At 36.9% G+C, this 248795-nt stretch overlaps 16 protein-coding genes across 28 annotated transcripts in view; 7 read left to right on the top strand and 9 right to left on the bottom strand.

The window, feature by feature from the left end:
* minar1l (membrane integral NOTCH2 associated receptor 1-like) overlaps positions 1 to 11422 on the bottom strand; it is a 12310-nt gene extending 888 nt beyond the window's left edge. The window contains exons 1-4 of the mRNA XM_065283626.2: positions 10515 to 11422; positions 8334 to 10372; positions 5801 to 5989; positions 1 to 4326 (exon numbers count right to left, since the gene is read on the bottom strand). The exon at positions 1 to 4326 is cut by the window's left edge and continues 888 nt beyond it. Coding sequence (XP_065139698.1) covers positions 4144 to 4326; positions 5801 to 5989; positions 8334 to 10274 — 2313 coding nt within the window. The 5' untranslated portion in view covers positions 10275 to 10372; positions 10515 to 11422 and the 3' untranslated portion in view covers positions 1 to 4143. The remainder of the gene's footprint in view (positions 4327 to 5800; positions 5990 to 8333; positions 10373 to 10514) is intronic.
* Positions 11423 to 17423: 6001 nt separating this feature from the next.
* cd9a (CD9 molecule a) lies at positions 17424 to 35320 on the bottom strand. Of its 2 annotated transcripts, none has more exons than XM_065283624.2 (8): positions 35134 to 35320; positions 23190 to 23292; positions 23008 to 23105; positions 22841 to 22915; positions 22653 to 22754; positions 22406 to 22492; positions 20157 to 20240; positions 17424 to 17910 (listed from the first exon to the last, which is right to left on the bottom strand). In XM_065283624.2, exons 1-8 carry the CDS (start codon positions 35200 to 35202, stop codon positions 17845 to 17847), a joined length of 684 nt encoding a protein of 227 aa, XP_065139696.1. In that variant the 5' UTR covers positions 35203 to 35320; the 3' UTR covers positions 17424 to 17844. The 2 variants fall into 2 exon arrangements, with proteins under 2 accessions (XP_065139696.1, XP_065139697.1); XM_065283625.2 differs by lacking the exon at positions 35134 to 35320 and adding an exon at positions 26999 to 27274.
* A 2400-nt stretch (positions 35321 to 37720) lies between these two features.
* On the top strand, positions 37721 to 92618 carry vwf (von Willebrand factor). The gene is made up of 52 exons (XM_065283623.2): positions 37721 to 37831; positions 38467 to 38530; positions 38639 to 38785; positions 39051 to 39153; positions 40700 to 40908; positions 42169 to 42290; positions 42374 to 42590; positions 44537 to 44659; positions 44995 to 45106; positions 45212 to 45258; positions 45430 to 45566; positions 45637 to 45775; positions 46040 to 46140; positions 48589 to 48784; positions 48998 to 49213; positions 49366 to 49606; positions 52623 to 52717; positions 52829 to 52983; positions 54734 to 54837; positions 54939 to 55077; positions 55170 to 55304; positions 60154 to 60300; positions 60492 to 60632; positions 68233 to 68331; positions 68427 to 68583; positions 69320 to 69475; positions 69569 to 69704; positions 69824 to 71244; positions 71387 to 71497; positions 71576 to 71719; positions 71811 to 71954; positions 72845 to 73009; positions 73143 to 73189; positions 75093 to 75270; positions 76034 to 76248; positions 76328 to 76517; positions 78761 to 79090; positions 82434 to 82693; positions 83830 to 83932; positions 84058 to 84129; positions 85840 to 85944; positions 86037 to 86242; positions 86409 to 86558; positions 86643 to 86726; positions 87664 to 87847; positions 87946 to 87986; positions 88084 to 88191; positions 89086 to 89184; positions 89320 to 89448; positions 91807 to 91846; positions 91939 to 92036; positions 92144 to 92618. The coding sequence occupies exons 2-52, from the start codon at positions 38467 to 38469 to the stop codon at positions 92333 to 92335; spliced, it is 8454 nt and encodes a 2817-aa protein (XP_065139695.1). The 5' UTR covers positions 37721 to 37831; the 3' UTR covers positions 92336 to 92618.
* A 2615-nt stretch (positions 92619 to 95233) lies between these two features.
* Positions 95234 to 143735, top strand: ano2a (anoctamin 2a). Of its 2 annotated transcripts, XM_065283617.2 has the most exons (27): positions 95246 to 95443; positions 96379 to 96545; positions 97354 to 97659; positions 115034 to 115126; positions 115756 to 115907; positions 115987 to 116041; positions 116385 to 116436; positions 116789 to 116844; positions 116967 to 117014; positions 117703 to 117767; positions 119445 to 119579; positions 121294 to 121454; positions 121594 to 121676; positions 126414 to 126425; positions 127172 to 127249; positions 129833 to 129898; positions 132683 to 132757; positions 132837 to 133038; positions 133165 to 133276; positions 135798 to 135855; positions 135945 to 136045; positions 136282 to 136433; positions 137049 to 137201; positions 137291 to 137343; positions 137694 to 137875; positions 138347 to 138452; positions 139862 to 143735. In XM_065283617.2, exons 1-27 carry the CDS (start codon positions 95416 to 95418, stop codon positions 140969 to 140971), a joined length of 3861 nt encoding a protein of 1286 aa, XP_065139689.1. In that variant the 5' UTR covers positions 95246 to 95415; the 3' UTR covers positions 140972 to 143735. The 2 variants fall into 2 exon arrangements, with proteins under 2 accessions (XP_065139690.1, XP_065139689.1); XM_065283618.2 differs by lacking the exon at positions 126414 to 126425 and having other exon boundaries at positions 95234 to 95443; positions 139862 to 143734.
* LOC135773806 (uncharacterized) lies at positions 100758 to 114161 on the top strand. 3 transcript variants are annotated; one of them, XM_065283621.2, is made up of 9 exons: positions 100758 to 101018; positions 101607 to 101698; positions 101948 to 102042; positions 102289 to 102378; positions 109524 to 109665; positions 109801 to 110784; positions 110907 to 111065; positions 111265 to 111360; positions 113156 to 114161. In XM_065283621.2, exons 6-9 carry the CDS (start codon positions 109804 to 109806, stop codon positions 113468 to 113470), a joined length of 1551 nt encoding a protein of 516 aa, XP_065139693.1. In that variant the 5' UTR covers positions 100758 to 101018; positions 101607 to 101698; positions 101948 to 102042; positions 102289 to 102378; positions 109524 to 109665; positions 109801 to 109803; the 3' UTR covers positions 113471 to 114161. The 3 variants fall into 3 exon arrangements, with proteins under 3 accessions (XP_065139693.1, XP_065139694.1, XP_065139692.1); XM_065283622.2 differs by lacking the exon at positions 101948 to 102042; XM_065283620.2 differs by lacking the exon at positions 100758 to 101018 and having other exon boundaries at positions 101292 to 101698.
* Positions 143736 to 144946: 1211 nt separating the features above from the next.
* On the top strand, positions 144947 to 154317 carry cers3b (ceramide synthase 3b). 2 transcript variants are annotated; one of them, XM_065283616.2, is made up of 11 exons: positions 144947 to 145177; positions 146303 to 146470; positions 147875 to 147992; positions 149132 to 149250; positions 149330 to 149387; positions 149766 to 149816; positions 150174 to 150266; positions 151554 to 151682; positions 153565 to 153671; positions 153767 to 153920; positions 154056 to 154314. In XM_065283616.2, the coding sequence occupies exons 2-11, from the start codon at positions 146307 to 146309 to the stop codon at positions 154164 to 154166; spliced, it is 1104 nt and encodes a 367-aa protein (XP_065139688.1). In that variant the 5' UTR covers positions 144947 to 145177; positions 146303 to 146306; the 3' UTR covers positions 154167 to 154314. The 2 variants fall into 2 exon arrangements, with proteins under 2 accessions (XP_065139688.1, XP_073671906.1); XM_073815805.1 differs by lacking the exon at positions 144947 to 145177 and having other exon boundaries at positions 146304 to 146470; positions 154056 to 154317.
* Positions 154318 to 154499: 182 nt separating this feature from the next.
* Positions 154500 to 164015, bottom strand: caps2 (calcyphosine 2). 3 transcript variants are annotated; one of them, XM_065283613.2, is made up of 16 exons: positions 163674 to 164015; positions 163542 to 163582; positions 163400 to 163445; positions 163016 to 163111; positions 161524 to 161739; positions 160874 to 160941; positions 160706 to 160795; positions 159132 to 159206; positions 158952 to 159047; positions 158722 to 158800; positions 158517 to 158632; positions 158366 to 158442; positions 157582 to 157733; positions 155365 to 155484; positions 155143 to 155239; positions 154500 to 154785 (listed from the first exon to the last, which is right to left on the bottom strand). In XM_065283613.2, exons 1-16 carry the CDS (start codon positions 163713 to 163715, stop codon positions 154622 to 154624), a joined length of 1575 nt encoding a protein of 524 aa, XP_065139685.1. In that variant the 5' UTR covers positions 163716 to 164015; the 3' UTR covers positions 154500 to 154621. The 3 variants fall into 3 exon arrangements, with proteins under 3 accessions (XP_065139685.1, XP_065139686.1, XP_065139687.1); XM_065283614.2 differs by having other exon boundaries at positions 163371 to 163445; positions 163674 to 163723; XM_065283615.2 differs by having other exon boundaries at positions 163353 to 163445; positions 163674 to 163723.
* Positions 164016 to 164775: 760 nt separating this feature from the next.
* Positions 164776 to 167756, top strand: glipr1b (GLI pathogenesis-related 1b). The gene is made up of 5 exons (XM_065282732.2): positions 164776 to 165215; positions 165842 to 166081; positions 166369 to 166484; positions 167194 to 167279; positions 167365 to 167756. Exons 1-5 carry the CDS (start codon positions 165042 to 165044, stop codon positions 167493 to 167495), a joined length of 747 nt encoding a protein of 248 aa, XP_065138804.1. The 5' UTR covers positions 164776 to 165041; the 3' UTR covers positions 167496 to 167756.
* Positions 167757 to 171494: 3738 nt separating this feature from the next.
* bbs10 (Bardet-Biedl syndrome 10) lies at positions 171495 to 176000 on the bottom strand. Its single transcript, XM_065283607.1, has 3 exons — positions 175923 to 176000; positions 175320 to 175507; positions 171495 to 173518 (listed from the first exon to the last, which is right to left on the bottom strand). The coding sequence occupies exons 2-3, from the start codon at positions 175505 to 175507 to the stop codon at positions 171937 to 171939; spliced, it is 1770 nt and encodes a 589-aa protein (XP_065139679.1). The 5' UTR covers positions 175923 to 176000; the 3' UTR covers positions 171495 to 171936.
* A 908-nt stretch (positions 176001 to 176908) lies between these two features.
* syt1b (synaptotagmin Ib) lies at positions 176909 to 182128 on the top strand. Its single transcript, XM_065283609.2, has 9 exons — positions 176909 to 177055; positions 177656 to 177861; positions 177949 to 178124; positions 178317 to 178430; positions 179319 to 179486; positions 180162 to 180329; positions 181061 to 181178; positions 181270 to 181403; positions 181911 to 182128. The coding sequence occupies exons 2-9, from the start codon at positions 177666 to 177668 to the stop codon at positions 182112 to 182114; spliced, it is 1278 nt and encodes a 425-aa protein (XP_065139681.1). The 5' UTR covers positions 176909 to 177055; positions 177656 to 177665; the 3' UTR covers positions 182115 to 182128.
* A 190-nt stretch (positions 182129 to 182318) lies between these two features.
* On the bottom strand, positions 182319 to 186931 carry tmem253 (transmembrane protein 253). Of its 2 annotated transcripts, XM_065283612.2 has the most exons (7): positions 186592 to 186931; positions 185963 to 186127; positions 184785 to 184895; positions 183920 to 183976; positions 183139 to 183246; positions 182560 to 182706; positions 182319 to 182455 (listed from the first exon to the last, which is right to left on the bottom strand). In XM_065283612.2, the coding sequence occupies exons 1-7, from the start codon at positions 186607 to 186609 to the stop codon at positions 182402 to 182404; spliced, it is 660 nt and encodes a 219-aa protein (XP_065139684.1). In that variant the 5' UTR covers positions 186610 to 186931; the 3' UTR covers positions 182319 to 182401. The 2 variants fall into 2 exon arrangements, with proteins under 2 accessions (XP_065139684.1, XP_065139683.1); XM_065283611.2 differs by having other exon boundaries at positions 185963 to 186931.
* A 2128-nt stretch (positions 186932 to 189059) lies between these two features.
* On the bottom strand, positions 189060 to 204622 carry LOC135774025 (B-cadherin). Its single transcript, XM_065283955.1, has 14 exons — positions 204578 to 204622; positions 202814 to 202966; positions 202227 to 202382; positions 201982 to 202126; positions 201723 to 201889; positions 196008 to 196136; positions 195734 to 195919; positions 195412 to 195656; positions 194900 to 195042; positions 192089 to 192322; positions 191793 to 192011; positions 191407 to 191537; positions 191151 to 191255; positions 189060 to 189830 (listed from the first exon to the last, which is right to left on the bottom strand). Exons 1-14 carry the CDS (start codon positions 204620 to 204622, stop codon positions 189618 to 189620), a joined length of 2271 nt encoding a protein of 756 aa, XP_065140027.1. The 3' UTR covers positions 189060 to 189617.
* A 926-nt stretch (positions 204623 to 205548) lies between these two features.
* Positions 205549 to 220012, bottom strand: anln2 (anillin, actin binding protein 2). Of its 3 annotated transcripts, none has more exons than XM_065283604.1 (23): positions 219925 to 220012; positions 219425 to 219517; positions 219068 to 219253; positions 218836 to 218922; positions 218572 to 218744; positions 217540 to 217632; positions 217012 to 217135; positions 216202 to 216692; positions 215383 to 215477; positions 215060 to 215183; positions 214425 to 214560; positions 214176 to 214340; positions 213959 to 214085; positions 213197 to 213245; positions 213006 to 213071; positions 212898 to 212930; positions 212771 to 212792; positions 212572 to 212681; positions 209905 to 209958; positions 208807 to 208893; positions 208439 to 208546; positions 208195 to 208331; positions 205549 to 207190 (listed from the first exon to the last, which is right to left on the bottom strand). In XM_065283604.1, the coding sequence occupies exons 2-23, from the start codon at positions 219480 to 219482 to the stop codon at positions 207028 to 207030; spliced, it is 2688 nt and encodes an 895-aa protein (XP_065139676.1). In that variant the 5' UTR covers positions 219483 to 219517; positions 219925 to 220012; the 3' UTR covers positions 205549 to 207027. The 3 variants fall into 3 exon arrangements, with proteins under 3 accessions (XP_065139676.1, XP_065139677.1, XP_065139678.1); XM_065283605.1 differs by having other exon boundaries at positions 219425 to 219502; positions 219925 to 219988; XM_065283606.1 differs by lacking the exon at positions 209905 to 209958.
* A 781-nt stretch (positions 220013 to 220793) lies between these two features.
* pdp2 (putative pyruvate dehydrogenase phosphatase isoenzyme 2) lies at positions 220794 to 223847 on the bottom strand. Of its 3 annotated transcripts, none has more exons than XM_065283600.1 (2): positions 223797 to 223847; positions 220794 to 223397 (listed from the first exon to the last, which is right to left on the bottom strand). In XM_065283600.1, the coding sequence occupies exon 2, from the start codon at positions 223347 to 223349 to the stop codon at positions 221796 to 221798; it is 1554 nt and encodes a 517-aa protein (XP_065139672.1). In that variant the 5' UTR covers positions 223350 to 223397; positions 223797 to 223847; the 3' UTR covers positions 220794 to 221795. The 3 variants fall into 3 exon arrangements, with proteins under 3 accessions (XP_065139672.1, XP_065139674.1, XP_065139675.1); XM_065283602.1 differs by having other exon boundaries at positions 223721 to 223825; XM_065283603.2 differs by lacking the exon at positions 223797 to 223847 and adding an exon at positions 223515 to 223653.
* Positions 223848 to 224236: 389 nt separating this feature from the next.
* On the top strand, positions 224237 to 243139 carry terb1 (telomere repeat binding bouquet formation protein 1). The gene is made up of 21 exons (XM_065283599.2): positions 224237 to 224330; positions 224421 to 224479; positions 225053 to 225163; positions 225279 to 225407; positions 225500 to 225628; positions 225824 to 225884; positions 227703 to 227800; positions 228581 to 228709; positions 228782 to 228934; positions 229017 to 229148; positions 229268 to 229393; positions 232210 to 232322; positions 233801 to 233938; positions 234628 to 234944; positions 236883 to 236947; positions 237074 to 237169; positions 237257 to 237514; positions 238927 to 238968; positions 241536 to 241606; positions 241817 to 241987; positions 242475 to 243139. The coding sequence occupies exons 2-21, from the start codon at positions 224473 to 224475 to the stop codon at positions 242520 to 242522; spliced, it is 2394 nt and encodes a 797-aa protein (XP_065139671.1). The 5' UTR covers positions 224237 to 224330; positions 224421 to 224472; the 3' UTR covers positions 242523 to 243139.
* Positions 243140 to 244876: 1737 nt separating this feature from the next.
* LOC135773796 (uncharacterized) lies at positions 244877 to 248590 on the bottom strand. Its single transcript, XM_065283598.1, has 2 exons — positions 248476 to 248590; positions 244877 to 245863 (listed from the first exon to the last, which is right to left on the bottom strand). Exon 2 carries the CDS (start codon positions 245854 to 245856, stop codon positions 245197 to 245199), a length of 660 nt encoding a protein of 219 aa, XP_065139670.1. The 5' UTR covers positions 245857 to 245863; positions 248476 to 248590; the 3' UTR covers positions 244877 to 245196.
* Positions 248591 to 248795: the final 205 nt, after the last annotated feature.

The raw sequence follows: 248795 nt of genomic DNA on the forward strand, positions 1-248795 counted from the left end.
CAACAGTATAATTTCTTTCTTTCAAAGTCTTTTGTGAGTTTTTTTTATAAAAAATATTTTTTACACAAAATCTTGCTATGTGACTTAAGTCTTAGTGGTGGCAAAGATATTGGATATAACAAGATTGAGCACTGCTATAACTATGAATAGGGGACAATGCAACGTTCAATATAGCTGTTCTGGTGACGGATGTCCCGCCTTCCAGTTAAAAGAACCAATCACCTGCGTGTATGCGCCATAAAACGACCTAGTTTTTAAGCGCATTTTGAGCTTAAGCAAAAGTTACTGTCAGGTTTAATTGTTGGTCAGAACTATAACAGATTTTAGCATATGATATCTGTTTTTATTTATTTAAGTAGTTGCATGACTAAATTAAAGTATTACTTCTTTAAAAAAATCCTAAACAATTACTCACCCTCATGTCATCCAAAATGTTGATGTCTTTCTTTGTTCAGTCGAGACGAAATTAAGTTTTTTAAGAAAAACAGTCCAGGATTTTTCGTATTGAACACCAACAGTTTACAGTTTCAAAGCAGATTCAAAGGACTCTAAACGATCCCAAACAAGCCAGAAGGGTCTTATCTATGAAAAACTATTATCATTTTCGACAAGAAAAATAAAACATATGTACTTTCAAACCACATTTTCCCATCTTGCAACAACCGTGTGACACGCCAGCGAGACCTTACGTTCACGTAATGCATCATCACGTCAAAAGGTCACCCATGACGAATGTGAAACAACTGCTCCAGTGTTTACAAGTGTGAAGAAAGAGGACCGTTTCGAGTAGGGATGGGCATTCGATTAAATTTTTTTAGTCGATTGTCGGGAGAATTAACGATCGACTATCGATTAATCATTAATATTTTTATAATAAAAAATAATTATTTAACTTATTATTCAAAAATGTTGAATACAAAAATACAGCGTGTTTTCCTCCACGAGACCTTTATGACAAGATCAACTTGTGGCAAACAGTTCAACTACATTTAGTTAGACAAACGGACCATATATGCACCTGCAGCTGCGAGCCGCATTCTTAAACATTCTTTTTTGTTCAAAAAAATCATGACCTCTTCATGATTATTTTTTTGAAATCAAAACGGAAGGTCACAGATAACGGAGTATGGTGTCAAATATTGCACCCTGGTGGTAAAATGTTGAATTGCTGCCACACAGTGAAATTCATTTAATTGCTTCAAGACACACGCTACGCTAGGCAACGCAACCTGCATTAGATAAAAAAGTATTCGATTAATCAATAACAAATTAACATCATCGACTAAATTCTTAACGATCAATTATCGATCGTCGATTAATCATGCCCATCCCTAGTTTCGAGGTTGTTGTGTGGAATGATACTAATGTCTTTATGTCAGATTATTGTTTAAAATGGTCAATTTCACATATGTAACACGTGACCTTTCGACGTGATTATGTAATTACATGAGGTCGCCCTGGCGCGTCACACGGCTAGTGCAAGATGAGAAGTTGTGGTTCAAAAGTGCATATTTTTTATTTATCGTTTTGCTAGATAAGACCCTTACGGCGCATTCACACAGGGCGTAAGCGTTAACGCTTAACGGAAGGCTTGTCTGAAGCGTAGACAACAGCCAATCACAAGGGGATCGCACACCAGGCGCGCAGCTCAGCGGCGCGCCGAGTCGCGTCTAGGACAACTCGGAGGTATTGTAAACCGGAAGTGCACATTAAATAGTGCGAGCTTCGTCAGATAGCGTCTACTTCAAAATGCAAAATATACGTTAGCAGCCAATGTTAATCGTTAATGATTTGGGACAAATATGATGTTATTTAATGTTAAACTATGTGAGTGGCTCTGTGTGGCGCAACAGGGATTTGAGCAACTTCCTGATTCACAGCTGGGCGGCGCGGACAGGCGCCACCTGGCGGCGCCGGTGTGCGTATACTCATAGAAAACAATGTGTTCGATTTTTTTAGAACGGCCCCTACAGTGGCCGCTACACATGCCCCGTTCTTCCATAAACGTAATTGGCTGGCTCTGCCTAGGTTATTTGCATAAGGCAATCTGATTGGCTAACGCACGCGTTGCCGCTTGAAAAGTTGAGAAATGTTCAACTTCTGCCGCGAGCAACGGCACTGACGCTGCGCCGACGGATCCACAATTCAGTTCGGCAACGCATGACATCACCCATTAAAAGTGAATGAGAAGCGTTAATGCTGACGGCCCGTGTGAATGCGCCGTTATGCGGCGTTCACACCAGCTGCGGTAGAGGCATCAAGTGCAAGTGATTTCAATGTACAGTCAATGTAAAGACGCGTTGACGCGCGTCTGGAGGTCTCGTGGCGTGAATGAGGTGTTGAGTGCGGCACTGTAGACGCAATTCCACCTCATTCATGCGAACTAAACACGCAAATGAGGCGGAATCGCATCTAACGCGCTGCGCTAAATGCCTCATTCGCCTTTCTAGACCTTCAGACCTCCAGCGAATTGAGCGTTGCCTCAGGAAACGCGTGATTTGAAAAAATTGGCAAAAAACTTGCCGCGTTAACCAATCAGGAGCTTGCTCTAGTAGTGACGTGATTACAGGAAGCGAGCGTAGTCGGAGAAACCCATCCCATGACACGAACCCACAGTAATGCCTCGGCTGGGATCGTTTAGAGCCCTTTAAAGCTGCGTTGAAACTGCAATTTTAAACTGAACTGTAAGCTGTTGGGGTCCAATAAAGTCTATTAAATTGAGAAAAATCCTGGAATTTTTTTCTTAAACTTAATTTCTTCTCGACTGAACAAGGAAAGACATCAACATTTTGGATGACATGGGGGTGAGTAAATTTTCAGGATTTTTTTTAGGAAAGTGGATTAATCCTTTAACTGCCGGAGGTGTTAAAAACATGGCCGCCTAGTGGCACACTGGTGGTTGTGGTTAGCAGGTAGCTATGCCAGTGTTTCCCAAACAACAGTGCACATTTTAGTGGATTCAGGTGAGTTTAAATAGGAAGAATTGGAAAATGTGTAGTGTTGGTGTTGGTAAACACTGTGTTATGCAGTTGTTAGGGTGTTGCTGATGGTTACCGAAGCCTTGCTATGCTTAAATGTTAATTTTTGGGTGATTGCTAGAGCACTGCTAGATGTAGTATAGTTGTAGATGGTTGCTAGGTTTAAACGAATGTAGTCTATATGCTCATTAATCATATACATCAGACAGAGAAGTAGGACTGGGAAAGCTTCAAGCTCGATAGAAAGAACAAACCTCCTGTTTCTCTCCCCACCCTCTACCTCTGTCCCATCACAGCCCATTAAATGTTTAGTGCTGTTGTTCAGCAAATTGAAAATGTGTGCCGTATCGATCCACCACTATACATCCATTCTGAATCTCTGGAGGGTGATTTACTTTTCTTTTAAGCTTCAGTGAGGGAAACCAGTGAGAATGTTATGCTCTGTCAAATTATCATAATCGGGGTAGTGTTCCCCACCAATGCAGGTCATTTACAAAGACTGTAAAGACAGGGAAAAACACACACCTCAGCATATTCTACATAGTCAAAAGTTACACCGAGCAATCCTGAAGAGGCAGGTACAAGGAAATTCGTCTCTAGCAATGGATTTGAGAGAGAGAGAGAGAGAGAGAGAGAGAGAGAGAGAGAAATGCCTTTGTGCGAGTGAGACCTTTCCCGTTTCAGCTTTCAACAATATTACATTAGACTAATGGGATCTCCCCAACAGCATCAACAAAGGCATACAGGAACAACCTAACTACAAACAGCCGAATCAGCTTTAAAACTGTGCATTAAAGTCTGCTAACATTCAAAACATCAACATTCTAACTAAACTTATAGGGAAACCCCATGAAAAAAATGGGGAAAGCCCATGGGAAGTTTTGGTAATATATATATATATATTATTTATCATGTTTTTCATCGGGTGCAATCTGTTGATTTCGATTCATTACGAAATCATGCTTCAGTTTAGCCTTAAATTTTTTTACGTGCCAACACTTTTTGCAAGTATGCAAACACATACGAACGTCCTGCCAAGTGCACGTTTTGAATATACTACAGTAGATACATTCTAGTATTGCAGTGATGGTAACAGTCAACCTTTCGTCACTGAAAGAGTTTGCATTCATATACATTCATATATATGCATGCGACTGAATGTACATTACACAGTGCTGACAGGAATGACGATGATGAGAATGAGGAGGACGGTGGCAGTGATGCTGAGGGCGGCGATGCGAAGCGCCTGACTCCTATTGCAACGGGTATAAGATTGTGACCGCCGGATGAGCCTATCGGAGGCCGGCGTGTAGATCTCATCTGTCCAAAACTCCAAAGACTCAGGGGCCTGCAAAATATATACAGACAGTGGGAAAGGATCAAAGTGGCTAAATGCATTATTTACAATTATTTTTAATGTACTGTCTCAGTGTCTGGGATACATGAAACCCCAATGATGCACTGTATGTGCAAAATTTAGGTAGCTTTCAATTGTAGCTATACACTGCAAAAAATTATTTTCAATAAAAAACTTATTAGTATTTTTGTCTCGTTTTCAGTAAAAAACATAAAAAAAATCTGCCAATGGGGTAAGCAAAAAAATCGTAAAATTTTTTCTTAAACACTAAATTCAAGGAAATTAGCTTACCCCATTGGCAGATTTTATTGCTTGTTTTATGCACAAAATTACTTAAATTTGACATTTTTGGTCTAAAAACTTGACTTATTTTCTTAGGTCGTTTTGCTCATCAAGAAAAAGCATCTTAATTTAAATTTTTTAGATATTTTTACTGAAAACAAGACAAAAATACTAAGAATTTTTTTCTTGAAAATCATTTTTTGCAGTGTATGATATAAAATTTTGGACTACAACATAATGTGCGATATAAAAAAAGTGATCCTGTCTGTGAAATCCAGGCTGAAGTCTCATAATCTAATGATGTAATTTGGGCATCAATGTTTGATTACACATTGGTCTAAATCTTTGACATGACCTTATTCAGTAAATATTAAAGATATCAAGGTTATATTTTCACAAAATGGTCTTTACATTTTATAGGATGATTTTATAAAAAACAGTATATCACAAAAATGACAGGATTTTTAGCTGGGTTTTCACAGACTGGATCACAAATACCCTCAAAAGTTTAGGCTACATGATACTTTAATGTTAAAGGGGACATTTACAAGACTTTTTTAAGATGTCAAATAAATCTTTGGTGTCCCCAGAGGGTACATATGTGAAGTTTTAGCTCAAAATATTATATAAATAATTTATTATCGCATGTTAAAATTGCCACTTTGTAAGTGTGAGCAAAAATGTGCATTTAACATGCAAATGAGCTGATCTCTGCACTAAATTGCAGTGCCGTGGTTGGATAGTGCAGATTAAGGGGCGGTATCATCCCCTTCTGACATCACAAGGGGGAGCCAAATTTCAATCACCTATTTTTTCACATGATTGTGGAGAATGGTTTACCAAAACTAAGTTACTGGGTTGATCTTATTCACATTTTCTAGGTTGATAAAAGCACTGGGGACCCAATTATAGCATTAAACATGGGAAAAAGTCAGATTTTCACGGCATGTCCCCTTTAAGTATGACTTTTTAACTAGTATATAGGCTTGGGATCTTCCAAAATAAAACATAAAAAATTGAACATTCATTATTTATTATAATGCATGTTGTAATTCAAATCTGTATATATCCATCACATATTTGTGAGAATTTTGAATGATGATTTATAAGAATTGGGATTTATTCATAAAGTTATATCACAAAGTTTGTACTCTCTAGTCTATAATACATGATGAGTTGTTACCTGAAGGTCCAAAGGTGTTAAGTCTGATGGGTTCCAGGTAACTTTGGGGCGGTCCGTTGAACTGGCTTTACTGCTCTGAAGAGAAGTCCGCCGTGAGGACATGTGTGATTCGGGTGGCATGAGGTGGAAGCTCATTACTTCTTGCACTACAGGGGCTTCTTTCTTATATACAGCACCCAACTGATCTGACTGAGAAAACAAAACAAGCTTTTTACCAAATCAAAGACACACTACATTCAGTATACAGATCACGAAATGTTGTAGAAGTTGCTTTCTTTCTTTTCTTTTAAACGTCATGCCAGCTTCTAAGGCTATATTTATGGCAAAAATAAAGTTTAATTATAGAAAATAAGATTAGTAAAGATGTTTAAAATTCATATAATTTAAAAATCGTAAAACTATATTTGGATTAACTTGATTAAAAACTTTTCGAAAGTATCAACAGATAAAGGTTTCTCACAGGGACAGAGATAATACAATCTAGTAGAATATGGTAAATGGAGAATACGTTTTGAAAAAAATCAACATTTTGGAGGATTTTCTTCTGAGAGTAAAAATTGATGTGATTTTTTAACTCTCAAATGGCCCTTGGGAGCGTCTATATGACCCCAAATTTAGGAAATTTCATTTTCAATAATACACATAATATTTATCACTTTTTTGTTTACTTCTCATCTATACAATAAAACTGTGTTTTGAGAGATTTAAGTACTTTTGTACCCATTTTCCACAAAAATCATCAACTACACCATTAGTTTGCATATGAAATAGAGATTGTTTATGAAAAAAATGACTTAAATGATTATCTAAATTTAATTTAAATTGTTTCTGGATATTGATCTAGGTGTTAGGTGTAGAATTCCACCTTTTGCTGGTTAGAAATAAACCTAAAGGAATTACCGTTTAAGAAAGAAATAGTTTTGACCAGCAGAGGGCCTTAGAAAGCCATTCATTTTACTGGATATGGCCAACTGCTCACATCACTACTTTAGTGATACATTTTGTGAATTTATTTTGTCACACATTTTTCAATCTCTGAGATGAAGGTAACCACTTTTTTTAAAGGAAAACACCACAATTTTTTAATATTGTACTATGTTCTTACCTTAACTTAGACAAATTAATACATACCTATCTTTTTTCAGTGCGTGCACTTTTAATCTTTGTACAGCGCTTTGTGAATGTGTTAGCATTTAGCCTAGCCCCATTCATTCCTATGGCTCCAAACAGGGATGAATTCAGAAGCCACCAAACACTTCCATGTTTTCCCTATTTAATGAGTAGTTACACGAGTAAGTATGGTGGCACAAAATAAAACGTTTGTTTGGAGCCATAGGAATGAATGGGGCTAGGCTAAATGCTAGCACATTCAGGAAATGCTGTACAAAGATTTAGTGTACACATTGAAAAAAGATACGTATGTATTAATTTATCTAAGTTGAGACAAGAACATAGTAAAATATTGAAAAACAGGGGTGTTTTCCTTTAACTAACGAAATGTCGACTGGGGTCATATAGACCCCCAGGACCAACTGAGGGTTAATGTCAAACCATAATCAGGATAAAAATTTTACCTGCCATCAACATTTCAAAGAGTGTCATGTGTGCTTTACATTTACATTTGTGACCCTGGACCACAAAACCAGTCATGAGGGTCAATTTTTGAAAATGAGATTTATACATCACCTGAACATTAATCTAAGAGTGCAAAAAATCTAAATATTGAGAAATGGCCTTTAACGTTGTCCAGTAAAACATATCACTAATGATAAATATTTTTTATATATCTACGGTAGAAAACGTACAAAATATCTCCATGGAACATCCTTTTTACATAATATCCTAATGATTGTTGGCATAAAAATCAATAATATTGACCCATATGATGTATTGTTTGCTATTGCTACAATATACCTGTGTGACTTATGGCTGGTTTTGTGGTCCAGGGTCACATTTATGCACGCTTTTATCAGATTTCTTTGCTTCTATTACAGATGTTAACATGACAATGTCACAAATTTGTTTCGATTTGATTGATGACCATTTGCTAACATCTGGCATTTTGGCCCAAACCCTGCCTTTAAAAAAAATCATTCTGATTGACATTTCTGAATAGGGCTGTCAATAAAGACATCCTCCCTCGAGTATTACGGTGCTATCTGTGAGTGTCACAGAAAAGGGTGTGATTTCACAAGACACCAATATCATTGACACCTGTCAGGAATGCATATTATTAGAAAAAAAGTTAATTTAAATGAATGTACATCACAATTTAAACAATGACTTAATAATTGTCCTGCATATCTGTCATTTTCTAATTGTTTATAAACAAAATGAATACGTGACCCAGTCTGTGAAAATATAACCTTGATATCTTTAATCTTTAAAGATTAAAAAGAAACTTTAATGCTTCAAATCTCATCATTAGATTATAAAACTTTAGCCTGGATTTCACAGACAGGCTCACAAATTATATACATGTGTCTTGTGTAAATTGTTATATGCAATTTCTAATGTTATAGTTTGATGTTACCTTAGTCAGCTGAATTTGTGGCTCTTTGGTGAAGCTGATGCTCCAGTCTCTGTGAGCTTCAGAGCCGCTGCTTTCCGTGTGAGGTTTGGAGGGTCTGCGTACAAACAGGCGTCTGCGTTTGGCCGCAGCCTCATTGGACGCATCCGTCCCCGCGTTGATCCTGGGAGAGCCCTGCGACTGTATGCTGACGTGTGGTGAGGGATGTAAGCTGACCTGTGGTGAGGGGTGTATGCTGACCTGTGGTGTACCCATTTGATTGGGGTGCAGGCATATGATCTGCTCGCGCTGCTCCAGTCGGTCTAGCGTGGACAGCACGAGTGCAAGCTGTTCACGCAACTCTGCTATCGGCTCCAGGTGTTGCTCCAGGTCTGAGACCCTTTGGAGCAGTCTGCCCACGCCCCATCTCACGCCCTCCTCAGGTGCTTCCATGGAGTGAAACAACCTCCGTAGTTTTCCCAAACGTTCACGCCTCTCTGGCAGACCGGCTCCGCCCCCATCTTGGGCCCCTCCACCCGTGGCCCCCGGCAGAACCGCCATGGAGCCGCACATGCTGATGTCATCAAGGAAACGGAAGATAGCACTGATGTCGTCATCGCCGATTTCGGGGTTATCGATGGAGAGTCTTTCGCTAAGCATTAAACTACGCAAGGAACGCCGATCCGTAGGTTCCGTTTGGGTGCCCACGTTAGACACGCCATCCCCTGTCGGTGACCAATCGTACCATGCGTCCAAGCTCATGCCGCTCAAGCGCTTGAAGGTGTCCCGAACCGAGTTTACGATGCGAGGGTCGAAGCCAGGAATGTCTAAGCTGGAGCCGTCAAAGCTGAGTTTAAAAACTCCTGGTTTTCTTAATCCGGATTTTTCTAATACGGAACGCTCCGACTTGGGCTTTTGCAAGCCAGAGGTTTCTTGTTCAGGTCTTTCATCTGCAGTCCTGCTATCGATGTCCAGACTATGGCTCTTGACTTGGAGAGCTGGGGTCTGATGCTTTTCGACGGAGAGTGTAGGCCCGAAGTAAGTAGATGTTTGAAGTTCATCCAAACTCTCATGCCTTGTCTGATGCCAGTGAACCGGATCGGGACTGTACGGGTTCGGAGCATCAGAGAATGACGCATTGTCCGTGTGCGAATCTGATTCACTTGGATGTTTCGAAGAATCGAATGACTTGGTTGCATACGAATGATCATGCAGACGTTGCATGGGTGATGCTGGGTCCGGATACGGGTTCTTTTGAGTAAGGTCCTCACCATCCACTTGCGGTCCATCCGGGCTTTGCTCTGATTGGCTGACATATTCCACGGAGATGAGCGGTAACAATTTGTGTCCCTCTTTGAAGGCGCTCCTCTTCTGAGAGACGGAACGAAGGTTTCGGTCTTCCTGATCACCCGGTGTTTCCACAGAGAGCGTATCCTGCATGCTGCCTTGGTCGTGCATGTATAAGTGAGGGTAAGCAAGCAGTTCAGAGGCGGTCCGTGTGTGTGAAGCCTCCGTGTTAAGTCTGATGGCATCACAAGGGAGGTTCTCATATTTACAGTCCTGAGAGGCGGTCCCTCCTCCTGTGACGGGCAAGGCGGCCGGCCAGTCATAGCGCACGAAACCCTTCCCACAGACCTGACAGGGTATCACAGACTGCAAGGTCTGAGTGTATGTAGGAGTCATGCGTGTTTGCATGTGGAGGTTAAACAGAGACACAACATCCGCAGCAGCCGAGAGCCGGTTGCTGCAGGGCGGGTGCAGGCGCTCCCTAAACAGGGTGGCCGGGAAGCAGGGATCTCTGCAGGCGGTGGAATACAGAAGAGTCCGTATCTCTAAAAGTGATTGCAAACTGAAACGTCCACTTAGATACACGCAGACATCAGCGTACGACACGCTCCCACCGCAGCCACCCAACACCTCCAGTATCTCCAACAGCTCCAGAGGGTCCTCAGGATTTTCAGCCATGGATGCAGCAGATATGAGCTTTAGTCTTGCAAACAAACATGCATTTAGGTCTGTCCTCCGTTCTCCTTGTCCTTATAGCTCGCAGCATGCACATGCAGCTTTGTAGAAAAGGGAACAGAGCGGTGAAATCAGGTCAGTCAGGCGTCCAAATAAATGAATTCTGCATTAACTTAATAAAAAAAACCTTTGCATAGTTTAAACAGTTTGTACGGTCTAACATGCAATAAAACCAGCAGTTACCTTTATCCATTGGTGAGAATGAAGATACTGACTGGTGACCTTATTCAAAGCCTTAATATAGCCACTGATGGGTGCACGTATGAAAAGCACAAAATCCAGAGAAGGAGACTGCTGGTTACGCTGTTACCCGAGTCAAAGCATCAGTCAGTGGTCGGTCAGCGGACAACCCAGTGCGAGATACAGTAAAGCAGGTCGGTTTGGGATCTCCAGGGATGCCTCATCTTTCCTCAGCCCATCAAAAGCACACAGCACGTGAGAAACAGCATTAAGTGCTTTCACTTCACGTGTGAGAGAAGCTTTAACTGCATGTTTGGTGAGGTGCAGTGATGTAAGAATAACATTAGGGAGAATGCATAACAATACACATAAAAGACAAATCAATGCACAAAACAAAGAATTATTTTTACCTACATAAAGGCGTATTCTCTAAACTATTTAGTTTGTAATTACTAAATACAACATTTGGTCAGAAAGGGACGAGATCAGCTGTTGGGTTAAATTAACCCAGAAAATGTTTATATTTGATCTAACAATGGGTTAAAACAGGGGTCTCCAATGTGGTGCCCACGGGCACCAGGTCACCCGCACAGAGTCTGTTAGGTGCCCCCAAAGCACATTATATTATTATACATCTCAATTGCAATACTTATTTATTAAATATTTTTTGTATTAGCTTGGCTTGGTTCACGTATGTTAACATTTTAAACAATACTAAAACATAACAACAAGTAAAACAAAAAAGTTTTGAGTAGACTATATCAAAAAGTAGCCCTCAAGACCCAATTATCCATTGTGGTAGCTCTTGACCACAAAAAGGTTGGAGACCCCTGGGTTAAAACAACCCAGCTTGTTGTGTTTGTCTCTTTTTGACACAACAATGGTGTATTACACTGCAAAAAATGACTTTCTTACTTGGTATTTTTGTCTTGTTTTTAATAGAAATATCAAAAAATTCTTAAATTAAGGTGTTTTTTCTTGCGACCTAAGTAAATAAGTCTAGTTTCAAGACAAATAATATACAATTTAAGTGAAATTGTCCTTAAAACAAGCAAAATGATCTGCCAATGGGGTGTGAAAAAAAATTGTGAAATAAGATTTCTTTTTTCTTAAACACTTAATTCAAGTAAAAATTTCTCACCCCATTGGCAGATATTTTTGCTTGTTTTAAGCATAAATTCACTTAAATTGTATATTTTTTTTGTCTAAAAACTAGTATTATTTTCTTTCTGTCATTTTGCTCATCAAGAAAATACATCTTGATTTAAGAATTTTTAGATATTTTTATTGAAAACAAGACAAAAAAACTAAGTCTTTATTTGCAGTGTAAAAGAAAAGAGCAACAAAAATTAAAAGAAAAAAATTTAAGAAATAGAAATAAATAAATTAGAAATAATATAACCAATAAAAATTCATAATATAGAAAAGCAGAAATTCTAAATAGTTACATTGGGCTCTCCTTATAGCATATATTTATATATATAGGCAAATCCCAATAATAAAAACTAGCTAATAATAAAGATTTAACACATAAGCAAAACTGGACAGCACAAGGATATTGATGTTTAAGGTGAGACAATACTTCCCATATTGAACAAGAAAGAAAACTTGTAATACTTTAAAAAAGGTTGAATTAGAAAATGCATTAGCCAACAATAAGTCAACAACATTATTAATCTTAGTTCATGTTATTTTCAGTGTTTTGTAATACATTTGTAAAAGCAAAAGTTGTATCTGTTAGTTAATGCACAATGGACTAACATAAACAATTGCATTGGCATTAACTAACATTAAAAAAAGATTAATAAATGCTGAAAAACTATTTTGCTCATTGTAAATTCGTGTTAACCAATACATTTAAGGGAGGTTTCCCGGACAGGGAATAGGATATATCCTAGACTAAAATAAATTTAAGAGCTGACATAATTTAAAATACATCCCTCAAAATGCACACAAGTAATGTTTTTAGTAAGGCATGTTTGTTAAAACTATACTAGTCAACATTTGAAGTGGATCAAAAAAGTTGATCAAACTTGGCATAAGACAAGAACAGGTATTAGTGATTGGTTTTATGTAATTTTTATTAAAGGTTTTGATCCACTTCAAATGTTGACTAGTGTAGTTATTTTTCCTAATTAAACTAAGGCCTAGTCCTGGCTTAAGATAATCTCTGTCCGGGAAACCACCCCTTACAACAAATACGACCTTATTGTAAAGTGTATGCCGGAAAATGAAATTTGAAAAAACATTAAAACTTCAATATCAAGTAAAACAAAGCATATGACAATCATCATCACTGTAATGGAGACTCACCTATGCCATCTGATGTAGGACAGACTGTCCCAAATCAAATTTAAACTCAGAAAGTGGAAAACTCACTAAAAAGATCCCTAACATCTAACACATGGCGTACCTGAAACTGCATCTGTTTGCAAAGAGTGATAGATAATTGACTTTTATAGAGACACACATTCACTCCCTCCATCTCCTCATTTTAAATGTGTATATATTATATATCCTTTTAAAACTGTCCGATAACTCATCCACTTTAGACATCACAGTCTGAACTATTAAGACTCATTAAAGTCCTTTCTCCATCTCTAATTAATGACCATCTGAAATACTACATTATGCATTGTCATCATTAGTCAAATGGATTTTATAAAGTTTGTTATGAAGTTTTAAACTTGTTGTTTAAAATATTATATTATTAACACTAGGGGGCAACAAAGGCCACAATATGAAATCAAAACCATTACATTATATTACAAGAATGTACATATAAATGTATTGTAAATGACAATAACACGGTACACTCTCAGAAAAAAGGTACAAAAGTTGTCACTGGGGTGGCACATTTTCAAGAAGTACACTTTTGTACCTAAAAGGTGCATATCGGTACCTAAATGGTACATATTAGGACTTTTCTTTAAAGGTATTGTTCAAGGGACACCTTTTTTAATTTTAAGAGTGAACTTTAAGGGCCGGTTTCACGGACAGAGTTTGGATTAATCCATGACTAGGCCTTAGTTATATTAGAACATTTATGTAGTTTTTACAAATAAATCTTACCAAAAACAATACTGGTCTTGAGATAAAACAATGGCATTGATATAGGTTTAGATATGGCAGTGCAAGATGTTTTTAAATGAAGGCAGCTTAAACATGCATTTTAGTCTGGGACTAAGTGTGAAATCTGAGATCCAAAAAATGGAAATGTAATTTTTTTCACATTAACCATTTAAAGGAGTAGTCCACTTTATAGATGGGGCCCATTGACTTCCCATAGTATTTTTTTTTCCTACTATTAAAAGTCAATGGACCCCATCTTTAAAGTGGACTACTCCTTTAACTGATGTTTACTGTAACAAAAAGCATGTATAGTTAATCATGAAAATTCATTATAAAGTAAATCAAATATTTAGGATTCTGCATGTCACTAAACAAAACACACAGGTCCCATAAATAACTCGGGTCAGATTTACTTCCACTGAAGCACAAAAAGTTCCTTTTGAAACGATCTCAGATTAAGATCACATGGATCATCGGGTTTTCACAAATTGAGTAAAATCCAAATGGTGCCATTTGAACAAAAGCAGGAAATGCCAAATACTAATTATAATACAAAACACATTTTAGTGCAACTTTTGACTTAAATTGTTATATAATGTCTTACAATATGATTATGAAAAATTGCCTCTGTTTACAACAGTCATTGAAGAATTGTGTTTGGTAGTTTTATAAAAAGATTTTCAGCTTTGATCTTTTTTACAATGCACAATAAAGTAAGGTCAGGATATACCTTATGCTAGACCTTGTTTTAAATCCAAAGCTAATGAAAGTTTTAAGGTATTTGTTAAAATTACAGTACAGGAAATGTTTTGATGGGTGCGCCTCTGTGTTCTTTCCAAGATCTCTTTGATGGCCGAATATGTTTGGGTTTGTTGGTGAGTCATAGTGTTAGTTATTATGCACATAAACAAACATAAATTTGACAGCGTGTGTGAGTGTTTGAGAAACAGGAAAATTTTTTTTGCATGAAATCAGTGGCAAAAGAAACCGGTAGCAAATAATCGTCTCAACCCTGCCTCTAAATCAGCAGGGTCACATTATGAAATGACCATGAGTCATCATCACTGTGGGAAACTTTGTGCATCGACTTCCCTTCAAATGCCTTTACACCCTGTCAGAAAAATTGGTTGAAAAATGGTCCCAAGCGGTCACAGGGATGGTATTTAGGTATAGATATGTACACATTTGGTATCAGAATGTACCTTTTAGGTACTTAAAACACATTTGAGGTACCAATATGAACTCTTTGGCATCCATATGCACCTCTGAGGCACTGATATGAACTGTTTGGTCCCCATACGCACCTCTAGGGCACCATTATGAACTCTTTGGCATCCATATGCACCTCTGAGGCACCATTATGAACTATTTGGTACCCGTGCCTCTGAGGCACTAACATGAATTTTTGGAACCCGTGTGTACCTCTGAGGCACCAATATGAACTATTTGGTACCCATAAGCAGCTCTGAGTCACCGATATGATGAACTATTTGGTACCCAAATGCACCTCTGAGTCACCGATATGATGAACTATTTGGTACCCATATGCACCTCTGAGGCACTGATATGAACTTTTTGGTACCCATATGCACCTCTGAGGCATCAATATGAACTCTTTGGTACCCATATGCACCTCTGTGGCACTGATATGAACTTTTTGGTACCCATATGCACCTCTGAGGCACCAATATGTACTCTTTGGTACCGGTGCCTCTGAGGCACCAATATGAATTTTTTAAACCCGTGTTTACCTCTGAGGCACCAATATGAACTATTTGGTACCCATAAGCAGCTCTGAGTCACCGATATGATGAACTATTTGGTACCCAAATGCACCTCTGAGTCACCGATATGATGAACTATTTGGTACCCATATGCACCTCTGAGGCACTGATATGAACTTTTTGGTACCCATATGCACCTCTGAGGCATCAATATGAACTCTTTGGTACCCATATGCACCTCTGTGGCACTGATATGAACTTTTTGGTACCCATATGCACCTCTGAGGCACCAATATGTACTCTTTGGTACCGGTGCCTCTGAGGCACCAATATGAATTTTTTAAACCCGTGTTTACCTCTGAGGCACCAATATGAACTATTTGGTACCCATAAGCAGCTCTGAGGCACCGATATGAACTATTTGGTATCCATATGCACCTCTGAGGCACCAATATGAACTATTTGGTACCCATATGCACCTCTGAGGTACCAATATGAACTATTTGGTACCCATATGCACCTCTGAGGCACCAATATGTTCTCATGAACTATTTGGTACCCATATGCACCTCTGAGGCACCAATATGTTCTCTTTGGTACCGGTGCCTCTGAGGCACCAATATGAACTATTTGGTACCCATATGCACCAATATGAACTCTTTGGTACCGGTGCCTCTGAGGCACCAATATGAATTTTTGAAACCCGTGTGTACCTCTGAGGCACCAATATGTTCTCTTTGGTACCGGTGCCTCTGAGGCACCAATATGAACTATTTGGTACCCATATGCACCTCTGAGGCACCATTATGAACTCTTTGGTACCGTTGCCTCTGAGGCACCAATATGAATTTTTGAAACCCGTGTGTACCTCTGAGGCACCAATATGAACTATTTGGTACCCATAAGCAGCTCTGAGGCACCGATATGAACTATTTGGTACCCATATGCACCTCTGAGGCACCAATATGAACTATTTGGTACCCATATGCACCTCTGAGGTACCAATATGAACTATTTGGTACCCATATGCACCTCTGAGGCTCCAATATGTTATCTTTGGTAGCGGTGCCTCTGAGGCACCAATATGAACTATTTGGTACCCATATGCACCTCTGAGGCTCCAATATGTTATCTTTGGTACCGGTGCCTCTGAGGCACCAATATGAACTATTTGGTACCCATAAGCAGCTCTGAGGCACCAATATGAACTATTTGGTACCCATATGCACCTCTGAGGCACCATTATGAACTCTTTGGTACCGTTGCCTCTGAGGCACCAATAGGAATTTTTGAAACCCGTGTGTACCTCTGAGGCACCAATATGAACTATTTGGTACCCATAAGCAGCTCTGAGGCACCGATATGAACTATTTGGTACCCATATGCACCTCTGAGGCACCAATATGAACTATTTGGTACCCATATGCACCTCTGAGGTACCAATATGAACTATTTGGTACCCATATGCACCTCTGAGGCTCCAATATGTTATCTTTGGTAGCGGTGCCTCTGAGGCACCAATATGAACTATTTGGTACCCATATGCACCTCTGAGGCTCCAATATGTTATCTTTGGTACCGGTGCCTCTGAGGCACCAATATGAACTATTTGGTACCCATATGCACCTCTGAGGCTCCAATATGTTATCTTTGGTAGCGGTGCCTCTGAGGCACCAATATGAATTTTTGAAACCCGTGTGTACCTCTGAAGCACCAATATGAACTACTTGGTACCCATATGCACCTCTGAGGCACCAATATGAACTATTTGGTACCCGTGTGCACCTCTGAGGTATCAATATGAACTTTTTGATACGCAAATGCACCTCTGAAGCACCAATATGAACTATTTGGGACCCATGTGTACCTCTGAGGCATCAATATAAATTTTGTGTACCCATGTGTACCTCTGAGGCACCAATAGGAACTGTTTGGTACCCATATGTACCTCTGAGGTACCAATATGAACTATTTAGATGCAAATTTGTACTTTAAGTGGCATTTCCCTCGGTATTAAGTCGGTCTCTTAACAAAAGCCTGTTAAAGGAAACACTGATCACCATTAAAAACAAGTCACACACATTTCACAGAAATATATAAACAGCTGCCACATGAATAATGTTGAATTTGGCTTTATTGGAGCCGTATGCACCGATGTTTGTAAATCAAATCAACCCTATACACAAATCCGAAAACCATTAGAAAAGTTCATAACAATTCATTCCAAGCAATACTGCAAATACAACAAAGCAAACAATGGTTATTCTGTAAAATCTACTATGAGCGATAAAAAAATATAAAAAAATACTCGAAAGGCCTTATTGAATGCGTTTGAAACGCTAAACCAATTCTGTGGTCTCATTTATCACAATTGTACACTGTCACAGAGCTGCCTGAACTAAGATAAAGAGTGAATTCCCATCGTAAAGTGTAGAGATTGTGTGCTTGCCGCTGATCTACCTAACTGATGAGGTCATGTTCACGACAGTGCTTTGGGACAGACATCATGCAACACAAATACACTGGCGACGACACCCTCACACAATCTCACGGGTTTTTCGGATGGCACAGCACAGCAACATGCTGAAGATCATGCCAAAGATCTGTGGAGATAAAGAGAACGTTATTTCAATAAAACGTACATCACATCCTTTATGACACCTCATGTACGTGCATTTAAAGGTGCAGTACGTAATTTATGTGCCATTAGCAGCACTTAACAGACCTGGACAATTTATCATTGTTGTCAAAGATGTTTTCAAAACATTCCCTGACTTCCATTGTTCGGAGAACGGGAAGTCTTGCATGAATCTCTCGCCATTAACTGCACTAATGTTGTGTCAGGCTGCTCAAACAGTGTTGACGAAATCTCTTCATTGTGTGAACAATGAGTGCGTTTCAGCTTATTATAGAAAGATGTTTTCATGCATTTACATGCAAATCAATAAATTGGCTATACAGAAAACCAAATAGATTTTAAGTTTTCTTGAAAGCAGTGACATCACCGCTTATAGTCTGCATAGTCATTAAAAAGCCGGGCGAAAATCTTTCAAAAGCTATACTGTTGTGTCTCTGTAAAGTTTTTAATTTCACAGTTTCTCCATCAACTGCACTGAGTCGAGAGGAGACTTTTTTGCGTTACTTTAATCTTACTTTGACACTCATCCTTTATACGCAGATACATGCACATATAAACTGCGAGACAGCCTGTTAAGGAATTTATGTAACAGCAAATTTGGGAAATGGGCAGAAATCTACCCATGTCAATCGGATTTCGCTTTAGCCGTTTCAAGGAGCGGTTCATACTTTGCGTCTTTTGCACACGCAAAAACATTAGTTTAAAAAGTAGACGTGCGGCAAGCTTACTAAAATATGGAGCGACTCATTTATTTTTCCAGGCGTGTCGGCAGGGCTTTAAACCAGATTTTTTCCCAGTTGGTTCTTTCCAAACAGAAATAGTATTTTAACGTTTCCGGTTTTTGGTTCAACCCCAAAATTGAAGTTCATGAAGCGGTTAGAACAAAAAAATTAAGTTCACAAACCGGTTAATAACGTTCAATGTCAGCTGTGGGACATACAAATAAGTAATTTTAAACTTAAAATCATTAAACTTAAATTATTAGTCTACATAATTTTCCTTAAGTCTCTATCTTGTCATTAAAAATTTTTACATTATGTAAGCGGCATAACTGTAATTCTGACATGCCTACATTTGTTTCGGCATTATACATTATATAGCATTAAACAGTTTTTCTGGGCGGGGCTAAAATGAGCGGGGCTCAAAGATGCACTGGAGTCACCAAGCATGGCTCCGCCCATAGCACAATCACAAGTATCCAACTAGGTAGTAGCAGTATTTGAAAATTGAGAGAGATGGCAGCCTTCACGAGGGTGGGCGTGGTTTCAGAAGACCCGCCCCCAACGATTGAGAGCAGAGAGTCATGCCTGTTTTTAAAGATTTTGATAACTAATTTTATTTATTTGGTGTTTTCTAATATTTTAATTTTGGCTGGGTGGTAATAAATATCACATTTTTCAGAAAATTTACAAACCGAGAACACATTCAATATCAGACTTTACAAAGACCTTAAGCATAATACGAGTAAAGGGGATCGCACACCGGCCGTGCCGCGGCGTTCTAAAAAAAAATTTGAACACTTTGTTTTCTATGAATATACGCACACCAGCGCCGCCCAGCTGTGACTCAGGAAGTTGCTCAAATCCCTGTCGCGCCACACAGCGCCACTCACATAGTTTAACATTAAATAACATCCTCTTTGTCCCAAATCATTAACGATTAACATTGGCTGCTAACGTATATTTTGCATTTTTAAGTAGACGTTATCTGACGAAGCTCGCGCTATTTAATGTGCACTTCCGGTTTACAATACCTCCGAGTTGTCCTGGACGCGACTCGGCACGACGCTGAGCTGCACGGCCGGTGTGCGATCCCCTTTAGACACACTTATTAATATAAACAGGTTGCTTAAAGTAAGCCTCTAAGTAAACTATTGAACTAAAATGAGAAGTATTTCAGCATTACAAAATCACACACAGCAGCCGCTTAAACATTTTAGCCTCTTACTTACATGGGCAGTTTCCAGGACCATGCCTTAGGTATATAAAAGGACATTTAAGTACTTTTATAAATATACCTTACATAAAACAATACCGGTATGCATCATGAGACAAAACAATAGCACTGATATATGTTAGGATATGTCAGTACGAGGTGTTATTAAATGAAGGCAGCCCAAACATGCATTGTAGTCTGGGACTAGGATAAGCCAGGGAACCGCCCCACAGTGTTTTAACAAAATGTTATAAACTATCAAGACAAATCATTTACCATAATCACTGCAATGCCAATTCCAACACCTCCGATGATGTGTAGCTTGGAGTTAAAGACTTCTTCAATGGCATCAGGGCAGCTCTAAACAAACACAGACAACATCTTAGATCAGTACAAGCAAAATTAATCTGTGCTTTACTTTCAGTGTACAGAAATAAAGGAGCTGATCCTGGAATCTGGAATTAGCACTGCAACATTTCACCATCTGTTTGATCTATCTTTAGGGCAACGTGCCTGAAAAAACAAGTTTCTTACACTCAGCAAACTACGCAAAAAGAACATTCTTGATTTTCACAACAGTTACTCCTGCCAGCTGAAGGTCAAGTATGAGCTAACAAGCCGAGCTCTTTCAAGCCGAGCTGTGCACAGACTTTAACCGGTGAGAAAGATTTTCTGCTGGAAATCACTCGAAAACCATGCTGGCTTATTTTTACTATAATCTATACAAATATCAAGATATCAAAAAATATCAATCTATACCAGTGGTTCTCAAACTGGGGGCCGCGAGATGGTCTCAGGGGGGGGCAGTTTTATGACATTTTATAAAATAAATTAATTTATCATGAATTCTGTGCAATTAAACCTAAAAAAAAATACTACTACTAACCAACAGCACTACTTCGTATTATTTAATATGTTTTGTTTCATCAAAAAGTGAGTTTTAAAACAGTTTCTTTTCATAAATTTTCTTTGGGGGGACGCGAAGGAATGTGCCATACACAAGGGGGACCGCATGCTAAAAATCATGCATGCATTATGGTTCTATGCAAAAAGTTTTTTGGGAGACATACAGTACTTTGTAGGAATTCTGGGAATTAAAATGCACAAACCAGAAGCAATAATACCCAATAAATAAAGAACGTTTGGCTCCAGTGGCGGCTGGTGACTTCCCTTCTGAGGGGCACGAATTAAAAATATGTGTTCGTTGCATCATGTGAACCATGTGCACCATGCGTCTTGTCAAAATACCTGCCTGCTGCACACGCGTGGAAAGAGTTTATGATCACGTTCACAAAATACTCGCAAGACACTAACCTAAGACTAAACTCTGATTACACACCAGATTAAGTGAGCATCTGGCAAATGTGAGCATCACTTTATTATAAACCCTTTAGACATGTAGGCACTTATTTTGACAAGAAGCATGATGCACGTGATTCACATGACACGCCGAACACACATTTTGTCATGACGAGCCACACACATGACGGGCTAAATATATGTTGTGACGAGCTTTGCATCATGGCCCCTCAAAAAAGAAGCCACCGGCCACCACTGGATCGCTCTTTAAGGAGCATTCAACATTTATTTTTAATTTAATTTTTTATGCGTATTTAAGAGGGAAAAAAACGTTATGGATGTAACAATTCTGAAATTTGCACTTACTTAACTATAGAAAAAAAATGCTTTTAAAAACTGTAACCATAACTTTGCATGGGTAGATAAACCACCAAATCTGAGATTTCAGTGCGGTTAAACTTTGGGTAAATACTTCACTTACCATGATAAGGTTGACTTTTGCATGAAATTGCCCAGATGCAACCTATGAGTTGTTTTAGGCCAGAATGCTGGGTTGTTTTAACCCATGGTAGGGTCAAAAATAGACATTTTTGGGGTTTACTTTAACCCAGGGGTTCCTAAACTTTTAATTTCGCAACCCACTCAGTAATCATCTATTTTAGGACCCACCAGAATATTTTAATAATTTTTAAAATTTAATAGAAATATGCAGAAAAATATACATTTGTTGTCTTTTAATAGAAAGTACTTCCTATTTTTCCTTACATTTTTTGGTAACATATGCTTTAAAATATCGGTCTTCATGTTCATCAGAATAAATAAATTTATAAAGGTTTGTAACAACATGAGAGTAAGTAAATGTTGACAGATTTTTCATTTTGGGGTGAAATATCCCTTTAAACTGTTTTTGTGTCATTCACTACAACATTCAAGAAACTTTTCATGACCCATCTTATTATACTGTATACTGTATTATACTTTGTGACCCAACTATAGGTTAAAATAGCCCAGGTACAATCCATGAGTGATCTTTGATTCAAGTATTTTGTGTTTAGTAGCACATTTTCTAGATATATTATTTAAGATAGACTTTTGTGATTTATTCATTTTTTATCTAGACATTTATGCATAGTTTTATTTTTGTATTGTTCACCTACAGGTTGAGTAAACGATGTATCAGTAAATCAGCAATGTATATATATATAATGATCTTTAAAGACTCTCACCTTCGTAATGAGTACATCAAGCCCCTCTTTTTTGGGGCAGGTGTCATCAGCAATCGTCATAGTTCTTGAAGGGCCACAGCAGTTCAGCTGAGGAGGAAAGATATAAGTATCTCAATAACAATGAGTTATGAATCATTTGTGTGTAATTCATGTACCGTCTCATATTTATGTTATCTATTAATATTATAAAAAGGGATTTATGAAAAGAGAAAGCAATGATTGAGAGAGGAAAAAAGCAAGATCTTACTCCATGCTGGATAACACGAAGCGTCTCTCTTAGCGCGTCCTGTTTAGTGTTGTTGTAGTTGTCATATGTCTCTTTGTAGAAAGCGGTTATTTCATCAATAACCTGTAGGCAGATATATTAAAATTGATCAGGAAAATCGATCATAGTTTTTTGTCTGTATATGCATGCCATGCACATTTAATGCTCACCTTGGTCTGGTTGGAAAAGCCCCAAATTCCAGCAGCCACTTCAACTGCAAATATGACCAAGAGAAAGAAGAAGAACTACAGGAAAAACAAAGAAAAACAGTAAAACGCCTATAATGAGAAGTATTTAAGAAGAGAACACAAGGTCACGCGCGTAACGTAAGACTTACTACTCCCAGCATGCATGGGGACTCCTGGATGGCTCCACAACATCCAAAAAACCCCACTACCATCATCAAAGCGCCAGCGGCAATGAGAATGTAAACCCCTACAAACAAATACACACAAAACTTTAGTTATAATGCACAAAACCACTGCAGATGCATTAAAACGTAAATTAATGACTACTGACCGGTGTAAAAGACATAAGGAGAGTTTTCATAATAAAAAAAGCTTTTAGTCTTGGGATCCAACCTCAGCCAAATTCCAACAGCCAGGACACCTGTACCCGCAATCTGCAGAAACACATAAATGACATTCAGTATAGTACAGCATTGTGCATAAGACAAGACACACACTGAAAAAAAAAGATTCATTCAATTTAATCAATTTTTTAGGGTAAGTGGTTGCAATCAATTTATTTAGCTGGGTTGAGCTAGGTTTATACCATAGTATTTACTATAGTGAATTTCACAACAACTTTTACATGTCATCAGTGAGCCAGAATGAACTATGCAAGAATCATGACGACTGCCCCTATAGGTTGAAATTAGTATTACATATTAGATATTTTTTTAATTAATGATAATATTTAACATCTTTCTATATTTTTTTCTTTTTAAAAAATTTTGTAGTTGAAAGACAAATGTCAAGTTTTCTAGTGGAGGTGACCTTTAAAAAAACACTTGTGTGTGTTATCTGAGAGATGACATGGGAGTACAGAAATACATCTGTGTTGTATTTGATTTATTTTCTTATCTTTTTGTTCTTTGCTAGTTTTTATATATTTAGTTTATTTGTTATCTATGTATTCATTTATTATTTCCCATTATTCAATTGTTTTCATTACTGACATAAAATTTTTCACTGTCTGGATTTACACTGCAAAAATATTGTATTTTGGTTTTGTTTTCAGTAAAAAAATATCTAAAAATTCTTAAATTAAGATACCATTTCTTGATGAGCAACACAACCCAAGAAATTTGTCTAGTTTTTAGACCAAAAATATCAGATTTAGGTGTTTTTTTTGCATAAAACAAGCAAAAAAAATCTGCCAATGGGGTAATACATTTTTTCTTGAATTTTTCTTGAATTTAGTGTTTAAGAAAAAAATGTAAGATTTTTTGCTTACCCCACTGGCAGATTTTTTTGCTTGCTTTATGCACAAAATCACTTAAATTTGATATTTTTGGTCTAAAAACTAGACTTATTTTCTTGGGTCGTTTTGCTCATAAAGAAAAAGCATCCTAATATAACAATATTTAAATATTTTTACTAAAAACAAGACAAAAATACTAAGAATTTTTTTCTTGAAAATCATTTTTTGATCTGCTTAATCTGTTTATTCACATGAATTCAGAAAGACCATCAAGAATGCAATTATCAAAATAAACCAAATTTATTTTATTGTACATCACTTCATCTGCCTGCTGCTTCTTATCAAACAATCTCTGTATGTAAATTGTGATGTCAACTTGCATTTTTCCACTGATATAAGAAAGATCTGATGTACTTCATCTAAACCTTGGATTGTGCTGTATCTGATAACGCCTAATACAGCAGTGTTTTCATCTGATCTAAAAATTTATACAAATTTGCACTACTTGAGAAACTGGCAAAAACAAAATTGGCACATAATCTTGGGTAAGAAATATTACAGATCTGTTATGTGATGCCGATACATCAAATGTCTAATTTTATCACTCATGCAAGGTATAAACTGACCTGATCACATGGAAAAACTCAATTATTTATCATTTATAAAAGGGGTTTTCAAACATTTTGTTGGCCAAACCCCCTTGACCTAAATTATTTGATAGAAGTAGTGCTGCCTTACGATTAGTCTTGACTAATCGTTTGCAGAATAAAAGTTTTTGTTTACATAATATATGTGTGTGTACGGTGTATAATAATTATGTATATATAAATACACACATATACATGTATAATTTTAAGAAAAAATATATTTATATAATAAATATTTATATATAATATAAATTATATATAAATATAAACATGTATATACATATGCAAATGTTTCTTAATTATATATGCGCGCACGCGCGTGTGTGTGTGTGTGTGTGTGTGTGTGTGTGTGTGTGTGTGTGTGTGTGTGTGTGTGTGTGTGTGCGTTAGAGCCCGACCGAATACCGTTTTGAAGGCCGATACCGATACAAATGTTTGATTGTTTTCAAATCCGATATTCCGATATATCGGCCGATATTTTTTTGTTTCCGAAACGCGCAACAAAACATAAACAGATTTCCCTAACATTAGTTATTTTTAGTTATTTATGAGTTTTAACTAAAATAATATGATAATGCATTTTAAAAAGAAACTTGTTTCTTTTATTGTCTCTACCCGACTCTGGCTGGTTCAGCAGGTTGCAGGATGTGTGACACCAGTGTTGCCAACAGGGAGGTTGTAGAGTGCCCTCTGGTGGACAAACTATACAACGGCAACAATCATGACATGGTTGAAGGCTGTTTTTTATATTCATTTATCGGCCATTATGAATGCAGATACCGATTTGGAAAAATGCCTACAGTTTGGAAAATGCCTAATATCGCCCTGCCGATATATCGGTCGCGCTCTAGTGTGTGTGTGTGTGTATTTATACATAATTATTATACACAACAGTACACCCACATATATTATGTAAACAAAAACTTTTATTCTGTAAACGATTAGTCAGGACTAATCGTGAGGCAGCACTAGCTGTTAGTAGGCCTACTCTAAAAAATTTTAGGCAAATATTTATATTTTAATCACTTTATAGGACATCTGCATGTTTCACTTCAAAACAATTTTTATTTTTTATTTTTAAGTATTTATCAGTAGTATTTTACATCATTATTGTGATAAGGTGTGCATTATTTTTGAATAAACGCACAACCAAACTGACAAATGTCTTTAAAAAAATCACCAGAGCAATGTCTGTGGTAATCGTGGTATAAGCAGAATAATCAAATTGACTTATTCGAAAATAATGCACACTCCACTTCACATCGTGTCGCATTACCACCTCGGGTCTGCATTCTTTTTGAATACTTCAACGGCCTGTCTTCAATTATTCTTTACTTAATGGACCTTTATCTGGTCATTTTCTTTTATTGGTAAATAAAACATATCTGATTATATCATAAAATGTGCTGTGTATTGGTCACATAACTTGTAGATCAAACAAATAAATATTTTTCGGTAGTAGTTGTTTACATTTTTTATTATAAAATTAAATCATTAACATTTTACGATTTAATTTAATTATTCATTTTTTTTAATCACCTCACGAACCCCTGCAATTTCCTTGCAAAAATTCATTGTTGCACTTAAATTTTTAAGTTTATTAAATATAAAATTAAAATTGTAACTTTCTTAAACTGTTGAAAGTTGAAAGTAATTGTAAATTCAAGTTTATTAAACTTAAAAATGTAAGCGCAACAAGGATTATTTTACAGTACAGTGTTAAAAACGGAAGCATGTAACTCGAGATTAAACACCCATCGGGTTTGGCCTAAAATGACTACAGCTCAACGATATCATACTAGCTCAGTCTGTTCAAGGGCATCCAGTTCAAGTACTAACTTTTTAAGTTCATGTACAGTACACAAACCACAAACACACAGATGTAGTGAGATCACACTGACCACTCATATTACAGCACTTGATTAAACATCAGCTCTTTTTAGCAGCCTATCACACCACGTGCCAACAACACGCACCCTTATCATATGTGACTTTTTTTCCCACCCACGCACTGTTGGCTAACCTGAATGTAATTGTTTATACATCTACATTAAATAGGGTTCATGTCCTGCTTTTGATTTATTTACACTGACCCAGTTTTTTCATTTGAGCGTCGAAGAGAAACATTTGTAAATCCAGTTAAACCACAACCACAGCTCACACTGTATGCTATGAAAACACAACTATCATCACAAATAAATATTGATTTATCACACAATGACATACAAGTATGAAGATATACTGTACTGTACGTACCCAGAGCAGAAGGTTCAAGATAAACAGTAAATATTTGACACATTTTGAACATCCTTCAACTCCCATGTTCGTACTGTCCAAGTTACTTTCGCTTTCAGGAAAAACAAAGTGTGTTAGCAAACCTCTGCGTGTTTACAGCTGTGGGTGTAAAAAATGTGCCTGTACAAGCAAAACTATACCAGTATGTAAAACTATCATAAACTTTGATCATAAAGATATTATTTGTCTGTTGGACGCTTCCTCTCTTTGTTAAAATAGAAAGAGAAAGAGTTTTTGACTTGCACAATCTTTTGTTTTTGTCAGTGGGAGGGGCTTAATGCAGGTGATGAGTAATGTCAGGGGCTGCATGTCTATACAGGTTGTGTTTCTGTAGCTCAATTGTTAAAGCAAAGTGTTAGCAATGAACACAGAGATACAATTTATAGTTTACATGCAATGCACGTCACTTTGGATTAAAGCATGTGCCAAATGAGGCAGGTGACTCCCCACTGGATTCAGATCAGTTCAGTCTTGTTTCTAAGTTTAGACACACATGGACCTAATAATGAAATATCATGGGATATCCCGTATTTTATAAACGAATACTAATTTTGTACTCACTTAAAGAAATAGATTGCATGGTGCCCATTACTTCAACGACAATTATGAACCTTTATAATATAGAGGGGACCGGGGTTAAGTCCAATTGGATAAAAACTGGTGTTGGATAGCAGTGCAGGTTTAAAATAACCAATTCAAAACATAAATCAGGCTTTAACTTATAAATTATCATAATAAATCAAACTGAAGGTTTACATTGTAACAACTGCTCCTTTACAAAGTCTGTGTGACAACTTACCCCGGTCTCTTCTATATTATATAGGTTCTTAAAAGTCTTTAGTTTACCAATAAAATAAACCTGCACAGAGAAATGAATCAAATATATAGAAATATACAAAACTTGTTCTATCTATAATGAACCACAAATGGTTGTTTGATGCCAACTTCACTCCTTCATGTGCATCTTAGCTTTAGGATGAAAGTTGATGATCAGCTTCATGGTACCAAAAAAGCCTGACCACATAATCCAAAACTAATCCTTTGCCCCTGAGTTTGTTTAACCATGTTAAGAGAAAGGGTTTTCCCAATTTAATTACTAAAACAAGACATGTTCTTGGCAGAGACTACAAAAGACATTTGTCCCTAAAAGCATGCCATGCAAACAATAAATTGACGCTAAATGCAAATTACCCTGCATCATCTTTTCCACTCCTTTTATCTTTAATATTTCCTTAGAAACAGGACATGCCAAGATCTCAAAACAACAGACTAATATGCTGTTTAGTCTCCACCCAGACAGGAAAGTCGTTGGAGTCAAGAGCTTGTAAGAGCTGTCAATTAATCCAGGAACAATGTTTAAGAGCAAAATTAAATATAACCCACCACAGATACTATCTATAATACTTCATTCCTCACAAGAAATGCAGTTTAAATGCAGTGAGCTTGTTCATGGGATTACCATGCTCTATAAATAGTCTGGCAGATTAAAGACAATCTACGACGTGTACTCGCATAAACCCACTAAGTTAGACACACAAACACACAAACAAACACACACACAAACACACACACACAACCTGAGCATTACAGAACCAAAAGTATACACTTCCCCTAAGCATTATAGGACCAAAAGTATACACTTCACCAGAGCAACTTGTTAAAGAGTATTTTAAGTATCTGTTACTGTTTAATATTGTATTTACTAAGGATGCACCGATATCACTTTTTTGGAATACGAGTACGAGTACGAGTACTTGCATTTCAGTACTTGCTGATACCGAGTACTTGATAAAAAAACATGATTTAAATTTACAGGTAACAGCTTTAGTCATATAATTTAACAAAAAACAAAGGACTAGTTTTCCAGTTTGTTGTAAACTCTGCCTCTTTGGACAACACAAGAGGCATTAACCCCTTACACGCCGCTCAAACATAGACATTTCTCAGACTGTGGTGGTATCGGGGGACTTTCAACGAATACGAGTACTTTAGAAAATGTGGTATCGAGGCCGATACCCGATAACAGTATCAGTAAAGCTGCATCCCTAGTATTTACTGCAATTTAATTGTGTTTTTATTTTGAAATATTATTTAGTATTATCTATTATGCTTTTTTAGTTCTATAATTCATTTGATATTATATGTACAGTGAACACCTGTTGTTTTAAAAAAGTGCTCTATAAATAAACTTTGATTTGATTTGGGCATTACAGGACCAAAGTATACGCTTCACCCGAGTATTACAAGGCCAAAAGAATATACTTCACCTAAGCATTATAGGTTCAAAAGTATACACTTCACCTTAGCATTACAAGACCAAAAGTATATACTTCACCTTAGCATTACAAGACCAAAAGTATATACTTCACCTTAGCATTACAGGTTCAAAAGTATACACTTCACACGAGCATTACAGGACCAAAGTATACGCTTCCCCCGAGCAGTACAGGCCCAAAGTATACGCTTCCTCCGAGCATTACAGGACCAAAGTATACGCTTCCCATGAGCATTACTGAACCAAAGTATACGCTTCCTCCAAGCATTACAGGACCTAAAGTATACACTTCCCCCGAGCATTACAGGACCGAAAGTATACGCTTCCCCCGAGCAATACAGGACCGAAAGTATACGGTTACCCTGAGCATTACAGGACCAAAGTATACGCTTCACCCGAGCATTACCGGACCAAAAGTATACGCTTCCCCCGAGCATTACAGGACCAAAGTATACGCTTCCCCCGAGCATTGCAGGACCGAAAGTATATGGTTACCCCGAGCATTACAGGACCAAAGTATACGCTTCACCCAAGCATTACAGGACCTAAAGTATACGCTTCCCCCGAGCATTACTGGACCGAAAGTATACACTTCTCCCGAGTATTACAGGACCAAAGTATACGCTTCCCCCGAGCAATACAGGACCGAAAGTATACGGTTACCCTGAGCATTACAGGACCAAAGTATACGCTTCACCCGAGCATTACAGGACCTAAAGTATACGCTTCCCCCGAGCATTACAGGACCAAAGTATACGCTTCCCCCGAGCAATACAGGACCGAAAGTATACCGTTACCCTGAGCATTACAGGACCAAAGTATACGCTTCCCCCGAGCATTACAGGACCTAAAGTATACGCTTCCCCCGAGCATTACTGGACCGAAAGTATACACTTCTCCTGAGTATTACAGGACCAAAGTATACGCTTCCCCCGAGCAATACAGGACCGAAAGTATACGGTTACCCTGAGCATTACAGGACCAAAGTATACGCTTCCCCCGAGCAATACAGGACCTAAAGTATACGCTTCCCCCGAGCATTACAGGACCAAAGTATACGCTTCCCCCGAGCAATACAGGACCGAAAGTATACGGTTACCCTGAGCATTACAGGACCAAAGTATACGCTTCACCCGAGCATTACAGGACCTAAAGTATACGCTTCCCCCGAGCATTACTGGACCGAAAGTATACACTTCTCCTGAGTATTACAGGACCAAAGTATACGCTTCCCCCGAGCAATACAGGACCGAAAGTATACGGTTACCCTGAGCATTACAGGACCAAAGTATACGCTTCCCCCGAGCAATACAGGACCGAAAGTATACGGTTACCCTGAGCATTACAGGACCAAAGTATACGCTTCCCCCGAGCATTGCAGGACCGAAAGTATATGGTTACCCCGAGCATTACAGGACCAAAGTATACGCTTCACCCAAGCATTACAGGACCTAAAGTATACGCTTCCCCCGAGCATTACTGGACCGAAAGTATACACTTCTCCCGAGTATTACAGGACCAAAGTATACGCTTCCCCCGAGCAATACAGGACCTAAAGTATACGCTTCCCCCGAGCATTACAGGACCAAAGTATACGCTTCCCCCGAGCAATACAGGACCGAAAGTATACGGTTACCCTGAGCATTACAGGACCAAAGTATACGCTTCACCCGAGCATTACAGGACCTAAAGTATACGCTTCCCCCGAGCATTACTGGACCGAAAGTATACACTTCTCCTGAGTATTACAGGACCAAAGTATACGCTTCCCCCGAGCAATACAGGACCGAAAGTATACACTTCTCCCGAGTATTACAGGACCAAAGTATACGCTTCCCCCGAGCAATACAGGACCTAAAGTATACGCTTCCCCCGAGCATTACAGGACCAAAGTATACGCTTCCCCCGAGCAATACAGGACCGAAAGTATACGGTTACCCTGAGCATTACAGGACCAAAGTATACGCTTCACCCGAGCATTACAGGACCTAAAGTATACGCTTCCCCCGAGCATTACTGGACCGAAAGTATACACTTCTCCTGAGTATTACAGGACCAAAGTATACGCTTCCCCCGAGCATTACTGGACCGAAAGTATACACTTCTCCCGAGTATTACAGGACCAAAGTATACGCTTCCCCCGAGCAATACAGGACCTAAAGTATACGCTTCCCCCGAGCATTACAGGACCAAAGTATACGCTTCCCCCGAGCAATACAGGACCGAAAGTATACGGTTACCCTGAGCATTACAGGACCAAAGTATACGCTTCACCCGAGCATTACAGGACCTAAAGTATACGCTTCCCCCGAGCATTACTGGACCGAAAGTATACACTTCTCCTGAGTATTACAGGACCAAAGTATACGCTTCCCCCGAGCAATACAGGACCGAAAGTATACGGTTACCCTGAGCATTACAGGACCAAAGTATACGCTTCACCCGAGCATTACCGGACCAAAAGTATACGCTTCCCCCGAGCATTACAGGACCAAAGTATACGCTTCCCCCGAGCATTGCAGGACCGAAAGTATATGGTTACCCCGAGCATTACAGGACCAAAGTATACGCTTCACCCAAGCATTACAGGACCTAAAGTATACGCTTCCCCCGAGCATTACTGGACCGAAAGTATACACTTCTCCCGAGTATTACAGGACCAAAGTATACGCTTCCCCCGAGCAATACAGGACCGAAAGTATACGGTTACCCTGAGCATTACAGGACCAAAGTATACGCTTCACCCGAGCATTACAGGACCTAAAGTATACGCTTCCCCCGAGCATTACAGGACCAAAGTATACGCTTCCCCCGAGCAATACAGGACCGAAAGTATATGGTTACCCCGAGCATTACAGGACCAAAGTATACGCTTCACCCAAGCATTACAGGACCTAAAGTATACGCTTCCCCCGAGCATTACTGGACCGAAAGTATACACTTCTCCCGAGTATTACAGGACCAAAGTATACGCTTCCCCCGAGCAATACAGGACCGAAAGTATACGGTTACCCGAGCATTACAGGACCAAAGTATACGCTTCACCCGAGCATTACAGGACCTAAAGTATACGCTTCCCCCGAGCATTACAGGACCAAAGTATACGCTTCCCCCAAGCAATACAGGACCGAAAGTATACGGTTACCCTGAGCATTACAGGACCAAAGTATACGCTTCACCCGAGCATTACAGGACCTAAAGTATACGCTTCCCCCGAGCATTACTGGACCGAAAGTATACACTTCTCCTGAGTATTACAGGACCAAAGTATACGCTTCCCCCGAGCAATACAGGACCGAAAGTATACGGTTACCCCGAGCATTACAGGACCAAAGTATACGCTTCCCCCGAGCAATACAGGACCGAAAGTATACGGTTACCCTGAGCATTACAGGACCAAAGTATACGCTTCCCCCGAGCATTACAGGACCAAAGTATACGCTTCCCCCGAGCATTACAGGACCAAAGTATACGCTTCACCCGAGCATTACAGGACCAAAGTATACGCTTCCCCCGAACATTGCAGGACCGAAAGTATACTCTTCACCTGAGCTTTACAGGACCAAAGTATACGCTTCCCCCAAGCAATACAGGACCGAAAGTATACGGTTACCCTGAGCATTACAGCACCAAAGTATACGCTTCACCAGAGCATTACAGGACCTAAAGTATACGCTTCACCCGAGCATTACAGGACCGAAAGTATACACTTCAACTGAGCATTACAGGACCGAAAGTATACACTTCACCCAAGCATTACAGGACCAAAGTATACGCTTCACCCGAGCATTACAGGACCAAAGTATACGCTTCCCCCGAACATTGCAGGACCGAAAGTATATGGTTACCCCGAACATTACAGGACCAAAGTATACGCTTCCCCCAAGCATTACAGGACCGAAAGTATACTCTTCACCTGAGCTTTACAGGACCAAAGTATACGCTTCCCCCAAGCAATACAGGACCAAAGTATACGCTTCACCAGAGCATTACAGGACCTAAAGTATACGCTTCACCCGAGCATTACAGGACCGAAAGTATACACTTCAACTGAGCATTACAGGACCGAAAGTATACACTTCAACTGAGCATTACAGGACCGAAAGTATACACTTCACCCAAGCATTACACATTACAGGACCAAAGTATACACTTCACCTGAGCAAAATAAGGACCGAAAATATACTCTTCCCCTGAGCATTACAGGACCAAAGTATACACTTCAACTGAGCATTACAGGACCGAAAGTATACCCTTCACCCGAGCATTATTACAGGACCAAAGTATACACTTCCCTCGAGCATTGCAGGACCGAAAGTATACTCTTCACCTGAGCATTATAGGACCAAAGTATACGCTGCTCCTGAGCATTACAGAACCGAAAGTATACTCTTCACCTGAGCATTATAGGACCAAAGTATACGCTTCTCCTGAGCAACACAGGACCGAAAGTATACGGTTACCCTGAGGATTACAGGACCAAAGTATACGCTTCACCCGAGCATTAAAGAACCTAAAGTATACGCTTCACCCGAGCATTACAGGACCGAAAGTATAGACTTCACCCGAGCATTACAGGACCGAAAGTATAGACTTCACCCGAGCATTACAGGACCGAAAGTATACACTTCACCCAAGCATTACACATTACAGGACAAAAGTATACACTTCACCTGAGCATAATAGGACCGAAAGAATACTCTTCCTCTGAGCATTACCGGACCAAAGTATACACTTCAACTGAGCATTACAGGACCGAAAGTATACCCTTCACCCGAGCATTATTACAGGACCAAAGTATACACTTTACCTGAGCATAATAGGACCTAAAGTATTCTCTTCCCCTGAGCATTACAGGACCAAAGTATACACTTCAACTGAGCATTACAGGACCGAAAGTGTACACTTCACCCAAGCATTACACATTACAGGATCAAAGTATACACTTCACCTGAGCATAATAGGACCGAAAGTATACTCTTCCACTGAGCATTACAGGACCAAAGTATACACTTCAACTGAGCATTACAGGACCGAAAGTATACACTTCACCCAAGCATTACACATTACAGGACCAAAGTATACACTTCACCTGAGCATAATAGGACCGAAAGAATACTCTTCCCCTGAGCATTACAGGACTGAAAATATACAATGTGACTTAACATCAAACTTACAGCATATGTATTCCTAGTATAGCACATGAATACAACAAATACATTAACAAACTATAACATTAACAAACCATGCACAGATCACACAGCCTTTTGTATAAACTGCAAAAAAATTAAAAGTACCGTAGTATGTTATTATGAACATAATGATGCCAAACGATTCGTGAATCAGTTCAAATGAGTCTCTCAAAAAAACCGGCTAAAACACAGTGAGCGAACAGCTGACACAAATACAAACATGTGATTCAAAATTCAATGCTTGTCTCGATACAAACAACACACACACACACACACACACACACACACACACACACACACACACACACACACACACACACACACACACACACACACACACACACACACACACACACACACACACACAATGTGACTCACGCACGCACAGTGGTGTTTACTGTAACTGCTCGATCTGAATCATTAAGTTAAATCGGAACCAAAGCATTTAAATGAGGTCAACCACACGATTGCACGATATTCTGGTTGCATATGGCTTTACACAGACGACTTAAACTCGCTCATGATAATAAAACATCCCGACTCAAATCGACACGGAACCCGTTTGCACCTGCATTTCATCGATGGGGAAAAGCGCGTGCTGTAGTAAAATAACACAAACACATACTCACCCAAAATATGAAATTGAAGACAAACATCAAATACTTGACGCACGTCTCTCCTCCAGTCAACGCCGCCATCAGTTTATACTCAAACAAAAGCACCGGTAATGAAGAAAACCACGGGAGTGTGAGTTCCCTCCTTGTCTCGCTTGCGGCTGGCGCGTGAGCTGCTGAGACCTTATGTATGAGCGCGCCTACGCCGAGCACGAGTAAACTCACAAGAGACTCACGCTCATTTTCATTCACTTACGGTAGCTTTCTTTTATTAAACGCATAAAACATCGTTTGTTAAATACATTTACCAAAACTTGCAGCCTGTTGTTTATTGAAAGTTTAGACGGACCCGGGCATACATTTGTTTATTTGCATTTTGAGGTAAAATTCTTATGTTTGTTTTTTGCGTGTATAGTATTTTATTGTGAAATCTCTCAGGTCACTTGAGATGACGCCATGGCCGAATGACGTCATCCTAGTCAGTGCAGAGCCCAGAGGTTTATACTCGAGGCGATTCGTTTATATTTCACATTTGCTTGTAATCCTCAGTGCATTCAATCTAAATCTCAGAAATAGGTGAGGTGCAGTATTATTGTTCAATATGATTAAGCATTTAAAGCACAAGTAGATTTCTCAGACATACAATACCTCGACAGTCTGGTGTCACAGACAGTGTCCATGACTGTGTATTGTCTTATAATCAAAATTGCATTGATAATATGATAATATGCAATGATTTTTTTTCAAAGATAATTGTTACATCACTGAATGAAATGAATAATTGAATATTTTTAAAGGGAAGCGTCTGTACACAAATACTGAATGCAGTTTAATATGGTTAAAAATAGACAGTTTACAGATATTTTTGAGTAAATGTGTGCATGCATGTTTACCTAGTAATGTTTAACTAGTAACTTGCGCAGGTCAGTTTTGAAACTGTCCCAAGTGTAGTAAAATGTGTCATTGGGGTGACATTTTAGGCGTGTTTGCCCAATAGTACATGCATGATAAAGCTTTAAAGGGGAAATATCACGAAAATCGGACTTTTTCCATGTTTAAGTGCTGTAATTGAGTCCCTACAGTGCAAAAAATTATTTTCAAAAAAAAATGTTTTAGTATTTTTGTCTGGTTTTCAGTAAAAATATCAAAAAATTCTTAAATTAGCAAAATGACCCATGAAATTAAGTCTAGTTTTTAGACCAAAAATATCAAATTTAAGTGATTTTGTGCATAAAACAAGCAAAAAAAATCTGCCAATGGGGTAAGCAAAAAATCTTGAACATTTTCTTAAACACTAAATTCAAGAAAAAATAGCTTTCCCCAATAGCAGATTTTTTTTTGCTTGTTTTATGCACAAAATCACTTAAACATTTTTTAAAGACTTATTTTCTTGGGTCATTTTGCTCATCAAGAAAAAGCATCTTAATTTAAAAATGTTTAGATATATATCTGAAAAAAAGACAAAAATACTAAGAATTTTTTTTCTTGAAAATCTTTTTTTTTTCAGTGTATACTCTTAGAAATGATTTACACATCTTTGTGCCTAAAGCTTGTAACACATAAGTAATTTTAACACATTATGTGTCATTTTGTGTTTTTAACACACTCGTTCTAAGAGTGTAGTGCTTCTATCAACCTAGAAAATGTGAAAAAGATCAACTGAGTAACTTAGTTTTGGTAAACCATTCTCTGCAAAAATAGGTAATTAACATGTGCCTCCCCTGTGAGGTCAGAAGGGGATCTTATTATTATAACAATCCCACCCCGTAATCTGCAACTATCCAATCACAGCACTGCACTGCCATTAAGGCCAGAGAGAGAGAGAAAGAGAGAGAGAGAGAATAATTGACTGCACAATTGAGTTTCAATTTAAAGAAACACCGTTATGGTGATCAGTGTTTGCATTTCATCCGCTCATTTGCATTTAAAAGGACACACCCATAAACGGTACATTTTGGCTCACACCTACAAAGTGGCAATTTTAACATAATATAATATAATAAATTATCTGTGGCGTATTTTGAGCTAAAACTTCACATACACACTCTGGGGACACCAAATATTTATTTTACATCTTAAAAATGTCTTGTGAAATGTCCCCTTTAAAATGTTTGTGTGCGTGCGTGCATGTAGATGCTATTTGTGCTTCCTACTTCTGCAAAAACCACAACTATGAAAAAACAGCAAACATCTGTTTGTGAAAAACAAAGAGGTATACACACAGGATATGAACTTCATGTTCTTCATTCAGTAAGCTAAGGGGTCAATACAGTAGAAAGACAACGATGAAAAATGAATGTACTTCATGTGAAAATGTTCCCCAGAGGTTTCTCCAACAGTCAGTCAGTTCATGGAAAGATGTTGAATGACGCTTGTGCATATATGCCGCGGTTTGTGTGTACGTGTGTGTGCTGTTTGGCTTGGCACTCAAATCCACTGTTGGTTTGTCTTATCTGTCTTCACTACCAGGCTAAATCCTTCAGGTCCTCTAATGCCCAGACTTCCTTCTATTGTCTGCTCTTAATGATTTTAAGAAGCGGAAATCACACCATCCCTCCCTCTCTTTTCCTATTATAAATGTTTCTATCCTTGAAGACCAGGTTCCAGTCATGCCAAAACTGTGAGACGTTGGAGAACGCAAACCTTCAAAGATTATCCGAGAACCTGTCGCTGCAGAGCCTACAGGTTGGCAGAGGTCAGCGGTGTTTTAAAGGTGTGGCTTTTTTAAATTATTCATGAAGTTTTGGATTTAAAGCTGTGCATTTTGTTGTTATGCTTTGCAATATATTATGCAATATGTGTACATTTATTTCTACGTATTAGTTTTTTTAAAAGATAATAGTTTCTGTTGGATTTGTCACCGTATTGCTCTTATGTTTATCTGCTAAAAATGTAAATGGTCTTTTAAGCTCCCAAATATGTGCTGTCTATGTGGAAACTTTTAACTTTTTGACAGAGAGTTCCTTTGTTTCTCACTTCCAGCTTTTAAACTTTTGCCTCTTTAAATAAAAAGCATGCAGAAACATTGCATTTCGCTGTGTTATCCACATGCTCTCGCTCTCTAACACTGCAATGCATTCATTCTCAACTAGATTTGTAAATGTCTGAAGAAAAGAAAGTTTTTCTTGCCACTTTTCAGTGATGCTATATATGGCATTGTGGATTTTGGACAGGCCATTGCTATGCAGTTGCCTAGCTCTCCTGAAGGCATTTTAATGCATTGTATCTAGGTGGTTGCTAGGGTGTTCTGCATTGTTGCTAGGGGGTTGCTTAAAAATTAGTTTGGTTAATGGTTAAACACGACTTATTTAAAAAAAAATCATCTTTTAAATATATTTTCTTGATCAGATGGAAGTGTGCAGATGGAAAGGATGCAGCAGAATTTTGTGGGTTTTCATCTTGCATTTCTCAGGTTAGATTTGTTCATTTTGTGTGTGCTTTCGTACATTAATATACAGTATGCCTTTCTCTGGGATGGTTTAAACACTTCAAATAAACGTTTTTCTTGTATGCTCTGTAGGTTTTGTATCCGTGGAAGGGTCTGGTCGCTGTAGTCTCTTTAGCCGGCAGCATATACACACATTTGACGGTGTGATTTATGAGTTCCCTGGAGACTGCAGCTACATGCTGGCTGGAGACTGCCAACAAAGAAGCTTCTCTATACTGGGTAAGTGCCAGTCACCCACAGAGGTATATACATGAGTAAAACAAATGGTTTATGGAATTGGCAGCCACATTTTCTCAAGTGACTTAGATACTACAATTGAGAATACAATGTTATCTGTCTGTGTGTGCCCTGGATATCGGACCCAGGACTTGGGCATTCTTTGCGATGCTGTACCAGATGAACTACAGCGAGACAAGGAATAGTAAAGTCTGTACAATGCCAACATGATAAATGCCTTCCCGTGTGTGCTTGTGTTTATGTTAAGGTGATTTTTCTCATGGGAAAAGGAAAGGAGTGACTGTGTTTCTTGGAGAAGTTTTTGAGCTTCACCTCTCTGTTGATGGAACATTGTCACAAGGAGCAGAAAGGTACATGATCATAAAAAATATCCTAAAGGAAAGCTAATAACGTTTACAATGAAAAACAATAAGAAAAGGTTAAAATCGTGCTGGAAATGGAATGCTAAGAATTATTCTGAAAAAAATAAATACAAATAAAATGTTGACTTAACTTAAAGTTTTAAGGGAACTTGTTTCACAGCTTTTTTGAGTTTACTCAACTTTTGGGCCAAATAGTTCACTTAACTCAATTTACTGAGTAAAGTCACATGTGTCATGTAAACTTGATCCAACAAGATTGTACCAACCAACAATATTGTAGTGTTTATTATAAATGACTTATCGGTGCACTTTATTATTTTAGTTTTAATTCATGTGCCCTTATAATCTTTAATAGAAAAATATCTCCTCCCCTCCTCGAAATGACCTCTCTACACTGTAAAAAAATGCAGCATGAAGTTAAAACTTGGTTTGGCAAATCAATTCAACCTACAATTTTACTTTTTTTTATAAAAGTGCTATTGGAAACTTTTTTTTACAAGCACTGTAAAAAGTTGGTTCAACTTAAAAAGTTGCTTTAATTGGTAGCACCTAAAAAAGTAAGTGTTTTCACATTACATTTTTTACCTAACGTGATAAACAAGCAAAAAAACGTGCATAAAACAAGCAAAAAAATCTGGCAATGGGGTAAGCAAATAATCATGAAAATTTTTCTTAACACTAAATTCAAGAAAAATTTGCTTACCCCACTGCAGATTTGTTTGCTTGTTTTATGCACAAAATCACTTAAATTTGATATTTTTGGTCTAAAAACTAGACTTATTTTCTTGGGTCGTTTTGCTCATCAAGAAAAAGCATCTTAATGTAAGAATTTGTAGATATTTTTACTGAAAACAAGACAAAATACTAAGAATTTTTTTTCTTGAAAATAATTTTTTGCCGTGTCAGTGCCGTGGTTGGATAGTGCAGATTAAGAGGCGGTATTATCCCCTTCTGACATCACAAAGGGAGACAGATTTCAATAAGCTATTTTTTACATGCTTGCAGAGAATGGTTTACCAAAACTAAGTTACTGGGTTGATCTTATTCACATTTTCTAGGTTGGTAGAAGCACTGGGAACCCAATTATACATGGAAAAAGTTAGATTTTTATAATATGTCCACTTTAAGTAAAAAGAAAACATACCAATTACCGGTTACCAAGTTGATCCAACTTTTCACTTTTACAGTGTGGGAAAAGATCGCCGCAATTAACGATAAGCAATGCGAGTAAAATAGGTTTTCAAAATGAGGGCTCAACTTCCAACAAACCAATCAGTTTTCGATGTAAAAAATGCAGCATTTTTGTTAAAAAAATGTATATTTTATGCTAGTTTAACTTAAAAAATTAAGTTAAACAATTTTACTTTTTTATAAGTCCACTCAACTCATAAGAATAAGTTTGGATTTAAATTTCTCATTTTTTCTATATTAAATACTCACACTCTACTTAAGAAAAACCTAAACATTGGTCAAATAAATGATAAAAAAGTTAGTTGAATTACGTATAAACAATATGGATGTGTGTGTTTTCCAGGCTTCCATTGCCGTATGCGTCAAGCTCTGTATTCGCAGGGTTTGAGCTGGGATATGTTCGGTTATGGAGCGAAGAATTCGGATTCTCAATTCGTATAGATTCCTCGCATAACATACAACTCACTCTTGCCAAACAACACAGCAATCACACATGCGGCCTGTGCGGCAACTACAATTATTTGGTGGAGGACGATTTCACTGCACAAGAAGGTGAGACACAAACATGTAACTCTCATTCATTCAGATTAAGTGTAAAAGGCAGCACGAACAGGATGTGGAAAAACATGAGCTGGGGAAGTAGGTGGCGTCAATGTTCATCCAGAAGACAAAACATTAGAAATGTCTTTAAATGGTCTTTGTTTAGGAGCTTGTCTTTGTGTTTGAAGTATATTAAAGGGCTGTCATCGCTCACTATGACAGTTTTTGTAGTTGCTGGGTACACTTGAGTACTACATAAGTCCAACATAGGAAAAGCCTGTAGGTCCACACACAGTGGTAAAATATGATTTCTGTAAAAAATATTACAAGTCATTTAAGTCTTGACTATGAGTTGCTGTTACTTATAAAATAAAGTTGAATTAGTTAAACTTATTTCAACTTTATTTTATAAGTCACGGCAACTCATCACTAGTCAAGATAAAAAATAAAATAAAAGTTAAAATGACTTTTTAACTAAAAATCCAAGTTGATTATACTTAAAAATTTAAATGCACCTTTTCTACAGTGTATACACTGCAAAAAATGATTTTCAAGAAAAAAAATTCTTAGTATTTTTGTCTTGTTTTCAAAACTAGACTTATTATCTTGGGTCATTTTGCTCACCAAGAAAAAGCATCTTAATTTAAGATTTTTTTGATATTTTTACTGACAAAAATACTGAGATTTTTTTTTCTTGAAAATCATTTTTTGCAGTGTATAGTCATATGTTTGTAAGTCAGGTCTAACAAGAAAAAGTTTCTATCATTTTTAGCATTTTGTGTCCAAAATCAAGAAATGAATAAATTTGGCACAAATGCAACATTAAATTAAATAATACTATGGACTTCAAGACTCTTTGATTCTCAATAATCACAAAAAAAATTATGCAAACTTATTGTTTCCTCTTTACTAAGTTTTTTTTGGATCAAATATGTCCCAAACATGTTCTTAAAAGGCTTCATGATAGTCCATGCAATCCATAATATATTGGAGGGCTGCAAAATGATTAATTAGTCGCGATTAATCGTCTTGTAAATACTGTTAATGGGACGACATATGTGACCCTGTCTGTTAAATCCAGTCTAAATTTCAATCTAAATTATAAGATTAGGAGCAAAGTTTGATTTCACATTGATTTCAATCTTTGACATGACCTTACTCAGTCAATATATTTATCACAGAATGTACTTTATATTATGGTTTTATGTAGAAAAAATTTACTTAAGATGGGTTTGGGTTATATATGGTTAAATGATACATGTATATTTTTAGGTTTCGTGACAGATGACCCATATAACTTTGCAAACTCTTGGGTGATGAATGGAGCAGAGGAACCCTGTAAACGTGTGACTCCTCCATCACAGAGCTGCAACAGCACCGGAGAATCTGTTAAAGTCAGACATTCACCTTGTTACTATCTAATCTATGTGTCTTGTAATACAGATGTTGGGTATATTATTGAGAATTTGTGTTTTAGGATCTGATGTCACAGTGTGAAGCCATGAGCAGCTCCACCCTCTTCCTGCGTTGTGGGCACCTTGTTAATGCGGCTCCATTCGTGTCTGTATGCGAGTCTGATGTATGTCACTGTGGGACGGGTGATGGGTGTGTTTGCCAGGCCATGTTAGAATACGCCCGCACCTGTGCCAGTCGAGGCGTGACCCTGTCTAACTGGCATGTACAGAACCGGTGCTGTAAGTAACACACACACACACATATACTGTAAACTCTTAGGACACCACCAACTTTGTTGTTTTAGTGAAGCTTTAATCGTCAACCATATTTATGTTGATCTATATTAAAGCAGTCTCATTAAACATGTTGTTTTGAGGTCATATTGATAAAGCCCTACCAATTAACAGTCCTGCATTATCATAGTTTCCTCCCTCAGTGAGTTGTACTCTGTTTAGTAGGTACTATTTTCTCAGACTGTGTTAATCTTTTTTTCAAGAAAAAAGTAAATTACAATAACTTATTGCTAAGTAACTAGTTACACCCAACACTGCCTAAGACTTTTGTATAAGTATGTACTGTATATGTCATGTAGATCTGATATTTGCATACACAGTGAGGAAAATAAGTATTTGAACACCCTGCTATTTTGCAAGTTCTCCCACTTAGAAATCATGGAGGTGTCTGAAATTGTCATCGTAGGTGCATGTCCACTGTGAGAGATATAAACAAAAAAAAAAGATTTTTTAACTATTTATTTTTATGATACAGCTGCAAATAAGTATTTGAACACCTGTCTATCAGCTAGAATTCTGTCCCTCAAAGACCTGTTAGTCTGCCTTTAAAATGTCCACCTCCACTCCATTTATTATCCTAAATTAGATGCACCTGTTTGAGGTTGTGAGCTGCAAAAAGACATCTGTCCACCCCATACAATCAGGAAGAATCCAACTACTAACATGGCCAAGACCAAAGAGCTGTCCAAAGACACTAGAGACAAAATGTAACACCTCCACAAGCCTGGAAAGGGCTACGGGGAAATTTCCATGCAGCTTGGTGAAAAAAGGTCCACTGTTGGAGCAATCATTAGAAAATGGAAGAAGCTAAACATGACTGTCAATCTCCCTCGGACTGGGGCTCCATGCAAGATCTCACCTCATGGGGTCTCAATGATCCTAAGAAAGGTGAGAAATCAGCCCAGAACTACACGGGAGGAGCTGGTCAATGACCTGAAAAGAGCTGGGACCACCTTTACCAAGGTTACTGTTGGCAATACAATAAGACGTCATGGTTTGAAATCATGCATGGCACGGAAGGTTCCCCTGCTTAAACCAGCACATGTCCAGGCCCGTCTTAAGTTTGCCAATGACCATTTGGATGATCCAGAGGAGTCATGGAAGAAAGTCATGTGGTCAGATGAGACCAAAATAGATCTTTTTGGTCATAATTCCACTAAAAGTGTTTGGAGGAAGAAGAATGATGAGTACCATCCCAAGAACACCATCCCTACTGTGAAGCATGGGGGTGGTAGCATCATACTTTGGGGTTTTTTTTCTGCACATGTATTAAGGAGAGGATGACCGGGGCCATGTATTGCAAGAATTTGGGGATCAACCTTCTTCCCTCAGTTAGAGCATTGAAGATGGGTCGAGGCTGGGTCTTCCAACATGACAATGACCCGAAGCACACAGCCAGGATAACCAAGGTGTGGCTCTGTAAGAAGCCACACCTATCAAGGTTCTGGCGTGGCCTAGCCAGTCTCCAGACCTAAACCCAAAAGAGAATCTTTGGAGGGAGCTCAAACTCCATGTTTCTCAGCGACAGGCCAGAAACCTGACTGATCTAGAGAAGATCTGTGTGGAGGAGTGGGCCAAAATCCCTCCAGCAGTGAATGCAAACCTGGCGAAAAACTACAGGAAACATTTGACCTCTGTAATTACAAACAAAGGCTACTGTACCAAATATCAACATTGATTTTCTCAGGTGTACGTATTTGCAGCTGTATCATACAAATCATACATTGTGATTTCTAAATTTTTTTTTAGATTATATCTCTCACAGTGGACATGCACCTACGATGACAATTTCAGACCCCTCCATGATTTCTAAGTGGGAGAACTTGCAAAATAGCAGGGTGTTCAAATACTTATTTCCCTCACTCTATGTTTATATGTCTGTATGTGATCAGCTCTTAAGTGTCCTGTTGGCATGGAGTACAGTGACTGCACCCCGACCTGTTCTGCTTCTTGTCAGAGTCTGAACATTAAGGAAGTTTGCAAAGAAGAATGTGTTGATGGCTGCAACTGCCCAGGTGGGAGTGAAATGCTTTATATACCTGTAGGTTGTTGAAGTGTACATTTGGCAGACGCTTTTATCCAAAGTGACTTGTAATCAAGACCAGAGATCAAGTGTCGAGTCCCATCCAGCTTTTTTTGGATTAGGCCTTGACTTGGACTTAAGACTTGATCTCTGGTCTTGATCTTGAGTTGCACTCATCTACAGCACTAGTATACGTTTAGGCTATACGTTTTATCAGTTTATATGTCAAGTCAAACCCATGATCTTTTGCACTGCTAACACAATATCCCACCAATTGAGATACACGAACACTACAAGAGTACTTACATGTAAATGTGTTTGTGTCAGTGGGTAAGGTGTTGGATGGAGATCGCTGTGTTGATGTCTCTCAGTGCTCCTGTACGCACGCAGGACGGCGCTATCCTCCCGGTTCCTCCATCGCACAGGACTGCAACACATGGTAGAATACACAAACATTTACATTACATTGCATTCAGACATATATGACCTAAACCTGCTGCTATATCAATAAACATTCCCCTTACATACAACTTATCTTTCTCAGTGTGTGTCGCCATGGATCATGGGAATGCACCAATGAAGAATGTCCTGGTAAACATATATGTTTATATCTTTAGTTTATGTAGGTCATGTCAACAAGAAAATACAGAAAACACTTTACAATAAGGTTGTATTAGTTAACATTAGTAAATGAATTAGCTAACATTAATTAATTATTTGTTTTCTAAAACAATCTTTCATCGGTCCTCTCTCTATCTGTAGGGGAGTGTTTGGTGACAGGACAGTCCCATTATAAGACCTTTGACAATAAGTTCTTCACCTTCAGTGGTATTTGTCAGTATCTTTTGGCTAAGGACTGTACAACCAACTCATTTTCAGCCATCATCGAGACTGCACAGGTCAGAAATCTACCCTGGAGTAAATATTATTGTGGGGTTCGTGATTATGAACGAGTTTTCCTGTTTAAAGTGTGCGGATGACCAAGATGCCATCTGCACGCGATCAGTTATCCTGAGGTTTTACGATCTGGCCAATCAGACGATTCGTCTCAAGCATGGGGGTGTGGTCTCTGTGGATGGAATGGATGTACAAACACCTCTAATAAACGGTGAATTAAATTATCAATAAAAAAATTTAATGGAGATTTTGGTATAATTCTTTGGATACTGAAATCACTTTTTTAAGCTCTTCAGGAGACTTGAGATCTCATGAGAAAGACAGAGAAAATAGACAGAAAAAATAGACAGAAATTATCTTAATCTTAAAAAATCTTAAAAGTGATTTTTTAATTGTCTACAAGGATAAGCTACAAAAAAGTAGGCTATGGAATATGGATACAGATCAGATTGTGTAACTGTGTGCATGTGTGTAGGTGCACTAAGAGTCCACAATACAGTGATGTCATCCGTGAGACTGAGTTATGGACATGATCTTCATCTGGACTGGGATGGTAGGGGTCGTGTTTTGCTCAGGGTGAGTTGGCTCTCATTCAAAACCAGTCATTTTGATTACCTAGAAACTTAAACCTGTAAATGATTAGTTCACAAATTCTTATAACTTATTCAGCCTTATGCCATCCCAGATGTCCTTTCTTTAGCTAAACACAAACTATTTTATATTAAAATGTTGTAATTTTATCAACTTATATGGGGCCCAACATAGTAAAGCTCCAATACATTCATCATTAGGTGGCACTCAGTGGGTAGCACTGTTAACTCACAGAAAGAAGGTCCCTAGATCAAACTTTGGCTGGATCAGGGGACAATTTTTGTGGAGTTTGCAAGTTTACTCCATGTTTTCTCCAAAAGTCTGACAACATGCAGGTTAGGTTAGGTCATTGGATATGCCAAACGCTATACCCAACTTATGTTAACAGTATATTAAAAGAGTAGTCCACTTTAAAGATGGTGTCTATTGACTTTTCATAGTAGAAAAAAAGTACTATAGTAAGTCAATGGGCCCCATCTTTAAAGTGGACTACTCCTTTAACTTGTGTGTAGATGTATTCTCACCATGAATATAGCAATAGATGCTGGAATGGTGTTATAATAATATTCACTTTTGCTTTAACAAAAAATACACCCATCATTAAAGTAAATGACTCTAGTGGGTTAAAAAATCTAAAATACATTTGTGAGAGAAAAAAATATTTTTAGCTTATTTAGTAATTGATACATCATGTACAGTATTACTGTAAACAACACACAGATCAGCATGGTAAATTCAAATACTGTATGACAGCATGTTGATAATTTAAAATCTCAGTGGTTCTTAAGTTTTTGTGACTGTTTTCATGTATGTGACTCTGGATCACAAAACCAGTCATCGCATGGGTATATTTGTAGCAATAGCCAACAATTGCCTATTGTATGGGTCACAATTATTGTTTTTATGCCAAAAATCATTAGGATATTGGGGCGGTTTCCCGGACAGGGATTAGACTAGTCCTAGACTAAAATAAATGTAAGAGCTGTTCAAACTGAAAACAACTTGCAGTAATATATCTTAAAATATATCAGTGCCCTTTGTTTAGTTTCAAAATAGTAAGGCATGTTTGTTAAAACTAGTTATATTTCAAAATTAAACTAAGGCCTAGTCCTGGTTTAAGATAATCCCTGTCCGGGAAATGACCCCATTAAGTAAAGATCATGTTCCATGAAGATATTTTGTAAATTTCCTACATTATACAGCAAAAAATGATTTTTAAGAAAAAAAAAATTTGTATTTTTGTCTTGTTTTCAGTAGAAATATCTAAAAATTCTTAAATTAAGATGCTTTTTCTTGATGAGCAAAACGAACCAAGAAAAAAAGTCTAGTTTTTAGACCAAAAATGTCAAATTTAAGTGATTTTGTTCTTAAAACAAGCAAAAAAATCTGCCAATGGGGTAAGCAAATTGTTCTTGAATTTTTCTTGAATTTAGTGTTTAAGAAAATGTTCAAGATTTTTTTGCTTACCGCCATTTGCTTGTTTTATGCACAAAATCACTTACATTTGATATTTTTGGTCTAAAAACTAGACTTATTTTCTTGGGTCGTTTTGCTCATCAAGACAAAGCCACTTAATTTAATAATTTTTAGATATTTTTACTGAAAACAAGACAAAATACTAAGAATTTTTTTCTTGAAAATTGTGTAAATATATCAAAACTGTATTTATTATTAGTAATCTGTGTTGCTTAGGACTGCTTTAAAGGCAATTTTCTCAATATTTTTATTTTTTCAATATTAAAATCAATATTATGATTTATAAATAGTTATATTATTGTCTATCTTAAATATACTGGAAAGCCTATTTATTCATAAAAAAGACCCTGCTGACAGATTTTGTGGTCCAGTGTTATGTATTTCGTAATGAGACATCCAAGAACCAATGAGATTCAAGATTATGGACGTGCTCACATATTTGAATGTACCCTGCTGATTTTATTATACAATTGTTTGTGTTCAACCAAAGAAAGAAGATCTTATACATTTGAGATGGTACGAGGGAGAGAAAATTATGAGATAATTTTCATAGTTTCATATTCGAGTGAACTATTGCTTTATCATTTCCTTATACTACAGTAGATGAAAAAAAATTTACACTCTTAAAAATAAATGTGCTTTATGATGCTATAGAAGAGAACAAATTTTGGCTGAATGGTTCCATAAAGAACCTTTAACATCTGAGGAACCTTTCTGGTACTTTGTAGTGTTAAAAAAGTTCTTTAGATTATAAAAAAATGGTTCTTGTAAGAACCTCTAACTAAATCTTTCAGGAACCAAATGGTTCTTCAATAGCATCATTGCGAAGAACCTTTCAAGCACCTAATAGTGCAAAAAGTGCATTACAGCTGTCTGTGAAACACAACCCGGGATATAAATACAGTATAATATTTCTGCAGGCTTAATATGGGAGCATATGTGTGTGTGTGTTTACAGCTAAGCCCTGCCTATGCTGGGAAAACCTGTGGTCTGTGCGGTAACTATAATGGTAACCAAGGAGACGACTTCTTAACGGTGGGCGGGCTGGTGGAGACGCGCGTTGAAGGATTCGGTAACGCATGGAAGATGAACCCAGAGTGTGAAAATATTCAGATACAACCGTCTGATCCCTGTATCTCAAACCCTAAGAGAGGTATATACACACATGCTGTTACACAAAGCAGCATGCAAATGTCATTTTTAATAACATTTTAAACTTTGTAATGTCTGAATACCTTCAGTTGATATCATGAATAACTGATGTATGATATCATCATTTAAAAACACAAATGTACACTAGATGGCAACAAACACCATTAAGTGAAAGCTTGATGATTTTTGCCTGTGTGTGTTTATGTGTTTGTAGTGCGTTTTGCAGAAGAGGCCTGCGCAGTTCTGCTCTCAGTAAAGTTTGAACCCTGTCATTACGAAGTGAACCCCGATCCATATTTGAAGAACTGTCGCTATGATGTCTGCACCTGCGCAGACGGGCAGGAGTGTCTGTGTGATGCTGTGCGCAGTTACGCAGCCGCCTGCACAGCCAAGGGAGTGTTGATCAACTGGAGGGGTCATGGATACTGTGGTATAAGAAATGTTCACTTTTGTTCGCTTCTGTTGTTTACTCTTATAAATAAATGTATTACAAATCATTCTTCACTGCCATGTTCTTTGGATTCTATTTAGTCAAAGTATTTTGATTATTGTTTAAAATTGTGCATGATTGTGGTTGAACAGATTTGACGTGTCCGGATGACCAGGTGTACGAGGCGTGTGGAAATGTGTGTAATCAGACCTGTAGGTCTTTATCCCTGCCTGACAGCGACTGTCGCGGGTTGTGTGATGAAGGCTGTTTCTGCCCAAGAGGACTCTTCCTCAGTGATGCGGGAGAATGCGTGCCTGCTGACCTCTGCTCATGCCACTATAATGGAGAAATCTTTGAGCCCAACGACATGATTGGTGATCATCACTCCATCTGGTAAAATAAATAATTAACAAAAAACAAACATTTGTAAAACAGTATATTACTATACAGAGAGGAAACAGTTACAGTAACATTGAGCATGTATATGTATACATCGTTCAATGGAATTGAATATAATTTATTGTCCAATTTTTGAGAAATTTGCCTTGGATTCGATAACAGCCATCTCCACACAATGAAACATTTAAAATAAAGCACTACAAAACACAGAAAGTCACAAAATTCCTAATTAAAAAAAAAAACACTTTTTGAAACTTTTGGAACTGCACAGAAATGTTTTATATGTAATCAAAATATGGCCAAATTATGATATGATTGATCAATCTATTAGTGCAGTGGTTTCCAAACTGGTGGTAACACTTAACTTGAAGGGGTGTTCATAAGACTGACATGACACCTTCATAATCATGACATGACACGTGCCATTAAAATAAAGTAGATTGTATGCATGTTTATGACAACTGTCATTAAGTGTCTTTTGTTCAGTTATGATGACATTGTTTGAAATGAGATGTTTTAGTTAAGACAACTTGACATTAACCAATACTTGTCATGACAACTTGACATTACCAAGACAACATAACTGACCACTTTTTACCCGTGATACAAATTGAAATGTCATTAAGTGTTAATACTCTTTCATATAGTTTTATAACAGCGTCATGAATATTTTTCTTGACCTCAACTACAGTAGTACAAATATAATTTGTCATTAAAATGTCATTACGTGTTAATACTCTGTTAAATAGTTTTATAACAGTGTCATGAATATTTTTCTTGACCTCAACTACAGTAGTACAAATATAATTTGTCATTAAAATGTCATTACGTGTTAATACTCTGTTAAATAGTTTTATAACAGCGTCATGAATATTTTTCTTGACCTCAACTACAGTAGTACAAATATAATTTGTCATTAAAATGTCATTACGTGTTAATACTCTTTCATATAGTTTTATAACAGTGTCATGAATATTCTTCATAATGTTTTTTTAAGTTTCCTCCAGGTGTTAGAGAAATAAAATCAATCATCCAATATTAATAATAATTAAAATTGATAAAATTATATTTTATTGCATTTGGAGACCGATTCACCTAAAATTAAATGAAAACAGTCCAATAACGGGTAAAACCATGCAGCTTTCGGCCCATATTGCTTAAAAACAGTTTGCGCAAAAAAAAACATATCGCGCAAAAACAGTTAACAACATTAAATTAATTAAATGTTTTGTTCGTTTTGTCTTCTATGTCAGAAATTTTCAGAATCCTCTTTTTGAGGAAGAACAAGTTCTGTTAGTAGTCAGTTTTTTATGTATTGTGCATATAAATAGAGTTAAAGGAATAGTCAATTTTCTTAAAAGAAAAATCCAGATAATTTACTCAACACCATGTCATTTAAAATGTTGATGTCTGTCTTTGTTCAGTCGAGAAGAAATTATGTTTTTTGAGGAAAACATTGCAGGATTTTTCTCATTTTAATGGACTTTAATGGACACCAACACTTAACACTTAACTCAATAGGTAACAGTTTTTTTCAACGGAGTTTCAAAGGACTCTAAACGATCCCAAACGAGGCATAAGGGTCTTATCTAGCGAAACGATTTTCATTTTTGACAAGAAAAATAAAAAATATACACTTTTAAACCACAATTTCTCGTCTAGATCCGGTCCAGCGCGACCTAATGTAAATGCGTAGTGACGTAGGGAGGTTACATGTTACATTTGCGGACCATTTTAAAGAATAAACTGACACAAAGACATTAATTAGTATCAGTTGACATACAACAACGTAGGAACGGTCCTCGTTCTCAATACACTCGTAAAAACTGGGGTTGAGTTTCGCGTTCGTCCTCTGTGACCTCTTTACGTCATGACGCTTTCAGGACTGGATCTAGATGAGAAATTGTGGTTTAAAAGTGTATATTTGTTATTTTTCTTGTCAAAAATGAAAATCGTTTCGCTAGATAAGACCCTTATGCCTCGTTTGGGATCGTTTAGAGTCCTTTGAAACTCCGTTGAAAAAAAACTGTTACGTGTTGAGTTAAGTGTTAAGTGTTGGTGTCCATTAAAGTCCATTGAAATGAGAAAAATCCTGCAATGTTTTCCTCAAAAAACATAATTTCTTCTCGACTGAACAAAGAAAGACATCAACATTTTGGATGACATGGTGGTGAGTAAATTATCTGGATTTTTCTTTTAAGAAAATGGAATATTCCTTTAAGTATAATCTTTTGACGTGTCTGTTGCATTTTGTTAAGGTATTTTAAATTATTTGACATAGTATTAACACTTATTGACATTTTATTGAAAGGTTCAATTGGTACCAGTTGAGGTCAAGAAAAATATTCATGGTGCTGTTATAAACAGCATAAAATCTACTTCATGTTCATGAAATGTGTCATATCATGATTATGAATGTGTCATATTAGTCTTATGACCACGGCTTCAAGTATGGTTACCCCACCAGTTTTATGGCATTTTATAAAATAAATTAATTTAGCATAAATTCTGTGTAAATTAAATATGGCTACCAACCAACACTAGTTTTGAAATTGTTTAATGTCATGAATTTTCTTTGGGTTGGGGGTAAGAATGGATGCACCCTAGGGAACATTTGAGAACCTGACTCTATCTCATGGCATGTCGTATATATTTTATGAGGTGGCTAATTTGTATTAATTTGTACGAACACATTCGTACATTTTTGTACGATTTGCCTTGACCCTGTGACGTTGGGGTTAGGGGTGGGGCTTTTTAGCACTTTTATGCACGGTTAAAGTCACCATGAAACAGTACAGATGACGTATATGCGAGTAAAATGGCTTCTGAATTATTATTTATTGAATTATATTTTTTCATTCAAATTCTGTAACGTCGTACAAATTCATACGAATGAGACTACTCGTAAAATACGTACAAATTTTCGTGATATCAGGAAAACCACTGTTTTAATGTGACATGGTGTTAATAACTACGATAAATGTGTCTATTTCTTTTTGTATGTTTGTAGTGTGTGTGAGAATGGATCCATGCATTGCAGTTCTAGTCAAGCCGCTGGATCGACCCTATCAGAACTGTTCTTTGACGATCATCCACTTTCACGAGGTTTTCACATCACCCAATAAAACACAATCACACTGGTATGCTCAGAGAAATACAGTACAGTACATGTCATGAATTGTTTGTCTGCGTCTGTGCTCATATTTGTGCCTCTAGAGCGGCGCTCTATCTCTTGCCCTCCTCCGCTACAGCGGTTCGAGTGTAGCAGTGTAAGGGATACTGGGATAGAGTGTGCCAAAACCTGCCAGAACCTGGATCTGGAGTGCGTCAGCTCGGGATGTGTGTCTGGATGTATGTGTCCATCTGGAATGGTAAGTGTGTGTGTGTGTGTTTCTGTAGTTTCTTTCGAAGAGCATTGTGCTAGACGTGCAAATATCATGGGTTCGAACCCCAGGAACACAGATACTGATAAACTATATACTTGTCACTTTGGATAAAAGCATCTGCCAAATGCATAAATGTAAATGAATGTGTAAATAATTATGTGTGTTTGCTTAAAGGGATAGTTCGGCCAAAAATGATATTAAACCCATGATTTACTCACCCCCAAGATATCCGAGTTGCATATGTCCATCGTTTATCAGACAAACACATTTTCGGATATTTTAGAAAATATTTTAGATCTTTCAGTTGATTAAATGTAATGTTACGGGGTCTACGACCTTCAAGTCCAAAAAAAGTGCGTCCATCCTTCACAAATTAAATCCAAACGGCTCAAGGATGATAAACAAAGGTCTTCTGAGGGTAATCCGCGCGGTGTTGTTGTAGAAATATCCATATTTAAAACTTTATTAACGAAAATAAATACCTTCCGGTAGCGGCGCCATCTTAGACTCCTCTGTATTCAGGAGAGAGTATTAGCGTAGTGTACGCACTTTTCTTAGTGACGTATGACAAATTCGGAGGGCGGGGGCACAGAGCAGCAGCAGAGTAGCCTTCATAGGCTGCGTAAGCTCTCATCCTGAATGCGGACGCGACTAAGATGGCGGCGCTACCGGAAGGTATTTATTTTCGTTAATAAAGTTTTAAATATGGATATTTCTACAACAACACCGCGCGGATTACCCTCAGAAGACCTTTGTTTATCATCTTGGAGCCGTTTGGATTTAATTTGTGAAGGATGGACGCACTTTTTTTGGACTTGAAGATCTAGACTATGAGTGGCCCCCGTAACATTACATTTAATCAACTGAAAGATCTAAAATATTTTCTAAAATATCCGAAAATGTGTTTGTTTGAAAAACGATGGACATATGCAACTCGGACAGCTTGGGGTTGAGTAAATCATGGGTTTAATATCATTTTTGCCCGAACTATCCCTTTAAAGGCGGGGTGCATGATTTTTGAAAAGCACTATGGAAAAGAAAGTCGGGCCGAGTACCAAAACACACTTAGTTTAGCCAATCAGCAGTAAGGGGCATGTCTACTAACCGACATTGTTGCCTGGGATGAGTATCTGTGGGGCGGGTCTATCAAAAGAAGTTTTAGATTCTATTGGGGTAGGAGGGTGTTTGTTTAGGTGATTTCAAATATCAACACTGGCTTTCAGAGATCATGCACCCCGCCTTTAAAGGGAAAGTTCGGCAGAAAAAAATTGCCCCATGATTTCTCACCCATCCGAGATACATATGTCCATCATCTTTCAGACGAACACAATCGAGTTATATTGGAAAATGTCATGGCTTTATAATGGCAGCTACAGGGAACAACGTTTTCAATCCCCAGAAAGTGCATCCATCCTTCTTAGATGTAATCCAAAAGCCTTCTGAGGGTAATTGATGCGATTTTGTAAGGAAAAACCCATATTTAAAAATTTATAAACTATAATAACTAGCTTTCGTTAGTGGCCAATCACAAAGTAATAAAAAAATGCAGATCTATCCCTTTAAGAAATTAAAGTAGTTGTTATAACTAAAGGTTAACTATTAAATCATACTTAGCTGAGCTTAGTTGGCAACAAACAAATACAGGAAAACATGTAATTTAACAGATGCTTTTCAAAGTTATTTAAAAGTTATTTGCAGTTATTTGAAACTTAAACAACAGAAATAATGTTTCCAGGTTCGACACAGAAGAGAATGCATCCCACTAGACCAGTGTCCTTGTTTCCATAACAACCGCCCCTATGCCTCAGGACAGAGCATTAATGTGGATTGTAACACCTGGTAAATAAGCCAATCACATCTCTTCTGCTGACTGACACTGGTATAATGAACACAGATCATGACAAATGTAGAGTTTCTCAATATATTTTGTTATTTTACAGCGTTTGTGAGGGGCGTCAGTGGAAATGTACGCAGCGTGTGTGTGACGGCGTGTGTCGGGCAATAGGAGAGTCGCACTACATCAGTTTTGATGGACTGAAGTTCTCGTTTCCTGGACCCTGTCAATACGTACTTGCTCAGGTATGTAGACAATACTCTCTCTCTGTTTTTTCCTATTCTGTTTTTTCCCTCATGTTCATCTATGTTAACACTTGTTTTTTCTCTTCGAGTAGGATTATTGTAATGGATTGGAGGGCACGTTCAGGGTTCTAGTGGAGAACTCCGCCTGTGGGATTGCAGGTTACCGCTGCAGTAAATCCATCACAGTGTTTTACAAGGGAGGCTTAATTGTCATGGAAAACAAAGAGGTAACATACGCTGATAGTCTTCTATTTAATCTACCATATTGATATGCCTCTCAATAAAAATGTCGTCTTATATTCGAGCTTTAGACTATTACAATCCGTACACCTGCGAAAATGCTGTAGGTGGCGCCAAATACCCATAAACAAGTTCACCTGGACTGAAGAAACCTGATAAACTACTGTTAATGAAATATTATAAGGCTACATGCTTTTTCACAATGAGGCTGACACCTAGGCATATTGTCATTAAATCCAGATGGACTGCAGGTTATATAAAGTGCTGTATGCCAAATGAAAAGTATTAAAGAATGTGAGGAACCAAACTGGTCCTCTTTGACATATGAAAATTATTTTTTTAATTTAAGCATTTTCTTTATAAAAGACAAGAGTTGGTCTTCAAAAAGTATTTTTTTCAAAAGGTACACTTTGAAAAGGGGGGTGGGTCGTAATATAAAGCATATAATATAATAATATACTACAAAGTAGCACTCTACAGTAAAGATATTTCATCTGCTACTTGACTTATTGTTACAGCGCTGTACTGTCTTTAAGCGTGGGTTGCACGATAAAGGATTAAATATAGAGTTAAGAGCTAATCCAGGATTTGTTGATTCAGGTTTTATTTGGGTTTATTTTATACACGCCTTAACAAATCAGTGATTAATCTGTGACCGGTAATTAAATAACAACAGTGGCTATGATCAGAACAAAATATTGAGTCTATGACTTAGTGAATACCGCATGGCATGTGCACTGTAAAACCTAAACGTTAACTTAACTCAAAACAGACACACTGTTAACTTAACTCAAAACAGACACACTGTAAAACCTAACAGTTAACTTAACTCAAACCATTTAAGTAAACCGGTTGCATTAGTTTTAAAATGCATACATTTGAGTACTGTGTACTTAAACAAATTGAGTCATATGCAGTTATGCACTTATATTTAAATTCACACTACTTAAATATAAGTGCATAATTGCACATGACTCAAGTTCACAGTACTTAATTTTATGTGTTTTAAAACTTAAATGGTCTAATGCAACCGGTTAACTTAAATGGTTTGAGTTAAGTTAACTGTTAGGTTTTACAGTGTGTCTGTTTTGCAGAGTGCTTTGACAATAAAAACAAAACATGTTTCATAAAATAGTATGCAACATTGTGGCATGCTCTGTTGCATATTTTGGCAAATGTGGTAGGTCATTATGCACATGCTATTTTTTTAACATTATTCACAACCTATTTACAAATATTTTTCAGTAGATAGGCAGGTAGTGTTTTATTCCAAACAATATAAAGCAACAATATACCCAATATTACTACATTTCTAAATGACAATCAAAAATGCACGGTCATCTGTATATTACGCTTATGTATGTAAATAAATATATGAAACATATAAAAAGTTAACTATATAAGGTAAAAAAAGAAAATCAAACAACCTGATCAGACAACCTGGAAACAATTCACAAGGCATACAGTATCTATTGTATCAACTAGGGCTGTGACGGTCATTATATAACCGTGAGACCGACGGTTATAGTTGAACACCGTCATTAGAACTCTATAACCGGCAAAACCGTGTTATTAAAATATTTAAAAAACATTTTTATCTTAAAGAATGTTTAAATAGTTATTAAAAACAGTTGTTAACAGTCTGTGTTATACGCCCCCTCACGTTCTCACGCAGTGAAAAATACAGAGCGGGGCAGACACTGAAAACGCGCTGACATACAGGACAGACCAGGTTACTTTTCAGTTACTTTTGAGGTTTAACAAATTAAACAAAGTCTTACCTTTCAAATCATCTCTTCCTTCTAGTTAATTTATAGCATCAAATAAACATGAATGACCATAAGAAGGATGTTGTTTTAACCGCGGAAAGGCGTCAGTACACTCCGCTTTTCAAGTTCAAATCCTCCCGTGCTAATCTACTAACTCTCCTGAAAGCACATTCACTGCTTGTCTTGCTGTTAATTTTAAAGAAACGTAGAGTAAGTAGCTAATCAGTGTCTTGTTTATTCAAACGCCGGTTTACTTCGCAAGTGTGAGCACTGAACAGCGCGTACTGTATGTGGAGAGCATTTGCCGCGCGTGGCCATTGTCGGCTGCGTTTGCAGCGCATACTTTGCAGTTTAATAACAGTATAAAAATCTCAAGTTCATATTACTTTACTTTACATGCATTTATGAGCAAAACCTCTTCAAGACGCTTTTTAATCCACATTCCGGTCCATGTAATGACAGATATAGACACAATTAAATCTATTTCTCTGAAGATTATCAAAATAGATGAGAGAGGATTCATTTATGCTGAGCAGAGAGTGACAGCGCAGTCTTCTGTTAACAGTGTGTGTTTTTTTTTATATTTCATTGCTCTCTGTTAAATTGCTTAAAGTCATTAATGTTTAAAACACACTTGGCATCACATTCATGATTTTATGGTAAAATGACACTTTCGCGTCAATCCACAAGCATTTAAACGAACAAAACGCCCCCCACAGACGGTTATGTTATGAACCGTCACATTTGACTCATGTCATAACCGTCATCACCAATTCTGAAACCGGCACACCCCTAGTATCAACCTGTTTATTATATAAACTATTTGTTGCAATATTGCAGAATATTCATAGAGAAAATAAAAATGCTAATAAATGAATATGTAAAGAGTTTGGTTCCAAAACGAGATAACTTCAAGTTTTTTGATTGTGCATTTCAATTAATATCAATCAAACTGCAGTTTGTTTGTTTTGATTTAAGCCTTCATAACAAAAAAATACAGCTAAGTAGTTCAATAAAACACAATAAAAACATGATAACATCATAATAACAGACTGCGCTCATGGAAAGTCGAGTTATATGGCCCAAAAAATTGATTAATTTATTTGTGTCCATGGCACAAAATTCAGCTTTTTTCGTGTCATTGTATGTATTGTTTTCTCATCTTTTTTTCTATTTTCTTACTATTGTCGCTTGTGGTTGGGGTTAGAATCACTTTTTGTTACATTTTTAGACATCCTAACTAGAGCCCGACCGATATGCATTTTATGGGTCCGATGCCGATACAGATATTAGGGAGTAAAAAAACACCGATAACGATATATCGGCCGATATTCTTTATGTGTATATTATAGTACAGTACACATATACTACAGTATATTATACTACAGCAGGCTACTGTACATATAATACCCTATATACATTAACAGAATATACTATATATAAATACTTTTTTTGCAATGATCACTCACAAATGTGGTGATCAAACACTTAAAATGACGTGACAAAGATATGTAATATAGGCAGGTGTGTTTTACAAGTTAACCAAAAACTTTATTATCCAAAATGATTCTGATATAAGTGCATAAAACAGTAAACTTGACTAATTATAAATAACTTTAAAACACAAACAAAACAAAATACATATAACTTAAATGATTGTCAGTTTTGACAAGAATAATGTTATATTGGGCTTATTTTGAAAATGGAAACTTATAAAGTCATTGTTTATTTGCTTTACAGTAAGTTATGTACTTCACAAATTAATTAGAAACTTACTGTTAAGACGACAATACTTTACTGACAACATACTGATGTAGGCTTATGTTTAATGTACTGCACAACGTTTTTATGACGCGAACCCACAGTGTTCTGCCGGTACTTTAAACTTTTATAAAACTAAAGCGTCTGCTCTCCGCCTCTTTAATTTAGCGAGGGTGTAAAGTTGCGCAAGTTTATTTAATCAATTGCTTTGAAATGAGCATACAAGCATCTGTACTCCCACAGACTGCGCGTCAGTTTAAGCGTGTCCTTTCTCCGCCTCGCGTCATTTCTTCCTCTTGCGTTTTAAACAACTCGCAAGTGGACAAAAGAGACGGATTAAAAACACCAAATGTAAACCGGAATGTGTCTTTCTCGCCCACTTATAATCCAATCGACCAAAGCGCGTCTTAACACCAGGTGTAAAATGTTGTGAAGAAACCGCGTGACTGCCACCACCTGAACTGAGGGACTGACTGAAGTGAAGGGGGGTTGGCTGGTGTCACTACAGTGAGTGACCTGGGTCACCATTAGCAACCAGTAGGGCGCACTCTGCTGGACAAACAAGTACTTACATCTTTCAAAAGCATTTAATGTCTTCTGTAAGGAACGTTCATATCGGCTTCATATCTGCGGCTTATACACCGATACAGATATATCTGCGACAGGCTCATATCGGCCGATAAAATCGGCAAAACGATAAATCGGTCGGGCTCTAATCCTAACCCAAACTTTAACCACAACTCCAGGCGTGAATAGTTTAAAAAGCTGAAGAAAAACATGTAGAAACCAATACATAAAAGTACATCCTAACCCAAACCCCAAATCTAACCCCAACCCCAAGCAACAATGATTTAAAAATAGGAAAAAACAATGAGAAAACAAAAGGTAAAATGACACGGAAAAAAAAAACTCATGCCACGGACACGAAAACTATTTATAGAAATTCGTGTGAGTGACTCGAAAAAGACAATCGTGCTAAAGGCACGAAAAAAGCTTAATTTTGTGACTATAACATCACTTTCCGTAAGATCATGTTTCATAAATTTTAAGTTATCTTGTTTTGGAACCAAACTCTTCATGGGCTAAATGTCCTGATTTAAATATATAGCATCACCATATTGACGTTTCCTATCTGGCTAGCATGATAGGTTGTTGATCCTATAAGATGGTATTGGGACATCAGTTAGAATATACTTGAACAGCACCAATTATTAGTAAAATTATGTTTATGAGTTTGTATTTGAGGTACTACATACTGTATAAATATATTTCTTTTAGACATGTTAAATGACGTTGGTATTAACAGGTGAGAATGAAGAGGCCGGTGTTAAAAGAGACAGAAGTTGAGATTGTGCGCTCTGGACAGTATTACATCGTCCTGCTGGGAAAGCACATCTCTCTTACCTGGGACACGGGAACCCGAATAACACTACAGATCAACGGAGAGTACAGGGTAACACACAGATATTAGTTTAATTGACTAACACATATTGTAGACAGTTTAATAAAAAGAAAATGTATACAAGGTAACTGTAATTGAATGTAACCCTAAAATAATTTTTTTTTATGAATTTGTTTTACAGTCACAGTTAAAAGTGACATTAAGAATGAGTACTGTGTAAACTATTTTTATGTGTGTTTAAGGGTAAAGTCTGTGGCCTTTGTGGAGATTTTGACGGCAGTCAGAATAATGATCTGATGAGCAGTAGTAACCAGATGGAAATGAACTTTGCTGACTTTGGAAATTCCTGGAAAGTCCAACCTAGCTGTGCTGATGCAGTTCAGGTGAGCGTGTGCTAAAATGATCGCTGTTGCTAAAAATATAGAATTTAAAGGGACACTACACTTTTTTAGAAAATATGCTCATTTTCCAGCTCCCCTAGAGTTAAATATTTGATTTTTAACGTTTTGGAATCCATTCAGCTGATCTCTGGGTCTGGTGGTACCACTATTAGCATAGCTCAGCACAATTCATTGAATCTGATTAGACCATTAGCATGGCGCTAAAAAATAGCCAAAGAGTTTTGATATTTTTCCAATTTAAAACTTGACTCTTCTGTAGTTACATCATGTATTAAGACTGACAGAAAATTTAAAGTTGCGATTTTCTAGGCAGATATGGCTAGGGACTAGGGATGCACCGATACCACTTGTTTGGAGTACGAGTACTTGCATTTCAGTACTTGCCGATACCGAGTACTTAATAAAAAACATGATTTAAATTTACAGGTAACAGCTTTAGTCATATAATTTAACAAAAAAACAAAGGACTAGTTTTCCAGTTTGTTGTAAACTCTGCCTCTTTGGACAACACAAGAGGCATTAACCCCTTACACGCCACTCAAACATAGACATTTCTCAGACCGTGGTATCGATTTCAGGTATCGGGGGACTTTTAACGACTTTAGAAAATGTGGTATAGAGGCCGATACCTGATACCAGTATCGGTATCGGTGCATCCCTACTAGGAACTATACTCTTATTCTGGTGTAATAATCAGTGACCGGTGTTGGGTGTAACTAGTTACTAAGTAATTAGTTACTGTAATTTAATTACTTTTCCTTTGAAAAAGTAAAGTAAGGGATTACTCTTATTTTTCTTGTAATCTAATTACAGTTACTTCTGATGTAACTAAATACTGTGTATGGACTCTAAAACAATTATGTATAGTACTAATACAATAGTGGATTCAACATGGTTTTAGTTTACAATTCTCATTATTAACTGGTTGATTATTATTAGCATTAATATTAAAGGAGTAGTCCACTTTAAAGATGGGGCCCATTGACTTACCATAGTATTTTTTTGACCTACTATGAAAAGTCAATGGACCCCATCTATAAAGTGGACTACTCCTTTAATGAGATGTTGGCTGTTTATTAATACTTAATAGCACATATTAATGCCTGATTCTGCAAAACCTTATTCTACATTCTTAACCCTCCCATTTCTACCAATACTTAAAACTAACAACTTCTTTAGTATTAATAAGCTGTAGTTGGAGTATATTGAGGCAAAAGTAGTTAATAGTTAGTTAATAGAGAGAACTGGACCCTAAAGTGGGACCAGAATAATTGATGTCCTTTTGTATATTATTTCTTCGAGCCATTTCAAGCCTATCCTTGTATCATGTACTAAATATGATTTAGAAAGTAATTAATAAGTAATTAAATACTTTTTGGAGAAAGTAATTTGTAAAGTAATCTAATTACATGATTGAAGATGTAATTAGTAACTAGTAATTAATTACTTTTTTTGAGTAACTTACCCAACACTGTCAGTGACTTTGCTGATGTAACATGGCTGCAGCAGATGTAGTGATATTACACACTACCCGAAAATAGTCCTCTGCTATTGAAAGTAACAAGGGGACTATTTTCGGGCAGTGCGTAATATCATTGCGCCTCCTGCAGCCATGTTACAGCAGCTAAGTCCTTGATTATTACGCCAGAACGAGAGTATAGTTCCTAGCCATATCGGCCTAGAAAATCGCAACTTTAAAATTTCCGTCTGTAAAAATACCGAAACTATTTGGTATTTTTTTTATCGCAATGCTAATGGACTAATCAGATTCAATGGATTGTGCTAAGCTGCTAAAAGTGGTAGCGCCAGACCCAGAGATCAGCTGCAGGGCCGGATTATCCAATGGGCATTATGGGCACGTGCCCAGGGGCCCACGCGCAGTTCGGGCCCAAGCGACGGGAGAAAATAAAATGTAAAATCTAATTCTTAATTATTTTGATTAATTATTTAAGTGCAAATAACCCCGCGCTAAATCGAGCGGACTGTGGGTGGCAGTAGTCTTCATAGTTTAAGTTCAGAATGAGTGAGAAAAGCAGCAGTGCACAGTTGATTTATCAGACAGTCCATAACTTTTCTTCATCTATCCTGAATTTGAAATGTCCTGTAAATGACGCGAATCAGTGCCGCTCTGACAGCCTGGTAAAGCAATCGTTTATATAAGAAATCATTTGTACTGCGTATGTGTCGAACGGAGCCGTCCGCGCTTGTCCGCGTTTGAGTATTGCTTTGGAAGCTGCGCGGAAACGCGCGCGCGAGACAAAGACAGACGCGGAAAGTTTGTCGTATTTGCGACTATGCGCAACACCAGGGACGTCGCACCCGTGGGGGATGTCACTTTTCCCGGTGAGAGGGTTCAACACCCACACTTTTTATGCAGTTTTGCAAGAACGCCTTATTAAAGTCGCTCCTCCGTTTCTCTGGCCGCTCTCTGTCTGCTGCTAGTGATGTCCAGTTCGTGAACGAATCGTTCTTTTGAACTGGTTCTTTTCAGTGAACGACTTGAATCAGTACACCTAATCGGACTGAATCGTTTTAAAAGTTTGTGTCTCGAGACAGCAATAATCCACAAGTTACTCACTTTCAGATGTGCGCGACATTCATTCTGATTCTAATTAAAATAGAGTAATCCGTATCTTAACTCGTAGAAGCTCTCCCCAACAGTATCACTGACTGAACCGAGACCTGGTGAACTTTGTTGATACTGAGCATGCGCAACAAACATACTGGTATTCCAGAGTCACCGATAAAATGAGTACCTGAATCTAGAACGGTTTCTATCGGACGCGTCCGACTTGATGAGCCGTTAATACTGTGCATGTGTTACTGAAAAGCACGATACAGCGACTCTCGAGTCAGGAACAGGTTGCTGCATTCATGGAGTCACCAGTTCACTGATTTGAGAACAGTTTCTATCGGACGCGTCCAAAGAACTAATCAAAGAACTGTGGATACTGAGCTAGCGTGAGCCAAACAGTACGGACATAAGTTAGTTTCTGTTAATTCTGCTAATACTATAGCCTACATGAATTGCAGATGATTGACAGACATAAAGTAAGTTTATTTAATATTACCATAAAACTTACGCGAAATATGCATGGATCAGCTAATTATATTAAACACCGTTTTGACTAAAATGTATTTGTTAGGTGTGTGTGTGTGTGTGCAGATTATTTTTTAAGTTGTTATGAGCTTGATCATGATTTCTGTTAAACGTTTTTGAATGTGCTTTAGTTGGAATTTTTGATTTGTTTTATGTATTCTACCCTCCTGGATGATGGAATTAGATGCGAATGACGTCATTACGTAAAGTACGTTAAAGAACTGGTGAATCGGTTTTTTGAACCAGTTCTTTGAAACGAACTGTCCGAAAGAACTGATTCACAAAAAAGAGTCGGACTTCCCATCACTATCTGCTGCGCTGCGCTGCGCTGCATTCTCTCCCCCTCCCCTCTCAAACATGACGCCGGCTTTGAGTGTTACCGGCTGATGATTGGCTGTTCTGCCTTAAGTCCCGCCTCTCTTGGTGGGAGATTGATCGGTCAGCTCGTGCTGAGGAGGCGAGAACTTATGTTTATTTACATCTCCCTTTTTCAGGTAGGCTACTTTGAATGAGTGTTTAAAAAACTTTAAAAAACTTTATTAAACACTTTAATCAACTCTATGCTTTTGAGGTTTTTGAATAAGCTTGATAAATGTGTTTGGGACTAATGCTAATTGGGTTATTGTTCAGCAGCTGGCTAAATTCGGTCATGTGTAGACAATGTGGCATGCAATGTATAACCTGTGATGAAGAAGGCAGGGAATTGACGAGGATGAGGGACAAATTGCAATCGATTTGATATTTTGAGCATTGTTTGTTGATTAGCTGAATACTTTGTTAATACTACCTGTTGTGTATGATTGTACTTGTTGAGGAGAAAAAAAAAAAGAAATGATGACATAGTTCTTCAACAGGTAACTTATGCAAACAATGAAAGAAAAGTGTAGCCTATATTATTTTAATGTAAAAACTGTAAATTGTTACATCATTTAGACCACCAGAGAAAAAGCTTTTCAGGGCACAAGTAGCAAAATTTTGCAGTAACAGTCCTGTCAGACCCATGTCACTATCGAGCTTACCATTATCTTACCATTATCAATAAGATACAGAAAAGAAAGAGGCAGGAGAAGATTGACACGTTTTCAAGAGAAATCCTGTAAGTGAAGTTGAAAGCTGGACGTTGATAAATGTTGACATTAAACAACAGTAGCCTATTACCATTATATATTTTTGCATTAATTTAATATACCGGTATTACTTTTCAAGTTTCAATAAGGTTTGCTAGTACCACAGCCTTATTCCTTTATCACCTTGTTTAGGAGATGAGGTTGCTGGAGGCATTAGTTTAAAGAGAGAGAGAGACAGAAAGTTTCACAGGTGTGCAATGAAAAATGAATGTTACAGTTTGTGAAAGAGGTCTATGAAGGAAGAGAGGGTGTGTTTGTGTCATGGGTGGTGCTTAATTCCATCCCAGGTGCACATACGCGTGTTTCTGGGGCGTTTATATCAAATTTAAAATGATATATATCCATCCCCCACACTTTTAAAAAGCTTGCTACGCCCCTGCGCAACACACGTATTTCCTCCTCTGCATCTGTGCGCAACAGTGCAACACACATCGCCAACAGACAGACAGGTATGAGCTCTTCACACAGGTCATATTCCAGCTGTGTTTTTCTTGACTTGTGGGGAGGTCAGTGGAGATCAAATGACTTAACTGCAGTACCTCAGTTTTTCAGCTAATTATCAAAATTTTTGTCTTGCTAACATGATAACATACGTTTTCTAAAGTGTGGATAAGCCAATAGTAACAGATTTTAGTTTAAAGTTCAATACTTTTTGTAACAGTTTCAGTAATTTTTTTATTTTGTCAATCTATCTGTATTGTTTTTCCCACTATTTTTGCAGCATTTTTCCTGTGAAATTAACAATATAGCAGCAACCCTCCTTTTTTAGTTTAGTATAAAGATGTGTTATTTTAACACCAAAGGAGTAGTCATTTATTCTAAATATATTTTAAACTAGTAGAACATGCACATTGTTGGCAGTATCGTTTGCTGTCTTGTATTTTGTGTTCTATTTTGTAGAAATCTGTAGAGTATGAAACAGTTGTGTGTGTGTGAAGGAATTAAAATAAACTGGTAAGGAAGTTGTGTCAATATATTCAATCTTTTGTTAAAAAAAGAATTAGGCCTACTGTAAGAGAAGTGCCCTTTTTTCACTTGAGCATCTGCCCCCTGTGCAGTTCTCTGTGCAGGTCCCTCCTTGCAACAAAAATATCTACATGTATTGATATTGTCCTACAGGTAGTGATCATACACTCTAAAAAAACAAACGGTGCTATATAGCACCAAAACTGTTGCTTTGGATCGTAATCATAGAAGAACCGTTTTTAGTGCCATATAGCACCGGTGAAGCACCAGTGAAGCACCAGTGAAGCACCAGTGAAGCACCTGTGTAGAACCATAATAGTGCTTTGTAGAACCATATGTGGTGCTATAGTGGTGCTATATGGCCCCTATATGGTTTAGGGCTGTCAACGAATATTCTAAATTCGAATATATATTCGAATAGTTAAAAAAAACGAATTTCGAATATGAAAATTAATATTCGAATAAATTATTATTATTTTTTTAAAACCCGCGGTAGTAGAGGCGTGGCTGTCTGCTTTGTAAGTGGGCGCACTAATGCGCCTGGTTCAGGGACAGGTCACAGTAGTCACACTGACGCGTCTTGCATGGAAGATGACAGAAAGTCGACCGCAGCAGAGAAAGCGATTTTAACCCCCAAAAATCTAAAAAGCTATGTCTGGAAGTACTTTGGATTTTGGTCGGTAGGAGGTAAAATTGTTGAGCTGCGAGATAAAGTTGTTAGCATACCATTCGACCACGTTAGCAACATGATGTCACATCTCGAAAATGTGCACCCAAATGAGCATGGCATCTTGTACACACTGCATATTTTACGGGACTGACAATCGCATTCTACAACCGCATTAACTCCCGCAAACTGCAGTGACAGCCGCGTTTACAGAAACTTTGTATAGCCTACATAACCGAAATGAACAACTAGTTAATAAAGTGTTTAAACGTGCATCATGGACATGACAGGTCTCTCTTCTGAAGAATCAAATTATTACAAGGGGGAAAAGTCTTCTGTATGCGCGCGGTACAGAGAATGACAGAGGCACAAGCGTTTGCTGACTAGTGTTGCCAGATCTTGCACTAAAAAAACAGCGAACAAGAAAAATCCAATAATAAACCGAAATAAATCCAAACGCTTTACCTCAAAGATCATAATATTGGGACTGGCACCTTCACATTTTAACAACACCAAAAACTTGATCGCTTCATGAGCCAAAAGCCATAAACGGTTAAACGCTAAAATGGTATGTGAGTACAAAAAAGACGAGGACCTGGCAACACTGCAAGAGCGCGCGCAGCCTCACAAATGCGTACAATACACAACGACACGACGGAGGTTTATTGCAAAACATAATGCTGTTAAACTATTTTCATCAAAGCTGTGAGTGATAAGCATGTGAGACGGCAGACCGTTGCTATGGTTATCTCCGTGTCAATCATCATATTTTCACATTTAAATGCGGTTGTCACTCCTGAAAGTTTGCAGTGTGTACGAGACCACAATGTGTGGAACTCCAGCTAAACAGTCACGTCTTAACACTTTGCATCGCCCGCCACAAGCTATTTGTCTGCAACACAACAAGAGGTCATAACGGAGAAATTAATTTCGTTCATTTGTAAGGACATGAGACCGATCAGTGTCGTGGATGGAGCAGGCTTCAGGGAGTTTTGTCAAGCAATGTAACCGAGGTACCATATCATTTTGATGTCTCTTGATTTACTTGTTTTGTGTATGTAATATACGTTGTCAAATATGTTTAAACACTACCTATAGAAGTAGTTTTGTCTCTTATATTAATTTGTCCTGTTATTGACGTAATGCGTCGGTAACGTTGAAAAAATGGGCAACCAGATATTCGAATAGTTCGAATATTCGTGGGTTTTTTAGGGAGAATATTCGAACGTCATTTTTGAGCAATTTTGACACCCCTAATATGGTTCTACACAGGTGCTTCACTGGTGCTTCACCGGTGCTATATGGCACTAAAAACGGTTCTTCTATGATTACGATCCAAAGCAACAGTTTTGGTAATATATAGCACCGTTTGTTTTTTTAGAGTGTAGGCTGTAATGTATCAGTGTAAATCCTGTAAAAGTAGAGGTGTTTCTAACAAAAAAAAACATATAATACTGTATATATATTCAATTTGATTGTGTGTGGGGGGGCCTACAAGACATTGTGCCCAGGGGCCTCCGAATTCTTAATTCGGGCCTGATCAGCTGAATGATTCCAAAACGGTGAAAATCAAATGTTTAACTCTAGAGGAGCTAGAAAATGAGCAAATTTTCAAAAAAGGTGGAGTGTACCTTTAAGGAGCATTACAGTAGTGTCTGCTATGCAATGCATTTTCATTCTGTTGATTACTTTTGAAAAGCTGATTTGGATGTCAATGTCCAGGTACCATCTCAATGCAGCACAGACATGGTAAAGTTGGTGACAGTGGAGCAGTCCTGTCGTGTGCTCACCAGCACCCCCTTCAGGGAGTGTAATAGTGTGGTTTGTAAACTTTAAATTCATATTATAAAAATGTCTTCTGAAAAGTCCTTCATGCTCTTTTTTATAGTCTAAATCTCATTCTTTGTCATTGTAAGGTGGACCCTGAGCCGTACTGGGACATTTGTACTCATGACACATGCTCGTGTGCATCTGTCGGAGATTGTGCGTGTTACTGTAATGCCATTGCTGCGTATGCACACGAGTGTGCTCAGAAGGGAGTGGTGGTGAACTGGAGATCCAACGACTTGTGCCGTGAGTTACACTTTCAGGAAACACTAAGTCGAATAGCGGTATTGCAATTCGAAAGCTTGAAATTTTGAAAGCGAGGACTCGAAGGCCATAGCCACCAAAATCCACTAGACTGTAAAAAGTGAAAGTTGGATCTACTTAAAAAATACTTAAAGTGAGAAAATAAAAGTTGAAGAAATCTATTTTTTGAGGGTCCGAAGTATTTTTTCTAAGTTAATCCAACTTTCCCCTTTACAGTGTAGGGGAACTGAAATGAGTTGGTCTAGCCTACGGAGGCTCCATTTGAATTTCGAATTGGGCGGCCTTACCAGCCTTTAGTCGTGCCGCTGTGACGCAAACGGTCTTTAAATGCAGCCATCGGAGGATGCAGCTTACAAATTGGGATGGAGATTTTTTTGTGCTTGTGCTGTGTCAGGGGTGGTATTATTATAATAAGATCCCCTTCTGACATCACAAGGGGCGCCAAATTTAATGACCTATTTTTCACATGTTTGCAGAGAATGGTTTACTAAAACTAAGTTACTGGGTTGTTCTTTTTTACATTTACAAGGTTGATAGAAGCACTGGGGACTCAGTTATAGCACTTAAACATCTGATTATCGTGATATGTCCCCTTTAAATATTAAATCCATATGACTGTATTCCAAGTTCTCTAAATCCATAGCTTTGGGTGAAGAACAAACACAAATACGTTAAATAAAAGTGTCTTATAAATAACTGCTTTCTTGCTTACATACAGCACTAAGCTGTGAGGAGTTAAATAAGGACGCAGGAGTGAAGTGCGAGTGGAAATATAACGCCTGTGGTAGCGCTTGTCCCAAAACCTGTCAGCACCCTGAACCTTTGAACTGTCCCGTGACATGTGTGGAGGGATGCCATGCCGTCTGCCCACCAGGTAGCTATTCAGGAATTCACACATACTTGAAAATACTTCACAGACTTCTCTCTCACATTATTTCACAACTGTGGTCTGCTTCAATGCCTTCAGGACAAATTTTGGATGAGGTGCTAAAGAAGTGTGTGGAACCATCGCAATGTCAGGACTGTATGCATGCTGGAGAGAGAATTTCCCATGGAAAAAAGTTTGTGCTGAACAAAGATGATCCACATCTCTGCCAGATATGGTACAGTAAATTATGTGTGGGATAGGTCACCCAAAAATGAAAATGGTTGCTTAGCTAGGGGACCCCCATAATCTTCGAACACTGCCTAAAATGTGTCTTTGTGTTTAAATGTGTTTTAGCCACTGTGAGAGCAACACAATGACATGTGATCCATGTCCCGATGATACTTCCTCCACGCTATCACCGACCACTATCTTCAACACTCCGACACCCCTCCCGCTGTCCACGGCAATACCGGAGGACGCCTGTGACAGGGCGATGGATCTTGCCTTCTTAGTGGATGGATCATCTGCTATAAGTGAGGAAGACTTTGACTTAATCAAACTCTTCATCCTAAGGGTCGTGGAACGGTTCCGCATGGGTTCCGCTCACACTCGTGCCACAGTTCTGCTCTTCCACTCTGGTGTGAAGAGTTACGATATGCAGGTGCAAAAGTGGATTTTTAAGAATATGGTGCGTGGGTTGCATTACAGTGGTGGGGATGTGGCGTTCATGGATGAGGCCATAAAATACCTGGCGGTCTACATCTACGACAAGAACAAGCGTGTGCACGCGGGGCGCGTTGCGATCTTGCTGACGGCGAGTACTAATCCTCGGCCCATGCGCAGCACTCAGCGGCTGCTGCGTAAGAAAGACATAACCATCCTCACGGTCGCCCTCGGACCTGACGTCAGTATGGCACAGGTCAATGAGATCACAAAAGCGACACCCAGCAGTCGCGCATTTGTGGTCAGCGGTGCGGCGGAGCTCGACGATCGGGCTCTGAACATCACCGACTACCTTTGCACCTTGGGGTTGGACCCGGAACCCCCAAAGAAACCCACTCCTGTGGCTAGTACCACAACTAAACCAGCAACCTTAACAACTACTACAACCTCTAAACCCAACGTTGCCACAGTTCCCCCAACCGCTGCTATTCTCTATTCTGGAACCACACTTTTTCCAACTACAGTAACAACAACCGAGGTCGTCTTCTTGTTGGAAAGCTCAAACTCAATGGGCGAGGAAAACTTTAATAAAACTCGTGATGCGCTGGTGGACGTCATTGCTTCACTTGATGACAAAGAGGTGGAGAATCTTCGAATTACAGTGATGCAGTACTCTCTCACTGTTACCGTGGTGATCAACCGCATGGAAATGTGGCACAGGGAGCAGGTGCTGCGTAGAATGCGACAGTTACGCTGGACGAGTGGGGAAGAAGTCAACACGGGTCATGCCATTCAATCTGTATACGAATCTGTTTCAACGGAGACGCCCAGTCGTTCACCGGACCAGTTGGTTTTTCTTATAACCCAGAGTCCACCTACCGACGTGATTCGGCGCCCTCAGAGTTCCACCCATAGGAAATTGTATCCGATTGGGATTGGCCAACATATTCAATACGAGGACCTCGCCCTGCTGAGTTTTCCGGAGGAACCTATCATGATGAAAAACCCATCGGACATTAGGAGATTGGGTCCCATGCTGATTAATATCAGTAGAACAATTAATCGCCGTCTGGTGCCCACACTTCCACCGAGAGCAACACTGCCCCCTTCAGGTCAGATACTAGATCACTGCTTTATCCTCTGTTCCACATTCATTGCAATTTTTCCCTTAAAATTATCTATCTTACACTGCCGTACCTTGGTAACAGTTACAATTATATACTATTATATAATCACCCATGTGTGTTTATTCAGTGCCGTGCTCTAAACCCATGGATCTGTTGTTCCTGCTGAGAGCCTCTTCTGATAACCAGTTTGAAGACCTGAAAACATTTGTGAAAACGTTTATAAGAAGCACACCTATCGGTAAGTCATCTGAACGAATGCCTCCGTGTGTACGCCGTATAATGGCTCCTTTTGATGAGGATTAATGTTCGTTTTTAGGTCGTAACGAGACACAAGTTGCAGTGATTGTGTATGGAGCGAAATCACCCATGGGGATCTCCTGGAGAGATGAGCAGAATAAAGACAACCTCATCAAGCTGCTAGATAATTTACACGGCGAATCAGACAACGCATCCAGACTGGGTAAACATGCGACACAGCAGGCGCAGTGCAGCTTGACAGTTTAAATGTATGCCACTTGTACATCTGTGCGTTCTTTCCTTTTTCTCTGCAGGAGCTGCTCTGCGATTGGCCGTGCAGACTGCCGTTTCATCCACCAGCGGGGGACGGATGGGCATCCCTAAAGCCGTGGTTATGATAGTGACTGACAGGTCAATAGATTCGGTGCATGAGCCTGCAAATGAGGCTCTGACTGCCGGTAGGTAATTTTGTGGTGGCCAAAATTATTAGATTACCTGACAGATCTGTTTATATTAACCTTTTTTGCTTCCAAAACATGATATTTTATAATGATGGTTGAATAGTCCCATTGATTACTTTTAATAGCAGGGGAATATTTTCAGGCGCTACGTAATATCACTACGTCTGCTGCAGCCATGTTACGGCAGCAAAGTCCTTGATTATTACGCCAGAATGAGAGTATAGTTCCTAGCCATATCTGCCTAGAAAATCACAACTTTTAATTTTCTGTCGGTTTTAGTACACAATGTAACTACAGAAGAGTCCAGTTTTAAATAAGAAAAATATTGAAACTTTTTGGTTATTTTTGAGCGCGATGCTAATGGTCTAATCAGATTCAATGGATTATGCTAAAAGTGGTACCGCCAGACCCGGAGATCAGCTGAATGGATTCCAAAACGGAAAAAATCTAATATTTAACTCTAGGGGAGCTGGAAAATGAGCATTTTTGTTTTTTTTAAATGGAGTTTCCCTTTAATAAAGCCACATACCTTGTAGATATCAGAGAACAATTTATCGATATTTCAATGCATTTTTGGCACCTTTAATATTTGGTATGTCCACATTGCAGCACATCAGTCTGGCAGTGTGTCAATATATTTCCTTAGATCTTCCTTAGTAATGTTATCCCATGCTTTCTGCAACTCAAGCCAAAAACTTTCCTTTAAATGTACAAGTGAAGTTTATTTAATTTTTTTCGATGGGGTTGAGGTCCAGACCAGTAAGGAAAAAGGCCTAAATCTTTTTATAATGGCTCTTTGTATAGTTTATAGAGAATAATGATGACTTTGTACTGCAGATACAGTGGTGGCCATCATATGTAGATTTGCATGTGTATGTTTCATACAGGTGTATCTGTGTTTCCTATTGGACTGGGTCAACAGTATGACCAAACTGAGCTGAGCGTGCTCGCTGGCCCACATTCTCAGAACAACATTATCCGTCTCAGAAGCACAGAGTACCTGCTTGCTATGGTTGTGCTGGACCAATCATTCACGGATAAACTCTGCAGGGGTGAGACATAGACACACACAGACAACAATACAAGTGCATGCTGTTTCAGCAATTTCATGATAATGAAGATACTGATGATTATAATAACAATGGTGATGATCATGATTATGATGGTGATGGTAATGTCCCTTAGCTGGTCCACCGGGAGTGTGTGTGGATGATGAAGGAAATGAACGGAAGGTGAGCTGAGCATAAGTTGATGCAGAATTCCCATAAACTTCCCAGAATTCCATCAAACTTCACCTAAAGCCAACTTTCAATTTATCAGCTTCTAATTTTCTACAATGCAAAAAATGATTTTCTTACTTAGTATTTTTGTCTTGTTTTCAGTAAAAATATCTAACAATTCTTAAATTAAGATCTATTTTCTTGATGAGCAAAATGATCTAGGAAAATTAGTCTAGTTTTTAGACAAAAAATATAAAATGTAAGTCAATAATGCAGGGATAGTTCACCTTAAAATGAAAATTCTGTCATCATTTACTCATCCTCATGTTGTTGTAAACCTGTATGAATTTCTTTTTTCTGATGAACACGAAAGAAGATATTTTGAGAAATGATAATAAACACACAGCAGATAGTGACCATTGACGTCTACAGTAGGAATAAAAAAATATGATGGAATTTAATGGGTAACGTAAACTGTGTGCTTACCATCATTTCTCAAAATATTTTCTTCATCATTTATCACAATACTTCCACAATATTTTTTTCTTACTATGGAAGTTAATGGTTACAATCAGCTGTGTGCTTACCACACTGCAAAAAATGAATTTCAGAATTTTTTTTTTAGTATTTTTGTCTTGTTTTCAGTAAAAAATATCTAAAAATTCTTAAATGAAGATGCTTTTTCCTGATGAGCAAAACGACCCAAGAAAATAAGTCTGGTTTTTAGACCAAAAATATCAAATTTAAGTGATTTTGTGCATAAAACAAGAAAAAAAATCTGCCAATGGGGTAAGCAAAAAAATCTTGAACATTTTTCTTAAACACTAAATTCAAAAAAAAATTCCAGAAAAATGTGCTTACCCCATTGGCAGATTTTTTTTGCTTGTTTTATGCACAAAATCACTTAAATTTTATATTTTTGGTGTAAAAACTAGACTTATTTTCTTTGGTCGTTTTTTTCTCATCAAGAAAATGCATTTTAATTTAAGAATTTTTAGATATTTTTACTGAAAACAAGACAAAAATACTAAGAAAATATTTTCTTGAAAATCTTTCAAGAAATTCTGCTGTGTGTTTACCATCATTTCTCAAAATATCTTCTTTTGTGTTCCACAGAAAAAAGAAATTCATACAGGTTTATAAAAACATGAGGATAAGAAAATGTTTACAGAATATTCATTTTACGATGAACTATCCAAGCAAAAAAAATCTGCCAATGGAATAAAAAATATAAAAGTCAAATTTTTTCATAAACACTTAAATCAAGAGCATTTTTCTTATTCAATTGGCAGATTTTTTTGCATGTTTTAAGCAAACATTCGCTTAAATTTTATATTTTTTTGTCTAAAAACTATTTTCCTAAGTCATTTTGCTCATCAAGAAAATACATTTTAAGTAAGAAAGTCATTTTTTTGCAGTGTACTGAACAATCTCAGTTCCTTCATCACTAGGCCTTGGGGTCCATAACCTCAGAGACGGCGTTCTGTGCAACTAACTTCATCCTTCACCAAAAACTCACCGCTCAATAACAATATACTTTTAAATCTAAGGCCATAAACAAACGATATCCTACAACACGTTTCAGTGCCTCATGCAGACTAAAGCTGCGTACACACCAAATGCGAAGCATCTCTTTCCTCGCTCTAGATCACTAGCGGGATTTAACTTTGTGTCAAGCAAATTTTTTTCTTAAGTTGAATATAAGTTTGATGTGTATAGCACATGTTTTTACAGCAATCGCACTGCCCACTTTGCATCATTCGCATCGCCTTGCGCAAGTTCGCGTCTATTCGCATCTTTGCATTGAATTTAATAGCGCAAATTGTTGAATTCGTGTTTGGTGTGTACGCCCCTTAACAGGTCTCTTGTTTGTATTTCTGCACTATTTTGATATTTGCCAATCTCTGTCCGTCAGCCCGGTGAGGTGTGGATGTTGTCAGACAGATGTCACTCAGTGCTATGCAACCCATCAGGAACAGTAACGCTGCAAAGCCATCGAGTCAACTGCGAGAAGATGGAGCGTCCCGTCTGCAAAAACAACCTTCAGCCCCTCCGGCTAAACCACACCTGCGGATGTACCTGGGCCTGCCCCTGTATGAACAAACCCCCCTCACAACACCTGGTGGTCTCATGGATTGCACAGATGTGCACAAACCCCTTTTGAATAGCTTGTAGACTGATTTTAACTCTTTCACCGCCAGCGTTTTTTAAAAAAGTTGCCAGCCAGCGCCAGCGTTTTTCATGATTTTCACCAAAGTTTAATGCCTTCCAGAAAATGTTCTTCTTTAAATATATAAACATACAATATACCAAAGAACAGACCCTCTGCTTTCAAAAAAAAAAAACGTTTCATCCTACCTTCAGTGGTTCTTTTGAAATCAGCTTTTGAATATGGGTAGGTTTCTGCAAAAACACCACATTTTGAGCAAAAAGCAGAGATAATTCCATTTTTGTGACGGACTTTTCATAGAGATCCCATTCAGAGCGATCTTTAAAACAGACACGGACATGCAGCCGCTTGCCATAGGGCAATACTTCCGGGTTTAAAAAGTTGCGGAAGGGCGCCACCTGGTGGATAATAGCGGCATTGCGAAAAGACGGAAAATCTCGTCATTGGCGGGGAAGCGTTTTCTCTTAATTGACGAGATATCTCGTCAATGGCGGGGAAAGAGTTAATTGGAGAGACACACACAGGGCACAATTTTAATTGAATGCACACATGCAGTGCCACACATACTGTTACTTATTTGAGAGCGTTAAGCAAAATTACTATTTACCCCCAATACTGTAAAATACACAAACACGTCTTGCACATTCAAGACTTTTCAAAGTGTCAACTTTACTGTCATTTTTCAGGCACCTGCATGGGCAGCTCATCCAGTCACGTCGTGTCGTTTTCGGGTGCAGCTCTAAAGCTGAAATCTGCTTGCTCCTATTTGCTGCTTCGTTCGGGAGGGGCGGAGCTAGTGCTGCATACGTCTGCCTGTCAAAGCTCAACAAATCAGATCTGCATGAAGAGCTTGGAACTGCGGGAGGGTGGGATGTCTGTGATGCTACAGGATGACATGAAGGTAGTTGAAGAAGAACGCACGTGTGTATATATGAACAACTTTCATCGTACAGTAAGGTAACACATTATGTATGTTTCAGGTGTTAGTGGATGGGGTGGATACTGCGGTCCCCTTCAGAACAGGAGAAATAACTGTGACACAGATTGGTGCAATTCTGCACCAGATGAGTTCAGAGCAACACGGTTTCACACTTACATTCACTCCACACAGCAACGAGTTCATGGTCAATATGGACATCACTATGGAAAGCAACACCACGGGCTTGTGTGGTAAATACAGTTGAGCGTAACAAATTCTGAATCCATAAAAGAGTTTTAGTTTAACAATTGTGTTTAATATATGATGAGTTCAGATGCAAAACTTGTTTTCACAAAAAGTAATTTCATTGGTTTTTCACTGCAATTACATGCAAAAATCTCCACTTCTATAAAAGTCTAGTCACTCTTCACTGCTATGCAAAAAAAAGATGTATTTTTTTGATGAGCAAAATGACCTAGGAAAATAAGTCTAGTTTTAGATGAAAAATATAAACATTTAAGTAAATTTGTTCTTAAAACAAGCAAAAAAATCTGCTAATGGAATTAGAAACATTTTCTTGAATTAAGTGTTTATGAAAAAAGTAAAGTTATTTTAAAAAAAAATTCTTATTCCATATTTTTTTGTCTAAAAACTAGAATTATTTTCCTAGGTCATTTTGCTCATCAAGAAAATACATCTTAATTTAAGAATTTTAAAATATTTTTACTCAAAACAAGACAAAAATTATTAAGTAAGAAAGTATTTTTTTGCAGTGTGTCCTTTCTGAATAAAGGTAAAAGGCTAAAAGTTCAGTTCTTTTTAAACCAAGAAAACCTCTTGCAGCTCGACAACTGAAATCTGACGTATGCACGCCGTCCTTGATCCAATTCGTCTTTTATGCACTTAGAGGACTTTGCTAAAACGTCTTTAACTCATTTCCGCCAGCCTTTTTTTTAAAGTTGCCTGCCAGCATTTTTTGTGATTTTCACAAAAGTTTCATAAAATGCCTTCCGGAAAAAAGGTCTTCTATTTATATATAAACATACAAATTTATCAAATGAACGAAGACACCCTCTGCTTTCAAAGAAACAAACAAACAAACAAACAAAACAGGAAAAAATATATTTTTAAAATCAATTTTGAGCAAAAAGCTGAAATACACTGAAAAAAATTATTCATTCAATTTACAAATTTTTTTAAGGTAAGTGGTTGCAATCAATTTATTTAAGCTACATTTAAACAAAAGTTTTTTATTTTATTTTACTTCACTAATCTTTTTTGTTTAAATGTAGCTTAAATAATTAAATTAGTTTTTGCTTCAGTTTTTTATAAATTGGGTAAGATCTAGTGGATAATCGCGGTATTACAGATTATCGTAAAAAGTCGTCAGGCAAACATTATTGGCAGGGAAATGTTTTCTCTTAATTTACGAGATAACTCGTCAATGGCGGTGAAAGAGTTAATTTGTTTTTTCTAACAAAGCGGTATTTCTGAATGGCCTGAGGCTGGGACTAAAACGATAGTTCAGCGAAAAATGGAAAATACCCCATGATTTACTTACCCTCAAGCTATCCAATATATGTCCATAATCGTTCAGACGAACACAATTTAAGTTATTAAACAGGGTTTACGACTTTCAAGCCCAAAAAAGGGCATCCATCATTCACAGAAGTAATCCACACGGCTCCAGGGAGTTAATAAAGGCCTTCTGAGGGGAATCGATGCGAGTTTGATAAAAAAATCCACATTTAAAACTTTATAAGTTATAATAACTAGCTTCTGGTAGGCGCAAATGCGCATTATGTGTTGCGTATGATATGTTCAATCCGGTGAGAATAGACTCTTGCGAGAATTGTGTGTTGTTTATACAGATAACTTAATATCTTCTTATATTGTCTTAATATGTCTTATATTGAAATCCTCCTCAATTTTCTTCAAAATCCTTACTTTATGGGACTTTTTATTCGTGACTGGCATTAATTTAGTCTCTTCTCTGTGTCTCTGCACATCTGTGGCACTGCACATCGAACGCTACGCCCTACTCTGAAACTCTAGTGAATATACATTGGCCGCTAACAAAAGCTTTAAATATGGATATTTTTCTTACAAAATCGCATCAATACCCTCAGAAGACTTTTGTTAACCCCTTGAGCCATGAGAATTACTTCCTGTAAAGGATGGATGGACTGTTTTGGGCTTGAAACTTTTATAAAGCATGGACGAGCCAGGACATTTTCTAAAATAACTCAAATTGTGTTCGTCTGAAAGACATATGTATCTTGGATGGCGTGGGGGTGATTTTTGCTGAACTATCCCTTTAAGCGAATTTAAGCAACAGTATAAGAATACGTTCAAAGAGTATTCGGTTAATATCATTATCTAATTTTTGCTGGAGGTGGCGTTTAGCGGCTTTTGCGTCTGAGCTCTTTATATATATGTAAATATATTAAGGGTAGATAATTCTCTGTATGTCTCTCTTTTGTCTTTCTCTCAGGTTCATGTTCTGACGATCAGTCGGGTCTGGTTCTGTCTGACGGCAGTGTGACCACAGACCCTGAGGCATATCTGAAGGGATGGGCTCTGGGCGAGTGTGTTGCCATTCACGAGGTCACATCATGTGCTGCAGGTGTGACGATGGGCTGTGATGTGTTAAGTTCAGAGGTGTTCAGTCGCTGTCACTCGCTGGTGCCGCCCCAAGACTACATTCAGATCTGTCGAAATGTGGCCTGCCAGCCTAACGCCTTGTGTGACCTCATCTCAGCATACAGCAGCATGTGCAGACAACTAGGAGCGTGTGTGGACTGGAGATCGCCCACCCTTTGTCGTAAGTTGTCGTGAGTCATAAAACAAAGTGTGAAGTCTGCAGGTCTCAGGTCAGTAGCTAGGCGGTGTGAGGTGATAGCACTTATTGTGTCCGAGAAAGAGTTGGACTCACGGGTTTATATAGGAACTCAAACTAACTTTAAGATTAGTTTGTCCTTGATTAATCATTTATTGTTCCAAACCTATAATGTTTTTTTGTGAACGCAATGGGAAGAATGTTAGGCTGGATTTAAATTGCAAATCTTGATGCCCAATTCTGATTTGTTGCCTGTCTCCGAATTACTTACATCATCTCGTATCTAATATCTGCATTTACACTAAACACTTGGCAAAACAATTCAAGGTAGACATACTGACCTGGAACAGCTTAAATCACAGAGGAAGGAACATGTCACGAAATGCAATGGACGCTGACAAAATGATTATACAAGATTACAGAGCTTTATTTCTGTAACAAGACATAAAACTTCAACATTACTGCACTAAGTGGAGCCGTCGTCCTACATTGCGCTGCTAAAAAGAGTCATGTGAACACAGGTGGTGTCCACATGAGTTGACGTCAGTTACCATCATTGCATTTTCAATGACGCACGACACGTCTTGACATGGAAATATCCGAGCTGTCCGCTTACATTGCCGAGGCGAATGCATGTATCTGATTCATATCCGTCTTATTTCCACATATAAATAGGGCCTGAAACCAATCAGAGAATAGGGATGCACCGATACCACTTTTTTGGAATACGAGTAAGAGTACGAGTACTTGCATTTCAGTACTTACCGATACGGAGTACTTAATAAAAAAACATGATTTAAATTTACAGGTAACAGCTTTAGTCATATAATTTAACAAAAAAACAAAGGACTAGTTTTTCCAGTTTGTTTAAACTCTGCCTCTTTGGACAACACAAGAGGCATTAACCCCTTACACGCCACTCAAACATAGACATTTCTCAGACCGTGGTATCGATTTAACGAGTACTTTAGAAAATGTGGTATCGAAGCCGATACACGATACCAGTATTGGTATCGGTCTATCCCTATCAGAGAATATCGGAATCTATGCACTTTTTCCTGCTTACACGTCCGTGGGTCATATCCGATTTTTGCCACATGATAGAAAAAAAACGGAAATTCAGTCACTTCAAACAGGTAGTGTAAATGCAGCCTTAGTGGTGGGCAGCATCAGTCACCATTCACTGTTACTGTATTGAAAAGCTGCAATATAAGTCAATAGGGATTTGGAACAACATACTGTAAAGTTGTGTAAATGATAAAATGACAGAATTCCTCATTTTGGGAAACATATATCTTCCAGCGTTAAAATGAATGTTCATGTAAAAGATATACATTGATTTACCAAATCTTAACCCCAGGTATGACCAATACTTGCTCAGTTTCATGCCTTACCAAACATCACTAATAAAACTTAAAGCGTAACTAAACCCCTGGTCAGAGCCTGACTCCACCCACTGGCAATATTTGAAAAATGCAAGAAAAGTGGGCAGATCCCAACAGAGATAGAGGGGATGAACTAAGCTCGTACCAAGTGTGTGGTGAGATCGTAACAAGGGCGTGGTGATCTTGAACCTGCTTACGTCATGAGTCATTTTTTGGACCCAACATCCAATAAGAAAATTCAACTGCAGTAGCCACCGTTCAACCTGAAGAGGGCAGCACTCAATCGTTTTTACACCATATATTGTAGTTTTGAAACACTTTATATCCAAATGTTAAAAAACTTACTTAAATCAATGAACAGCACCAATAAACCATCATTCTTACAGATCAGTAACTAAAAAAAGTTGGATTAGGGTTTAGTTACTCTTTAAGCTAAATCTCATAAACCAACCAAGCTTAGATAGATAAAATCAGGGTCCACCCTACTAATGCAACCCTACTAGCCTTCTAACTAGGGATGCTTAACGATTAATCGCGATTAATCTAATAAAAGTTTTTGTTTACATGATATATGTGTGTGAACTGTATATAATACATTTGTATAAATAAATGCAGACACATGCATTTATATATTTAAGAAATGTTTTCATGTGTATATACATTTGTATATTTATGTATAATGTATATTATATATAAATATAAATACCTAATATATACATATATTTTTTTCTTAAAATTATACATGCATGTGTGCATATTTATATATACATAATTATTATACACAGTTTACACACATATATGATGTAAACAAAGACTTTTATTCTGCTATAGATTAATCGTTAAGCATCCCTACTTCTAACCCTGCATGGCCTTGCATATTGTGCATTTCGAAATGGTTTGCAATAACTAAATGTTTTTATTATTTTAAAGTTATGTAAAGTCAAAGTGCATGTTTGTGCTATGATGTAAATCAGATTACTTGTGGAAATTACACAAAAAATTTAAGTAAACTTACAAAATAAAAGTAAATAATATTTACAAATTACAATTAATCTAAACTTAAATAGGAAATACCATGAAATATAAACTTTTAAGTACACTTTATACTAAAACTACTGTTTTACCTTAAGTAGTGTTTTCTATTTATTTTTGTTCACAAGTCACAGAAACAGACAGTGTGACTCATGTGTAAGTGTGAAGAAACTGAGCTCAGCGCTGGCATTGACTTCACAGTTATTGTTTATATGATAAAGCAACACACATCCGACCTACAGCTTAAGCACACGCACTACACTTCTAAACAATGGTAACCACAAAACTAAAAAATAGCAAACTTTTCTAAATCTCTAACATGAATGTTTAACACTATTGAGTATTTCTCTTTACTGAAAACCACATTAAATATCACTTAATTAATTTTTAAAAAATGCTCTCATAATGCAGGCTCATGCAAAGCATGCTGAGAAATGGAAATATTTCTAAACCAATCGTTAAACCGAAGTAAATTTGCTTTTGCTAGACTCTTTTTTTTAGCTTAACTGGCAGAATGAATACCATAAACCTCATCACAACCACCAAAAGCTTTTTACATTAATTTGTTCAAATGAGGCTGCGGTATTAAAAATGACTCTGTTTGGAAGTTATAAATACAATTTTTGAGTTAGCTAAGTTCTTTTACTCATTTTATTTGACTTTGTGCAACTCAAAACGGTGAAATCATTGAACACACACAAAACTTTTGAGTTAAATTTTTACTGTAGGTATATTTTAATAGTTTAAATGGATTTTACAAACTTGCATATAGCTTTTTTTCTTCAATTTTGCATTTTATGCTAAATTAGTTTTTTCACCCAAATTTACTTGAATTTTATGTTTTGCATTCATATGACACTAAAAATGATTCTGCAGAAAAATGTCAAATAATTGAATTGTGTTTTGTGCAGCCATGCAATGCTCAGAACCGCTGGAATATGCCGCATGTCGTACGGGATGTTTGGAGGAGTGTTCCTCCAAACAGGGACAGTTTTATCCTGGAGACACCATTGTAATGGGTGATACTGTGATTAAGGCTAATGGATCACAGTGCTTGTCCACACCAACTGAGGGCTGTTTCTGCCCTGAAGGCTTGCTGTTAATGGGTGGTAAATGTGTCAGCGAAGAGGTCTGCAGTCAGTGTGTGGACCACCACGGGAAAACTCACAAGGTAACACACTTATAAAATTAAGATTTAATGCACATTTTAAAATGGTTAGTTTTACAATATCCTATTATTATATACGCACACATGTGAACGCACATCAGTTCTAATATTCAATTATTAGTCGTTAATAAATGCACCAAGCTGATATTGATTTTACCTTTTATTCATTCAGCTGACACTTTTATCCAAAGCGACTTACAAAGAGAGAGCATTTAAGAGCAAGATTTGTAATGACATAGATAATTTTTATATATTTGAGGCCGCTAACGTAAAAAATGAGAATGATATTAACCAGATGCTCTTGGCAGGTATTATACGTTTATCATTTTTTTATCATAGCCTCAGACCATTTCGAAACACCCCTTTGTTGGCAGAAAATGTCTAATAAAAATGCAATGTACAAAAACATGTCATATGCATGCATTTTTTTCTTGGTTTCAGTAAATATATCTAAAAATTCTTAAATAAGATGCTTTTTCTTGATTAGCAAAACAACCCAAGAAAATAAGTCTAGTTTTTAGACCAAAAATATCAAATTGAAGTGATTTTGTGCATAAAACAAGCAAAAACATCTGACAGTGGGGTAAGCAAAAAAATCTTGAAAATATTTCTTAAACACTTAATTCAAGAACAATTCAAGAAAAAATTGCTTACCCCATTGGCAGATTTTTTGCTTGTTTAATGCACAAAATCAATTAAATTTGATATTTTTGGTCTAAAAACTAGACTTATTTTTTAATTTAAGAATTTTTAGATATTTTTACTGAAAACAAGACAAAAATACTAAGATTTTTTTTTCTTGAAAATATTTTTTTTTGCAGTGTATAAAAATATTTATTTCTTTTGCCACCATTTTATAAAAGCAATAAGAAACAAGAGGCCATATACCTGGACGTATATAACAATTACAAATGTTCAAACCTGCACGGGTAACACATTGAGCTATCAACCAATGTGCCAATGAACAACACACTAAACCCTTTGTTGCTTCAGGGGCCAACCTACATACACATTGAACATGCAGTATTTGCAGTCATGTAAAAGTAATTTTTTTGGTTGCATGGTTATAAATAAAGATTTTATTTAATTCCATTCAATGCATAACAGTCCTTTGTCATATGTGTGTATGTGTGTTTCAGTTTATGGAGAGCTGGAATCCTAAGGACAACCCTTGTCTGCTGTGTGTGTGTCTCGATCAACAGCATATCAACTGCACGGCTCTCCCCTGCACCAATGCTAAAGGTGAAGTCACAAAACACACGCAAATCCTCTCGCTTTCCGCCCCATGCGCTGCGCCATAATCAGCTTCATTTCATTGAAGTGGCTTTTCAGTGTGTGTTGTCATGGTAACCGTTGCTGTGCTACAGCTCCAGAGTGCGGACAATGCGAGGTTCTCCGGGAGAAGATGGAATCCAAGTGTTGTCCTGAATATGAGTGCGGTGAGCTAAATACATCAACCACATTGTATCCAACCACAAAAATGATGCATGTAAAATACACCCCTGTATATATTCACATATAACGTAGTATACATCGTCTGCAGTGCTTGTTATTCTAAATCCAAGCCATCGCAAGAATGGATAGACAGAGCCAGATCAATAGATGGATGGCTTGTGAGTAATTACCCTAAATTAGCCGCCAAACCAAATCAACACTATGTGGGAAATTATTATACAATCAATACAATTAATTTCCTGTAGCTCAAATGGTAGGTCATGACTCTTGTCCCTATCAATCAATGTCAAGGTCATGGGTTTGATTCCAAGAATACATGGTTTGGTAAAATGAATATATTTACAGCAGAAGCTTTTATCCAAAGCAACTAACAAAAGTGAGGAAAACAACAAAGTGGTTTAGCCTTGGAGGAAATAATATGAGTGCTATTTATTAGTTATTATATACACACCTGTCAGACACAGTTTGCACAGTACAAAGTGCATATACAATATCCACTCAGTGCAAGTCAAGTCACATTTATTTCTTGTGAAATTAGACTTATGAGATGTCATGAAACATTTTGATAAAAAAAGTAAATGCAAAGTTAGAGCATCAAAATAAGAAGCATACAGTTACAAGCATCTCTTCATGTACTATTTTGCACATGATTTCAAATGACATCATACAAACGAATTTTGTTTTTTTTTTAACATTTAAGGGGAACATTTTCATTACCGCAACGTGTCCATGACTGGATTTAGGTTCTTTGACATGGAAATATTTATAATTAAAAAATCTAACAAATAAAAAGCTTCAGTACATGTTATACTATAAACATTTACAGTAAAGAAAGATGTGGTATTTCCTTATAATAATAAGGAATATAAGTGTGTCAAAGAAAAAGAAAAATTCTATTTAGTTTGTCATAGTACCTAGACAACTTTTTAGTTCTCATTTCCAAAACATGAGTTTGTAAATGTATATATTTAATGTAATATCATGTTGCGGTAATGATAATTTTTTATAATGATAATTTAAAAAATGTAAATAATTCTATAGGAAATATGTTTTAAATCCTCTAAAAATAATGGTTATAGTAAGTTCAGACCTTAATCTTATATGTACAAAAAAAATTGGGTTCAAGGTTTTTTATTCTGATACTGGACTTTCATGAGAATCACCCAGCAGTGTAAAAAGCTTAGAGAAATTGTAGCAACAATGCAAACTAATACATAAATTTATTTTACAGCACCGGTACACGTATATGCTAAGGTACGATAGTGGCCTGATGGCAATATATGTGACTCTGGACCCCAAAACCAGTCATAAGTGGCACGTGTATATTCGTAGCAATAGCCAACAATACATTGTATGGGTCAAAAAAAAATTCGATTTTTATGCCAAAAATCTTTAGGATATTGATGTTCCAATAAGATATTTTTTAATTTCCTGGGGTGAATATATAAAAAAAAATTATTAGTAATATCTGTTGCCAAGGACTTCATTTGGACAACTTTAAAGGGATTTTCTCAATATTTCGATTTCTTGCACCCTCAGATTCCAGATTTTTTTGTTTTATCTCTGCCAAATATTGTCCTATCCTAACAAACCATACATCAATGGAACACTTATTTATTCAGCATTAAGATGATGTATAAATCTCAATATAAAAAAAGGAACCCTTATGACTAGTTTTCTGTTTTTGTTTGCAGTATGTGACACAGTCAACTGTAAGCTACCAGATCCTCCTACGTGTGCTCACGGGCTCAGTGTCGTTCTCACAAACCCTGGAGAATGTCTACCAGTTTACCAGTGTGGTGAGCCTTTGCATATTACCTTACACTGTATGCAGATATACATTTATTTTTTATTGCACATGGTTTTAATGTATGCGCTTTCATTCTCTCAGTGTGCAGAAAGGATCTTTGCCCTACGATGGTCAAACCCTCCTGCCCTGCGTACAAGAGACTCTCGATTAAACAAACCGAGTGCTGCGATTCGTACGAATGCGTTTGCGATTGTCAGAGCGTTACCCGCACATGCCCACCAGGTTATATCACTAAAACCACTGCCAATGACTGTGACTGCGTAGAGGTCACCTGCGCACCTGATAAGGTTGGCACGATCACCTGCTCTTTTTGTGTGTTCCTGCATGTATGTTTATTATTTGACATTGGCAGTTCTACGTGCTGACGATCGTACATCCGATCAGCGTGCGTTCGATCAGCGTGCGTCCGACTGTTTATATTTATAACCTACTGTGTGTGTTGTTTGTCTGTAGGTGTGTGTGGTGGACGCAGTGGTGTATCAGGTGGGCAGCCGGTGGGAAGAAAAGTGCAAAACATGTTCCTGCACGGAGCAGACAGACAGACAGACGGGTCTGCACGTCGCACAGTGTGTGGACCCGGTTTGCAACCAGATTTGTCCTCTAGTAGGTCAAGCAGTCAGGTTTGATTTAAATTTAATGGTTTGGTTGAGGTGTTTCTTTGTTTATGGATCATTATTGTGTTCACAGGGAACCACGTACTCGCATTCAGATAGCGAATGCTGTGGTCACTGCCGCCCATCCAGTTGTGTTGAAGGAGGTCGTATGAGACAGGCAAGTGGGTGATTCTCACGAAATCCGTTTCCAGCATCAGAATTTTTAAAAGCCAATTTTTTTGCATATATAAGATTAAGGTCTGAACTTACAATGACCATTATTTTTAAAGGATTTAAAACATATTTCCTATAAAATTATTTACATTTTTTAGATTATCATTATAAAAAATTATCATTACCGCAACATGATATTACATTAAATATATGCATTTACAAACTCATGTTTCGGTAATGAGAACTAAAAAGATGTCTAGGTACAATGCTAAACAAAATTTCAACTTTTATCTGGAGAGAAAAAATAAGAACTGCTTACCTGGTAGCCATCTTGAGTGTCACAGTCAATTATGTCCCTTCCAACTATTTTTTTTTTTTTTTTGAAAATTTTTGTTCCTTGAGGGTTAAACAATGATTAAAAATTGTTGCGGAGGATGATAATTTTTTTTCTTGGAGACATTTATATTCCTTATTATTGTCTCTACATTTACCAATGATCACCAAATACCACATGTTTCTTTACTGTAAATGTTTATAGTATAACATGCACTGAAGCTTATTGATTTTTTAGATTTTTTAATTATTAAAATTTCCATGTCAAAGAACCCAAATCCAGTCATTATGGACACGTTGTGGTAATGACAATTTTCCACTTAAATGTGGAAAAAACAACAAAATTGGTTTGTATGGTGTCATTTGAAACCATGTGCAAAATAGTACAGGAAGAGATGTTTGTAACTGTATGCTTCTTATTTTGATAGCATTTACTTTTTTTTCAATATGTTTCATGACACCACATAAGTCTAATTTCACGAGAATTACCCAAGTGTATTGTATTGTTTTCCTGGACTTGTGACCATGTCTGTGAAATCAAATGATCAAATTATGAGATTAGAAACAGCAAAGTTTGATTTTCATGTATATTTTGTATGTCCATACAGATTGGAGATCAGTGGCTGTCTCCACACGACAGTTGTGTGTGGAGTGAATGTGTCCAGGTGAACGAGGAGGTGTTTATTCAGCACACAAACGTGTCTTGTAAACTTATGGACGCGCCAACCTGTCCATTGGGCACGGAGCTCCAATGCAACACTGTAGATGGCTGCTGCCCAAGCTGTCACTGCGGTACATGCAGAGTCTCTCCCATACACACACACACGGCTCATTTATTGCTCTCTTTGTGATGTTTCTTTAAACATGTGCATGTTTTAATCTCTTTGCAGTTCAAATGGATGCCTGCGTACTGAACCAAACTCTTATTGCGGTATGAATGTCGAGTTAACATACAGAATACTAATGGGCGGACATTTTGGTGCATAACAGATTGACTTAGGGGTGTCTAACTGTGTGTGTGTGTGTAGGCTGGAGAACGATTGATGGTGGATGTGTGCACAAACTGCGAGTGTATGAGAGATAAGAAGAGTTATCGGCTCTCTTGCAGGAAGATGAGCTGCTCTCCCTGCTCAGAGGTAAAACCCTCACCGGGATGATTATTAAAGGGACAGATCACCCGAAAATGAAAATCCGCTATTGTTGGCGCAACCTCGTGTCGTGCCAAATCCATATGACTTTTACAACTTTTTTTATACAATCCATGATTCGACAGCCTATTACAAGCTCAATAAGAAAACAAAAACACAATATGTTTAAGGCAGAGCTACACTTAAAATAAATCCTGTGTGCTCCTTTCATCGTGCTTCTATGGTGCTTGAGAGCCTTTGATCACTATATACCATTAAAGGGGACATTTCACAATACTTTTATAGTTAAGATAAAAAAGAAATCTCCCTTGAATGCGTATGTGAAGTTCTAGCTCAAAATATCATGTAGATAATTTATTATAACATGTTAAATTTGCCACTTTGTAGGTGTAAGCAAAAATGTGCCGTTTTGGGCGTGTCCTTTAAAATGTAAATGAGCTGATGAATTTGGCTCCCCTAGTGATGTCAGAAGGGGATAATACCACCCTTTAATCTGCACTATCCAACCACCGCACTGCCATTTGGTGCAGATTAAGGGGTGGTATTATCCCCTTCTGACATCACTAGGGGAGCCAAATTTCGATGACCTATTTTTTCACATGCTTACAGAGAATGTTTTACCTAAACTAAGTTACTGGGTTAATATTTTTCACATTTTCTAGGTTGACAGAAGCACCGGGACCCAATTGTAGCACTAAAACATGAAAAAAGTCCCCTGATATGTCCCCTTTAACATCGTCTTCTGTGTGTCATAGACATGAATGCAAAACAATAATATGTTAATAACCATTAAATGTCAATTTTTTGGTGATCTGTTCCTTTAAGGACTATGTATAGAGAAATAGTCATGTACATAAATGTCTGTGTATTTATGTGTTATAGGGTTATACACTTGAGCCGATACCGGATGCTTGTTGCGGCCGCTGCGTACCAACCGCATGCAGCATCCGTTATCCTGGTGGACAGATGAAAACGCTGAAAGTAATAAACATGAGCACAAACAAACACACATGTCCCGCCTAAGGCTCTTATAATGTTGCTTGAAATAAGCCATAAGGCTGTCAGTATTAACTAGTATGATCCTCATTGTGTGTGTCTGTGTGTGTGTGTGTTCAGGCGAATGAAACCCTTACAGATGGCTGCTCAAAATATACATGTAGTGTGAATAGGAAAGGAGAACTGGTGTTGGAGACTCTGGTCACAGCCTGCCCTCCTTTAGATCGCAGTCGCTGTGTAGAGAACGGGGTACGTACTTACTTAAAGAGCAACTATGGTACGATTCACGATTTTACATTTTCTTTGGTGTGTAAGTGTGTGTTAGTACATGTTAACGATATGCAAAAGGTACAAACCCCAAAATAAACGATGACACGAGTTATCGTCTGCAATGTAAATCTCTTTTCTTGGAGTACAACAAACACACAGATTGTAGGCAACAGTTTACTTCCTGGGATTGGTGATGTAGACAAGACCGACATTATCATAATTCATCCCGTTTTGTACTCACAGCCTAAAAGTTAACTCCTGTTAGCATTGTATTGTGAGCGAATCTTTCAAACATGGTGAAAAGCGTTACATTTCCAGCTGACGTCAGAGGTATTCAGGGCAATCACAACGTACAGCTTAGCTGGCCAATCAGGGACACAGAGCTTTTCAAATCCGTGCATTTCAGGAAGAGACTAAAATGTACGTTATGTGGAAAATAATGCGTTTTTTAACCATAAACCACGCAAACACATTGTATTATACCAAATACAGAAATAATGCTGTTTTTTAGCAATAGGTACACTTTAAATTTAAATTCATGCACATGGCAAGCGACTTACAGTCTTCAAGTTCCTAACCATTAGCTGCGTTCCTATTAAAGTTTTGTGCTAAACTTTAGCGTTATTTTGTAAATGTTGACAAAAAACTATTGCGAAATGATACTGTTATTAATCGATGTTATTCGACTAAAACTAAAACGCAATTTTGTTGTCTCGTGATAAATAGTTCTAAAAACCATTGCGACAGGTGTTTTCAACTTCATACAGCGCCGCGCAGACCAACATGGGAATGACGTTAAAATACGGCGAGACTTGAAAGCATAGAGCAGTCGACTCCCGAATCGCTCTCGAGGTATCATGCGCTTGGCGATTTTTGTGACGCCACATGAAGTCGAACACACCTCTTCTCCTCCGAACAAATATTCCACGCCATATTAAACTCTTTCCCCGCCATTGACGAGTTATCTCGTCAATGACGAGAAAACATTTGCATGAAAAAAAACGTGTTCCTGATGAGTTTAAGGGTAATCTGTAATACCGCGACTATCCAGACTCGAGATAATCTACCCGCACTACCCAATTTATAAAAAATGAAGCAAAATATTTATTAATTTTGCACTGCATTCATTTTTTGATAATTGTTCGGAATCTAATGTCTGAACAAAATTCCTTCACAAAAATGCAATTATTTCAGCTTTTTGCTAAAAAAATATATTTGAAGAAATACCCACATTTACAGTATAGTGTTTATATATAGTGTTTATATTTATAGTGTTTATAGAGTAATAGTGTTTATAGAGTTTATAAACAGAGAAAAAAATATAGATTTTTTCCCGTTTTGTTTGTTTGTTTATTGTTTGTTTGAAAGCAAATGGGCTGTTCTTTCATTTATTTTATTTATATATTTTTAGAAGAAAATTTTCCTTAACTTTTGTAAAAATCACAAAAAAATGCTTGAAGACAACTTTTCAAAAAAAGCCTGGCGGGGAATGAGTTAAAGAATGAACATGTGACTTGTACGCATGTCAGGTGACCTGTTTCCATTGCAGTTTTGCAATAAATTACTATTTTGAATTGCTGAAAAACCACCTCACCCGAACATAAAAACCTTTTTGCGAAATATGGGCGTTTATGCAAAATTGCAGTGTTTTCATTGACCGCAATTTGAAAACGCTATTGTAATTTGGAGGGTAATGAGCCATGTTTCCATCGCCATGATTTTATGGACATTTTGAAGTATCGCATAAGAAACGAGTGATGATAATGGCAAATTTCAAATAAAAATCCCTTAATTCACAAAAAGTTTTTACGCTCGTTTGAGATATTTTTTTGACTTATGTGATAAAAAGTAAATGTGAATAATGGGAGATAGATAAATTCAGACGTAGTGAACATTAAACCCACGGGACTGATCGTCTAGCTGTTTCTGCTGAAGTTGTCTTTACCATATATGGGTCTCGACGTCATCTTAATGCCCTTGCTGCTAGTACCTGCATCAAAAATGCTGCATTCCTTCTTTTGTGCACAGCATTTAGTTTGGCAATTACAAGCTGAACTGCCTATACATTTATAACCTGCCAAATTATTAATAAATGCAGTCTTGTCTCCATTTTCTAAGCGTGCCTTGATTTATTTACTGTACTACTAATTACTAGGTAACTCTCAAACAACTTGATGCACCTAATCTGCATTTGTTTGTTTATCTTTCATTGCGAATTTAAAAGATTCGCTTCAGGTTTGGATGGAAACCCAGCTTTGGAAATGCAGCTACTACAGTATGTGTTTATCTGATCTGTTCATTCATAGTTAAAATTCAAACTGTGTGTCTTTCTTATAGGGTCAAATCCGTCAGATTAGAGACACCTGCTGTGAGATGTGTAAGAGCACACAAACCACACTCAATCATGCTGTTAAGATGAACAAACTCCATCCTGGCAGTCTAAACCTGACTATACTTTCATGTGTTTAGGTGCGGAACCAGAATGCAGGAGGCGTGTGGGTCTCTTGAATTACATCAGAGTAGATGACTGCCAATCAGAAGAGAAGATAGAGCTCACTTACTGCGAGGTGAGAGGATGCATTGATTTTCTTGCCCACAAAAGTGAAAGAAATATTGTTCACCTATGATGTAGAAGTTTAACTGACTATCTTTCTTTTTTAAACCCACCACACAGGGGAAGTGTGATAGCAAGTCTATGTATTCTCTGGACAAGCACAATGTGGAAACGGAGTGTGCGTGTTGTTCGGCTACCGGCACTGTGCCTATTAACGTTTCCCTGCGCTGTGCTAACGGCACACGGACGCACCACCAGGTCCTCGCCGTCACCGGATGTGACTGTATGTCACGCAGCTGTCCTACAGACTGAGCACACACACACAAGCTGATAAAACTTACATCAACCTGATAAACTGCTACAATACTTTTTTTATATATGCATCTTCAGCAGGTATAGCAATCGATTAAAAAGCACTTTACTCAACATTTCTGTTTATATAAACAAAACATATTTCATACACTTAATCGGTATGTTGCAGATGCCGTCCATTGGACTGTTTTTCTATGCAAGTATATTCAAGAACAAAATAATGTGTGTTTGTAGTTTATGGGTGTTTCACTACAATAAAGAAAAAGCTTCATGAAGTACTCGGCTTGGACCACTCGATGGTGCTGTAGATACTTGAACTGATTTGTGTGAGTGGTGATGTGTGTGAAGAATATTAATCAATCATTTAGCTGTGAAGGGTGTTAAGGGAGACAAATCATCAAATCTAAATCAAATGTGGCACGTTTAAAGACTTAACCACAATCTGCTCCGGCAAATGTTATTGCTCGGAATTAAATATTATGTTGTAGTCACAAGACATTTATTTTGAGATATCTGATATTTTTAGGCTTATCATGCTGTTTATGATCACTGGTGTAATCTCAACATGGCAAATATACTACTTCAAAAAACGAAATGATATAAAAACAATCATAATTTGTTACACGATAATGAAACCGATTTAAAACTTAATTTAAGATGGCATCAGATTTACAATAACTGTAGAGACTTCTGTAATTCAGAATTTTGCAAAAACCCAATTGACCCGTTATAATGTCTTTAATAGTTCAATTCAAATCAATTTTATTTATATACTCACTTTTCACAACTGTTAATTGTTTCAGAGCTGCTTTCCATGAATAGATGCAGGAGAAAACACAGAAAAATTGATGGACAACATAAGCAGCAGAATACAGCGGCAAATATTAATTTTGAATGTTTTGTTAATTGTAATTGCATTTTTTTCACCAATAATCTACACAAATCTCTAAGAAGAGTTAATTGCCATTGGTTTATATTCTTCTGTTGGTAGGATTTTGGTGATACTTAATGCCAAGATGGCTAAAATATTTTTAATTTTCTCAGTTATCATCTTTAAATGTTTTAGTGTATTGATAAAAACTCACTGTGACTGGACAGATGGTGGTTATTTGGTATTTTAAATGGTTGTTTAGTGGTTATTTAAGTGCTAAAATAAAAACAATTATTAGCCTACATTCACACTGCAAGCAAAAGTGGCCAAAATGTGACCCATATGCAGGATGTGATTTGCTGGTGAGCATGGGGGGAATAAACCCCTTTTGTCTTTATATCCCTGCCTCTGACGAATATTTTTTTATCCCCAGTGGCGACAAAATTAATTTCCCCAATTGAAACTAATGGTCATCAAATGGCCATATAAACGGCCTAAAATAAAAATAATTTAATGTAAGTAAAAACGCTTTCACAAAATAATGTAAACAACAGTAAAATCAGGAATGGAGTATTAGTGTCACCGCTTCTGTTCCTGCGACAATAGGTGACAGTTCGTCTAGATCAGGGGTGCCCAACCCTGCTCCTGGAGGGCTACCGTCCTGCAGACTTCAGTTCCAACCCAACTCCAACACACCTGTCTGTAATTATCAAGCAACCCTGAACACCTTTAGCTGCTTCAGCTGTGTTTGATTGGGGTTGGAGCTAAAATCTTCAGGACGGTAGCCCTCCAGGAACAGGGTTGGACCCCCGTCCATGCCCGTATTTTCCGATATGCCAAGCACCGATAGTCTATTTCAGTGTAAAATTAGTTAAATAATAAATGAAAAGGAAAAATTAAGTCTAAAGTCCATCATCAAAGCATTTTTTTAGTCTGACGTCTTGTCTAGTAGGCATATATAACCTATTTATTGTTATATTGAGAGTATGTTGTATATTGCATTTCTTTCTATTGAATATTATGATTAAAAACAAGTGTTTTTGCATGCCTGGAACCAAGCATAAGGAAGGAATGCATTCTGGCATGTACAGTTCAGGTTTTGAATTGTTTTATTAAGTTCCTATAACGGAGGCCATCTAGTCAATGAAAGCTGTGCTGTAAAAGGAAACCTTTATCCATGACCTCAAGAATTGCTCTACACCCAGACATTAGAGCTCATGGCCTTTGGCCTCCTTTTTGGGAGCGCCCTGCTTCCGGACCAAACTGGTTAGAGTCCCGCTCAGGGCCGGTGCGAGTAGGACCAGTTACATTTTTAGACACATTTTATTTTAACATTTGCAAGAAATATTTATAACAGTTTGCTGTTTTATAACAGTTTTACTTATAACAGTCTGATTTTGCATAGGGCCCACTTTCATATGTGGTTCTAAATCGGATACATATCTGATAAAGTTTTGTGACTTTGCGTCACAAATCTGTGCTGGAGGAAGTGAAGGAATGACATTATGTCGTCTCTTCAGAGCCAGATACAGTTTACACAACAGTGCACAAAAATGTGCGCAAAAAATCTGAACTGAGCATTAAGACATGCAGTGTGAACTAAGCTTTAGTCAATGAACAACACTACAGTGGGTAAAATATGTACCCCAGCTGTCACTGGGGCAGTACCCAAAAAGGTCCTAATAGCATAGCTACATATATGTATACATTTGTATACCAATACCTTTGAGGAACCAATTAGGTCCAAAAATGTACTTTTTGAAAGAGTACGGCCTCCAGCTGGAGTATCTGATCTTTTTTTTGCTGACAGTGTATGATTCACAGTTTTGACCTACAGCCTTTGCCCTCTATGACCCTCTAGAAACGTATCCTTTTTTTATAATATTGTGTCAGTTATTTAAGTTAGGAGCTATTGAGGGGCATTGCTTTATGTATTTATGAATCTATCGCATGTTTGCTTCCCAATAATTAGACTTTTGAATATAGTCTGCAGTAGAGCAGTTTGCGCGCTCGCGCGCAAGTGAGTGATACCCGCTGTGTGTGTGGGGGTGTCGGCTGTCACCCGTCTCGGGTGCACGCGCGTTGTGTCGGACTCTCGCTGGAAGTTTGTAAGTCTCGAGCGCACCACGGAATTAACGGCAGCGGCACGAGCGCATTAAGCTGCGCGGGACCGCGAGCGGATTGTCCACCATGTACCGTGAACGTTAACATGGCACTGAACAGGTCGACCACGACGGGTGAGTAGCCTAATGACATTCCTGATAATGTTGTGTGCGCGTGTTATTCCTCCAAAAGTGAAAAGCTTTATCTGCGCCTCTTGTTCAATTGCTATTGCGTGAAATTGGCTTGTTGCATTTTATCTTACTATTATTCACACATTTTATTATCTAGCTGTTGCGCACACGTGATTTATACGATCTCTGCGTCGGATGTCATGTAAACTGTACATTTTTGAATGGCTGCAAACTGTCTTTACGTTAATTGTAATGAAATCATTGAGGCGCGCGCCATTATTTGCCCCTTTAGACGGACCGTGGCACTTTAACACTCGTTTGTACTATTAAGCAATATTATAAGTAAGTGTTTTAGAAATGTCTTTTTTTAGAAAACAACAACATGTGCTCCGTTTGTCGACGATTTGCTCGAGGGGGGTTTGTTATAATTAGCTGGGGCAATAAGCTGGGGCTATTTCAAGTGCCATCCGACGATACGCGTAAAACATGTTACTTAATGTTCAATATATCGAAAGCAATGTAGTCTTGTAGAATTGGTGAGAGAGTAATTGAAAATGATTCGAAGGAATAAAGCATTGGGAAGTAAATGCACAAATAGACTGTGATGCATGCTTTGGTCAGATGGTGTTAAATGCGCTTAGAGTCATGAATCCCTGTGTTTGTTTACCTGGGGGCATGAGGCATATTGAAGTGACGCTTCAGTCAGGTGGGGTGTATATTTAAATAGACTAGAGGTGTACGTGCCCCTGTGTTTGACAGGTTTTAATTATGTCGCTGTCCACGGTGCTGAACGAAACGGAATGATGTTTTCTGTACTTTTAAATGGAATCTCTCTCTCTCTCTCTCTCTCTCTCTCTCTTTCTTTTTTCTCTCACTGTCTGTCTGTCTGTCTGTCTCTGACACACACACTGTCACACATTGTCACTCCTCTTTAATAGAGAACTGGAACGGGGCTCCAGAGCGCACGCGCGTCTCCGGCGTAAGGAGCGAGTCCTTTTCAATGCAAAGTGAGAAACTCCGCTGTCTTGCCCGTGAAATATCTGAACTTGGCCAGCAGGGCACTCCCAGCAACGGGCATGAAGCCAATGACATTGCCGAAGACACGGTGCGTGTAATCACTTTCAAGAGTTATTATGGAGTATTTACCCAATTACCAGAGAAACCCTTAGGCAGGGGTTTTCAACCTTTACAGACCAAATGACTCTCCCAGGGCCACGTAATACAAAAATCAATTGTTACATGGTGAAACGTACATGAAAATATGATGTGGCTAGCATTTATATTCAAATTGTCATCAAGCCATCAATATACACTGATTTTGCCAAGTGTCCGTGCAGGATTAGTAAAAAAGAGAAGTGCAGTTTTTTTGTGTGTAGATAATTATATGTAAAAGTTATCATTAGATTGCATAATGTATTTATCAGCATCTTGATATTGACATTACTATTGGTCATCAAAAAATGTATAATGCCAAGAAACCTTAAAAGAAACGTCTTAATCAGCAGTTTAGAAACCACAAAGGAAAAACCACAACAGTATAATAAGTAATTTTACTTGACCGTCAAGAAGCAGCAAAGTCAACAAATCTATTAATGTAAGATAATACATTATGTTAACCAAAATCATGGGTCTGTCAGTTTAGTGCTTGCTCAGAATTGCAATAAATCAAGAATACGGCCTTAGGAGACATTCAATTTTTTTGAAGTGTGTGACCCAGATCTTCAATTGCCATGTAAAAGAGAGGAATATTCAATTATCTGTCTTTTGCCGTGTAAAGCAGCAACCATGGCATGTTGTCTGCATCAGTATTTCCTAAACTCTTTGCCTTTTATACATCAATAGCCCCAACACTAGGTCTCAATGACCCTTTTATTGCATATACAGTATATAATAAATGCCTGTTTGTGTTTTAGGAAGAACCAGGACCTGGGCCAGGAGGAGGGCTGTGTTTTGCTGATGGCCGGAGAAGAGTGGACTATGTACTTGTCTATCACTGCAAGAGACGACAGTCACAACATCGACCCTCTGTTGTTTCTAATGGTAACGTGCCATCTCAAAGCCCCACCCCCTCACGCAGGAGTACAAAAGAGGATATTACAGAAGCAGTGCTGGAGGCGGGCTTAGGGACGGGAACTGATGATGGACTGAAAGATAAAATCAGGGAGGAATTTGAGAGAGGACTTCAAGAAGAAGGCTTGGAGATTGAACGCGACAAAGAGGTGTGTGTGCTGTGTTCGGAATAAAATATTTCCCTACTGTATACTGTACAGTGTACACTAAAATATGCTTACTACTTACTACTAAAAAAACTCAGAAAGAATTATTCACCATTTTAAGCCACAGTTTCCATATGGTTTTCTTATTATCTAATTATCATATGACATTACATGAGTGATAAACCATTTTTTTTTTAGTTACTTTAGTGTATTTCCTGGCAAAAACATGTTCATGTCATTTTCACGAGTCTTGAATACTCAAAGATGAGTGCAGTATAACAAAATCAAAGCAATGAAAAGATTCTCAAGGTGACCTTGGAACGTAAGAGACCCAGTTTAGCTGAAGCTAAAGCCCTCCCACACTAACAAAAGTCCATCTGGATTGGGTTCTCATTTTCAATAAATGCAGTTAATTCTAAAGAAAAGTTAACACCTTCCATAAAGCCATGTTTTGTTTTCTTGTAAAACCACATCAGTAGCCACTGGCAAGACTTTTGCGACAGACAGCACTGTGGTTGTCAGACGAGATCATTGGTTCTGCCTGCATCATGGGTTTATTTAAAGCAAGAACAGCTTAGTATTTTTGAATAGGCAAAGATTGGATGAGTCGTGCAGTTTTGCAACAAAAATGGCTCGTTTCGTGTCCTCATAAATCCAGATATCATTTGAATTTTTCTGCAGTCAAGAACAACTTAAGAAAATGCATCTTTCAGTTCCTATGCTGAATGGTGGTATGAGTGAATTTCACATAAAATTGTACATTTAATAAAAATAAAAATAAACCTTCTTTGTAAGATATGTTTTGGATTGTAATGTTAGCATGACCAATTAAATGCAGTATTAAAAATCCTCACTGTAAAAGTTTCTTAAAGCACCTACATCTTTAAGTTTAATCAACTTGAATTTACAATTAATTTAAACTTTCTTGACTAGTGAGGACTGAGGAGTTGCTATAAATTATAAAAAATAAGCTAATTCAACTTTATTTTTATTATTTATAGCAACTTCTCACTAGTCAAGAATGTCTAAATTAATTGTAAATTCAAGTTAATTAAACCTAAAAACGTAAGGGGCGCTTTCCGGGAGAGGGCTTATCCTTGTCCCAGACTAAAATGCATGATTGAGTTGCCTTAATTTCAAAACACCTTGCACTGACATATTTTAACCATTGTTTTGTCTCAAAATGCACATCAGTATTGTTTTTTGTACGTTTTTTTTTGTAAAAATACGGAGCCCCTAAGGGGACATGGAGCAAAAATTAAATAAAGTTTAACGTGCGCACGCGATAGTTTCACGTGCGCGCGTGTGCACGTGAATCTATCGCGTGTGCACTTGAAACTTTTGGTACCTGATAGTTTCATGTGCACACGCGATAGTTTCACGTGAGCACATGAAACTAAACTTTAGATTTTTTACTCCAATGTCACCTTAGGTATAAAAACTACTTAAATGTCGTAAAATAAGGTTAATGTCCTAAAATAACTAAGGCGTAACAAGGAATTTGGCACAATGACTTTTAGTAATATTTTACTTATAAATGAAAAAGTTTGCCTTAGTAGTTTAATATAGTATAAAAATACAATCACAACGAATGCTTATAATTGCTTAAATACATTACACATTTACAATGCAAAATCCTTATCAATGTAAAAAATTATTTGCTGCCTTAATATTTTTAGCTGAATCAATGCAGATTTAGAAGTCATTTTAACTTACTATTATTTATCTTGACTAGAGATGAGTTGTTATAACTTATAAAATACAGTTGAAAGAAGTCCACTTAATTTTTTAAGTTGTACCAACTCATCTTTTGTCAACATAAATAATAAGGATGGGCAACGCAACATACTCGAACGCAACATCGACAATCAATCACGAAAAGGATGATCGTGTGGGTTTATTTATTTGTGGTAATTGCGGAATTTGGATGTCTGGTTAGCGTTACAAGCACCTGTGATAGTAAAGACTTGGTGTGTGTTCGACGTATGACACCATGCATGATTAAAAAACAAACAAATAAGTCTGTTTCCTACGCACACCGCGCCACGCAACTCGCCGATCCGCGCAACGCAGTCAGGTGCAAAATGTCCAGCGCCGTCCAAGTTCAATGCGTTATTATCTCATATTTAAACAGCAAATGTCAAGAAATAGCAGAAACCCATACGAACATAACATACACATCAGTTTGTGTTTATCAACCCTTTAGTTTCCCCTCATCACGCAGATATTCCTGTTACAGGTTTCTGTTAAAAACATTTAATTCATTAATAATCTAGTATGTGTTCATTTTTCTGTCATAGTGTCTTCAAAATTAAGTTTTATTTGAGTGTTTTTAATAAAAATATTTTAATTTTCACAATGATGCATACACCCCACCCCTTTGATTGCCCCGCCCCCAGTTAATCCAGTACTCATTTTTTTAGACCTATGGATTAATCGAAATGAAAAAAAGACATACAAGCACATCCCTAATTAATAAAAGTAAGTTTACATGACTTGTAAATTGATTTGAGTTGATTCAACTAAAAAAGGCAGCAGATATTTTTTTACAGTGTCATTTTCTTGAGTATAATTTTTTATTTTGGGGCTTTGTTGGATGATATATAACAATTTTCAGCATGTGGATTGTGATTTCCACACACAGTTTTTATGAAAGTTCTAATGTTTTTTTTTTTTCTAAGCAGGAAACAAAATGTTATACTGCTATTGCTTTACTAGCATTCTAGTAAATGAATTTTAAACTTCAAAGACATTGTCCCTATGTTTTTGACTGAATTGCACTAAATTGTGGTCTTTTTTAATTAAAGACAGATGAGGAACATATCTAATGATGTAAATAGAAATGTGTGGATGTTTGGTACTATTATACTGGTGTGGATTAAATTTGAGGGCTGCTGTCTGCAGGCAAAAGAAAGATTACGGTTGATCCTCATAACCAGAGGTGTTTGTGTGTCACTCATCCACACTAAATAAGACTACTTTAGCACTGTTACAGCTGCTTGGTGTGTGTGTGTGTGTGTGTGTGTGCGTGAGTGTGTACTTTATTAATCAAGACAACTAAATCACCTGGAAATAGATTGTTCAGATCCTTCACTGTAAAAAATCCAACTCGCAAAAAGTTTAAACAACTATTTTTTATTAGTTAACTGGACAATAAAACAAAAAAAAGTTGACTTAACAAGTGGGAATAAGTTGGTTCAAAAATTGTTTAACCAACTTACATTTAACCGTTGACTGGATATACACATGCAAGTTTTAAAGCACACAAGTTGTTTTTGGTTGTTGGCGCATGCGCACTGTAGCCTATGTGGACGTTGGAGCTCATGTGGATTGTGGAATAGCACCAAACTTCATCGTTTAAAGTAAGTATATTTTTCTGTGTATTTGAAACTGAATTTAAGTAATGTAATGGCGCTGTGCAATCTTATTTTAAAGCAAGTTTTCATGAAATAACTAATCAAGGAGAAAATATGTTGGAATACCGGTTTTATATCTTGCAAATCTTAAACTTAATGTTTTCAAATCCTCGCTATATCCAACACAGTTATTGGAAATAATGTGCGATTCGTCTCATTGACTTAACTGAAAATGTAATTGTGTTGTTTTACATCATAAAAACGTAATTGCAGCTCACGTGGAATGATAGCGCCTTGCACGAACACGACAAACGTAACGTTAATCTTCTCAAATTTCATCGTTAGAAGTAATATCTTTATTCTGTGTGTTTTGAAACTGAAGTCCTATTTAATAAATGTAACGTTAATGTCACTGGGCTAACGTTAACGTATTTTAAAGCAAGTTTGCATGAAAGAGCTAATCAAGGAGAAACTGTTGCAATCCCGGTTTTATATCTTGCAAATCTAACGTAATGTTTTTAAATCTTGGCTATATTCAACACAGTTATTGGAAATAATGTGCATACATTTAACTTGATGTTTATTGCATCACAGAAAACTCTGTTGGAGCTCAGGTGGAATGGTGGCATTTTTATCGTCAGTAAAACGTGCAGCACGAGATCGCGAAACTTCATCGTTTAAACAAAGTAAGTATCTTTATTCTGTGTGTTTTAAAACTGAAGTCGTGTTAAAGTAATGTAATGTCACTGGGCAAGCTTATTTTAAAGCAAGTTTGTATGAAAGAGCTAATCAATGAGAAAATATGTCACAATCCCGGTTTTATATCTTGCAAATCTAACGTAATGTTTTCAAATCTTGGCTATATCAACACAGTTATTGGAAATAACTTGCGATTTGTCATATAAACTTAACTTAAAATGTTTATTTTATCACAGAAAACTCTGTTGGAGCTCACGTGGAATGACAGCGCCATTTTGATCGTCAGTAAAACGTGCAGCACGAGATCGCGAAACTTCATCGTTTAAACAAAGTAAGTATCTTTATTCTGTGTGTTTTGAAACTGAAGTCGTGTTAAAGTAATGTAATGTCACTGGGCAAGCTTATTTTAAAGCAAGTTTGTATGAAAGATCATCAAGGAGAAAATGTGTCACATTCCCGGTTTTATATCTTGCAAATCTAACGTAATGTTTTTAAATCTTGGCTATATCTAACACAGTTATTAGAAATAATGTGCGATTTGTCACATAAACTTGACTTAATGTTTATTGCATCACAGAAAACCCTGTTGGAGCTCACGTGGAATGGTGGCATTTTGATCTTCAGTAAAACGTGCAGCACGAGTTTGCAACAAACTTCATCGTTTAAAGTAAGTATCTTTATTCTGTGTATTTTGAAACTGAAGTCGTGTTAAAGTAACATAATGTCACTGGGCAAGCTTATTTTAAAGCAAGTTTGTATGAAAGATCATCAAGGAGAAAATATGTCACAAAGATTTTTTTTAAAGAAATCCAAGGCTTTCTGTCAGATCCACACATAAACAGCAATGACACTGCATCTTTTGAGGTCCGGAAGGGTATTAAAAGACGTTGATAAAATGGTCAATGTGACTACAGTGTTCAACATTATTATTATAAATTGATGAGAATACTTTATGTGCACAAAACAAAATAAAGACTTTATTCAACAATATCTAGTGATGGTGATTATAGAATAACTGATTTATGAAGCTTTGATGTTTTATGAATCTTGTTTCAAATTAGTGGCCTTCACTAGATATTATTGAAAGTCAGTGTTTTGGTTTTTTTTTGCACACACGCATTATTCTGGTCACTTTATAATATTAATGTTGAACTACTGTAGTCATGCTGACCATTTTATCAATGTCTTTTGATATCCTGATAGACCTCAAAAGACTGAGTGTCATTGCTGCTTGTGTGGATCTGGGCCCGGTTGCACCAGCTGTGTGTAAGTTACGACGTAAATGGGCACTAAGTTACAACTTGCGCACTACTAAATGTTTTTGCGTTGCACCATTAAACTTAGTTTAAACGTAACAATACGTTGTAACTAAATATTTGTGGATGCCTCTGTCCATGAATAACGATTGGAATAAGATGTCAGCCAGATTAGATTACATCGATGAGCTCGTAATTAATTATGTAAAGCCGCACGTTCGTCAATGAGTTTTCAAGAACTGTTTAATTTTCTGTGTATCCATCAGTTAAAATAAGATAAAAAATTTCTTCCTGTTTATTTTCTTCTCCATGTGTGCGATATATATTTTCAATTAAAAGTGTAATGCAGTGTTTCCCATACATAGGCTCTACTTGGGCGCTGCGCCCAGGTAAATTGCGACCCGCCCAGGTAAAAAAAAAATCACTTTACGAATTTCCGTATTTTCTGAACTCGACTGGATGACCCGTGTTTTGGAGAGAGAGAGAGAGAGAGAGAGAGCGAGCGCGAGCGCGAGAGAGAGAGCGCGCGAGAGAGGTGGGGGTCGGGTGACCGTGAAGATGATGCACGCGTCATAAACTCATCATCCAGCGCGGCAAACTGGATCAACTGCTGCAGCACATACGGAGCAGCCAGGGAACACACTGCGGCCAAAAGTTCTTTGTTACATGTATATTAGACCATTTTTTGTCGGTGGATAATAATGATTGCCCTTTTCACCAGCTACCACCACAAGTAAATTTCAGATCTGTGGGAAACACTGGTAATGTTTTGAGTTCGATAACGTTTGCTTTAATGTCTTTTTTAACTTTCAGTTTAGGCGAGTCAAGAATGAGTTTGAAATTATGTACTGTTCAGACTATTTCCTGTTTACCCATTAGAAGGCTTGTGATTGGGTTAAGAAAATAGACGTCATTCTATGCGACAACGCATTACTTTACGGAGAGCTTATGACCTACTAGCTACTTTCTGCCTTAAGAACAAATGGTGCAACCGAATAAAGTAAAGAGTTAGTTATAAACTAGCTAGTAGATACTAAGCCTCTAGTTTGGACTTTACGTCCCAGTTTAAGTAAGAATTTACGAACAACTGGTGCAACCCTACCCAGATACCCTCGGATTTCATCTTAAATATCTTAAAGGGATAACGTAATAACTCAAAGACCTGGGGCCTCATTTATAAAATGCTGCGTAAAAACCATCCTAAATTTGATCTTACGATCATTTATCAAAAATGCGTACGTGTGATTCATAAACCGAACGTACGTGCAAAAAACGCGCGTACCCCTTTCAAATCTATAAATCGCAAATGAACTTGAACTTGTGCGCAGCCGAGCAGTTTCAGATCTCCGCCTTTAAACGAGCCTAATTAATGTCACAGACATATAAAAGAGCACTTTTCAATGTTTAAACCAAATTTCGAGCAGCAAAATTGGCTTATATTTCCAAAAACCTGCAGCAATCAGACAAGCAAAAGTGCGTACGTCTGCTCAGACCCTGATGTGGCGTTAAGCACTTTTCCACGTCAAAGACAGTTTTTATAAATATGCACTTTGCAGTGGATTTTTGCGTACGCAAACTTTACGATCAAATCTGTGCGTACGCACGCTTTATAAATGAGGCCCCAGGGCCTTTATTTACCCAAACTGCCAAAGGTAACAGGCTTTTATTTAAAGCAGGCATTATTAGAGACAGGCCTTTATTTCAAATTCCATCTGTTTGATAAATAATTGTTTTAAATTAGCCTTTAAATTAAAAGCGATTGCGTTCTAGTGGATAGAGATCATTCGTTTTTTTAACAGTATATTTTTTCAAGGTTGTTGAAAAGTCCGTCAGTAGCACTAAATGAGACCCATCCAATGGAGCTACTGCCATCTATTGGCAGCTGTGCATTATGATGAACTTGAATGCATTTAGGAGATAACACAGCGCTCACATTATCTAAATCATGCCCCTGCGCGATCGTCCCCTCGCTTTCCTCATTAGAATGCATTTGTTTTGAGCAAAGCAGGAGGTAAAGCACTCTCTTAACACTGGAACCCATCGTAATGTTAAGTCTGTGTTTTTTATTTAGTCATATGAAGCCCTCTCACATGCCTATGATATCGCATAGTTGATCTGTTGCGTGTGGACCATAGATATTTACTAGCCCTGCTGCGCGCATTAAAAGGTTTTAACAAAGGCAGATGAAGGTGAGTGCTCACGCAGTTGATGTCTCTCATTTTAAAACGTGCTCTGGTGCGAATACGCTCTCACTGCGCGTAAGCTAAGCTTTGTTTATACTCGCGCTTTGGTCCGCAACGCAAGGCTCCGCGGATTGCGCGCGCGTCTCACCAAACGGACAAGGCGTATATAGTTGACATGCTAAGCTCTGACTTATTTCCCCCCAGCACTCATCTTCCCCGGGCTTAATTTGTGACCGGCCTTTATTTGTCCGCGATGACCACGCCCCCGGCCACTATCAGAGGCCCAGCGTTTATTTGAATAACGGCTTTTACTTGAGGAAATACGGTAGTTTACTCAAAAATGAAAATGTGACATTTATCCGTTTACCCAAAGAAAAAAATGACAGAAAATCTGAAAGATGTGAATTTGTTTCTTCAGCAGAACACAAATAATGATTTAACTCCAACCATTGCAGTTTGTTAGTCCTACAATGCATTAAAATGGTAACAAAATCTATGAGAATGAAAAAACATGCAGACAAATCCAAACCCTGCAGCTCGTGATGACACCTTGAGGTCCTGGGACACAAAACAATCGGTTTGTGTGAAAAAAACGAACGGCATTTCATTTTATATAATTTATATCATTACCATTAAGTCCAACTGCTTTGAGCATTCGATGTGTGTGAAGTCTGAACGTGCTCTTGTGCCGGAAGTGATCTCTCGCACTCATTGATGTAAACGCACTGCTCGGTTTTCCACACAAACTGATTTTTTCGTGTCTTAGGACGTCAGTGTGTTGTCACAAGCCTGTTATACGACTAATACATTGCAGAGTTAAAAATTATCATGTGTGTTCTACTGAACAAACAAAGTCACCTACATCTTTGATACCCTGTGGGTGAGCAAATAAACTTTTCATTTTTGGGTGAACTATCCTTTAAATTTGTGTTCTGAGGACAAGATCTTACGGGTTTGGGACGACATTAAAGGACAAGTTCGGTATTTTACACGTAAAGCCCTGTTTTCAGATTGTTTATGATGAAATGGAACGGTTTTGACTGAAATTTGGACATATGATGCTGGCCCAAGAATTTTTGGGTGTTTCTTGTATCACCTCCCACCTCTATAATGGCTTTATAGGTGCACAGGAACAATCCTTCATAAAATGCATTAAACTTTGATTTACAAAGACGTGAAACTCACCGAGTGGTCAGGGGTGTTCACTGATATGCTCACAAAAATCGCTGCAAAAGACGCATTCCAACAGGTTTTATCATAGTTTTTGTATTACTCTGCACCGGGAACCTTGTTTGTATTTTTGCAATTGGCAAAGGTGAATTATCACCACCAACTGGGCTGGACTGTCTATTATTTAAGCTCTCAGTGGAAGAATGGTAAAACAGCTGTTGGAAAGCATCTTTTGCAGCGATTTTTGTGTGAGCATATCAGTGAACACCCCTGGCCACTCGGTGAGATTCACGTCTTTGTAAACAAAAGTTTAATGCATTTTAGAAAGGATTGTTCCAGTGCACCTATTCACCCATTGTAGAGGTGGGATGTGAAACAACCAACACGCAAAATTCTTGGGGCAGCCGCATATGTCGAAATTTCAGTAAGAACCGTTCTATTTCATCATAAACTATCTGAAAACAGGGCTTTAAGTGTAAAATACCCAACTTGTCCTTTAATGACAGAAATGTCACACTTGGATTAACTAACCTTTTAAGACTCTTCTTTTACAATGGGCACAATCCGATTTTTTTTTTTTTTTTTTGAAAATAAGTTTTACATAAACATAACAAACATTGGTCAGCAATAGACACAAACACATGCAGCTTATTTAGTGGCCATGTTTTTGTTTTCAGGTTTTTCTGAGCTCACCATATGCAATGTAAAATTTGCAAATTTACCCACTCTACTCAAGATGTCCTTCTAAAACACACAAGACTGCGTCATGGAGGAGGAGTAAACTGGAATTGTTTTTATGAAAACTGTGTTTGCACCTTTAAAACCCGAAGTTCACTCAAATCACATCTTACAAGAATACACAACAGAAGTAGAAAACATCGAGAAAATGTGACATTTTTATGTGACTTGTGTGATTTTAACGAGATTTGTACTGAAGCCCAATTCTTTGCTCACCTTGGCAGACATCTACAAAATAAAGAAACTGTACTGTGCCCCTTCCAGAGATGCACATTTAAAACCAACAATCGTTCTACCTTTAGCAGTCACAGAACAAGAAAACATAAAAATCACACAACACAAGATTTCAGATTAGTAAATAAGGACCCTAGAGAACACTTGGATGACACAGAGACAGAGTCAAATGATGATCTTGAACCTGCAACCTCATCACAAGACCCTGTAGAAAGGAGAGAACAGGACTCAGAAATTGTTGATGTTGACATACTTGAACGTAAAGTTGCGCAACTCTTTCTTTCTATGCAAACAGTGTTGCATATTTCTAAAAGTGCAATACAGAAAATAGTGGAACAGTTAAATGATATTTTAGATTTTTCAAAGTGTTATGCTCCTGATACAATTAGGGAGATACTTGCCAAACATAACATTGTAACGGAAAACGATCAGGTTGTGCAAGACATTACAGATGCACTTTTTCAATCAAATCCTCTTTTTGCAACAACTTCCGCACAAGGCAAATTCGCTACAGATTACAGAAGAAATCTGTATTTTCGGGAGCACTTTGAACTGATTGAACCCGTTGAATATTTGTATGAGAGGACACAAAAAAATTCTTACGTCTATGTTTCCATTGCAAAGCAGCTGGACTGTTTACTTAGACATCAACTGGTTTTGGACAAGGTTGTGTTTAATCAGGAGTCTCTACCTGGCCAATACAAATCTTTTCAGGATGGAAGATACTACAAGGAGAACAAACTTTTAGGTGAAAGAGAAAGTGGCATAGCTTTGGGTTTATATATAGATGACTTTGAAGTCTGCAACCCTCTCGGCACCTCAAGAAAGATTCATAAAGTTACCGCTGTATATTGGGTCATTCTGAATTTGACTTCAAAATGTCGTTCAAGTCTAAATTTAATTAATCTAGCAGTTCTTGGAAAGAGTGATGATGTGCGATTGTTTGGTTATGAGAGGTTCCTTGATCCATTGGTTAAGGATATAAAGACACTGGAACAGGTGGGGATATTTGTCCCGGCTCTACAGCAGTACGTGAAAGGAACTGTGTTTTGTGTCTGTGCCGATAACCTTGGAGCACACGGCCTTGCAGGCTTCCAAGAAAGCTTCATTGTTGACAACTTTTGCAGATTCTGCCTAATAAGTCATCAACAAATTGCAAGCACTGAGCCTGGAGATTTTCAGTTAAGAACTCCAGAACAACATGATTCTCTGTTGAAGGAACTTCAGAATGATGACCAGCTCCGTAGTTTGAATGGTGTGAAAAGAGAATGTGCTCTGAGCAAGCACTTATCATACTTTCATCCAATTACAGGATTTCCTCCAGATGTTTTACACGACTTTTTTGAGGGGATCGTCCCTCTTGAATTGTCTCGATGTCTGAAGGACTTGATTTCAAAAGGATTCATATCACTTCAGGAACTAAATAGTCGTATCAATACATTTCCCTACAAGTATGCAGATCGTCTGAATAAACCACAGAAAATTCCCAAAACAAGCTTTGCAAAAGGAACAATCGGCGGCAACGGACATGAAAATTGGACACTGTTGCGATTACTCCCTCTCATGATTGGCAGCAGTATCCCAGAAAATGACCCTGCGTGGGAGATCTTAATGCACCTCAAAGACATTGTAGAATTGGTTGTATCTACAAAGTTCTCAGATGAGACATTGTGCTATTTGGAGAGTAAAATAGCAGAACATCGTAACTTACTTGCAGAGACTTTTCCTGATTTCAGCATACGACCAAAGCATCACTTTGTTGATCATTATCCACACCTGATCCGTTGCTTTGGGCCATTAGTGGAATTATGGACTATTAGATTTGAGGCAAAGCACAGTTATTTTAAAAAAGTTGTGCATGATACCCATAATTTCAAGAATGTGCTTCTTTCTCTTGCAACAAAGCATCAGCAGATGTTTGCTTATTTTCTGGATGGACACTCTCTCTTCAAGCCACAGTTACATGTTGAGAAACTTAAAGTAGTTGAGACAGGTTCATTAGATGCAACACTGAGGGCAGCAGTCACAAAAAAGTATCCTCAACAGAAAACCATTTCTTTAAGCTCTGATTTATGCCTCCAAGGTGTCCGATATGTCAAGGACATGATCATTTCTGCTGGGCAGTGCAGTGGTTTGCCAGAATTTTATAGGATTGTCAGCATTATGGTTGTTGACAACCATGTGTCATTTATCTCTGACAAACTTTCATCTTGGTATTTGGAACATTACAGGTCCTTCGAGCTTGTTGAAAACATTCATCCAGAGATAGTGATTCTGGATCCTGAGTCTTTGAATGATCTTGGTCCACTGCAAGCATATAAAGTAGCAGGAAAGCTCCTGGTATCTCTGAAAGTCTTTCTTCTACATTAAAAGGTAAGCAAGTTTTGTAAACAATTCTTGTAAACAAAAAAATGAAGTTTGTCATAGCTTGCAAAGCTTGGCATGTAAAGTTACAATTGTACCATGCACACATAGTAACAACTTGTTTTTGGTTTCTTGTCCTCTTAGATAATGTTGCTTCGGGTCTTCATCTCACCCCAGAACATTCGGAAGGTCCAACTTCCACAGCGGCCTGACTCGGTGGATAATTTAAAAGCAGAACTAAAATCAAAGTTAGAGATTCAAGAAGACTTTTTCATACAATACGAGGACCCTGACTTTGGAAACGAACTGTGCAATTTAACAGACATTTCTGAGCTGCCAGCTGAGAGGGCGGTTTTAAAAATTGTGTTGGACAAAGATTTGTCTTTGACTCAACAATCTGATACCCAATCTGTTTCCTCTCTTGATACTGCCAGTGTGTCAAGGTCGTCCTCCCAGAGTCCTTCAACCATCGTTCAGAGCTATATGAGAAGTACATCGCAGTGGCCGTCACCTTTTCCAATTCCTACTTTCTCTTATGATGTTGAGTTTAGACTTCGCAAAGCAAATGAGGTTTATGAACAAACAAACAAGGCTTTAAGTGTACCAAGAGAAATGAAGTCGCACATCTTGGAGAAAGTTGCAGAGGCAATTTTTGCTGTAAAAGCTTACCCACTCCCAGAGGAAATTGAAACTGTCGCTTCTGCACTCGTGTTGAAGCATCCCTGCCTTACAGAGCCAGGTATGGGGAAAGGATTTGATGGGTGGAAAATGAGCCTAAAATACAAACTTGGCAATTACAGGTCAAAACTGCGATCAGCTGGTTGCCATGAAGTTGGTATCAACAAAAAAAGAGGGGGAGATGGTGAAGACCACAGAAAGTCTCTTAAAAAGGCCAAACGAGGAGAGGTTAATTACTTACCGGATCATCCTACAGGCCAGTCTGATGATACTCTGGAGGAGGAAAGACTCATACTGGTAGAGGAACTAAAGAAGAGGAATAAAAATGAGACGCTCATCAGTCAGAAAATGAACCTGACATTTTCACTTCGGCGACAAGAGGTTGTGGAAGTTGGGCCAATGGTGTCTGAGATGCTGGAACGATGGCCTGCCCTGTTTCTTTCAAATGAGGTAAGAGTAATAGTCATAAGTGGAGGTATTTAGTGGTAGTAGTCTTTATAATTGGGGTTAATTTTGTGATGTTTTTATGTTTGTTAATTGTTTTATTGATGAAACTTTTTTTGTCTCATCAGATTGGTTATGAGTTCAAACGCATTACCAATGTGGATCTCCTTGATAAATTCAGATTATCGTTACACCAGCATACACCACAACTTCTGAAGTTGTACAGAGCAAGACAGGGGGCTTTTGGAAAAGAGATGGAAGATCTTCTTAACAGGCTTGATCAACAGGTAACATGTTAATGACAACCATGTGTAATCTCTAAACTTAACAATTTATCAGAGCCCTTTTGTGTTTGAAGGCGGGGAAATTATGGTGTGTTTTTTAAGTAAACATGGATGGACTGAAACTAAATGCTGAATTAGATCTTTGTAGCAATGGGTTAGCAGTGTCTATCAATTATTTATTTTTGTGTTACCCATTTTTCAGACCTCAAATATTGTGAATCACCGAAAGCAAACAGTTCTGGAAGGTCTCCCATTGTTTCTCCGTGAAGATCCTTCTGCACTTTTAAAAAAATGTCTGGTGAGTATGTTTCATTAATTCTTCTGCAGATATCAAGTCTTGACAACGTATTGGCACATAACCTTAGGATAAATAACTCACTAAACAAACTCATGTCTGTAAGATGTCTTTTCAACATACAACTTGTGAAACACGTTAAAAAGACATCATCTGGACACGACGAGCCGGAATACGTGTTTTTTTTTTTTTCTTTTTTTTTTTGACGTCTTCTGCCCATCCGATATAGACATTCATGGAACTTTCTTCTTTGTATTACATTGTAACACATCTTTGTATTGTGAGAGACACCAGATCTGAAGGAGACAGTGTTTGATTTTTGCTGACTATTTTTTTATGGTTATGCAAAAAAATTGCAGGTACAAAAATCCTCAGTGAACACCGCTCAGTGTTTATGAGTCCAATATACACAATGATAAGAAACATGGAAACCATGTTGAAGTTAATGAGCTAACTATTGACTAAATGATGATTAAGCATTTAAAAAAATGTATTGCAAGTAAAAGACATTAAATCTCAATATTTCAGCAGAGGGTGTTTACAGAGGGCGCATTACCAGCTTCGCTTACTACTAACCATATTGACTGTATTTCTACTGAATTTCTTACAGACAATTAAAAGGGGTTAAGATGTAATTTTTTTCATCTTATTTTACATATAAACATAAACGAATATCTGCAAAGATCACCCCTTGTGGCTCATTGGGAAACACTGTCTCCTCACATCAAGAAGGTCTTTTGTTCATGTTCCTTCCGATCTGGTGTCTCTTACAATACAAAGATGTGTGAATTACAGATGCTACGTTGTCCAAAGGTGTGAACATGTGTTTTACTACATATGAATGGGTCTGTGGCTGTTTATTTATTTCTTAATAAACCTTGTACAAAGTATTTATCAATGTCTATATTGTACATTCAGAAGAAATCGGAAAAAGTTAAAGGAATAGTTCACCCAAAGATGAAAATTCAGTTATTTACTCTCATGTAGTAACAAACCTGCATAAATTTATTTTGTTCTGATGAACACACATCATGTGGAGGACCCAATTCACTTTCATAGTAGGAAAAAGAATACTATTGAAGTAAATTGGGTCCACGATTGGTTTTGTTACAAACATTTCTCAAAATATCTTGTGTTATCAGATGAAAGAAAATAGTACAGGTTTGTAACAACATGAGAGTGAGGAAATTATGACAGAATTTACATTTTTGGGTGAAGTATCCCTTTAACTTTCATTTTGTCACCTCAGTGGATGTCTTTTAATGTACAACTTTTGTGACAATGACATCTTCTGGACATGATTTTGTTTAGTGGGCAAGGGTAGTAAATCTTTGCATTGTGAGCAAATTTATTTTTATTTGATTTTAGGATGATTTGAATGTAGCATTAATCAATATAATACTTTATAATGATGTTTAATGACAGGCTCACTGATGGTCATCATTCACTTGCATTCTGCAAAGGATAAATAATGCAATTAAATGTAAATTAGTATTAGTAAAATAATATGCAAACTTTTTGTGTGTGCGTGCGTGATATTTAAAGTATGTTAGGTAGGTGTTTTGTTCCTACAATATAGGAACCAATTGGAACCAAAACTTTAACATACAACATGATAGTTGATTATGTACACATTGCATTTGCCTCCACATCTTAACCACATCCAAGATAAACAAATCTTCATAAACCATCCACACTAAAGCTATAATATCTGGTTGTTTCATATAATTAGTTGTTTTTCAGAATAAAGTTATAAAACTGATATCAGCTGATAATGATGTATTTGTTGTTTCATTAGGACACATCGCCAATAGACAGACAGACCAGAGGGATAAAAATGGGAATTCTGGCGATAACTGAGGATGATGTCGCCTCTAGCGAATTGCCAACCTTTCAAAACTTTGCGATTGTTTTGGAGGAGGCAATTGTTCTGAAGGACATTCCAGACCTTCCATCTGCGGTTTCATACCTGTTTGGCCTTGTCTTTGCCTTGAATTTTGAATACCCCAAAGAATTGAAATATACTTTTGAAGTAATTGAGAAGGTGTTCATGGAAATGGGCACTCAGTGCTCTGCGAGGGTACAGTCCTTAAAAACAAAACTCTTGCTGTGAAAGTTAAAATTGTGTGAATTGAAGTTGGAACAGAGTATGTTAAAAGGTAAAACAGATTGTTGAATTGTTGTGAATTGTTTACCCATGTTCAGGTATGTTTTAAGACTGTTTAATGACATTATGATGATTTTTTTTTTTGTGTTATGCACATTGACACTTTTGCTCTACAAGGGTATTATTGCTGAGAACTGTTAATTTAGTTGTGAGCATCTTTTGAATTAAACTAAGATTAAGACTAAGATTTTAACATTAGGACATTAATATTAAAGTTTTTGAAATGTAACTTTGAAGTCTTACAATGTCATTTTAATTGTTTTGTTTATTTGTATGCTTATTTTTCATTTTCAGATTATTTATTGTAATTTTATTTGTATTTTAATTTGTGTTTGTACTTTTTTTACAAATATTTTATACAAAAGTGTATTTTTGTTAGAAAAATTTTAATTTAATTTTACATTTCAAAAGATGGACTGACCATCCAGTGTTGAACTGCAACGTTTACATGTTCATTGATGTTTTGATGTTTTAAGCATTCTAAGGAATAGAGTCAAAGCTTTTACATGTGAAAAGGGATACATTTATCTTTAGTTTTTATGTTTTTAATTTGTATTATTGATTTTGACATTTTCCAGTATTTCTTTATTTTTATTATATTGACACTCATATTTTTTCTGTTAGGAAGTATGACACTTATTTGACCTTGTTTGTATTTCTTTACAGAATGTTCAAAGTAAACAAAATTTGAAGCAAGCATTTGGTTTTATTTTACAGACTGTGTAAATGCAAACTAGAACAGAAAAAGTTCACATAACATAATTTGAGTTGTGTCAAAAAAGGGATTAAGTCCAGTTAACTAACAAAACTGAGTTGGCTGAACCAATAGAGAACTTTTATTGAGTTGTTTCAAAAGGAATTAAGTCCAGTTAACTAACAAAACTGAGTTGGCTGAACAAATAGAGAACTTTTATGGAGTTGTGTCAAAAAGGAATTAAGTCCAGTTAACTAACAAAACTGAGTTGGCTGAACAAATAGAGAACTTTTATTGAGTTGTGTCAAAAAGGAATTAAGTCCAGTTAACTAACAAAACTGAGTTGGCTGAACAAATAGAGAACTTTTATTGAGTTGTGTCAAAAAGGAATTAAGTCCAGTTAACTAACAAAACTGAGTTGGCTGAACAAATAGAGAACTTTTATTGAGTTGTGTCAAAAAGGAAATAAGTCCAGTTAACTAACAAAACTGAGTTGGCTGAACAAAAAGAGAACTTTTATTGAGTTGTGTCAAAAAGGAAATAAGTCCAGTTAACTAACAAAACTGAGTTGGCTGAACAAAAAGAGAACTTTGACTTAACTCAGTGATTCTAATTGAGTGAACAACTTTTTCAAAAGTTGAGTAAACTCAAAAATGCTGTGCAGCAAGTTGCCTCGAAATTTTGAGTTGAGTCAACTTTTTATTTTTTACAGTGTTCCTGTAAATTGCAAACTGTATTATGGTGCTTTGATTTATGGCCTCTCTCTTATCTCTGTCTTTCTCTCTTTCTATCTTTTTGTTGATCTCTTTCTCAAGGTGAGAACAGTCAGGTTTACCCGCCTGCACGTTCCCTGGTCTGTTCTCAGTCGTGAAGCAGAACTTCTAAAGATCAGAGTCCCGACTAAAAAGGTGCGTTTTATCTTTTCTTAAGTCTCTTTTTCCGCAATCAAATTAAAAGATATGTCAGACCCATGGTGGGTTGGGTGAGTTTGGGGAACAGATAAAAATGGACGTTAGTTTTGCAATTCTGTTTGGTGATAAGAGGGATGCAGAAATGACAAGAAATCCAAACTCGCCCAAACTCCGGCAACTGGCACAGCCAATTAGTGTCATGTTTTGGTGTTAAGAGCTTTGGCCCATCATGGCCTTTGTAAGTGCACTCATTTGAGCAGTAGTGATGCCAAAAGTCAATTCCTAAATGAGATCTGATTACAAGGCGATTACTTGGAAATTGTTTTTGAATTCATACAGTAACAGATTCATTTTGTTTTCACATAAGTTGAGCAACATCCTGAATGATTTGTCTCTTGAGGATGGGAGTTGTATTGAATTATATAATCTGATAATGGTGGATTAGCTATTGAGACATACAGACCCACATCTTACATGTGCTTCCGATTGCACTCAAAACAAGATATGTCATGTGTCACATTTGTCCGACCCTGGCTTGAACCTCAGTGTGTCTCTTCTCACTAAAGCTTTGGATATAAATGGATTAATGTCTGTTTAATTTCAGTTGCTCTGTGGTTGTTTTCCAGACGTATCGGTTGAAAGAAAAAACGGGGCTTGGGGGGATTATAAGCTCATTTTGGGCAAAGATCAATCAGCCGTTCCAGCCAGACGTAGCGGATCCCCAAAACCCACGCATTCGTGTCCTATCGCAACCGTTTAGAAGAGACAAGCTACACCTGTGAGTGCCAGACTATTACTGTATGACAACACAATTATCAAGCCAAATCTTTAGCCTAACTGCTTTGCTGGTTTTGCAGATTTGATATAAAGTCCAAAAGCGGCTTGTTCAGCAATGCAATAAGAGGTCGAATTGTGAGTACTACTTATAATTCAATAAAGCTTGTTTACACACATCAATAAATATATAGCAAACACAAATAGTTCAAATAGATTTTACTTCTATATTAAATAAAGTAATCTTGGATGATTTTTTTTTAATCTGAGCTCATTGCAGTGCATTCTGTATTATTCTTCGCTTAGTATGCTGTATGCATTTGACCATAAATATATCACCAAGGCTGCAATGTAGTAATTTTCTTAAAAGCCTTCGACGTCAAGAGCACACTTATGTGCTAAAAGGCTGTCTTTTCTTGGCTGCTTTAATGTGCATGTCATTATGCTTTGATTTTTTCTGTCGTGTCTGTTGCTTTTGCAGGTTTATGAAATTCTAAGGCGGACAGCTTGTACACAGTCCTGTCAAACTATGGGTATGTATTTGAGAATGCAAATCCATCAAACTGTACAGTTGTCATCGCACGTGACTGGAGAGAGACGATGAGCAAACTAAAATGTGAATAAACTTTAATAATCCTAAAACAAACATGACCTGCTATAATCACACATAACATTAATGAGATCAGACAACAACTGAACAAAGGCAAGGGTATGTATACACAATGACTAATGATAACTAAACAAACAGGTGAGGATGATAATCAAACAAATGGGGAACGTGTGAGGATATTAAACACAGGAGCAAGACTATGACATCTGTACATTTTTATTGAACTGTTATCTTTTTATATTTGAGTAAATTCTCTCTATTCATCGCTTTCTCAGGTATTCCATCATTGTTAGCTAAAGGGGTCTATGATGCTGCCTTCCCTCTACATGATGTAAGTTTTGAATTTAAACCTGCATGAGTGATGATAATAATGGAAATGCTAAATGTTGTAAATAGAGAATAAATGTACGGTATGATTTGGTTTGGGAAGAGCTCTGTTTCTCATTATCACAGGGAGACTTTGACAGCTCACAAGATAAAGATCATCGCAATGACAGACAGGTGAGTACTTTACTCTTTGTGTCACATGATGACAATCATTTCTTCGATTGATAAAGCTTTTTCATTAGAGATACCCTCACCTAAAGGATTATTAGGAACACCTGTTCAATTTTTTTCATTAATGCAATGGTGTAATGGTGTGGGGGATGTTTGCTTGGCACACTTTAGGCCCCTTAGTGCCAATTGGGCATCGTTTAAATGCCACGGCCTACCTGAGCATTGTTTCTGAACATGTCTATCCCTTTATGACCACCATGTACCCATCCTCTGATGGCTACTTCCAGCAGGATAATGCACCATGTCACAAAGCTTGAATTATTTCAAATTGGTTTCTTGAACATGACAATGAGTTCACTGTACTAAAATGACCCCCACAGTCCCCAGATCTCAACCCAATAGAGCATTATTGGGATGTGGTGGAATGGGAGCTTCGTGCCCTGGATGTGCATCCCACAAATCTCCATCAACTGCAAGATGCTATCCTACCAATATGGGACAACATTTCTAAAGAATGCTTTCAGCACCTTGTTGAATCAATGCCATGTAGAATTAAGGCAGTTCAGAAGGCGAAAGGGGGTCAAACACAGTATTAGTATGGTGTTCCTAATAATCCTTTAGGTGAGCGTATGTGTATCTGTGTATAAAGAAAAACTGATGGGTAAATGAGTGTTATATGTTTGCATTGCAGATGTTGCATGAGGAGTGGGCCAATTATGGTGTTTTCTTCAAATACCAACCAATGGACCTTATCAGGTCTCTTACATCTTCTTTTGAAACAATGCAACATTATAAAAAACACGTTCCCCGGTTTCACAGACACAGCTTAAGGCTAGTCCTAGACTAAGACAGATTTTTGAGCTTAACTGAAGATAACTTGCTGACAGATCTTAACCCTTGTGTGGTGTTCGTATTTTTGTTACTTAGACGATGTTTGTGGGTCTGGTGGACCCAGAGCATTATTAGTATCTTAAACCAATGCATTCATACAAATTTATGTAATATTGTTTACAGATGTTAACTTTAGCCTTATTGCAAGTAATATAGACAGAATTTATGGTTAATATTGGTCATTTACCACTGGTAGAGGACTATTTATAAACTAAAGTGCCATTAGTTTTTGTGGTAATATGAAATAAAAGAAGAAAATTCTATTCTGAACCAGATATTGTGGAAAAAAATCATTTTATCTTAAATAAGTATAAATGAAACAACGTTTTTTATCACTGTTGATGTTTAATTATTTGAACTTTTTGAAATTGTACACATTTGTGTCAGTCTACACAGCACAGGCCCCAAACTGAACAGATGACATATCATAAGACATCATCCACACTAAACACATAACCTGTTCATGCCAGCCAACACAACACATAAGAAGCAAATTTTTTAAGTGTAGCTGTGTTGTGTATGCATTTCTTGCATTTTATACACATATACTGTGTCCATCTGGTCCACACACATTGAAGTACAATGTGTTGCTATTGGCCACAACTTAGAATGATGGATACAATTTTACTTTTTCTATTATTCACTCTCTCTCTCACACACACACACACACACACATCTTTGTGGGACATTTGGTCCCCACAACGTGATAAATAGCAGGTACACACACCCTAGGTTTTGTGGTAAACCCATGGTTTTACAAATGGTAATCAATATACCAAACCATGATTACTACTCTTTTACTACAATAAAACTATGGATTTTTTATAATGGTAAAATGTAGAATGGTTCCTGTTAGACAGAAGGTAAAGTGTTTGGGACAGTAGGTACAGACAAATGTTCATGCACGGCATATAACATGTTGTATCCTTGCGGCATTACAGCAAAAGCAGAAGGAGAAAACTCTGACATGCATCCATCACATATGTACAGACATGTATACAAACACACTCATGCACTCACAGGAGTCCCAGGTAGGAGAAAAACAGAGTAAAGTTACATAGCACATTCAATTTTTACACTTTTATTAACCCCGGGTCCAGTGGACCCGAACACCACATATGTAATATAAATGTGTAGGGGGGGTGTACAGTGTACATTAATTATAAAGTTGTTTATTTTTATGTTCTTCATAGAAAATGAGCCAAGGCCAATGAATCTGAGGTTGAAACAACAATTAATTGCATAATTTTTCTTTCAGTAAACATTCAAAACGGGTCCCACAGACCCGAACACCACACAAGGGTTAAATGCCATTTCTCAATACACACGCAAGTAACGTGCTTTTTATAAGGCATGTTTATAAAAAAATGCTTAAACATCTTAATTTAACTAAGGCCTAGTCCTGGATTTAGCTAGTCCTTGTCTGTGAAACCAGGCCTATAACTGTATAAAAGATTTGTATAAAATAATATTATGTAATTGTTTATTTTTACCATTTCAAATGTTTGTCTACTTTGTAACCCGTTTACTTGTGTTCAACAGGAAGTACTTTGGGGAAAAAATTGGCTTGTATTTTGCCTGGTTGGGTGTTTACACACAGCTGCTGATTCCAGCCTCGGCTTTAGGAGTCGCAGTATTTCTCTATGGCTGCTTTACTGTAGACACCAATGTGCCCAGGTAAACACATACACACACATAACCCACACACTTGGTTGTTTTAACCCACAAACCGCATAGTTGGGTTAATTTAAACCCTAATGCTAGGTTATTTCAACTCATAGTTGGGTAACAACAACCCAGCACAGGGTTATTTATAACCCAACAGTTGAAGTTGTCCATATTTAACCAAACTATGGGTTAAAATATCCCACCCTTTTATTTTTAAATTGTGTATGCTAAAGTATTGAAGAAATTTCACAGGCACAATGGTGTTATATTATGATTAGGGCTGTTAAAAGATTAATCGCAATTAATCGCATATTTAATTTATATATAATTTAAAATATATAAATGTATGTATGTATGTGTATATGTATATGTAAATGTATCTTAAATAAATACATGCATATGTGCACATATATATATATATTATGCAAAAAAACTTTTATTTTGTATGCGATTAATTGCGCTTAATCTTTTGACAGCCCTAAGAATTGATATTTTTCTTACACAACATATGTTAGTCCTACTCCGTGTAATCAAATCAGTACACACTGAAATTAATATATTCACAAATATGTCCATTTAACTATGGAAAATATTAAAATATTAACTATTTCACATCCATACAGTTCTTAAAGGGAAACATTACATAAAAACAAATACAACAGTCCTGTGGAGGATTTTCAATTCAAAACTATATTTGTGTGTACATTATTGCGTAAACATAGTATTTAGATTTAAGAGTGGTTTGCTAGTAGAAAGATGCAAGATTGTTTTGCAAGAATACTTTTTATGTCTGTTAACCAGCACAGCTCAGCCTATACATATCCATAGGTCTCTGTTACAAGAATGCAATGTATGCAGGGTTTTAAACGGCTGTATGTGAAGGCTAGCATAGCCTATACATAGTTTCTAAGAGTGCAATGTATGGCTGTAATGTAAAGGCCAACTCCGCCCATAAATGGTTACAAACTGTGCAACATCTGAATGTATATACATAGGAAGAAAATCCAAATATGGGTAACTGAGACTACCACAGTTAAAAATATGAAAATATGCTGAAATATGCAAAGAATGAAGAAACAACAGCTGTTGAACATTAAACATGTTTAAAAGTAGCATATAGGACCGGATACCACATCCAGGGGAACTGTAAACATTATATTTTTCAATATATTGCAATAGAAGCATAGATAGATAGATAGATAGATAGATAGATAGATAGATAGATAGATAGATAGATAGATAGATAGATAGATAGATAGATAGATAGATAGATATTGCAATCAAGACCAAATGGGTCTATATATATTCCCCCCCATATAATTTTCAATATATTTTAAATATATTCTACGATCTGTACATATATTGTCACATGTATTTTTGCATATACACTAATATGTTGGATATTTATAAATATAGTATTGCATTTAAACACATATATTATATTCATGTACAATATATTGAAAGCAGCAATCATTTGCATATTTTGCAATATACTGCAATATATTACATGACTATAGAATATATGTAACAGCAACAGGTTTAAACAACATGAGGATTAGTAAATGAGTCAGAATTAAAAAATTTTGGGTGAACTATCCCTTTAATATATAATTTAGATCTAGAAGTCTCATTATGAACCAGTTTTCCTTAAGTGGATGTTCAGGCACAGAAAATAATTGAAAAAGCTAATTGTATATTTATGGTTTCTCTCTCTTTCTTTTAGTCAAGAGATGTGTGACGAGCGTCTTAATTTCACCATGTGTCCGCTGTGTGATCGTGTGTGTGATTACTGGCAGCTCAGCAGTATCTGCAGTACGGCGCGTGTCAGCTATCTCTTTGACAATCACGCTACTGTCGCCTTTGCCATTTTTATGTCCCTATGGGGTATGAACAATATTAATAGAGTCTTTGATGATAATCAATGAATACAACAATACATGAATTGCATGTATGATTAATATGGTGGTATATTATAAACTTAAGGCTAGATGTTCATGTAATAATTGTGTGTGTCTGTGTTTAGCGGCAGTGTTTCTAGAACATTGGAAGAGGAAACAGCGTTGTCTACAACACAGCTGGGATCTGACAGGCATGGAAGACGAAAAGGTAAGAACAGTCTGAAATCTTTTAGATTTGAAAAGCATGATCAAACGCTGTCTCACAACTCCTCTAATTAGGCCTGTCGCCATTACATAATCACCTGATCATGATTATTTTATCTGTGCATTTTAATCATTTATTAAAACTGCTGTCAGATGCACACTGCAAACTCAAAAGTTTTCCTTTATGTGAAATAAAAGCATGAATTTAATCATGAAAAATATTAGACAGAAATAAATCATATTAATACACAATAAGATCACTTTATATATATGGCTACCATCATCCGACCACTCCAGAATGTGGACTTTACTTAAAACACCAGTAGTAATAACAATATGCAGGGTATATCGGAAGAAAATCCTTACTAAAACAACAGTCCAACTCAAACAGACATCATTAAAGGAGCTTCACATTGATCATTGTTCATGGTTTGGTCTTCGATTACATTATGAAGATTGAAGAGTTTATTGTTTATGAGGGTCTTGAACCCTTCACCTGAGACTTTTAATTTAGTCTGAAGTGTAAGCGTGTGAGAGTGTTTTCTATAAGTGGAGGCAGAGTGTGTCACGTGTGTGCGATAAGACGTTTAAATAATGAGATGTGTACTGAGTAAAACATTGAGCTGATGGGATGAGGAACCAAACACATGGAGAACATGAGTGCCATGCTAATGTTAAACCAACATAGTTTAATTCAACCTTTGCACAAAGCTTTGCCTCATTGGTTACCGTTTCTTTCCCAGAGACGTTTAATTCTTTTTTCTTTTAAAGTCGCCAGCCAGCGCCAGCATTTTTTATGATTTGCACAAAAGTTTAATGCCTTTCAGAAATTTTTCTATACATTTATAAACACACAAAATATCAAATGAAAGAAAAGACCCTCTGCTTCCAAAAAAACCAAAATGTGCTCTCTTTATTTTTATTTTATTTTATCAAATCTCAAATGTGGCTACATTTCTTCAAAAATACAAAATTTTAAGAAAAAAAGCTGAGATAATTGCATTTTGTAAAGGACTTTTTATAGTGATCAGATTCAGTTTTATTGTTTTGAATCAGTGGGTGCTTAATGCATGGTTCACACCAGACGCGGTAGATGCGGCAAGCGGGAGTGATTTACATGTTATGCAAAGACACGATTAGGCAACATGCGGCGCGAATGGCACGCTGCAATGGAACGGGGATTGAATGCAAGGCACGAATGGTGTGTTCCGCGCGAATTGAATGTTTGCCACGGGAAACACGCCAGTTGAAAAATCTGAACTTTGGTGGATTTTTCTGCCGCGTTAACCAATCTGGACATTGCTGTAGTAGTGACGTGATTAAAGGAAGGAGTCTCAGCGGAGTCGCAGAAGCCCCTCCCATGACGCTTATTCTGTGTGAATGTCTCGAATGACTAGAATTTCACGCGCGAATGCACCATGATTAAGTTTTTTATAAGTTGGGTAAGACTGCCACCTAGTGGATAACAGCAGAAATATAGATTGCGGTAGAAACTCACCACTGGCAAGAAAAAGTGTTTTTAATTGACGAGATAACTCGTAAATGATAGGGACAGAGTTAATAGAACGTCTCACAGGAATAAATCTGAGATAAAAAAATTACTCTATAGACCATAACATACTCGCTATGGCACTGTGAACTCATTACTGTCCCTGCTGCTATGATCTAAACCAAGAGATAAATCATGACGTTATTAATATTAATTAAAGCAAATATAGGTTTTGTACCAAGGCTCACTCACAATACATCCCTCTGAATACAAAAATACAATGCTCCAGGAACATTTTGCTGCATCTTTTGATGGAATGTCCACTAAAGGCGTTTGGCGTTTGGTTTTATTAAAAGTTACGAAGCAGACACAAATTTAAACCCGCTTGTCTTTGTTAAGTACACTATAAAAAAATCCTCGTTGCACTTACATTTTTAAGTTTAATCAACATGAATTTTTAATCAATTGATTTTAACTTTCTTGACTAGTGATGAGTTGCTTGCTACAGTATAAATTTTAAAGAGCACCTATTTCATTGCTAAAAACAATGTTATTTTGTGTATTTGGTATAATACAATGTGTTCACATGGTTTATGGTTAAAAAAACACATTCTTTTCTACATACCCTAAATTGTTTTAGCTCCAGATTTCACTCTCTTCCTGAAACGCACATAATTAAAAAGCTCTCTGTCCCTGATTGGCCAGCTAATCTATACCTTGTGATTGGCCTGAATACTGTCAGCAGGAAATGTGAAGCTCCTTACCATGTTTAAAAGATTCAGTTGCTAACAGGTGTTAACTTACAGGCTGTGAGTCTGAAGCGGGAGGAATTATGTTAATGTTGGTCTTGTCTACATCACCAATCCTAGGTAGTAAACTATTGCCTACAATCCATATGTTTTTTGTAGTTCAAGAAAAGAGATTTACATTGGAGATGATAACTCGCATCATAGTTTAGGGGAGAGCGGGGTATGTTGTCACACTTTTCACACTGTCTAACATTTACTGAGCACCATACATCAAAATGGTATAAATCTCATACCAAATGAAAGAAGGAAGTCTTGGGCACATATGTTGTATTCATAACATCTTTATATCTTATCTCATTACAGAGTTGTAGACTGTTGAATAGTGACTGTGCACTTGTGACAATTTGCCCCATCGGAGGGTAAGTTGTCACACTAGGGCGGGTAAGTTGTCACACTAGATTATCTAAAAATAAGAACACAACTACTTAATTGTGAATATTGATTTTAATTTTTAAACTCAAACCAAACTGGAAATATAAACATCCGTGCCTGGAGAATCTGGAAAAACAATTATTTCAATCCAAATAATGCACATTTCAATTAAGTGGCAAGACCACTTTACTTTGAACTTTGGTTCAAATGTTCTATGGCTTTCACATAAAACCAGATAACTGAATGGAACGCTGCAGATAACTTGCTTAACTTAACATGTTTAACCTCTGAACAAAACAGATGCCCTGTATGACTAATAGGACTCATCTCCAGAATCACAATTCTGACACACATAAATTGCCTGGCCTGAGGTGCAAGCATCATGGGCCCAATTGTTGCATTTTACACATTTTACCCAGGTCTCCTTTGGACGACTCTTTGAAAATGGCTCTACACAGACGAGGCAGAAGCACTCTTCATCATCTGATGATGACTCTTGCATGATTTTTCTTCTTTTAGCTGCCTTGTTTTTCATAGGTCCAGATTTCTGCTTCCCTTTCTTTTGAAACAGCTTTTTGCTAGATTGAGGCTTATTCTTTTCTATATCATGTTTTCTGAGCATGTTCGATGTGTTTGTTTGTACAGGGGCAAGTTGTCAGATGTGACGACTTGCCCCAAAGTCATTGAGACAACTTGCCCCATACTTACTTGTGTGCTAATGTTGTCTAAATCTCAAGTTTAGCTCATCATATCACTTTAGCTAAAGTATCAAAAGACACTTTACGGTCTCCTCTATTTTGTGCAAAATAATCATTTTAAACATTCACACCTAACAAAGTTGTATTGCATAAAATGTAAAGTGATTTTTTTTTACTTTTTAAGCAGAAAAATAAGAAAATTGTGCTAACCTCAGATTACAGTGATCTTGACCACATGTGAACAGGAAGTTGACTATAGAAGAAGAAGTCACATAAAGTGGCTATTTGATTTTTGAGATAGAGCCTCTAGTGTTGGAGTTATTAACAGTGTGACAACTTACCCGTGTGACAACTTACCCCGCTCTCCCCTACTTTGCGGTTTGTAGCTTTGCATATTGTTAACATGAACTAATACGCACTTACACACACCAAAGGAAATGTAAAAATGTGAATCGGACAATAGGGGCTCTTTAATAAGAATTAGCTTTATATATTTATATTAATTCTAATTTTAAATTTAAGTGCAACAAGGATATTTCACAGTGTAGATTTGTTCTGTTATTTATACTTATTTATAGTCATATGTGCGCAAATGCGTGGCATGCCTTAGCAAGTAAAGCTTTCCTTGCAGTTTAATTTTAATAAAACACACCAGACTAAAACATACAAATGCATTTTGATAATTCATTAAGTTGCCACTTTTGTAAGTCGCCACAATGGTTCCTGTAAACAACAAGTTCTTGACATACCGAATATAATCAATCCTGACAGTAACGACATCAGACGTTTATCCGCCACAGTCACACAAGCATGAACTGAAAAATATACGGCAATAAAGTATTATCTGCTTGGTTACCTTAAATGAACCCTCATAATAAAAACATAACATCAGGCTCATATTTAATGAGGAGATTAGGAGCATCAAAGTTAGATTTTTTTTGTCATTAATTTTAATCTTTGACATGACCTTACTCAGTCAATATTAAATATATCAAGATTATATTTTCACAGAATGTGCTTTACATTATATAAGATGGGTTTTTGTTTTTTATTGAAAACAGTATATTTCAAAAACATTATATATTCACATGCAAGGTTTATAGTATTGTTTAGCCTCTCTGGGTCACTGTTATAAGTGGCTAGGCAAAAAAATCAATAAAATTGTTTAAAACCATCCAAAAACACAGAATAGACATTTATTAGAAAATAGCAAACGCTTACGAATATGGTAGACGACAACAGTTGCAAAGTTCAAAAATGTCTGTAATTTAGGATGTGAGTAAAAGGTCAAATTAAACAGCATATTTATTGGTGTAAACACAGTAAATATGTGACTCATTCATGTTTTTCTTTGCTTTGATGCTGACCAATAGGACAGATCTGAGGTACATGATCAGTATCTCTCCCCCATCTCTCTCTCTCTCTCTCTCTCTCTCTGTGACACAAATAAACCCACACCATATTTCTTTTCTGTCACTTGCTATTCCCCCTCCCTTGTTCTCTATCTGTTTTTCTTGTTTGTGGTTTTCTGAACAGCGGGGTAGTAAATATTGCATCTGAATCCATGATGACGATGTTTGAAGAATCAGCCTTAATTCATAACATGAGGAGAGCTTTACAGTGGATTAATTTTGTAATAACCTGTGTGCCAACAAATCCTTTATCATGATTGTATACCATTAACCCCAAAGCCGTAATCCTGACCACAATGTACTTGCCAGATTATCTTTTTTGTGAAGTTACTTGAAACACATTTTGCATCGTAAATAGTATTGCATATAAATGTGTTCTCTTTCTACCCAGAGAAAGTAATAAATGTGTTCAAATCTCAAAGGTTTAATGGTTCTCAATAAACTTGCCATTTTGCCTCAAGAAACGAAGCACTTGATTTTAAGCAGAAGCAAGATAATTATTTCCATTTGTGAATCCAGTTACTATGGAGATGGTTTCGCTTGTGTATAATCTAGTGTGTATATGTGTGTGTGTGTGTGTGTGTGTGTGTGTGTGTGACTTGTTTGTGCTTTCTGAGATCAATGTAGACACAGATTACAGCACTTAATGTGTGTGTACTGCATGTGTGCAAGTGTCTGAAGAGAATACTGAACTAAAATGATAAATATCTATACCTCAGAATGAGCTACGGCCGGCATATGAGGACTTTCTTCTTAAGAAGCAACAGAAGAAAGCAAAGAATAAGAAGAAGGATGAGGTATAGTAAATCACACTCTTGTTTATCTAATCCTGTCAATCATACCCCAATACTACAGTTTATAAGCAGCTTTATGACTGTGGGCACCAAATGTAACTCTGATATGAAAAATCCCACATGAATCAACCACATATTATGGCCCTCATTCAATTTTGCATGGCCCGGTGCAAAAACCTTTGGGTGGGTCCAATTAAGTAAGGAATAATTGACGACAGCCCATTGAATTATTAGAAAAATAATGCACACCCGACCCGAGGTGGTGATGTGTCCACGACACGTAGCGTTATTTTTCAATAATTCAACAGCCCGGAGTCAATTATTCTGGTTATACTACAGTTACCAGACCTCAAGACATTGATCAAATTATATATTTAAAGGGATTCGTCCCTTTTTTGTACTTAAATCTCTATTGTGAGTAGGACTATTTCTTCCGCGTCTCATTTAACGGGTCTTTTGCTTGATCCAAAACGTAATTTTAAAGCTGGCAATGGAGGCTTGAGCCGTTGATAGCATTCTAATGCAGTTATTAATGAAGATATTAAAAAGAGAGCGAAAGCGACAGAGACAGAGCGAGAAAGAAAGAAAGAGAGATTGTATGAACGAGGCTACCTCTGTGCGTCTCTAAACAGCGCTGTTATTGCCTCGGAAAATCGTCTGTCAATTTGTTTTTGTTAGTCCTTTATTACAGTTAACTATGCGAAGTGATATGGAACTGTAATGCGGTCAAGAGAGCTGCCTGGAACTACGTTCGCCGTGCTTTCCCAGAAAATAATTGCAAACCTCAGAACGTTCATCAGCCAATCAGATTCAAGCGTTCAACTGATCCGTAGTATAGTAGGCTATACTCTATCGGTTCCCCACTCCCATAAGCCTTTTACAGGGCCCAGGGCAACGTTTTTGGTTGTTCCCTCTGGATGGTACACTGAAAAAAACTGCAGTTGGCTGCACATGATTGAATTAAGTTTTGTTAAAATTATAATTTTTTTCAAAAGTTGTTGAATCTACGTAATAGATTTAACGGTATTGGTCTCGGCCAATCACGAACATAACAAATCGGTAATCGTTATCGGCTGCAAAAATCCTGATCGGAGCATCCCGATCAATTATGTACACCAGTTCAACACAACTGAATCTTGTTTTCTTAAAACAAATTAATGTTAATTAAGGTTAATTTCATTTTAAGAATTCATCTGAATTCGTCTTTATCAAATGTTAAGTTGACTAATTTAATTTTACAGTGCATACACATTTTCCAGCCGGATCTCACAAGAATTCTTACGTATTTCACGAGTTGGCTAATTCATATGAATCTGTGAATTGAAGTGAATCATACAAAAACATACAATTATCATTAAAAAGCCCACTCCAAACCCAAACGTCAGGGCTGAGTGCAAATAGTTCAAAATGTACGAATGTGTTTGCACAAATTTATACCAATTAGTCACCTCGTAAAACACTGCATGAGATAGCTTTGAATTTCCACTGCTAGAGTTAATAATACAAAAAAAAAATGGCAGCTTGATGATACCTCTGGCGACTGAAAATCAGTGCATCTGGACTTAAAATTAATGTTATTACCCATAAACCCATTATTATCGTTATGTAGTAATGTGTGTCAACATAGTTGCTAGATAAAAACAATAATAGCGAGTTGCATGCTGCGCTATAATACTACTTCTGCATGTGGCACAGCGCAGATTGATCGGCGTATGACATCATGTGAAAGCAAATTGATAGTAATACTGTTACTATGATGTCATACGGCGGTCTGTGCAGCGCTGCATGAAGTCGAACACATCTATAATTTCTACAACAGTAAAAACGGAAACCATGTACAGTACAGTCAGTGACACCAATGCAAGTACATGTGAACAAAATATATAACACAGGTCTAGTAGAATTTAGATATTTTTATTGCAAAAATGCAATAAAGAATAGCTATAAAGAACCTAAGGTTATGTTAAAGGTTCTTAAAGGGACACTACACTTTTTTTGAAAATGGGCTAATTTTCCAGCTCCCCTAGAGTTAAACATTTGATTTTTACCGTTTTGGAATCCATTCAGCCGATCTCCGGGTCTGGTGCTACCACTTTTAGCATAGCTTAGCATAATCCATTGAATCTGACTAGACCATTAGCATCACCATTAGCATCATCACCTCTTCTGTAGTTACGTGTACTAAGATTGACAGAAAATAAAAAGTTGTGATTTTCTAGGCCAATATTGCTAGGAACTATACTCTCATTCTGGCGTAATAATCAAGGACTTGCTGCCGTAACATGGCTGCAGTTGGCGCAATGATATTACGCAGTGCCTGAAAATAGTCCCTTTAATGCAACAGCTTGAAAAATAAACTTCTAGGAACCTTTATTTTTAATAATGTAGTTTCCCCACTAGTATAAATACTATATTTATTACCAGATTTATATTTGATTACTGTCTCATTGTATGATGTTATTTAACTTGTATTGCATGAAAACTTAGCTAGAATACCTGGAAGAGATTTCAGTTTGGTTTCAGGTAGAAAATAACAGAAACATGTTATGTGCGTGTCGGGCTTTTAATCTCTGCTCTGTGTCACAGCCGGATACAGGAACAGATGACAAAGGAAGAGAGAAGCTCCTGTCTGCAAAAGGAGGGCAGTTGCCGGTGAGAAGGGAGGGGCATGATGTGAGAGTTAACTGTGAATCTGTCTATGACAGAGAGAGTTAGCTACTAGCTAATCAACTTAATTTATTTCTCGTCTGTCAGTTAGGGAGGGGTCAATGAACTAACCTCCGCCAGACCCCACCTGCTCCCACTGCCTCTTCCCCATCCTATCTTTTTTCACAAGCGCTCTCTCATCTTTTTTGTTCATTCTGACAATTTAATTTATTAGATAACAGATCGCATGAATTGCATGCCCTTCAATGTCTTTTCTATCCTTATTTCCCATCTGAAATGAGCAGTTCGGTTGCAGTTTCACTTGATGTGATTTTGTGGATTTTTGTTACTGTCATCATGCCCTTGTGCACCGTGTCAGACCTCCGCTGCACACACGCAACACACGCACACGCTCAAACACTAGCTCTCGCGTACACACTTGCTACACACGCCACTGAAAGCAGATTACCTCTCTGGGTATTCCACACTAGATTATGCAGGATTAGAGCCAGAGCTGGATTAAAACACGCAAGTTAGAGTGGTGTCCTTCCTCTAATCAAAGACACATGTTCACCTGAGAGTTTGTATGCTTTTAATTCACATCTCATGTGTAGAGGGGTTCGGGATCAGGCTGTTCATTAACCTCAGCCTGCACTTTGACTAAATAACTCTCACATAAATAAACATTTTGTTCCAAAGCTATTTTCTGTAAGTAACTCCTAGTGTGTCAAAATGTGGTGACTGCTTTGAAAAATGCATACTTGCTGTCTTTCAGAGTAACATTATTTACTTCTTGTGAGATTTACAGCACATTGCAGTGCTGCTCATTCACTTCAGCGTGCACTTTAATTAAATCACTCTCACTTACTTAAATAACTACTTTTTAACTCTTTCCCCGCCAGCATTTTTTTTTTAAGTTGCCAGCCAGCGCCATAATTTTTTATGATTTTCACAAAACGTTAATGCCTTCCAGAAAATGTTATTCTTTAAATATATACACATACAATATATCAAATGAAACAACAGACCCTCTGATTTCGAAAAAAAAAGTTTCATCCTACCTATTTGTTCTCCTTTTATCACCTCTCAAATATGGGTAGGTTTCTTCAAAAATATCAAATTTTATATGAGATAATTGCGTTTTTTTAAGGACTTTTGATAAAGATCAGATTCAGAGTGATCCCCAAAACATACATGGAGTTTGAACAGTTTGCCCTAAGGGAATACTTCCTGGTTTTATAAGTTGGTTAAGAGTGCCACCTGGTGAATAATAGCGGTATTACGGATTGCCGGAAAACTTGTTATTGGCAGGGAAGCGTTTTTTTCTTAATTGACAAGTAAATTTGAAAATGGCAAGGAAAGAGTTAACATCAGCATTGCCCACTCAAGCCCTATGTATACAGTAGTCATGCATAAGCTCTATGCCGTAGCTACGCCGTAGGTTATCCGTAGCCTGTGCATAGCTCTGCGTAGCCTGACATGCACCTCGCAAAATTTTTTACAGCGTGGACCGCAAGCGCTGTGATTGGTCCACCAGAACCCCTCCCGTCAGGTAAAAAAATCTGCGTCATAGGTATTTACGTTTGTGACGGTGAAAACAAAGATGAGCCAAGTTGAGGAGTGATTTAACTCAAACTGCAACAAAAGTCGCTGTTTATTTACTTCCATCACTGCTGGTCTTCTCAAATCATACATAACAAGTTGCTGTTTCTTTTTCGTTTTTGGGTTAACTTGCAAAGCTTCTTCTTCTTTGACGATCACGTGGCTACTGTGGTTACACGCGTGGATACTGCCTACCAGCGGTCTGCACGTGTGTTTGCACGTCGACGCGGACGGCGATGCAAAATTATAAATAAAAACCTACAGCGTTGTGGCTATGCCGTAGGACCTACGCACAACAATAACGAGCCCTTAACATTTACATTTATTCGTTTAGCAGACTTTTTTTCAAAGCGGCTTAGAAATGAGGAAGCATTCAACACTACTTTTTGGATATTTACAGTGTGTTAAAATATGCTTTGTTAATGAACAGTGCACATTTGTTGCTGTTTACATATTTTAAGTGAACACTTTTTAACTTGTCAGATGTTGGTATTGTATACTGTAGGGATGCACCAAACATTCGGCAACCAAATTATAAAGCATGCACGCCTCTCACTGGCTGCTGTTTGATCATATCATCAAAAACATTATTGTTCAATAAAATGTATTTTTTCCATGTCGTCCTAATACAATTTTTTTGCTGTTATTGGCCGAAAAGTAGCCAAACATCCCTGTAGCAGTTTAAACAACCATATTTTTTATCAAATGAAATAGTATGTCAAACTTTTTACTTCACATAATGACATAATAATCTTTTGGTTCATAGCACATTTTAATTTTTAATTTATTTATTTTTTGCATGTAAGAATCCTACATTTTACATCACATTTATGCATTTGACAGAGGCTTTAATCCAGAGTGATTTACAGTGCATTCCAGCTTTTTTATATTCAGTGTGTTCCTTGGGGATCCTTGGATTTAACCCATGACCTTTCTTTTGCTAATGCAATGCTCTACAGTACAGGAAAACAACTATAGATTGGAGATTTAGTGCGACCCCTGTTGTGTAACATAAATTGTAGCCTATATTGAAAATGTAGATTGTCAAATACTGTAGACAAATTATAGATATATTATGTATACACTAGACTAGGCCATTATATCAATAATTAGCGTTTGTATTGTTTATTAGTAGCAGTGTACTTTATGGTGACATTAGGTAACATCATTTTGTTGTTTTTGTTGTAGTTTGTGTCCGCGTCTCTGTCATGGAAGGATCGCCTGCCTGGGTTCTGCATGAACATATCCTCCATCCTTCTTATGGTGAGAACCTTTAACCTAATGATAACTTAATGTTTGTTTCTTTATGTTGTGTTTAAACTCCTGTTTGTAATCCTGTCAGATTGGGGTCACATTTTCTGCCGTCTCTGGAGTGATTCTGTACCGAATCATCGTTTTCGCTGTCATGTCAATGAACCCTGACCATGAAGCCAAGGCCAATGTGCGTGTAACCGTGACAACCACAGCTGTCATCATCAACTTGCTGGTGGTATTGGTACTGGATGAGATCTATGGAGCCATAGCAGCCTGGATTACTGAGCTTGGTGTGTGTGTTTCTTAAAAAAACTAAGAACATACTGTATGACAATGTATTCTTGTTAAAAGTCTGACTGTAAGCTTAGATGCAATAATAATGATGACTGAATGTGACTTTAATGTTATATTTCCAGAGATTCCAAAGACAGAATCAACATTTGAGGAGCATGTGATCTTAAAAGCTTTTTTACTGAAGAGCATGAATGCATTTGCACCTGTTTTCTATGTGGCATTCTTTAAGGGCAGGTAAGATGACAAATCATACGCATTCAAACAAATGTTACCTGATGTGTTGCTTTTACTTAGATTAATAGAAGCTATATGAGCTATTTATGTCCAGTGTGTTGAGATAATTCGCAATCTTGCTTAGTGCTTTCTGTAGTGTAGTGTGTTGATGTGTGGTCATGTGAGTATTTGTTTACATGTATATCATAGTTTTGTGTCTATCCTGTATATTGTTGTGGGTCTTATATATGTTGTGTTTGTCTATATTCAAAATTACTTCATAGTAAGCATTTGTATTGCTATTATTTTTTATGAACATAATAATATACAGCACAACATGAGAAAAACGTAAACTCAGCCAGTGCCAGCATTTTTCATGATGTTCACAAAAGTTTAATGCCTTCCAGAAAATGTTCTTTATAAAATATCTAAACATACAATATATGAAATGAAAGAACAGACCCCCCCCCCAAAAAAAAACGTATCCTACCTTCATTAGTTCTCTTTTTATCACCTCTCAAATATGGGTAGGTTTCTTAAAAAACACAAAATTTTGAGCAAAAAGAATAGATAATTGCATTTTTGTGAAGGACTTTTGATAGGGAAACGCTTCCCTGCCAATGACAAGTTTTTCCGGCAATCCATGTTTCCGCTATTATCCACCAGATGGCGCTCTTACCTAACTTATAAAGCCTGTAAGCAACCCCTTAGGTCAAACAATTCAAACTATACTTGTATGTTTTGATCATCGCTCTGAATCTGATCTCTATCAAAAGTCCTTCACAAAAATGCATTTTTTTTGCTCAAAATTTTGTGTTTTTGAAGAAACCTATGCATATTTTAGCTGTAGAGAACAAAGGCAGGATGAAATGTTTTTTTTTTTTAAATTTGAAAGCAGAAGGTCTGTTTTTTTATTTATGTTGTATGTTTATATATATTTTAAGAAGAGCATTTTCTGGAAGGCATTAAGCGTCACGTGTAACGAGAACATTAACAATAACTCTTTTGTCATGACAGACACAAATGACAAAGGCAGGTGGAAATAAATGTAAATCAGGTTAACCCTATAGTGCTTGACAAGGTCATTCATGTTTACATTGAGCCATTTGTAACTTTTGTAAAAATCATTAAAAATGCTGGCGCTGCAACTTAAAAAAAAAAAAAACGCTGGCGGGGAAAGAGTTACATATGCTGCCTTTTTTGTCTATATACGTGACAGTTAAGTTCTGCATTTTATTTTACGTACCTATTTTATAAGGTAGGTAATTCGTACAAATTCATGTGAATCTCATTCAAATGTTATAGTGCAATTAACTTTTGCTATGACGTTGGTGTTAGGGGTGGGGCTTTATTCGTGCTTTTTTGGAAAATTGTAGATTTCTGTATTATTCACATTGTATGAAATCATACAAAATCACCACTATTTAAAAATAGGTACATTTTTCCAGTAAGATTTGCATTTCTACTTTGCCACCAAAATTTGAGAGTATGCCACTGAATTTTACATCCATTTGACCTATTTTTCTGATGTGACTTTGAAACAGCACATTGTACTTTCTGCATCTATCTTCAAAGTATGTATTAGTAATACAGTGGACATTTTCAAAAATTTGATTATTTGGTTAGCATGTTGATTTACAGTGTGTGCCCCTAAATTTTTTGGTTGCGCCCCTAAAATTTTCAATTGGGGGCCACTGTGCTCCTAGTAAAAAAAGTTAGTCTGGAGCCCTGTAATAACTCTTTCCCTGCCACTGATGAGTTAACTCGGCAATTAAGAGAAAACGCTTCCCTGCAAATGACGAGTATTTCCGGCAATTCGTAAAACCACTATTATCCACCTCTTACGTAACTTATAAAACCCGGAAGTATCGCCCTATGACAAACAGCTGTATGTCCGTGTATGTTTTGAGGATCGCACTGCATCTGATCTCTATCAAAAGTCCTTCACAAAAATGAAATTATCTCAGGTGTTTTTAAAGAAACATACCCATATTTGAGAGGTGATAAAAAGAGAACAAATAAAGGTTTGGAAAACCTTCTTATTTGAGATTTAACATGCAAATTTACAGTTTCAAATTATAATTCAAAACTGCAAACTTTTATGTTTTGTGTCTATTTGTAGTGTCGTGTCTTAATACACTTTCAGAAAAAAAATGGTCCCAGGTCTTCACTGGGGCGGTACCCTTAAAAAGGTCCCAATGTGTACCATTCAGGTACAGATATGTATAGATTTGGTACCAACATGTACTTCTGAGGTACTAATATGACCTCAGGTGCAAAGGTGTATTTTTTGAAAGGGTACCACCCCAGTGATTTTTTTGACCAAAAAAGATGTTTCCTATAATCTTTCTAAGTGGCTTTGGATAAAACCATCTGCTAAATGCCTAATATAAATAAAAATAACACATGCGCTGCTGTGGTAGATTGTGACATGTCCAATGTCAAATTGCTGAATTTTTTGGTTACCATCTTTTATTTAGAAAATAGTTGTGTTATCAATATGTGTAAAAAAATCCATCAAAATTCTGTTTTGCCAACTTAGGTTTGCTGGTCGTCCGGGTGATTATGTTTATGTCTTTAAGGATTTCCGAATGGAGGAGGTAATACTTAAAGCAATAATACAGTTTGTCTTTAGCGTGTAAGCTTGGTTTAACTACTTGTTTGCCTATGTGCGTCTGTTTTGTTGCAGTGTTCTCCGGGTGGATGTCTTATTGAAGTGTGTATTCAGCTGGGCATAATAATGCTGGGGAAGCAGCTTATACAGAATAATGTGTTCGAAATTGCCATTCCGTAAGTGTTGGACATGCATACATACACACACATCCTCCCTTATAACCCCTAGACTAATTTTCTTTGATTTTAAAATCTATCTCTATTCACCTTGATGAAGCCCCTAATTTGCTTTTTAAATTAACTTTTAATACGCAACACAGAAAATAAGAGCACAGGGAGAGATGGAAGAAGTATTATTTTTTCCTAATGTTTGTTTGAATTGTAACTCCTGAGCTGACATTAAATTTATACAGGAAACTGAAGAAGATGTATCGCATATATAAAGAGGAGAAAGAGGGAGCGGCAGATGAGGAGGACAAAGATTCAAAGCGAGAACCACAGCGCTGGGATATGGATTACGACCTGGAGCCTTATGAGGGGTTGAGCCCAGAATATATGGAGATGGGTAAGTACACTGTTAGAAAAAATGGTCCCAAGCTGTCACAGCACCCTTTAAATGGGTCCTAATATGTACAATTATCATCCATAAATGACAATCGGTGGAGCATTGCATTAGCACGCAAAGGTCATGGGTTAAATCTTAGGGATCACACATACTTATAAAATGTATAACTTAAATGCACTGTAAGTCACTTTGGATGCATTCTGTATGTGTAAATGTAGCTGTATAAGAAATGCACGACACAAACATCTATGAAGACACCAAGTGTCCTACAACACAGACCAGTTTGGACCAGATAGTGCAGAGCAATTTGTACCTCTCTTGGCAAATTGGTATGCACTGCAGTTGGTCATTATTTGGTCACGACGCTGCACGGTTCACTAGGCTTAGCATGGTCCCTCTGCAGCAGTGATGCGTTTTGGTCTATTTTTTGGAGGAGGGTCACAGGGATTACCAAGAAAAAATAAAAATGGCTTTGTGTCAAGAAGGCTACCAACCCCGCTCAATACACACCGTTGTTTTATAGCTTTCTAATAGATGTGACCTATAATGACTTTGAGGAAATGGGTTTGATCCGGGATATCCCTAATATATGTATGTGTGTTTGCTTGTCTGCAGTTATTCAGTATGGATTTGTTACGCTCTTCGTGGCTTCCTTCCCGCTGGCACCGGTCTTTGCTCTGCTTAATAACGTCATTGAAATCCGTCTTGATGCGGCAAAATTTGTCTCAGAAATACGTCGACCTGACGCTGTCAGTGCCAAAGAGATTGGTATGAAATGAAGCATAAATATATTGATTTACTCGTAGTTACATTTATGTTTTATCTTAGCTGTCATTTGCTTTTCTTTCCATTCCCAGGCATATGGTACAACATCTTGAGTGGAATCAGCAAGTTTGCAGTCATTACAAATGTAAGGGTTAAAAGTGGGATAATGGGGGGAATTCGCCAAGATTGATTTGCACCCACTAATGACAATGTTCATTTGCATTCACTGTCTTAAAATGAATTATCCAATACTCGTAAGTGTGCAATATCTGTGTTGATAATGAATACAGTTTGCATGGGACATTGGGTGCGGTGGTTTTGAATGACAGGTAGTGGAAAATGCAGAAGGACACTGTACTGTGTGTATTTATTTAATACATGGTGAAATTGATGGTTTGTTAGAAAGATGCAAGATATTTGCATGGAAATACTGTGTGCACATTCACAAAAAAATGTAAGGTTTTATGCTTTTCTCTCTCTCTCTTTCACCTCAAGGCATTTGTGATCTCCTTTACATCAGAGTTTATTCCTCGGATGGTATATCAGTATTTGTACAGTGAGACGGGCACCATGCATGGTTTTACCAACCATACACTGGCTTATTTTAACACAAGCAACTTTAAACCCGGGACCGCGCCGCATGAAACAAACTTTGACCGCCAACTCCGCATTTGCAGGTAAATACAAGTACAAATGCATACAAACATACTCATACAAATACTTAGATTTCCAAAAAAACAGTCATAAGAAGCACTGGTATATTTGTAGCTATAGCCAATATTGTTTGGGTCAAAATTATCTAATTTTTATGCCAAAAATATTATGATATTAAGTACAGATCTTGTTCTATGAAGATATTTTGTGAGTTTCCTACCGTAAGTATATCAAAAATATATCATATTTATTATATTTAAAACATTTATGATACATTTATTTATCATTAGTAATATGTTTTGCTAATGACTTCATTTGGACAACTTTAAAGGCAACCTTAGATTCCAGACTTTCAAATTGTTTTATCTCAGCAAAACATTGGTTCCCCAACCCTTTCAGTTTAAGTATAAATCTCAATTTCAAAAAATTACCCTCATGACTGGTTCTGTGGTGCAGGGTCACATTTTCTACGCTACTAATCCTTTTTCTCATAGGTACAAAGACTATCGAGATCCCCCTTGGTCTCCAGAGTCTTATCAACTCTCGAAGCAATACTGGTCTGTGCTTGCTGCACGCCTGGCGTTTGTGATTTTTTTCCAGGTCAGTTTTTTACTTCGTTAGCTATAACACTTATACTTTACAGCGAAAACCGGCAATGCACATTTAAAGTGCACAACCAGGGGCATTGTTTCTAGAGGGGATGAAGGGAGGATACCCCCAAATAATCAAAACTAAAAATAATAATCATATTAACTAATATACAATAATGAATGAAACATGTAGGGGCAGTTTCCCAGACAGGGTTTAGATGAATTCAGGACTAGGCCTTAGTTATATTAAGACATTTAACGCTTTATCTTGTCAATTAAACGCTTCCCTGTTTTTACGGCAATCCATATTTCCGCTATTATCCAGTAGGTGGCGATCTTACCCAACTTATAAAACACTGAAGTATCAACGGTTTTAAAAACAGTAAAAACTTAGTAAAAAATTCTGGTGGGGAAAGAGTTAAATAGTTTATACAAACATTTCTTACAAAAAATAATATTCGTGTGCATCTTGAGGCATCTTGAAACAATGGCATTGATATATGTTAAGATATGTCAGTGCAAGATGTTTTTAAATTAAGGAAGCTCAAACATGCATTTTAGTCTGGGACTAAGATAAGCCCTGTCCAGGAAACGAAATGTATGCCCTTCACAGTATTTTAAAGCAACGTTTAGGCCCTGTTTACACGAGAACACTCGAGGGTGAAAACGTAAAAATATTTTATCGGTTGTGCCTTTCGTTTACACGGCAACTGCGTTTTTTGAGCTTAAAAATGCAAAAAATGAAAACAACCTCCAGAGTAGAAATGTTAAAAACGCTCTAACGTCACATTCCCGTCTAAAGGGTAAAAACGCAAAAGTCTGCTCGCTGTGGTCATCGTCGCATACGCATTTAAGTTACAGGCATGCGCTAGTTCAGGAAAATAACAACAAAAATGTTGGATTATTTCCATACGTCGGACGTTCAAGTTGCCATAGCAGCTCTGATAAATATACAAAAGTCTTTCCAAAAGTTGTACGAAATATTCACGCTAGTATTATTGATCAGAGAAGGCGCATTAATTACCTCTATCAAATTGTTGATGCGCCAATTTGTCGGAGGCAAACCAGGCGGCTTTGGACGAGACCTGGGAGAACAAGGAAGAAGGTTGTACGCAGGCGCGTGGACTTGGTGTTGTTGTGTGTCAGTGCTTCACATTGTCACCTAGCCGCCTGAAGTGTATACTACATCGAATATCACACACTTTTGCGTCACCATATGCACGCAGATTCCCCCCCCCAAAATGCAACAATAATTTTGCATTTTCTTTTCAGATCGTTTCCGTGTAAACATAGCCTTAGATTATACACATGCCACACCATTTCAAAAGTATAGGCTAATTATAACTGTTAAACTTCACGCATTATAGCATGAGACTGGTGATGTAAGATGTTTGCTTTTGTCTATTTTTTGTGATTTAGAATTTGGCCATGTTCCTCAGTATGCTGGTGGCATGGTTGATCCCAGACGTGCCTCACTCTTTGAAGGAACAGCTGAAGTTAGAGAATGCACTCCTGTTAGATCTGCTGCTCACTGAGGAGATGGACAAGAAGTCGACTGCCAACATTGATACAGCTGTCAAAGGTTCAAATGAGGAACCACCAGATGAGCCACCTGTCTGCAGTGGGGTAGTGTTAAGCCAATCAGATGAAGAACTAAAAGAGCTTCAGGTAGCCAACAGAGAGGAGCCAAAGAAACCACACACAGAGCAACCTTTAGCGTCCACCAGTGATCATCATAATGATAACCCTCCATCTACCCACGACGCTCTCAATGCAGCTGAAGAATCCCAGACAGAAATACCTTGTAATGAAACTACAACTGCAGATCTTCGATCAGAATGTCTAAACTATCCAAAAACAGCCTCGCTATCCCGTTACCAAGAGTTTGACTTGAATGGACCTTTACCCCGAGACCCAAGTACCAAGGCTAAGAGTCGTTGCCGAACCCTCCCTTCAAGGCAAAGAGAATCTGAAGAGGTTACAATTACTCAACCCAAGCACTCCACCACATATACACACTTTGACCAGAAGGTTCCTCCATCTCTCGGTGAGCCCGTCTCTAAAATCAAACCCTCTGGGAGCCAAACGTCTGTGCCGTTACGCCTCCAACCTAAAACCGATAACACCAGTAGTGAACTAGCATCATTGCCCCGCCCACCATCAAAACCAGAGCTCACAAGCAGCCATTCAACATCACCTCCTCATCCATTATCCAGAACAGAGCTTGCAGGCGACCTTTCAAAAGTCTTGCCACGTCCACCTTCTAAACCAGAGCTCGTGGGCATCCAGTCAACAGGATTACCAAAGCCTCCCTCCAAACCAGAGCTGATGGGAAGCGCGATGAAAGGACATCCCTGTGATCCAGGCTCCAAAGCCAAGGGGCGATGTCAGACTCTTCCTCCGAAATACAGAGGCTCTGAGACTGCAGTGGTGACACCAGCCAGACCAAGCCACTCCATCACCTTCACACATCTCAATGAACAGATTCCCCCTACACCCAGCGATCTCAAGCGTAATCCTCCCGTATGAGTGTGACAAGTGGAGAAACGCTCCACGTCTTTAGCACCTTGCATCCAACACTATCAGTGCCAGGCAACCCATGCCATCAATTTGATGACTGAATTGAGATGGCTTGGTAAAGGTTCTTACTAATCCTTGCAGGGGAACCTCTTTGCATGAAATCATTATCTTAACACTTTATGGGCGGATCATACGCAGCCAGGTTTATCCTGTGCATGTTATGTCATTTGTCTGGAGCCACATGACTCTCAAACATTGTCTTATACCGAGACTTGCCATTCTGTGTTTCACACACAAATACCTGTACAGACACACACACACACACATACACCAAATCTCATTAAACTAACCTCTTGAACCAGAACGGAGAGAGGGTTGGGAATGTGGGCCAAAGGGCTTTGCAGTCCATAAGATTTATTACTCAGCAAGTAGAAGCTTCATTTTGTGGTGTTGTTCGCTCATGCATTTTGCTCTGTGTATAATAACTAAATGTGAACTTGTTAACACAATACGTCACCTTCAAAATCAAAAAAAGGTTGTTTGTGAAATTGTCTGATGTCTTCGGTGGCAACAAATATGTTCGTGTCTCATCCACATGGCAAGTTAGCATGTATGTTGCTGATTAGCAAGCTCATTACATAAAAAGTTGTTGATGTTGTTTAAGTGGATTCATACGACATGCAAAGCCAATTACTTATTGATACGTGAACATTAGTTGCTTACAATTCTGATGAAGGCCATACTGTAGTATTTTACATTATGCTAGTACAACTTAAGTTGATAAATAGCATGTTATATTCACTGTGAATACTTTTCCAGAGATTAAGATAGACCCAATAATTTATAAATCACCACCATCCACACTAATGATGGACAGAAAAATATACGAATAGACATGTACACACTGAACAGATTTTGAAAGTACACATCCATACATGCAAGACGAGTCATTAAAGCCACAATAAGTAGGATTTTCGCCCCTAGTGGTCGCTACTGACAATAACAAAGGCGAAGCTTAAGCCGCATTTCTAGTTATCTAGACATTCACACGGAAATTCGCGTCATGGGAGGAGCTTTCTGTAATTACATTACTAGTAGAGCAAACTCCTGATTGGTAAATGCAGCATGCTTTTCCAACAAAGTTCAAATTTTTTAACTCCCGCGTTTCCCGCGGCAGCGCTCAAGTCCCGCAAACTAGACGTGATTCCGCCTCATTCGCGCCGCGAGACCTCCAGACGCATGTCAACGCATCTTTACATTGACTTAACATTGAAATTACTCACGCTTGACGCCTCTACCACGGCTGGTCTGAACGCAGCATAATGATTTTATGAAGGAGAGTGGAATGAGACCATCATGGATGTGGTAATGAATGAATGTTTTTACCTTTACATTTGATCACATTATCGTATGCCATTGTAGTAAATTAGCTGCAAGGCACAACAGTTTTTTAAGTTTTTTTTACAACAGAATTTATCAAAGTTTCTTGGGAACTTTTGGGATAATGTAAGTACGCAACTCCATGAAATATATTCAATTCAATTTTATTTATATAACGCTTTTCACAATTGTTTAATTGTTTCAAAGCAGCTTTACATTAATAGATGCAGGATAAAACACGGAAAAATGTATGGACAACATAAGCAGCATAATAAAGCGGCTAAGATTAAACCGTACTAGCAAGCATAGTAATTATGTAACGTATAGAAGAGGATGCTAAGTTAAGCCAATGTCAGCTGACTCCCCAGGAGTTGAAAAAAAACCCTAGGAGAAAAAACCTTCTGGATTCAAATATATATCACATTATGCAAGTGGTTTTAGATATTTTATTACAAAAATCTTACATATTGTGGCTTTAATATTTTTAGTCCACTTTCCTGGAGATAAAACACTGGACATTTTTAATCTGTACAGTCTGCAATAACTTTTAAAAATACACAAACATTTTGATGACCACTGAGCTAACACACGTTAACTAGCCACAAAATTCAAATGATGGCGTCATGGGGTCTTTTAGCACTTGGTGACGACCAGTTTTCAAATACACAGTGGTGTATTTGTATTTTACATGTGTGGCACATGTGTATGATGTGCATTGTGCTCCCAGGGATTAATCACAGTTACAGTACAAATGAGCATGTATGACATTCACTTCCATGTTATTTCTGGAGGTCTTGAGAAACATTTACCACTATTTTGATAATATAATAAAAACATGATTACAATTCATAATAAAAATGTAAAGAAGAAGTCTCTGCTTGTTACCTTTAGCTTCTTGCAGTTGGTTATTATTGAAATGATCCTGTATACTGTTGATTGCCACTAGATGGAGACAGATAGAGACCCTCACCTGAAAGACAAAGACAGGACTGGTTAGACATCGGCTTAAGGCTTTTATCCAAAGCGACTTATAGTGCATTATAAGGTATACATTTTTTAATCGGTATGCATGGGTTCAACCCAATGATTTATTGAAATGCTAACACAATGCTTGACTATTGAGCTATACAGGAGCTCCTACAGGAGGTAACTGCTGAAAGTCATGCATGGACCAGTGTGGTGTGCCACAAAGGCCTTTCATTTTTACACTTAGTATATACAACTGCAATGCAAAAAACTGTAATCTGAACAGGAATAATATAGAATAGGTAGATGATTTATACATAATTAAATACAAAATTATTTATTAACATAATTTGGATTAATTCTAATGAATCTACCAGGAATGTATAAAATTAAGTATTAAATCAGGTCCTGGTGGAACTGAAGTATTTTTGCAATTTTATTTAATTAAAGTCTGCATATTGTATTTGAAAATGTTTCTGCTGTGCTACTGGATGAAATCCTACAGGGGGAGCTGTTGCAGTTTATGTCCTGAAGGATTTTACAAATGTTGTAAAATTATGTTGATATTATATAAGTAGTACTGTAAAACGTATTTTAGCATTTCATGTAGTAATTTTTTTTTTAAATATGAATCTGAAGTAAAAATGAGAAATTATTGTTCCTATAGCTCAACTGCAGAGCATTACTCTGTGTTCAATCCCCACACTGCAAAAATGATTTTCAAGAAAAAAATTCTTAGTATTTTTGTCTTGTTTTCAGTAAAAACATAAAAAAATTCTTAAATTAAGATGCTTTTTCTTGATGAGCAAAACGACCCAAGAAAATAAGTCTAGTTTTTAGACCAAAAATTTCAAATTTAAATGATTGATGAGCAAAACGACCCAAGAAAATAAGTCTATGTAAATGTAGTTTTTAGACCAAAAATATCAAATTTAAATTATTTTGTGCATAAAGCAAGCAAAAAAATCTGCCAATGGGGTAAGCTAAAAAATCTTGAAAATTTTTCTTAAACACTAAATTCAAGAAAAATTCAAGGAAAATTTGCTTACCATATTGGCAGATTTGTTTGCTTGTTTTATGCACAAAATCACTCAAATTTGACATTTTTGTCAAAAAATTATTTTCTTACATATTATTTTGTCTTGTTTTCAGTACAAAAATAAAGTAAAAAATTCTTAAATCAAGATGCATTATCTTGGTGAACAAAATTAAGAAAAGTTTTAAGACAAAAAAATGAATTTTAAATTTTAAAACGAGCAAAACAATCTGGGGTAAAAAAAAATCCTGAATAAGTTAACTTTTTTCTTAAACACAACAAAAATGTACTTATTTACCCCATTGGCAGATTTTTTCTTGTTAAGCACAAATTCACTTAAATTTAAAAAAAAATTGTCTAAAAACTAGACTTATTTTCTTCATCTTGATTTCAGAAGTCATTTTTTGCAGTGCATGTAATTCAAACAGAGACATCTTTATACTGGTTTATTCACTCGGTGAGTTATTAACCTGTTAAGGGCAGGCAATATTTCAAGGTTCATTTGCTCTCTCTCTCTCTCTCTCTCTCTCTCTCTCCCTCTTTTTTACTATATACCTGAGGTGACTCAGGCCCCTCCCATATATTCCATTCTCTGGCCCCCTTGCACGACAAACACAGGCACAGTCGAGCGTTTCAATGAGCTCTTTGTAGGGGGTTGAGGTATGTAGTGAAAGTCTGCGTGTGTTTGGGTTTTTTCACCAGCAGCTAGTGCAAGAACTTTGGAAGTTTTTAAAGGTGTACTTGTGAACCAAATTACAAAGACAATATAAACAGAAGACAGAAGTGTTCAAAGCACAAATCTGCTTGTGTTTGGACTGAAAACGAGAGAGAAGGTATGAATGTTTCTGTTTCTTGTGTTTTTCTCTGTTGGCCTTTGCAGCATTGTGTCTGTGTGTCATGGTAACAATAAACCGTTGTTATTCACCATAGGAATTTATAGTGTAACTTGAGCTTCATTGCTTTTGCACCCCAACTGCCGATCAAACACAATTCTTAAATTATTTGATGAAAGTTTTTTGCATTTATCTGTGGATTTAGTAGATATTGTTCTTTTATTCTCTAAACTTTACTCTCAATTGGGTTAGTTGGGCTGACAATAGACCTAAATGACCTCATGTGTAACTCTGGGTCTGTACTTTAGTTGGATACTCTCATCGAGACTCACTGGGTTACACAGCTCTAACTGGCTTTATTTTAGGGTTGTTCAAACTTGTTTTAAACTCTTTCACACAGGCGTGTACAAACACTGCGTGTAACTGTTTGCTGAAGTGTTTCTAATTATCTTTTACTAATTTAACCTCTCCACCCACAAATATTTCTCACACTGTCAGATTAATCAATCACACATGATCTTCAATGAAGGTTGGGCAAACACATGGGTGAGAGATGTTTGTCTTTGCCGCTGGGTTAGAATTCAATTTCTGAACAGAAATTAAAAAAGATTTATGTTTGGTGTGAGGCTGCTTAAAAGTGTAAACATGCTGTTGTTTCCTTACCTCTATCTATTTGAAATGAGCCTTAAAAAAATCTGGTATGTGGTGTAATTTAATATCTAATAATATTTCACGATTATTTAGTCACAAAGTGTTTTGAATTAATAAAACTTTAAGTTAAAACTAGTTTGTTATATGACAAAACATTGTTTTACAATGTACAAATAATGGTAAAATAACTGAAGTACTACTTTGAATGTCCCTTATTACCCAAACCAGGGTTTATTTCATAAGCAGGTTTTACTTGTTGAATAAAATGTGGAGCAATGATATTATTCTCTATAATTTTATTTAGAAATCTTTTTAGAATTATAATGACCCATAATACAATTAAAAGATGTAAATTTAAATTGTACTTCTAAGTAAAATAATGAAAAATAAAGTAATCAAGACGTGTATTCGCTTGCATACAAGGAAGTGCTGCTGGTCTAAAGTGACATTGTTTGTGATTGTGTGTTTTCTTAGGGCAATGCTAAGTGAATGGTTTTGGTGGGATCGGCTTTGGTTACCAAGGCCTGTGACATGGGTGGACCTACAAGATGGAGAGGGGCGTGTTTATGCCCGTGTGTCCCACCTGTACGTCACTATACCTGTAGCAGTACTGCTGCTAGGGCTAAGGGCATTATATGAAAGGTACACAGATACACACCACAAAAAAAACTACAGTGGCATTACCATGGTATTATTATTTGATATACTTGTAAATAAATATCATGAATATGTTAATCATTTAATAATACCCTGGATGATTACATACACTAAAATGATAAAAGGTCTGTGTGCAGATGATAGCCAGGTGAAAAAGTATACTAAAATACACTATATGTTTAAGTACACTTATGTACTATTTTCATGCACTAATTTTGTATGTAATATACAAGAAATAAGTCTTTACTTCTTAACTCATTCCCCGCCCGATTTTTTTTTAAGTTGCACGCCAGCATTTTTTGTGATTTTCACAAAAGTTTCAAAAAATGCCTTCCAGGAAAATTTTCTTCAAAAAAAATATAAACATAAAAATATATCAAATGAAAGAACAGACCCTCTGCTTTCAAACAAACAACAAACAAGCAAACAAAACGGGGAAAAAGTGTTTCATCCTATCTTTATTTTTTTTTCTCTGTTTATAAACTCTTAAACATGGGTTTTCTTTTCTTCTTTGAGAAAAAAAGCAAAAAAAATGGCATTTTGTTAAGGAATTTTGTTAGAAATCAGATTCAGAATGACTATCAAAACACAAATTGAGTGTAAAATTAATAAATAATGTTTTGCTTCAGTTTTTATTTTATTAAAACATCAGTATGGCAGATTCCCTTAAAACTCATCAGGAACACGTTTTGTCATGTAAAGGTTTTCTCTTAATTGACAAGATAACTCGTCAATGGTGGGGAATGAGTTAAGATAACATTAAAAACATCTAAGCGTCCTCAACTATTTTGAGACACTATTTATTTCAATACACTAAAAATCTATTGAAATATTACTGGTATTTAGTATACTCTTTTCAAGTGCACTAAGGTAGAACTGAAGTAGTACTATACTTTTAATTAGTATATTTGTATTGTATAACTTTTATTAGAGATTCGCAGATATAAAATTTTCCCAACAATACGATTATTCAGACTGATATCTGCCAATACCGATAGTTTGGTGGTTATATTATAACTTGCACTATATTCTGAAGATTAAATTTTTACCATTAATATTGAACATTAAACTATTGATGTTTCTTTACAGTTTCTATACACAGAGATCAAATTTATGGCATTTTCCTGTTCTCTCTTGATTGACCGGATATATCAGCCATGACTTTCTGCTGTTTTTAAACAATCGGCCAATAGTCGAGTGTGAAAAATTGCTTTTATCGACCAATTATTGGCGGATATATCTATGCATCTCTAGCTTAGCACAGACATAACAATGTACTAAATTTTACCTGTTGGTACTTAAGTATATTTAAGTAGAAGGCTACTTTTAAGTTTTACCTGGGTGACATCAAGTAACTACCTGTTTTACTGGCCCTCTCTTGTTCACCAGATTGATCGCTATGCCACTCGCTAATGCCCTTGGGGTTAAAGACAAAGTTCGCTTGAGAGCCTCGCACAACCCAGTGATGGAAAAATACTTTAACACACACTCGAAACATCCAACACAGGTAACCCGCATAACACACATACTGTAGAGGACTGATTAGATTAGATTACATAAAACATATTGAATCTATAAAAATATTATTTTTAGAATTTATATTTTATTTTTCATAGCATTCAAACATGTATCTGATTGTAATTTATGCTTATTATACAAAAAATGTGTCAGGCAAGATAAATCTCATGACTGTTTCACAGTAGAGATAGACTGATATATCGGCCGGCCGATATATCGGGCCGATATTTGCGAGTTTTATGTGTATCGGCATCGGCCGATATGTGGATGCCGTGTTCGGCAATTTTTTTCCGGCATTATTTACAGACAGAGTGCTGGAAGCCGCATGGGATTGCAGGTCATGTGACTAAAAACAACCAACTTTTGATAACATGACAACATCGAAAGCTCGACCTAACAGCTGATTATAGCTGAACAAAGCGGGTTTTTATTTCTCATCTCTATGGGGCGGTTTCCCAGACAGGGATTAGACTAGTCCTAGACTAAAATAAATGTAAGTACTGTCGAAACTAACAACATCTCTTTTTAACATATCTTAAAATACATCAGTGCCCTGTGTTTTGCTCAAAATGGAAACAAGTAATGTTTTTAGTAAGGCATGTTTGTTAAAACTAGTTATATTTCCTAATTAAACTACGCTCTAGTCCTAGTTTAATATAATTCCTGTCCGGGAAACCATCCCTATATTTATTTGTAGTAGTAAAGTGCTAGGAATCAATATCCTTTGCTGATAGTTCCTCGTCATTGTGGAGAGTGCTGTTCATGGTTCCATAGCACCCTCACCTGTTTTTACTATTTGTCAAATATAGTTTTTTTAAGTTCAATAAATGTTACTTTTTTTAATTGAGACTTTTGGCATCATCGTGTCATTTTTATGATGTAAACAAAGTGAGCAAAAGCAGTATCGGCTCCAAATATCGGCTCAAGAAAATCAGCAGCCTGTATCAGTCATCGGCTAAGGCTAATGAAACAAAAATCGGAATCGGCATCGGCACTGAAAAATCCATATCGGTCGATTCCTATTTCACAGTATACATGAATCTAATTCTTCAAATTCTCTTTAGATTACAATAAGAATACCAACCTTTTAGTGCACTTTTTAATGTTTATGTTTGCTAACTTACTTAGGAAGATATAAAAGGTATTTGTAAGAAGTCTGGCTGGTCGGAAAGGCAGGTGGAACGCTGGTTCCGCAGAAGGAGGAACCAAGACAGACCTGGATTACAGAAGAAATTTAAAGAAGCCAGGTATATATACTACAAATTTACTGCAAATGCATTCATACCACTTTGCCATTTCAATAACAAGAATGTCCAATTTTTGTAGTTGGCGGTTTGCTTTTTATCTGCTATCTTCTTTCGGAGGAGTGCTGGCTCTATATGATGTAAGTCTTCTTTTTTTGGGTGTTATTTTCAGACCAAGACTTTATTTGAACCTCTACGTAACCTCCAAACAGCCAAGTATGTGTAAGGGTGTGTTGAAGCATATGGAGAGGTTCTCAGGAGAGACCTTGAATCAGCATGTTTTTATGAGACATGCCTGAGGGGGAATTAGTAACATTTTCCCGTGAACACCCCTCGCTGTACCAGATCTACTAGCAGGAACAATAACAGGCATGAACAGGCTCCCCTAGTACACACACATAACGTATAGCTGTTTGCTAAAAAAAACAGCAACTATATAGGTTGTTGCTGACACTATTGTTATAATGTAATTAATGCATTAATAATTAACATGTGAATTGTATTGTTTTGTGCAATAGAAACCTTGGTTTTATGACCTACGAGAAGTGTGGGCAGAATTTCCAAAACAAGTAAGTGTCACATTTACATTTAAGCAACTTACAGTGCATTCAATCTATATGTTTATTTTATAAGTTTGCGTGCTTCTTGGGATCAAACCCATGACCTTTGTGTTGCTAATGCAATGCTCTATCAACTAAACAAGGGCAATAATAAGATTTATATTTAGATTTTAATACTTATTATAATTATCAACTTTAGCAAAGTTCTCGTTGTGGTTTGGTTGTAGTGCATGTGCGTGTTGTAGAGCATTTGTTTGTAAAAGGGTGAAAAGCAAAATAAACATTTGCAAGTTTCAAATATTTGAAGCACTGGGAGGGTTTGTTTGTTTTGTATGCGTTTCTATATGTGTATGTGTATGTCTACAGTCACTGCTGGATTCTCAGTACTGGTATTACATCATTGAGATGAGTTTTTATGGATCTTTATTAATCAATGTGGCTGCAGATGTGAAACGTAAGGTAAGAATAAGCTGCTGTACAGTGCTGCTATACATATTGCTTACAGCTGCTGTTATTTATGAGATAAGATCACATACACACTATAGTAGCTAACCTGTTAATGTCATGAATCAATATTACTTTATAATGACAACGTAGTCATCCCTAAAGGGATAGTTCGGCCAAAAATGATATTTAACCCATGATTTACTCACCCCCAAGCTGTCCGAGTTGCATATGTCCATCGTTTTTCAGACAAACACATTTTCGGATATTTTAGAAAATGTTTTAGATCTTTCAGTTGATTAAATGTAATGTTACAGGGTCCACGACCTTCAGGTCCAAAAAAAGTGCGTCCATCCTTCACAAATTAAATCCAAACAGCTCCAGGATGATAAACAAAGGTCTTCTGAGGGTAATCCGCGCGCTGTTATTGTAGAAATATCCATATTTAAAACTTTATTAACGTAAATAAATACCTTCCGGTAGCGCTGCCATCTTAGTCGCGTCCGCGTTCAGGATGAGAGCTTACGCAGCCTACGGAGGCTACTCTGCTGCTGCTCTGTGCCCCCGCACTCCGAATTTGTTATACGTCACTAAGAAAAGTGCATACACTACGCTAATACTCTCTCCTGAATACAGAGGAGTCTAAGATGGCGGCGCTACCGGAAGGTATTTATTTACGTTAATAAAGTTTTAAATATGGATATTTCTACAACACCACCGCGCGGATTACCCTCATAAGACCTTTGTTTATCATCCTGGAGCTGTTTGGATTTAATTTGTGAAGGATGGACGCACTTTTTTGGACTTGAAGGTCGTGGACCCCGTAACATAACATTTAATCTACTGAAAGATCTAAAACATTTTCTAAAATATGCAAAAATGTGTTTGTCTGAAAAACGATGGACATATGCTACTCGGACAGCTTGGGGGTGAGTAAATCATGGGTTTATATATCATTTTTGGCTGAACTATCCCTTTAAGGGTGTGCATTATTTTTAAGTAAAAGCAGTTCCAGGTTTTATATCACCACGCCCAGTTTAACTGATATATCAGATTTATTAAGTTTTAAGAAATAAAGCATAAATATATGTGTGGAGGCAAAATAATAAATTAAAAATAATAGTTAAATAATAAAAAAGAAGAAAATGAAACAATAATTGTCTGTTTTGTTTTTGCTTAATTCCTGATGATATATAAAAAGTAATTCATAAAATACTGAAGAAAAATGTGTTTATAAATACTGATAGTCTCTCTCTCTGCCTTTCTATCTATCTATCTATCTATCTATCTATCTATCTTTAGGACTTTAAGGAGCAGTTGGTCCATCACTGGGCAACTTTAACTCTGCTGTCCTTCTCATGGTGTGCCAACTACATCAGAATTGGGACACTGGTCATGCTCGTGCATGACACATCTGATGTCTTAATGGAGGTGAAGACAAGATACATTACAGTTTTTCATTTAACAGAAGTTTTTATCCAAAGTAACTTGCAATTTTTTTACAAAAGAATTAACATTTTGTCTAAGGAGCCAGCAGAGCGAAGTCTACTTACGTTAACTATACAAAGAATAGATCTCAAACATCTCTTAAAATGTCTTCAGATTAGCAAAGTTACAGTAGGGCAGGCTACCAATGTCTGCGATATTCTGCGACTTTTATCAACAATAGCATTTGTAGCATTTTTCACATAACACAAAAAGTTTTAATTTATCAAAGGCACAAATCTATTTCAAACATGAACTGTACCGACATTAACCGTTTGTATTCATAACGCGAGCTCCAAAGAAACGCACGCGCCCTCTCTGACTAAACATGGTAACAAACAGTGGGTTAACCGTCACCTTTGGTATAGTTAAAGCCAAAGGTCTCGTGTACACAAATATAACAATTTCTAAACAACTTACCTTATGTTGATACTGATGTCAAAGACAAAGCTTTGAGTTTGGTTTCTGACTGAACGCTGTTTGACTGACACGCGAGGCAGTAGGCACGAGGCTGCCAGTTCAAAAAAACGTTAATTATATAAAATACTGGTTTGTCATTTCAAAGTAGTAAAAATACAATCTAAAACTTTCTTTTTAGCAAGAATTTATTTAATTTAATTTCAATGTATTTTAAAGTAGTAAAAATACAATGTGAAACAATTTCCCTTAAAGGGGACAGTTCACCCAAAAATGAAAATTCTGTCATCATTTTCGCATCACGTTGTTGTAAATCTATATGAATTCATTTTTTTCTGATAAACACAAAAGGAGATATTTTGGTATTGATGGTAAGCACACAGCTGATTGTAAACATTGACTTCCATAGTAGGAAAACAAATACGATGGAATTCAATGGGTACCGTCAACTGCTAACCATCATTTTTCAAAATATCTTTTTCATCATTTATCACAATATTTCCATCTTTGTTTTTGTACTGTGGAAGTCACTGGATTTAAATTCATACAGATTTGGAACAACAAAAGGGATCAGAAAATGATGACATAATTTTTATTTTTGGGTGAACTATCCCTTCAACCCCCCAGGAGAAACAATGTATTTATATATCATTTAATGGTTACACTTTACAATAAGGTTCATTAGTTAACATTAGTTAATGTATTACCTAACATGAACAAACCACGAGCAATACATTTGTTACAGTATTTATTAATCTTTGTTAAGCTTTTAATTGTTTGTTCATGTTAGTTCACCGGTCATTTACTAACGTTAACAAGAATTTAATAAACTATTAGTAATTTTTTTAATTAACTAATGAACCTTATTGTAAAGTGTTACCAATGTAATATTATATTTTCTTACACTAGAACCCCATTCACACAGACCTTTGGTCCCAGAAAATACCCCTAAAATTGCCAGACAAGCGTCTGTGTGAACACAAACTCGTCCCGTTAATCTTCTGGGATCGTTGCCGGAAAGAGGACCTAGTCAGATACACGGAAAACCCTCTGTGTGAACAAGAAGCCGAAAGAATGCCATAATGGGCGTGTCGTAGTGAGGTTACAACAAAAGTTTTGGTGGAGAGGGCAGGACTTTCAACAGGTCACATGTCTTTCCGCGACCATCAGATGCCGGGTAATCATGGCAGTGTGAATGAAAAAAAAATCTAAGGATCCCGGAAAAATCCAGGATGCCTTTCCTGTGTATTTTACAGAATGTCTGTGTGAAAAGGGCTTTAGTGTATGTCAACAATTTTTCAGATTTATTTCTATTTCTAATTTTAAATGAAGCATCTAAAAAAATCTGTGAAAGATCCTCTGAACAATGCAGTGTCCCTTTAAAATGACTTCTTGTTTCTTTTTATATCAGTCTGCTAAGATGTTCAACTATGCTGGATGGGAGACTACATGCAACAGTATCTTTGTAGTTTTCGCTGTAGTTTTTATGATAACCAGACTTATCATCTTTCCTTTCTGGTAAGTTTGTGACAGGGGTAAATGTGTGGTAGACTTTAATTAGAGAGTTTTCTTCTTTACAGTCTGTTAAATTTGTGTCTGTGTTGTATAAACAGGCTGATTCACTGTACGTGGGTTTATCCTCTGGACCAGTTTGAACCCTTTTTCGGCTATTATTTCTTTAATGTAATGCTGGTGGTCCTGCTGCTGTTGCATGTGTTCTGGGCCTCCTTGATTCTTCGCATGGTCAAAAAGTTCCTTTTCGGAAAAGTAAGTGCCTTGGAATTTATGATGTTCAATAAATCATAAAATTTGTTAGTAAGCATAAAGACCTCAATATAAATGCATCAATATAAAATTTAATTGGTCATTAAAATGCCATGAAATCTATTTCTGTCTCTTTAGCTAAAGGGTGATGAGAGAAGTGATGAGGAAGAGGATGAGGAGGAGTCTGAGGAAGAGCACGCATGCAATCATACTAATGGATCTGTGAAAGGACTGTCTAACGGTCATTGACACATAGTGAGACGTTTTATACATACAGTACATACACAATTAACCTTTTAATGCCATGCATGCATTAATGTCCATATTGGACACATGATTAAACTGTGAATTTTCTTTTTTGCATAGCCTTTCATCTTAAGGTGTAAATATGTACAAATGTTGTTGTCATTCAATAAAATCCACAAATCAAACAATTTCTCAAACTTCAAGGGACGCTTTGAAATTCATGTGTACACAAAAACGAAATAAATACATTTTTACATATTTAGCATGTTAAAAACATGGCAGTATTTTAAATTATCTGTTTTAGGCTTTCATATGGGGTTTACTACAGTCAGCATTGTAGGAATTCCTATATCCAGATTCTACATAGTAGCCCAATCTGTAATTGTATTCAAACATCATGCTTTGGATTGTACTTGTAATATTAAAAACGATAAGCAAGAAATGAATGTAACAAACACTCAGATACTCCACACGGCTCTTAGATTGTTAATGTATTCTTCATCATCAAGGATTTCAATACTTAGACCCTCGTAATAGTCTTCAAACTCTGCGTAGGACACACTCTTGCCGATCTGTCCGACTTGCTCTATGAAGGTCAGGAAGTCAGGAACTGGATTCGCTTCTGTGAACATTATGACATAACAATGATTATACAAACATCAGTCATCCATGTGGTCCGTACAATGATCTTGCTTTTTGTGCATGTGGCACACGTAGGTAAACGGAAATAAGATTCAATGTTTATTATTAGTTAGCATGATAAAATCTCATGAAATAAAAATGAATTATACTTTTACAGCATTAACACATGCTAACGAAATGAACTTAATGGTAAGTGCATATCAGAAGTTTATCTTTAAATGAACACTACAAATGAACACTACATACATATCACACATTTTGGAATGTCATGAAATATCAATAAATACTGCACAACTCCTACTGCCTATGAAAAAGAAACGATTAATGATTGTCTCACCACGTGTTGTGTATGTATCTCGTTTTCCTCTATAGAATTTTTCAATGTCACTCAGCACTATGGAGCCAGTTTTATTTGGGTCAAGCTTTACATAAACCTAAAAAAACACATTGAGATGCATACATTCAAAACAGCTGCAAATGCACAGAAGAGCAGTGCAATAAACTCACAGAGCTCAATGGCGTCCTCTGGAGGACAAAAGCTGTTAAATGTGTCTGTCACCTTCAGCAAGACAGCTTTTCTATTCTCGGTCATCTCCCCAGTAACGGCACGCATCACATCGGCGGGGTGCACCCGCCCCTCCACACGCCGACTCACAATCCTCCACACCGCCTCGAAGTCCTGACACATACAGCACACACAAACATATTTGCTCAGCACGCTCTTATCATGCTTGATGTTTTGTACAAACCGATGGATAGATGAGAGACAGACTGTCAGACAGACAGAGACCGATATTTAGACACACACACACACACACACACACACACACACACACACACACACACACACACACACACACACACACACACATATATAGACAGACAGAGTGACACAAATATGACAGATAGGCAGGCAGACATACACGTACGTAGGTAGGTAGGTGGGTAGGTGGATGGATGGATGGACGGACGGATGGACACGTGGATGTATGGACACGTGGATGTATGGACAGACAGGTGGATGGAAAGATAGACAGACAGACAGACAGACAGACAGACAGACAGACAGATAGATAGATAGACAGACAGGCAGACAGACATAGATAGTCAGACACAGACAGACATAGATAGACAGACACATAGATAGATATACAGACAGATAGATAGATAGATAGATAGGCATGCAGATAGACATATAGATAGTTAGACACAGATAGATCAACAGGCAAACAGACTGAAACATAGATAGAAAAACACACAGACAGACAGGCAGACAGACAAACACATAAATAGTTAGACACAGATAGATGGACAGACAAACGGACAAAAAAAAACATACAGACAGACACATAGATAGAAAGACACACAGACAGACAGTCAGGCAGATAGACACATAGATAGACGCATAGACAGACAGATAGACAGATATGCAGGCAGATAGACACATTGATAGTTAGAGGAACAGATGGAAAGACAAACAGACAGACAAACAGATAGACAGACAGGTAGAGAGACACATAGATAGTTAGACACAGACATACATACAGACAGACATACAAACAGAAAGACAAACACATAGATAGATAGACAGACAGACAGACAGATATGCAGGCAGATAAACACATATATAGTTAGACACAGATAGATGGACAGACACACAGACAGACAAACAGACAGAAAGAAAAACACAAAGATAGAAAGACAGACAGACATATAGATAGACAAACAGACAGACAGACAAACACAAAGATAGACAGACAGACAGACAGACAGACAGACAGACATATAGATAGACAGACATATAGATAGATAGACACATAGACACATAGACAGACAGACAGACAGACAGACAGACAGACAGACAGACAGACAGACAGACAGACAGACAGACAGACAGATAGATAGATAGATAGACACAGACAGACAGACAGACACATAGATAGATAGATATACAGACAGACAGATTAATAGATAGGCAGGCAGATAGACACATAGATAGTTAGACACAGATAGATGGACAGGCAAACAGACAGACACATAGATAGAAAAACAAACAGACAGACAGGCAGAGACACATAGATAGTTAGACACAGAGAAATGGACAGACAAACGGACAGAAAAACAAACAGACAGACACATAAATAGAAAGACACACAGACAGACAGGCAGGCAGATAGACACATAGATAGACGCATAGACAGACAGACAGATAGACAGATATGCAGGCAGATAGACACATTGATAGTTAGAGGAACAGATGGAAAGACAAACAGACAGACAAACAGACAGACATACAGACAGACAGACACATAGATAGAAAAACAAACAGACAGACAGGCAGAGACACATAGATAGTTAGACACAGAGAAATGGACAGACAAACGGACAGAAAAACAAACAGACAGACACATAGATAGAAAGACACACAGACAGACAGGCAGGCAGATAGACACATAGATAGACGCATAGACAGACAGACAGATATGCAGGCAGATAGACACATTGATAGTTAGAGGAACAGATGGAAAGACAAACAGACAGACAAACAGACAGACATACAGACAGACAGACACATAGATAGAAAGACAGACAGATAGACAGGCAGGCAGGCAGAGAGACACATAGATAGTTAGACACAGACATACAGACAGACAGACAGATATGCAGGCAGATAAACACATAGATAGTTATACACAGATAGATAGACAGACAGACAGACAGACAGACTAATGACCAATTGAATGATTACTGTCGTTATAGATTTTGTTCTCTGTACCTGTTGAGTTAGACACAGGTGGTCCATGAGAGATTTTCTGAGCAAATCTTTTTGAGGAACACGATCACCCTTCAGATCCAAGTTCTGCAGATGTCTCCCTAGATTGATTAGGGTTTGGACCGCACGTCCCCTCAGCTTATCACGCACCACATCTGCAAAACATCCACCAATCAGAGCCCTGAATGATTCTGGAACGTTTTTCATTTAGCCCTCAAGGCTCCACAGTAAGTTAAAGGTCAAATGTCAACGTACAAACGGCTTAGAATGTTTTTACAGTTCTTCACACATTAAACAAGAATAAATAAAGTATTTTAACACACTGTAGAAGAAAACCACAAACTTCATCTTAATAACAGGAGTGCTTTCTGTGAGTTTTGTTTCATGGGATTCAAAACCAATGGTGGAAATGGCAGAGATTTACTGGGGAGACCGGGGACGAATTTAATATTTTTAAACCACTTTATATTTACATATGAAATTTGCATACTGCTTAAAGGCTATTACATGGAGAAAAGTTGGAAACCTTTACATTTCAATCTGGATCTCCACAGCCTACTGCCATAGTTTGTCTTTACGATCCTAAATTGGCTGATCATTTTAAACTTGTATAATAACATCAAAGAGGTGCTACAGAGTTGAGGTCAATGAGGACTTTACACTCGCCTGCTTTTAAAAGCATCAGTGCCCACCGGCATCCTCCGGTTTCCCAACAACTATGTAAATGAAACCCACAATAAAAAGTAGGACAGCACCCTGAGCGAGGGCGAGTGTGTTATGTATTAACCTTGGATTGCCTTCAGGGTTTTTCTTTCATTGATTTCCTCTTCAGAGAGATGAAATAGGCTTTCCCCATCCTGGACTCTGTACAAAAGAAACACTGAGTACTTGCACTCGCTTACACACTCAACGCTTTTGTGTGTTAGTGGTGTACGTACAGCAGGCGTCTCTTGGCAGTCTCATCCACATCGGTAACTTTGAGGGAGACGCGCGGCTGCTCTCTCAGGCTGTGGGGGAAGTGTGGGCCGTCTGTACAGAAGTGAAGCTCGGCACCCTGGGTGATGTAGGCAGGGTGTTAATGAATTAATATTAGTTTGTGTGTTTTTGCGTTGGTGTGTGTGACAGATGATGAGTGTATTGAACCTGTGAGATGTCCTGCAGGCTGTACGGTCTCCCTCTGTTCAAATACACACCACGAGCGATAAAGGGCAGCGCGTTCCATCTGAAAATATGTTTAACATTTATCAACATTTTCAAAAAACATAGCTGTAAACATGAAAAGGGAAATTATTTGTGTGTGTGTGTGTATGCGTGTGTCGTATTTGTATACTCTACGTTTGTGTATTTGTATGCATGCAAAATGACAGACTGACCTGTTTTTACCAAAATTTCTGTACTCGTACACCGTCAGTGTTTGGTCGCATGTGAAAAAGAAACCAATCAGCTCTCGACACGCTTCGCGTCCACATCTGTATACCAAACACACGTGCCATAAATAATAAAGCATGAATAAATAACTGAATAGGATACAATTGCATAGTAGCTGAACCTACCTTGACAAAATCCTGGCATGAAAGCGAAGCTTGTTGGACAGGAGGTTCTCTGTTAAAGATGCCTGGGTTTTTACCCTAAAGACACAAAACTATTATAGTTTTCTTATTTTCAAAACAGCAAAGAGTTTAAAAGGGACAAAGCCTATGCTAGGTTGGGTCAAATATAAACAATTTGGGGCAGTTTCCCGTAAAGGGTTCACCTTTGTTCCAGCCTATAATGCATATTTGAGCTGCCTTGATAGGCTTTATGCCCAGCTGCAGTACTTCCTGAACTTCAGCCAGCTCCTTGTTTCCTGTCTGCCATTATTGGCCAAACTGATTAATCTAGGTGTGTCTGATTATTGTTGTTGTGACTACTGAGGTCAGGCACATCTGGATTAATCAGTTTGTCCAATAATGGCAGACAGGAAACAAGGAGCTGGCTGAAGTTCAGGAAGTAGTGCAGCTGGGCATAAAGCCCATTTAAAAAAACTTGCACTGATATACCTTAACATATATCAGTGCCATTATTTTGTCTCAAGGCCCAGACCAACATTGTTCTTTGTAAGGTATGTTTGTAAAAACTACTTAATTGTCCTAATATTAATAAGGCCTAGTCCGGGATTAATTTAAACCCTGTTTGGAAAACCACCCCTTAATGGTTTAATTTAACCCAACGACTGAGTTTGTCTCTTTTTGACCCAATGCTGGGTTGAAAATAACCAACATGAACTTGTGTTATAGTCACGCAAAATTTGATTAATTTATTTGTGTCCATGGCACGAAATTCAGCGTTTTACCTTGAGCACGAATGTCTTTTTTGTGACATGAATTTCTATAATAGTTTCTCATGTCCGTGGCACGACTTTTTTTGTGTCATTTCATGTATTGTTTTCTCTTTTTTCCCTCCTATTTTTGAATCATTGTCGCTTGGGTTTAGATTTTATGTTTCTGAATGTTTTTCTTCCGCTTTTAAACTTTTCTTGCCTGGAGTTGGGGTTTAGGTTAGGTCCCGTTAGGATGACTAAAAATGTAACAGAAAGTGATTCTAACCCCAAGCGACAATGGTAAGAAAATGGGAAAAAACAATGAAAAAACAATACATGAATTGAAACGAAAAAGAAAGTCGTGCAACGCACACGAAAAACTAGAAATTTGTGCTTAAGGCACAAAAAATCAGAATTTCGTGCCATGGACACAAATAAATTGCATGACTATAACACGACTTTCCGTGAGATCAGTCTGAAAATAACCCAGCATTTTTTAGTGTATTCAATTTTTTTAATCCTCTGTTTCCCCCAAAACAGGTTTTTTCTCTAGTGATTGATGAACTTGGTAAGCTGAAATTGACTTTGAACGGCACTTCTCGTGTTATTGCTTTCCGCTTTGCTGTTTTTCTTTGCTTTTTGCTTTTTTAAAGCGTAAATGTAATTTTTAGCCACTCTGATTATGAATAAAAAAACAAAATAAACAGGCTACATCCTCCAGTGTAGTGGGGATTTAACCACTATGACCTTCTCAAAATCAGTTAGTATGAGACAGAGGAAGAGAGAGTTTCATACAGTATATGAGTCATGTATGTGGGTTGGCTTTACTTAGTGTGATGAAGAGTTCTGATGTAGCGTGGTGGGACGCTCGTGGGACTGACAGACACAGCATTCTGTTCCGGATCGCTAATGACAGCCCTGCGTGAACATTAAACAACTTTCACCATGTTATTACTCACCAAAGACAGAGACACAGACAGAGAAAGAGATACCGACCTCGACAGCTGATCCACCATAACCTGCTCAATTACTGCCTGTAGTTTCCTCTCCTCTGTAAGCTCCTCCTACACACAAATAAATCAGCCAATTAGAAGTACAGCATGACAATGCCTGTGTCCCAATTTACATGCTATCCATACTAAATAGTATTCAAAATTAGAATGGGTATGTCTCATATCGTATTATGTTAAAATGAGTATAGATACATTAAAGTTCCTGGATGGTCTACTGTTTTAGTTTAAAATTTGATGTGACACTCAAATGGCTGATATTTCCCACAACTCACCGCGAGACGAGAGGGCGGAGTTTAGTTGCACCACAAAGAATTAACAAATGAATTAAAAGATGTGTCACTGAATTAATAAATTAAACTACAGATTAAACAAATAATGAATAAAAAAATGCTTAAATGCAAAGATGAGTTGTATTTTGATGTTTGTGTAAAGACCATTGATCTGTTTCGCGTTAGTATGTCCGAGTGTATACATACTCTTTTGTTCTGCACTCAAAAGTATGTACTTTCCCAACACAAAAACAGTACATACCAGGGCATTATATAATAAGACGGGCAAACTGGCAAACATCTGGAAATTGAGACAAAGTTAAGACTTGGGCCAATCATCAAAGAAGTCCAAAAGTGAACTCACCGCATCTTTCATCTTGCTGTTGGATTGTGCAGCGTTGGATGGGTTGTGGCTGGGTTGTGCTGTGTTTTTAAAGGTGAAGTCGGGAGAATTCAGGTTTGATTTGTCGTTGTACAGCGGACTTCGCTGTGTCTGAACCCTGCTACTCAGCTGTAGTGGTTCCTCATTGTCAGATCCCGCAGATACAGGATTTTTTGCATCCTTTTTCATTTCAAAACACTGGAATGAAAACACAAGATCTGTAAAACACGTATAGAGGTGTTTATCTATGGTAATCGAACAGTCATAGCATGGGGTAACACTTTATTTCGATAGTCCACTTTAGACATTTTACTAATTATAAGTAACTTTGCAACTACTTATCAACTACCAATCTTTAGAGAATTAGTAAACTGTCTGCTTAATATCTACTAACACTTTATTAGGATGATATCTCAACAGACATTCAACTGTCTATAAGCATCTTTGCAGGTGCATGTCAACTTATTCCACTAACCCAAACCTCTTCCCTAACCCCAACCATTACAGTCTACTAATACCCTAATGACAGTTAGTTGACGTATAGTTGCAAATTATTGAAAGTTAGTTGACATGTAGTTGCAAAGTTATTTATAGTTAGTAGCATGTCTAAAGTGGACTATCAAAATAAAGTGTAACCTAGCATGGTAGTGCATGTGATCACAGTGATCTCAGTACTTCCACTTGGGTGATTCTCGCAAAATTAGACTCATGAGGTGTCATGAAACATTTTGATAAAAAAGTAAATGCAAAGTAAAAGCATCAAAATAAGAAGCATACAGTTACAATCATCACGTCATGTACTATTTTGCGCATGATTTCAAATGTCATCATACAAACCAATTTTGTTTTGTTTTTTTCACATTTAAGGTGACAATTTTCATTACCGCAACGTGTCCATGACTGGACTTGGGTTCTTTGACATGGAAATATTTAAAAACCTTCAGGGCATGTTATAATTTTCTCATTCTCCGCAACAATTTTCAATCATTGTTTAAGCCCTCAAGGAACTAACATTTACAAAAAAAAAATTGTTGGAAGGGACATAATTGACTCAAGATGGCTACCAGGTAAGCAGTTCTTATTTTTTCTCTTCAGATAAAAGTTGAAATTTTGTTTCTCATAGTACCTAAGACAACTTTTTAGTTTTCATTAACGAAACATGGGTTTGATTGCATATATTTAATGAAATATCATGTTGCGGTAATTATAATTTTTGATAATCATAATCTAAAAAATGTAAATAATTTTATAGGAAGTATTTTTTTTTTTATATTAGTTATAGTAAGTTCAGACCTCAATCTTACATGTGCAAAAAAAATGGCTTCAATGGCTTTTCAAAAAAAATCTGATGCTGGACACCTTCTGTCTCCATTTCGTGAGAATCACCCACTTTCCTCTCTGATTTTTACTGTGCTTTAGTTTACACTACTAGCAACAGCACAGAAATAAAAAAGAAAACATTTGAAATGGGTACCTGATTTGAGTTTGTGGGAGGAGGAGAGCCCCAGCTAAAGCCTGACAGATCTCCAGATATCTTCATAACAGCATCCTTGGGAATTATAGCAAGATGCTGCCAAAAATGACAACAACAGGAGTGAAATCTATCCTCCTTTCCTTAAGTTACATTAAATTCTGAATATTTATATAATAAAGTAAAATCAGACTGAAACTAACTTTATTGTGATCGTACAAGCACAATGAAATTGCACATGTGTGTCAGCATCCATCAGTGCATTATTAAAAATAAGTAAAATCCACACATTTACAGGAAGAATAAACATTATATACAGTACAAGTACAGAAAAAAAGACCTGTCAGGTACAGCCTACTTTCTTTCTATCAGGTCATGTCTTCCCACCTCTTCCGCTGTGTCTTGCAGTGTCTCTAACTTCAGCATTGGGACGCTGGGACAGGAATTAACATTAATAATTAACATTATGTGTTTTTTTTTATATAAACTCATCTTTTTCCTGCATTTTTTTATATTGATTTAAACTTACTCTGCTGGCCTCGGCCCGCGATCTGCTGCAGTATTTTTGGTCTTCAGAAAACAATATAAGGTTACACACCAATGAAAAAAAACACCTGCCATGGACTATTCGTGATAAAATTTTATTAGAGTGCTTGCTTACCTTTTGCATACTTTGTTGTAAAGGCTTGTTATTTGCTCTCATGATTAAAGAACTGTACACAATTTATAAATATGTATTTAGCAGTTCTAAAGACGACTTTTACTTCCGCCTTCTGTTGCTACGGTGATGAAAATAAACTCACGTTGTCAGAAGAAGCCATGACTTCTGGGTAATGCAGTCAGAAATGCTTGACGTGAATTTCCGATCCAATGAAATAGAATTTTTTTTTTTCTGCTAAGATATTTATGATGATGATTATGGTGAATAATAAAACATACAAAAAGTCCATAAATAAATATTAATTTATTCATTTATACATAGGCCTAAATGTTCAAATTAAACCGTTTGAACCCAAACCTTTTATTTAGGCCTAAAATAAAGCCAAATCCTATAAATGGCAAAAATATTAGCCCATTTCATGATTTTTTTTTAAATTACTTACATATTACCCATATGGCAAAAAAATATGTTTTTAAATATATAAATATATTTCAAAATATACAAAAAATTGCCATAAAATATATTTGCTGAAATATTTGGAATATGTTTTAAAAATATATATTTTTCAGCCAATATATTTTTGGCCATTTAAAAAAAAAAATATATATATATATATATATATATATATATATATATATATATATATATATATATATATATGTATCCTTGTATATGTATCCTATATATCAAGGAAAAATATTCACGTCGTATTGAAAAAAAAACTTTGTTTATGTTACACAAACTTGTAAACATAACAGAAAAAAAATTATAATTTTTTACTTCAAAAATATACTTTATACAATTTCATTGTATTTAGCATATATTTAAAATATATTTTGGCCAAGAATACATTTCTTGCCATATGGGTTGTTAAATAAAAAATTGATTAGCTTGCCCTTTAAATACATTTTGAAATCTGCTTAGTTTTAACAGTCATATCAACATATATTTTCAAAATCAAAAATATATTTAGCATATATTTAAAAAATATTTTAGCCAGAATATCTCAATGCCAATGCTAAATATAATTTAAAAGTGCTAAATCTGCACTAATTTCTTCTTTTCTGTGGCGAAATTGTGAATTTTTTTTTAAACTCACGATTTATTTGACTTCGGCGCGAGGTAAGTGTGTGCGCGTGAGAGATGAAGACAAAGAGCCACGCGTATCGTCTTTTTTGTGACATGGTGGGTGGTTCTGTTTAAGTCCTTTAAAAAGACCCTGTTCGGAGAATCACACGCAGAGAGGGAACGTACGGGAGTGGGCAAATCCACGGAACCATGACGCACAGGTCAGCGTATCTCCTCCAATGATGCTTTATTGAGTCATTTATCCAGAGGAAACCAGTGCTGCTCGAGTCAGTCTCTGCCATGGACTCTCTCAGCTGTTTTGTCTTACGGATATCGGTTCTTCTGTACGGCACCTGCGGGGTTCTGGCGCTCATACCGGGAATATCCGAACCGGAGTTCATCCGCAGGTGCGTGCTGGCGCATAATGCGCACCGCTCGCGCGCCTCTCCAACTACGGCCAGTTTGCGCTCAGTGGTAAGACAGCTGCTCTCGTGTATCTTGTGCAATGCTTGAGTTATTTTTTTTGCATTTATATGTGTACTGTACGTGCTTATTTTTTGCGCACTTTTGTTAAGACAACTCGATCTGTTCTAGATCGTTCTCATCTTCTGTAGTGTATGCATGCAAAAGAGTAACTCATAGTTTCACTAAATAATGAATCATGTTAAATTTGGTTATTTCATGCTCTTTAAATATATGTAGGCCTATCTATACAATACAGATTCACCATGATGTACAGTACATCTCCCTTTGTTATGTGTCAGAATGCTTCAGATAAACAGATACAATAATTCACTCTGGTTGTCATGGTAATAGAGAGAGCTTTTGTATGATGTGTTTTTCAGAGAAGCAAGTAATGGTTCCCTATTGTGTCTGCGCTTTTGTGGATTAAAATAAACTACAGGTTATATCTACATTTATTCATGTAGCAGATGTTGTTATCCAAGTGTCCTTTTTTGTTTTGGTTGTAACAAGTCAACCTAAAATAAAAAGCAGTGCTTGAATCTTCGTTTTTGTCATGTTCATTTTCAGGTTTAAAGTAAAAATTGAAATGCATGTTCATGGATTAGATTAACACTGGTGTTTGTGTGTATCCACAGTCATGGGACAAAGAATTGGCCAAAGGAGCCAGGGATCGAGCGAGACACTGCAAGGCCTCTCATGGACCCTCCATGCCACATTTCGGACACCCGCTGTTCGGGTGGATGGGGGAGAACATCTGGTTGGGTGTCCCATTTTCCGCCTTCTCCGTGGAGAACGCTGTACAGAGATGGAACAATGAAAGAGCTTATTCACTTAAAAATAACAACTGCTCAAGACTGTGCGGCCACTATGGACAGGTGTGTGTTTCACCCTTCAAACCCATTTGTGATTTAATGTTTGCGACATAAACTCATCCTACAAAACTTAAAGAACATTCTGTGAAAATATAAGCTTGATATCTTTAATATTGAATGGTAAGATCAGTTCAGAGGCTGAATTTAAAGACGTGATGTTCCTCCTGATACCAAAATTAGATTATGAGCCTTTTTTCTGGATTTCACAAACGGGTCTCTATATGAAATTTTTTGAAAATGCTTTTTTTCACCTTCGCTCATTGATCTTGTGTGCATTTGTTTTGCTTTAGTTAATGTGGTCCACAAGCTTCAAGATGGGCTGTGCTGTTAACGTGTGCACTAAAGGAATTGAAAACTTCTCCACACACCCAGAATCCACCATTTTCGTCTGTAACTACGGCGATACGTAAGTTAGACTTTCATTAAAATCAATGTCAATAGGAACCATTGCTGTTGTAGAAGAGACAAATATTTTTAGCAGATTGCATGTGTTATTATAAAATAGTTCAGAAAAATTGTCAAAAATGGCCCCTAGCTGTCAACGGGGTGGTACCCTTTCAAAAAGTTCACCTTTGCACCTAAAGAGTTCATATTAATAGATCAAAGGTACATATTGGTACTAAATGTATACATATATGTACCTAAATGGACATACACTCACCTAAAGGATTATTAGGAACACCTGTTTAATTTCTCATTAATGCAATGGTGTAATGGTGTGGGGGATGTTTTCTTGGCACGTTTTAGGCCCCTTAGTGCCAATTGGGCATCATTTAAATGCCACGGCCTACCTGAGCATTGTTTCTGACCATGTCCATCCATTTATGACCACCATGTACCCATCCTCTGATGGCTACTTGCAGCAGGATAATGCACCATGTCACAAAGCTTGAATCATTTTAAATTGGTTTCTTGAACGTGACAATGAGTTCACTGTACTAAAAGGGCCCCCACAATCACCAGATCTCAACCCAATAGAGCATCTTTGGTGGAACGGGACTTTTTTAAAGGGTACTGCTCTAGTGACAGCTTGGGACCATTTTTTGTCCGAAAGTGTAGATATGAATTATGTCTGCGTCTTGGTACAGTAACATAATCAACATTTTTCATTGCAGGGGACATGTCCATGGAGTGACTCCGTATATATCAGGTGTGGCGTGCAGCGGATGTGGGTCAGAGATCTGTCGAAACAACGTCTGCAGTAAGAATAGTCACATATTTTTTATATATCTTTTATACAGCAATGTTACAATGCAAACCCTTTGACACAATGCATCTCTTCACAGGACATGATTGGTTCCCTGGGTGGGACTATGGCCCAACCTCTTCAGCTCAACGTTTTTCTTATTGGCTAATATATGTTGGACTTTGTTTACAGGGAGTTTGCTGGCTACTTGACTTTTATGCAACACATTAATGTCATTCTGTGCAGCTGTTTCATATAACGTCTGAGGCTTAACTCATTAATTCTTGGCACTGAAATTAGCACTGACTTAAAAGATATAATGTGAAGAAATTTCTCTATAGCAAGTTTATATAAACAGAGTTTTCTCACTGTGTACCACATTTTGTTTCAGTACACAGGTAGCTCTACAAATGCATTACTTACTTATTTAATAAATCGTTCATGTAAGTATAAATGTGATAGTTGAATAAACTTTAATATTTTATACGCGTATTTGCTGTCTTCTGCGTGATTTATTTGCAATGTAGTTATGTTACAACCTCTCAGTACTATGAAGTGTGAACAATTTAAGTGTTGTGTTTTCATATACATATGATCACAACGTAGTCACGACACATCAGTGATGATTTTATAGTTGCCATGGAAACGGTTGTACGTATAGCACAATGTAGGCCGTGAGTGAGAAGAGTTATGAGTCATGAGGTATGAATTATATTTTGAAGTGGTTGTTTATTTTTCTGAGTAATCAATTAAATCTCCTGCATTTTAGCATGAGTAATGTCTCAGTCAAGGGTTTTAGCCAAAAGACAAATCTTTTTTAAAGTTTGGTCATGCGTGTGTAGTCTTTGGGTGCATTAGTCATCTCCCCTTTTCAGTAGGGGATCGATCAGGGAGTCATTTTTAGGGCTGTGTGTGTCAGTCACTAAATCATTTCAGTGCATTAAAACATTTGAAGAGCTCAGATGCAAAACCTTACATAAAATGAATTTCTTACTTAGTATTTTTGCCTTGTTTTCAGTAGAAATAGAAACTTTAAAAAATAAGTAGTTTTTAGACAAAAAATATACAATTTAGGTGAATTTGGTTTAAAACAAAGCAGAAATATCTGCCAATGGGGTGAGAAAAAAATCTTGAAATAAGATTTATTTTTTCTTAAACACTTTAGCAAAATTTGCTTACCCCATTGGCAGATAATTTTGCTTGTTTTAAGCACAAATTCACTTAAATTGTGTATTTTTTGTCTAAAAACTAGATTTATTTTCTTAGGTCATTTTGCTCGTCAAGAAAATACATCTTGATTTAAGAATTATTAGATATTTTACTGAAAACAAGACAAAAATACTAAGTTAAAAAGTCTTTTTTTTTTGCAGTGTATGTGCTTCTTACATGTTTTCTTGAAAATTATTATTTTTTACCAGGCTTTTGTGATTTTAAACGACAAAAAATGATTTTCAAGAAAATAATCTTAGTATTTTTGTCTTGTTTTCAGTAAAAAATATCTAACATTTTTTAAATGAAGATGCTTTTTCTTGATGAGCAAAACGAACCAAGAAAATAAGTCTAGTTTTAGACCAAAAATTTCAAATTTAAGTGATTTTGTGCATAAAACAAGCAAAAAAATCTGCCAATGGGGTAAGCAAATTTTTCTTGAATTTGGTGTTTAAGAAAAATGTTCAAGATTTTTGCTTACCCCATTGGCAGATTTTTTTGCTTGTTTTATGCACAAAATCACTTAAATGTGATATTTTTGGTCTAAAAACTAGACTTATTTTCTTGGGTCGTTTTGCTTATCAAGGAAAAGCATCTTAATTTAAGAATTTTTAGATATTTTTACTTAAAACAAGACAAAAATACTAAGTAAGAAAGTCATTTTTTGTAGTGTATTTCTTACAAAATGTTTTTGTATATAGTAGGGAAGTATTTATAGTATGATTTAACCCTTAACCTATTAAGCATCATTACATTGGTGTGAGTGTCAAACCATAACTAACAGCATTGCCAATGATGGTGTGGATTCACGTTGGTGATTTCATCGCTGGCTCCGCCTCTAAACTGTTATATGACAGATGCTTTACCAACACAGTGATTGAACATAGAGTATCATCTTGGTAAGATAAACATCAATCCTAAAAGTGTTTCAGTGTAGCTGCATGTGTATTCTGATTTAATCAGTAAACTGTTGTGATCTATTTTAGGATGCATTCGGGTTGTTAGTCACAGGCAAAGATCCTGAAAGCTCTGCAGCTGGGAATTATGGGATTCTAGACCAGCAGGCAGCATTGCTGTGGGTCCAAGAAAACAGTGCTACTTTTGGAGGAGAGTCAAATATGGTACTTAGGGGTGTGGGAGTGAAGAAATGATGAATCTAGTTACTGTATATAAATCTCTGTGTGTAGGTGACCCTGTTTGGCGACAGCGCTGGAGCTCAGTCAGTGTCTCTCCATCTCATGATGCAAAGCAGCAAGTTATTACAGTTTTTCTCAGTTGCTTTGGAGCATTTCTCAGATCAGAAATAATTTTTTTAAAACACTTTATTCAACGTCCACATCATCAAGTCAGTTGTGCACAACATAAAAACAAATTCTCATTGTTTTGGACAAATTGATAATGCTTTTGGTACAATCATGCAGATGATTATGTACAATTGTCTGCTGTTTGCTACATTTCAATTGCTTATGTCATTTTCATTAAAAATACATTATACTGGTTTCTGTTGAATAGTCTTACACCTCAAAACATCAAAACTTTGTAAATGTGAAATGAATTGATAAATTGCTCTCAAGTGAATCTTGAAATTTTGAGTTAAAGAAAATTCAACATTTCTTACAGTGTACAGTGAACCTTTCTAATTTATTATTATAATATTATTTAAAAATAATTTGTTCTGTAAAATATGATTTTTTTCAAAATCACAATGTATGTTATAAAGATTAAAATGTGAATTTGTCCACCCTTTTTACAACAGAAAATACTGACACATAATTGTAGGTATATTGACAACATGGCTCAACAATTTGATGGGATTGACATGTTCCCTAATGTAAAAAAATATTTTTGAGAGATAAACTAAGTTTTTATGAACTTGCAATTATATAACTTTTGAACAAAATGTAATAATTTTCCTTTTTTGTAGTTTCTTATCTACTTTCATGTACTTTCACCACCATACCTTTGAGTTCATATCAGTACAGGTAGGCTACTCAAATCAGGTACAAAAAGTCTCGTTTTAGTACAAATATCAAAATATTCTTACATTGCATATTCTTGATGAGCAAAATGACCCAAGAAAATACGTTTAGTTTTTAGAAGAAAATAAAATCAAATTTAAGTGAATTTGTGTTTAAAACAAGCAAACAAACAAACAAACAAAATCTGCCAATGGGGTAACCAAAAATTCTTAAAACTTTTCTTAAACACTTAATTAAAAAAATAGTGAAAAATTTGGTTACCCCTTTGGCAGTTATTTTTGCTTGTTTTATGCACAAAATCACTTAAATTTGATATTTTTGATCTAAAAACTTGAGGTCGTTGGGTCGTTTTGCTCATCAAGAAAAAGCATCTTAATTTAAGAGTTTTTAGTATTTTTGTCTTGTTTTCAGTAAAAATATCTAAGAATTTTCTAAAATAATTTTTTGCAGTGTAGAATTAGATATCATGATTTCATTTTAGTACATCTAATTCTACACTGCAAAAAATGATTTTCAAGAAAATAATTCTTAGTATTTTTGTCTTGCTTTCAGTAAAACTATCTAAAAATTCTTAAATTAAGATGCTTTTTCTTGATGAGCAAAACGTCCCAAGAAAATAAGTCTAGTTTTTAGACCAAAATATTAAATTTAAGTGATTTTATGCATAAAACAAGCAACAAAAAATCTGCCAATGGGGTAAGCAAAAAAATCTTGAACTTTTTTCTTAAACACTAAATTCAAAAAAATGCAAGAAAAATTTGCTTACCCCATTGGCAGATTTTTTTGCTAGTTTTATGAACAAAAATCACTTAAATTTGATATTTTTGGTCCAAAAACTAGACTTATTTACTTGGGGCGTTTTGCTCATCAAGAAAAAGCATCTTAATTTAAGAATTTTTAGATACTTTTACTGAAAACAAGACAAACATACTAAGAACATTTTTTCTTGAAAATCATTTTTTGCAGTGATATCGAATTACTTCAGGTCTTCAGTCTAGTTTAAGTTTAAGTTTAAGTGTTTAGTGCCAAGAGAAGTCAACACTAAATACTGAGTTTTACCCGAAGGAGACATTTTGTTTTGAAAATTGTGTGTTTTTTGTGACATTATATGAACATATTTCTTGTATTTTCTGTTTGCATGTTAATAAAGAGAGCGAAAAAATATATATGGATGCATTGCTGAAACAACAAAGCTGGTGACGGCAGCATACAAATGCATCAAATAACAAAATATCAAAACGTAGCATTTATTAAAAAAAAACACCAAAAACAAAGAATAAAGAACATAAAGAAATTAAGTTTTCAAATAACAATACAACACATATTCTTCTGAAGAATAAAATATTTAGAAACTTGTTGTTTTTTAATATTCTAATATTTTGGGGTGACTTTATGTTAAATCTACATGTAGCAGGTGAGTACAGTTCATGAGATACAGTAGTTCATACATTTTCTGTTTGATTAGATTCTGAATGATGAAGATTTTATTGAACTCCCTCATCATCATCATCATCCTCAGAGAGTGCAGGAGTATTGGTGAAAACTGGAGAGCGGGTGTGTAGAATTGCGCCTATACGTAAAAGTCTGTTTAAACATTGCAACACAGAAACAACCAGCTGCTGTTTACTACTGACTGACTCTAAATTCACTGGAAGTGTTAAACTGAACCCAACCCCAAACTTTGACCGTACATCCAAAACTTCCACTGACCCTTGCACTTCGGTTCCTTGCTTGAGATCACTTAAGAGATGTGTCTGGACGTCCATGAAGCGTCTGCGTGAGTACAAAGTTCTGGGCACACACAGTAAAGCATCTGCCAACAGTCTACAGCTTTCTGAGTCACCACGGGTACGGCCATTCGACAGGAAGTGATGTAACAAGAACTCAAACGTCCCGCCAACAGGAAGCACTCCACCAGTTCTTATAACTCTATCCCATAAGTCCCGAGATGAAAGAAAGGTTTGTGATTGGCCAGAAACTGCATCATTAGGGTCTTCCTGTACATCTGTGTTTTCTCTTTGTGCATAAGTTTCAGAATCTGTGTATTGGTTTACAGGTTTAGTCTGACAGAGATGTTGCAGCAGTGTGAACACGCCTTGACTCACACACACAACCTGGTCAAGAATTCCCGGCGTGGGTCCGCACAAAACAAGTGTGTGGGTTTGAAGCGAAGTTCCCAAACAAGCATACCGGTGTCCGCCCAGATGGACACGGCTACAGGAGTTCAGCATCAGGAGGTGTTGAAGTGGCAGATGAGGGAGAGTCTCTGTTGTGCTCATGTGGCAAAGCAAGTCCAGCCGGGCCGAATCGACACACTCCAACAGAGCGACGTGGTTCAGCCGGGCCCATTGCATCACAACTTCCGGCTGCTTTACAGATGACAGCAACACACGCACTTGTAAGTGCAAAATGCTCACTAACCTCTTTTCCAGGACTCGATCTATACATGGCAGCCAGTCACGTTGAACGCACAGAAATGTATTGTTGCTAGCCTCAATATGGGGAGACCCGAGACTCTCATATATTACGAGAGCTTTCGCTGATCCTTTCGGTTCTGTCCACACCGACCAATCACGAGTCACAACCAGGCCTTCGATCACCTCTGAACAGCCAACAGAAAGTCCCGACACTGTTGTATGCAAAAGGGAGAAATGCGAATGGAGGAATGTGATTGTTTTTACAGCGTCTTGACCTTGGGTCACTTTGTGGTAAAATTCACACAGAACACGTTTCAATATATCAGCCTGGCCAATCCCCAATCGTCCAGCAACATACCCGCCAACTAACAAATCGAGGACGCTGCTGTTCTGTTTGCAACTATGGCGAATGCAATGCAATGAGGCATATGGGATAATTTTGTGTGTTATGACATCATCCACCTCCTGACAGCTGAACGCCAGCAGTCGATGAGCCAGATTTTGGAGGTAAGGGGCATTAGAGGGTCCAATGCGATGGATGTGTGCAAAATCCTGGATTCCTCGCAGCAACGCGGCCAGCAGGAGAATAAATGACTTTGTGCCATCCGCAGTCACTCCAGCATGTGCACCAACACAATCCAACACCATCCTAAAAGACAATGTGCACAACAAATATGAAAACCCTGGACCAAAAAACTAAGTCGCATGGTTATATTTGTAGTAATAGCCCACAATACATTGTATGGGTCAAATTTTTCTATTTTTCAATCAAAAATCATTAGGATATTAAGTAAAGATCATATTGCAAGAAGGTATTAGATAAATTTCCTACTGTAAATATGTCAAAAAATTATTTTAGTGAAGGGACTAATGGCTATGGACTTCATTTGGACAACTATCCACCTTTTTCTCGAACGCGGAAGGACGTGATGTGACGTATTTTGTTTCCTGTGCGAGACTTCCGGTTCAACAGCCAGCCGGTAGAAACAGTGAAGTGGGAGCACGCATAAAACGTGATTTAAACAGTTTACTAACTTACACCTGCCATGTATGAACCAGTGTGAGGACGAAATTAAGAAGTGGCTTGATATATGAAGATAGATTCAATAATTTCGTGTTGTTGATCGGAGGTGACGGGTCTTCAATGCGGAAATATAAAAGCACAGAGACATATCAGTATCTTTACAATGGGAAAATCAGTTGAGTATTTGTACATGGAATTTACCAAGACTTCGTGTTTTTAACTTTTCAGGGGCTGGTTTAAATGTCACAACTGTCCCTCTGATGTGAGCTTTTTTTAAACTGCAATTTTTAATGGACTTGTTTATATGGCGACATGTCAAGCTTCACGCGGTCCGACACAGTCAGCAGTATCTTTCTCATTCAACACATTTTAAGTTATTTGAACAAACCATAATAAACATATTAAACTACTACATGTATTGAGTATTGTTTTCATTTTATGAAAATATTATTACATCGCTTCTTACGCACTAGGTGAAGACATGAGCTTATGAAATTATTTGCTTACTTTTTAAAGTATTTACTTTTTCATTAAAACATAACAAATGTACAAACACATTACGAACTATTATAAACATTAACTAAGCAGATTATGTCGTATATATTCGGTACTGTAATTGCATTTTTGTAATAATATATAGTAGCAGAATAAATAAATCAGCATATTTTTATAAGCATAATATAAGTTGTTTTTAATCAATTATTGTATTTATTGTTTACTAGCATTTTCTATGAAAGGTTTTACTGGATGGATTTGTAAATACAGTGAGTGCATGTGCGCCACACTTTCGGCTCTTGTGCATGGGGTTAAAACAAATGTTTTGTACTGTAGAGATTTACTGTGTTTGTATTAGCTATTATGGCAACCCCTAACTGCACAAATTATGTCGGTCTTCCTGGATTTCATAATAAACATTAAACAGCCAGTCAAAACGGCACACTTGTGTCCTTCCCAATAGACTACCATTAGCTTTAGTGGCTCACCAGAAGTCATATACAGAAAAGCTCAAAGATGGCGGCGCCCACATTTACGTCAAGAAACGGGTGGATACAGGTGATTTTCATAATATTTTGATTTTTTTTGCACCCTCACAGATTCCAGATTTTGAAATAATTGTATCTCAACCACTTATTTTCGTATAAATGGAAAGCTTTTATATTCAGCTTTCAGATGACGTATACATTTCAAAATGACCCTTATGTTTTTGTGGTCCAGGCATGAGCACTAAAGTTTTAATTAAATCTTTGACATGACCTTACTCAGTCAATATTAAAGATATCCAAGGTTATATTTTTACAGAATGTCCTTTACATTATGAAGGTTTAAGATATGTAGAAACCAGTAAATCACTAAAATGACTTTAGGGTTTTCACAGGTAGTGTCACTTGATTATAGAACAATCAATATACATCATAATATAATATACCTGGCCATTGGATGCTCCAGGTGCAGCATGTTGAGAATTCGCTGTCCATGTCTAGTGATGATTATTTCTCCTGTGTCACGTGTGAACAGCACACTTCCACCATCAGGACCGAGACACCGGCGTACCACACACTCCAAAACCCCAACCACGTTGAGAGAGAGCTGAAGAGATACACACTCCTCCTGCATCTACACACACACACACACACACACACACACACACACACACACACACACACACACACACACACACACACACGCACACACAATAATTTAGGTCAAAATCAAACCAGTACACACACACCTGCAGACAAATGTTAGTTTTGAAGAGGTTTGACAAGATGCCTTGAAACAAGCGAGTCATTGTTATTCGTCATGTTTTTATAATAATACGGATAGAAATACAAACGAAAAAGAAAAACAATTTATTGAACTCAACTAAACCAAAACAAACCCCCAAGTGCATATGAATAATATACTGGCGTGTCGTGAATCATGATAAAATCAAAACAGGACTTTAAATAAGATGTAAGTGTGCAGTATATACATAAACAAGCATTTAACTATGAAATCATCTTAAATAATGTTATTATGAGAATAATACCTTCAAATCTGTTAAACATCATTGAGCTTCATGCAGTATCATAGCGACGCTCTTCTTCTGCCATTAACAACGCGCGTGTCCCATTATACTGAGCTCAATATACTGACATCTAGCGGACAGATGCTGAATGTGTCAAAAAATGAATTGTTTTAAATGTGTTAAATATTTAACTATTTGTTGATATTTGTTAAAAGGGGTCCAAAAATATATAAAAATATTATATTAAATTAATATCTACATATATTATAATTAATATCTACATATATTATAATTAATATCTACATATATTATAATTAATATCTACATATATTATAATTAATATCTACATATATTATAATTAATATCTACATATATTATAATTAATATCTACACATATTATAATTAATATCTACACATATTATAATTAATATCTACACATATTATAATTAATATCTACACATATTATAATTAATATCTACACATATTATAATTAATATCTACACATATTATAATTAATATCTACACATATTATAATTAATATCTACACATATTATAATTAATATCTACACATATTATAATTAATATCTACACATATTATAATTAATATCTACACATATTATAATTAATATATACACATTATAAATATAAACATTTAAAATACAATATATTTGACACAAATATGTGACTACATTGATATATTAAAAACCTAAAAATTAAATCTTGAACTTGTTATAAAATTGCTAAAGCATGACAGTTATTATCAGTAGGAACTGACAACTTTACTCAGTGAATTACTTATAATTAAATAAAAACCTTGCCTAATAATAATACATCACCCTATTTTTCAAAATGTACCTGGACAACCTGCTTTATGTCAGTGTCCACCTGGCTCCACCCACTGTTTTTTGCCAATTGGATAATTTCTCTCTCTCTCTCTCTCTCTCGATGAGTTACATTCACTTAATACATTCAATATATTTTCTTTCTTTTTGTGAAAGAGACTCGCCAAGACGGACTAGACATTACCTAAGTCCTTACTTCTTTTTGTCTACTTTTCTGTTTGACTAATGTGTATCATCTTTTTTATATTTTACCTACTGTAAAACGAAATAAACTCTTTTCCTCTAAGTGCACTTCTTAAATCAGAGCTGCAGGTAAGTGTTTATCACTCTTAATTTAAGTGTGTGTTTGTGTGAATTTCCTTAAAATCATTTACTGTTTCTTTAAAGCCATGCCTTTACTTTTAAGCTTATATCTAAATAAAAAATGTTTACGGTGCATGGAAGTGTTGTGTTATTTGAACAAGTCAAAGGAATACTTCTATATGAATGTTATTATGTATTTAAATAGTAGAAAGATTTGTTTGATAATATATTTATTGCTGTAGCATGTTTATTTGTATTCGTACTGAATATTCATGTATAAGTTTGTGTCAGCAGTATTTCTCATGGGTATTAATGTCACTGGCTCTCTGTGTTTCATTTCACTGTAAATAGAGAAAAAATCAATAAGCTCCTACTCAGCATTTCTTAAAATAATCCCAAGGTTAAAGAGCATCATGTCATCTGCATGAACTGAATATAAACCTATCTGTACCTTTACCTTATATTGTAACTACAATACATCAGCACTGTCAGAAGAAATCTGACAGCTAGGGATCATTTTTTGACAATTCTTTTGACCATGTACCTGCTGCTATAAGGTGCATACAACTATGAAATCTATTTAGATTAACATTTTTAATTTGTGTTCAGAATCCTCAGAATGCCTAATGGCAAGTGGGATACTCTACTGGCTGGTCCAATCTCATCCATATCACCCACCCAAAGTCAAAATGGACCGCAGGCACCCGGGCCCACGATTTCTTCACCCACTGCAGTTCTTCCACAGACTACAGGCACAAATAGTTCTTTCCCAAGCATTAGAAACAAGTTTCTGAATGAGCTCCATAAACTCCAATGTAAGTATGAATTATCTCACAACCATATTTACATGCACGCACACCTGCTTTTCTGCTATAATCTCTTTTCTATGTGTGCCGTTTCAGTACCTTCCTGGGCTCCGGTGACACTCAGCTTTCTCGTGGTCTTTCTCATTATAAGCTGCAGTCTCTGTGTCTGCAGAAAGTTCATATTTAAGAAGAAAAAAGAAAAGGGTGGAAAAGAGAAAAGTGAAAAAAACACAATCAACATGGAGAATGTAAAAGATGAGGGGTTAAAACAGGTACAAACCGCATGAGTCTAGAAAGGTCTTGTTTCTCCAACTTTTGTCAACGTTTCCTCTATTTAAGAGCAATAATTAGACAAACTCAAATCATTTGGCAATTGTGAATGGATGCCAAATTTTGATACATGTCACTTTGAATATTATAATAATTTTTAAGTATAAATGATATGATAATGATTATATTCTTAGGCTGTTCATCCTGGCCCTGAATCTGATCTCCAGAAAGAAGACACAGAGTCTAAACCGGCTGCAAAACTTGGAAAACTGCTGTATACCCTTGACTACAACTTTACTGAAAGTGCGGTATGAACACAAATCAGTGATCAGTGTTAATCCACATTCAATTAAAGGTGCATTGTGTAACTTTTAGAAGAATCTCTTGACAGAAATGCAATATAATATACATAACTATATTATCAGTGGTGTATAGACTGTAAAAAATGATTTTCAAGAAAAAAAATTCTTAGTATTTTTGTCTTGTTTTCAGTAAAATATCTAAAATCTTAAATTAAGATGCCCAAGAAATGACCCAAGAAAATAAGTCTAGTTTTTAGACCAAATATATTAAATTTAAGTGATTTTGTGCATAAAACAAGCAAAACATTTAGTGTTTAAGAAAAATGTTCAAGATTTTTTTTGCTTACCCCTTTGGCAGATTTTTTGCTTGTTTTATGCACAAAATCACTTAAATTTGATATTTTTGGTCTAAAAACTAGACTTATTTTCTTGGGTCATTTTGCTCATCAAGAAAAAGAAGCTTAATTTAAGAATTTTTTGATATTTTTGCTGAAAACAAGACATGTTTTTTCCTTGAAAATATTTTTTTGCAGTGTAAAGACCTTACATAATGAACTGTATTGTTTTAATTACCTCAACATGGGCAGTTTTTATCTAAATACGCCACGGGTCTTCTTACACGTAAGCAGTACAGTAGCCCTAAACGGACAAACTGCACTATAGATTGCATTTTGTCACTTCGTTTTCTTAGACGATGACATGTTTGTCCGGTGGCGGCTACCGTAGCTTCTCTATGCATTTCGAAAGGGAGGGGTGAGCAGTTGACTGAGCCGTTGGTTGTAATTTACAGTCTCACCACTAGATGCTGCTAAAAACCTACACACAACACCTTTAAACATACAAAAATAATTTATATAAGAATAGAAGAAATTGTTTCTAATTGCTCCTTTTTAGTTGATTGTAGGTGTGATTCAGGCCGAAAGTCTTGCTGCTATGGATATGAGTGGCACTTCAGATCCATATGTGAAGGTTTACCTCCTTCCAGACAAGAAGAAGAAGTTTGAAACTAAAGTTCACCGTAAAACGCTTGATCCGATTTTCAACGAACATTTTACATTTAAGGTAACATGTAAGGTAACACCTTTTTTCCCCAAAAATATAATTCTCCGTTTATATTTTATTTGACCCAACAATAGGTTAAAACAACCCAGCATAAGGAAAATTACAACCTAAAGAGTTTAGTTCATCCCTATTTGACCCAACGATTGGTGGTTGAAAATAACCCAGCATTTTTTTGTTTTGTGCACACTCTAAAAAATGCTGGGTTATTTTCAACCCAGCATTGGGTCAAAACAGATGAGCCAAGCAGCTGGATTGAAATTAACTGCGGGAATGTTTATATTTGACCCAAGACTGGATTATAATAACCCAGCATTTTGGGATGAAACATCCCAGCATGGGTTAAACTGAAAATAACTCAGCATTTTTTATTGTGTAAAATCACAAACAATGTTTTCAAGATCCAGAAAGCACCATTAAAGTCCTTGTGAGTAAACAATTTTGAGACCAACATAGAGATCACAGCATATAAATTCACATGAATTTGGCACAAGAACAATAATGCATTTTTTTATTTGCATTATTAGATATTTAATCCAGGTAATTGTTTTGAATGGATCATGAATCAGGATTGCCAAGCAAATCTATTGCAAAATCTTGTAATTAGTGTCAGTGTACTAAATCTATAAACTGAGATATAAATCTATAAGTCACTTATCAGAGTATGACACGTTACAGGTTCCTTATCCAGAGCTCGGTGGAAAGACGTTGGTCATGACCGTCTACGACTTTGACCGTTTCTCCAAACATGATGCTATTGGTGATGTGAGGTTGCAGATGAATAAGGTGGACTTCAGTTATCTGACAGAGGAGTGGAGAGATCTGCAGAAAGCTGAGAAAGAGGAGGTAAGAGAGATTGAAAGTTAGCGTGATGTTAAGATGCCAGGAGCCTACATGAAGCGCTAAACCTGCTTCAAATACTATGCTAAAAGTACAATTTTGCACTAGATAAACTAGTATGTTAGATTGTGTTTTCCCTTGGCAAGGCTGGTTAAAGAAATAATAGATAAACCCAAAATAGAAATCGCCCAATATTTTACTTAAACCATCTTATATGTATGACTTTCTTTTTTTTTGCCAAATGTTGGAGTTATATTAAATATTATCCTGTCTCTTTTCAGCTTTATAATGGCCCCATTTTATGCACCAAAATGTGCCCCATTCATGCATCAAAAAGACAAAGCGATGGGGTTTTGTAAGGAAACATATATATATTTCATGCTTTATAAACTCTGACCAGGCTGACCTTTGACTCAACATTACAAAAAGGAATTTGTAAACACATTTAATAACTGCATGGATTAGTTTTTGATTAATGGATGTGTTATATGGAGCTTTAAAAATGGGGCACCATCCAATGCCATTATAAAGAGCCAAATTACTATTTAATATAATTCTGATTATGTTTGGCTGAAAGAAAAAGTCTTACACCTATAGGATGGTTGAGGGACTTTGTTGTTGGTTTTTACTTGCATTTAAAGGTTTTGTTTTTTGGCCACTTGTTGTTAAATTGCGCAGAAAGTTTACTTTAAGGAAAATATTAAAATAATAAGAGACCTGTTATTGTCGACTCACAGCATGAACGGTTGGGTGATATCTGCTTGTCGCTGCGTTACGTCCCCACCGCTGGAAAACTCACTGTTGTTGTTTTGGAGGCCAAAAATCTCAAGAAAATGGATGTGGGAGGTCTATCAGGTAAATATCCATAGGCACACATGTACATTATATCACAGGTGTGAAATTCCTATTTTTAAAGTTTATATTTTTTCATCCGTCTGTTCAACAGACCCCTATGTAAAAATTCACCTGACACAGAACGGTAAGAGATTGAAGAAGAAGAAAACTACCATTAAGAAAAACACACTGAATCCATATTACAACGAATCCTTTAGCTTTGAAGTTTCGTCTGAGCAGATTCAGGTAAAGTTTTTATTTTTAACACGAGTGGCATTTGTGTTTAAAGGGGACGTATCATGAAAATCTGACTTTTTAAGTGCTATAAATGGAGTCCCAGTGCTTCTATCAACCTAAAAAAATGTGAAAAAGATCAACCCAGTAACTTAGTTTTGGTAGACCATCCTCTGCGAGCATGTGAAAAAATAGGTCATTGAAATTTGGCTCCCCTTGTGATGTCAGAAGTGGATAATACCGCCCCTTAATTTGCACTATCCAACCACGGCACTGCCATTTAGTTCAGAGATCAGCTCATTTGCATGTTAAAGGACATATTTTTGTTCACACCTACAAAGTGGCAATTTTAACATGCTATAATAAATTATCTATATGGTATTTTGAGCTAAAACTTCACATGGGCACTCTGTGGACACCAAAGATTTATTCAACATCATAAAAAGTCTTGTGAAATGTCCCCTTTAAGTCTTAAAAATGATCACATTGACCATTCCTGACCAGCATTTTGTCTTGTAGAAAGTGCAGGTTGTGGTGACGGTGTTGGACTATGACAAAATAGGAAAAAACGATGCCATTGGAAAAATTTACATCGGACTGAACAGCACAGGAACTGAGCAACGCCACTGGGCGGATATGTTGGCCAATCCAAGAAGACCCATCGCCCAATGGCACGCACTTAAACCTGAGGAAGATGTAGATGCTGAACTGTCCAAGAAATGAGCCATAAATGAGCATTTGGTAATGTGCAGCAATTTTTATTCATTTATGTTATTTGTATGTTACATAAAAGCTTACAAATAAATTAATATTCAATATCTCATGCGGCACAGCATGTGCACATTGTAAAGATACAAAACTAATGGATGTCTTTAAAGTAAATGCTGTAATAAAAGAAAGCTCAATGCAATGTGTTTAAAGTTTTCAAAGAAAGACAGAATCATTCTTTTAACAAACATTAAAAACAAAACTTTTGAATAAATAAATTACAAATGCAAACACACACACGTTCAAAGGCTGAATTGTTCACATTCCAGTAGTGGGTCTGTATATTCATCAGTCTCCTAAACACACAGAGGACAGATATTGCATTCACTATACTGTATATTAATGCATTTATAACAGTATTTTATATCCTGAAATGTGATGTACAAGTGTAATGTTGTACCTGCATCACTCTGCTGTAATCTTGTCTGTAGGGGGCGCTGTAGCACCTCAGACCTCTCCAAACAAGAAAAAGTGTGTATATGGCTGCAAGCATACACTGAAGGATGAACATAACACAGCTGCCCTTCATCACATACACACCTATAAGCTGAGAGAGAGAGAGAGAGAGCGAGAGAGAGAGCGAGAGAGAGAGAGAGAGAGAGAGAGAGCAAGAGAGAGAGAGCGAGAGAGAGAGAGAGAGAGCAAGAGAGAGAGAGAGAGAGCAAGAGAGAGAGAGAGAGAGAGAGCAAGAGAGAGAGAGAGAGAGCGAGAGAGAGCGCGAGAGAGAGAGAGCGAGCGAGAGAGAGAGCAAGAGAGCGAGCGAGAGAGCGAGATAGAGCGAGAGAGAGCAAGCGAGAGCGAGCGAGAGTGAGCGAGAGAGAGAGCGAGAGAGAAAATATCGATGTCTTTGTAAATACACTGACAAAGAAACAATAACAAATCATAGCACATTTAAATTTTTTTGTTTGTAAGGCACTTTCATTCAAGCATTTTAATATGCATTTAAGATTTACACACGCGCACACACACACGCACACACCTGCTGAGTGGTGGCTTTTGCAAGTGCTGTGGACTTTACAATGAAGGTGATGAATGAAGAAGCTCCAAAAAGAAGACCGAAGACATTCAGAACCGTCAGTGAGATGACCTAACAATACAACAAACACCAAACCCTTTTTGAACACAGATAAATGTCTACATGTCATTTCAGTAGATAAAAAAATATTAAAGGTGCAGTGTGTAAATTTCAGCAGCATCTAGTGGTGAGGTTGCAAATTGCAACCAACGGCTCAGTCCACTGCCCACCCCTCGCTTTTGAAACACACAGAGAAGCTACGGTGGCCACCACCGGACAAACATGTCATCGCCGGAGACAACTTGGTAAAAAAAAAAAATGTGTCCGTTAAGGGCTTCTGTAGGAAAATGGCAGCACAAAATGGCGACTTCCATGTAAGGTGACCCTCGTGTATGTAGATAAAAACGTCTCGTTCTAAGGTAATAAACACATAATGGTTCATTATGAAAGGTCTTTTTACACTCCTGATAATATAGTTTTGTATATTATTTTGCATTTATGTCAAGAGATCCTTCTAAAAATTACACACTGCACCTTTAAACAAAGTGGCACAAAAAAAAAAATTAGGGAACGATAACCAGAGCATAATTTTCAAGCATACATTTCACAACAGTAAGTTTGTTTAGTTTTAAGTGAAAGGTTTACAAAGATATCAGGGACCTCTGGAGATAGATAAAGTAAAAATGCAACAACAATTACGCATATTTTATTTTTCTAAACTTGAAGGACATCAGAGAATACTCACTTTGACTTTTTTGGGTTTTCTCTTGACCTCGATTGCAAGTGAGCCAGTGGCAACATACTGTGAGAGGACATAGATACATATAAGAGACATCTAGATGTTAAAGATGCCAAAGAATGCATTGAAATAATCTTTTAAATTGTTCTCTGATATCTATATAGAAGGTATGTGGCTTTATTAAGTGCAAAAAATATCCAGAGACAGTTTTACATGTTCATTACAACCCTAGGATTTGTCTTTACAGTGAAATTGTCTATTATTATCTTATTTGAAAGGGTCATGAATAATAATTTTGAGCTCTGCTCTGATTGGCTGTTTAACAGAGCAGCTCATTTCAGTAGCTCTGTGTTTGTGTTAACAGACCTTATGAGTCTGTATCAGACAAAGATACGAAATTTGAGGAATAATTAATTGTTTGAAGATTGTTAATGGACATTTATGAGTGTTGAGTTTGTGTTTTTTCAGTATGGACCTGCAAAACGTAACTGTAAGGTCAATAGTAAAACTTCAGCCTAGACGCTAGAATATAGCGCTAAATCAGCAGCCATTACAACTTTGTATTAGCATTGTAACAACATTGTAATTAATTTAAAGTTGGGGCGTACATCTTGACTGTAACATCACAGTCGGTGTTATGTTGAGATTGGCCTGTTTTCCAGTGGTCTTTTGCATGGGCAAGGTTTATAAGGAGGAGGAAACAATCGTGTTTGAGGCTCATGATATGTCATTACCATATATTATTACTCTATGCCTGGGTAAATACAGTTTTACATTCAATGTCAGTTAATAATAAACTGTGTTGTTAAGAAATGAACGTTTCCATTTAAGAAATAAATTTAACCCAGAATAAAGTAACTGGAGAACTTACAAGCAGGCCACACCAGATTGGTGCTGTCATCGACACGGAGCAGCTGAAAGTCAAACACGTATAAGAAATGGTGGAGAGAATACAGGAGACGGCACTAAAAATCTGAACAACCTGCAAGAGACACACACACACACACACACACACACACACACACACACACACACACACACACACAATTATGTTAATAAAGTATACACATGTGTATATACCTGTATATGTTTTTTTGGCATATAGTACACACTCTACTGTGTGAAACAATATGCATTATATGCTAATCTATAAAAAATTCTGGGTTAAAGGAAAACACCACAGTTTTTCAATATTTTACTATGTTCTAACCTCAACTTAGATGAATTAATACATCACTATCTTTGTTCAATGCGTGCACTTAATCTTTGTACAGCGCGCCGTGAATGTGTTAGCATTTAGCCTAGCCCTATTCATTCCTTAGGATCCAAACAGGGATACATTTAGAAGACACCAAACACTTCAGTTTTCCCTATTTAAAGACTGTTGCATGAGTAGTTACACAAGTAAGTATGATGGCACACATAAAATGTTGTGATTTTTAAACAGATAAAAATGAGAACTATATTGTATGGGGAAAGAGCACTTAGTTTGCAGCACTTCAACCTCGGGTGCAGTAATATTGACGGAAGTTTGAGCGAGAGGGGGAGGAGTCAGGAGTGATGATGTTACTGTGCGCTGAGGTCAAAGTTCTGCAAACTAAGTGCTCTTACTCCATACAATAAAGTTCTCATTTTTTCTCTGCCCTAAAAATTGCCACATTTTATTTTCGAAAAGTTATGTATAGAACATAGAAAAAGAGCATAGTAAAATATTAAAAAACTGGTGTTTTCCTTTAATTTAACCCACCCATATGAAAATGAACTATAGTTTTTATAGGAAAATTGTAGTAACCATGGTTAACTAGCTTTTAAAAATTTTGTGGTAACCATGTTTATTTGTTTATAACTGTTGGTCCCTTTTTGAGAGCATTTTTAAGAGTGTACAGTTGGGTTAAATTAACTCAGAAAATGTTTATATTTGACCCAACGATGCATTAAAACAACCTGGCATAGCTTAAATTTTAACCCTAAGGGTTGGGTTAGTGCTTTTGGGTCAAATCCAACTCAGCATAATCTATGATGATGGTTAAACTAGTTTTAACTTCTTACCCCAGCTAAAAGGAGGCGTGTGTTGACCACTGTTCCAAACCAGCGGATCAGTCTGGCTTCCTTAAGCTCGACAGGTGTGGAAACTGCAGCAGGAAGTGGGCGGGACTGAGGGCGGTCCTTAAAAAACACCTGATACAGCCCTTCCTGAAACATGTTCTGAGTCATCTGAGGATAAAATGGTGACATCACAATAACCATTGCAGAGGATTGATTAGTTATATATGCCACGATTGGGTTCAAAACGAAGTCAAAAACATTTGAAACGAATGATGTTTCCTGCAACTTTAGGAACAGGTTTGAGTCTTCACTACAGTTTGTGTCAAAAAATTAAAGAAAATGGTATCAGATGATTGATTTGTATTCCCAGTAAGCTTTACATAATGTCACTTCTTTGCTCACATTTTTAAGATTTTTATTTGCAAAATCATGTGGAGGACACAATTATTGCAATTAAAATGATTTAAACTTAAATGTAATAGTTTTCAAAAATGACTACAATTGAATAAAGTCATGTAACATCAGTGACACATATTTACAGAAAGCCACATACATATATCAGTATAGATTACATTTACAGTCACTAACATTTTAACACAACTCTGTGAGCATACAATAAATATATCTCTCACCTCTGGTAATCCTGACATCAAATATGAAACAATCCTTCAAAACAGTCCCAGACCAACACAGGATTCAACAAACATTTAAACATATAGATCAACTTTTAAAGCAGAATTTGTTATCATAAAATATAGGGTCAAAGCTCATATGTTAACTCCTTATTCAAGACCTGCCAAATAGGGAGAGTCCTGATGTGTGACTGTTCAGGAACTGGACAAAGGTTGTTTTAGTTACACTGCTTTAAAATTAAGAAAGCTGTGTGTGTGTGTGTGTGTGTGTGTGTATATGTGATGTATACAGTACCATTCAGCCGATCTCTGGATCTGGCGGTATCACTTTTTGCATTGCTTAACATAATTGATTGAATCTGATTAGATTATTAGCATCACGCTAAAAATATTTTCCTTCAATATTTTTCCTATTTAAAACTTGACTCTTCTGTAGGTACATTGTGTACTAAGAGCAACTGAAAATTTATTTTGCAGCACCTGAAAATAGTCCCCTTGGTAACTTTCAATAGCATGGGGACTATTTTCGGGCACTGTGTAATATCATTGCGCCTCCTGCACCCATGTTAGGCAGCAATGTCCTTAATTAATACACCAGAATAAGACTATTGTTCCTACTCATATCTGGCTAGAAAATTGCAACGTTTAATTTTCCGTCGGTCTTAGTACACGATGTAACTACAGAAAGGTCAAGTTTTAAATAGAAAAATTATCAGAACTCTTTGGTTATTTTTAGCACGATGCTAATGGTCTAATCAGATTCAATGGATTATGCTAAGCTATGCTAAAAGTGGCAGTCTGGAGATCGGCTGAATGGATTCCAAAACGGTAAAAATGTTTAACTCTAGGGGAGCTGGAAAATTAGCATTTAAGAAAAAAGTGGAGTGGCCCTTTAAAAGGTACACATTGTACTATTCACAAACAAAACAATACATAAATGGGATGTCCAATCAAAACAGTATACTATAAAAAGTGAAAGTTTTATCTACTTAAGAAATGTATTTCAACTGGTACACCTAAAAAAATGTAAGCTTTTTCAACTTAAAGTAAAAAAGTCTGTCTGTAAAAATGTGTACTTTTTTAGGTGTTACCAATTAAAGCAGGGGTCACCAAACTTTTTTTTCTGGGGGCCACATTATCGTTCCTGACTGTGATGGGGGGCCGGGGTCAGCTATATAACATAGCATCGTATGACCCAGACCAAAATGACCACCAGCAGGCCTCATTGTGTAGTAGAGATTACTAGCCTGGCACAGCCAAAGTCCCCATCATTAAACGGCTTTCCATGGGTAGCTAGTAGGTAAGCTACCTTATAGCTAGCTCGGACAGCAGCCTGGTTTACCTGAGTTTGGCAAAGGAATACATTCTTTTGTGCAGCCAGCCGGGTTTCGTGATGACGACACAGATTATATTCTTTGAAAACTGCCACACTTTCTTTACATATAATACAAACTGCACGGTCCACACTGAACAAAAAATAATGCTCCACTCCCCTTTTTTTAAAAACTCTGCACTCTCTTATCAACTTTTTGTTTAATGCTAGCCATTTTGCTGTCCTGAACACTGCCAGTTCTGGACAGTGATCTGCACGTGCGTTGTCTGTTACTGCTTGATCACAAGCATGTCGGGTGACAAAAATGTGGCAAATATAGTTAATTTTATAACTAAATATAAAATAAAATTGCCTCATAGGACCGGTTCAAGTAGTGGGGGGCAGAGGGGCTGGGGGGCCAGTCAAAGGGGGGTGGCGGGCCTGAGTCGGCCCGCGGGCCTTAGTTTGGTGACCCAACAATTAAATAAAATACTTTTAATTACAATTAAAGTTAATCCAACGTTCACTTTTTACAGTGTTTATATACAAAACACATGGTTTAATAAATATTTAATCTACATCATAACACAAACTTCAGCACTGACACAAATGACACAAGACATGAGATTTGAACTAATAAACAAAAACAAATACCGAAATAATTCAAAATATGAATATCATTGGCAAAATAAAACAAATCTAAACATATATGTAACCAGAGTTGTATAGTACTTAAGTAATTTTACTTTCTACATAAAAGTAAATTTTCAATTATTCATATTTTATTAGTGTTTTTCTTCGGAAAACATACATTCCAAAACATATTATCGTAATTTTTACTCCACTACATTTCATAATTTCAAGTTTTTGGTTTACATTTAATATTTAAGTACGTAAAACATCTAGTAATTTTTTGTACTTTTACTTAAGTAAAAATTATTTTCGTACTTTTACTCAAGAAAGTAAAAGTGCACAATTTTTTATGTAATTCGGCATTAAATCAATTTTAATATGCGATATAAAAGGAATACACAGTATGATTCTATGCTTTAGAATGGTGTGAACATTTTTTAGTAAAGAAAAGTACATTTTTTCCCTACATAAACACTTTGATAAAGCACAGATGCTTGGAAAATGTAACTAAAATACTTAAGTATTATACACCTCTACCAATTATGTTCTTAAAGGATGTAATGTAATCTAGTGAGACATAATAAATATAATGTAGGAATCCGTTTGCAATAAAAAAGTGAGATTTTTACACTTTATCTTGTTTATTATAGGAAGCAATGTGAAATCAAACTTTGATGCCCTAATATCATCATTAGATTATCAGATTTCAACCTGGATTTCACAGACAACACATATTTTCTTATATTTGCTGCTTTTCAGTTCTGAGAAACAGACCCTTATAACTATTTTTCAGTAGAGATATTAAATTTTTTTCTTTAAGATAACGTTTACATAACCAAGAACTCTAATCTACAAAGTCCCATTAACTTTGAAAGAAAAACCTTTGTGATAGAAATTTTATAGAGAAGAAAGCAAAGATGCCTAGTGTCAAACACTGAGATTATTGTATCGAAATTAGTTTCAAATATATTGCAAAACTTGCATCTGAAATAATTTCATGTCCCACGTTTCTATTTTCAGAGGGATTATACTGAAGATCATATTATAGTGAAGATCATACACTGTGCTTCCAGGACGTGTGTTACTCATCATCACCTCCTGCATACATGTCAGCCAGTTTTATGAATGGAGAGCCCCAGTACTTCAGCGGTTGATAATCCTGACTGTCATCACTGCTGGAGGACTGAAGAGAGCTGAGAGATCCACAGCTCGATCCCTCACCCTCATAACCGAACACCAGCAAAGAGTCACGCGGTGCCAAAGAGTGATCAAGAGTGCCTGCCGTACATAGACTCTACAGAAACACACATTGCAACATATTAAACATAGATGTGTAGCACCTTACAACTGTGGTAAATCACATTAAAAAGTACACCTGTAACATGGTAATGATATCACGCAGTGCCCGAAAATAGTCCCCTGCTATTGAAAGTAACCAAGGGGACTATTTTTGGGCAGTGCGTAATATCCCTACGCCTGGTGCCGCCATGTTACTGCAGCAAAGTCCTTGATTATTATGCCAGAATGAGAGTATAGATCCTAGCCATACCTGCCTAGAAAATCTCAACTTTTAATTTTCCGTCGGTCTTAGTACACGATGTAACTACAGAAGAGTCAAATTTTAAATAGGAAAAATATTGAAACTCTTTGGTTACTTTTTAGCGCGATGCTAATGGTCTAACCAGATTCAATGCTAAGCTATGCTAAAAGTGGTACAGCCAGACCCGGAGATCAGCTGAATGGATTCCAAAACTGTAAAAATCAAATGTTTAAAGGAATAGTCTACTCATTTTCAATATTAAACTATGTTATTACCTTATCTAAGAAGAGTTGATACATCCCTCTATCATCCGTGTGCGTGCACGTAAGCGCTGGAGCGCACTGCTACACTTCGATAGCATTTAGCTAAGCTCCATTCATTCAATGGTACCAATCAGAGATAAAGTTAGAAGTGACCAAACACATCAACGTTTTTCCTATTTAAGACGAGTAGTTATACGAGCAAGTTTGGTGGTACAAAATAAAACGTAGCGCTTTTCTAAGCGGATTTAAAAGAGGAACTATATTGTATGGCGTAATAGCACTTTTGGGAGTACTTGGACTCGCCTGAAAAATCCGCTCCCCTTCTCCGTCTCATAATGGGAGAGGGAAGGTGTTACTGCGCCGAGTCGAAGTACTCCCAAAAAGTGCTATTACGCCATAAAATATAGTTCCTCTTTTAAATCCGCTTAGAAAAGCGCTACATTTTATTTTGTACCACCAAACTTGCTCGTATAACTACTCGTCTTAAATAGGAAAAACGTTGATGTGTTTGGTTACTTCTAACTTTATCTCTGAGTGGTACCATTGAATGAATGGGGCTAAGCTAAATGCTATCGTAATGCTAGCGCTTACGTGCACGCACTAAGATGATAGGGGGATGTATCAACTCTTAGTTAAGGTAATAACATAGTTTAATATTGAAAATGAGTAGACTATTCCTTTAACTCTAGCTTAAAAATTGGCATATTTAAAAAAAAAAGTGGAATGTCCCTTTAAAGAGTACTGCTCCAGTGACAGGTGAGGTACATATTTTGACAATTTTTTTTAATACTCAATGCAGTACAATACATACATTATTAATGAAGTTTCCAATATCTTCACTCTCCTCACGATATTGTCGACAGAAGACGTGGGTGGGTTCCTCCGGTATGCTGTGTAACAGGCTCATATCGTAGTCCTGTAACACACGCACACAGGTCTGTTTTACTACGTATGTAAAGGCAGTAGATTTGTATCCCAAAGCATATGTATGTACACTCATACACATAATCTGAGTACAATGACTTAATACCAAACAAATGTAAACAGCATTAATTGAAGATGATCACCTGGTCTTCTTCCCCCCCTCCTTCCTCATTGTAATATAAAATATTGTCCCTGTCTTCTTCTTTCTGAATAAAAAATGTTTGCTTCTTTCCTCTCTTTCTTCTTAAAAGAAGTAGAAGCAACAATAGCAGCACTGAAGAAAGAATAAAGAAGTTTCATTATAATATTGTATATAATTATATATATGGTATATCCGTAATGTGTAAATATAAGTGTAACCCAGCCTGTGAAATCCCAGCTAACATTCATTTATTGTGATTTACTGTTTTCTACAAAAATATAATCTTGATATCTTTAATTTCAAACTTTGATGCTCCTGATCTCAACATTAGATTATGAGTCTTAAGCCTAGATAGGTTGTTTATGGTGAAAGAAGTTGTTTGCTTACAAAGAAGACAAAAGATGACCGCCAAAACATAGATCAAGACCGGTGGGATGTAAGCAGCACGCACGCCGGCGAGGCACATGACATCATCACCTTTACAATCACACATCTCCACCATGAGAGAGCTGTCCTGAGTTAACATCTGGGAGTCATAGACACGCAGCATCAGGTGGTACTCGCCAACATCCAGATGTTTGAGAGGATTCAGCCACACAACATCACCTGTTAAAAGAGATCCTCTGCGTTTATAAAACTTGAACAAAACTCACAGTGCTGGTGATTGTAAGTGATTATTGTACCGGTTGGACTGCTGGAGTTTCTGATGATGGTCCAGTTGTTTTGAAACTCATTATTTAGTTCGACTGTGAATGGGATGCTGTTTTCTGGCCCATCTCGGTCTGTAATGGTCAGTTGGACGGGCACTGGTTCTGTTGCACACATCTGGACTCTGCGCTGGTTCAGCACTGGGGCGTTATCATTTACATCTGACAGCTGGATTATCAATGTGCCTGTACTTGAGGCTGGTTCATCGTCTACAGAAAACAAAATAGAAGAAATAGACTGTGTCAGAATACATGTTTGGTTTAAAGGTGCAGTGTGTAATTTTTAGAAAGATCTCTTGACAGAAATGCAAACTAATATACAAACCTATATTATCAGGGGTGTATAAAGACCTTTTTATAATGAACCGTTATGTTTTTATTACCTTAGAATGAGACGTTTTTTATCTACATACACAAGGGGTCCCCTTACATGGAAGTCGCCATTTTGTGCCGCCATGTTTCTACAGAAACCCTTAACGGACAAACTTTTTTATTAAGTTTTACTAAGCGACATGTTTTCCCAGGGCGGCTACTGTAGCTTCTCTATGTGTTTCAAAAGTGAGGGGTGAGCAGTGGACTGAGCCGTTGGTTGCAATTCGCAACCTCACCACGAGATGCCGCTAAAATGTACACACTGCACCTTTAAAGTAACTGCTCAAAAAATTACATAATAATCATCATAGACAGATAGACAGACAGGCAGAGGAATGATAGACAGAAAGAAAAAAGATAGACAGACAGACAATAATAGATGGACAGATAGATAACAATAGACAGACAGACAGAAATAGAAAGAAAGATAGAAAACAATAGATAGATGGACAGCCAGCCAACAATAGATAGACAGACAGAAAGACAAAAAAACATTTGACAGACAGTTAGACAAACGATAGAGATGGATAGGTAGACAGAAAGAGAAATGATAGACAGACAGGCAAAAAGAAAAAAGATAGACAGACAGGCAAAAAGAAAAAAGATAGACAGGCAGACAGATAGAAAACAATAGACAGGCAGACAGACAGACAACAATAGATGGACAGATAGCAGACAGATAGAAAACAATAGATAGATAGATAGACAGACAGACAGACAGACAGACAGACAACAATAGACAGACAGACAACAATAGACAGACAGACAAAAATAGATAGACAGACAGACAGATAGAAAACAATAGATAGATAGATAGACAGACAGACAGACAGACAGACAGACAGACAGACAGACAGACAACAATAGACAGACAGACAGACAGACAGACAGACAGACAACAATAGACAGACAGAAAACGATAGATAGAAAGACAGATAGAGAACAATAGATAGAAAGACAGATGGAGAACGACAGATAGAAATACAGATAGAGAACGATAGATAGAAAGACAGATAGAGAACGATAGATAGATAGATAGATAGATAGACAAACAGACAGACAGACAGACAGACAAGAGACAAACAGAAATAGATAAACAGACACAGACACAGACGGACGGACGGACGGACAGAAAACAATAGACAGACAGACAAAAATAGATAGACAGACAGACAGAAATAATTAGACAGACAAACATAAATAGATAGACAGACAGACAGACACAGACGGACGGACAGACAGAAAACAATAGACAGACAGACAAAAATAGATAGACAGACAATCAGAAATAGTTAGACAGACACAGACAACAATAGACAAACAGACAGACAGACAGACAGACAGACAACAATAGAGAGATAGATAGAAAACAATAGACAGAGAGACAGACAGATAGATAGAAAACAATAGACAGACAGACAGACAACAATAGAGATACAAAAATAGATAGATAGACAGACAGACAGAGAGATAGATAGATATAGACAGACAGACAGACAACAATAGACAGATAAATAGAAAACAATAGACAGAGAGACAGACAGACAGACAGACAACAATAGAGATACAGAAATAGATAGATAGACAGACAGACTGATAGATATAGACAGACAGACAACAAAAAACAGACAGACAGACAACAATAGAGATACAGAAATAGACAGACAGATAGAAAACAATAGACAGAGAGACAGACAGACAGACAGACAACAATAGAGATACAGAAATAGACAGACAGACAGACAGACAGACAGACAGACAGACAGATAGATATAGACAGACAGACAACAATAGACAGATAGATAGAAAACAATAGACAGAGAGACAGACAGACAGATAGAAAACAACAGACAGACAGACAGACATAAATAGATAGACAACAATAGATAGACAGACAGACAGAAAACAATAAACAGACAGACAACAATAGATGGACAGATAGATAGCAGACAGACAGACAGAAAAACAACAGACAGACAGCCATAAATAGATAGACACCCAACAATAGATAGATAGATAGACAGACAGACAGACAATACATAGATAGACAGACGGTCAGGCAGACAGAAAAATGATAGACAGACAGAAATCAAAAGATGGACAGACAGAGAGAAAAATTATAAACAGACAGACAGGCAGAAAAATAATATACAGAGAGACAACCAGGCAGAAAAATTATAGACATACAGACAGAAAAAAATTGACAGAGAGAAAACAATAGATAGACAGGCAGACATAAACAGTAGATGGACAGACAAAAAAAAAACAATAGACAGACAGACAGACAAAAAACAATAGATAGACAGACAGAATAGGTAAACGATAAAGGTAGATTGATAGAAAGAAAAATTATAGATAGATAGGTAGACAGACAGACAGATAAAAAACAATAGATAGACCGACTACATGATTTACCGTTGTCATTTGCCTCTATTAAAACAGTGTACTCTTCATCCCTTATGAACGAGGCCTCTCTGTCCAATGAGCTTTTGACTTTGATGTGTCCAGTATCTTCTGTGATCTCCAACCAGTTAGCAAAGTCTCTCAGCAACTTATATCTGAAATCAGAAGATATTCAAACACACAATGGTGTCTATAAAAACTAATACAGTGCCACAAAACGGATCTGGACATCTAGGCCACGCTTAATGTATGAATGTCATAACATTAAATAATTTATGAAACACAAAGTTTAAAGGGAACGAATGGCAGTTGTAGTTACTGAGCTTGTAAACTTGTGTGAACTTAAGGCGAAACTGACTTAAAAAAAATGCATTTGACTATCAAATGACAGCTGTTAAGTTATTTCTGAGAAAAAGGTAAACATCATTTGTTTTACAAATGTTACTTATTTGGTATTCATACACTTTAAGTGTAGATTTAGTAACCACATAATTGTGTGCACGCATGTACTGTATCTGTAAGACCTTATGTTCTGCGGTCTAGATGTGTCTGGGTCCTTGGCTGTGTATTTAGTGATGGTGCTACCCACAGCGAGGTCTTCAGGCACAGTGACCCGCTTCTCTGCGGGCTCAAAGACGGGCGCCTCGTTTCTGTCCTGCACCAAGATGGTGACAGTGGCAGTTGAGGTGACTACAGGAACCACAAATGGAACGGTGTTCACCACCTCCACCAGCAAAACGAAAGTATTGTGCTGCTCAAAGTCCACACCCTAAACACAAACATTTAAATGTAGACATTTTCATAGATTTTTTATAATACAAGTTCTTTTTTTAAAGAATATTTTACTTTTATTGTTGTGATGGTTCCCTCCATCTTATTGGGACTGGTGCTAATGTTGAAGAATCCTTCCTCATTGCCCTGGATGATGGAAAACTTCACCATTGAGTTTGTGGTTAGTGGTTCATCTTTATCTGTGACGGCCAACCTTGTGACGATTTCCCCCGCTTCATTTTCTTGCACCGTACTTTCATACTGCCAACGCACACGCAAACACAGATTTATGCCTAATTGACACCTGCATCCTAATCTTCGACAGATTGTAGGAAAAATTTTAACTTACTGTTTTTTGGCTAAATTTAGGGGCGTGATCATTGCTATCGGTGACCCGGATGATAACCATACAAGTGGTGGAGAGGCCGTCTCCTTCCATATCTGCTGCCTCCACATCCAGTTTATATATAGGATGAGTCTGTTTATTAAACAGATTTTTAAACATGCTTATTACATGGCTCATTGGAATGCTTGATTTTGATTGGCCAGTTTGTTATTCTGAGATAACAACCACTCAAAACTAATAACACACGGTCACATGGATGCTGCAAATCAATTTGACAGGTACAGTTTAATATTACACAAAAATTTAATATAAATGGGTTTGTGACAAAAACGGTTTGGCAAGATGAGAAATTCAAAAATCTTTTTAAAATTTTGCACAATTTTTATGAAGGTTAAGACTGAATGGACCTGAAAATGTCAAATGGTGTAACCGCCAATTGCGCTAAAGAATGAGAAATAATAAATATTTTATCCACCGTGATGGCATGCACCGTGAACATGAAAAAATATTTTTAAAATATCATTTTATAAGTTATTTCTAAATGTAAATTTCAATGCAATTTTGTAATATTTTTCCTGACATATGCTGAAAACAGCTCAGTTTTCTAAATAGTCTTTGACAAATGATGTTAGTTAGTTAGTTAGTAGTTTATTTTCTCCAGTTATTCAAACATAACAACATACACAAACAAAAGTTTTATAGTACAGCAATGACTGAAGGGGTTTAGGCTGAATTGAAACACTTATAGACCAATTTCGTGTTTGCAAACAGAGATGATGTTTTTTGTGGGCGGAGCCAAACTGGTTGCAGAAAGTGACTGCTCCGCAGTAGGGTTGTGAAGTGTTTTAGCATTAAACCGTGATTTTTATGGATCCGGTGTTCTGTCGAAGTCTGATTCCCCTACAGTATGTTTCCCTTTAGTGCAATGTTTCTAATAACGTTTTAATCACGTTACGTTTATTTTTAGATACATAAAAAGTTTAAATGGCTTGGCTACTGATATGCATGTATGTAATGTGTATGTATTCTTCTTTTTTGCTAAATCAATTATTTTTACAGTCTGAATCGCTAAAGTACATATAAAAGCAATACTATCATGTATTATATATAATAGCGTTTATTAAATATTTCATAATTTTCCTGTTTTCTATTATTCCTATATTTATCTTACGTGTTTGTTCTAAAACTATTATAAATGTATTATGTTTAAACATACATTAAAAAGGCCTGTTTATATATTAATAACACTTTACATCATGTTTGTGTGTGTCTGTGCTTATATATTTATTAAGTATGTAAACATAATAATTTTAGAACAAACAGGAAGAAGACATAAGCTAAGATATAAGGAAATAAAAAGAAATAATAAAAAACGAAAAAATAGGAAATATTGAATAAAAAATTGTGATATTATTGCTTTTTCAGTATAAAAAACATTTATTCTGAATAAATTATAATTGTAACGTACGTGATAAAAACGCTATAAGAAACACATGGAGGGAACAGACTTCGACAGAACACCAGACATCTTCTCTACTTATTTTTTATTCTAATTATTAAAAGATTTCCAGATGATTTCCTCACTCCATTCTGTCCATTTAAGGGCTTATTGTAATCATAAACACCTACGTTTATCTTCAAATGATGTCTTCGACGATGGTATTCTATAAAAATGAAAGCCATCTTTTTTGGCATTCTTATTCTGACACTTAACAGCACAACAGGACATTTTCTAGTGAGTTATCTTGCTCTTTTCACTCGTGTCGAATTCATTTCCACTGATTTTCTGCCACCGCATTGCGCGCGCAGCTTGCAGTGACGTAACTGTGACGTCTACTCTAAATTGGTCTATAGATGCCTAACCCAGACCTGCCAACCTTGGAAATATTTTTTGAGTACAGTAGCATCGGCCGAAAGGACAGAACACGGGTTTTTAACATATAATTTAACACATGCACGCACACACACCTCTTGGTAACTTTCAAGGTAACATGCTGCACATTGCACTCACTTTTTTCCCCATCCTGCCATAATCTGCTTTAAAAATAATTATAAATGTGAATAAAATCATGTTTAACTAAACTTTCCATACATGGTGATTAATAACATTATTAATGTTAAATACTGTATTCTCCAAAGTTTAGCATGTCTGCACAAACACTGTTAAAAGTGATATTACTGTTAAATAGTGGGAGATGGTTAACCCACAAATGACATTCTGTTATCATTTACTCAACCTTATATTGTGTCTAACCTTTATGATTTCTTTCTTGAGTGAAACACACAAAAAATAGAGAATTTTTTTGTTGTTTTTCCCTGGACCCTGACTAGCAAAAAATACAATGGAGTGGGGACCAGACACTGTGGTTATCAACACTTTAAAATAACTTGTGTATCACACAATAAAGAAACTCATAAATGTTTGGATGGTCTGTTCTGTTATGTAAACTATGACTGAATTACATGTTTTAAGTTAACTATCCCTTTAAGGCAGTATTTTAGAGTTAACACTGCTTTAAATTCAACCATAACTGTGACAGTAGTGCTGTTAACTGTCTGTAATTTATTGTAGCTTTGTTTACAGTGCAGTACAGTACGGCATAGGCACCTATCACGTGGGCGCTCGAGACACGAGATATTCTCCATTTATAAAACTTTATTTGATGTGGTTTGTATATGACGTTTTATTTTATTGACAATTATCAAGAGCGCGTTATTTCAGAACGCATTTAATCCGCTTCACTCGGATGTCTGGTGGATTCCCATCACTGAGAGTGAACTTTCCGTTTTTATTTGACTAAAACTGGATGATCTGCCCAATGGTAAAATCATTGTACTTTTTCGTAAGCGCTCAATGATAAATGATGCCCATTTACAAATCAGAAGTATTGTTAGCGCATCTTGCGGTCAAGTGCACGTTATGAAACGGAGCCCGCGCGACCGTCGATTTCATAGGATTAAGCTAATGCATTATTTCATTATTTGTTCATCCACCCTGACCAGTTTACCTTAGTGGGTCAGACGTCTTGACTCTCCGTTGAAAAAGATGGTCAGAAACTGCGGGTGGAGGAAGGAGAACACGCTGGATTTTAATATTCCATCGATAGCAGACTCTGATTGGCCATACGACTTGTCAATCATGCCCACTTTCTATGTGGTGGATGAGCCCAGTGCTATGATTGGACATATTTTTCTTTTTTCTGTTGCTTCTTTTGAGTACTTCGCGCGGCAAAGGGCGTCATCAGGTTTTTGCGTAGTTTAGAGTGACAAATCGTACCACCGTACTTTGAGGTCAAAATGAGTACCTGCTACGCAAAATGCGTACAGGTTGGCAGGTCTGCTAACCTTCTTTACAACCACTTTTAAATACCCAACATGTGGCAACAAACAGAAAACAGCAAAGTAAAAACAGATATGAGAATATTACCAGCTATATATGAACAGCTTATGTAAAAATGTTAACACAATGGTGTTAAAATTTCAAAATAAATTTGCACACTTCAAAAAATGATTTAAGAAAAAAAATCTTATTTTTGTCTTGTTTTTAGTAAAAATATCTAAAAAATCTTCAATTAAGATGCTTTTTCTTGATAAGCAAAACGACCCAAGAAAATAAGTCTAGTTTTAAGACCAAAAATATAAAATTTAAGTGATTTTGTGCATAAAACAAGAAACAAAAATCTGCCAAAGGGGTAAGCAAAAAATCTTGAACATTTTTCTGAAACACTAAATTCAAGAAAAATTCAAGACAAATTTGCTTACCCCATTGGCAGATTTTTTTGCTTGCTTTGTTAAAAATTAGCAAATAAAATATTTCAAATCAATATTTATTGCTCCTTACCTTACTTATGAGGTAAATAGCTGTGTAATAAGCGGGATAATGTACAGTCGGCCTGTTCTTACCGTAAAATAAACCCTTCGCTTAGCGGCTTATTTTTGCGATAACAACTGGCTACCTATACATTATCCCTTATATATTTAAATCCATCTTACTTTAGCCAATGTGAGATGTGATATCAGTGATGTCATCCAGGGGTTAAATTGGGATTTGTTATGTGGGGGGGCTCTGCGGGGAGGGGTACTTCAAGGGGTAACATGTTTAATACTGATGATAGCAAAGCCACTGGTGTGTTTCAATGACATTCTGGACCTCTGATAGGATTTGATAAGTTTCAGCTTTAAAGCTGTGCCAGAGGTTGACCCAAAATATTTTAAAAAGAGCATCTGAATTTTAAATGATGCAAATCTATGAGTTTGACACCCTATATCCATTTGTTGCACATGTCATTATGCACAACTGATCAAACTTTAAAGGAAGTTAAAAGAATCAACCTCCTTGAATAATTCTAGGCATAAGATGCCCCAAAAGACTCAATTAACAAGAAAAGGTACAACACACAGTACTGTATCATCAACATGTCTTATAAATTAGCCATATGATTCCCTATGCTGGTCAGCAGCTAAAACAATCATATAGTTAGGTTTGATTTGTGTAATCAAAATACATTATTTTATTAAACTATACAATAGTTATATCCAGTGTTATCCTTAACATAATGTAATTAGATGAGTGACATACAAACTTTAATCCTTTACACGTTTCTAGTCTTCTATGAAGTTTTCTCGACGTGGGGACCATTATTACCTCTGTCTCTCTCTCTCTGTCTCTCGTCAAATGATCCTGCGTAAGAGCGCGTTCTTGAAGTTCTGAGTTTTTTCGCTCGAGTTGCATAACTTGCGCGAAGACGCATTTAAAGGGAAAAGCGCGTGTTTTCGCGGCAATTGCGGCGCCCAATTCGCGTCATTTTCATCGCCCCGTACGAGGACGCGCCTGGTTGCATCTTTGCATTGACTTTGTATGTAATCTGCTCGCGCAAATCGTTGAACTTGCGTTGATAAGTATGCCCCATAATGAATGAAAACACATTATTAAACTATACAATAGTTATATCCAGTGTTATCCTTAACATAATGTAATTAGATGAGTGACATACATACTTTAATCCTCATCCTTTACACGTTTCTAATCTTCTATGAAGTTTTCTCGACGTGGGCACCATTATTACCTCTCTCTCTCTCTGTCTCTCTCTCTGTCTCTCTCTCTGTGTCTCTCTCTCTGTGTCTCTCTCTCTGTGTCTCTCTCTGTCTCTCTCGTCAAATGATCCTGCGTGAGAGCGCGTTCTTGAAGTTCGGAGTTTTTTCGCTTGAGTTGCATAACTTACGGAAAGCGCGTGTTTTCGCGGCAATTGCGGCGCACAATTCGCGTCATTTTCATCGCCCCGTGCGAGGACGCGCCTGGTTGCGTCTTTGCATTGACTTTGTATGTAATCTGCTCGCGCAAATCGTTGAACTTGCGTTGGTAAGTATGCCCCATAATGAATGAAAACACATTATTCCCTTCGCGTCAGTGCACACGCACCAGCGCAGTACACTGGCAAGAGCAGAGCGCGACCTTCAGCCTATGTGCCGGGGCTTAGCCCCGGACGGCCCCGGCCCAATTTAAACCCTGATATCAGACCAATACAAAATCTCTGGGAGCTCACTGCTTCGCAAGTATTTGTCCACATGAGGTGTGTCAACCAAAAGCACCAATCGAATGATTCAGAAGAGCCCAAACTATTACTTTAATGCCATTTTCCCATAGTGTTCGGACTCCTCTGAATCATCTTTTCCGATCAGGCCAATGCATCCACGTACCAATGTATTTGAGTTTAGTACCTCTCTGTCCAAAATGCCAACAGAGGCTACACGAATGACTCCGGTGGTAGGGTCAATGTAGAAGGCGTCACCGCTGGGTTCCTGTCCCACCAGTTTATAATGCACAATGCCATTTTTAGTTTTTGGATCATCCAGGTCCTCTGCTGTCACTTGTATGACAGACACATCTGTAAAACATTAACAAATTAACTGTAGTAATTTACCTCTGGGAATACTAAAATATTCGTGGTTTGATTTTAAAAGATTTGTCACATCTTACTTTCCTTCGATCTTTCTGGTGCCTCTCCTCGAAAAGGATTTTGGGTACAGACAGGTTTGTGATCATTTTGGTCAATAACATTGATGATGATTTCGGCAGGTTTTTCAGTGTAGTTATCACTCTTTGCCCAACCATGAATTGTGATCTACTCCATACACAAACACACAATACATTTATCAACAAAACCCAAAAATGTATACTAACTTTGAACAGGTTTTATTGAAGATCCATGACAGATAACTCACAATGTACTGTTGAGTTTCCTCTCTGTCCAGTTGATTTGTGACAGACAACATGCCTGTATATTTGTCCACTGTGAAAAGACCTACGGGTGGCTGGTCGGCTCCAGGGCCTGTGATTTTATAAATCATTTTCTTTATATCAGCTTCGGTAGACTTCATCTGTAAAGCACAAAAAAAAAAAGATAAAGTTCCCCTCCAAAAAAAAACATGAGATCATTTTTTGCTCATTGCTTGAGTCACTATTTACTTTCATTGTATAGTGGAGCGGCTAAGTGATATAATCGTTCAGTTTATGATTTCTTGAAATTTCATGATGGAGTCCATTTTTCAAGATGGCCGACACCTTAGTGGAGCAGTTAAGTGATATAGTGGTTTATTTGGTGATACAAGCATAAAAATTGGCATGAGCAGCCTCTGATAGTCACTAGACAATAAGCCACCCACAGCTACTTGAAATATCAAGATGGTGGCCTTTTTTCAAGATGGTGAATGTTGACTATCAGTATCCAACATTCTGTCCATTTAAAAATTCAGTATTTCATGAAATGTTAGGAGAATATAAAGGGTATATGTAGAGAAAAACAGTTCACCTGCATCACTTCCTTTGGAAAAGGTTCTTTTTCATTTTCTGGAATGTTGATGTGTGGAATGACCCATTCCCTCTTTCTCCTGATCATGCCGACCGATGCTTTTGGGAAGACCTTCACAATGGGAACACCTTGGGGCTCTTGAGTTGTTGCAATCTGAATGACAGATTTGATTTGTTCAATAAATACTTTTAAGGAGTTGAGTGCCGCAGGGGTGACGTATTTTAGTAGGAAAAACCCAGAAACAAGTTAGCATTTTAGCACGTCCAGAATTATAGTCCCAAAGTATTTTTTTTTTTATGGAATTTTGGTTAAACGCCTTAAATAAGATCTTGTGTTAACATAAGCCCAAGATATTTTCTATGACGTAAAACACCAGTAATACCCGCACTCGCGACTTTTTTATTATTATTTTTGGCCCATTTTTGAATATTTGACAGACAGTTACCAAGACATGACAGGAAAAAAACAGGGTGGAGGAAGGGGCATGGGATCAGCAAAGACCTCGAGCGGGGATTCGAACTTGGGTCGCCGAAAGTGCGTCTGCACCATATGTCAGAGCATATTCGTGGGTGTGTCCTTTTAAATGCAAATGAGCTGATGAAATGCAAACACTGATCGCCATAATGTCCTGCTAACTTTAGTGTTGGCCTACAAAAATACCCAGATACAAAAATATCCCTGCGGCACTCTTTTCTTTCCCAAAAAATAATAGTTTTACCTGTTCAGTGACATATTGAGGTGTGTTCCCTGCCTGGAGTGGGGAAATAACCTGTTTAAAAAAGTAGTAAAAAAGTACAGAGCACTCAAATAAAATCACGTTATTACAAAACAGACTATAATACAACAAATAAAACTTAGGAAAAAATGCATATTTACAGTCTCAGCATTATTTAGAGGGTATTTACATCCAAATTGTCTGAAGGGTTTAGGAATAACAGCCATAAATTGTTTTGTATTTTTTAATCATGGAGAGGATAATGAGATTATCCACCATTGTTATTTTATATGGAAGTCCAGAATTTTTTGTTGTTGGCGCCAAGCTCTGGCATTTACTAATATTCCTCCTGTCTGACTTATAAATTTGTTGTTTTTATGGTCTGTATCACTTGAGATCACCCTGAACCACATGATAGGTTCACAGCCACAGCTGCCACACTTAACAACTAGACAATACCTGTCAATAAAACAGCTTTTAAATTAACTATTCCATTACTTTTGGCTCTTTAAAAATAGGGAGTTACATATTAAACATTTGTAATTCCTAAACCATTTCACCCAATTTGGATGTGAATACCTTTGAAGTAAAGCTGAGAGTGTGCACTTTTATATTCATTATATGACTGAAACCGGAATAAACGTTGGTAAACAGCTAAAATAACACAAAATGTGCCTCTTTTCCAAAACTTATGGAACTCACATTTGTACCTTTGAGTAACTAATGTGGTACAAATATGACCTCTTTAGGTGCAAATGTGTACATTTTGAAAGGGTACCACCCCAACAAGGGACCATTCTTTTGACAGTGTACAAATTATAATTTCCAAGAAACACACATATAAAATGTAGACCTCGAATGCACTGCAAGTAACTTTAAATAAAACTGTCTGCCAAATGCATAAATGTATGCAATTCATAATTAGCATATTGCAATGATGCATTACTGAAAGAAATTTACAGATATATTTTGTGTTCATGATCTGCTATCCAGACTCTCAAAACTGTCAAAAGCAATAACATGAAAAAGAAACATTAAAAAGCACTTACCAGTAACATAAGACAGATGAAACTCAGATGACTGTATTCCCTCATGCTTACATTGATAATACAAACAAATAACTAATAAGAGGAGAAACACATTCGGTATATCATGCTTTCTCTTGTCAGTAGTAACTACTGTGAGGGCTGAACTCATAAACTAAAGTGATTTGCATCCTTATGGGAAGGTGTTAAAAGACAAGCATAACAGAACAATGAACTTAATGACAAGTAGAATAACACTATTGTTTACATTAATGCTTTAAAACATAAGGTAACACATGTAGGCGACATCGATCCAGTTGTTTTTGAATATTATTAGTGGTTAAGTACTCTTAGCAGTAAATATAAAATTATTGTCTTTTATTTTATATACACAGAAAGTGACAAACTAGCTCTACTTTACAATAACAATATTTGACCACTATCATATGCCTCAGCTTGGGGGTGAATGGATAGACAAAGGACAGCTACAGTACAGTTTTCATCGGAAATGAAAGCTCATTAAAAATGATCTTTTGGAGATGCTCCACATAAAATAAACATCATCAGAACATCGCTGCCCATATGGCAGATACAGCGGGGAAAATAAGTATTTGACACATCACCATTTTTTATCAGTTAGGGATTTTTTGGGCTATTGACACAAAATTTCCATCAGATGTACCCATCAAGCCAAATATTGAGTTCATGCAAAGAAATCAGAACATTTAAGTATACAAGTTGAGTCATAATAAATAAAGTGAAAATGTCAAATACTTTTCTCCGCTGTATGTGGCCTCATAGTTCAGCACATACATACACATTTTAATTTAAATGTAACTATATTAGTTTAACATGCTGTATAAACCAGCATGTCTGTGCTACTTTTGAAAAAATAAAAAAATAAAGTTGAATAACATTAGCCTGATCTATTGTTATAAATGGCAATGAGCTTTATAAATTAATTGGAAAAAAGAAACTAACAAAAACAGGCAAGCCTTAATAGCCATATTTATTTTATAGTACCTTTACCAGGAGTTTAACACAGCAATAGAATATGAGAGCCTTGGGAAAAACACATATATGGGACAAACACAGCACATAACAAAGTGTCTGGAGAGATGGGACACACTTATGAAGTATGAAGAAAAACAAATATAATCTAATGAAGCCTCCAATAAAGCTTCTCCAATAGGTTGCACGATCATGCATCCCTCTCCAATACACAGACAGAAAAATAAATGATATGCACGGTTAACTACTACAGTATATGGAAATTAAAGCTATAAAGCTCTGTAGTGTTTTTTGGCACATTCCAGATTCTCATCCAAGAACCCCAGATTACAATCATATCCGAGTTTGAACCAACAGTAAAACACATTATCACTGTTGGTCAAAACTGCCTCCCAATGAAAGTGTACTCCGCAAATATAATGCATGGCTAGGTACTCCCAAAATCCTTTCTGCTTAAAGTATATAATTATCAATACTCATGGAGAGATATGAAATCCTTCTCCCAAAATGACTAAGCAATACTATATATGACATATTTCACTGTATATACAAATTAAAACGATTTTCCCTTCTAGATAAAGTCTGCAGTATAAAGTGTTCCCAAAGTAAATGAAAAGTAATAAAAATAACACATTTTAGCCTAGTAGTGCTTTTCTAATCATGAAGTAAACTATTCATTTAACCCTTACACACGAGAATAAGTTTAAACAAATCCTCGTTTCAAAATTATTGCATTAAATGCAATACCTTCACGTAATCACAGTGAAATAATAAATGTCTGAAAAAGGCGAATAAATGAACATTCAAAACAGCCCCTTAACAGAATAACTTCGTAAACATGCAAATCTAGTCAGCCTACATGGCTTATCTTTCAACATCTTACCTTAACGCATCATTAAAGTGTCATTAATAGTTGTAATGTAAAAACTGGTTTACTATTTAGTATTTTGCATGTAGATATGAAATGATAAGTAATATCAAACCAAAAATCTAATCTAGTGTCTAATAAAGTAATACAAGGACGTTCAATCATTCATCTAGAAAGCCACTGTCCTGCAGAGTTTAGCATTAACCCAAATCAAGCATATCTGCCTGTAATTTTCAAGGTTAATATGGAGACTTCCAGGCATTGAAAATACGTCAAAAAGTGTCCCATTTATCTGAATTCATCCTTATCCATCTTGTTCTGGTATGTTTGATTAGGATTGTAGCTAAAACCAATGACAGTGCATTACTAGGAGCAGCACTATAGTAGAAAATGCATATACTGTATATTTACCAAATCATCTTAATAAAGCAGATTATGATGCATTATTAAAACAACAAGCTTAATAGAGAATAAAAGAGCATTAACTCCTCAGTTTATTCTCGTAAGATCTTCATATTAGAAAGTGCCACGTATGATCTATTCTGATCTACTTTCTTAGTGTTAGTAATTGTAAGGCATTTAGGTTTGTGTGGTTTTACAGTATGCTCTCACGAGAGGTCCCGCTGTTGCAGGACGTGCTGGCCCGGTTGTCATTAGAAACAGGTTTCCTGTTCCAGGTTTGAAAGTCCAGTATGGTTTGACTCAGCTTCTCCATCCAGTCTGCCCTTTCTTCTCGCGTGTCTGCTGAAAACCAGCATCTGCAAAAGATCATTGATGCAAATTAAATTAAAAACTTTGAATGCAGTGCAAATAGTAAAAATGTTACAACTGTTACATACATTAGCACTGAGCATTTAAAAGGGTAAGTTCACTGAAAATGAAATTTTTGTCATCATTTACTCATCCTTAAGTGTACATTTCTTTGTTCTGCTTAATGCGAGTTAAGATATTATGAGAAATGGGGCACCATTCACTTCCATAGTATTATTTTCTTTTACTATGAAAGTCAATGGTGCCCCAGATCTGCTTGGTTTAACCATTCTTCAAAATATCTTCCTTTGTATTGATTTTTTGTGAACTATCCCTTTAAACACAGAACATTTGGTTAGCACCACAATACATGTTTATATCGATACATGTGCGGGCCAGTTACTCTGACCAGTGGAAGATATACACTCACGTAAAGGATTAGTAGGAACAGCATACTAATACTGTGTTTGACCCCCTTCCGCCTTCAGAACTGCCTTAATTCTGCATGGCATTGATTCAACAAGGTGCTGAAAGCATTCTTTAGAAATGTTGGCCCATATTGATAGGATAGCATCTTGCAGTTGATAGAGATTTGTGAGATGCACATCCAGGGCACGAAGCTCCCATTCCACCCAATCCCAAAGATGCTCTATTGGGTTGAGATCTGGTGACTGTGGGGGCCATTTTAGAACAGTGAACTCATTGTCATGTTCAAGAAACCAATTTGAAATGATTTGAGCTTTGTGACATGCTGCATTATCCTGCTGGAAGTAGCCATCAGAGGATGGGTACATGGTCAGAAACAATGCTCAGGTTGGCAGTGGCATTTAAACGATGCCCAATTGGCACTAAGGGGACTTAAGTGTGCAAAGTAAACATCCCGCACACCATTAAACCATTGCATTAATGAGAAATTGAACAGGTGTTCCTAATAATCCTTTAGGTGAGTGTACAGTATGCTTTCTTAACATTTAACTCTGAATGCCTCCAAGTAAACACATGGATGAATTACTTCTTTAAGGTCTGGTTCTCCTGCTGCTCCTCAGCAATTGTTTCAACCAATTCAAATGTGTGTGGCCGTGCACAACATTCCCTCTCCACGGGCCTGACACTGTTGAAGCCAAAGAGAGAGATACTGCCATCTGATGGCTAGATAAAAAACAATAGTGAGCACAAAGGTTGGTTGATATGTACACATGCTATTCTGTGCAATGATGTAAGCTTATTAGTTTTGTGAAATTCTAGTGAGAACGCACCTTGTCCCCCATCTCATTAGGATGGTTCCAGTACAGCAAGTGTCCTCCCTCAAGACAAAAGTACAACCTTTGCCAGGCTCCGAAACCACTTACATCCTCAAACATGGTCTACAAAAGCACACAAAACATATTACTGAACAAACACCATAAAACCACATACACAGGTTTGGTTTATTATGTGACACTGGCTTTAAAGATAAGAATTTTTAATAACTGCTTTGCAAATGTATTTCCCCAACATGTAATTGCTATTTGCCTATATACAAATGAAAGCAAGATCACAGTTATCTGTGACACCAATAAAACCAGATAAACGAGGAATGAGTCACAAAGGCACAAAGACATAATGCGCACAAACAGCAACCCACCAAAAAACCCTGGTGCTGGACGTTGGAGTGGCCTTCACTGTGCAGCCTCAGATAGATGTGTCCCTCCAAAGGAGAAAGAAAGGGAACCTACACCAAACAACAAACGGGTCAGATTCATGGATTATAATGTCATACAATACAATTTCAAGGACTGATTTCCTTTATCCAAGATCAAAGCATTGCTACAAAAATGTCTCTGTTAAAATTTCCAATTATTTTTCATGACTTATTTTCAGGGTTCCCACACCTTAGTTAACTTCAAATTCAAGGACCTTTCAAGGACTTTCCAGGTCCAACACCCTCAAATTCAAGGACTAAATGTGGGGACACATTTCAAATGAGAGCAAGGTTACATCGTGTTACCTTTTAAGATACATTGTTACAATTGTCTTTCAAGGGGAACTCGCGCTGCGTCACTGCAGTGACACTTTGGGGACGCATCCAGGGGTAAGTGCGTCTGAATGTGTATATCAAATTCAACCAATGGTGAGGCTTAACGACAAAGACAGGGTGATGTGGGAGCCAGGAAGTATATCGCTATCTGAATTATTGCCAAAGATGGCATTACAGGGACGCAGGAAGTATGGCAAGGGAGACGCAGCGTCTCGTTCCCTTCTTAGGGAACAACAGTTACATAGAGACGTTTTCATGTGTCAAACACAACTATGCAAAAAAGCATTTTGGTATGAATCAACATTCGCATACAGAAGATATAAGCATTCAAAGCAAACAGTTTAGCACGTGTGCTCAAAGTCTAGAATGTTTATGATATTATCCTACACTACACAGGGAATAATACAGATTTTTCTCCAGAAAACTTCTTGCATAAAATAGATTCAAGCACTTTCAATGTATCTATGTATGTATATTTTCAAAAACTTTCCCGGGCCTTGAAATTTTTTCTCCCAGATTCACAAACGGTCAAGGATTTCAAGAATGCGTGGGAACCCTGTAATTTCCATAACGTTTCCCAGACTTAAAAGTACAAAAAAAGACATAATAATTACAGCTGTAAACCTCAATAAATACTAAATTAATGAATAACAAACAATACACAGTGTACAAAGCCCACTAAACCACAGAGAGAAAGAGTGACACCTTTTCCTGAAACTCATCGCCAAGGAGTCGTCTGATTTTGCCTTCAAATTTCATCTGAGTGGAGAAAAATAGAAGAGAAGGACAGAGACCCAATTATATCCCACCACAGTGCAAACACAAAACAGACACCCATTGTATTCTTAGCCGAACTGATGTGTAGATGTTCAGGACTGAACGTTTTACTTAATTAACTTAAGATAATAAGTGCTGCTCAAATTTTTGACAGTGTATTAACTAAAGAAAGTGTATATGAATAAGAGGTGAGGAAAGTAAGTACATGCACACTCACACACGTTTACTTAAATATCCAAAAGGGTCATCTACCTATATTGCTTAACCTGTATATACAGCTAATTATAATAACTAAAATGGTTATATGAGGTACACACTAGGGCTGCACGATTATTGGTGAAAATTGGTATTGTGGTCTATCTATTTATTTTCTTATGCCTGCGCTGTATGATATAATACTAGATGCTTCACTAGATGACTTGAAAAGCTCTGTTTGAGATGAATTACCTTCGGCCTTGCATTTCTTGAATAGCTCTGAGATTGCAACTTAAAGGGACACAAGGCAGCATGTTTATGTTAATAAATCATCTTCGTAAGGTTAAATGACTCATTACATGACGAATGAAGACTCTCTCGCCTGCCCCTACCGTCTGTAGGAAGAATACCCCACTTGCAAGTTCGCTGTATCCGACCCGGTGTCCTTCAGTCTCGTATAGTCTTAGATATAGAACGCATTTACTCCCAGACACTAGGGGGAGCTAGTAGAGAAATAATACTCAGACTTGCCTTGTGTGCCTTTAAGGAAAATATTTGTGATAGTGATAGTATTACATACTTCTCGTAAAGTGAACAGATCGTGTTATAAAAACCTTCTTAGAAACATCTTATACAAAGTGAAATGTTATTAGATCCATAATTTCTCTTTGCCATTTGAAACCATGTAGGTATAGTGTAACACTGAACAAAAGCATCTAAAATAGTTTTCCTTAAAAAAAAAAAAAAAAAAAAAACTACTGCAATAGTCACATCGCAATGCTTAAAAATATGTTGTGAAGCCCCAGTACGCACCAATACCCACTATAGCTGCATCCAAATACCCACACTTGGGAGCGGTTTTCAAGGCTAAGCGTATCCCATCATGCATCACGTTCTGGATGTAAACCGTGAGGCTTTTGCCAAAACCTTGCGTGAAATCGCTGAAACTTTTCATTTGCAAGTTAATATCACATGTTTTGGTAGTAAAATGGAAACTGTTGCACATTTCATTGGTGCACACATTGTTATGTATTTTGTAAAACATCCACAACTGCTTTTATCACATAATTAGAAACAACATTAATTTGGTCGTTAATTTAGGGACTAATGAATAAACAACAAACTTTAATAAAGCTGCATGCACAAAATAGAGACAGGTGCAACGAAATCTGCGTCTGAACGTTTTAGATAAGTGTAAATAATCTTTAAGTTCAGCAAATGTTCATTTCAGAGTGTTTATGTGTTCATTTTATTTAAAGAAAAACTTAATAATATATAAGCCTAAATAAAAATCAAACACGTTCGGGTGCAAATTGCTGCCACTACCTAGATTGACATTTTGTTGAAGGATTAGTAAATTTTCTTTAAAAAAATCCAGATAATTTACTTACCCCCATGTCATCCAAAATGTTGATGTCTTTCTTTGTTCAGTTGAGAAGAAATTATGTTTTTTGAGGAAAACATTCCAGGATTTTTCTCATTTTAATTGACTTTACTAGACCCACTTAACAGTTTTTTTGCAACAGAGTTTCAAAGGACTCTAAACGACCCCAAACGAGGCATAAGGGTCTTATCTAGCGAAACGATTGTCACTTTTGACAAGAAAAATAAAAAAATATGCACACAACTTCTTGTTTATCTTGTGATGCACCAGTGCGACCTCACCTAATACGTCATGACGTCAAGAGGTCACAGATGATGTATGCGAAACTACGCCCCAGTGTTTACACGTGTGGAGAAAGAGGACCGTTCGATGTTGTTGTATGTCGAATGATACTAATTAATATCTTTGTGTCAGTTTATTGTTTAAAATGGTCCGCAAATGTGCGTTTCATATATGTAACACGTGACCTTTCTACGTCACTACGCTATTACGTGAGGTCGTGCTGGCGCGTCACAGGACCGGAGATAGACAAGAAGTTGTGGTTTAAAAGTGAATATTTTTTCTTTTTTATAAATGACAATCGTTTTGCTAGATAAGACCCTTATGCCTCGTTTGGGATCGTTAAGAGTCCTTTGAAACTCCGTTGAAAATAACTGTTAAGTGTTGAGTTAAGTGTTGGGGTCCATTAAAATGAGAAAAATCCTGGAATGTTTTCCTCAAAAAACATAATTTCTTCTTGACTGAACAAAGAAAGACATCAGCATTTTGGATGACATGGTGGTGAGTAAATTATCTGGATTTTTAGAAAATTGACTAATCCTTTAAGTGTGTCCTATCAGGCAAATAATTCTACATGCACCCTTGGGATCTTCACACTCACTAGAACAAAATACAGGAAACACGTCATGTAAGGACAAGTCATGTAAGTGCAAAGACCGCAATTGTGGTATTTGAATGCAACCTCAATCTTACTTCTCTTCCTAACTGATATGACCCCAGTTTCTCAGCATCAATACCTTATCCAGAGGAAACTTGCTCTGTCCCAGTGAATTTAGTGTGACTTTGTGAGAGCCCACTAATTTAAAGTTACTGGAGCGTTGGAGGCTCAGGCCAGGTAAAGTAGTAGCTATAACAGAGAAGAGAGAAACGTCTTGAGAGGACCAACCAATGGCTGACTTATTAAACAGATCCATTAGATATAGTAAAAATACTTACGTGTTACACTCTGGCTGGATTTCTAAAAAGAGACAAAGGAGAAAAAACATGGTTGATTAACACATTGAATACTTTATTTTTTCCACAAATGTAAAATTAATGTACACAAAATGAAATAAAAACATACTGTGATGCTGTGGAGTATCTTCTTGGGTGTGACCTAAAGACGGAAATACTTTTTTATAAATGATAAGCGAGCAAAGACTGATGTTTCAAAATGTCAAAATGTACATACCCTTGACTTTGTTGAGCTGCGAAACTGTTGAGTGTTAATGCTGCAGGTATTACTCTGAGTATTAGACTACAATACAGAGAAATACACAAATATTTAATAACACCACAGACAAGCGACATCTAGTTATGAACCTACCAGTTAGAAAACAAAGTATTGTTAGAGTATTGACGTTTCTGGTCAACTGTACCTACCAAACTGTACACCTCGACATCAATCTCAAAATTGGAACGAATGTCTTGTCTAGGAAGAAAACAATAAAATCTGAGTAAATTATTATATTAAAACTATAAAAGTTCCAAGAAAGTACAAAAGTTGGGGCGGTACCCTTTCAAAAAGTACACTTTTGTACGAAAAAGGTGCATATTGGTACCTTAGAGGTACATACTGGTTTCCAAAAGGAACGTATTTGTACAAAAATGGTACATATTAGGTACCAACCAAGTAACAACTTGAAAATTTTTATATATTATTATATTAACCCCCCCCCAAAAAAGGTTAAGGGTATGTTGAGCATCAGCATAACTGTGCGTTCACACCAGACGCGGAAGACGCGGCAAGCGCAAGTGATTTACATGTTAAGTCAATGCAAAGACGCGAATAGGCATCCTGCGGCGTGGTAAGGGCGAATGACACAGAAGGCGCGTTCTGTGCGAATTAAGCGTTGCCGCGGGAAACTCGCAACATTAAAAAAACCCTGAACTTTGGTGGATGTTCGCGCCACGTTAACCAATCAGGAGCTTGCTCTAGCAGTGACGTGACTACAGGAAGTGAGCAGAGTCACAGAAGCCCCTCCCATGACGTATTTCCGCATGAATGACTTATTTCACGTGCGAATGAAGCAAGTAAACTCACATGTTCAAGCATCCATCTACACATGAATAGCACGTTTTAGCCACCTCTACCACGTCTGGTGTAAATGCACAGTAAGAAAACAACATATTGTTTGGACTCACAGTGTGATAGAGGTGGGAAAGGTGATGGTATCTCCGTTCTGGGCATCTGCGGCTGTTGCCAATGGTGTGGCCACGATGTTACATGCTCCATAACGAATCAGAACAAAGAAGTAGTGTGTTGGGCGACCTTAACAAAGATAAAAAGTCATTCAAATTGTGCTTTGAAGATTACTTGGCTGATATCATTACAATAAGTACTCTTTAATGCAGTATGTACCTGAACGACCAGAGCACACAAACTCCACTTTGAGAGGCAGCTGAATGCTGCTGATGCTAACGGTGCCCCTGCAGGGCTGGAGAGGCGCTTTATGGGAGCCTGGCTCTCCAGACCCACCCTCTCTCAACCTGCTGACCTCCGCCAGTAAAGCTGCCCGCTTCTCACCTGCATACAGTAGGTAAGAGTATGAAATCGGCACATGTAGTCTCAAAGTGACATCAAACTTTGTATGGGTTCTAGCAGACTTACAAGAAACGAGAAGAAGTTTCTCAGCCTCGGCCTCCTGCAGCGAACCCTTCCCATGTTCCTCATCACTGCAACAGCCTAGAGCCTGAAGCGTCTGCGTGATGACCGTATGCAACTTGGCTGCCTCCTCATTTAAAGCCTAAATATACCAAATACAATCTCTTACAATCCTAGCCTGCACGTATTTTGTTAAATGTACCCTATATAAAGATCTTGCTAAAAGCACACATCCAAAACTTATTAAGACTAGCCACCAAATAAAATTTTTAAAGTCCATAAGATTTTTTTTATCATCTGAACGTTGAATAATGAGCTTTACATTTATCTATGTTAGGAGGACAGGACAATAGTTTGGCGAAATAAAACTATTTGAAAATCTGGAATCTGAGTAAAATATTAAGAAAATCGCCTTTATATTTGCCCAAATGAAGTCTTTAGCAACTGCATCGACTCACAAAATAAAGTTTTGATATACAGTATTTACAAACTATCTTTAATATCCTAATGTTTTTTGGCATCACAGAAAAATCGATAATTTTGACCCATACAATGTATTGTTGGCTATTGCTACACATATACCTGTGAGACTTAAGACTGGTTATGTGGTCCAGGGTCACATTAAAACACTTCTTACAAACCTTAATTCTTTCTTTGATGTTGATGGACTCCTTTGGGCTTATTTTCTCATGAACCTGCTTCTGAACCCCAGTGGTCATGTTTGAGGGAGGGTGGATCTTTCTCTGTAAGCGGTAGGCGTCAATGCTGTCAATCAAAAAATAACTACTGTCATAAATTATGGCATGAGTTTGTAATAAAAAACAACTAAAATGTTTATTATTAACATCACATACTGTAAAATACTATGAATTTCCACCAGTTTTAAACATTATCAATACAGTAATACAAAATGAGAACAAGCATTTAAAAAAAACTATCTCAAGTAATTTTGAGGGAGGTGCACCTGTACAGAGGTGGAACCGGGTCAGTTGTGTGGAAAGCGTCTTCATCAGGCGAGACCGGTGGGACTGAAGGCTCATTCGCGGGGATTTCAATCTTCTGTAGCAATATTTAAAAACTGTGATGAGTGTTCATTTATTTAAGATGAAACATTACAAACGAATATATATACTGTATATCTCCAACTGTTCAGAGTAACTGAACCGTGCATGCATCAATATAAACTTTTATATTTGAATTTGAGATCTTCCCAAGAGAAACATCTAGATGTAAAACATTGCCTGGGGTTTTGTTTCATTTCATATGCAAAAAAAGCTAAATTATGAAAACAACAGACAAGTTATTAACATTAATACATGAACACACGCTACTAGTGTTTATCTTATTTACTACTGTTAAGAAACAATTCTCAAAGCCTTTCCTATAAACGATTTCTATCCATTTAATTTGTTTCTTGTAGTTTTTTTCTGTTTCTAATTTTCTGCTTCTGTACTTCTACTCTACATAATAGAACTTCTCTAAATTTTAAAGGGAACATATGAAATTATGACTTTTTCTATGTGCAAGTGCTATAATTGGGTCTTCTAACAGTGCTTCTATCAACCTAGAAAATGTGAAAAAATAGCTCATTGAAATTTTTGCTCCCCTTGTGATGGCAGAAGGGGATCTTATAATAATACCAACCCTTAATTGCACTTAGATATTAACTTAATCAAATGTAGATATGTATAAAGGCAAGATGTGTTACGGCGGAGTCTCTAACGTCTAAAGTCGCTTTGGATAAAAGCTGACACAAAATGAAAATGTATTGTCATATTAATACCATTGGTGTGACAACAGCCTCCACAGATTTGCTCAAAGGGGAGAGGATACAGCTGGGCGGCAGGGTCAGAAAGTCGTCTTCCGCACTCATGGAGGTGCTCTGTATGTTCTGCTCCATCTTTCCATTACCAGGCTGGAGCTTCACTTCAACCATCTCTATGTTCTGCTCCATCTCTCCATCACCACCATCACCAGGCTGGGGCTTCTCTTCAACCATCGTAGAACTGCCATCAGGAGTTTCTTCAATCTCCTCACATATCTCACTATGGTCTTCAGAGGACGGACTTAATTCGACTGTGTCTTCATCTTCCCTCTCAGATCCTGATGAATTTCTATTATTCTTCTCTTCTTCCTCTTCATTTTTTTCATATTCTTCCTCTTCCTTCTTTTCATCTTCTTCCTCTTCATTCTTTTCATCTTCTTCATCTGCATGTTGCAAGACATCCTCAAACATCTTGTCAATCAGAGCAGAAGTGCTCATTGTTGAAGGATCTAAAATTGAGATCAGTTTCAAATGTATTTATTATCGGGGTCCAAATGCTTACATTAAAGGATCATTCCACTTTTTTTTTAACACAAAGTTATATCCTGTGAGTAATCTAGAGCGAGGAATGCGATGCTTCGCATTTGGTGTGTTTGCAGCATCTTGAATGACATGGGGGTGAGTAACTTATCAGATTTTTTAAAAGTGGAATATTCCTTTAAAAAAAATTATTTCAAAATTAAATTGTGACCCTTAAAAACATTTGTTGACATATAAATTTACTATATGGTTATGTTAAATCCAAAATATTTCAAAAAGCACATTCACCTGCAGATGAACTTAGTTCAAAGTGGGGAATCTCCTCAGTACATGGTGCCGTTGTGTTCAGACTTCCCTCCAACACCTGACGGTCAACCTCACAGGAGCTGAATTCTGATTCCTTGAGCTCTTCCTGTTTAACAAATCAAAATAAAATTTGACTAGTTTCTTTCTCCAAAAAAAAGCCATAATTCTTCCTAAGTGAATGGGTCTGTGCAAATTAAATCCCGTTTGAAGACAAGTCCCAGTGATCACAAGCAAATTTAAGGTGAACCTTGAAGCAAACGGTGGAAAGACAACAGAGACCACATATATATACACTTCAACAAATTGCCTAAATGCTCACACTCCCGGGCTGTAACGAAGGCCATTGGAGATTTCGAATTTTCCTGTGCATCCAGGGTGAGGAGGTCGCTGGCGAGCCCCTCTGAGAAGATGGGGATACTTTGCATTTGATCTACTAAAGCTCTAAATTGCTCAAAAACACAGACATCTCATTGTGGTAACCTTTATAAACTCTTAACCTGATTGGCTTACCTCAGTGAGAGATGAATCAGACAGACTTCTCTTCAACCACATGTTCTCTGACACGGGCTGAACCTTTAAGGTACGTAACTCATCCACGCGAGCCTGCACAAGAGACACTGTTATTTTACTCAAAATAAACACAATATGTTTTTACTAAAAAGCAGCAAATAGCTGTGATAGGGTCAGGGTGATTCTTGAGAAATTAAACTTATGAGGTGTCATGAAACATTTTGATAAAAAAGTAAGAGTATCAAAATAAATAGCATACAGTTACAAACATCTATTACTATTACTATCTATAACATACAATGTACTATTATGCACATGAATTCAAATGACATCATACAAACCAATTTTATTATTTTTTCCACAATTAAAGGGAAAAATGTCATTACCGCAACATGTCCATGACTGGATTTGCGTTCTTTGACATGGAAATATTTATAATTAAAAAAATAAAAAAAATAAAAAAAAAGCTTCAGTGCATGTTATGCTATAAACATTTACAATAAAGAAACATGTGGTATTGGTGATCATTGGTAAATGTAGAGACAATAATAAGGAATATAAATGTGTTCAAGACCAATTTTCTCATCCTCCGCAACAACTTTCAATCATTGTTTAAGCCCTCAAGGAACTAACATTTAAAAAAAAATAGTTGGAAGGGACATAATTGACTGTGACACTCAAGATGGCTACCAGGTAAGCGGTTCTTATTTTTTCTTTCCAGATAAAAGTTGAAATTTTGTTTGTCATAGCACCTAGACAACTTTTTAGTTCTCATTACCGAAACATGAGTTTGTAAATGCATATATTTAATGTAATATCATGTTGTGGTGATGATAATTTTTGATAATGATAATCTAAAAAATGTAAATAATTCTATAGGAAATATTTTTTTAATTCTCTACAAAAATGGTTATAGTAAGTTCAGACATTAATCTTATATGTGCAAAAAAATGGCATCAAGGGCTTTTTAAAAATTCTGATGCTAAGTCTGGATTTCGTGAGAATCACCCAATAGGATCTAAAGAAATATACCTGGCGGATACGGGAGGCCTCTTTACTGCTGGGTGTAACTGCGGTGTTAAGCCGCTCTTGGATGCCATGCACAAATCTAGAAAGATTGCGCCCGCTCGGAGTGGAGCGACTTGGACTGTTCAGGGGTGTTGGAGGTTTAAAGCGCTGTTGGCGGGAGCTAAACTCTCCCTCACCTTTTGGAAAAATGCACAGGTTTAGAAACAGCTCCTCATTTAATAAGCATAATTTTTTTTAACGAATTATAAATTAAAAGTAGCAGCTGACCGATATGACAGATATCTGTGGCTATAGAGCGAGTGGAGGCCTCAGATCCAGGGTCAGACAAGCAGCGCTGGATCAGACCAGTTCCACCTGGACAGACAAAAACAAGAAATGCTAAAGGGTGCAAATAGGGTTAAATATTTTAGAGGGCATGGCAAAGCATGTGTACAATTCAAAGAAATTATAAATAAAGCATTAAAATTGTGTATGTTTGAAGTTTGACATAAAGTGGGACCTGAATTGTCACTATCTCGTCTCTGGCTAAGCTGTTGGACCCTGGACCTTATGGAGACTATGGCTGGTGTGTCCGGTTTCACTTCCAGCTCTGCCAATCTCAAGCGGGTCCTGGCGGGGGATTTTGTAGGGTCCAGGTTCTCTTCTCCTGTTGCTAACCGCCTTTTCTTTAACACATTTTCCAGTTCTGGAAAAAAGCCATAGCTCATGTCATAACATAATTCCTCTTTGAGAAGAACCATGAGTCAACAATGACACTGCAATAAATCTCTGAGAATGATAACATCTAGGCATAACTGGATTTTGAGGCACAACCCTATATTATAAGCTGGCTGGCAGGTGACAGGTGAGAGCCTACCAGTAGAAGCTGAGGCGTTTTCCTCCAGTGGATCTCTCGGTCTCTTCTGATTTTCCATCTTTTCATAAATCTTTTCACCTGAAAGACAGAAAACTGAAAAAATGCTTAAAGTTTATATTTTACATCATCTTCAATGAAAAACTAGGCTTAGTATTTGTTTACATACAGTAATATAAAACGTACATGCTACGCCCTGTTATTCACAAACCTGTGTGAAATACAAACGACAGCCTAAATATCATTCATTTCTATTTTAATAAAATATCAAGTATGGTTTTATGATATATATATATAATATAAGACTGCTGATCAAAATAACTGCTGTTATTGGGTTTATAAACACATCGCGACATCGTGAGGCCAAAGTGCAGCTAACTAGCAATAAGAGGCGAACAAAACCACGAAATCTAACCTTGTCCCGAAGACAAAAAAGGTGAAAACCATAACATATGTAAACAAATAACTTTTATCGTTTGATCCTAAAATAAGTTTAATCTTACCTTAGTAAAATAACCGTGTGAACGTTTGTGCAGTTTTCAAACGTCTCTGCCTGTCAACACCGCTCGAGAGTTTGAATTTCCGCGGGCGCTACGCGCATGCGCAAATCAGTACCTCAAGTCAGCGCTGAGGGCCCTCTAGTGGTCTGATGGCGATATATGATGATTTTTTTTGAATAGTTTATTTACTAAACACTTGCGCAGATTACAAATTACATTGATGTGTTAAAAGTCATTAGATGTATTAAGTTAAATTGAGAACTTAAGTGTAACCCAACGTATTAAGAAACCAAAGTAGGCTAAACCACGACCACATACTAAATCTGCTTTATAATAATCACTATAAATAAGATTTAAATAAGCTCTCAGGCTACTGCTTCCTATGTTTTATAACTAAAAATGTTAAACTAGAATGTAAAAAAAAAAACATGTAATACTTGTAGATCCCTTTTAATGTGTTTTGCATAAATTTTATGATGCATGTCATATGATTTTTAATGGCTTCCTCTTAAAGGGACAGTTCACCCAAAAATGAAAATTCTGTAATCATTTACTCACCCTCCTGTTATTACAAACCTGTATAAATTTCTATGTTTTGATTAACCCTATTCAGAAGTAAATGGGGCTCATGATCGGTTTGGTTACAAACATTCTTCAAAATATCTTCCTCAATGTTCATCAGAACAAAGAAATTTATACAGGTTTGTAACAATATAAACGTGGGAAAATTATTACAGAATTTTCGTTTTTGTGTGAACTATCCCTTTAAGGAATCTAGTACAAAATCAACACGTCTTAACACCGTAAATCTGATTTAAAGAGTTTTTCTTCACGAAAAAAAAAAACATTGGCATACAGTATCAACAAGATCATCTGGATAAAACATTTTAATAGCCAGAGGTTGAATATAGACCACAGAACAAGATAGGAAATTAATGTTACAACAGAAAAGACACTCTCTTGTGACATTGTAACAAATAACAGATTAGCAAACAAGTTTATATATTTACACAATTCTTTAAAAAAGTTTTTTATATTTTGTTACTTCAAAATCTCTACCAAAAGTGTAACTAGTGCTAAAACCTTCCATAAAACTGGCTCTATGACCTTTACACTTTGCAACTATTTAGTTTAACCATTGACAAGCATTATTGTGGTCCTATGACACAACCTGAATCTCTACAAAGTGCAAAAGCAAAACATCTTCATTGTAAAAGCCACAAAAAAGCCCATTTAAATTTATCAAACAGACAAGGACACAAAAAAAGGCTAAAGCAAAGAGTCATGTGTACTGGAATGATTGTAAACTTCAGACTACACAATAACTGATTATATAATGCATAATTTAAAAAAAAATGTGTAATGAAACAAAAATGCATAGTAGAAATCAAGTGTTAAAATAACTGAATGTTCATGATTCTACCTTTATGAAACATACAGCACACTCAAATGACCACATCCCCGAACTGGTCCTTCACAAACAATATAAAGTAGTACAGTGATAGCTAAGGCATTACGCACAATTATTATACTTTGTTTTCAAAGCAGTCAAAACATATAAAGTTTTATAAATGTACACTGTCATCACAGACATTAAAAGATTATGTATAAGGACGCAAAACAAACAAGAACATGAACTGGTTTGGTCAACTGGACACATTTACACATACAGATCTATATTTACCTTCACATTCTGTGACCTTGGACATTGATAGTGAATCTAGTTGCTTGTATTCACTTTCTCCAAAACACAAGGCTAGCATATGCAAGCACTGGATGAAACTGCTACTAAGAGTTAAATAAACACATTATAAAATCTTCACAGCATTCTTGAAACACAATGTCTTGCCTTCAACTGAAAAAGTTGCCTTGAATTATTTATTATGAGATGTTTTGTTAAAGTTTGGGTTAAGGTAAATCACTGTGACGGTGATGTCATCACGGTACATGCGTGCCAGGTCACTCGGCAGTGCCAGCATGGTTGCCAACCTCTCTTGGTCCATCTCTCCATAGTCGTTTGTGCCCAGCGCATGGCGAATCAAGTGTGTGGCTGCGTTCAGATCCAGTGCCGGTGTTGCCATGGCCTGTCGGCGCAGCAACAGCTGGTGCATTTGCCCCAGGTTAAGCTGGCTGGCTGAGATCGGTGCCTGCAAGTGAATACCTGTTAGGTGTTCGGCCACAAGTCTTACAGCCTCCTCGTTGTTTATTTCATCCCAAAGACCATCTGAGGCCAAGATCAGAAACCTGTCCTGTGGTCTCAGGCGATGGTAGGTAACCTCTGGTGTGGCCTCTAAGTAAGGTGGAGTAAGATAATTAGGTGGGGCATACTGATAAAGGTTAAGCGCTTCTGAATCCGAATCTCCGCTGTCCAGCACACTTTGCTGTAGCTCGCGACTCCACTTAAAGCGAACATCTCCAAATGCACGTAGTGGCATCAAGACCCCGAGCAGCCTGTCGTCCACGATCACGGTTTGCCGCTCACTAGTCGGGTGCTGGGACCAAACCCGCTCCAATTCGGCTGTATTGGTGGCGTTGTGGTCCTGGGTGAGTGGTAGTGCACTCCAGCTCCCGTCATCCTCTTGGACTCCCAATATTGCACGGCAGTCTCCTGCATTTGCAATGTGCACACCTTCTGGCCCTACGTGTGCCACACAGGCAGTGCAACCGGCGAAGGCGGCCTGGATTGCTGTGTTGCGCATCAGATCATTTGCCAGCGGCACCTGCGCCTCAAGGGAAAGATCTGTGTCCAGACGCTGGAATGCATGGCTGAGAGCATCTGCAGGGCTCATGCCACCACCGTGTTCTTCACTCGCTAGAAGCTCCTGCCAGTAAACACGCAAATGATTGACATAAAGAGCGGCAGACTCTCTGTAGTTGTAGTCATTACGATGTTTGTACCATTGCAGAATAGGCGGCACCGGTCTTACTGTCTCCATGGCCGCCTCCAGATCCTCCAAGACGGATTCGGACATCATCGCCACAGAAATGTAATATGGCAGCCGTTCGCTGACTGCCTGAGCACACGCATGACCGCCATGTCCGTCAAACACACCGAAGAGCATGCCGCGGGCCTGCAGGCAACTGGCACTACTGCGGCGATCTTCCAGTGGAGTATTGGCTGCAAGCTGGTTACTCTCAAACCTCAGGACAGGACTGGGACCACCACGGCCATCAAACTCTGGAATTTGAACAGATTGTTCATTGGCACACAGGACAGCATCAATCTGGAGCCGGTTTAGGGGGAAGTCCAGTGTGGTTTCTCCCTCCTGTCCGGTTCTACCACGACGGGAGGAGACGCCACGAGTATGAGAGGGAAACAGGAAGGCTTTACACATTGGTATGGGTAAAACATGGCTGTTGGCAAAGGAACTGGACAGTTGCCTTCTACCAGAGTGAAAGAAAAGTCTTGAACAAAGATAACCAGACATTACTGTCTGGATGCAGTGACGTAGTGAAGTAGTCTACAACTCCCGCATCTGTAAAAATACAATGTGAAATGACAATATTTAGTAACGTTATAATAGAATCATGTCATATCATTTTAAAGAAGGTTGCCATCAAAAACCTTCACGATCTATTTAAACCATACGTACAGATTTAGTTTAGTTTGCACTGTAGCATATGCAACACGATGTCTTTCACAAATTTGTAAGGGTGATAAAGTCCAAAACATGTAAACATTCATGCAGAATATTGATTTACTTTGCTAGCTAGCTTCACTGGAGGTTCGGTTCAAAAATCATCAACAAATTTTGGATTTATTGTGTTTTAGAAAGTTATATAAAAAACAGTGTCTTACTTTATGCCAAACTATTTCACTCAGAAAATCGAAAGAACCGCAAAAGTAGAAATAAATGCCTACTCGAGACACAAACCTGTCACTGAGCGCTGTATGCTCTTCTTCTGCAGTCCACTTTCCTCGCGGGAGCCTGCAAACAAGCAGTCGACAGCGCCCCCTACACTTCCGCATGCTGTTTGATCGAACAGTGACATCAAAATACCGCGAGAGCGATTCAAAAGCTGTTCTTTTAAATTGCTCTCGCGGTATTTTGATTTCACACAAAATATGTACAAAACTGTATTGTAAATGTTGTATTTGTATTGCATAAAATAATTACATTTAAAATATATACATATTAGCACAAATATGCAAAAATAAATTAGAAAATATAAGCTTTTTATTTTGTTTTATTATTATTTTTTATTAAAACAAAAGCGCAGAGACGTTGCCATAGCGTGTTACGTCATTGATTGCTTCATGTGATTGAAAAGAGCGGGAGTTTTAACTTTTTCGGTTTGGTTGAAATCAGTCGTTAAAGTTGCTGACTGAAGTCTAAACCCACAGCATCCTTAACTAAAACAGGTTTGGGTTGTGAAAATGATGTCTGAAAACTGTCACAGATTCACAGGTAAATAAATATTGTGGAGATTTGTACAGTGAAATGTTTACTCATAGTGAATTTACCATAATTTAATAGCGTTTTGTGATCTTGTTGTAGGGCACGGAGATATTGTGAGTCCAATATTGGAAAGCATGTTTTGAAAAACAAAATGGAAGGTCAACATCACATTATAAACACAAGAAATAGTTCAATATCTAGATGTTAACACTGTTATCTATTAAGAATAGTCATTACATAATATATAACATCATTCTGATGTAGTTTAATGTAATGAACTTTAATGATAAAAATGTGAGTGCTTTGGTTAAAGTATGCATACATAATTGTAAATGTGTATATATTGAAATATAAATGTATATTCATACGTTTAATGTACACAAATACTGCATTATGTAGTGTTTGTTGGAAGCTTTGATAGAAAGTTCAAAAAGCATTACTTTTTCCGGTGAAATGCTTTGCTCTTGTTTTCATTAACATGTACATATATGCATTTGGCAGATGCTTTAATGCAAAGCAACTTACAGTACATTACAACGTACACATTTTTATTAGTATGTGTATTGTCTGGGGTTGGAACCCATGACCTTTTTGTACCTCATTTTCTTCCAACTGAGCTACATAACATTTATATTTAGGCAGACATTTAAAACATTAACATGCAATTTCTTTACGATTGTAATATATATTTTTTTTAAGTGCATATTTTAATTTCTATGTTTACATTTCAGCTGTCAAGACAGATTTGCGTCTTTTACTGGAGTGTCTGAAATACCAGATGAAATGGCCGGACTCGCAGAAACAAGCTCTCCTCACCATCCTCTCTATTTGTCAACAAAACGGTCTGCATATAAACATACTCGCACACTCACTCATAATAGGTCTAATTTTAATGATGCTTTTCCATGCACACATTTAAAGCTTTAAAGTTTAGTTTTCCTTGTCTCTGTTTAGCAGGTCAATATGTGGAGTTCTTTAGAGAGATTGGAGGGATTTCATTCATCTATAATCTGTCAAAGTCTAGCTCATTCTCTGAAGTTAAACAGACGGCTCTCTTTACACTTGCATCCGTTGCCGAATCACATGGTGTGTGTGTTTTTATAGTTAGTTTTGATAAAATGATATCTACTTGCATATACTGTGTGATTTGATTATAAACACATTCTCTCTGTCTGCAGAAAGCTGTAAGCAGACTCTTTGCCGGGAAGAGACTTTTCGTGATTTGGCAAATCATTTGGAACAGGAAATACCTCTGACACACAAACGGGTTGCGGTGTACATGCTGGGTGTATTGGTTGCCAACAACAGTAAGCTTCATCATTAACCTTATGCGAGATCTCCAGTGAAATGTTGCTGTATTGGTTTTGTTGAATCCGGAGATCAAACATTTAGTCAAATCTTGTAACCAGCTGTTCACTGAAGTACCAAGCAGTGTGTAGACAAATAAAAAATATGTGTATGTCTACCCTATATTTAATATCTTTGTATGTTTTGTATTCCAGGATGTGGCCAGACTTTTGCTAAGACCTCGAGGTGTATTGAAGTTTTGCTCAGTTTGTTCAGGTACACACACATTTAAGTACAACGCATATGAATCACTAGCATGGGTTTTGGCACGTATGGTGCTGTAACACATTTACAGGTAACACCTGTAAGGAGGGAATGTCTAAAGATGTAACAGTATGTGAATAAAGAAAATGTGACCCTGTCTGTGAAATCCAGGCTAAAGTCTCATAATCAATGAGATTGGGAGCATCAAAGTTTGATTTTAAACATTGATTTCACTTTCTTATGTTATGTTTAATGTGGTATTACTAAATTAAAGATACCAAGGTTATAGTTTCACTGAATCTTCTTGACATTATATAGGATGCTATTATGTAGAAGACGGTCAATCACAATAGAAATGACTTTAGCTGGGTTTTCACAGATGAATGAGTCACAAATAATGATAATGGTACTCTTACCAGCAGCAGCAAAACAGCGGAAATTAAAGTCCAGTGGCTGTACATTCTCCAAGACTGTGCCCTGGATAAATGGAAACATTCACAAACAAACTATAATATGTTCCATGTTTGGAAAGGAGGGGAAAGATTTGAAACCCTTTGATGTTTATACATAAAAAATATGCAAGAAATATTGGGGTATAAAGTCCATAAATTGTTGCTCATTGGATGCTGGATTTTTTTAATTTAAACATCAAGGCATTTGAAATGATAATTTAGAAGATTAAAAGGCTTATTCTCACATGGCTTTACATAAAAAACAATTAACGGGTACATCACAAGTCTTTACCAGGGTGTCAGATTTCTTCCTGATGTTTAGTTTAAAAGGGTTATATTACACACTTTTTATTAAAGGGGACATATCATGAAAATAATTTTTCCATGTTTAAGTGCTATATTTGGGTCCCCTGCACTAGAGGTCTTCTCGGGTCCAAAGAAATGTACCCGACCCGAAATGACCCGAATTACTTTATACCCGAACCCGACATGCATACATAATAAAAAAAAAGAAAGACCCGACCCGAGAAAATTAGACCTGAGTCCGATCCGAACTAGTGGCAATAGTTTAACCCGAATGTAAATGGCACTGACGTGTGTGTGTTCTGTAGACTTACGCAGCAGTCAGACAGAAAGAAACTCTGGTGGCCTCGCAACCAATTTGGCGAGCTGCTCCATTTGTTTTACTTTGTTATCTGACGACGACACCTAGGTAACCTCTAAAATGTACATTTAAAATTGATGTCTGTCTCAATGAAAATTAACCTACTGCCAGTCACACAATGTCGCAAGCGCTCTTGGCAAACAGATGAGAGGTTTGAAAAGGACATTGATGCACACACGCGAGAGAGTTCGGGTCTTTTTAATTTTAAATTACCCGAGACCCAATGCCGCTATTCTTATTCCTGACCCGTGTCCGAGGCACACGTGAAACTTTTAGACCCGAACTCGATCGGGTCTCTGGTCGGACCTCTGGTTTTCGGATCTAAGTGGACCCGTGAAGACCTCTGCCCTGCACTTCTATCAACCTTGAAAATGTGATCAACCCAGTCACTTTGTTTTGGTAAACCTTTTTTTGCAAGCATGTGAAAAAATAGGTCATTGAAATTTAGCTCCCCTTGTGATGTCAGAAGGGGATCTTATTATAATAATACCACCTCTTTATCTGCACTATCCAACCAAAATAATTGGGACCCAAGGATAGCACTTAAACATGGAAAGTCAGATTTTTACGCTGTGACCCCTTTTAAGTAAATCAAAGAACTGAATATATCTCTGACTCATACAAAACATCTGTAAACTCGCTTGAATACTTCCCAGCTGCCCGACAGAATTAAATGTCTGTTTATTCTCTCTTTCTTTTTATGCCACTTTTCAGGCATAGTTTTCCAGAGCCCAATGACTCTTACGAGCAGCTGCAGTTTTGGGTTGCTGTGTCTAGTGCTCTCTGTAGCTCGGTTAACAACCCTCAGAATGGTAAGAAATACTAAGTGCTCTTTACAGTGGAGTGTCTCCATATAGACCAGGGGTGTCAAACTCAAGGCCCGCGGGCCAAATCCGGCCCGCCCCCTCATTTTATCTGGCCCGCAAGAGCTTACATATTATGTTAATTATGTGGCCCGCGAAAGCATAAAAATTATTTTATTGTTATTAAGTTTAATTTTTTTCAGGTTATTTCCTACATTGATTTTTTTGCAGCCACCAAAACAAATTTTTGTCCCGCCAAAGTCTTTTTGTAATGTAATTATAGTGGTAATCCGGAGGTCGCATTTCCAGGCTGCATACGTCATCAAGACTATCAGAATATTAACAATTATAAAGTTGAATATTATTCTTAGATTATAGTAAATAGTCATTCAAATACAACCGGCCCTTTAAGAGCAACCGTAATGCTGATGTGGCCCGGGAAGAAATTGAGTTTGACACCCCTGATATAGACAATCAGATATCTTGAACAGTTGTTTAGACAAACATTTATACTTGTGTTTTTACAATGGTTTTGAACATGACTCCTCAGATTTTTGAGCTTGTTTTTTATAACATTGGTATTCCTGTACGTTATTTGGTAGAGAATTGCATTGGCAAAAGTTGTGGGTTTGACTCCCAGGAAACATGCATACTGATAAAAAAAGTATTGCTCAAATGCTCTTACTTTAGATAAATATATTCACAGTCATGCTTATTTAAATTCTTGGCAGATGCATTTAAAAATATGCCTTTTCTACCACAATCCTCTATTGTATTTGTCTGTTTCAGAAGAGAACCAGAATGTCTGTTCGCGTGTCTTTCCTATGGTGATAACCTGGCTGCAGGAAGTGGAGTTGCCCCGAGCAGAACTGGCACAGCCTATATGCTCATTTATTGGCATGACGGTGGCAAACAACTGTATGCTGATGTGCTTTGTGCTCAAAATCACATACATAAAGGCACATCTTTTTTTAACTGTGTGTTTCTTAGCTTCTGCTCAGGAGTTTTTTGTGTCTGCGGGAGGCCTGGATTCACTCTCTAACACACTTAATAAAGTCTTACCTCAGTCGGCTCAAAGCATGGCTGCATGCAAGATGGCCACAGTGATTATTAAAACACTGTCTGCTTGCATCTCCAACAATGGTAAGATACACATTTACATACACGCACCCTGACGGGAATGCAATGGGTTGTTTCAGAGTCTCTATTTCTCTCTATCTCCCAGAGATGTTGGTTTCTTCTCTATCAAACTTGAGGGTTATTCCAGGGATGTTGTGTCTGTTGTCCAATCCAAACCTCGACCCTCAAGACCAGATTGCTGTGGTGGTGACGATTGGTCAGCTCACAGATGCTTGTGGTAAGTGCCTGTAACAGATTTAGGCGTACTGTCGTAACCTCCAATCATATGAAATTCAGTCGGTTTGACACAATTTTGTGCATGTAAACATATATTGACTGTCTAACCCTAACTTGCAGTGGAGCATCAGTTTCAGTTGTTGCTGGCTGGGGGTCTGGCTCTGATGATCTCTCTGCTCACTGAATCCCCTGATGAAGAGGTCAGGAGAGCAGCTATGTTTGTATTGCACACCTGCAAGAGAATTAGTAAGTTACACATCTAAATGTTTTCACGTGTACACACTGTACGGTAACAGTATGCTGTGGTATTTGGCCGCAATTATATATTGGTCATGATCTTTATATTAGAATTGACATTTACAGTTATTATGTGAATTTTTTTTTTTTTTTGTAAATTAAAGGCGGGGTGCGCGATCTCTCAAAGCCAATGTTGACTTTTGAAATCACCTAAACAAACACTCCCCACACATACACAACCCAGGCAACAATGTTTGTAGACATGCCCCTTACTGCTGACTCGCTACAAGTGTGTTTATGGTACTCTGCCGACTCCATTTTCCAAAGCGTTTCTCAAATATCATGCATGAAAACTTTAATGGTTTTCAACATAAATCATCCTAGATCATGTAAAGAACATTCTGTTGAAATAGGGCTGATTAAATAGTCATCTCATCGCGATTGTTTCAGATCACCGCAATGTTTGCATATCTCTTTAAAAAACACAAGGGGGAGCTGCAGTGCCTGTATAAACGAGAAAGTATCAGATGGCGCTCCTTAACAGACATGTGGTCCTGTACTAATATATCATAAGTAGGATTGGCTACTATTTAAGGCCTGTTCTGGTATAGTCAGTTTAGTTTTATTGCATTTTTATTTTTAGTTATTTTTCAGACACTTAGATATTGTGTTTATTTCTTATGAAGAGTTTTCAGGTTTTGAAAGAAATTTTCATTAAATAATTACTTTTAAATGTGTTGTGTATTCATATTTACTGCCAGGTAAACCTTGCAAAAGATTTAATTTAACAATTTAAAAAAACATTTAAAATATTTGAAAAAAAAAAATTCATAAACAAACAAAAAATGTATGAAAATTTAATGTAAAAGCAATAAAACAGACAATTAATCATAAAATTCATTAGGCAATTAACCACCAGCCAGATTTCATAATCGTGACAGCCCTATGGTGAAATATAACCTTGATATCTTTAATATTGACCGAGTAAGGTCATGTCAAAGATTGAAGTCAATGTGAAATCAAACCTTGATGCTCCTCTTCTCATTATGAGACTTGAGCTTGGATTTCACAAACAGGGTCACATACTGTAGATGCAAACCCCTCCAAGTCTGTCTGACATGTTTTCTTGTAAATGAGAATTTTATTTATGAGACTCTTAATGGATTCTGCCAACAAACTGCTGCTAATATGTACAAGTATAATATGTGCCAAGCATTTGGTAGATACCGGTATTCTCGTTTTTGGTGGAGGTGGTGTTTAGAGACTTTGCATCGGAGCTCCTCATGTCTCTTTTATGAGTTTGCAACCTTCACATGGCAGGGCTCGCAAAATTTTTAAATCCCTGGTAGCCCTTCGGGCAGGCACTCTTTCATTTTTGGTAGCCCGAAAAGAATACAAGTAGCCCGAATAAAAAATACACTGTTTAATGTAGAATATTGATAATTCCTGGATTTCCATGTAAGCCAACTATTTCTGCCCATCCCCAGCTAACAATTTGGTTCCCAAAACGTTCCCCTAACATTAGTTTTTGGTTTCTAGAATGTTATTTTCCAAGGTTTTTGTTTAATAGCAAGGAATGTTTTCTTAAAGAAAATTAATATTCCCTAATGTTATTTTTAGGTTATTTTAACGTTTCCCTAACGTTAGAATAATTGAATTGTTATATTACTGAAATATTATATGAATGTATTATAACACAGGTTATTTTTAATATAATTTAATATAATAAAATACCTCAACACATCACACACTGTATTTAGATAACATAGTATTTTATCAAACATATAAACAACCAGTGATTTTAACAATATAGAAGACTTAAAACAGATATTTATTAAAAAGGAATAAACATTTAATTCCCTTTAGGTTAACAGATCTTACAGTACCATAGCTGTTTATTTTCGCTAGAATAATGTTAGACTCTAAAAAACGAAATGACAAATAAACATTCTATTCGCTTTAGGTAAACGTAATATCTTACCACTGCTGTTTAGTCACCTATCAAAAGCTTCTAACTTCATATTCTCTTAATAGCGTAGACGTGTCAAATTGATCGGAAATCACTCAAACATATTTTCCTTCTCACATATTTAAGTTACTAACTGAAGAAAGAAAGAAAACAGTTTCACTTATAACGTGAGGATAATGACTGACAAGAGGACGTCGAAATACATACAATATAATTACCTAACTAAATCTGAGACAAAGCAAAAACATTAAAATATTATTTCCTCCCCAAGATAGCCCGACAGGAATTCACAATAGCCCCGGGACGTCGGGCTAGCGATTTTGCGAGCCCTGCATGGCATTTAAAACCTGGTGTAGGAAAGGCACATTTTTGTCTTTATTGCAGTGGTGATGAAGTGGGATTTTCTTCAGGTTTATATCATTCTCACACTGAGCTTCTGTTAACGAATCAAGTTATATACACAAGATGTAGAATAGGACATTCAAAAATGACACACCAATTTTTACTCTCAGGAGAAAACCATCCAAAATGTCCATCTTGTCAGAATCCATTGTCCATTAAACACATCCTTTTAGACTGTATTACATTTACCCCTGTGAGAAACCGTTTTTAATCAGGTGAGCCCAAGCATGGTTTTAAGATTTCTAGAGGAAATACATTTTAAACATCTTTTTTAATCTTCCTTTGATTTAATTATACTTTATTCTCGCCATGAATATAGCCTTTGAAGCTGGTATGGCGTTAAAAAGGAAAGCAAGAAAGAAAGCTTCTGTTAACACGCTGTTGTGTTGAGTCTAAGTCTGAATCTGACAGAGGAGGTGGTAGGGCAGGCTGACCTGTATTTTTTCTCTCACAGCTGAATCAATGTGTGGAGACATGTCTTCAAAGGTTGAAGAGGAGTGTGATATGGAGAAACACAGGCAGTCAGCTGCTGAAATCCTTCAGAGAATACAGCAGCTAGAGGAAAAGGTGGAAATGTGTGCTGTGTTGTGTTGCAATTCATTTCATATTAAAATGTGTGTGAGCCAAAAGATTTACGCCATTTAGTTTTTTTGGCATCGGAGGATTTCAGCCTTTTTTACATTTACAAAATTTCTTAAAGGGATAGTTCACCGAACAATAGAAATTCTGTCATTTACTCATCCTCAACTTGTTCATATAAATAAATAAATAAATAAATAAATAAATAAATGTGATATATAAATAAATAAATAAATGTGATATATAAAATACACACACTCACCTAAAGGATTATTAGGAACACTTGTTTAATTTCTCAATGCAATTATCTAATTAACCAATCACATGGCAGTTGTTTCAATGCATTTAGGGGTGTGGTCCTGGTCAACACAATCTCCTGAACTCCAAACTGAATGTCAGAATAGAAACGAAAGGTGATTTTAGCAATTTTAAGTGTGGCATGGTTGTTGGTGCCAGACGGGCCGGTCTGAGTATTTCACAATCTGCTCAGTTACTGGGATTTTCATGCACAACCATTTCTAAGGTTTACAACGAATGGTGTGATAAGGAAAAAACATCCAGTATGCGGCAGTCCTGTGGGCGAAAATGCCTTGTTGATGCTAGAGGTCAGAGGAGAATAGGCCGACCGATTCAAGCTAATAAAAGCGCAACTTTGACTGAAATAACCACTTGTTACAACTGAGGTACGCAGCAAAGCATTTGTGAAGCCACAACACACACAACCTTGAGGCGGATGGGCTACAACAGCAGAAGACCCAAGGGGGTACCAATCATCTCCACTACAAATAGGAAAAAGAGGCTACAATTTGCACAAGCTCACCAAAATTGGACATTTGAAGACTGGAAAAATGTTGCCTAGTCTGATGTGTCTCGATTTCTGTTGAGACATTCAGATGGTAGAGTCAGAATTTGGTGTAAACCGAATGAAAACATGGATCCATCATGCCTTGTTACCACTGTGCGGGCTGGTGGTGTATTGGTGTGGGGGATGATTTCTTGGCACACTAAAGGGGCCTTAGTGCCAATTGGGCATCATTTAAATGCCACGGCCTACCTTAGCATTGTTTCTACTTCCAGCAGAATATTGCACCATGTCACAAAGCTCAGATCATTTCGAATTGGTTTCTTGAACATGACAATGAGTTCACTGTACTAAAAAGGCCCCCACAGTCACCAATAGAGCATCTTTGGGATGTGGTGGAATGAGAGCTTCGTGCCCTGGATGTGCATCCCACAAATTTCCATCAACCGCAAGAAGCTATCCTACCAATATGGGCCAACATTTCTAAAGAATGCTTTCAGCACCTTGATTTTCAGCACCTGATTGTGCTTGGTTACAAACATTCTTTAAAATTTGTCTTCAGCAGAACCAAAAAATGTATACTTGAACAAATGTGCTGAAGGCTTGAATACATTTCCTCTGTTTATTTTTAAACTTGATCGCTTTTATTGTTTTTTACAATAAGATTGGTGTGAAACAGCTGGAGAGGGACGGTGAAAGCCAGCGGAGTGAACCGAAGTCGACTTCATCCGTGGAATTTAATGAGGAATGGTGGTGCGGCTCTGTGAAGCGGAAGGTCAAAGGTTATCATCAAGCATGTCAGGTCAGGTGCACACGCAACCCCTGCAAGAAATCTGGACCAACCAATCACAAATCAAAGACCATGGGTGCTTTTCAAATGCAAGGTTGCGTCCTATTAGCCCAGTCCTTCTGAGGCTTTGAGTTTAGAGTCCTCCTCTCAGTAAACGAATGAGGCTGTCTTTTAAGTGTCCATTGGAACGTCATACCGGTTCCTGCCCCCATGGACATGGCATGATAACTTTAAAAAGAGAAGTTAAAAATAATGCAATGTATCACAACAAAAAATATTACAACTTTCCCTTAATGCAGTACAGTGAATGGGAATCATGTATCAACAGTTTGTGGTCTCCCAGTTCTTTACAACTTGGGCAATTTAAAGTAATGTGATTTTAATTACGACAATAATATGTTTTTGTCTTATACTTCATACTGAAATTGGGTGAACATCCTTCAGATTCAGATGTCCTGTGATGATGCTTAATGACTTGGCAGCCATCATGGGACGCAGCCTTTGGTTTGAGAAGCACCTAAGAGAGCTTGGTGATGATCATGTGTCAGGCCAAATTAACAAAGTACAAACATGTAAACATTGAGCATTCCACGTTACTTTAGAACTGATAAGTATTAGCTAGTTAGTTTTGATACATCTACCTAATCAGAAATATTACTGGACTACATAAACTGTGTATGTGTTTGTGTTTCCGTGAGTAGCAGGGTGTGCGAAAAGCTTTATTTAAGACATCTGAGCCGTGTTTGAGTCCAATCCAAGTCCCTGTCTTCCAAGGCACTTGCTGGGAAAAGGGCAAAGAGAGGGAACAGATGACCGAGACTGAGAGCTCATCCCAAATGAGCAATGACTGGAAGATAAGGAGACAGAAGGATGTGGAGCAAAGGAAATTAAAATCTGAAAGAGTAGTGAAGAAATTGAAGATGAGCACAGCCTTCCCAAATCCACACTCGGAAGATAATTGTGATGAACCTCTTAAAAGCTGCAGTGTGCCAACAGGGGGCGGCAGAGATACAGAAGGGTAAACGACCATTACTTTGCTATCACTTTATGTTTGTACTGTAATTTCTTTAAAAATATTCCACTTTCATAAAAAAAATCTTCACCCAAGATTGTTGTCTTTCTTTATTCAGTCGAGAAGAAATTAAGTTTTATGAAGAAAACATTCCAGGATTATTCCCATATAGTTGACTTAAGTGGACCTCAATTTAGCCGTGTGACACATCAGCGTGGCACTACGTATTGTGCAATCATGATGTAAGGTCACGTATGACATATGCAAAACTACCGCTCCAGTGTTTACAAGTGTGGAAAAAGATGACCGTTCCGATGATGTTATACGTGGAATGATACTAATTAATGTCTTTGTGTCAGTTTATTGTCTAAAATGGTCTGCAATTGTGCGTTTTACACATGTAACGCATGACCCTTCGATGGATTACGTCATACGATTGCACTAGCATGTTACATGGCTAGTGCAAGACGAGAAGTTGTGGTTTAAAAGTACTTTTTGGCAAAAATCGTTTCGCTAGTTAAGACTATTATGGCTCAATTGGGATTGTTTAGAGCTCTTTGAAACTGCAATTTCAAAACTATATGGAGAAAAATCCTGTAATGTTTCCTCAAAAAACTTCATTTCTTCTTGATGTATAAACATTTTTTGAAAGTGGAATATTCCTTTAAGTTACACTTGTGTTACTGTGGGTTCACACCAGACGCGTTTGAGGAGGCAAATTTGTGTCTACCGTGCGTAGTTGGACGCTCGAACATTTAAACTGTGGGTTCACACCAGACGCGAGTTAAACAATTTGCGGGAGTATATTACATACAAAGTCAATGCAAAGACGCGATCAGAGGCATGGTGCGATGCAAATAACTCGCATATATTGGTAGCGCATTTGCCACGAAAACACGCGCTATTCGCCTCAAACGCGTCTTCGCAAAAGTTGAAAATATTCAACCTGGGGCGACAAATTTGCATGACATGAAATTAAATTCCCTGAGTAATCTAGAGCGAGTAACGCGATGCCCCGCGTTTTGTGTGTACGTCTCATAAGTGTACTTGCGTCATTCGCGTGTGAAATTCCAGTCATCAAGACATTCACGTGGAAATTCGCATCACGGGAGGAGCTTCTATGACTCCGCTCACTTCCTGTAATCACGTCACTACTAGAGCAAGCTCCTGATTGGTTAATGCGGCACGTTTTTCCACCAAAGTTCATTTTTCAACTTGTGCGTTTTTTGTGGCAATGCTCAATTTGCGTCATTCACGTGAACTAGATGCGCGAATGAGGCGGAATCGCATCTGCCGTGCTAAACGCCTCATTCGCGTCGCAAGACCTCCAGACGTGCTTCAACGCGTCTTCACATTGACTTAACATTGAAATCACTCGCGCTTGATGCCTCTACGGCGGCTAGTGTGAACACAGCATAACACTGTAAAAATTACATGGTATACTTAATAAACTTGAAATTACAATTAATTTAAACTTTCTTTCTTTACTAGTAATGAGTTACTATAAATTATAAAAATAAAGTTGAATAACTTGAGCTAATTTAAGTGCAAAAATTATTTTTTTTGCACAGGTTTACATAAGAACATTTAAATAAAGCAAACTGGTGTTGCCCACATCAAAGCCGATACCATATTGCTGGGAAGTTTGCTGGAGCACTGCTATGTGGTTGCTAAGATGATGTTATGATTTGTTAATAAACATTCAGATTGATACCTTCCGAAGTCTGACTGCATAAGAAAAGCTATCTCTTCAGTATGCATTACGGTCTGAGCCGTTGTTCATTAAAATCCCTAACCCTACATGTATAATTAAACTAACAACTAGTGATTTCTGCTTTAGCAAGCACTAGTTGTTCAGATTTGATGTCAATGGCTTTTCAAGACCAAATTTTTTTCCCTCTCTGGGAGTGACATTTTTTCCTTTTATTTTTTCTTGGTTTTCAGCCCAGATATTTTCAGACAGCCTCATCCCAGAAAGAGAAACCAGTTCAGACAGACTCTCTCAGATGGTAAAAAATGCTCTTAAAGTGCTAAGTCACAAAAAATCTTTTCTTTCTCAGGGCTTTAACACCCAGTCATCTGATGATAAAAGTGTATAAAGGCTCAGACTGTGGATTTCTGTATTTTTTTATCAGATGAGATCTCTCTGTGCTCCGAGCTATTGGACAAAGAAATTAAGAGGTTTCTGAAGCCACCACCTGCCTCTGTATCCAGCAGCTTACGCTGTGCAGGTGTGTGCCTATAAACACACACATTCATTACTGTTTACTTTATTGGTCTCATACACACAACTCATTTCCTTTCCCTACGTTTTTTAGGTTGTGTAAAACTAATGCACGAGGTGGACAGTCGTACATTTGGTGCCATAATGCGTAGCTGCAGACATCAGTGTGATTTTCACCTGGTCCTTCAGGAGGCTGAAGATCGATACAGGAGAAGCCAGCAGTTAAAGAGACCTAGTCACACCCAAACATGTGCTTACATCAGTACACCGAGAGAGAAGACTGAGAGCAGCGCTAGGGGCAGAAGCAAGCTGAGTCACAGAGACACTCCACAGAGTCTTTGGAAAAGAAACGGTTTGTCCCACCTTAGTTATTTGTCATGTAAACTTTTAGGAAGTAACCGTGATAGAGAGAGGCTTGGAGAACTAAACACACCCTCATCACAGTGCTTGGAAATTACAAAGAATAATGGCAAAGTTTTATATGTTATATAGACCGTTTCAGCAGTAACAACATAAACAAGCCGCTGTCGCGGTCCGCACCTAACTTCCGGTAAACTCCGCTAATAATAAATAACAACAAATTCTTTAAACATAGTTTATTTATATAACAAGCAAACAAAACAACACATAGATTACATAGGAAACCAAAAAATTTGTTATTTTCGACGAGGCATTTGTTCAAGAGATCAGTTTAGCAACTTGTCAGACCATTAAAAAACGAAACCGGAAGTAAGGTTCGGATCCAGACGTGTATCGCGTGCGTCCGATGAAACCATCTATAAGCATCTTCTGTTGAGAAATTTGTTAGTTCTTTCTATTTCTTATAAATGTGTCCTAGTTGCATACTATATTTATTATATAATATTCAGGATTATAAATGTGACCCTGGACCACAAAACCATAAGTAGCACAGGTATATTTGTAGCAATAGTCAACAAAACACTTTTTGGGTCAAAAGATAAAAATATTTAATAAAAAAAATTGAGAAAATTGCATTTAAAGTTGTCCAAAAAGAAGTCCTTACTGTGCGTTCACACCAGATGCGGTAGAGGCGGCGAAAACATGCTATTCACACGTAGTTTGACGCTTGAACACTTTGAGTTTGCTCGCTTCATTCACGTGTGAAATTCTAGTCATTCGAGACGTTCACACGGAAATTTGTGCCATGGGGGGGCTTCTGCGTTTCCCTTTGCTTCCTGTAATCACGTCACAACTAGTGCAAGCTTCTGATTGGTTAATTTGGCGCGAATATCTGCCAAAGTTCAGATTTTTCAACTCGCGCTGCGTTTTCGCGTCAACACTGTATTCGCGCTGAACGCACCATCTGCGCTCCACGTTCTGCGCCATTTGTGCCATGCCGCAGGATGCCTATTGGTGTCTTTGCATTGACTTTACATGTAAATCACTTGTGCTTGCCGCCTCTTACGCGTGTGGTGTGAACGAACGGTTAACAACAAATTACTAACGATAAATACATTTTTGAATACATTTATGGTAGGAAATTACAATATATTTTCATCAAACATGACCTTTACTTAATATCCTAATGATTTTTTGCATAAAAAGACTAATTTTGGCCCATACAATGTATTGTTGGCTATATCTACAAATATAACCATGTGACTTATGAGTTCTTTTGTGGTCCAAGGTCACATTCTTTGATTGCACACTTTTTAACCTGATACCGTATGTCTTCACATGCCATTTTATTATTCTTTAATATTATGTCCTTTTTTGCCGTTTAATTAAAGTTTTTCTTTCCAGTTTTCAGTCTAACACCCCTGAAAAGGCCATGTGAAACCGATGGTAAGAGAAGTTTTATTTTCCTACTTGCAAAATCTTTCTTAAAGTGATGGAGGTGACAGTGGGTTTTCGAGGAAAGGGTGCAAACATTCATAACATCTTTGCCACTATAAACATCAGCAAACCACCCCATAAGCTTGACAAATGTTGCGTGTGCATGCAAGAAGTCGGGTTATAATAATGAATAAGTTTCTGCTGTTTCGTAACATAAGACCTCTTAATTCTTTCCACTTTGGTTAGTGCTGTTTAGATGTCTTTCCATCTCCGCGTTTACTTTTTCCCCTGTGTGCTGTATTTTTTTTGTCTCTGTCTCGTTCTGTTCCATCCATTGGCGAGTCGTGATGTCTGACTGCTGTTCGGTTGTTTCTCCATCCAAAAACCTCAAGACCTACTTGCAAAACTTTTACCGTCACTGTACATTTATTATTTAACCAGTGACCTTTTAGGGTAGTAATATAAACCAATAACACCATACTGTAGCTGTACTTGATGTTCTTTTAACTTTTAAACTGTATGTATAGCTGTTCATTTGGGCGCATAAGGTACATTTTGCTAGTGGGTGTTAACATCTCCAAGGATAAAAATGCTGAGTAGAACATGCAAGTGATTAGAGGACACAGACAGAAAGGATTTAGGACAAATGAGTGTGTATGTGAGAGAGAAATCTGGAACATTGAATGTATGTGCAGGGAAGATGGGAACTGGTTTATGGATCTCTGTAAGTTCAGACATCCTCTGGTCATTAAACCGTTACTATTGAGACCTAGTCTGATGTATATCCCAGAACATGAACAGGACACGATCAGTGTGTTCCTTTGGAATCAAACCAAGAAATGTTGAGCTGCTAGCATAAGGCTCTGCCAACTTAGAAACAATTAATTTAACATTCATGATTGTGACTGTGCTCACAGACACCAACAAAGCGTTTAGTTCCTTTATTAGATTTTTTGAAAGGCTATTTAGATGAAATATTAGTTAAAGGTGCCTTGTGTAACTTTTATATTGCATTTCTGTCAAAAAACTTATACATAACTCTATTATCAGTGGCGTATAAAGACCTTACAAAATGAACCTTATTTTTTATTATCTTAAAATGGCATGTTTTTATCTACATACACTGCAGGTCCCCATTTTGTGCAGCCATGTTTCTACTGTAGCCCTGAATGGACAAACTGCTCTTCGTGTGATTTGGCATGAAGTTGTCTTAGACCATAGATGTATACACTAGATGTTGCCTTGGGGTTCTAAGCATGTGTCAAAATCACCGCCATCTTGGAACAGGGGTCTTGTCATAGGAAGTAGCTAGGCAATGCTACTATCTCCGCCTGTACTTCGAATTCATGGACGATGACGGACTTTTGTGCTGCGTACGGATGTTAGGCCTACTAGCAGCACTGTGCATTACATTTAGAAAAAGTAGATTTTCTTAATATCAAAACTTTACATTTTCTCTGGACTCCATGCTTAATACATGTCTGGCCATTGGAATGAACAAAAAACTAGAAAATCGCATTCATGACCTTTTCCTACAATGATGCTGATGCAGGGCTCCCCTGTTTCAAGATGGCGGCTCCATTTGACGCATTTGTTCCAATGAACTGCCATGGCCAAGGCAACATCTAGTGTACATATCTATGGTCTTAAACAATGACATGATTGTCCTGTGGCAGCTTACCATAGCTTCGCTATGCGTTTTGAAAGGGAGGGGTGAGGTGTGGATTGCAGTTCACAATCTCGCCACTAGATGCCGCTAAAAAGCTCAAAGTGTAAATCATTATTATAAGTAGGGATGCGCCGATACCGATATTCAATTACTTGGAATGTCATCTATCAATACTGATAGTTTTGTTTAACTCCTTGTTTCAAATTATTGTGTCATGAAATTCACAATAGTAGTGCAGATCGTACAAACTGCAACTCTGTTGTCATTGTTGCCCAATTAAAAATAATAAAGCATTCTGATGTGTTTTTCACCTTTTTTGATAAAAGTCATCATGAAATTAAATAGTTTTTTAGGAATTTTGTGTTTTTTTATAAATTACTTGTCTGTGAGCTTTATTGTTGTTGTTATTTTTTTATTAATGTACCCTCATTATCTTTAATCAAAAACACTTTCCTCTAAACAACCTCTCTTTACTTCCTGTCACAAATAATGGTTTATGGAAAAGATTGCACCAATTAGCAACATGACCCAACTTAGAACCATCCAATCAGTTCTCGTTGGACTAAATCAAGTCCCCCCTACCTTTTTCTCATAAGCCTTTCACTTGGATATACGCCATGACAGTTAAAATACAAGACAATCCCTACTTCCGTTTCATGACAACTTTAAACAATCGCCAGGTGTCCTAAAGTGGGACAAATTGCTTTTATCCGCCGATGCAGATTATAGGCCGATTGGTACATCCCTAATCGTACCATGCACCATTCTGAATTGTTATATTTAAGGAGACAGTTTTAGTCTTAGTTTTAATTGATTTTTGTTTTTAACTAAATTACAGATTGCAGCTTTAAATGCATTCAGTTTAATGTGCTTTTTTCTTTTTACATTCTTTTTATTTTTTTCACAGGCTCAAACACCAAAGAGAGATTAGTTCGCAGAAATCTTGAGAAATCATTTGATAAATGTCTACCCAAAAATGTACGGTATTATTTGTATTGGTAGTAAAAACAAGAATGCATTTTACCATGTCACACTTGAACATTAGATGCGACAGTCATGATGACTGGATTTTTTTTGTTACAATATTATGTTTTATGAAAAGCAGACAGTTCATACTCACTTTGTGTGCTTATACACATAATGCCTTTTGTGTTTGCGTATGAATTTGTAAACATTTTTTTTTGTTAGTCCTTCTCAGGTAGGCAGAGGGACCGGAAGAATTGGTCTGCCGATGAACTGCTCTACCTCAATGAGGGTGTAAAGAGGTTTGGTCACTCCTGGAACTCCATCCTGTGGGCATATCCATTCCTGCCCGGACGCACCAATGTAGACCTGGCCCAGAAATACCAACGCATGCAGGTATGACATGCCAAAAAAACAGTGGAATAGTCAAAGTGATAAATATGAATCATTCATAAATTTAGATCATATATCTGAAAGCTGCAGAGAATGTGCATACTGTATATATTGCATTACTATACCCCAACAATCTGCATTGTCGTAAAATGATAATGGTTTCAGATGTGATTGTTACCATTACTATAATAATGTAATGAGGTCTTAGAGGGAAAATGTAATGGTCATGTTAATATACTCAAATATGACTGAGATGTTTAAAGGGACACTCCACTTTTATTCTGTGGGTGTTTCTTCAGGATTCAGACTAAATGTCAAGCCTGACATTGCTCATTGAAGAAGGGATCCTCACTTAACCAATGTATAGAGGATAAATATAATTGCAGTGTCCCCGGGTCTATGTTAGATCTGGCCTCTATCACAGATTGTATTCTTGTTTACGGTTTCATTTTCCCAACAAAATCCTAATTCTGTTTTCTTTCACTGACAGAAAGCTAAAGCTCAAGGTTTGGATCGATCGGATGCAGGAAACCTTTAACTTCAAAAATATCATTTTTTTTTGGCAAGATTTCAGATTTTTGGCATCAAACCTGTATGCATTTATCATTTTTTCATTCTATTTAATATTTATTTGAGGAGTGATAAAAAATTTAATATATACAGTATATTAATATTTATGTTTTTGCATTGTGTAGTTTTGCCATAAAAACAAAATGATGTGTTAGAATATACTAATTTCTTGCACTATAGAAAAAAGACTGTTATATTTTCCTTATAATTTTCCAAATATATGCATGAGACCAAAAATTGATTGTGTGTGTGTGTGTGTGTGTGTGTGTGTGTGTATATAAACATCTTATAAAAAAGAAATGCCCAAGTACCCATTTCATCTCAAATCATTACATGGAAAACAAGCAATGGCATTTCCTTGAGATTCCAGTAAGAGAAACGACTTAATATTTCATCATAAACTTCACTATATTTACATGCGGTTCAAAATAGTCAATGGTCAGATGTTTATGTAAAGTTGAAGTTTCCTAGGATAGGAGCCAAAAAGCTGACCTCAAAAAAGATCTAAGTGTCCCACGAGACCTCTTCTCTGTGGAAAGAATGCTGTCCTTCCCCCAGGAGTTGGTCTGAGAAAACTTTGACATGCGTGTGTGTGTGAGAAAGAGATTGTGTAGGATAGCATGCACCACAAAACAAGAAACTGGAAATTCTTGTCGAAGTATTTGAACTTCCCTCATCCTTTGTCAGAATGTGTGTGTGAGGATAGTTTACACACATTAGCCCACGTGTTGCATTTTGGCTCTGCTTTAAAATATTTCCAACAACAGTGGCAATGTAGTAACGACTACAGTGATTGCCGATGGCACTCTTTGATCTTTTTAAAGAAAAACCTTTGAAGAGATAGAAATACAAATAACAGTCATGCTTTTGTTAGTTTTTGTGTTTTAAAATGTTTTCTTTAAAGGTGCATTGTGTAACTTTTAGAAGGATCTCTTGACAAAAATGCAATATAATAAGGGTGATTCTCACAAAATCCAGACTTGGGTGTCCAGAATCAGATTTTTTTTTAAAGCCTTTAAAGCCATTTTATTTTTGCACATATAAGGTTAAGGTCTGAACTTACTATAACCATTATTTTTAGGGATTTAATAAATATTTCCTATAGATTATTTAAATTTTTTAGATTATCATGTCAAAAATTATAATTACCGCAACATATTACGTTAAATATATGCATTTACAAACATCATGTTTCGGTAATGAGAACTAAAAAAGTGTGGGTACTATGACAAACAAAATTTTAACTTTTATCTGGAGAGAAAAAATAAGATCTGCTTACCTGGTAGCCATCTTGAGTGTCACGGTCAGTTATGTCCCTTACAACATTTTTTTTGTTGAAAATGTTAGTTCCTTGAGGGTTTAAACAATGATTGAAAATTGTTGCGGAGGATGAGGAAATTGGTCTTGGACACATTTATATTCATTATTATTGTCTCTACATTTATTAATGATCACCAAATACCACATGTTTCTTTAATGTAAATGTTTATAGTATAACATGCACTGATGCTTTATTTTTTAATTATAAATATTTCCATGTCAAAGAACCCAAATCCAGTCATGGACACGTTGCGGTAATGAACATTTTCCTTTTAAATGTGGAAAAAACAACAAAATTGGTTTGTATGATGTCATTTAAAATCCATGTGCAAAATAGTATAGGAAGAGATGCTTGTAACTGGATGCTTCTTATTTTGATACTCTGCATGTACTTTTTTTCATCAAAATGTTTCATGACATATAACTACATTATCAGTGCTGGCCTTAAATAATGAACTGTATTGCTTTTATTATCTTAGAATAATATATCTACATATATCTATACATATATCTATATATCTAGTTTTTATCTACATACACCATGGGGTGTCCTTACATGGATGTCGCCATTTTGCTCCGCCATGTTTCTACAGTAGCCCTAAACGGACAAACATCTCTACAGAACGCGTAATGTCTCCGATTATGTTTGTCCTGTGGCGGCTACCGTAGCTCCTCTATGCGTTTTGAAAGGAGGGGTGAGCGGTGGACTGAGCCATTGGTTGCAATCTAACAGCTAGATGCTGCTAAAAATAAACAAGGTGGTCCTTTAATGCAGGGTGCATGATCTCTGAAAGCCAATGTTGATATTTGAAATCACCTAAACAAACACACCCCTACCCCAATAGAATATGGACCTTCTTTTGATAGACCCACCCCACACATACCCCTTACTGCTGATTGGCTACAAGTGTGTTTTGGTACTCGGCCCGATTTCCGTTTTTCAAAAATCATGCACCCCGCCTTTAATGTTTTTGTAGTAAAAGACACAAGAGAATACGTATCAAAGCAGAATGCTGTTGTGGTGTGTAACAGTCTTTATTTACTTTAGTACAATCATTGTTTTAATGTACATTCATATCCACCTTTTCCTCTGGGAAACTGAGCAAATCTTTCAACGCAAACCAAGGTGGATGAAGGTAAAACATTAATAAGAAGCTTTTCTATGTATGCTGTAGGTGTAGATGTTACATTAGTAATGTTCGTAGGCATCTGTGGTGACTTGATTTTATTTTGTAGCGTACAGCTTTCACAATATTTAACAAATTTTTTTTTTATTATTCTTATTACCTATAAAATGCTGCTGTTTTTTTGTTATAGGTGGGTTAGTGGTTTACCAGGTCAACTGCTTCGCATGCCTCTTGTCCCAACGTGACTGGGAGATCCGAGTTTGGGACTGTGGATTCATAGGTCAGTTTACAGTCCAGAAAGTCCCCTGAAGGAGTCGCCACCTTTTCCAAACCTTCCAACAAATCCTGGTTTTCTTCCACCACCTGATTGGTTACGGCTTCACTCTCCAATTTGACCTCTGCTTCTTGAGGTTTCAGCAGATCATCCAAAAGGGTGGATTCAGACAGGAGGGGAACGGGGTCAGATCCACCAAAAGATTCAGGTGTAGACTCTTGGATTTGCTTGGGTTCTTGTTCCTTTCTGTTCAGGCTGACAGCGGCCAATGCAGACTCCACTGCTGTAATACCTTTGTTTACAACATCTTCCACCGGTGCAGCAATCTGTTCGGTGACACTGTTGACTGTTTCTTCTACAGCTTGTGTAATGCTCTCCAGGAAACTTGTGGAGGAGTCGGGCTGTGCATCTTCCACAGGCTTGGTCTCTTCAGTAGTACTTTCTAGAAGTTCATCCTCAAAAGATTTCTGTTCTGCGGTCACAGGTGAGCCCTCGCCTGCATCATTCTGCTCCACAGGGGGACCTGTTGTCTCTGTTGCCGTGCCCCCGTTACTCTTCTTTCGACTGAGCCGTGCTCCCATTCTGCCCCTTAACGAAATGCAAAACGGCTATTACATCCAGCAAACACAGATATAATCATTTATGAATGTACAAGACATGCTGGACAAGACATGAACACTCAAATACTGGGTCAAAAATGGTCCCTAATTGTCATTGGGGTGGTACCCTTTCAAAAAGTACAACATTGCACCCAAAGAGTTTAAATTAGTACCTTGAAAGTACATATAGGTACTAGGGATGCTAAACAATTAATCGCGATTAATCGTTAGCAGAATAAAAGTTTTTGTTTACATCACATATGGGTGTAAACTGTGTATAATAAATATGTATATATATAAATATGAACACATGTATAATTTTAAGAAAAAATGTATATATTAAGTATTATACATAAATATATTATTATACATAAATATACAAATTTATAAACATGTAAACATTTCTAAAACCTATACATGCATGTGTGTACATTTATTTATACAAAGTTATTATACACAGTTCACACACATATATGATGTAAACAAAAACTTTTATTCTGCTAACGATTAATCGCGATTAATCGTTAAGCATCCCTAATAGGTACCAAATATCAACATATTTGTACTTAAATGGTACGTTTTTAAAGGATACTACCGCGGGGACAGCTTTTTAACAGTGCAGACGTAAAGCTCAAAACGAACCAATCAGATCACATGCTTGGAGACTCTCTAGTCCAGCGTACTGTAAAATACACCACAGTAGTTCTGGCTTGTCTACATGTTGATTGTAAGACTGGAATGTGAAGTCTTTAATACACAGTAGACAAAAGTTGTCATCGGGCCAAGCCCTGAGATTTTAAGAGGTCCTTGTTGTTGATGGCCTCGGACTATGAGCTGGACGGGAAATATTTCAACAGCTTTATTTGCTGGGGGACAGCTGGTTTTGATCTGGGCTTTATACTCACAGGGGCGGTTTCCCGGACAGAGCGTATCCTAGTCCCAGACTAAAATGCATGTTTGAGCTGCCTTAATTTAAAAACACCTTGTACTGACATATCTTAACATATAACAGTGCCACTGTTTGGACACAACAACTGTTTTGTTATTGTTTTTGCAAGGTTTGTTTGTAAAAACCTACTTAAAGGGGAACATGAAAATCTGACTTTTTCTATGTTTAAATGCTATAATTGGGTCTTTAGTGCTTTTTATCAACCTAGAAAATGTGAAAAAGAACAACCCAGTAACTTAGTTTTGGTAAACTATACTCTGCAAGCATGTGAAAAAAATAGGTCATTGAAATTTGGCTCCCCTTGTGATGTCAGAAGGGGATAATACCATCCTTAATCTGCACTATCCAACCATGACACCTTTAGTTTAGAGATTTGCTTTTAAAAGGATACACGCAAAACGGCACAACGCTATAATAAATTATCTGTGGGGTATTTTGAGCTAGAACTTCATGAACGTACTCTGGGGACACCAAAGATTTATTTGACATCTTAAAAGAGTCTTGTGAAATGTTCCCATTAATGTCCTAATATAACTAAAATGGATTAATCTGAACCCTGTCTGAAAAAACTGCCCCAAAAAGTTTGATCTCTTGAAATAAAGTTTTTAACCAAAAAAGTAAAGTAACCTCAAAAGTTTTACAACTTGTGTTGTCATTTGGTAGGGGGAAAGAACCAAAAATTTATAATAAACAATATCTGTCTGTTTTATAAGACCACTTGAATAACAAATGAATAATACAAAGTAATTCATAGTTATAAAGCTGTAACATTCCTGTGCAGCATCATCAGAGTACAGGCGTCGATGTTGAGTTTATACTAAAAGCTTATATATATATATATATATATATATATATATATATATATATATATATATAGATATATATATATATATATATATATATATATATATATATATATAGATATATATATATATATATAGATATATATATATATATATATATATATATATATATATATATATATATATATATATATATAGATATAGAAATCTATTACATTTTAATATTATATATATACATTTGTGTCCCTGTCTGCGAAACCCAGGTTAAAGTTTCATAATCTAATTCTGAGATTAGGAGCATAAATTGATTTCAGTCTTTGGCATCCTACTTAGTCTATATTAAAGATATCAAGGTTATATTTTCACAGTATGTTTTTTACAATGTAGAATGTTTTTTTTTGTGTGTAGAAAACAGTCACAAATAAAAACTTTAGCTGAGTTTCATATCACGAGGAAACTTCTTACAATACTGTTTCAGGAAATATACATCAAAAGTATTAAATTAAGGTAAATAAATTGTAAAATTATACTTTATACTTTAAGTCAAGTACACATTCCCTCAGATAAGTGTCCTGGCACATCACTTGCAAATAGACTTAAAAGCACAATTTTCTAAGTTTTAAGTCCTGAAATGTAACACTGGAGTTGAACTCGTTTCATTAGGCTAATTTCTACTGACGTGGCACCAAAGAGAAAAAAGAGCAGCTCTGCTGAGAGTATCAACAAACTGTATAACACCAAACCACAGCATCCTCTTACATTTTTAATATTACTGAGCCAAAAAGTTTATTACTAAACCAAAAAGATCGCAATATCTCCATGCCTGGCAATGTAAAAGTGTGAACTAACCTTATTAAATGATGTTTAAGAGCGGAAACGCGGGCAGATGCGCGAGCAGAGATGAAGAGACTGACTGCGCAAACAGAGGACAACTCCAATATAGTGATGTACTGTACAGTTTGGGTTATGTATCGTTCTTGTGAGTCGATTCATTTGAATGATTCGCAAAGAACTTTTGAGAGGAAAAAGAATTTGGGACTTTTACGTAACAGCCTGATATTTTTCGCAAGATCAGTATCAAAAATATTTAGAGACACTTAGTTCTAAAACAACGATAACAGCATAAATAAATGATTGAACTGCAAATGACTCTGAGAACATTTGAGCGA

Source organism: Paramisgurnus dabryanus, chromosome 9 (genome assembly GCF_030506205.2).
Source record: "Paramisgurnus dabryanus chromosome 9, PD_genome_1.1, whole genome shotgun sequence".
NCBI lineage: Eukaryota > Metazoa > Chordata > Actinopteri > Cypriniformes > Cobitidae > Paramisgurnus > Paramisgurnus dabryanus.

Excerpts from the sequence above, each read along its gene's own strand:
- cd9a (XM_065283624.2), bottom strand. The coding sequence starts at position 35,202 with ATGGCGGCGTTGACTGGAGGAGAGACGTGCGTCAAGTATTTGATGTTT. Across the intron at positions 22,916-23,007 it reads CCCCATGCATGCTGGGAGTA|TTCTTCTTCTTTCTCTTGGT; the intron begins GTAAGTCTTACG and ends TTTTTCCTGTAG. Across the intron at positions 22,755-22,840 it reads GCTTTTCCAACCAGACCAAG|GTTATTGATGAAATAACCGC; the intron begins GTGAGCATTAAA and ends ATCTGCCTACAG.
- vwf (XM_065283623.2), top strand. The coding sequence starts at position 38,467 with ATGGAAGTGTGCAGATGGAAAGGATGCAGCAGAATTTTGTGGGTTTTC. Across the intron at positions 87,987-88,083 it reads TGAACCAAACTCTTATTGCG|GCTGGAGAACGATTGATGGT; the intron begins GTATGAATGTCG and ends GTGTGTGTGTAG. Across the intron at positions 91,847-91,938 it reads AGACACCTGCTGTGAGATGT|GTGCGGAACCAGAATGCAGG; the intron begins GTAAGAGCACAC and ends TCATGTGTTTAG.
- ano2a (XM_065283617.2), top strand. The coding sequence starts at position 95,416 with ATGGCACTGAACAGGTCGACCACGACGG. Across the intron at positions 127,250-129,832 it reads AGAATAAGAAGAAGGATGAG|CCGGATACAGGAACAGATGA; the intron begins GTATAGTAAATC and ends TCTGTGTCACAG. Across the intron at positions 136,046-136,281 it reads GTGTTCGAAATTGCCATTCC|GAAACTGAAGAAGATGTATC; the intron begins GTAAGTGTTGGA and ends AAATTTATACAG.
- LOC135773806 (XM_065283621.2), top strand. The coding sequence starts at position 109,804 with ATGTTGCTTCGGGTCTTCATCTCACCCCAGAACATTCGGAAGGTCCAA. Across the intron at positions 111,066-111,264 it reads TTAACAGGCTTGATCAACAG|ACCTCAAATATTGTGAATCA; the intron begins GTAACATGTTAA and ends CCCATTTTTCAG. Across the intron at positions 111,361-113,155 it reads CACTTTTAAAAAAATGTCTG|GACACATCGCCAATAGACAG; the intron begins GTGAGTATGTTT and ends TTGTTTCATTAG.
- cers3b (XM_065283616.2), top strand. The coding sequence starts at position 146,307 with ATGCTAAGTGAATGGTTTTGGTGGGATCGGCTTTGGTTACCAAGGCCT. Across the intron at positions 149,388-149,765 it reads GAGTGCTGGCTCTATATGAT|AAACCTTGGTTTTATGACCT; the intron begins GTAAGTCTTCTT and ends TTTGTGCAATAG. Across the intron at positions 149,817-150,173 it reads GGGCAGAATTTCCAAAACAA|TCACTGCTGGATTCTCAGTA; the intron begins GTAAGTGTCACA and ends GTATGTCTACAG.
- caps2 (XM_065283613.2), bottom strand. The coding sequence starts at position 163,715 with ATGAGAGCAAATAACAAGCCTTTACAACAAAGTATGCAAAAG. Across the intron at positions 160,942-161,523 it reads ACAGCAAGATGAAAGATGCG|GAGGAGCTTACAGAGGAGAG; the intron begins GTGAGTTCACTT and ends ATTTGTGTGTAG. Across the intron at positions 157,734-158,365 it reads AACCCTGAAGGCAATCCAAG|ATGTGGTGCGTGATAAGCTG; the intron begins GTTAATACATAA and ends GATGTTTTGCAG.
- glipr1b (XM_065282732.2), top strand. The coding sequence starts at position 165,042 with ATGGACTCTCTCAGCTGTTTTGTCTTACGGATATCGGTTCTTCTGTAC. Across the intron at positions 165,216-165,841 it reads CGGCCAGTTTGCGCTCAGTG|TCATGGGACAAAGAATTGGC; the intron begins GTAAGACAGCTG and ends GTGTATCCACAG. Across the intron at positions 167,280-167,364 it reads CTGTCGAAACAACGTCTGCA|GACATGATTGGTTCCCTGGG; the intron begins GTAAGAATAGTC and ends ATCTCTTCACAG.
- bbs10 (XM_065283607.1), bottom strand. The coding sequence starts at position 175,507 with ATGCAGGAGGAGTGTGTATCTCTTCAGCTCTCTCTCAACGTGGTTGGG. Across the intron at positions 173,519-175,319 it reads CTGGAGCATCCAATGGCCAG|GATGGTGTTGGATTGTGTTG; the intron begins GTATATTATATT and ends ATTGTCTTTTAG.
- syt1b (XM_065283609.2), top strand. The coding sequence starts at position 177,666 with ATGCCTAATGGCAAGTGGGATACTCTACTGGCTGGTCCAATCTCATCC. Across the intron at positions 178,125-178,316 it reads AAGATGAGGGGTTAAAACAG|GCTGTTCATCCTGGCCCTGA; the intron begins GTACAAACCGCA and ends TTATATTCTTAG. Across the intron at positions 181,404-181,910 it reads TTTCGTCTGAGCAGATTCAG|AAAGTGCAGGTTGTGGTGAC; the intron begins GTAAAGTTTTTA and ends TTTGTCTTGTAG.
- tmem253 (XM_065283611.2), bottom strand. The coding sequence starts at position 186,160 with ATGGTTATTGTGATGTCACCATTTTATCCTCAGATGACTCAGAACATG. Across the intron at positions 183,977-184,784 it reads CAATCTGGTGTGGCCTGCTT|TATGTTGCCACTGGCTCACT; the intron begins GTAAGTTCTCCA and ends GTCCTCTCACAG. Across the intron at positions 182,456-182,559 it reads ATTACAGCAGAGTGATGCAG|GAGACTGATGAATATACAGA; the intron begins GTACAACATTAC and ends CTGTGTGTTTAG.
- LOC135774025 (XM_065283955.1), bottom strand. The coding sequence starts at position 204,622 with ATGAGGGAATACAGTCATCTGAGTTTCATCTGTCTTATGTTACTG. Across the intron at positions 202,127-202,226 it reads AGGAAACTCAACAGTACATT|ATCACAATTCATGGTTGGGC; the intron begins GTGAGTTATCTG and ends TGTATGGAGTAG. Across the intron at positions 195,657-195,733 it reads GAACCATCACAACAATAAAA|GGTGTGGACTTTGAGCAGCA; the intron begins GTAAAATATTCT and ends GTTTGTGTTTAG.
- anln2 (XM_065283604.1), bottom strand. The coding sequence starts at position 219,482 with ATGGAAAATCAGAAGAGACCGAGAGATCCACTGGAGGAAAACGCCTCA. Across the intron at positions 217,136-217,539 it reads CTGATTCATCTCTCACTGAG|GAAGAGCTCAAGGAATCAGA; the intron begins GTAAGCCAATCA and ends TTTGTTAAACAG. Across the intron at positions 212,682-212,770 it reads ATCCAGCCAGAGTGTAACAC|CTACTACTTTACCTGGCCTG; the intron begins GTAAGTATTTTT and ends TCTCTGTTATAG.
- pdp2 (XM_065283600.1), bottom strand. The coding sequence starts at position 223,349 with ATGTCTGGTTATCTTTGTTCAAGACTTTTCTTTCACTCTGGTAGAAGG.
- terb1 (XM_065283599.2), top strand. Across the intron at positions 228,935-229,016 it reads TGCTTGCATCTCCAACAATG|AGATGTTGGTTTCTTCTCTA; the intron begins GTAAGATACACA and ends TCTATCTCCCAG. Across the intron at positions 229,149-229,267 it reads TCAGCTCACAGATGCTTGTG|TGGAGCATCAGTTTCAGTTG; the intron begins GTAAGTGCCTGT and ends CCTAACTTGCAG.
- LOC135773796 (XM_065283598.1), bottom strand. The coding sequence starts at position 245,856 with ATGGGAGCACGGCTCAGTCGAAAGAAGAGTAACGGGGGCACGGCAACA.